This window comes from Aythya marila, assembly GCF_965140915.1.
Source record: "Aythya marila genome assembly, chromosome: 1".
In the NCBI taxonomy this organism is placed as follows: domain Eukaryota; kingdom Metazoa; phylum Chordata; class Aves; order Anseriformes; family Anatidae; genus Aythya; species Aythya marila.
The window spans coordinates 53,780,050-53,983,778 of NC_139042.1; the positions used below are offsets into that span (position 1 = coordinate 53,780,050).

The 203,729-nt window shown below is 40.9% G+C and overlaps 1 protein-coding gene across 3 annotated transcripts; it reads right to left on the reverse strand.

Moving 5' to 3' along the window:
- Nucleotides 1–25,906: 25,906 nt before the first annotated feature.
- On the reverse strand, nucleotides 25,907–175,037 carry ABCC4 (ATP binding cassette subfamily C member 4 (PEL blood group)). 3 transcript variants are annotated; one of them, XM_082779406.1, is made up of 31 exons: nucleotides 174,929–175,037; nucleotides 164,182–164,292; nucleotides 161,816–161,936; nucleotides 160,957–161,172; nucleotides 157,107–157,196; nucleotides 156,571–156,734; nucleotides 153,019–153,144; nucleotides 149,963–150,212; nucleotides 146,827–146,931; nucleotides 140,517–140,606; nucleotides 139,979–140,170; nucleotides 138,583–138,677; nucleotides 138,403–138,489; nucleotides 128,425–128,521; nucleotides 127,186–127,401; nucleotides 125,118–125,258; nucleotides 123,721–123,758; nucleotides 123,272–123,372; nucleotides 120,629–120,775; nucleotides 93,591–93,670; nucleotides 75,837–75,987; nucleotides 75,112–75,231; nucleotides 71,980–72,090; nucleotides 70,387–70,487; nucleotides 67,016–67,207; nucleotides 62,517–62,672; nucleotides 58,148–58,237; nucleotides 57,523–57,695; nucleotides 50,426–50,531; nucleotides 35,276–35,410; nucleotides 25,907–30,350 (listed from the first exon to the last, which is right to left on the reverse strand). In XM_082779406.1, the coding sequence occupies exons 1-31, from the start codon at nucleotides 175,000–175,002 to the stop codon at nucleotides 30,243–30,245; spliced, it is 3,984 nt and encodes a 1,327-aa protein (XP_082635532.1). In that variant the 5' UTR covers nucleotides 175,003–175,037; the 3' UTR covers nucleotides 25,907–30,242. The 3 variants fall into 3 exon arrangements, with proteins under 3 accessions (XP_082635532.1, XP_082635533.1, XP_082635534.1); XM_082779407.1 differs by lacking the exon at nucleotides 161,816–161,936 and having other exon boundaries at nucleotides 174,929–174,944; XM_082779408.1 differs by lacking the exons at nucleotides 161,816–161,936; nucleotides 164,182–164,292; nucleotides 174,929–175,037 and adding an exon at nucleotides 161,994–162,057.
- Nucleotides 175,038–203,729: the final 28,692 nt, after the last annotated feature.

Genomic DNA, 203,729 nt, shown 5'->3' on the forward strand with positions numbered 1-203,729 from the left:
GTGCACAAGGAGCATCTTCCTTTGGTGATGCTAGAAGAGCAAGAAGTCTGATTCAGATTGTGATCAGATGTGGAAATCATATGGTATAGAGATGCTAATTCTCCAGGGAACTCGATAGTTGTCACCGATAAACACACCGCAAGGGCCCGGCATGTTCAGTTTCAAGTAATCCTCCCATCCAACACACATACACATGTGCACGTACTTAACCCTTCTTAAACTCTGTTCCTGGTGCCTCGTCCCTGCAGGACTGAGGCACACAAATAACCTTGCTACATGCCAGTAATCCCATTATCAGGCAGGATCAGGCCCTGATACCAAACATGCCATCTTGCTGGTTCTAATCAAAATGCAAATGGCTCCTGCCGTGTTTAGGTTGAGCAACAAACACCAAGAATATTTTGAGATTTCATATTCCCCAAAATTAAGTAATCTTCCAGGGTGTTTGTCAAGAGGAGGTTGCATCACCATATTTTTCTGCGTTCCAGTCATGTTAGCTATGTAAATGTATTACGATTTTTAAGATCATGTTTTGTTCCCAAATCCTTTTTTTTTTTTTTTTTTTTTTTTTTTTTTTTACAAAAACGTCTCTATCATTACATTTGCATTTTAAAAGACTGCGGATGTTGTACTTACAATGGGCATTATTTACATTTCAGATTTCCATATATCTGCACCAACTGGCTTTGCTGGCTGTCTGATACAATCGCGCTTTCCATTATCCATCTTCTTCTGCTGCGCAGATAATTCACTGTACCTCCAAACTTTGCTGGTCACGCTTTGTACAATAACTCATGTCTTACGATCGCCTGCAAGTTCAGTGGCTCGTTAATATAGGGCTTACAGAGAGGGTGCGCTACATATTGATCTAATTAAATGTTTTTGAATCAGGACAACAATGGTAATGGGATTAATTATTGTAATTTGTGCAGCAGAAGTATATACACAAATAGGCAATTTTTCCCCCCGTATAGCCGGCAGAAAATGAATTTCAGACATTAGGACCTGAGAGACCAGAGAGCTACAGCTGCTGAGCTAGTGTCCCTCCCATAGTTCTGGCCAGCAGCTCTGACATCCCTGCACAAAGTAATCACAGATCACAGCATTTAATCACTGAAAACAAGCACTCCAGAGGACAGCAGTGTCAATATCCCACTCTCTCATTATCTGTTTGGATTGCACATCCACACTGTCAGATAAACAGAGTGGAAAATTAAGATTAAAAATATGGTAATTTCATTTCAGGCAGCAGGCACCACTCACTGCCCCTATTATGCTATTGATTACCTCTGAATTCAATTTTTCTTTCAATGCAAACTTTAATCTGTTTGCTACCCAGCAATTCAACTCCCCAAGGGCTATTTGAGAGTAAGTAACCATTTAATCTGATGCTAACTGAAAAATCACCGTCCTTAATGAATTGTGTAAATCATTCAGCTCTAAAGCACCTTTGACTTCTATTTCATTTTTTATTTTCTACTCAATATAGGAAGGGATCGGCGTGTGAATAATTACAAAGTAGCAAGTATTTTTAAATAGAGCAAATATGATAAAAACCCTATTATAGTGGGGCATGTGTAATGAACAGTACTTTTTAATTTCAAAATAGCTATTCATTAAAAAAGAATGGGAGATTAAAAAGAGAGGCTCAAAGCTCAAGGTAAAAGTTGATAGACATTGTAATTACATGGTTAATTTCAAAGATTTATATGCTGTTATGATTTAAAAGGAATTTTTATGACCTGACATTTTCATTTGAGAAGATTTTTTATTTAAAATTAATCTTCTAGCTCCTATTCTTAATTATTTCTTGGCAAGCGATAAATGGGAATACAAAAAATGCCCTATATCAAATTTTCAGCAGAATAAATGCATGTGAATTTGTGAACAGCAGTAAAGTGGTCCTCCTTACCGTAGTCAAATCACTTTACACTGAAAGCCCGGGCTCAGATAAATTCTTTGCATATGGAAATTATTGACACTTTTAGCAAGGCTCTCAAGCCGTGGATCCACACCATTATTTTTGTTTTCCTAAATGAGAATTTCGGGATGCTCCAGCTAAAGCTGTTCAGCCGCAAGCACCCTCTCTGCCTCACAGCTCTGCCATCGGCACACCTTTCCTCCTCCTCCCAGCTCGGGCAGCCCTGCTTCCCATCTCCCCGCCAGGGGACTGGCACACTCAGGAGGGACTTCGGCAAATTTTCCAAAGGCTGCGCCCCAGGGATGCTGCCTCATCCCTAGGATCGCGCAGGTGGGGATGGAGTCAGTGATAGGATGCTTTTCCCAGAGCCCGGCGCTTGGCTGCCACCAGCTCCGCCACCAAGTCTTTCCCTTGACACTGACGACAGCACCTTTTGTTGGGACTGAGCTGCATGCAGTTTTTAAAGCAGACAGAGACCTCTCTAATTTTCCCGGTGCTGGGCAGGGCTACTGATCCTCCCTCAGCCAGGTCCCATGTGGGATTCAGAGTGTGGGGTGCAGGATGCGGGATGCAGGGTGTGGGATGCAGGATGCAGGATGCAGGACTCGGGATATGGGTTGCAATATACAGGATGGAGGATGCAGGATGCTAGATATGGGGTACAGGATGCTGGATATAGGTTGGAGGATGCAGGGTGCAGGACATGGTGTATGGGATATGGTTTGCAGGACATGGGATGCAGAATACAGGATTCCAGATGTGGGATGCAGGACCCAGGATGCAGGACACAATATATGGGATCTGGGGTGCAGGATGTAGGGATGCACAGTGCTTTCTTCCTCGTAGTGCAGTGAGTGAAGGGGCGAAGCCACACACCCTGCTAACATCTCCTGCTAACACACAGCACTGCCAACAGCCACAGCAAGGAGCCTGAAGGTCTCCCTCATCCCCAGTCCTTCACCCTGCCTTAGGAGGTATCAAGACAAAAGGATGTGGGAACTGGGGCTGGGGGCTTTTTGCATCGCACCTGCTTGAAGGCTCAACAGTGACCGTGGAGGTGGTGGTACTCGCAGTGCATCAGCCAGTTGCCTGTGGCCCTGCTGCATACACACACACCCACGTGTATCCACATGCCTTTAGCATCCTCCTGTCTGCTTGCACACACTCATCCACAATGCATGCAGGGTGATAGGTACATGATAAATTGCAAAACTGCATGCTGAATTACATTTTTATGCCTTCCAGACATAGTCACCTGTGTTTTCTGTCCCATCTTTTGCCTTTCTCTGTTGGCTTTGCTGTTCCTATTCACAAGCACAAAACAGCTTACAGTGTCTACTTTTTTATTATTATTATTATTATTTGATCTGCCAAATAAAATTTCCCTCCTTGCCTACCACGTCCCTGATTCTGCAGGTGGTTAAAGGCCAACCCACCTAGCTCGAGTGGCAATCACCACCACCAGCACCACGACCACCATAGCACCACATCTCCTGCCTCCAGCCAACATCCAGCTCTGGCTGCAGTGGACCTTACATCAGAAATCCCATACAGAAAGCTACCGAAACCTGCCCAAGGCTAAAACCTCGCACCAGGCCTTCCAACTTCTCCAGGTCTGCAATAGCCAAGGCTCAAAGCAAGGCTTGCCTGGGACCAGCCTGAAGATTATCCACACAGTACATGTGGGGTGGGGAGGCTTACGCCGAGCAAGGGGGAATTTCAGCCTTCCTGCGGGATGCTTCCTTGTCATCCTGGAAATTCCTGAGCTTTCTTATAACCTGAAATTATGACAGTATGATGTGTGGTGAAACGTTTTAAAGTGGGGGAAAAAAACTGATTCATGTGGTTGAGTTGCACTCTCAGTTTTGCTACAGGTCTTGTACAGAGTTGAAGTCAATAAGGCTACTGACATGAAGAAAGTGTTGCTGCTGTTTACAGAGCCCCGAGTCATCTGGCTTTAGAGGCAGAAGGCTGGAGTGCCAATAACGTTATTAAAAACTCTCTGCAATTGTTCCAAAATATTTCTTTAATAAAAGGTATCATACACAGAATAGCCCGTGTTGGGGCAGAGAATAAAGGTTTTGCTGGCACTTGTTTGGGAGAGGATGCATAACCGATGTCTTATGACCCAAAGCATGATTGAAAAAAATTATACCACACATAAAGTATTTTGTGGAAACTGCACCGTACCGAAAGCCTGCACGCACTGAAAGCCTGTCTAACAACACTCAGCCCTTAAACAGCTTTGTTCCATATTCTCTGACTGTAAGCTCTTCCACAAGGTTACCTACACCCAACGCTTTGGCAGGTTTCAATTGAATTTCAAGTAGCTTTGTACCAGGGTTGCCAAGTGTGTCTTCTTTTCCTAGCAGTGGGACTGGCTGCCAGGGTGCCAAGCAGAGCTGCTAGCTGCCTGTACCAAAAATTCAGGCCTTTACATTCAGACAGGAAGAGATCACAGATAAACACTTTCCAATTCTTAAATACACAAATAATACATATAACTGGGTCCAGTTTGGAAAAAAGGCTGCACCAAACCTAAATCTCATTCAGGGTGAGTTCCTAAATCACTTCTGAAAATGAGACTTGGGCTCCCAGGGCTCTTGGTAATTTACATTTTTCTAATTTAATTGGAATAAAAGTAAGATTACCAAAGTAGTCCTCTGACCTGTGTGTACTAACAATACACCCCATGTTGCAGAATAAAAATATTAGTCTATTCTCTATAGAAAAATACAGATGTGTAAGTATATATGCACACAAAAGTGTAAATATAAATGAATAGGATAAGGGTATAGACACTATACAATATGTATCGATGCGAGAGCAATGCTGAGCCGTGGGAAACACACACCACAGACATGCACGTGCCTACTTTCTGTCAGCAGAGTCACAAGGACACAAACACACACTAACCACACTCCACACACTAAATATGACTGCACGCAGCCTGGATGTTTCTTAAAAGCTGAAATTGGTGCCGTGAATGGGAAAGGGGGTCCTTGCTTTGCCTGGATCCGTGCGGCATGGGGTGCACCAGGGGATGCCCAGGCAGCCAGGGCCGGGGCTGCAGCCAGCTCTCCCCAGCCGTGAACAGACCAGCTTTTTTGGCAGGAGGAAGCGTGTTGCCGGGCTGTCCCCCCAAGTTTCTGTTGATTTCTGCTTTGTGTCTCCCGGCGGTGCCTTTATGCTTCATGTGCAGTGGCGGGGGCTCAGCTGGGCGGTGGGGCCAGCCCCCCAGCGCACCCCTTGCAAAAATAGACTGCAGAAAACAGCTCAGACACCTTCCTCAGGCTTCTCCCAGCTCCCACGTATCGCATGCACGATGTGAACGGATCATCTGCTAGCCAGAGACCCCTGATGGAAGTTTCCACTATCTGCAATACCCAGGTACAGTGCAGTGAGCAGGAGCAGGCTCATGAGAGCCCCCAGTCCCAGGCAGCACGATGTGGGGCTGCTGGGGGTCACGGAGGCAGAAGTCCCACACTGTCACCTCTTAGTCTAGAGGAGGTACCAAGCTGCCTTGCTCCGGTCTTGTTTTGGTTTAGGACCGTCATGCAGTAGGAAGAAAGTGTGTGTGCATGCCCCTTGCACTTGTGTGCACGGTTTCCTTTATTTGTCCCCCAGGAACACTGATTTGGGAACAGGAGGGAGTCTGTAATGCACCCCCGACATTACAGCGGTCACTTCTGATGGTCTGACGCAGCTGGAGAGAAATGCGTGCATTCAGAGTCATTTTAAACTAAAATATTTTACCACATCGGTGCTGAAAACTGCCTTGAAAGCTGTTACGATCCATCATGGCAATGAGCACTTATGGACTTTTAAATCCACAAATTAGATGCTGTGCATAGGAACTAGAGGCAATTATGTTCAGCTCGGTGCGTGGAGCCTCAGCCGCACAAATCCAAGTTCAGCACCCCCCACAGCATGATAAACCCCAGCACCTGCTTGTTTATGCATTTACTCATTTACAGGTAGGAGAGAAGCTGTTGAAAACTGTGCATATGGATAAAACGAATTTCTAAGAGAAAGATAAAGAGGCAAGGGTCTTATTTTTTTTTTACCCACAAAACTCTCTGTGACCTTTGATATATAAAGAGGTGAGGCATCCTCTGTGCTGCAGTTTTAAATTAGCAGAGGCCACAGATGCATGTGTATATACACACACACACACGGTCACAAGCATCAAACTTCTCAAATGCTAAGAAAACCCTCCAAAAAAATCAGCACTAAGACAGTTGCACAGAATTTCATTTTCGAATCTCACATCTGGATGGGAACCTCGCAGCTTAAATATCCGTGGAATTAATATTTTTATGGCTATTTTAAGTCTGAAAATTTGATTTAATTGGAAATACCAGCATTTAAAGGTAAAAGGATGAAAGTCACACCATAGAAGTAAAACAGAGTTAGACTGTAATTTTGCTGGTGTTTACATAGGCAGCTGAGTTCCCAGGCCTGCCATACTGTATTTATGCCAAGCTCATACAGCACGGTGAAAGGGTTTACCACAAGTACAGCACCAAAGCTCTCCTGGGCCTAAAAAATGTGTCGGTTCCTCCTGTTAGCTTCCATTTCACCAACACGACTGTGAACTCTGAGAAGGTCTCAGAACAGGAGCGTAAAGCTGGGAACGATGGCAAATTCCTTGCACTGCCCCAAGAAAAAAGTGATGAGCGCGTGTTTCCCATTGTCTTTTCAAAACATTTTGTCTAATCGCAAAACAAAGCAGAAGCTGTGAAAGTTTCCATCCTTACCTAAGCCCTAAAGTCTGGAAAGAGAGGAGAAGCCCCCATTCAGTAACCACCCACGTGTTTGATGAGGATTAGCTTGCTTCATCACCTGCTTCTTGAGAGCCCCCTGGCTTTGCTGGCAGTTTTTCCAAGAACAGCAAAGACTTTGGGTCTTGGTAGCATGTACAGCATTGCAGCTTGTGTACAGGATAAGAAGAGTCTCAAAAGAAAAAAAAAAAAGAAAAAAGAAAAAAAAAAAAAAAAAAGAGAGAGTTTCTGCATGGGAAAACACTGAGGGAGGTGGAGGGAAAGGTCCATGGCAGATGGGTGAGGAACAGCATGGAAAAATACTAAGAATACCAGAGAAACTCAGAAACAGCTCATGGTTATAGTGCTGGGAATAGTGCTTGACATTGCTGCACACAAAATTGAACAGAAAAGTTCCTGGTGCTCATCAAGATTTATATTCTGTGCAGAATTAGCAGCTGTGGGATGTGGCCATCACCGTCATGTTGAAAATCCGTGCTTGGCTTCCAGCCGTGCAAAGAAATGGCACCAACAAAATGTGAGCTGATTTCAAGACTGTTTAGGAAATAACGCTGAAGCACACCATGAAATGCTTGTTGTGCACAGGGTTGACCCTTGGCTTGAAAGCTGATAGGAAGGGAGGAGATGGAAGGTTGCTGCAAAGAGACCAAAAAACTGGAGCACTAGTTTTGAGAAGAAATGAATAATAGGAAATAGGGGTGAGGTAAATGAAATGATACCTTGTAGACAATTTCTGCTGTATAAATTAAGGAGCTGCTAAAGGAAGTACTTTATTACATAAAGTATAATTAAAGTGTGGGTCCTTTAGCCACAGATACCACTGAGGCTAGAAAGAGAGGATTAAAAAATGGGCTAGTGTTAATATGGATGGCATGAGCATCGAGAGTCGTGCTACACTGGCCAGAATAAAAAATGAGTTGCGTTCCCAATTTACCCAAACACAAGGACACTTTTCATATGGGGAAACTGCCTAGAAGTGTATGTAGCATTATGTCCACCTCATGCAGTCGCAGAAGCCTTTGAGGAGGAGCCAGGGGCCTTGAACAGAAATACCATACCGGAGCTGGGCAGGCTGGTATGGAGGCTGAACACGGGCTCGTGCCTCTGGCGGCTTGTTGGTAGCTCCCTGCTCTGCTGTAAGGACCTGACCCACCTCCTCTTGAGGCACACAAAATGCTCCAGACAAGTCTTCAAGGGCACTGGGGAGGGCCAAGGGACCAGGGGATGCTGAACTGAGGCTTTGTGACAGAAGAGGGAAGGCAAGAGGGTCATGGCCATGCCACTGGCCAGAGCCACGTACTGCCCACACCATTTTTCTAACTCCATAATGAGAGTTGAGAAGCAAACTTCCCTTAATAACAATTAGCACTGGGGTTCTCCACAATGCAGTTTCTTCTTCCTTCTGCAACATATGCATAGCAGGCCACAATTTCAGACAGAACACAAGGCTATCTGCAGTTGCTTTTTCTTTTCTTTCACTACAAAGACGTGAAATGTGGTGACATTGGCAACACTGCTTTGCTGTCTTTCCTCCTCCTCTTTGTCTATGCAGTCTCTTAATGCTGTCTAGCTGGACTTTGTTTTGCTGAGCTAATGCATGCCTCAAACATGTTTATTGCTATACAGGCAATAAATAAGTATTAAATGCTGTACAAATAACAATAAATATTAAATCTAGTAGACCACACTTCTGTAAGCCTCAGCAAAATGGCTCAGAGGTGGAATGCCTCTGCCTCGTGGCTGACTTGCTCTTGAACTTGAGTACATGCATGAAAAGCAAATGAATTTATACAGCAAAGAAATGTGCTCCAGAAGACTGTCACTGCAAGGGAGCTTCCAAAAGGAATTAAAATATTAGTTTGGATGATAAGAACATATGCCAACATACACCCTAGTACCAGAATAAATTCCCTGTGGTCATATCTGAGAATGTCCCTTCATCAGGGAGTGTAGTGACAGGACAAAGAGTAATGGCTTTAAACTAAAAGAGGGTAGGTTTAGGTTAGATATAAGGAGGAAATTCTCTACTCTGAGGGTGCTGAGGCACTGAACAGGTTGCCCAAGGAAGCTGTGGATGCCCCATCCCTGGAGGTGCTCAAGGCCAGGTTGAATGGGGCTTTGGGCAACCTGCTCTGGTGGGAGGTGTCCCTGCCCATGGCAGGGGGGTGGGACTGGGTGATCTTTAAGGTCCCTTCCAACCCAGACCATTCTGTGGTTCTGTCATCCTATGTCTGAGTTTTGAGCTGAAATACATTGGGGACATCCTTAAGCGAGCACCAGGGGAGGCAGTGGTGGAGCTGAGCATGGTATGGCTGTCAGCAAGGCACAGCGCTTGGGATGGGCCGAGAGGGACAACAGAGCCACTCAAGGATAGTGTCACACTGACCTCGCTGTGCTGCTCCTGGTTTCAGCCCTGAATCTCACCAGCGGCTGCAATTTGAGGCGAGCCAAGCCAAGCCCTGGGATCAGCAGGGGGGAGCCACCACAGCTGATAATCCAACACGTGACAGCACTAATACCCAGCACCCCGCAACGCTCACGGGCTGCCCTGTGGCACTGCATACACTGCCTTCAGCAGCAGCCCGCTGCCTCCCTGGTCCCACACATCTTGAAGGCTTCTTTGGACAGTAAATCGCCTCCACTGAGGAGGCAGGGAGGTCCGAGCTGACATGCTTGCACAGCACAACACTGTTCTCCACCGAGATGCCCTGGTAGCTTCCTCGGGTTATAACATCAGGGCTAATTGCCCAGGTGGAGCAGCATCTTAGCAGACCTCTACGGTTTTCCATCCCGTGGCTCACCCAGTTGGCAGTGTCCCCGTGCTGGTGTGCATTACGGTATGCCTTTCCCTGAGCGTTGTTCTCGCCCTCTCCCAACACCCAAAAAAGATGCTGGCTAAGAACCCCAGCAGCTGGAGTTGCCTGACCACATACCAGAGGTGGTACACACGCTCCACCTCATTGCTCTACATTTCCTATGGGCTTGCTTACACAGCTCTCAACGCTTTGCACGAGTTTCTGTCAGTTTTATCTCCTCCCCCTGCTTTGGGACAAGGAGCCTGGGGCTCCGGTGTATGTGGAGCAAAAATGCATCTCCATCCCCAAGCCTAAGCAAAAGTCAAAACTATATGTGGGTCACGGCCACAGCTATCCTAAAGCACCAAAGATGGACTTGCTGAAGAGTCTTAAATAGCTCTTTGAGACTAATGGATAGCTTCACAGGGTGAAATGTGCCAGCCTACAGTAGATCCTCATCATATAAAGAATCAATGACTGTAAACTAGGAGTGGAAATTGAAAGAGGCAAAGCACAGTGCAGAACTGAAAAGAGCTCACCAAGCAACTAATGTGATGGGGGAAGAACCGAAATAGAGAAATGCATCCTATTTCTATGCATTTCCAAAGCAGGTGGAAATATGAGGAAGAGATTATAAAAAAAAAAAAAAAAAAAAGACCCTCCAGCAAAGAAAAAATGTTGAGGAAAACGTGTGCACAGCTATGGGAGAGAAGAAAAAGATGGCCTGCGATCGTGCTGGAAAGAAACCTGCCTCCACGTCAGAAACGAGTCACAATGATGAATGGGAAGAAGTTAAAACTCCAAATGCTGTGACTATCCCCAGCTCTGCTCTGGACAGATGTTTGATGCATTGTATCTCTCTATGACAGAGTCCTGAGGGTTCTGAGGTCTTTTTTTTTATTATTTAATATTTTAGCAAAACTTGTATAGCTTGTCATGCCAGCAAGGTATTTTTTAATTAAAATGAAATGCATGTATGTGGGGTGAGCCAGAGTTTATGAGGAGCTTCTTCAGGGGGAAAATGAATCAGTCCAGGATTTTCAAGAAGGATTCAAGGCTGAGCTGGAGCTTACTAACTCAGGAGGAATGTAAATTAAGACTGCACTTACTGGGCTGGGAAACAGGGGCTGGGAGTCAGGCTCCTTCGCCTGGGACAGTGCTACCCCTTGCAGCACAAAACAGCCACTTCCAGCAACAGGGGCAGCGCACACCAGAGGTCCCATCAGTAGCATTTACCTTATTTAAGCCAGAGCCCTCTGATGTCTTTGCCACAGCATCCCTTTCCAGCAGACAGCCTTGCGTTTTTGGAAGTCGGCAGCTGTTAAAGGCGGCTTTCTGGGCACCTTGAGGAGGCCCCTGGATGGGAGTGCTGCTCACTTCCTCTCGAGGCGTCCATAATGGTGGCCAGTGCCTGGCCAACCCACAACAAAAGCAGGTGCTTTCCCATTTACTGTATCTACAAAATCATCTTGCTGCCTGGACTGTAGCCCCTTGGAAACCAGGAGTGAACCAACCCCTTGTTCTGAAGGTTTTTTTTCTGAACTTCTAAAAAAGCTGCATTTACCAGGGCTGATACCATTTGTTCTCATGGCTTCCTTCTGCATTAGAGAAGCTGTTTCATCAGAAATAGTATCGAATACTATATATTTTTATATTTTGTGTATTTAGGATTATATTAAAAATAGTATTTATACTGAATAATAATTTTTTTCCAGTGATCACAGAAAGCAGCCCTTGTCACAAGTGTACAAGAGGAGCTGTTGATAGAGCCCCATATTCATCTACCCAGCATCAACACCTCTACCCTTCATTGGGTTTAAAACCAGTCTTCCCATGGCCCTAATTCCTGGAGGTTGTCCACAAATGTGACCCTGAGAGGGGGATTGTAATCGTTTAGAAGTCAGGCAGAGAACTGGCATTACAGCAGAGCACAAGACCAGGATTAGAGACTAATGAACAAGGGACATGACCCTTTCTTTTAAGGCAGTTGTGCATAATCATACACCAGGAAACAAAAGAAACGTAATTGATGGTAAGCACAGAAGATGAGAGGTGCAAGTTTATTTCTCCTTACAACACTTAACAAATGCTATGGATATATTTTATTTTCATATCATTCATATTAATTTCCTGTACATATAATGTGGTCTGTTTCCTCTTATCCCAGCAGGTTAATGGTGTTCCTCAGTGTTTTTTTTATATTATTATTTTCTGTGGTTTCTCATTTTTTCTTCTTCCATTGATTTCATAATGTGATATACTTGTAATAAGTAGTTGTCCTCTCTGAAATCTTCCTTGATAAACAATACATATGAATCATCATTTTTTCAACCTTGTTCTAAACCATTTCAAAATTAATAGACTAATTAGTAACCTGGTAAATTATTACCATAACCATTCTGAAAACCAACCACTTTGGTGTGGCCAGAAATTGCTATTGAGATAATATCCGTGACAGCCTTTTGCAACCATCTGCCATAACCCGAGACATGAAAGCCTCTGTGCTATGTGCTGAAGCATGCTCTTGCGGTGGGACCGAGAGTGCCAAATATGAGACAGTGACTCACATTCCCCAGGATTCAGCGATCCTCTCCTCGAATATTTCGCATAGCTGGATCCCTATTCACACCACCTAACTCCAGGCATCTAGCTGAGATCCGTGGAGAGGCGCATGCCCGAGCCCTCGCCCCAGTGAAGGTGCCCGGGGTGGCAAAGCTCCTCCAAGAGGCAGCCCAGAGTAGGGACACATCTGGTTTTAACTGTGGCACACATTCGGGTGCTGGGCAGAGGCAGGGCCATTTCAGTCTAGCTAAATTTCCCCATTTTCTTCTGTTCTCACAGTGCTGGATATCCCCCTGTGATAATACACAAACACCCTGAACCTATCCCAGCTTTTTGCATCTTTCTGGAGTTTTAAATCTTCAGCCACCCTGGTGTCTGCATTAGCACAATGCCACCGAGGGATTTTTTAATACTGCCAAAGCAGGATGACAGCTGCTGTGTGAAGATCCCATATCCAGCTGCATCTTCAGTCTCTCCCCACTACCCAGGGTGTTAACCAGATTATATTTCTATCCATCTTGCGCAAGATGAATATTTCTAAACTGGCTATCCCAGTCTCACAGTCTGCAGCACTAGCTGTGTCTGCAGCATGCATATTTTTATTTCGGCTCCCACCCTTCAGGAGTGATTTTTCTTTACCTTTCCTGAAGCAGCAGGGCCTTGGGATGCACCCCTTTTTGTTGTGCCCTCTCAAACACCCACCCTAAATGCACGTGCAGGTGAGGGAAGGCTCCCCTCGTACACAGTGATGTGTTTCTGCATCCGCTGTGATTATTTTCCTTTGCTCGCCTTCTGTCTAGGCTGAACTTCTCTCACCGATCCTGCTGCATTTCCACAGACACAGCGGTGTCACCAGCAAGACAAAATCTGGGGCTTGCCTCAGTCGCTGTCCTCACCTCGTCAGCAGTGTTTCTACCTTTACGCCTGGTTTCATGGCTCTGCTCAAGCCATCACAAAATGGGCAGCTTTCTGGTGATTTCCTTCATGCTGCCACAGTGCCAGAGGGGAAATGGGATCATCCTCCTGTTTCCAAAAGCAGAACCTGCCTGCATGGTGGCACCCCATGTGCTCTTCCATATCGATCCTCCATCCTGTAGGAACAATGTGTGTTCCTGCAGAATTGCTCTAGTTTTTGCCATTATTTTGCCAGCTGCAAATTGGCAGTAAATTGAGCAGGAAATTGCATTTTTTTTCCCTCCGATACATGTAATCCAATTTCATCAAGCTCTTTTTCAGTGTTTTGTGGTTTTGGTATTTTTTTTCCCATTGGTCATCTCCAAAACGTAATAAATAAACAAACAAATAAATAAATAAATAAATAAAGCTATTTTTTTTTCTATATATACCAGCTAGGTTTTCCCATGTAACCTGCTTTTCTCTTTTTGTAGCCAAATAATTTCTAGAATTTGCACTGAAATCTTGTGTAGCTAAACTTTCCCCCTTTCCTTCCTTCCTTCCTTCCTTCCTTCCTTCCTTCCTTCCTTCCTTCCTTCCTTCCTTCCTTCCTTCCTTCCTTCCTTCCTTCCTTCCTTTTATTCGTCCATTCACCCTTTTTGCCACGTAAAATATCGCTTTGCACCAGATGTCCAGAGCAACTTGTGTCCCTAAGGTATCTGACCCAATCTCGGTGTATCTACTCCAGGTACCTGGTGTTACTTTGGATGCAGCAGGGTGACCCACTTGTTCCCCAGCTGTTGCTCAAGCCTCCTGCTGCCTTGTGTCCTATCAACCTGCCCCATGTGACACTCCTACGTGTGACAACTGCAGTGGCTTTATCTTTTAAATTGGCAGCCATTTAAACATATTCTGCAAGAGAAAATACTTTCTATTACAAAATGAATGCAAATGCTCTGCCTCATTTCCATCAACAGCTCCCACGCAACCAATGGTGGAGGCAGTGATGTCTCTACTCTGTGGCAGTGACTCTGGCTACACTCCTTTCAGTATTTAATCCAGAGACATGCAGGGAGGCCCTTGTCTGATTGATTAATGAGAAGGTTTTTGCTTATATAGAAGGATGAGGTTGGCAGCACAGGCCTCAGATGCTTTCCTGGTCAATGCATTGACTGAGACAAAAAATGTGGCAAATGAGTTACTTTTTTGGTGTGTAGGGTCTTGTTATAGCATATGAGTTGAGCTGAGCATCTTGCAGAGGAGGAGAGGAATTTGCAGTGATGGCAGCAGCCAATAACCTGCATGGATAGGTTTGATCTGCTGCAGAAGAAAAGGGCATTGGAGATCTCCTGAGGCATTTACCCCAAATAAGTCTCTAGATGGAATCAACTTTCACCCTTCCAAGCAGAGTGTGCACAACTTCAGCTTTCAGGACAGATTTCTTCCTTCGGCAACCTGGAAATGACCCTGTCCTGTCAGGATTTCTATCCTGAGTCCTTCATTCCATACCACTCAGGGAAGAAACCCATCTCTTAATGAGTTTTCCACAGCATAAAAAGCTATGGTCTAAGTTAAGCCACACTGACTCTCCTTCTGCTTTTCCACAGGCTTCCAGAAGATGATGTGTATCCCATGGGAAACGGGTCACCAGATCTATATGGGCATAGATGCATGCCTGTATCTATGACAAGTGGCTTCTCTCCGTGACTGAACTCTCCAGTCCTAACTTCCCCCGCTGTGTGAAGAAGTCTGGCATGACCTGGAAATTTTCACATAGGAGTCCATGAAAGAAAGCAAAAAAAAGCAAGTAAGAAAAATTTATGTGGTGCAAAGCACCCTCCCAATCCCCTATAAAGCACATGGTGCTCATAGCAAGGCTGCCATGGAGAAGACATTTGGAGAGCTGGGTATCAAGGGCTGTGGACTTGTTGCAGTATGAGCCACTGCCTGGGCTACCAACTCAGTTCCTGAGCACTACAAGGGGTAAAAGGCATGGCATCAGTGTTTCTGAGTCCTGAAAGGCTAACTGTAGAGGAGGTAAACTCTTTTGGGTCATGTTTTAAACCTCGTACATTGTGCACCTGTTGTTGGCCAAAGGAAAAATAAATCCCAGTGGGAAATGATGGAACACCCACAGGTGGGCCTAATTAATGTATAGGCACACCTGGGGTGCACATGGTGAGACATTTTACCTTTTTAGACTGTGTGGGTTTCCGGTGTGGTTGTACATCTGTGTATTTGCACATAAAAGTGTTATTGTAGCACCAATATGACCGGGACCCATCACCACCACACAAATATAAAGGTAAATATGGGTTTTGACTCCAGCAACTGAGAATTTAAGCACTATAGCTCAGCATCTGAGAGCAGTAAATCATTTAGCATGTTTAATGCTACAGAAACATCCTTCACGGAGTTACAACATTGATTTTAAAGCTCTTAATTACAGACCCATCAAGCCCGGGAACAAGGGTTTCATATCTTTCAATCAACTAAAGGAGCCTTCCTGGCTGTGGTAGTATCTTCAAGGGAGATATCAGAGCTGAGTGAGGTCTGGATGTGGTCAGCGGGAGAGCAGCCCTGTGTTATTCATAGAAATATGGCAGGTATGCAAACTCCTGTTGAGTTTCTAAACTGCATTCAGGTTTTCCAAGAAGAAGTCCTGGCAGTTTTTCTTTCAGAAAGGAAAGGGGCTGGCGTAAAGCAGATCAAAGGGGAAGGGGAGCTTACCGCTTGGAGAAAAAAATCCTTTCCTTCCTTGTGTTGTTTTGGCGTAGAGAAAAGTGACAAACGAGTTCCTGCATTTCCTACGGCAAGGTAGGCAAAGCACAGTGCCTGACACCGTATCAAAGAGACGAGCTGGGAGGTCAGCATGAGGCGCAGCTCTGCATCACGAGCCCCGCGCTCTGCCCCTGCCCGCACAAACTCACCAGGTGCCATCTCACAGCAATTTAACTCCATGGCTTTCTACGGGAAGCATCACAACATCCCCTTTCGGGGAAAAGAAAGAGGGCTCCAGCAAAGAAAAGGGCCAAATTACCTGAATGCAGCAGGAAGAAATATGAAAGGACACATTGAACAAAGAGTTTGTGCGGCTTGCTAGGTTCTGTCATCAGCCGACGGGCTCCTGGCCGAGGAAGGTCAGAGCAGCACCCCTCTGCTGCAACAACGTCTGAGATGATGGGGTTCATTCATGCTGAGTCTCGAGATCAAAATCTGCCTGTTCTGGTGATGCCTCTTTTTCCCCTCCTAATTGTGAAGGCAAGTGTTGGAACTGAGAACTATATTTTCTGCAGTCATTTAGAAAAATAAATGGAAACAGTGAAGAAAAGGTGAAGCAAATGAACAAATTAGCTATTAACAGAAGCAGGTAGGTTCATCTATTTCTCTCCCAGTTGTGTTCTGCAAGCTGGAGCAGCCCCAAAGACAGGGGAAACACAGGGATTTCAGCTGCCCCCTGCAGGGTATCCAGCCGGGACAGCTCTCAGAGAAACTTGGAGAGACAGAGCTGGGAAAAGAGGCCCAGACCCAGCACCAAGTCTTTATGGGACGGCGTCTTTATGCCCGATTCTGGGGCAGGTGTGGTGGCCACGGCAAAGCCAACCTCTGTGAAGAGCTCACACATAAATGAGCCTCCCCAGTAGGCAGGTGCCCGGGAGCCAGAAAAGCAGGGTAAGGAGTGACCAGGAACATGTCGCAGACAGTCACCTGTAATTTTGTTCCCCAAGTTTTCTCTTCCTCATCCTGCACTGGAAAAATCCTGAGAGATCACGGATGGAGCATTAAAAAAAAAATGGATAAAGAAGGCTTAATTTATAGGGGAGCTGCAATTTTTAATCCTGTGCCCCAAAGAAACCACTGCCTAGGCAGCCAAATCCTATCTGCAGTGAGTAATGAAGGCAGGAGGTAGAGCACAGGCCCCCATAGCAGCCCCATATGTCTAAGCTGGTGAACAAGCAGATGCGTCAGCCTTCTCCGCCCAGGAGGCTGAAATTCCCCTCATGAAGGGCCCTCTAACATTAATTGCAGAGACACAACCTGCCTTTTTATAAGACAAATTAATAATTTCCTTAATCCATCATCAGGAAATGGAAGGCTTTGATGCTTTAATTCCTTTCCTGTGACCATGGCAACAACAAAAAAAAAAGGGGCGGGGGGGGGAGGTTGTTAATTTTCTCATCCATGAGAATTTAGGCAAATAGCCTGTTAGCACTCTTTGTCTGTGAGTGAGTCTTTGCTGGAGATGAGTCCAGAGAATTAAAACAAAAGGCAGGTAGCAAAATGGGGTGCCTGAGACATGATGGCATGGCAGTAGGAAGGAAGCCTCCGTGTCCTTTGCCTGGGGGTGCAGGCTCACCCTGGGGTGCACAGGCTCATCCCTAGCTCCCCGTCCATCAGCTTCAGTGGGGCTGCGGGAGGGCATTGGTTTCATCCCCACCATCTGTGGACCAAAATGCTCGTGGGGCTGCTGTGAAGGGAGGCTCCTCTGCCAGAGCTTGCTTTAGTTATTCTGCAATAACTAAAGGCTGGATTCCTAGCGCTTGAATCAGGCTGGATGGTCTGAGGGAGGCTGATTCACCCAAGTTTGACTTTGCTGGGATGAATGAAGCCAAGGCTTTGCCCAAGTGAAGGTATCAGTGCAAGGATCTAACAAGCATAATCCCCAAATTGAGCACGCCGTCCAGCTGGGAGGAGTCCGCATTCAGCTGCTATTAGGAGGCAGTGTCTTTTCAGGTCCTTGGTTCAAACCCTTGTGGTAGGCTGACTTGTTCAGTCAGAGGAAATGCTTCTCATGGGTTCGTGTTCCTTTGCACTCTGGGTGTAAGGTCCTTTGCTTTCTAACACATGCTGTCGACACACGCTCCTCTTCCCAGCTGCGTCATAAATGCTGGATAATACCTGAAAGTTTTCATTTCACAGCTGCTGTGGGAATATGAAGTGATTACAGGTGGGAATAGGAATAGATTTGCAAGCTGTGAATGGGCAAAGAAGTGCCAAAGGGCACCCCTGCATTCAGCACTGAACAGTGTTGTGACCTTTGCTAGTGACAGACACTGGGACATGTCCCTGGTCTGCAGAGCAGACCTTGGCTGCCAAAAGTCTTTGAGTGTCTGTGGTGAGACTTGGCCAGTAGGCATCGTGAAGCCAAGTTTTATGAGCTTCATGAAGCAGCCCTCCTGAAAGAACAGCCTGTGTAACCAAAGGAGAAAAGCGACTTTGAAAGACACTGACCTTGCTCGACCAGACGTCAGGGTTTCCTCACCAGCGGGTGCCACTCCAAGGATCGTGTCCTACACAACAGCTTGGTTTCTCCAGACAACTGCTGACTGGCTGCTACATTTTTCTGGATCTTCAAAACCCAAGGCGGCACTTTGCCGATAGCGCTGAGAAATAGGAAATAGTTGTTGCAACCCCGCGTTTCACAAGGCCAGTGAGAGATTTCCAAAGAGGATACCTCAGCAGTCCCAAACTAAGGCTTCTTTGTTTACATTCAAAGAGTAATAAAAATAGAAATTAAATGAAAGTAGAAGAAGTATCCCACCTCTGAGGGAATGGCAGATGGAGATGGACCCTAAAATCACACAGCTCAGGGGCAAGACTCTCAAGCAGCAGTGCCAACAGAAGATGATTTTCTCTTGTAAATATGAACACTGATGTGGTATTTAGATACCTGAAAGTAGTTCAGTTATTCTGCCATTGCAAACTGAACTTCCCACAAGAGAATTACAATTAAATACATTTAACTTTCACCATGTGCTTAATCTGCATTTCTTAAAATGCATGTGGGCTCGTTTAACCTCTAGGGAACATTTATTCACTGAAGATGGCCAGTCACTAACTGATCCCACTGCAAATTAATATCTTGCCTTTTGTACTCCATTCCAGCTACAAAAGCCAGTTGTGAAAGAGTATGCCGATACCTATAGGAGTCAGACTTTTTTGGCCAGTGGCAACCTACCTGTTTGGCTGAGCTCGTAGAGCTGATGCACTTTTTAGTTTGGGCAGGATGAATGTTCTCAGGGAGGCAGAGAGGTGCATGGATGCACGCTGTGTTTACTGTTAAGGAGATGATTAGTTTGAACACATGTATGTGTGTGGGCTTAGAGGATTAAGCATGATTGTGTGCTGACAGTCAATACTATTTGCATTTTATCATGTTTAAGTGATATTAACACAGAAGTCATGATGCAATGCGTTGCAGTTTCATTCTCCACCATTACAGCAGTTCTCCCTTGCAAGTGCAAATGTACTGGAAGGCTGACCTAAACGTAGGAGAAGCTGAATGCTGATCCTTATCTTAATGAACAAATACAATTAGCCAAGTATAAGAGTGTCAGGTATTGAAATGATCCTTTATAATACCTCCTTTCTTTTATTTCATGGTGCTGATCCTCTCCTGATGGTATCAGAGCAGTATCTCATCACAGCACCTGGCAAAAACTACCTGAGTGTCCGTGCAGCATCATATCTAGGCAGTCTGTCCAGGTCCAGGCTAAGCAGACATTTCTATTGTGGTTGGACTTCCTCAAATGTACAATAGCCTTTTAGGGAAAAAAATAAAGTATGTATTTAATGGCTTTCAGCTCAGCTTTCTTGACTCTCTCCAAAAGTGGAGAAAACTTCATTTCCTTCTACAAGAGATGGTGTCCCTCATGTAGTAGCTATCAACACTGAAAAAAATGCTTACAGAGAAAAGAGATGGGAACCAGCATGGCTGAAAATGAACCTCATCAGATGCTGATGATCACTCCACTGACAATTTATGATAATGAGAACATGAATGAAGGGGGTCTTTGTCTCCCTTTGGGGACCTCTCTTGGCAAAAGTATGGCAAGGACAGTGACATCTTTTCTTTATTTTGGTTGCCTGCTCTCCTTTGATTTACAGTATTTTTTGTAATAAGCCAAAAATGCCAATCTTTCATGAAGACCCTACTGCTGGCCTCATCCCCTCTAGAGTGAGGTTTCTGCCTAGAAAATGAGGGGGGGGAATAATGGATTTCCATAGGTGGAATGTTTTAAGAACAGGTTACACTCACACTTTTCAAGGTTGCAAAATTGCGTTTGCATAAGCTTTATTTGTATAATCTCACCGCTGAGTACAAGTTATAAGAGTTGATGCTGATCCAGACTTGATTCCATTGATTAATAGGCACCATGTGCAATGCATTTATGCTTTGGGAAGCACAGAGCTCTTCCCCCTCAGTCAGGGCAGGGGACATTTTGCTTGATCAGAGCAATGGAAACTTGAATCTTTGTGTGATTCTTCATCAAAGAGACATCTGGGACTGGCTGTCTGGGCTTTTACAGCCAAAGAGCTACATCAGAATTGATTGCCCAGACTGTTTCAAACGAGTCTTCACAGACTGCAATGAATAAGACTTCTTGTGGAGGTTTATTTTTAGTCTCTTTCAGTCTAAAGTTTTCAAAGCAACAAAAATTATTTTACCTGCTTATGCAATTATACAAGCGCATCCTGCTTGATCTAGCCTCCATCCCCAGCACTTTTTCAAAGAGGCAAGTAGTTTTGTCTGGATTTGACAACCTGATTTAACTGAAGAACTTAGGGTTAGATTCAGGAGAGGTTTAGGTATGGAAATCCCTGATTTCTAGGTTTCTGGCCACCAGCATCTTGTGAGCTGTACTCAGATTACCAACATGGCTCATGGTGAAAGTTGGGTGCTTCATAGCTTGACCTAAAGGAGTCCGCAGGATAAAGTGGGATCTTCCTGAAGGGAGCATTCAGCTGCTTACATTCAAGCACGAGGAAAAGTGGAGGACAAGGGTGTATCTGCAATTCTCTCTTGCACTAAAAGCCCCTTGAGGCTGGAGTGAGGCAATCCTGTCTGCTTGGGATCCATTGTCTGAAATCTTCTCCTGGAGATTGGTACCTACGCCCTTTCTTTCAAAAGACTCCACACAGATCAGTCTTTTAAAAACAAAGCAGGAAGAAGAAAAGGTGGTGATAGCTTTTATTATATAATGCCTTGGTATTCAAAGTATATGCTGAGGAAGTGGGAGGCTTGGGTTCCTCTCCCGCCTCAGCCCGAGGGGTTCAAACCCATGTCTCCCACATCCCATAAGAGTGCCCTAACAACCAGGCTGGAGGCTACCTTGGGCGGAGGATCCTCCACCCCTGCTTTGAAACTGCACCACTCTGCAGCAAGGAATTTAAGACTCATGAGGGGGGTGAGGGGAGGGAGTGAGGGAGCGTGTGCATGCCTCCGAAACCTCGAATTGAGGCCAGTCACAAGGGAGTGGGAGCCCTGGGCTCTCTCCTCACACTCCCCAGACTTTTGTTGTCCAAGGACTATTGCGTGTTGACTGCAGGCGCAGTCACGTATTTATCCACGCAGATGAATGGTTACAGCCTCCAACTTTCTCTTCCCTCCTTGGCACCATGACTCTAGGAAAGGTGTTCAGTACGGACAACCAAGTGGGGACTGTCTTTCTTCCCAGCCCCCTGGGCACCCTTCACCCTGATGGCACTTTCCCAGGGGACAGTAAATGCAAACCCAGAGCCTTGAAGAGTGAAGAGGGCCAGGCCTGCTCTTCACAGGCTGAGTGCTTCTTCTGCCCCAGGCTGCATGGAAATGGTGGGACCCTCCTTCACCCCTTCCCCATCTGCTTGGTGGGTGTGCACACGTGCAGCTCTCATCACATGGGGAGACTCCAAGCACAGCTATCAGGGGCCCAGCAAGCCCCTAAACAAAGAAATACCTGGTTTCTTCATGCCAGGAAGGCTTAGGTAGGAGTCAGGCAACAGGCTGCCAACCCTTGTCAACGCTGGAGGTACAAAGAAATGTGGATCTTAGCACCTGTGTAAGCCCTAAGGTAAGCAAGTTATTTCTAGGGTTTTCAGGCAATGGCAGGGTTAAGTGGCAGTTGAGTCGAGTTTTCCAGAAAAACTGCTTGGACACATGCACTTCAGTTCAGTTTATTCTCCTTGGTTTTGATCCTACCTACAGCAGAGGAGGTTTCTTTCTGCCCAAGCGGGCATGCTGGGTGGCAGGCGGGGAACTAATGTACCCTCCCTGATGTTAGACAATAAATCAACTCCTCACCAAAATTCGGGATTAAGCGCAGTCCAGATAAATCAAAGTGGGAAATTCAGCTCTTTCCTAAACTTCAAGGCAATGGATTAGAGAAGAGAAACACATTCAGCTTTTAAGAAAGCCTCGTGACTCTTTCAGTTATGATACGATTAGGTGTTAAAACTCTAGCGGGGCTGATATTTCTCCCAGTGTAAGATCAACTTTCTCAGTTAAAAAAAAAAAAAGGAATTATGCAAACAATTTAACAGCAGGGGCCAGTCTTTATTACAGTCCCCTCAGGATGGGCAAATGAAAGCCCTGAACAGCTACCAACAACAGTAGCCACAGTTACAGTAACAGGGCTTAAATATCATTTGAGCCTGGCAACTCTCACCAGCAAGGAGAAGGCACAAAAAAAAAAAAAAAAAAAAAAAAAAAAAAAAAAAAAAGCACATTATGCATATTAATACGGGATAGAAGTTTGCCTCAATACCAGTTTCAGGGAAAGGATCATCGCCTCTTGAGAAAAGAGAAAAAAAAAAAAAAAAAATGCTGGAGGGAAAAGCAGCCTTTCTGGTAAATCTGTGACAACAGCATCAGCAGCTCGGACTGGTTTGTTGCCATTACTCCTGGCAGCCCAGCAAAGCCATCTCCCAGAGATCTACACGTCCCTCTGTTAAGTAATCGCTGCGCTCGCCTTCATTACATTGCAGCAAAGGAATCCCCATTAGCCAATTAACCCAGCCATTAGGAGGTCCCTGTGAGCACCGCTGGCTGCTGCACCTTCCCCACAGCCCAGCCTTCGCCCCAGCGAGAGGCCTCCGGAGAGGAGGAAGGAGCGACCTGGTCTGCCATGCTGGGGCCTGGCAGGGAGGCCTGGCTGCTGCTCCCCTCATGCCCCGGGGAGCTCTCTGTCCCGAGCAATGTCTCCCATGTGGAGGGCTCTGCCTCTGCCAAAAGGAGCCCCCCTGATGCCTCCCAGCGGGCCCAGCCCTGTCCGTGCACTCCCCAGGATGGCACCCGCGGGGAGCAGGCTTCAGCTGGCAGCGCTGGGCCTTTCACTTTCTGCTTTCAGCAACGGGTTCTGCACAGCGTCTGTCGCAACTTCTTACAAACACCCCGATACACGAAGGCCTGACCCAGGCAAACACAGAGCAGTGAGGCTCCTTCAAGGCCCTGCACTTTCCAAAACGCTTTTCCCCGTCCCCATGGACCGCAGGCAATTCATCGCTGTCTCCCCGGTCAGAGCACCTCCACGCTCTCTCGAGGCCATGATCGCCTCTGTCATTTGCTGCAAGAAATGGAAGCAGAGCCTTTTCCATAAAAGTATTTAAAAAATGCAGATTTGCTTCCCTTCTGCGCCGATGTGTCTGCATGACGTGACACGCCGTTCAAGCAAACCGAGCTCTACTGACATGGATACCCACAGAAATGAACACACACGTGCAGGCCCAAAAACTAATGTAAAAGTTTTAAATTCACGAATATGGACATTTACACCCACTGATGCAGAGACAACACCACGCAGTTTCTCTGATCTGTTATGAATATTACTCAGAAATCTATATAAGCATTAACCACATAGCTACGTTTATTTGTGATCTTCGCAGAATTCTTAAAAGTAATTGCAAAAGGATTTGTTGAGTAATTCAAAATAAAAAAAAAAAATAAAAAAAAAAAAAAAAAAAAAAAAGCAATGATTGTCAGGAGATGACCTGGTTGTGGGAAGAGGCACTTACTTAATTCACTGCATGAATGACTCACGGTGAATTACTTGCATAACTCCACTTGCGGAAATCACTACTCTGCAAAAGTGCATACATGTTAAATCAACCAAAGCACAGAGTGGTCCATATTCTGGGTACAATGTGGTCTTCTTGCCAGTACAGAATGAACAAAAAATCTAGCTAATCTCTCAGCCTGGCAGGGAGGTAGGGGAGAAATCCTCTTTTTTGCTGTCCTGGCAATGTTTCCAAAAGAAAGTTGTACAGCACTACTTGCCCTATTCATGCCTGGCATTTATGTTAAAAAGAAAATCTGGGCTTGTAATATTCAAGAGCAAGCTCTTGTTGACAGTGAAACTTTAACTAATAATTCTTAGGCTGTATTTCCCACCCAATTCAATTTCATGTTATAAAAGGTAATTATGGTTCTTTTCTGGAAAATGCAGAGCTCTGTGAAGAATGTCAGCTGGTGAGAATACTAGCAAGGTTTGTTTTCTTCAAGCTTCAGGCTCAGGATAAGTCCCTCTTTTATTTCCTATTTGTGATTGAAGGTACAAAATTTACCGGAATTAAACAAAAGGAACTATTTTTCACTGCCCTGCACCTTAATTTCTCATAGCAATTCGAAAAACCTCAAAAACAAAGAATACACACACACACAAACGAAACAGAAATCCACGGTTTATTTGTAAGTCTCATGTGTCTGACACGATCCTACAGCCGTACTACACGTATCAAATTCACATGTTGGAGCGACCAGGTGATACACGTGTCCTTGGCTGCAATAAGGTAATTTAGACAGTGTAAACTGGGAACTTTTCTCTGGGTATAGTTAAGGCATAGGCTTCAGGTCGCATTGCAGAGCTCTTTTGCTAGGAGCTTTACTGATTATAAGGAAAACCTTGGTCTATAGGGAGGCTCAGCCCTATGTTGCATGAGGAGCAGCTGCAGCAGGACTTTCTGGGTACATCGAGCATCCTGTCCTAAAGCAGATGTCCACTTGGGAATCGCAGCGCTGAGGGCAGCAGTGTCCTCAGGGAGGCAGCAGCAGAAATGTGTTTCCTTTTGTAGGGCAGCCTCAGTCCTAAAGCACCAACTCTGCAAACAACAGGCCTGTGTGCTGCGGGAGCTGGAGTCTCAGCTGCCACCACCCAGCCTGGTGGTTGCAAAAGCAAACTGATCCTGCTGCCCAGGGAGACCCGAGATACCCCGAAGCAGGACCTCTGGAGTAGAGTCCCCAGCTCTTCCTGGTGTTGATGCAATTTCTATTAACTGTTGTTGAATGAAATGCAGGTGTACTCCCTGGAACCGGGACCAGAACCTGGGATTTCCTTTTCCCTGAAGAAACATAACCCCCAGCGGCCAGCCCCAGTGAGGAACTGGGGCCCCTTTGGCCCCCAAACTGTTGTGCTGCTGACCACACGATTCATTTAATCATGGCGAATGTTGCTGCCAAAACCATCCCGAGGTTACGATAGCTGCGCTGTGGTTGCAAGGTAGACTTCTGGTAGAAACACGAGAATTTTTTAACACATACTCCAGCACCATGTTATAAAAGGACGGGTGGCAGTTTACATTGCATCAGTCCTAGAACTTGCTACCCTGGGGGATTACTGACAAATACATAATTGATCTTGTACCAAGAACTGCATCATGATTATATAGACAAGTGCTTGAGAGTTAGTAGATCCAGGGAGAAACTTGGAGCAGTTTTCAGAAATGAGTAGTTTTACAGCATCTTGTTAAATTAACAAACTCAGAAGTAAAGGATTGAGAGATGACACCAGATTTTGGAGTTGTGCTGCTAACCCACTTCACTTCTACGTCTATTAACAATATCCAGCCCATTGAGCTCGTTAGCTGTTTGAGGCACAGATCGTCTCTGATCTGTACTTTTGCCACTGCAGGGGTTCCTCCTTAAAGTCACATAATGATTTTTGAAAATCTATTGCAATTACATTTTATTCGCTGCCATTGAGGCAAAAAGCTTGAAAATGTGATCTGTGAGATCTCAGCCAGCGGAAGAATGGTGAAAAATGAGCTGAAATGTATTCTTCTGTGCCGTATCTCATAATGGAGGATTTTCAATCCTCGGAGTTGGCAATGACACAAAGAGGTGCTTGGAGCTTTTGGGCACAACCTGTACTTTGCTCAGCCCCGCGTTTCTGCCTTCACCCACACAGCCGCAATGATGACAGAACGCGGCACGCTTCTGAGAAATGCTTTTTATTGTCCAACAGGAGCTGTCACGTGAACGTCAACAACAGAAACCATTCCGCAGCAATAAAAAAAAAAAAATCAAATTATTACACAAATGCAAAACAAAACAAAACAAAAAACAGAGTTAAAATGATGAAAAAGCAGTGCGATGTTACACAATGTAAAACATACAGAAAAAGCCACATTCTTCTGCTGAAGTGTCAGAAGCTCATCACCTTCACAGAGGGCAGGTGATGTAAGTAAATAATTTTTCTTTCCCCCCCCTCAAAAAAAAAAAGGGGGCAAACTTCAAAGGGAGATGTTTGGAAGGGTCAGATTAATACAAAAAGCAGCATTTTCAGTAAAGTATCTATACCGTTTGGATCCTTCGTCCCCTTCTCATTCTTTCTGCAATCTTAGTTCAAGCACATATTGGGAAAATGAAAAGAAATTGTGTCAATATCACTTAAATAAACAGCATTTCTGGTCTTGGTCAGAAGAAGGTCCTCCGCCTTCCAAAGAGGGGTATGAGCAGAAGACTACACCCATCTGGCAAACGAGCTCTGGTTCGGCTCCCCAGGCAAAATTTTGCCCTTAAACTAAGCAAAACCTGAGATAACCAATTCATAAGAACCATGCTGGCACTGAGTCTCCCAGTGGTCTTTAAGGAGGGGTGGAGCAAAGAGAGACCAAAATTAATGTCTGAAAAAAACAACACCCTGTTCTTTAGATGGGAAGTAGAGGCTGTTCCTAGACTTTTAAACCAAGCAAACAGCAGTTCCACAACTGGAGATTTGCAGCATTACTGCATAAAATTATACCCGTTAGAAATAAGACTCTGGAATACTTTAAGGCACCTCAAGGTGAAGAAACATTTTAAAGGCTTTAATAACTCAGAAGACTGAGTTCTTTTTCCAAGATCCCCAAGAAGGAATGTAGCTAAAAATAACCAGCTTTACTATTCCCAAATAAAGCATGAAATTTTGCAACGTGGAAGTTTACAACCATTTGAACTTCTCTTTAAAATGAAACATAAAACACCTCGCTGGAGAGCTAATCTGTACGTATAACAGATCAAGACTTCCAGCAGAGGAAGGCCTTTTTCATACCTGACCTGAGTTTGGCCATGCAGGTACGGTGCACTTTCTCGTTCGGATAAAATTAACTGGGTGGGTCAATCTTCACAATAGTCATCTACACAAAAACAACTCTCAACAACAAAAAACAAAATCTAAACAAAAAAATCTGATTAAAACATTTTTGTCACTTTAAACTAAGAAGATGGACATAAAGGGCAACAACAGGCACAGATGACTCGCTATCGGTTGCTCTATTCAGAAGGGTATGGTTTTCAAGTGCTTTTAAAAATTTGGGTTTTGATACCTACAGCTTGTAACGTCCTGTCAAAACACGTGAAGAAGCAGAATCAGCATTTTCAGAGATTCCTTGCATTTTTTTTGTGCGCATTCAGAAAGCTACAGGATCAAATTAATTCTAGCTCATAGACTGATAGCTAGATCTGTCAGGGTCTCATACCAGCGAGTGTGCAGCAGCCAGCGTTTTGGAGTTCTGCTCTGAAATACAACTTCTCATAGATTCATTTCAGAGCTGAAATGAACGAAAACTGTAATTATACCCTTGGTTTACACGTGCACATCTCCTTGATTTTGATAAAAATTAAAACCAAGGTATATGGCCAGGAGAATGTGCTGTTCTCTTAAGAGTGTTTAGAGGTCTTAGTGTCATACTTATTCTCGCGGAAGAGCTATTTAGAAATCAAAAGAATTCAGCATCGTAGCACACAGCCAGACCCCGTGGAAATGTCCAAACCGCTCAATAAAGAAGGTAAGCACACGAGCTCAAGCGCCAGCCCCTGTTACCTGTCTCTGCTACCTGGAGTCGGCTCACTCCAGCTTTGTTTTGGCACACTCCAGCTGGATCTCTCCTCAATGCTCGAGCAGTTTGGACATGGTTCATGCCGTGGATCCCTTCCAAAAGGCAGTTACAGACAAGCACGCCAGGCTGAGCTTTCTTCATGCTACAGAGTCCCCCAGCATTATCCCATGTGACTTTACACAGTCAAACACTTCTCTACATCTTCACATACCTCCGCAAGACAAACCCCACTCTACTGAGCTGCAGAATAGACCTGTCCTTATTTCAGACAATTTGAATTGAAAAGAAAATTTAACAGCACACACTGGATGATAAATGTGTGCTATGAACACAAAGGGACCGTACAAGCCCAGCAAAGACCAAGGGCAAAGTGGTAGAGAAAAGGGGATGTGGCTGGTGTGCTCTAAGAATTAGCTATGGGCTTGCTGCTTACATGAGTCAATCTGTGCTGCTCGGCTTTGGGGACACGCAGTTGTCCCTGACTGCCTTTTATTTAGCACCAGACCTAGCACAAGACTCGTGTTATGCATCACTGCACAAAGTCCAATTCCACTGATCTCAAAGACATTTGTTGCAGTCAGCTGCACCCCATAGAAGTGTCCGAACCTGCCAAAAGAAAGCTAGGGACAGCAGCATTTCATTTTGTAACATCCTGCTAACATTACAGGAGGATGTTAGCAGCAAGCCAGACACCCAATGTTTGTCTTTTTTCCCCCTCCACCCCAGCTGGTGGTAGTGGAGGCAGTAAGAAGACCTCCCCCTTCTCCTGGTACCTGACAGCAGGACAGCGAGCCCCATGGCAGGGAAGCTGCTGCAGCAGGAGAATGATGATTCTGCCCCTTGCCACCAACTTCTACACGGGACAAAGTCCTACTTGAGCCCCAGTCCTCAGGCACAGGCTTTGGCCTCATTTTAGATCTCAACAAGGAGAGAGTAATTTTGTATTTCAGTCAGTTATTTGCTGGTAGAGCAGCTTGAAATGAGAAACATTTGCGTTTGCCTAACTTCTGGACTGCTGGGTGAACACTGGGTAAATCACATTTACAAAGTGAATGTAAATTCACTTACAAAGGTAATGCAAGCATCTTCAATACATTTTGTAAAGCACGGTGTTTTCTGTGTCCTGAAGAGATGTGTTGCTTTTTAGTGTCTCACTTTAAACAGTAAGATGAATAGATTTATTTGGTACTGGACCTCAAAGGGTAGCTATCTCATGAAACATGAAAAAAATCTGAAGCAGCATAGCACTTACTTGATTTTGTAATGTAAGGAAATAGTGCCTTTATGTTAAAGTGCTTTGCTAAATCAGGACATAACTTACAAATACAGAATCTCTCTCTCACTGCATTCTCCTCGCTATTAGCAACAGCCACTCAAATCTACAGGTTGTACCTCCCTACCCATTCCAGTAGGATGGTAACTTCAAACAGCTCGAGTTCAACAGATCCCCTGATGCAAAATTTTAAATATACTAAGGCTAAATATTTTTAACATGTATTTAATGAATTTGTTGTGTACCCTGCAGTTACAGCTTTGGCTTGAAGGCACAAATATTAAGGCACAATAAATGCAAATAACGTATACATTTCAATGTGTTGTGTTGGAGATAACTTTGTACTACATGGTATTTAGGTATAATGACATGTCATTCAAAGATTTCCTCAAGTTATTTTAATACTTTTTTTCTTTGATAACCTGGATAAAAAGAGGAATGTATGTTAAATTATTTAAATATTTCTTCAGTGCAAATGTGGTAATTTTCTTCTAGAGTATAGAAGATGGAGATTGATTTTTTCAGCATTTGGATTTCAGCAAAATAAAACTTGTATTTACATTCATCTTGAACAGCACTACTTGAATTATCAAAAAAATAAGTATATAGTACTTTTTGCTATCAAAAAGGAAAAGTATTTTTGGCTTGTTCAATTCTTTTTTCTATCAACCTGCATGACAACTTATGACAGGTAGAAAGACAGCCGCGTTAAACAACTAAGATGTCTGCTACCAAATCTACTGCTTAGGCACAGCTGTCAAGGTCAAGTGATGCTCAACAAAATTTGTTTTTGATTGCTCTCAAAATATCTCCGAAAAAGAAAAGGGATATGTTCCAATCTTTTGCTTTAACAAATTCCAAATACGCACCCTAGACCTGTTAGGTGTCCTGCACCTGTTTAAATAAACTTCCAAATAAAAACTGAGCCTTCCTAATTTCCTTGGCAATACAAACATAATTATATCTGGAAAGGAAAACATATTGCACTGAAATTGAACAAACAGGGACAGCAAAGATTTTCTTCTCAGTATTAAATAGAAAGGATGTCCAGTGCAAAGAATCGCCCCCTCCCTTTCCTCTCCCGTTGACCCTTGAAAACATCGAGAGTTTGGATGTTCTCAGCTTTACATTCCATGGAAAACAATCGTGGTTATCAGGAGTCACAGTGCAGTTTCAGTGATGCATAATCCTGAGGAAGGATCCAGCGAGGAGTCTGCAGCAAGCTGGCCGTTCTGAACAACTTCTGGATAATTCTTACTGAAGTAAACCTAGGGAAAACAGCAGATTCTGCATGTCATTATACTTGAAACATCTTTGAGTTTAAAACACGCTTTCTGGAGATAAACACAGAACAGATAAATACATGCCCCTAAGGAATCTAAACAGGAACTTCAGGTTAGGAGTACTCGGTAACTGTGTGTCACTGAAAAATTAGTAAAATTACTGTATGATCTTATTATAACAAAGTCTAAGAAAAACCCCACACAACCTGTAGATCCACTCAAATCCTGGTGATTCAGATCAATAGATATATTTTATCGCTTTACATTAAACTGATAAGTAAAACCATTTTACTAGCTCAAAACATGGAGATAAATTAAAAACAGGCTGACAAAGAAGCTGTGAAATCTTGCGTCTGCACAAGGGTTTCTCATTTTCACACATAAAATGAGCACAATGGATTCGGATGTTAATATCGGGTTGTAATCCCTATATTTTACAAACTATGATTGACAACCATTGAAACTTCGAGGTGTATGTATGAAATATCCCAGCGTTTAATTTGTGCTGCAGAGCAGTTATAGGGCCTATAGAAACGTGATCTCTGGATAGTGAGCCACAATAATGAAAGAAGAAGCAAAAGCTTTAACAATGACTCAACCAAGCAACTTCTCTAAAATGTAAGATGATACCAAATAATAGGACAGTTCTTTGCCAAGCCTTTGAGTTCTTGAATTCTACCAATTTCTAGCTGAACTAGAAGAGATACAGGTTTCCTGATAAATGTATAATCAGAACATAAAGGAAATGAAATGCTGTCAAGTTTCACTGTTCCACAATCATCAGTTTTTAGTAGCTGTATCATATCTCTGTTCCTTGACAGATGCGCATAACAAAATGAAATAATGTCAAGACTTGTGTGCTCTTATCTAAAAATGTGTTTGGGTGAAAAAGGACTTCAAATGCATTTTTTTTCAAAGAAGAATGTGAAAAGTTTTGTTTGAGCCTTTAAAAACAGAAAATACACTATCTTTCTGAAGCTGACACATGTCATGAGTTGGGTCTCACAGTCATACTGCTCTGACTACAGCTTATGAAATATTTCTCCAATTTGTATTCGAGAGCGTTGTCAACAAAGTTTGGCTTGTTTGATAATAATGTCCTTTTCGTATGTATGAATGCACGTAGAAGACATGGGGGATAAAAGAGAAATAGCTGTTCCACGGAAACACCCCAGTAAGTACCACTGTCACCCTTTGTGTACACACACTAACGCGGGATACACGTATCTCCAGAATTTCTGGAGAATATTAAGGTGTGATTTGAGCCAACAGCAGGACTGGGAGGCCTGGTGGAGGCATTCCTCAGGAACCAGCCCCGATGGGATGCAACAGAGGAGAGTTATTGGGGTGCCCAACGCACTCACACCACAGAGCCTGCAGCCTCAGTGGTGCGTTCCCGTCCTTTGCCCAGTTTAAAATACAAAACTCCAGCATACTTCTAACGTAGCTTCGGAGTGTGATTTTTTTTTCAGAGTTAACAGAAAACCTTGGCACATTACTAGAGGCCTAATGAAATGGCAGCTGCTTTTCAACTGTCTCATTGCAATTCTTCCCCTGAGCCCAATCCCTCAAGATACCAACGCTCGAGTCTCGTATAAAGCCTCTTCCACTGCCAACAGAGCTGCAACCTTCTTGTAAGCAATCACTGCGGTCAGATAACACCTAGTGTTTTAGTATTTACACATCTGCCAGAGCTTTAAAATAAAATCACTCTCACTTTTCCCTCAAAGTGTTTAAAAACTGATTGATCAAAACAAACAAACAAAAAAAGGCCCTATCCTGATGCCACCAAAGCTTGTGGAAAAGCCTCTCTGTGCTGACAGCAGCACGGAGAACATACCAAGTTTTTTTTTTTTTCTTTTTTCTTTTTTTTTTTTTAAATCTGAATAACTGAACAGTTTTTTTGACTGTTTAATTTCTCACTTTCCCACAGGATTTTCTCCTAATAAGCTTCTTGTAAACTGAACCAAGACAGAAATACGGTCTCCTGATGCCTAGCACGATTCCACTGCAGCTCGTAGGCTACTTACAATATACTCAGCAGTCTCCAGTCTGAGCCCTGCCTGCACTGCTTTCTTTCATATTTGCACAAAAATCAGGGATATTGAGTGAGCAAAAGAAACATGCAATGAGAAAGCCTGGATCAATTCAGAAGCCTGAGCTAAGTTTTCAGCAAGTGTGGTGATCCTGAAGAGTTAAATCTTTCAATGCTTGGCTGTGATAACCATAATTTTTTTTTCCCAGGAAATTTTTTCAAAGGTGTCCCGAGTTAGTCTTTCGGTTTGAGGCGTGTAGCCTCTCTTATTTGCACCTAAAGGACATATGCAGAAGCCATACTGTTTCAGAAAATTTATTTAAAGTCTCACCTTACTGAAAGAAAAGCTCTTAGTAACAAGTTTGTTCTGCACAAGCTTCAGGTCCAAGGTGCAATAAATCACACAGTCATTGTCAAGGCATGGCCACGTTCCAAGCCATTTTACTTAGCAGCCTCCTGTAACGCCTTTTGAGAAGTATGTATATTTGCCATATTACCACTTCTTTTTATGTGCAGCATGCTGTTTTTCAGCAACAGAAAAAGGCTGTTCTTCATAAAAACAGTTCTTAGTAACCGCAGGAGGAATGTATGAGACCAGCAGTACATGCAGCAGACTCACTGGTGGAAAAAGAGCAGCCCCCAGAATCAGCTCTTCTGACTAAGCAACTTCTCTGAACGTATGCATGAAGCACAAGGGGCAGCAGTAACAAAATCCTGGAATTATGTCCAAGTCCTTTAAACAGAAAGAGCTGTAACTGTGCTTCTGGGTAGCTGCTGAATGGAGATACAGTCTCTCGATTCCCGTTTTTTTGGGCTGAGTGTGGATGAGCACCATGCTTTGCATTCTTGGCAGATGCTAAAGCTTGTATCTGCCTTCTAGCCTGGGAGTTAGCAAACTTTTTCATCAAACCACATTTCAGCAGAGACTGGTTCCTGGATCTCTTCCCTTCCTGTACAAAATCACATAACATTGATGTGGTAACTGCAGATGACTATATGGGCAAGTAACATCAGGCAATTATTTTTATATATTTTGAATTATCTTTGAGTGCAGTTGTGCAATTGGGGAGGGCTGCAGGGAAGGAAGGAGAGACAGCATGACATGGCTAAACCTCTCTGCATGACAGCTGAACGGCCTCACCTCTAGCCACTGCAAGGATCAAGTCCTAGGAAGCTGGCTTTCACTTTGCAGACAAATACTGGCCTCATGAATTAGAAGCCACCTTTCTAAACAGCATTTACCTCACCTCCAGATTGTCATACACATCACAAAAAACACATCTAACCCATTCCTGTTAATAATAAAATAAAAGAAACAACACTGCAGTAATGGAGAAGGACAGCAGGAGTCATGCCGTCCAGTTAAGGACAAAGCTGTTTCCCGAGTTCTGCAATCAGTGCCATACAAGAATTTATAGTGTATGCTCTCAGCTGCAAAGCTTCACTTGAAAAACTCTTAAAAAAAAAAAAAAAAAAAAAAAAAAAAAAAAGATTGTTTAGTAGGTATAAAAACAAACAAAAAGAAGACTGAGTGTGAACAGACACAGACCACATTCCTGATCTTCAAAACATCCACCCTCAATACCTGAGCACGCAACCTCCATGACTGCACAATTTTTCACGTTTTTCCAACTTGCCAGAAGGGTCTATTTCTTGTCTATTTTTAACTAAGAAATAGCCAAGGCACTTGCCATTTTGTTTCCTGCCTTTACGTGTTGCTTCCTTCCTAGTGTTCTCCTTTTTCTCCCCAGGAAAGAGCTCGCAATTTGTGTCACTCTTACGTGTGCACCAACCAGCTTGAGGAGAAGAAAGCCTAGAGGACAGACTAAGACCTTTGCCTCTTGTGTGGAAACTCTCTTAGGTCACTAGATCCCTAATATCTGTATCTTCCTTTCACACTTAAGTAAAGTTACATGAATATGGATCAAGTTGCTCCCAAACCAAGCACTGCAAGTCTCCGCTGCGGCAATGCCGAAACTTCGTTGGCAGAAAGAAAAATATAACCTTGCTCTGGACATACCGTGCACTGAATTATCACAAAAAAAAAAAAACACAAGCCAAAAGCTATTCAAAATGAGTTCCTCGATCACAGGTCATTTTTTCTTTTTTTTTTTTTAATCTTCTTATCTCTGCTTCAGCTTTCAATCTGAAAAGTGAAGATGATATAGCCTCACCTCAGAGGCATATTATGAAAATTAATCCATTGATGTTTCTTAAACACTTTGATTGCCAGAGGAATGCTCACAATTACATTAATAATTCTATACTCAAGAGTAGGATTTGAATAGTAAGCAGTAAATCAGGCAGAGCCTCGTAAGGAACAAGGAGGCAACAAAACATTCAACAGCTGTTTCTTAATTGAGCGCTATTCATCCTATGTGCCGAACAAAGCAAGGGTACAAGAATGAAGTAAGAGAAAGCAAAAAAAAAAATACAACACTGATCACACCCCCAGTGACCATAATATAATGTACTGGCACTGAACTTCACACTAACTCTGGATGGGCCTTGTAGAAAATACAGAAACAAGAGAACTAAATGCTGTATTCTGCAACCTTAACATGTTTTTAAAGCATGTTTTTGTAAGACACATGCCCAGCACAGGTGCGTATGTCATATACTGTTTACACGTACTAGTGTGTGTACATACATAAGGATGCAAGAAATCCAAATAATCTTTCAACTCAGTATATAAACACACTTATCGTTTGGAAGCCTGTGCGTATCCCACTAAAAAACGCTCAAAAAATGACGGCTTAGCCTTGCAAAGCCAACAGATTCTTAAATATAGTGGAATGCCTACTATAACCTTGAATATGCTAACTTGTGATAAACAAACTGCAGAGGCAAACTTAATTATCACTTCTAAAATTACCCGTTTTGCTGTTTCAAACAGAGAAGCTGCTTCAGTCTTGCCCACTTGTTGCACCATTTTGTAAAACAAGCCATCTTTTTCTTGCAGCAAAATGTAAGGTTCACCATATTCTTTTAGTCTTCCAGCTTCTAAAACCTGTTAAATCAGCAGAAATCAACTTATTAACATAAGAAATTAAAAAGCAAATATTAGAGACTATAAGCAAAAGGGGAATGAATTTTGTATCCTGAAAATGAAATATATATCCTCTCCAAACAAACATGGCACTTTTTTAGTTTATAGACCTGTTGTACAATTTTAGAGTGCCCTACAGCCATTCTACCTATAGGAATTCAATGCAAAGTTATGCAGAATATGGAAATACAATGTTTGTGAAGCCAACAAAGCAGATTATCAGATTCATTGTGTAAGAACGAAAGAAGCAGCCTAAAATGGGCTCTGAAGTAAACAGCTGTAGGTATAAACCACGCAATAACCACCAAGACGGTTAAAGGAGAATAAGTAGGTCTTTCGGATTAGAGGAGGTGAAGATGTAATTAAAGAAATTGAGGGTGTTGCTGAAAAGATAAACAATTTCTCACATCGCTTTTTTGCCAACTACATACTAGAAAGATACTTACCCATAACCTATTCTTTCTAGATAAAGAAGATGAGATGCCACGAGGGACAATAGGTACCCAAGAAAAGGAGGGGAGAAGGAAAAAATCACAGAGAAATTAAAAAGGCATTAAGTCAGTATGCCACAGAGGATATACACAGTCAAAACCATTAGAAGAATTTAAGAATACGCTGATTGAACCTGTAGGAAAATACTGTCAGACTAGTGACTATTTCAGGACTGCGTGGTAGCAAATATTGCACTTACATTTTGAAGAGCCTTAGGGGATTATTCAGGGACCTTTTAGACTAGCATATGTATTTTTAGACAGGAGAGTGATTTAGACAAAACAATCTTTAAAACACAAGCAGAAGACACACAGATCAGAGGTAGAATTTGTTCACCATGATTTTAGCAAAAGGAAATTGTACCTCATAAATCCGATAAAATTCTTAATGCAGCAGATGAAGAGTAAGGGAGGAACATTTTATACGAATTTCCAGAAGGGTGTTTGGTGTAACTAAACAGTTATGCTACAAGGGACAAAAATTATTAAAGAATTTGGGTTGAAACCAAAGATTAGAAGTAAACAATGCATTTTTGCTGTTTGGAAAGCTGAAAGGGTAGGAACTGGTAGCTAACAGCACTCTGCAGTAGCTACGTATCTGTTCTTCATCAGAAAAAGGAGGTAGCAGAGAAGTGACAAAGCTGCAAATGACACAAAAACATGCAGGTAAGTCTAGACCAGAGAAGCTTCAGGTACAACTAAACTAACCTAAGAGAATGAGAAACACAATAGCAGGGAAAAGTCAATATTGACAAATGCAATACACTCAGATACTTCACTGACTTCTAAATTAATGGTATTGACTCAAGAAAGAGATTTAGGTTTCACTCTACAAGTTCAGTGCTCTAGTCCATGTGTAGGAGCAGTGAAGTTGAAAAAAAAAGAGGTTATGTGAGAAAAAGTAATTCAGAAAATATTTTTGTTCTTATGTAAATAAAGAACTGACTACACATGGCACACTGTTGAAAAAGATATTGCCACAACAGAGGGACTTCAAGGACTCGCAACCAAAGCCATAATTGTGGTGTACATACTTGTAAGAAAAAAAAAAATCTAAAAGGCTACATCTGTTGATTTCAGGAAAGAAATGAATAAAAGGTATTATGAGGACAACTTCCAAAATAACAGAACCAGTTTCCAAACTTATGTTTGAAAGAAGGATCTCCAATAAGCTTGGAGATAAATTCCAAGGCCTGGGAGGAAATTTCCAAATGTGCAATTTGACTGTGCCACTCATTAAAGCAAAGCATCTTAATGGCCAAGAGCTCAGCAGAACCCACAGGCGGACTGGACCCCCTTTGAAGACTTAACATAGGATGTAGGGCAGCTGAGCTGATCCATTCGGCTGCACTAGTGCGAAAATCACAGGCTGCTGAGATCTCTGTGGAGTTGTTTGACACCAAGGACCAAGCACCAGGGGAAAGACTCCCACTGCTTAACTTCTGCTTCAATTCAGTATATCGCATGTGAGTGTAGAGTAACTCAACTGAGCAGTAACAACGTACTTACATCCGATTTTATAAATTGTATGCCCAGAAACCTACAAGAAGTTATTCGCTATTGTCAAAAGCTGGTATCTTTGAGCACCCAGCATATACCGTGATTTTCTTGTAAGCAACTTCCCATACTGTTCGGTGTATAGCTGAAGAAAGTGCTAGTGGAAAACATTCAAATACTGTTAATGTTGCACAGCACAATATAAAGTAATTTAATATTCAACAGATGCAGTATTTCACCTGCACAGGTACACTGGTGCATATGCAGGTTTTCCAGTATACTTAGTGCATTCAAATTAAATGGGATAGGACTAAGGATTCATTGTAAATTTAAATTTAATCGCCAGCTTTCATACACTACAGTAAGTCGGAGTTAAAGACAGCTTCCTTAACAATGCAATAAGCTCAACTATCGCACACAATTCTATATAATAATTAAATTGGGCTGCCACATCATAAGGGATTTCTGGTTCCTTGAATAATTTTTTTTTTCAGCACTAGATTATGTAACCACTCCCTGTTTTTGTTTTGTTTTCCAAAAAAACAAAAACAAACCAAGAGGCACGTTCGTTAAATGGTGTCTCCCTTGCCAGTAAAGAAATATAACAAAAAAGTGGAGGTTTTTTTTTTTTTTTTTTTATATTACTGCAGTATTTGAATTCTATTTTGCAAGTATCTGAAACAACCACAAACACGGACACTCGTTCTCCTCCAAAGAACCTGGGAGGGGAGAAAGGAAAAATTTATTCTTCCTTGACAAGTTTTAAACAGCCAAGTCCAGAAGATGAACAGATAGTTAGCGCCATTTGTGTCTAGAAGAATTCCATTCACATTTTAAACAAATCATTAAGCTATTCATATCCTTTCTTGGGGAATAAAAAACAACTTGTGTTATGAAAATAGACAGAACAAGCATAGGGAAAACAAGCCCTGTTACTTTTTTTAAATCTGAAATGAAAAAAAATAATGAAACCGAGAGACAACATCACTCTCATAAGCCAGGAATACTCTGTAAACCATATTAACTAAGGAAAAAACCTGTTTCTACTAACTGCTGCCATCTGTGACACAATAGAGAGAATTTAAGCGGATTTACTTGGTAGTTAAATATTTATATATTTATTAAAAAGGGCTTAGACAAAGAGATAGGTATTCTTCTTTGAAGAAATATGTGCTGATAAAATTTAAATAAATAAATAGGTGCTTTGGCTAATGCTTTGCATACTCTTAGTCACTGACTCCAAGCCAAATTAAAATCATTAGGACTTCAAAAAGCAAGCTAATCATTCAGGAAAGGTGGAATCTGGTGTTTACTAGCCACATACTTTCTGATCAACTTGCATGTAACCCTTATCGCTGCGCAATGTGACTGAATCGAACCCAGATGCATCCCAAGGCAGTTGTACCAGTGGAACTTGATAGAGAAAGCCAGAGAAGCTCGTAGCTACTGAAATCAGATCAGCACACTCATTACAGAGAGCACACAAAAGAGCATGGGACTTTTTTTTTTTTTTTTTTTTTTTTAAATCAGACTGTGATTTCATGCCACGCTTTAACATAGATGCTGAGAGCCGGGGAGATTGTGGACCAATCATTCAACTTTTCAGTCTGTTTGTAAAGTATACCAAGGATAGCCTCGTAATCATCCTGTGGGAGTTAGCTGTCTGTGAAATACTTCAGCAGCGCAAAGTAAAATAAAAGCAGCACAGAAATCTCATAAACCCAAAGCAATCACATGGAAACTGGTTCTCTACTGTCTTGCACTGGCAGCCTCTTTACCTCAGCCGCGCTATTCTTGCCTTTGTGTTCAGATCCTTATGACTTGAAGAGGATTTTCTCAAACTAAAGAGTAACTCCAACAGTGCAAAATTTACAAAGTTGGATGCTGGTGACCATGCAAAAGAGAGCATGGAGAAAGATTCTTATTCAGGGGAATTCACTCACCTGCTAGCTGAAGGTGAAACTGATCTTTAATTATAGCTATCCAAATTATCCTTAAAACAGCACTAAGACATTTTGTGTTGAAACAGGGCTTAAATGCTATACTGTACTTGAGCAAAACCCTCTCATGCCACCTAATTCCACTCCATCTAGTGTTTCAGCTGGGTTGAAAGACTGGGGCAGTGACTACGCATCACAGCTGTGAGATCTGCAGAAGGCAGGACAGTTTTCACCAGCACTTTGTTTGACATGGAGGCACAGAATAACACAGAGGCACTGAAAACATGGCAGGGAAGGGGCAGAGAACCAGAAAAGAAGCTATTTGAATTTGACTGACCTGTAAAAACAAACATGAAAGGAGAGTATTAGCCATTTAAATGTGTTGTTTATGATAGATCTAGCTAGCATAGAAGGACTATTTGCTTATGCCACAAAAATGTTGCTGAACTAAATTTGTATAGGATCTGGCAGCTACAAAATAGTTGCCTGTTTTTTGCCTCCTCTCTATCCTGCCTGTTTATCTACCTTCACTCGGCCTGGGTCCACCCCTCAAAAATCAAACTTTGCAGTATTGCCATTAAGCTACCTCAGAGTTTGAAGTATTAACCATGACCTCTCTGAACAAATTCTGTGCAGGTAGAGGAAAGATGGCTTAGTAATTGAGCTATTAAAGAACAGTGAAGTAAAGTTAAAGCAAATACAGGCCAACAACATATCTCCTAGGCATTGCACATAAATATTTGGCTTAAATACTATTTTAAGTGAGCTTTACTTGTATGTAGAATTCCTCTCTTGGCCAGATCAGTGTAGATGCCCAATACACTTCTGTGACTGTTTTCATGCTGGCATTTGTTTATCATTCAATAGTGTACATGTGTGTGCACAACAGAGAAAAAAAAAAAAACCACACACATAAAACGGTGAAAACGAAATCTGAGATCCATTTCACAACAAAAAGAGAGGAACAAGACAATGAAGGAGGACAAAACTTCATAAAGCTAGTCCAGATTTCTGCACAGACCTAAGCAGCAGAATGAGGACAGTACCTTTTCTGACTGATGAGTCCTGCAGCTAACTTACACTCTTATGTTGCACAGGGTTTTGAAAAGCAAGCATTCATTTTGTAAGGGAATTTAAAATCTGTGTAGATTAATATAGATTAATATAGGTAAAAAGTGCTTCATTAGGCACAAAAAGAGCATGCGCCCTTAAAAGTGCTGTACCAAGCAGCATGTACTTATGGCTATCCATAGACACAAGAAAGAAAGTTTTAAATCCTGCATTTTCTAACTTTCAGCAACAAAAGCAGACAAACCAAGAGAACAATAGTTATAAAACACTCTGAGAAAAAAAAAGTCCAAGGTTGGAAGTGTTCAGCCAAAGAGGAGGGGGGCATGGGAATTTATTTCAATTATTATTGAGGAATGACTAGTATTCCTATTCACGTTCATCTTCACCATAAAGCCAGAGGGAAAATGAGACATTTAAGAGTTGATCATAAATGTTTTTATTTCCTATTCAAAAGGAAAATAATTCAAGCAAATTATCTCCTAGGGAATACATCTGATTTAATTTAGAGTTGGAGAAGGCATCACCAAACAACAAAATTATTATTAAAGTTCAAAACTCTGCTAGGAGTACAACTTTGAACAATGTTTTCCTCAGAGAGCATACATCAAGATGATCTTCAATAAGACCCTCTTCCTCCTGGGAAGAGAAGAGTATTCAGGAGATGCTTCTGGTTACATCATATTAAAAGAAATATATTTACCCAAGACAATACACAGCTTTGTGGGAAAGAGTCAACAGCCCGTGCCCCAGTTGGCATTAAGTTAGATGCAAGCATGTTCCGTCTCTTCCGTCTCATAAGGGTTTGTCAAAACAGATCAGAAACATGTACATACTTCTCTGAAGAGTCATTTGTAAATATCAACCTATCTGAACAGGTTTGTGAACATCGAAGAACATTGAAAAAGCTGAAAATATAACTCCAGAAACATTTAATTTTTTTCTAATTATTATTATTTCTTCTATGTTTCTATTTTCTAAAATATATATATATATTTTTTTCTGATTTTTTTTACTGGTGGGGCTTTGGCTTTCTTTCTTTTTTTTCTTTTCAGCTTTAAATCTAAGCATTCCCCGAGATCCTTCAGGAAAGTTACAAGTTACTCTACAAGTACATCAAGAAAAAATTTATGTCAAATAATGTATGTTTCACACATCGTGTCAGTTGTATACTTTTTTTTTTCCTCTGAACAACTGTTTTTTTTTTTTTTTTGCCTCTGAACAAAGCAGAGCACACTTAGGTGTTTACCTCTTTATAATATGAATTATTCTTTTTCAGCCTTTCCAAATATTCCACCTCAGCAGAGTTTCACTTTGCAGTAACAACATCGTCTGCCCCTGGTCTCTGAGATTTGACATGTGCCCCTGCCTCACAGAAAAGGCAATTTCAGACATCTTGTTCTGCAACCAGAAGCAGTGTATTACTTCAAACTGAAATTATTTTTCAGCTATCACTTTCAGAAGATTTAGCATGTAACACTGGCTGGTAAATTGTTCTACATACGAGTTATCTTTACTTTTCTCACAGAGGCGTAAAATCTACCCTTCTGTTTTTCTTCATCAGATTGCACACCACTGTAAGCTGACTGGAATGTTGCGGGGAAAAAATACCAATTATGTATGTAGTAATGAGCCTTATTCTGCTGATAATCATTTGATATTAAGTCCTTCTGTATCTTGTTGGAGGAAAGAAACCTGTTAACCAGTCACTGCAAATATTTTCTGTGCTGTTCAGTCACCTCAAAACATCTGATACACCAGTGCGAGTTCAACCTTTCCCTTAGAGAGGGCGAAGAGACCTCATGCCACTTCTTACCAACAGCTCTACATGCTGACAAAACTCCTCCTTGGTCAATCGCTAATGACTGCTTCCAACACCATAAAGCCACATTTCTCAACCTGGATTGCAGAACGGCTCAAACATGGCCATGAAGTGATAGAAGATATACTCCTGCTTAAGAAAACCCACTCTCTAATAAAGCTTTTGAGGGTCACAGGAAGTCAGATACATAACAAAGATATTGTAGTTTTCAAAAGGCTGAGGAATATTGGTGCATATGACTGGGCATCTCTCCTGGGTTTATCAGCTTCTGATGACAATGAACTTGTGGCTCAGCAGCCATGCACATTTTTACCTTATCAGAAAGGCTCTGCTCAAAGCATCAGCCACTACCATGTCCAGCGCTAATTTGCTTCTAAACAACAATACTGTATTTCTGAGAGAGCAAAACAACATCCTCTAAAGATGTGTTAGCATTTCTAGTACGCTCTGCATTCCTTACCACTGTCTTTAAAGAAAGATGATCTGACTGTCCTGTCTTTATACTGATGGAAATACATTCACAGGCAAATGCCTGACAGAATGAGAGATCAAGGTTCATCAAACATTGGCTTCACTTCCTGCAGTAATTCAAATCCAGCTCTTCATTTGAATGCTCCCAGCTGAAGTACTGCCTCGGTAATTAGTTGTTTTATTTAGGCAAAAGAAGAATCTTGTTGGGCAGCCCTCTTGAAACTGGGAGCAGCTTGTAAGAACTGTCTTAAAGATGACAACATTTTGGAGAGGTGTGGCTTCAAACTGTCAAAGAGAATCAACAACGTTAGTACCTTCTCAAGACCATTGGGATGTTGACTTGTTTTAGAGACAGCTGGGCCAGGTGTGATATTTACAGCTATCGTAGATGTACTTTATTTCAGTTGACAACACTTGCTCATACATGGCTCATAACTAAGTATCATATGCAAACTTGGACTGAACATCAAGATGAGATCCTCTTTTAATGGTAAAGATGCATAAATTACTCAGGTTCGAAAATAAGGCGTTCACTGTTGATATTTGCTGAACTGAATTATTCAATTCCAAGCAAGAACATGGATGGATCTGTTTTCTCCCTTCTGGTTTGCTAAATATCAACCCAGTTTCAGAGGATCTGGGAACTGTGGGAATGGGCTCTGTTCAGATTAAAACCAAAACTGATTATTTCTGAAAAATCACTTGCTATTGCTCAGCTCTTCCAGAAACTTTGCAAGTCTTGAGTTACCAAATGAAAGGAGAAACCAAAGGTTCCCACAGCCTTTGCTCTCCATCAGCTGTACAGATGGGTCAACACAGTCAATAGCTAATACGTTGATATTACTCACATCCAGGGTCCACTGGAATTCCTCTCATTCTCTCAGAAGTGTCCCTAAAATATTTCACCAGCCCTCACAGTGAAGTGGTGAGACCTTTCCTAAATTATCACATTTGCTCTTTTTGAAAACCCGGACATCCAATTTATCTGTCACCTTACAGAATACATAGATACAAACACTGTTTTGTAGGATACTGATATTCATTTATCCTTGACCAAGTATTCTTTCCCTATCCCTGTGCAAAGCATCTCAGCTAGCATCATTAACTCCAATCTTCTGCTCCACACCAGTCCCCTTCCATGACTATCCTTCATATTCTTATTGTCACATATCCCTTAACTCAGAGGACTTTGGTCCTGCACCACAGCTGGGATTTTTCTTAGGTTGAATAATAAAAAAAAAAAAAGCACTAACATTTAGTTCTAATATTCCTTGGTCTGTATTTGAGCCCCTCAAGACAGAGACTCAGTCCGAAAAGGAGTTTTGTTAGTGTTTGTTCCCTTTGAATAATGAGGACAGGTGCACGAATGTGAATGTAGCGACTTTACTGTGGGTTACTGGATTCAGACCCACAGGCACTTTATGGTTACAGTGAAGAATTTGGTACCTAAGTATCTTCAGAGATTTGATTCCTAGTTTTGAAAATTTTTGTTCCATTCAAGATACTGTAATCCATGAAGCTTCCGTGTATTCCTTTAACAGAACAGACTTCAATAGCACAAAAATAATATCCACTAATATTTTAGCAGACTCAGGATACTGGGCTCATATAAGGTCAAAACCCCTTTCAGCTTCTGGGCACAAAAAGTCTATCAATTTAATACACTTCCAGATCTCCTACTCCAGAATTCTGAGGGACTGAACAACAGCTCTGAATCTACCTCTAATTTTTCCTGCTTTTCAGAAAGTGTCATGTTTAACCATCTGAGGCTCCAGGAATACCTGTGGTCTTGTCCATTGGCCCGCCTTAGACATTTTATCCATTTGAGGGTCTGTATGTGACAGCAGTCAGCTCTCTGCTGACAGAAACCCTACATACACATACTTACATCAGCACTAATCGTAACACGCAGTTTTCACAAAGAACTGCTCTACAGCTGGGACTATAAATTTCTGTATCTTGTAACTTACATAATCCCCTTAAGATAATGTCTAAGATTTGCTGGTAAAGTATATTCATTTTCCAGTGTTGATATTTAAACAAGCAGCAAAAATGCCACCAAGAGAAGAGCCAACAGAGCATGGCATTTATAGCTTTAACTCAGTAATATCAATCTTAGCCTAACACCAGCACCTTTCTACATTCTCCACACGTCTATCTGAAGATGGGCCACTGGAGAAAAGTTCACATGAAGGTTATCAGTAGGGCAGCTTGCGCTCTTGCCCTCCTTCAAGAGCTCTGCTTCTACCTGGGCTGTAGATTCAGGCTCCCCCAAGCTCATTCTCTCTTGTTGGCTGCACAGAGTTGTGTCTAGCTGTGGGTGACTCCCCTAGCACTCTGCAAACTGCCCAGATGTCCCTGCAGTTTCCCCTTCCCTTTCAAGGTGTTTGTGCGTGATTTCAGTGGACTGATGTGCCCTGCTGCAGTGAGATGTCCACAGTGTATGTTTTATCCACAGTGCCTGATTTATGAGGCTCAGACGTTCAACCATGGTAAATGCAATGTCAGAAAAATGGGAACACCTGAATGAGGGAGGTGTACCAGGGAGATGTGGGAAGTAAATTTCCATCGACCAAAAAAAAAAAAAAAAAAAAAAAAGAACTCAAGCCTGGCTGTGAAGCACATTGTACTGTTATCCTGAATATTAGTCACTTCAGTATGCAACCACAACAGGTTTTCCCATAAATAAATCAAATCTCTTCCCATGGTTCTCTTCCTCAAAAACTTCCAATTTGAATGAGTTTTTAATTACTAGATCAAGTTCTGCTTGCATAAAGAGTTTCCATTTCAAAGAAGCATTACACTGATATGAAAAATCTCTGTGGAGAAAACATCCTTGTCATTGGGAAATGCACAAGTTCTGGCTACTTTGAGACTTTCCTATAGAAAGGCCACAGGATGGTATATAGGGCAAACAACCACATGAGACTCTTGGCAGATGCATTCAGTACGGCCCCGAGTGAGCCTCAATTTCTGTATGCCTCAACTTTCCCCCCCCCATCTCTAAAAATACAGTTTCTAAAAAGTATTTCTCAACCTGAAGAAGGAAGCAGAGAAGAGGGGGAGGAATGGATGATGGGGATTTTACGAGATCCCACTGGAAGTCTTGGGAGTGGTGCCTCCCAGCTGCCCCAGGCTACTCCTGGCTGGGTTCACTGAGCTGCAGATGCAATTTAGGTAAAAGGCCCTCGCCCTCTAAGGTGAGGAAAGGACAAGGAAGCAGCTGTTGTGGTGGTGGGGAAGCCACGTGGAATGAGGGGCTAGTGGAGCAAGCCTGAACTGAACTTTTGCCAGGATTTGCCTTCATAAAGAGAGGCAACTGTGGTGCTTCTCCTCTGCCAGGGAGAAGGGTGTCTGCCTGTGCCAAAGGGCTACAATGGGATGCTGCAAGCACCTGATGGGAGGAGAAACAACTTGGGTTCTCAAACAAATGAGGAAAAAAGAGTGAGAAAATGTCCTATGAGGAGCACAGGAGAGAAAAAAAAAAAAAAAAAGAATTTTGAAAACCACTGGATTATAATTTTATGGTAGCATTATTTGATGGCCTGACTTAACAAGTCTTTCCAACTTTGGTTCCAAAGATTGTATGGATACTTCCCTATCTCACCCAGGTGTTTGAAGTTTAATTAATTAATGTTTGTAAAGAGCGTTACAATTTCCAGATGAAAGGTCCCATGCAAGTGCAATGTAGTATTACTCATTGAGGTGATTGGGTTAGAGAGTATCACATTACACAATACAGCTCTTCCCTCAATGATTTTATGCGTTTGAAGTTCTGATAAAATGTATTTATCACTGAGACAGATATAATGGAAATACTCTTAAGGCGTGACCTGGATTATGAAACCAGAGGTATGGTTTTGGGAATGGAACAAACGAGAATTAAAACAACTCCCGAGGCCAGATTTGTCTACAGTTGTATAAAACGTATTCTGTTCTTCCTTTTTTTTCCTATTCCAGTAGGCTTTCTTCTCTTCTAAAATAGAACCGGTTATTACAATGGGTGTGAGCAGACATGCAACAGTTCACGTTCAGTTCCTATTTCCATACTCATCCAACTTGACATTTTCTCATGACTTTCGAAAAATTATTTTCTGTTCTCTCTCTCTCTTTTTTTTTTTTTTTTTTTTTTTTTTTTTAAGGTTTAAATCAACCCTAACGATGAACGTTTTCTTTTTGGAAAGTTCTGCTTTAACCAGCAATTAAATCAAATCACATCAAAAGCATGTGGACAATGTCAAACTGAGGACTGCAGTCAATATGCTTAAGGCAGGGACGACAACCAAGGGGATCCAGATGTAGACAGGCTGAAAGAATAGGTCACCAGGAACTTCAGGACACTGAAACAGTTCAGATGAATGTCCTGAAAAGGACATTCAAAGACCTGAATCTGGAATGGACTAACCCCCTCTTAGCAATACCAGTAAGTGCCTGGGCAACAGCTCAGATGAAAAGGAGCTGGGGTCCTGAGAGATGTAGGCTGAACAAAAGTCAACCGGTGTGCCATGGGTATCAACAGCGTATTCACACCCTCTTTCCCCTAAAACAAGAAAGATGAAGGCAAATTGGTGTGAGTTTGAAACAGGGTCACCAGGGTGGTCAGGGCACTGTCGCACTTGCCCTGTGAGAAGAGGCTGACAGAGACAGTTTGTTCATCCCTGAGAACAGATGACTTCAGGGGAGTGAACAGAAATCTTCCCATACCTACAACAAAGCCACTCAGAAGAAAGAGCCAGGCTCTTTAGTGAGATGTACAGTGGGGAAACAAGAAACATTTGCCATAAACTGAGGGGAGGGTTCAACTGGATATAAGGAAGAAAAGATTTCATGGCAGATAATCAAGCATTGGGGCAGATTGCCCAGACAGCCTGTGGAATCTCCACCTTCTGAGGTTTTCAAGACCCAACTGGATAGAGCCCTGAGCAACCTGATCTGAAATTGTACTAGAGACCTCCTGTGGTCCATTCCAAATCTTACTGATTCAGTGGGGAGGGAGGGAAATCCTAGTTTGTGCCCAGGTTACGTATACGTGTTCAGGAATGGGCTTGGACTTGTGACCAAGTCAAGAAAGCTGAATAGGTTTATATGACAAGTAAGTTCATTCATTGTTTGTCAAAAGACAATATTAATATGTTAATATTCCAACTATGAGGTTCCATTTTTGTTGTTCTTCACTCATTTTCTATCCAACTTACCAGGACAGCCAATATCAGAGATTTGGGATGGCTCACAAATGAAGGCATTATTACATCTAGAAGTCTCAGTTAAAGAAGAAACAAACCCAAAAGTTTTAATAATAATACATGATAGTGGAAGAACAATGCACTGCAGTTTGTGCATTTTTACTGCACAAAGTTAATTTCGTGAATTACTAAAACACATTGTAATTTCGAGAGACCAAATTTTAAAATACGCAGCTTTTTTAGCCGAGTCTTCTGAATTTTCCTGATATTTAAGTAAATGATTATTTTTCCATGAATACTGTTTTGTTGTTAATAGCACTCATTAATTGTTTGTTCTCTAGAGGAATATTCTTGTTCTTTGTATTTTTAACACACACTTTTCTTACTCTTCCAAAATTCTGTTTATTTCCACTAGGAGTTACACGCCTGAGTAAACCAAGTAATTAAAAAGCGTAACAAAAGCACACCTGCCACAACTCTGATCATTCTAAACATGCTGTAATATTTCTGATTTGTTTGGAAGCAGAATCAGTACCTCTGAATAAGGATGTCGAGAAAACCAGCTTGTTAATGGGTCAACATGCCAGTTTCCTTCTTTTTTCTGCCTAATGCTTCTCACTCTCCCCTCACCCTAAAATTACAGAAATCTGTAAGAAGATCAAAATAAAGCAATGTAAAAAGATGAAAAATATTTAAGTTACTAATGGCTGTGGACTCTTAAGGTATACTTTCATGAAATCTCTTCTTTAATGGACTTTAAAGAGATCAAAGCCATTCCATAAAGACTGTATTAGACAATGTATGAACATAAATGGACTTTTAAGAAAGTAGGAATCTTAATAGTGGCTAAACTGAAAAAACATAAGGTTAAAAATAAGACACTGTCTCTAAAAGTACAACAGAGTAGTTACACCATTGGCAATAATACTGAACAGTTTGAGAAGAGTGATTTCCAAATTTCATGTCATATTCAAATGATTTTAGCAAAAACAGTACACAAGAACATCCAGTTTTCATCTCAACTGCATGATTTTAAAGGTAATACTAAGAAAACATCTTCATGGAAAGAGTACTCTGTGCATAACATGTTAATTGTAGTTAATGAACCAAAACCCACAGAAATCCCTTTTGACAGCTAACAAACACACACAGCCATTAATTAGGTCACAGTTGTTTCCTCACAAGTCTTTTGTTCACTTTAGTTGTAGAGAACACCAACATACCCATTAGACTTGTGGGGAGGTATTCACCAGTGAAGAAAATATTTATTTATTATACCTTAAATGCTTGCAATTATACAACTTATTATGGCAGTTCTGCTGGTTTCTCTCTTTGTACGTAAACTACGATCACTCGGTTCATGATCTGCTCTATTCTATTCTTCAGAACGCCACTCACCTCAGCAGATCCAACTGTTTCATTTTGCATACTTTGGGCAACCATTGTACCTCAATCACAGATTTTAAGATGTTTTGGGCATCCAATTAAAAAAACAACAGCAACAACAAAAAACAGTACTGAAAGAATTAACAAGCTTCATTTTAACATAACAAAAGCTTCATAAATATTTTAGGGTTAGCATTGAGAGGATAAGGGTAATGTCTGCTTGAAGCACAACTAAATTTGAGTTGCACTCATGAACATGCTTTGCCCACTATGTCAGTCACTTCATTAACTGACTGTGAGGAAAACATTTCCAATGGGCTCCTGTTCCTACCATAGAAAATTGCAAAAATGCAGACTGCACAACATTTCAAGGACACAAACCTGCCTGATTCCTGAGAGCCTATGAAAGACCATTGCCTATATGAAAATAATCAGCAAGGATTTTTTATTTTCTATGTGTGCACAATACATTATGGGGCAGGCATGATGGCAGAGAGAGTATTTCACAGTGGCACAGTGTATCACTGCTCTGTTGGGAACAAAGATGGCAGAGGCTGCTGGATTGGTACTGCTTCATCTTTTCTGTTTGAACCTTGCTTTAGAAAGCTGGCCATGTTCATTACCTCACCAGTCTAGTTCCACTTCTTCCACCACCACCCTTGCCCCAGGGCAGCTGCTGCCTCCTTACCACCACGTCTCCTGCCCCAGAACCTCTACCACTTCCTTCTCACACATCCCACACCACTAACTATTGTCACTGCCTCCCTCAGCCCACCGAGACTGAATTAATAAACCTGACTGAATCCAGCTGACTCCATCCAGAGCCACTTGGGTGTGTCTTCACTACTACTGGCAGAGCTTATTTGCTCAAGTCTGGTGGTGCACCTTACCTACAATGTGTTTATGCCTCGCAGGTTGGAAACCACAGAGCCAGAAAATGTAAGCAGTCTTTTCAGGTCATTACTTCTACAGTTTTATGATTTGCCAATCACAGTAAGTAGGATAAGTCTAAAACACAACAAACTTCTGCCCATTTCTGGATCAAAAGTTAGCTGAATAAATACAATTACTCATTTTCAGTAAAAGAAAAAAGAAGCGTTTAAGCAGTTAACTCTTACCATAATCCGGTCGCTGTCGATAATGGTGTTCAAGCGGTGTGCAATGGTCAGCACCGTGCACTGAGCAAACTTTTCACGGATCGTCTTTTGAATGAACTCATCTGTTCTGAAACACGGAAAGAGTAGTGCAGACAAAAGTAAGATGCTTGCATGGATAACTGACTGACAGGCAAGTTTTATGACTTCATCAAACAGAACTGTATATCAGGAAATGTTCTCATGAAGTCATGGTAGTGCTTCTTCCCCTTGTTACATTACACGATTTGGAGGCTTTGCACGGCTGCAAAATCTATCCACTAATGGTTAAGGAGGAAAGAACTTCTTCCTGGGAGCAGAGCAATAGGTTTCACTTCAAGAGACTAAATTCCCAGGCTTTGATTACAGATGGAGCAACATTCCTATTAGCAGGGTTAGATGTTCCTACAGATTTCTGCACCAAAATTCAACTGTCATTTTCTTTTAAGGTTTAGATTGTGCAAGCAATGAAGAAAAGATGGTGGAAGTAAATATCCTTCATGGCAAACGAACTGAACACGAGACAGCCCATAACCAAGGTTCTTGATTTCAACTGCAAAAGGGGATTAAATTGCAGAGCTGGTTGGTACATGAAACTAGAACTGGAGTAGCTCAAGAACTTGAATACAGAATGGCACACTCCATAAATGCAAAGTAATAACTCCCACAGAATCCAAGGAAAGGGATAAAAGCTTTCAAGTTTCATATAGTCTTACCCTACTATATGAATTAGCCACCTAAGGAAGGGTATCAGGTGGAAACATTAGGCTTGTAAAGAATGAAAATTAAGCTAGAGCACAGACACTGAATCACAGTGTTAATGTGAAAATGTCACAAGTTAAGCTGAGAACGCTGACAAGGAAATATAATTGTACTGAAAGATTTTAATATTTTAATGTCTTTCCTTAGTTGTATAAACAAGTATTAAGGCAAAAGACCAGCAATGATAAAACTGGAGATTGTTTAAGAAGCTAAACGTACAGGAGAAGCATTGACACCACCTAACTTAAAGCACTACGGTAAGGCTTAAATTTGAAAATCTACTTAGTCCACTTTAGAATCAATGAAGAGGAAAGGAATGGCTGGAAGGTGAATTAGAGCACCTGAATTAGGCAGCCATCAGGTGATGAATGCCCTCTACAGGCACCTGACAGCCCACAGTGCAGAGGAAGCCTTAGTTCCCAACCTGGGCACAAAGACATGCCAGGTGACTATGCAAATATTGTGCACCAGCCGTCAAAAAAATGATGAGTGGCAACAGCGAGGGAAAAGGCAGTGTGGGAATGCAGATAGAGAAGTTAAAATTATTTTTCCAAGATAAAAGGAAGACACAAACAGCTCAAAATATACTGGAGTTAGTGGGACCAGGGAAGCTGCAGCTTAGAACTGAGGTGTATGAAGGCACGGGTCTCATTTCCAAGATTTCTACTGGAACAATATATTGTAATTTTATATAATGACTGGAGAATAATAAATGCTGTACATAGAATTAAAACAAGACAAAGGAGATATATTTGCATGAACTGATATGTTCGGGGAGCCATGTTAGCTTCAACCAGCTGCTTGCAAAGCCTCAAACTGTTAAAAGCAACCAGAAAATCAAATACAATAGAACAAAGATGCAAGCAAAGCGTGTCTTCCTGTGACAAATTATGACTTTTTAGATAGAAATAGTACTCTACAGTGAATCTGTCTGGACATGACAAATATTTGACATTGCCTCGTTAGTTAAGCAAAAAGAATTGTTCTCTTGCCACTATGTCAGGAGGCACTAACAATAAAAAGGGGCAAATGTAACTTTGGAAGAACAGGATGACTTGGAGAAACGGGAGTAACCTCTAAGTTTCCACAGCAGAAAGCACAACTTTGTGCTTCTGAGGACGGATCAGAACTTCTGTTACAAACTGCTTAAGCAATTGGCATGACAGAGGAAAAGACAGATCACTGCAGATGACAGGATAAATCATCAGAGAGAAGGAAGACAAACAGTTAAGTAAGAGCTCCCGTGAAAGCTTACTGGGGATAGAAACATTTTAACTCTGTCATGAGCTGGAGATGATTCTTCAGACAGGAATTCATTCAGTCTTTGCCTAAATTCCTAGTGCAGCCTGGACCACCAGACAGGTTTGGAATCTAGCAGGCTCCTTTGCCCATCTTCTCTATCTCCTGCTACCAGCTTACTAGTAAGAACACTCACTAAGGAAACGAGAGGACCAGGCTCCTGGCCTCTGTCTGAGATAGCCTGGTCTTTATGCTCCTATTTCGTAAGAGAAGAGACAGGAAAGACTTAGGAAAATCTTTCTCTCTCCTCTGTTCAGTGCTGGTGAGGCCTCACCTGCAGTACTGAGTCAAGTTCTGGGTTCCCCCGCACAAGAGAGACATGGACATGCTGCTAACAGGTCAGCAAAGGAGCACAAAGATGATTGAAGGACTGGAGCATCTCTCCTCTGGCTGAGAGAGACGGGACTGTTTAGCCTGGAGAAGAGAAGGCTCAGGGCAGGATCCTATCAGTATCTGCATATACCTGAAGGGAGTGTCCAAATAAGACGGAGCCAGGCTCTTTTCAGGGCGCCCTCTGACAGGACAAGAGGCAAGGGGCACAAACTGGAACACAGGAGGCTCCATCAGATCAGGAAACACTTGTTTGTTCAACTGTGCAGGTGACTGAGCACTGAGCAGGTCACCCAGAGAGGCAGGAGAACCTCCCTGCTTGGAGATCTTCAAAAGCCACCTGGACACAGTCCTGGGCAGCCTGCTCTAAGTGGTCCTGCTTGAGCTGGGGTTGGACCAGCTGGCCTCCAGAGGTGCCTTCCAGCCTCAACCATCCCGTGTGATTCTGCAACCAGAGAACATGTTTCACAACTCCTGCTTCTGAACCAAGGCCGCTGTGCAATCAGGGAAAGGGACAGGAGGAGAAGTCAGGACAGGTTTCTTTGGCCCCGTGTGTTAACCGTGTCCTTAAGGGAAGGAAGCTGTGCATCCTTAACACTCCCCTAGTGTGTGCACGATTCAGATCACAGCAATACCGGTGCTTTCACCCCATTGTTAACGCACACATATATTTTTTGCTGTCTTCTCAGCGCTACCTCAATGACCTGGCTACTCTTTATTTCGACTGAGCAAATCAGGGCCACACATGATAACACTCAGTAGGGAAGAGGCTTAGAGAGACAGCAGGATGCATTCTCTGCAATGGTTAGAGATAGTCTACACTGAATAGAAAAATGGAAACAAAAGCTTCAATACGACCTGGAATAATGTAAAGAAAACCTTTTTCTTTCCCTTTAGTCAAGCTCAAGGTGAGGTTTCCTGCAGAGCTACTGAGGAGCACAGAGAATTGTAGCTTGCTCAGGAATTTTGAAAATAACTTTTAAAAGAGCTCAAAACAATTTTCAACTCTCAGGTTATTCCCACTGTTATCTCAGGAGAATGCATAATCCTTGAACATCTCTGTTCCCTGTATTCATTTATTATACCTGCCTTTAACACATGCATTCCTTACAGCACCATCCCTCCCTGCATTTACAATAGAAAACATTTCTCATTCTTTTATAGATACTATCAACCTATTGTCTTAAACAAATATTTCTTGAACATAAACTTATCCCTCTGGTCGTATTGTGGATGTGACAAATGTTCTCAAATGGGACTATAATCACAGAAAGACAATACAGCTCAATCCTCAAATATCACAGTATGAAATCTCACGTAGCTCTCTCCACCGGCAGACCCAGACCAGACCCTCTCTAAGGTTAGTGGTAGATCTTAAAGTATAGTTTTTAGGCAGAAGCACTGTCAGTGACCTCCAAAGAACCTTGGAGAGAAGGTAGGAAAGGCGTGAAAATCTCAGACTAACTATGAAATGGGACTGCATGTAGAATGAAGCACTGACGGGTGCAGAGACTATATTATGTGCCAGTTAGAGCTGTCCACCCTCCTGAAAAGTGCCAAAGGAAGCAGAATTTCTGTCCTTTTTTGAGGGCCACAGATTGTACGCGCCTTTGGGCTCCCAACCCATGCTGATAAAGCGGCCAAGCAAGTGCCAAGGGATTCCATCGTCCCCTTCAGTGGATCAAACTTTCAGGCACATTATAAACCAAAGATACAACCTGAATACCAAACCAGGGCTGCTGGATGACAAAAGCTCAACCCGAATCTGATAATATGAAAATAGGAACCACGATACTCCCCATTACAAAGAACAATACAATAAGAAAGCACAAAATGGTGGCGTGGCTGTCCCGCTGGCACCACGGATTGGGGATCTAAGAGCAGGTTTCACAGCAAGCCAAGATCTGGTATATCCTGAATTAGTTGACTGTGTAAGAAGAAAACTGGCTGAAGAGCAAGAATAAACACAGTCTGAGTGTGAAGCAACTGAGCTGCTTGAAAGAAACACTGGGTAAGTCGTTATCTCCAGCTTAGTGTCCTCCTGGGATTGTCCTGGAAGCATATCTCTCACTGCGCTATTCCTGAGCGGCCTCGGAGAAAGCAACACTTGATGATAACTGCTCCGAAAGAGAAACGAGTGCAGATACCAATTAGATGCAACAGAAAGTTAAACCTTACAAGGTTAAACCGACTAATGAACTGAACCATGTGCAGAGACTGCTTTTAACCACAGTCAATAAACAACCAGTGTAAAAATGTGATGGTGGTCTGGCCCTAAAAGGTTGTGTCCTCTGCAAGTAGTAAAAATACAAGTTAATAAATACTAGTGTACTCAGAGAGCACTGACCTTAGTATTAAAGAAAAAAAAAATGAAGAAAAGAAAGAAAAAGCCTCAGTTACTAGGGATTTTGTTTCAATACATCAACAAAGAGACTGCAGAAAGACTTTTCAGCTCTTCTCCTCCAGCTTTCACACAACTTTCCCGAATCACTTAACTGCTATAAAATTATTCCATTCTTAGGGATAAGAATTCTGGCTTCAGGACCAAAAAGATAACATCAAATTAAATGCCTGTCAGTCATCGCATACAACATGCGAGCAGTCTGACTTAGGAGAACCTTCTTTATGGCAGGCTCCTCCTCTCCCTGTGAACAGCACCGACACCCCTGCAGCATGCAGAGCAGCCAGTCGCTATGAGGAGGTAATAGGGGTACTTATGGGAGCTGGAAGACGTAGACAGGAGGGAGAAAGACGCACTCCAAATTCCTTCCCTTTATTCATTTGCTCGGCTTCACTCAACAGCAAACAAGAATGGCCTAGCCAAGAGGGAGAACCATGGTGAAGAGTCCCTCAGCCCAGGGAAATGTCATATCCACTGCCTCATGGCATCTCACCCATCCCTCTCCTCCTCCCACCCTCAAACCCTGGCTTCTCACATTTGCTTCCAGGTTGAATTGAAGGAGGGACATGGTTGCAGCAGCGGTTGAGGTAAAGAGATCAAGAGCCAGAACAACAGAAAAAGGAATAATAATCTCCAGAGCCGGCGGCAGCTCCCCATGGTTTCCTATCCCAGGTGCTTGATACGATGTGTGCTTGCCGCCAGGCTAGAGACAAGGGTGCCAGGTATGGGGGTTGTGCATCAGAAGAGGAGGAGGTTTTCTTTACATGCCAAAAATGCCTCCCTAACTGCTCAGTTAAGCAACACACATCAGCATTTCCTGATGAACGTCCTATCAGATTGCACAGCTGAAAAATACTTTGCTCTAGTTTTAGCAACACATTAAGGAAAAGGTAATAATGACTGTAATGCAAACTGAATTCAAAGGAGAAGTTCCAAGTTATTATTTTTATTGTTATGCCTAGAGTTGATACAAACAAACATTTACCTTATTATAATATATATTGCAGCGCACATTAATCAAGATCAATTAAATGGATAGTGCAAGTTGAGAACACACACGTTAGATGCCAAAATAGGGAGGATGAGTAAGATGGTATTAAATTTCCACAGCTATGATTAATCACAGATTAATCACACTAATCTATCAGTGCTTACACAAAAATATACTAATAGTCAAAAAAGAAAAAAAAAAAAAAAAAAAAAAGGAACCTCTGGGAAGGGAAAACATTGCTCTAAAGGTTTCAGAAATACACTGTGAGCTGAACTGCAAAGCTACCCTAGTGGCACCACTTCTCCCCCAAGAAGATGTTATAAAAATGAGTCACGCCCAGATGACATACAAAATCCTTAATGCATCTGTTTGAGAGACTTGCTGTGTTATTGTCCTCTTTGGACTTTGAGTTTTCCCTCAAGCCATAGTTTGTTGGAACTATATATTCAGCTCAGGCTAATTGATGCAGTACGTTTGCAGTATTGTTTCCAAAATATTTCCACCAGCGTTTCAAATGTTTCAAAAATTAACAGTGGGGGTACTTCGCTATTGGAACAATTTAACAAGGGTTGTCATTGAAAATTTTTTCTATTGAGGTTGGATGTTCTTCTAGAAGTACACTCGAGTTCAAACAAGAACGAATTCAGGAAAGTTCTGCTGGTCTGAGTTATACAAGACAAAATAATGAGTGATAAACGAGCTCCTCCTCTAGCTTTAAACACCTCCAAATCTGTTTTGCAATTGCTGTGGTCTTTAGAATTGCTTACCTTTTCCCCCTTACTTTATCTACATGGGTATCTGAGCCATCTGAAGGGACAGCACCTCACAACCATACGGGTTTTGCCTACAACCGCTTGTTACCCTTCTAATTTTGCCTTTTTTTGGGGGGTGGAAGAGAGAGGAAGATTTTATTTATTTATTTATTTATTATTTTTGCAGAGACATTTCTTCCTGTAATCAACAGAACTCAGCTTAGTTTCATGGCTGTTCTGATGTTACTGATCTGCATTTCCAGGGAAGTTCTTGTTGATGGCTGCGGGACAGATCCATTTGGAATATTAATCTTCCTATTCCACACTGAAATCAGGGATATTCTGGGCACATATCCAGCTTATATCATCTGTTCTGGGCCTGAAGCTGAGCCATCCCAATATGAATAGACAGTTATGATAGGATTGTGGAAAACATAAAACAGCAATACAAACGACAAGAAACACAAAGTATTTAAGTTCATCTCTACAGCACAGGTGATCATACCGAAGAAAAACAGCTCATCTTAACATGACATTTTGTTTTTACCTTGGGTCCACATTTGCTGTTGCTTCATCAATGATAAGGATCCGATTTTTTTTTAGAACCGCTCTGGCAAGACATACCAGCTGTCTCTGACCAACACTAAAATTAGACCCAGATTCTGCCAGCTGTGTCTCCATTTTATTAGGCAGATCTTCCACAACCTCCTTCAGTTGCACCTGTTGACATGTCAACATACTGTAGGATGAGTAACTCCCTTTTAAATCAGCTATTGTACGTTTGATGACACAACAATAACTATGCAAGGTTTGCCTTTTATATTCTGACACAAAATGACTAAGTGCCAAGTTGGATTACAGTGTGTCAGTTATTAGAATTCTAAAAAAGCATATTGTTAAGAATCTATTAATGTTCATTAAAACTAAGATATGAATCAAAACGTAACCAAAACATCATCCCAAGGGATAATTTTTTCATAAAAGACTTATATAACAATATGCATGTCTACACACACATGCACAAACACACACATGCACAAACACTCACACAACGCTCTGCTCTTTTCCATCAACAGCTATGCCCGTAACAAACCTCATGAAAACATCTAAAACCCAATGCACACAAGCATAATGGTGTTACTTGGCTTGTAAATATAGACTTAGTAAGTCACCTCTTCCAAGGCATTCCACAGATCCTCGTCAGTGTATTCATTGAAAGGGTCTAAGTTTTTCCTCATAGTTCCAGTGAATAAAACAGGCTCCTAAAAACCAATAAAATTAGCATTCTGTTATAAACACAGGTTTCAGATCACAATAGGTTAGCTAATAATAATCAGAACTAACCTATATCAACAGTAACATAGAAACATCCTACAACAAGCTATCTTTTATGAAACGCAGAAGAGTATTTAGCACACTGAAAAGAGAGGGGGGGGAGACAAGTGTCTGGCCACTCTGTGTGGAGCTGATTTCCCAAACAGGGCAGGTCTATTTGCAGATGACAGCACACAGTTATGTCGGTACTCAAATGGGCATTTACATCCCACTGTTTTGATGCCACAAGCTATATATATACTCACATGCAATCACTGCTATCCTGGTATTGTTAATGAGAACCAGAAACTGCTGCTGTCAATGGGGTCACACTCCTAAATTATGTTTGGGCAGTTTTGAAAATTTATGTTTACACTAAATAAAACAGGAGAGGAATTCAATTGCTCTCAGTGCCATTTTCATTTTCCTTTTTTTTTTTTTTAACTCCTAATTTCATACCATAAACCCCCTTCAATTTTACCAGCAGAGCCTAAAAGAAACAGATTTCACCATTTCCGTGCAATGTTTAAATCTACACGTGTAAATGTGTATCATACACTCACGCATAAGTTCATCTATATGGCTTCAGCATTATACCAAGCTTATCGAGATCTGGAGTATTCCTGGGCTAATTCAAAATAAACTAGGGAGTCAAATCAGTACAGTCGCCCAGTTCAGGTACCAATGTGGCTTTACTTGTGGTTGAAGCAGCCACTGTTCTCATTCAGACCAGTAACAGATAGTAAACTGGCAAAAACTGGCAGAAATCAATGCACACTGAAAAATATACTATTTGAGAAGTGGGAAGATGGCTTTTGGTCCAGCCTTCCCAAAGCATCAGGTCAGTACTCACTAAGGGGATTTGACAGACCAGAGAGTTGTGCACTGACAAAACAAAACTCCTCTTTATGCTACGCAAAGACAACAACAACCCAAAAGCTGTACCAGTACTAATGATAAATGGAGAAAATGTTATCAGAGTCTCGTTTAAATTGGAGAAATCTTTTGCATTTTTTTTTCTCCTAAAGAATGTTTGAAGTTGTATTTGGTAATTTCAGCTTACTCCAAGACTACCTTCTGTCTTGACTGACATCCCACCTAAGCCTAGTGATGGCCAGCTCCACCCAAATGGCAGCAGCAAATCAGAACAGGATTTCTGCCTTCACTTACTGTCTTCACATCGAAACTATTCTGAACGGTATAAAAGGATTAACTGAGACAAAACATGCCACAAGCAGTATAAAAGAACATATGTGTTTCTTGACATGGCACACCAATTATTTGAAAGTATCTGTTGAGTTGGCAAAACATGTCGCTAAAAACCTGTTGAATGAACAAAAGGATTTAATGAAAACATTAGCAGGCTAAAGAACATTTTTCTTAAAAAAAAAACACCTTAGGAAGTAATTTGTTTAACAATAACTATTTTAATACTCCACTTGGTGTGTTTTTTGAAGGTATTGTTAGGTTTATTTTCCTTTTCAATCTATTTTTATAGGTTGGTAAAATAAGCAACTGAATTTATAAAGTGTTCATAACTATTATAAAAGTCCTAACAACAGACGTGTACTGCAACAGTAGATAAGGATATTTTTTAATTATCATTTCTGACACAGATTATTATTTAAAATAGCCTGGTTTATGAGAGGAAAGTAATAAGACAAACCTGTAAATAATTGTTGTAAAAATGCTTGCAGTCAGGGAGGCAGACAACATTTGCATAGGAAAGATTTACAAACACAGCCTTCACACAGCTCTATCCAAGCAAGCAATTAGAAGCCTAAGCACATTTTTATTTCTCCAGGTATGTATTTAACCTTAAATGTAAGAAAACATCAGTCTTGACTCATCACTCTAGGAATGGGTTAGTTTAGCATGCCTTATGTTATAATTTTAATGAATCTCTCTCTCTTCTTTTTGTTGTTGCTTTTTTTTTTTTTGACTTCCCACATAATTATGGAGATATTTGCTGCAAAACAACTGCCTGATGTTACATGACTATTTCTATTATTGACATCACTGTTATTAATGCACTACAAAGACAATGCTTATCACTCAGTTTAGTCTAGTATAAACCTAATTCCAAACCTTCGTCCTCTTCCTACTACCACCACTTCATTGTTTCACATATTTTTAGTAAAAACAAGTCCTCCCCTATGTGGAGAAGAAACATTACCTGCTACCCTTCAGACAATTAAAACCCTTTGGGACCATGACGAAAACCCTATCACAATATTCTACTGAATTGAAATGGTTTTATAACCATGTGATAAGCCAATGTATGAATAAACAAACCACCACATATAATTAAATAGTGAACTTTGAGCATCTGCTTTATTCAGTGTGTAGAAACTGAATTTGACCAGCAGCTCTTCTGTGTCAGCACTATCTTATTCAACTGGGTTGAATGCTTCCAAATGTAGAAATCACCTGCAATAGCTACAGGCAGGGTTTCAATAAAGCTGTAGACCTTGAATGAACTGATGATCATCTGTTTTCAGGAGAAAAGAACATTGTGCACAAGTGTAAAAAGAAAAAAAAAAAAAAAAGACCACACACACACAAAAAAAAACAAAACAAAACAAAAACAAAACAAACAAAAAAAAAACTTAAGTCCACATAAAGTTCTCTTTAGATATGAAAAGGTGACTAGTCCCACTGGGTACCTCTGCCATACATAAACAAATACCTCAGCATGCAGAAACAAAAAGGCAGCCTGCATAAGGCAGCAATCCAGTTGCTGGGGAAGTGATGTTCTTTTTTGTTTGTTTGTTGGCCTTTTATTTTATTATTATTATTTTTTAGTAAAAGCATATCTACTTTCTCTGACTCCTGCTCTTGGGAAAGGGAAAAAAAAAGGCAGGTAAGCAGGGAGGCTTAGAACCACTGTTCATTCCCGTTTTTATCAGATTCTCAAATTAAGAAAGTAATATTAACACTCTGAATGCCATCCTGCCAACAGGCTAGCAAACACTCAGATACAAACGTGGTCAAAGGATTCTAAATACAGCTCCTGTAATAAAATACAGAGAATTAATGCTAAACATGGCAAATGAATTCCTCTGCTTTCCAGCCTACTGTTCTATCTACCTGCTAGAACAACTGAGATGAATTATTTGCCAGAAAGATGACTTTGCATTTCCAACATATGAGCTCTTCCCTCTTCTTTTACTCTCCACTGGAGAGGGAGGGAGGATCACAGGAGAGATCAGAGCCCTCATGAAACATGGTAACCCGCACAGGCTCTGCCTTCAGGAAGTTTTGAGGTAATACATAACCCTTCTCTGGTTCATTGTCTCATTTGAAAGGCAGACAATAGAAGACAACACTTCTGGTCTATGGGATTTCTTGGAACATTCATTCTTCTGTTCCAACATCAGAGATGAGGTTATTCCCAATATTGTCTTATTTTTTTCCTTCATTGCAGCCTTTCCTGCATTCAGCTTCTGAAGGTCACCAAGTTTTTATTTATAGGTCATAATGACTCCCCTTTCTCCCTTCCTCTGCTCTCCTCCTCTCCAGCCCTGAAAAGGCTGTTAGCTCACTTCCAGTAAGCAAACTTGCTCTTTCAAGATCTAGCCTCAGTCACTTTGTACAGGGGTGACTACAGAAGTGAATGTGTCCCCTTAAACTCCCTTACTAAGAAAGCTTCAGCAATGCATCAGGCAGTTTCTGCCAAAGGATCAACTTTGGAGATGCTTTCAGAGGATTGCTGAAGCTTGGTGTATTCCCACCAGATTTTCTTCGCTCATTCCCAGTCACGGAGGACAGCATACTGCTAACATATATTTGCACTTACTCCAGAGGAACAGACAAGGAACAAAACTAGGAAGAAAATCTTCCAGTTCCCAAAGCTGATTCCATTTATCTTAAAATAATCAAGACCTTGTTCTAGCAAGAATCAGAGAACCATAGAATATCCTGAGTTGGAAGGGATCCACAAGGATCACGCACAGTCCAACTCCTGGCTCCACACAGAACCACCTAAAAATCAAACCATACGTCTGCAAGTGACGTCCATATGCTTCTTGAACTCTGACAGGCTTGGTGCCGTGATCGCTTCCCTGGGGAGCCTGTTCCAGTGCCCAGCCACCCTCTCAGAATAATGCCTTGCAGAAGTTTCTCTGCCTACTGAATACGGGGGTGTATGTGGAACATATCCTGGCAAAGCATTTTAAATACTACAGGGCTACAGAAGAAACGTTTATGGCAAAGTCAGCTTCTTACCTGAGGTATAATTGAAATTTTCTTCCTTAAGTCATGGAGGCCTAGCTCTGATGTCAAGTACTTATCAATCCAGATTCTTCCTTCAGGTTCAGCCAACCGAAAGAGGGCTGCTATAAGAGAGCTCTTCCCAGCTCCTGTTCTTCCCACAATTCCAACCTACAGAACAAACCAAGCTCGTACAATTAAACCAAGAGCCTTGCAGGATAAATTAATATGTCAAGCAATAGTTTTACTACATCACAGGATTTATAGTAGAACAAGCACCAAATAAAACTACTTTATAATTAACTTTTTTTTTTTTTCATGAGGAAAAAACCTCCCCCCCAGATCAGCTGGCATTCAGGTGACAATTGGATCCTCAGTGATTTCTTGGATCTTATCATTCAAAGGTGAAAGAAATATTTTCCTAACAAAGATTCTCTCTTAAGGTGTTGTGTTTTATTGTATAAACAAGATAAAGGAGCTCAGTGAGTAGAGTAATGTGATTCAAGCTAGCCAATTTTACACTAAACCTCGTTTGCTCTTTGACATTAGGCAAATCACTTCAGGCATGCATCCACTTCTCAATCCAAAAAAGGCCTCTTACAAACCATTTCAGGAATAATTTATGAGTGCTATTCCCAATTTATATAACTAAGACTGATTTTGCTTAGTACTGTTAAGGTGAAGTTCTGTAAAGTAGTCAAGCTCGAGAGCCAAAATAAAGCTAAAACTAGCAGTAGGATTACAAACAGTATTCATGCTTCAGACAGCTTCAGCAGAGAGGATACAAGCATTGAAACTACAAGACTGCGTGGGCAAGCTGAAATTCTTGTCCAAACACGTGAAACAGTGAATAATAAAATCATAGTGATTCAGGCTTCTATAGGCTCCCCAAGGAAAAATAAGAAACTGTGTACAACGTGAAAAAACAATGCTTTCAGAAAAAAAAAAAAAAAAGAGGGAGAGACAACACAAAATATGGGATTGCTGACTTTAATGACAAGGAGTAAGATCTACAAGTACTTATATAAAATCAAGACTTAGGAGAAAGTAGGGCCATTAATAAGTAAGAGGAGACATATAATTAGTGGTGATTAAACACTACTTGAACAGCAAATTCTTTTTTATTTTTTTTTTAAATGTTGTCTTCAGGTGAGGGATTCTTAGAGAAAACAATGTGCAGTAATCAATTGTATCATAGAAGGTGATGGGTGTAGCTCTCTACACAGATCTGATTTGGCAGGATTTGTTATTTCCTGTACTCAGTTCTAATTGCTACATTTCCAGAAAGAAATCAACCTACTGGAAAGAGTTCAGAGAAGTGCAACATAAAATTAATATGGGTTGGAGATACTGATTTTACGAGGAAGGATTTATGAGGATTAAACATGTACAATATAGCCTGGCAAAGCGATTTGGGTGCAGAAAGGAGGAAGAAACATGAAAACCTTCATGAATATACGTACAGACACCAGAGGGAATTACCCACTGCCTGAGACTCAGATGTATGCAGTAATGACTGCTGGAATGAAATTAAGCATAGGCAACATTACATTGAAGAGCAAGGAAAAAACTTTCCAATAGCCAGAGACACTGACCCCAGATAAAGCAGCAGTGCCCACATTTAAGCAAAAATAACACTAAAAAGGTATACGACAAGGAGCAACTCACAATGCATGACCTAAACAGCGTTTCCTACTTCTATTTTCTGATTGAACAGTTTCATCCAAAAATTCATTATTGTACAATTGTACATAAACTAACTAACATTTATACAGTGCTTATTAGTAAAGATACTGCACAATGTAAGCAAATCTGTTACAATAAATTATAAAATACCTTCTATTCTAAGTGATGTCAAACCAAATGATACGAAACAAAGGGAAAATAGTTACGAACAGTTACAGCACCGCTCAAAAAGCGAATGCTGAATGGATACAGACATACGGAGTTATGAAAACAAAAGTTCAATTGTTTCTCTGTAAATGTCAGTGATATAAAGTATTGTATTAAGAATATAAAGAAAAAACATAAAAAATTGATACTTAAAATAAAAATGCAGCTGCTCTGCATATTGTCAAAATCCCACTTTCAGTTTGGCATCCAATGAAAGGACTGTGCTCTTCAGCATTTAGAGGAATCTATTTGTATTTTGGGTCCAATTGACTACAGGCTGCTGAAAATTGACATGAATTTGAAACAGCTCTCCCTATACACTTTTTTTTTTTATACATTGTGTTCTTCTGAGGTCTCTGTTCATAACCAGTGCAAACACGAGGAGGGTCTGCAAATCGAAGTTCCAGCCGCCTAACAGGAATCATCTGGGCACGGTTTCGTAGCCCGATGTACACCATGTGTATACACGAGAGTACACCTGCTGTACCGGGCTCATCATTACTCAAATGTCACTTGTACTTCAAAGTGGAGCTGAACAAAAAAATGAGAGTGAGATTTACAGCATGTCAGCTACTCCTCTCAAACTGCCCTTGTTACCCCTCAGGCAACCTCCCTGAGTATCTGCGCAAACAGCTGCCATGCCGTAAATCTAGACCCTCACCCCTCCTAACTTTTTTCATGTAGCCACATCCTCAGATCCAGGATCTGTTGGGGCAAGGTGTATTTAGTAATGTTGGTCCATACTCATTCGCAAGTTGTTGAATTCAGCTACACCCCCTGAAACAAAGGCTGGTCTTTAAAAATCAAGGCTGCACATGCTAACCTAAGCTAGGCTGAAGAGGTGAATCACAGCTGGCTGCTGGCAGAGCTCCTTGCATGAGGCAGACCATGCTAGGTTAGCAAAGATGGTTCAACAGAAAGACCTTCCTAGCCTGCTTTGACTGTAAGGAGATACTAAACGTGCAGCTTAGGTGGCAGCTGTAAAGGCACCGTAATCCCTAAGTGATCCCTTAGAAATGATCTCCTCCATTCTTACTGCACCTACCGCCTCACAGACTTGGTGCTGGGTCAGCTATAGGAAAAACTGCAAGCAGGCAGAAGTTTAAATTCACTCGTTCCATCAGAGGCACTGCAGCCACCAGAAGTCTGAAGTAGCCAGGGGTTTAAGCTGGCACAACAGTTCTCACTGACAGCCACATGCATCTGGAAACCTGGTTCTGAAGAGACATTTCTCCACAATTAAAAACAACGTACGGGGCACAGATGCTTGGGAGATTTATTTTGCACAGTGGCAGTCTACTGCAGTATTGTGCAAAACATCATAGAAAACAAACATGAAATTCTTGGCAACAGTTTCAAGCTGGACAAATTCACTTCAGGATGACAAAACCACAGCATAACCACTCAGCAAAAATAAATACCCCCAGTCATCATCCCTCCTCCTCCTCCCCCACCAAGGACTGAATAAGACCTTGTTAATATCTCTTGCTTCCGTTTTCTTTTTTATTATTTTATTTCCATCTCTCACTAAGAAATGTAAACCTTCTTGTCTGCTATTGCATTAGAGTGATATATAACAGCTGAAGAGATGGCCCATAGGCAAGAAAGGTGGACAGCAGATAAACACCTCTTCAGTTCTTCTTCTTAAACATCGTTCTGAACTCGTCTGTACCTAATTCCATGAGGTTGTCTCCACGAAACAAAGTTGGGTTGAAGTCTTGTAACATGCATGTTACTAAAAAGGCCCGCTTGAGGAATGAAACAGGTTTGGGACTGAATGGAAAAGCATGTTACAAGCGAGGCCAGGGCAGTGATTGTAGAGAGCTGAACCAGCCTCCTAGGGAAGATATCCTAATCAAAAAAGTGCACGTGGATTTCAAATGTAGCAAAGCACGAATTAACACTGCAGGGCTCTAATTTAATTTTGTCTGTGGGGGAGACCTTCACTGCAACACTCTTAATACGGGGATAGTGTCAAAACTGGGGAGGAAGAGTCAAATTTGCAGAGGAGGAAGAATTTTATTTCTATGTTTCTTTTGGCTACCAATCTAATTAACAGCAACCGTTAATTGGATTGGTAGCCGAAAGGAACTGAAATAAAATCCCCAATTCTAAAGTTATGCAACTGATTTGTGTTTCTTTCTTCTCTCTTCCATTCTGGGCTCTGTGTGGGAACATGTACATTCCTTCTTGTCAATTGTCTCTGCTCACCTTGTGTGCTGACATCCTTCATTCCATGTATGCTTCCTCTACTGAATTCCCCATTTCCTAACGCAGCTCCATTTGCTTTGGATCTGAACAAACACTTGGGGTTTTGTTGGCATTTTGAATGTCTGCCACTTTTTGATGAAACCCAAATTTTATCAGAAAGTTATCGAATGTTTAACCCTTTGTTTTGATACATAGAAATGTCATGTTCACGGATGCATTTATGCTACATTTACAGGAAATCAATAGGCTCCAACTTCTGTTATTAAATATGACTATGACTTATTTTTTAAAATAACTCTTATCTGATTTCCTAACATCCATTTCTTTTACAATGTGTTTTTATAACAGTTTCTTTTCAATTATCATATTTGCTTAATTACTGTAATAGGCAAAGACAGCCATATACATACCTTTTCTTTTGGTTTAATTACAACAGACAAATGCCTTAACACCAAAGGTCCATCTAGACTGTACGTGAAGTTAACATTTTCAAACGCTATCATTCCTTGACTTGGCCATTCAGGCGGTGGGTGCTTGTTGGTTTCCCAAGGGGCTTCTCTTTCAAGATCTGTGTATTCCATCACTCTTTCCACTGATATCATCTAAGGGGAAGAAAGAAGACAGGTATCTACAAATTCAGTTTATTGCACACACACTGCATACATATATATATATATATATGTACATTGATTTTGACTGTAAAGATTCAATGCAAATTTTTCCAGAGTTTTTCTCTCAGGTACAGATAGGAGTGCTTGGTACTGTCCTATACTTACTTTATACTACTGAAAAAAAAGAAAAAAATTTCATGTCCTACTACAGACTCCAATATATCACGATCCCTAAATCCATACATAAGCATGAATTTCTAATCAGTGGGATAAATTACAATTTTAAGAATGTGCATAATTGTTAAGAAATTTAAGCTATGGTAGTTATCTGTCAATCCTGGCTAAGATGCCACCACTTCACTGCGTGAAGACAGAGCTAGAAATTAAACTGCCTTATGAGCTACAGGCAGATCCATGATGGCTACTAGCATCAAGTTACCAGCTTCATTTTCCCTTTTTTGTCTTCCTCATTACCACTGCACTAACTCCTAGCAAATCTTTAATATGTTTGTCACAAGTAATTCAAAACTCTAAGATAGCTTTCACCATATCATGGCCTTAATATGCAGCAAAACTTGTTTTCCTGAGCACTTGAAGCCAGATAGGAAGGAAGTGCAGTATTTGCTGTTGTCCCTCGTCTTGTGGGAGGGATGAGAAACAAATATTGAGCTATCTAGACACTTTTTCTTCTCCCTCAGGAAAATAACAGAAGTTCTGTTTAGGCTCTGGTGTGCATCCCTCACCTATACATGTATTCTGTACAATTCATTTTACTTAACTGTATCTATGCACAGGTATGTTCTGAAAAGGCCATCATAAAGACATCTAGTAGGTTTACATTGCCTCAAGTAGCTTTAAGGCCAGAAGTTACCTGGCAATGAGTTCATAGAATAGCTTGGACAGGATCTTGAAGACCATCTAGTTCTAACCCCCCTACCATGATGGGGAGGGATGCAATCCACTAAATCACGTTGCCCAGGGCCTCATCCAACCTGGTCTTGAACAGCTCCAGTGATGAGCATCCACAACCTCTCTGGACAACCTGTGCCAGTGCCTCAACAACCTCTGAGTGAAGAATTTCCTCCTAACATATAATCAAAATCTCCCATCTAGAAAAGGTTTAAAACCATTCCCCCTTGTCCTGCCATTGCCTGACTGAGCAAAAAGTTGCTTTCCATCTTGTTTATAAGCCTCCTTTAACTATTGAAAAGCTGCAATAAGGTCACACCAAAGCCTTCTCTTCTCCAGGCTGAACATCCCCAGCTCCCTCAGCCTGTCTCCACAGGAGAGGTGCTCCAGCCCTCTGAGCACCTTCATGGCCCTCCCCTGGCCCCGCACTGACAGCCCCACGCCCTCCTTGTGCTGTGCCCCCAGGCCTGGACGCAGCCCTCCAGGTGTGGCCTCCCCAGGGCAGAGCAGAGCAGAGCAGAGCAGAGGGGCACAATCCCCTCCCTCCCTGCTGGCCACCCCTCTGGGGGTGCAGCCCAGGACGCAGTCGGCCTGCTGGGCTGCAGGCACACACTGCTGCTGGTGGCGAGCTGTTTGGCCACCAGCACCCCCACGTCCTTCTCTGCAGGGCTGCTCCCAGTGAAGTCTTCTCCCAGCCTGTGCTCAGGGCTGGGATCGCCCCAGCCCAGGTGTGCAGCACCTTGCACTTGGCCTTGTTGAACCTCATTTGGTTCACGTGGGCCCACTTCTCAAGCTTGCCCTTTGGATGGATCCCTTCCTTCCGTGTTATCGACTGCACCACTCGGCTTGGTGTCATCTGCACACTTGCTGAGGGTGCACTCGATCCCACTGTCTATGTCATTGACAAAGATATTAAACAGTGCTAGTCCCAAAACAGACCCCTGAGGGGCACCGCTCGTCACTGGCTTCCACTAGGCCACAGAGCCATTGACCACCACAGTTCTCTATCTCACTGCCACCTGCCCTTTCCACACTACAAAATAAGCTCCAAAGAGACACATGCAAAGAAAGACTAACAGCAGAATAGAGAGGAACTGTTCTTGCCTCCCTCAAATATAATCAGCCCGTAATAACAGGGGCTTCTTGTTGGATATCCACCTGTCAAAGAAGTTGATGCTAATCACAGCTCCATAAAATGATCAACTTTCCACAACAAAGGCAGCTAGTGAATGGTGAGTCTTCCTCCTCCAAGGCATTTCTGAATCACGGCCTCAAACACTCGCTACACAGGAACCCCATAGATTTACACTTCTGAATCTTCCTAACCAGTACAGAAAGAAACCCTGAAAGCTTTCTTCCCATTTCTCACCAGTCTGTCACCATTCCCTTATTCATGACTGAAAAATGCTCCGAAGAAGCAGTGTGCTAGACAAAAAAAATAAATACAAACCTATCATGATTTATTTTATCTGTTATCAAACATAGTTTCATTCCTTCTACAAGAGGACTACATGTATTTCCTGCAGTATGGTCAGCAAATTGTAATTACAAGTAACCTCCAATTGTCAATAGAAAACAGAAAAGCATGCTTATTACATAGTATGTTCATTTTACAATCTTTTTTATTTTCATACACTAACTTAAAGAGTAGATAGGCAAAACAGAGCACGTTAGTAAATATTACAAATTGGTGGAGGGTATTTTACTTCATTTATTTTTAAAAACAAACTCTGAGCAGGACACATGCTTAAATACTTGAAAATATTTGTTAACTTGCACCAATTTAAGGTTTAAGCCTTTGCAGCAATTAACAGGACCATAAAAATTGCAATGAGAGATATAAACAAATTTTTAAAATGCAATAATGCATAACAAAAATTAAAAACCCCAAATCCAAGAAATCTTTAAGAAAAAAATCTTACTTGTACAGGGATTAATTTTACGTAATTTTAGCTACATGCAATGCAGATATCCCCACTGTAACTAGACAGCCTCCTTTCTGCTGTAAAGGGTGATTATAAAGGCTCCCCTACTATCAATGGAGAGGGATGATTCATCTGAATAGACATTCAAAATCAGTCAGACAAATTATACCCTAGAAGAGGCTATTTTTCTCTACTCTGCTGACTCTAAGTGGTGCCTCAATTGCTTGCTAAGGTATTAATGTCCTAAGTTAATTAAGAAGAATCCCATCCTTGAGGCTTTATGTCACAAATACAAGAAGGAAGCAAGAAGCAAAAAAAGGAAGAAGTAAATGTTACCAGGTTTTCGACTTCAGCACTTTGTCTAACACCCCACTGGAACGTTCCCATGAGAGTGATTGCATAAGATAGCGCCAAACCAACCTGCCCCGCATTCAAAGCTGCAGAACAAAGGAAAAAGAGAATCAAATAGGTACACTGGTAATTACACAAAACTCGAGTTAACTTCACTTTCATGAGGTTACTTACATGATGGAAGCATCACAGCCAGAATTTTGTTTGGTTACACCATACTTACCATCTGTGCGTTGACGAGTAGCTCCAGGCAGAACGGCTACTTGCAGCATTTTTATTTTTATTTTTTTTTAAAGCTTTGGAAATTATCTGTATGTCTGAAAAGACAATCTTGATTCTTGGCTTTGCACTTTATCTAGCAACTGAGGCTCGATCTCGAAACCATACTTACATATCTTGCTAAGGTCATCCGTACCCAAGCTAAGCATTTTCAGTCATTTTCTAAGGGATTTACATCAGCCCCAAAACCCAAGCAAAAAAGGACTGTAAAATGATCTCAAAATAAGTTACAAACATTTATATCAACTCTGCACAGTTTTAAGTGATCAGATAAAATAACAGGACAGAATATTTCTTCCCCTATTTACATAAACTTTCATTGTGTTCAGTGGGTCTGCTCTCATAAAATAAATTAATTTTGTCTGCCCCAATATTAAGCATGATTGTCTTCTAACTAACTTGAACTTTATCCTAGCATAGCTCTATTGACTTCAAGAGAGCTACTCCTTATCCAGAGGCAAGGAAAGATTCAGGACCATTGTTTTGACTTGTCTTTTTGCATTCTAATAAATTCAAACCTAGCTCAAAATTTTCAGTGTCAAGCAGCACAGAGCGTTCAAATTTTAAAGCACACATGCATATACAGAACACATCCAAAAGAAAAAGAAAAGAAACAAAAACAGCAAATTAGCACTAATTTTCATGTCCAAGATAATTACTTCTTCCTTCATACTTTAGATGACTATCTTGTTCTAGTACATCTAACACAATTACATCCTGGATGATGCATATACTAATGACAGTTCATGAGTGACAGTGAATATAAAATGTATTATTACAAGGTGATTTTCTTTCTCCAACTGGCCTATCCTGCTGATCCAAGGTATTAGACAAGTATCCCTAGGAATTTTAGTTTGCCTTTTGGCCTACTCTGCCATGTGCAGAAAGGAAAAAAGTTGTTAAGAAGCAGCTCTGTGGGTGTTTCAGTATGAAAAGCAAAGCCCTGTAGGGCTAAAAAAGAAAGGCAAAGGTGGGGAAAAAGATTTATTTGTTGTTATTGCTCTGAAAGCCAGAATCTCAACAAAAGCGAAGACTACAGATCTGCAAGTTTGTTTGCACATTTGGGGATGACGGCAGTTGCATGCCTAAGCCTGGAAGATGTCTGAACTGCCTCCAGTATTTGCAGAAAAGGAGATACGGACCCAATGCCCTAGACTGAGGAAGAGATCGTGATCTAGAAAGAAACATTTAACTTAATTACAGTCCTTAAACAATTAGAAACAGTAAACTATGAAAAAGAATTAGACATCACTATACATGGTAATTAATGGGTGAACTCTTTCTAACATCTGTACTTACTCTTGGCGAGAAGCAGGGAACCGAAGGCAACCACTACAACAAAAATGGCACAGATGGCATCCAGACGCACAGCGAACCACCTCGAGGTCGTCAAAAATAGAAACCAGGCCTCTAAATGGTATTTTACAAAGACATTAGTGGATCATTAGAAAACTGAGTTGTATAATAATAATAATAAATTATTTCATGTTGATATTGTAAGTGTTCCTTTCTTTTTTTTTTTTTTTCCCCCCCCTTCATTTAAAGTTGTCATCTTCAAGTGCACATCTTTATGGGCAGATGATGATCAGAATACTGTCCAGTTTTCCTGGAATACTCTGACCTAGTTTTCACACTAGCAGCAACCAGGGCTAGCATAAAACACAGTAATAAAAAGAAGAACATTCAAGGCCTGAAGCACAGCCCATTTATTTAAAATGGAAGCCTTTCCCTGACTGTAGTGGACGTGGGATGGGAGTTTTGTACAAAAAGCAGAAGAACAACTACATTTGCTGTAGCCAGACTAGGCTTTTAAACAGAGTGTATCACAACACAACTGTCAGAGCCAAGTCTTTAGAAGACAGCTGCAGCTGGTTAAGCTCCCATTATAGGCAGAGAAGAGCTACTCAATGCATTCAGTGGAGCTACAGAGCTATTCAGTTGGCCAAATGCACATAGCTACTTTTGGAGAAGCTCACAGGTGGACATTTCCACTGGGCACTTGCATCTAGGAGTCCACAATTTGGTGCTAAACTCCATCCCAGACAGATATTCTGGAGAACAAATACAAGAGACAGCAGCAAAAGATATCGAATACAGAATGCAAAGTGTTTGAACTCAGGGCCAAAAACAGAAGTCAAATGGCTGTAACAAAGCATGGCATTATTTATTGCTTACGATGCAGTCAGATGAATCATTCCAGCTGCTACCAAGTCACAGTAAAAGATTATTACCCCAACCCTTTCTGCATTGCTTGTCATTACTACATGCTAAAAATCAGTCCTGTTCCAACCGAGCAACTTTTCCTTGGCCCTGCGTTGGGAAAGATTCAAACTAGAAAAATCCTTTCCACAAAAAAAAAAAAAAGGGGGGGGGGGGAGGAGGTTAAGTCTGTTTTTATGCCAGATCATTTTGGATAGTCGAGTTATGGAGTGACCAGATCAACAACTCAGCCAACAGAGCTGCAGGTAACTCCTGGAGGGCAGCAGGGGGAAAGAGTGAGGATGACAATAGGCAGCCAGGTCAAAGCCAGAGCTGGTGACCTCTTTGCATCAGCTCTACCTGCTTGTGCCTGATTTAGCAGCTGGTTTCATTAAACAAAAGATCCTGGGTATGGTTTCGTGGACAGTCATATCCCTAGGCTCAGGTAATGATATATGCAGAAAGGAGAGACACATTGTCACAAACCTTGTTTGAGAAATGCAATTTACCATCAAAACGTAAGCACCTCTCTGAAACCCAGGAGCTGAGTATCCCAGGAAACAGAGCTGATGCCGGCCGGCTTCCCGGTGACATGAAAGGTCATTTTTAGGGCGATAGCACAGTTGTAAGACCAGGAAATGGGCCACCTGCATTGTAGGTTTTCAGCTCCAAGGTTTTACTCCACTGATCCTGTTTTACAGGAAGGCGCACTGAATTGTCTGCTGGAGATGGATCATTCCGCAATCTCCCTGTGTAATCGGGGCCACCGTGTGCAGGAACATGACATTCTTGGGACCTAACAAAAACTCACCATGATGCAACTTCTGATGACTCAAGAGCTCTCTTATGGAGATGTTGCACTGGCAGGAAGGAAGCTCAGGCTTCGGTCAGACCTCAAGTCTTTTAGATGTTTTTTTATCTACAGGTTATTTAACATCAAATTCATAGCCACCCCTGAACCGGGGTTTGAAGTGAGCGTCCCATTTTCCAGGCTCAGCCTTAAATAGAGTGGAGGAGACTAGTCCAGCAAAAGCACTAAACAAGAACACTGCTGACTGGAACAGCCTTCTGTGATGCAAGAAATAGTTCAAACCTCTTTGGAGCACTTCAGAAGCCAACACTCCAACTCTCTGACCTACTAGGAAAGGGTAATCCTGTTCTAACTAGATTAGAAACAGTGTTTATATTCCTTTGACCCGACCCTAAAATACAAGAAAACATTTATAAAAAAGGTCACAGTCCTTTTGCGTGGTGAAACTTACATATGCAGTTTATAAATATGCCTTTTAATATAAAATTTAAACAACGTGTTCTCTTACTACCAGCTACTGACAAATTGATTCGGCCAAATAAGTAGCAAGATGAAAATACTAAGAAACGGGAAATTCGGATCTAGAGCTGCCTCCCTGGAAGGTGTGTGTCCTCAGTCACAAATGACTGGGCTCAACACAAAGCTAGGTGGGCAAGTTTCCACGGCATGGGATAAACACTGAGTCAGAAAAGATCATCTGGTCTGGAAACTTAGCAGTCCATAAATGAGAAAAAAGCCACAGGATATACTATCATATACTTGATGACAGGGAAATTCAAGGTCTTACCTAACAAACACCGAATTGCAAGCTTGCATTCTGCTGCACCTTGAAGAACATTCTTATACAGAGTATTTAATTGACAGTAAAAACTCAGTGCAAACCTAAATCACATTTCTTTTCCTTGCAGAATACTAATACTTTTATAACTTCTGGTCATGTTAATACTGTTTTTATGTTTAAGCCCTGAGTACCACTCAAAGTAAAAAAGAAGAGGGATTTACAAAACTTTTCCAAGATGATCATTTAGATATTAAATATCTCTGCCCACTCCTAGCACATTACTTAATATTTAATGCTTCATAATATAACTTGTCATCTCCCCCCCCTTTTAAAGTTGGAATCCAGGAAAATGTCAAAATGACGCTTTAAATATTCTTATCAGGCACACTTTAAAATGTTTATCTTAGACATTGTTAAAACATAAGCATGGGTATTTCAAATTATATCACAGCCCAAAGTAAACTCTCAAAATCTAGACAGATAATAACTTTTTTGTTCTAACAGAGAAATTTTACCCTAAAGAGACAAATGCACAGCTCCTACTGATTTTAATGTACATTATATACATGTCGCTGAGGGCAAAAGATATTTCCCTCCTACAAAGCAAGTATTTGATTTTTCACGTCAATTCATCACAAACCTGAGTGGAGGTCTTGGTGTGCATCAAATAGTTTTTGAAATCTTTCCTCTGCTTTCAAAGCCCGAATAGTCCAAAGTCCCTGGAGGGATGATGACAAGTGGGAGAACACTGGACTTCGAGCTACAAAGGGAAAAGAGAGTAACGTAGCAATAGCTGAAGGGCAACATTTAATTCTTTTTGTACCATGCTAATCTTTAATCCTTTGTATTTAACCATACAAGTTACTGTACTGCATACTTTTAGAATAAATATGCTATATCTTTGACCAAAGTCCTCTTACTCTGTCAGAATCAGACAGGCAAATTCATTTGTACAAAAACATCCTCAATTTTTTAACAATTACTGTCACTGAAGGAATTCTTTGAGCTTTATTAATGACATGAGGCAAACATGTTTGTTGTTGGTAATCCTTAATAGTTCCTAACCTAGACAAGTTCAAGTCAGGCACGAGAAACAGATTACGTCAGAAACACCATTAGGATGTGCATGTAAGACCTAGCGTGCTCATAACTAACTTTACTTTTAGAGTGTTAAACTGACATACCTAAGGTTTATCATTACACGAAACAGGAGTTAAGCATGGAATTCACTGCTTGAGAAGAAAGGCAATAAGGAAGCTATTTTCATAACAAAGAAACCTTTGATGGATTGTCTATAAAATGCTAGCATTTCACATAATAGTAAGCAGGGTTCAAGCTGACATCAAGTCCCACCAAGCTACATACTTGTGGATTCTAGACGTTTAATATCTCTTGAAGTGTCTAAGAAATATCGTCGAAGAAAAATGAAAAGAATAAATAGCGGAATTAAGGGGATGAGTATCCAAGGAATCACTGCCACAGCCACAGCTACCACACCAAAAATCTGTAGGAGAGTCTGCAACACAATAGAAACAAAATAAAAAAAAAAATTATTTGCCAGAAGAACTTAATTTAGAACATGTATAAAACTGTTTAACACTATTGAAACACTTAAACGTTTAAACAAAACTACCAAATTTTAGAGTGGATGCATTGTGTAACATGAACTACATCTAATTTTAAGCGACTTGAGGAATTTACAGTAATACATAAATTGACTAATTGTGCAGTTTATGGTTTTCTTATTATTTTTTATTTAAGAAACATCTTTACAGAATTAATCGACTGAACATCAGCATCTCACTTTATGGGCTATTCTGTGACTGCTGGAACAAAACAGAAAGTAATTAATGGAACAGACAAATCATCTTTGATGAACCCAAGCTATCTGGTGAATGAATCTGAGACTGTTTTTACTCGAGGTAAAAAGAAAGACAGTTGAAAGACTGACTTTCAGTTAAAAGACTGACTTTCAACACAGACTTGTAAGTCTATAATAGAAACAACTGTGCCTCATATAAGAAGAAAACATGGTATCAGAGAAAGTGAATTTTCTCTTTCCAAAGGACTGTATGGTGAAATGTTACAAATAAGAAGAAAACATCAAACATTGCCAGGAAAAGCTTCACAAGAGGCTAGTTCTACCAGGTTCACTTAGGAGTACAAGTTAGATGCCTGGGCTGGGCCTGAACTTACTCTTAGAAAACCAGATATAAGGTGAAATGAAACTTTGTTGTTTAGGACAGTGGATGCCAGCCCAAATTTTGGAATTAAATTTAATGTTAAAAATATAGACCACTGCAGACCATTTTACATCCTTCACATCAAACTTTCAGTTGAAGATATTGTGAAAAAAAAACAGTATCTGTACACAAATTCCTTTCAGGACACCAGCTCGGGGATTCCTGGCATACTGAAATCGGGGTGTGCTTGTTTGCTCCTGGAAATGGGAAAAAAAACATCTAAGCACACAAAACAGAAACCCACCCTGTACAAAAAGCAGACCACAGAAATTCCAGTTCAATGCTAAATTCCTCTATTATATTCATTAACAAATTTCTTAGAGCTGGCAGCATTTTCCAAAATGTCTCTTCTTTAATGACTGCACAGAAGCCACCTTCTTCATCATCACATATGATGCCTAAGTGGATTTCAGCAGAATTTTCTCTCTGCTTGATTTCTGGATGCCAAAAATGCACTAGTGACCACTGTATCTCGAGAACGTGTGTCTTGCAGGCTTCTGTCCCATTATCAATGCATCAGCTTGGAAAAGTTGAGCAGTGAAAGCGCTCAGACTGGATAGCAGCGAGCTGCCTGGATTTTCAAACACTTTGGGTGGAACTGCGTATCAAGCTGTGTGCTTCCTGTTATGCTCCTGGTAGCCTCCCCACACCCCGTACAACCAAAACTAAGCACAACCTTTTCCCCTACATCTGTGCTTTCTCGAGGTTTCTCCAACTTCACCCGAATTTCACCTGACCAAAGAGCAAACCCACACACCTTGTGCGTTACAACTGCACGAGTCAGCACAACTCAAGTCTTAGGCTCTAGGCAAGATCTTTGCTCACGATAGAAGATTTATCAGCCGAACAGCCTCGCATGTCACAGATCCTCAAAGCACATTATAGGGTCCCATAAATCCATTAAGGAAAATAGCTACAGGGTAGGCGCGGGGCAGGAGCTCTGAAGGAAGCTGAATTGTACCACTCCACTGCTCATCAGTGGGTGAAGTTATCGATGGCATCACGTTGTTCGACCTTCGAGATACACAGGGCAGATTGCAAACGTTTTACCTGGATTTCATCACGGAGAGGTAAGGCGGCAGTGAGAGTGCCCGGGATTTCACTCGGATCAATTACGCCAGTGGTTATGTCAGCACAAGGCGAAACAAAGCACCCTGACTCCTCTGCAGCGCTGCTGCCAGCCCTTCCCTGCACCTTCTGCCTTTCCAGAACCCCACGAGCTATTTTGGTTTTGTTGTGAAGAAGGGATAAGGAGGGAAATGCAGATTCCTGACCTCCTTCAAATCTTCTACTGTCTAGACCACTGCTTCCCCCAGCATTACTCCTTGTCTCTGCCAAGCCTTTCGGCCATCCACATTACCTAGTTTCTGAAGGCTCCCTTACCTCCATCCTCAACAGAGACCCAAGACAGTTCCTTCCCTCTGACAACTCACTCCCAAACCTGGTTTATTCGTCTCCTGCCTTCCCCTTCTCCCTCAGTAAGCTCTGTTGTACTGCGAGCCAGCCGTCTGCTTCCCGGGCAGGCGTGAAAAGCAGTCTCTGTTCTGCCTCCTCATACAACCAGCCACACACAAGACGTGAAACATCGAGGAAAGCTGCTTCAAGGAAAAGAATTACGAGGAAAACAAAACATTTCTTTAAAAAAAGGCGCTAAACTGAAGTTTTAGTGATAATAATCTACAATATGTTGCGAAGAGCCGGTAGAGGTGGGAGTAGGACTATTAGGATCCAGCTCATGTAAACAAAGCCTTGCTAGGACGAAAACACAGGGAAGGAAAAGATGGTTAGGATGACTAAAATAAAAATCTGACACCGCCTTTGGAAGGAATTTTAGATGAGCCTGCACCACCTTATCATTATAAAAATTTATGATAGGGTGGATCAGTCATGTGTGTTGTTTTTTGGAAAACCAAACTTGCATATAAATTAACTCTTAATGAAGTCGTCTGAAAGCCAGACACAACTATTTGCAGGCTGTAATCACGCAGCTACCGTGTGAGGTAAGGCAAAGGTTCCAGTTCCTGCGTTTCACAACAGACAACCAACCTCTTCGGCCGCGCTTCCAGCAGGATCGCCGCGTGCTAGCAGGAGGACCCCAAAAAATCAGCAGGTTGACAATGATAACATGAGCAGCTGGACCACTTTCTTCTCTGGAGACGAGCAGTGACCGAGGCAGCCAGTCTGCACGGCCAGAAACGCTCAGGACTGTGTGTCTACACCTTGTCGAGCAGAAGCAGCTTAGGGTTGGGAATCAAAAGGCTAAGCACAATAGGAAATTTCCCTGCATCCAAGAAATACGGCTTATAAAACCAGCATCTTCTATCAAGCTTCTTAATTTCAGCATTTAAAAATCTTTTTTAATGGAAAAAAAAAAAAAGGGGGAAAATCTAATTAATTTGCTTCCAAACATTTCCACATTCAAATTTGCTTCAGTTTCCCTGAGAAAGAAGAATGTCACACTCATGGACCAGTCCTTAGATCACATACTTCATCCTGAGAATACAGAAAAACCCATGCTGTTTCTGTTGGGGTCATTGCCTTGAGGCTATCCTCACGCTTTGGTCAGCCACACCACTCACTGTAGCTTATTTTTCCTCAAGAAAGCTCCTGTCTTACCGCAGTCCTCCAGCAGAGCAAGCTTAGTCTCCTAGAAGCCTCTGGGGAAGTGAATGCTCTGATCAGCACATTCATGTGTGCAACACGTGCCTTCCCTTCATCTTCTGGTCATCTACAGATCTGTAACTCTTACAGACCCTGTCAGTGATATTCTGGACTTTCTGTCTCGAAAGGGTTTTGCTATAGGAAGAACAAGGTATTTCTGTACCCCAACCACTCAACAGAACAAGCATTTCACTCCAGGTTATGAAAAGAACCGTAAAAATTTGGAAAAACATGAGACTTGCAAATCGCAAGCTATCAGCCTTTCCCTTTGTTGCATAAACTACACCATTTAGCTAATGGCAGAAATCTTATGAGAAATTGTAAACCATTTGGAGCAATTCATTAAAGTCAACAGACTGAAACGCAGAGGTGAAATTTGGAGAGTTCAAGATGTCTCAGAAGAGTGTCCACCCTCCATCCACAGATCACTGCCACTCCACACCAGTGATGCCCCGAGCTCGATGTATTGTGCTTGACTTTGAAAAACACACGTGGAGCCCAAGAGGTGGGGTTTGAGACTCAGAAACCTGAATGGAGGGGTCCACACGTGAGCTTCAGAGCTAAAAGTTTACGAAGTGATAAGAGTGAAACATGAAGTAGACACCTAGTGACCCAACAGTGGGTTCTAGAGAAATACTGAACTAACTGCAACCCAAGCACCGACAGCATAAAACGTAGACATTTAATTTTGATGACTGAACGTGCTGTCAATTCCCACCCAACAACCACAGCGACCCAGCACTGGTTTTTATCAATATTTAAGTGGAAGTCAAAACATGCCTCCCCCCAGCTCCTCTTCCCTGGACCCCAAAATGCGCTTCCAAAGATTCATCAGCCCATGGACACTGCCAGGAAGCCGCACTAATTTAATAACAGCAACTGTTCATGATCAGGATTTCGAGTTAGCAGCCTTAACTGCATGAAGGTAGGGCACTCGCAGCCAGACTCTGCTGTCTGAAACAAAGCCAGGTCAAGAAACTACAAAACCCCACTCTGTCCGTACACGCTTGGCATCCCCTTCCTCCTCCCCTTCCCCTGGCTAAAATTATTTCCTCATTGGCTCTGCCAAATAACTGCACGCACAATCAATCCCTGATCCTCTTCTGACATTTTCCTTTTTCCTTGAACACTTTTTTTTGTTTGTTTTAGTTTGTTTTGGGATGTGTTTTTTCAAACCAGACTGTTTGAAGCGACCGTGCAGCTCTGTTACAGCCCGACTACATGCATGGTTGGCTGTGCTGGCACACCAGAGGGGCGAGGAGACATCGTAATGAGCAGATCAGAGCTCGGCCCAGCTGCATCCAGCGCAGCATATCCAACCACACTGTAGATTTGTACATTTTTTTTCCTTCTTTATTGCTCAAACAGAAAACATCCACACAGAAACCCATCACCTCTGTACAATAACCCTCGGACATAAACAGCCCTACTTTGTTTTGCTCAGATAAAGTGACCAGTTGTGTAGTCTTGTCTTGTCTTTAAACTATCTTTTGAACAAAATCTACATTTTTTCTTTCTAAACTGATTAAAAAAGGTAGAAATATGGTTGTTTACATTATTGCTTGCATCAAACCATCAGCAAGAGATTTGTCTAGAAAAAGCAAGACTTATGAGTAGAGGAGGAAAAATGCTGCGTGTAACTCCAACACTTGAAAGCCATCCCAGACACGGGCCAGTGACATGAATCCTCGACAGGAATGACAGCCCTCAGTCAGCGTTACTTTAACCTTAGGAAAATGCACATCCACAAGAAGATCTGGGAATAGAAAGACAAGACAAGACAACCAAAGCACTGGAAGTGGGGAAAAAGGCACAGCTTGGAAAGAAATTAACATTTTAATTTCAGATAAAGTGATTGAAAGAAGAAAAAAAACAAACTTAAGAGCTAAATACTGCCAGCTCCACAAGCTTCAAAACCAGCAAGCTCACGTTATCTTGTACACGATGCTCTCCCCTCCTCAGAACCTTGCTGTCAGTAAGAACAAGCCCACGAGGTTATGTGGCTAAATCCATGCCACTGCAAATGGCCCAAACACGTCTGTCAGATTCACCATGGAAATGTGTTTGAAACGAGCGCTCACGTCCTTCATGCTAGTATCTTCCATTTATTCTTGTCTCTGCGAGCTAGCCTTTCTGGATCGTTGTTTTTCCAAGTGAACAAGCATACACTCAGCTCCTCAGGGTAGATGTTTTTTTGTGCCACCAATAAATTCATTTGACTTGGCATGCGTTTAAGTGAGAAGCCTTAATATTTGTTTGAGATCATGTTGGACTGTGTCCAAGTGTCCTTTAACAAGTTCAACAAGTGACCTTATAGCAAAAAGGGTCTTTTCTTTAATACACTGGCACTGCCACCATCCTGTTGTATTTAAACAGCATCCTGTCATCACTAATCTTTCACCCCATAATAAATGTTAAAATAGGCTTTCTGGCACCTTGTGCTGAGATCTCATGCAGGTCTCAGCCCCAGCTCCCAAAATCCGTACATTGTCTGAGTCTTCCAAGTACCGATGCTTTAGAAAACACATGCACAACCAAGCTCTGGACTTGGTGACACTCAAAATACCCATCCTTTAAAACTTTGCATGAAATTCCTACATCGCATTGAGGTTATTTTCCTTTTAACAATAAATTATCTTCACCCGTGTGTGAAGTTCGTTGTCAGGGTCCTTTGGCCATGGCAATAACTTAGTTCCAGCTAATAGAGATTCTCCATGAAAACACAGGCTTTTAGCAGAGCCAAAGCCACAGCCCCTATTCAGACGTCTCATATGTTCCTGTTCATCGTCTCCAATGCTGACCTGTTCAGGAAAAAGGGCAGAGCTTGCAGATGTCTGTGCACAACCTATTTCTCTATTTATGAGCACTAAAAAGTCCCCATTAGGACCTCTAAGTTGATCTTCTCAAATGCTTTGCTACCATTGCACTTTGTGCCCGCTAAGCATTTCAGCACAAAGTCTTCTCAGTGATTTGGGCAAGCAAGGCACAGCTTTGCCAAGAGGATCCATAGGAGAGAGATCCTCTTCTTGAGGTTAATGGGGAGTTAGTCATAGTGTTACTTGGATTTCCCTACAAAAATGATTTCTCTCCCCTTACTAACTACAAGTTAATGCATTTTGCTCTTCAGCTAGGTTTGTTTTTTTCTTCCTTCAACATCCACACTCCTTTGGCTATACTTACACCATTCCTCTCCCAAAGGAAAAAAAAAAATACTCAGGCACAAAAATGATTCCCATAAACAACAGTGACCTTTGTACCATGACAAATACATTCTCCTGCGGGACAGCTGAGATGCCAAGCACAACTTCACATGGTCGTTTGAGGAAACAGCAGTAACCAGAAGAGTGTACAACACGCGTACACACACGCTTTGTTTTCTCAACAGCTCATGCCACAACCTGCCCGAAACGATACAGAAAAATGCCTGGCACCTGCCAACCCTCCCAGAGCTTCTCTTCTTCTCAGGTAGCGGGAAAACATCCCTTGCCACCCTATCAGCATAGGGGTTTTGTGATCTATACGTGAACAAGGAGTCTCACACAGCCTGTGCTCCCCCAGTAACACCAGCACACGTGGCCACTTCGTTGGCTGCTCCAGTTACTCCAAGGTTCCCAGTGCACTTTTGTAACTCCTCGACCAGTCCCTGCTGCCAAATGGGTGGCATTTTTAAAGGAAATTAAGAAATTAAGAAACTACTACACATGGTGCATTTCCTATTCCATTCTTACTCATATGTTCAGTACTTTATCAGCAAAGACTGATGGACCAATACTTGTCCTTGGCCTTAAGCTACTTTCAACTCCTCCAGTGGTGTATATAAATATATATATATATATATATATATATATATATATATTACAGAGAATAAAATCAAAATCCAATAACTACTTCACCACTTTCAGGATAACAGATTATAGGAGGCAGATCTCACAGCCATACAAAATGCTGCAAAGAAGCAGATGCAAAAAGGACAGTTTGACACCTCCAGTACAACACGCTGGATGCTGAGGTGCTAAGAAGGGAAGGGACCACAGAAAGCAGTCAGGCTCCCAGGGCTCTCCCCAAGCAGCATCTCCCGTTGCCACTGCTGGGGAATGAACACTGATCAAGACAGGCCATCAGCTTTACTTGCTGTATGTACTTATGTGACAGTCCATTCACTTACTTGCTAAAATATTACTCACTGCCCCTGCAAGGGATTCTTCTGAGCCATTATTGTCTGATGACATTATTGTCATGATGGCATTAGTGTAACCTGTTTGTCTCTACTGTGCGTATTTTTCCCCAGTTCTTCCAAATGTCTGGCAAATTTCTGCTTACCACAAATGCAGCTGCTCCGTATGTTGTAGTTTTGCAACTCCAGCTTGAAGCTGTATGGACTTTTCCGCCCCAGGCCTCTTGTCCTTGATGCCAGAGCAGCCCCCCGCCCTCCCTAAGAATACCTCATTTTCAACTTTGTGGCCTTTTCTGCTCAGCCAAGTCTAAGTGTTGGGCCAGAAGTGAGTTCAATTCAGTCTCAGCCATTTCAAAAGCTTTCTGTTACATCTGAACTGCGGGCTCTCCTGTTAGAAAGGATGCCAGTTCTTCAGTAACGCAGTCCTTCAGCCTGACATCAGTTACAAGCTTTTATTAAGCATTTTACTTTTTGTTCTTGTTATTTAAAATACACTGCCTTCTGTTCTTTGCTGGTTATTCCCCTTCCTAGCAGAGATGCAAAAAATGCTTTTTAGCCTATTTTTGTCCCCCCCCAATTTCCCAGAGCTTTGCAGCTCCAGTAGTGCTACAAAACACAACTTTCCTATTCAGAATAAACTCTTGATTCATAATTCTGAAGAATTATATGCTGTTTTGCAGTCCCTTGGTGCTGGGATGCCCAACAGTGGCCTGACACGTCCAGCACCCACACTGTAACTCACCTGCACACCACCACATGCTTCATCCAGTTCAGCCATTCTCTACGGCTGCAAGTAAAAAGACCTTTTACGAGTTTATTTATGGCAAAGCATCCACACATACATACCAGAGCAAACAGCTGATACCAGGTCTGACCCTCAAATTCAGACTTCTATCAGTAACTGATTTTTTTTTTCCCCCTCATGTTATGCTGAACTGAAGAATGGACCATTTGATCAGATGCCAAAGCCAGCACATTCTCAGTTTTGGAAGGGAAGATCTAAACCCTTTCTTTTAGCATGAAAGGAGCGACTTTTATAATAACAGCTCTGCTTGTTTAAACATTAGACTGATTTCAAAACCCAGTGTGAAAAAAAAAAAAAAAAAAGAGAGAAAAAGAAAAGAAAATGGGTCATGACTGTGGAAGAAAATGCACTCAGCACCCTATTCTTCAACTGTTTGGGAACAGCCATCAGCTACCCCTTGAAAGAGCTTATCCCCACACACAGAATTTTATGATTTCAAGACTGCAATCCAAATTAATCAAAAATTGTAAGTGATACAAAGCCTGTAATGTAAACATAAGACAAAGGGCTGTAAGCTTCCCAAGGACATTTGACATTCAGTTCCCCAGTGAACTCTCTTCTTCTGCTGTATGAAACTGCCCACTCTGCAGCCACTGCCTTTTGAAGAAGGAACTCATTGGGAATTTTTACATCAGATGTAGAGCTCCCCAGCCAGCCACAGTATCAGCGTCAGATCTCATGAAAAACACAAAAACAGTTCCTACATGCTGCATGCCATGTACACACAACCCTGGCAGCATGTTTTTATGAGATGCAGCCTTTTTTTGCTGAAGATAATTCTTTGTCCCACATGTTTGTTTTGGGCATCACTATGCATCCTGATTTAACACACGCACCAGTTATATGGCTTAGTAATTCCAATTACCTCGAAGTTTCCCCTTCCCTCTTGAATCAACAGTAAAATCTCCGGTCCTTTTGCCAAACAGTGAAATCCTACTTTGTTTGTAAGCACACGCGTCCTATCTGTAGCATATCAGTAGTTTAAGGCAATCTAGAAGATTTGTACTTATCACCATTTGGAACAGGATTGTTACACTCTATGACTGACAGCAGAATTAAAAGATTTCGAGCTACTGTGAAGTGTTGGGAATGTTAATGATCTTCTAAAGTCTTTAAAAATAACAATCAGTTTGAGCTAAGGACGTGAAAAGGGTACAATAATGCTTAAAAAGTCAGGTAAACATATATAAATAATAATAAAAATCCCCTCTCGGACACCAAAAGGAAAAGTTGAACCAAAAAGATTAAGTTCGCTTATATCAGAGCACTTCTTCACTGTCTTTCACAGTAAGAAAAGCAACCAAAAAAATACCTTCCGACACATACAAAGAGCCTCAGCCAGACTGAATCTCTCTCTGAAATTCTTACGAATTCCACCTTAACCAAAAGGGGAGAAAATTCCAGATTACACAGAGCTGGGCCACGTTAGTGGACTTCCATAGGACTCTACGGCTTTCTAGGAGCTGAAAGTGTAACTGAGAGCAACCCTATAAAGAACAAAGAGAAGTCAAATGGAGAAGAGCTGATTTAAACCTGATCAACATTTTGTATGTATTAATTTCAGTCAGACATACCAAAATACTGTAAGAAAACAGACATTTCTGACTTTCTATCACTAAGCCACAACCTGCAGAAAATTTTAGGTATATTAAGAGGAAGACTGCATCTTACAGGACTTGTGTGCTCTAGACAAAGAATACAGATTTCCACTAAGTGAAAGCTGGCTTTATTTTTCTGAAAAGTCCTATATTGAGAATGTCACTATTCCACATGTCATTGAAAAAAAAGAAAGCAATAGCCCAGTAACAGAAGTAATATCTGTATCTGCCATTCAAATTAAGTATAAAAAATAAAAATAAAAGAGAGAAGATGAACAAGAAAAAGAGAATAGCACTAAAGGACACACAAGGAAGCAAGATGACAAACGTAGTGAAATCACATTTTTCACTATTATTTTATCCTCTTATGTTAAATATGGGGTTACACCTTCCAATTTTATTAGTACAGCCAATACTACATAAACATAAACCCTAAAATACTTTAAAAGTTGTATTATGTTCCCACAGTGATTTGTTTTGTTACTGCAGTGATATCTGCTGGCTTGATATTAATATGTGGAAAACGAGATACACGTCGATTTTTATAAAAAATTCTGTGCACTCATGTAAACAGGAAAAAAAAATGGGGTGAAGAAAAGGATTGGGATGGATTACAGATGATTTTGTGAAAAGAGATCTTTAGCCTTCCTCATAAACATTGAGGTCCATGTAAATGGTAATTTATCTCTCAGCACTGACTCCGGACTCTATGTGCCTTATCTGATCCACATATGAACGACGTGAGGACGTAGGCAGCTCATATGATGCAAGACATCCTTCAATTCATAGGTAGATGATGACAGGTCCAGAGCAAAGACCAGCCATAGCTTTGGCATAGATTATCTCCACTGCTGGTCGCCATCAAGAAGACTAATTGGCTACTGGGATTTAACAATCGAGGCATTCAATGACAGAGGAGCAAAAGGTCAGTGAAGAACTGCATTATTTAGACAAGTGTCTATGCTAAACTCACGGCTCCTGCAGGTTGGTCCTGGAGGCACAAGTGCAACCCAAGCCTCTCCCACCCCTCTTCTTTTTGGGGAGGGGGGAGGGATGGACGATGACAGGGTGGGCAGAATAGACAGGGTTTTTTTTGTTTGTTTGTTTCTAAAGTAATACCTTTTGAATTCAACAGATAAAAAAGGCAAAATTGAAAGTACATACAAGTATCAAGTGACTACGCTAGAAATTATTATTTTTACAAGGATCATTTCAATCTTCTCTCAAATTAGAGTTCAAAAGCAACCAATAATAATAATAATAATAATAAGCCCTATTTTTCTTTCAGTTTTAATTGGCTTTTCATTATGTACTAGCAGATGCTGTAATGTGCATCTTGGGAATGTACAGCTAGAATTTTAGTTCGACAGGGAAAGTTCAGTGAGATTTCAGTAGTCAGGTGCCAGTAAGAAACTTTTTTATTTTTTTAAACTATGCTTTTATCATTTAAATCTCAGCATAACTGCAGAGTTTTCGGATATAACCATCATACACAACTATCAGGACTCACCAGAAGGGTAACCAAATTGCGTCTCCAAGATATGGGTTTGCATACCAGGCTATAAAGAACTTGCTGACATTTAATGCAGATCTCACCACTGGTTGTGTTATCATGATGTATTTTATGATTATATTTCACATACAAACACACACAAAGAACTATTACAAACACAAGGATCTCTTGAAACCATCTTGCACATACGTACATACGTACAAACTTCAGTAAACTGAAAAAAAACACAACAACAACAAAAAAAATCCCTACCCCTCATAGGAATCACAAAATAACAAAGTCATTGTTAAACTAAAAGATACTAGAATTCCTTCTACACACTTTCCCTGACATCTTCACACAATAAAATGCAGGGGTCAGCGGTACTGAAACAAGCAACGGCAGTTCCACCCTTTTGCACATATGAAACCAAGTGACCCAAGCTATTATTCCAGTCTGAGGCACTTTTTGTTCCTAATATCCAGATGCAGCAGCTTTCTTTCTTTTTTTTTTTTTCCTCCTCCTTTTATTTTATTTTATTTTAAAAAGAAATGACTGTGGACACCTCCTTCACATTTTCCTTTTCTTCAGCATTTTCACTTCATAAAGCTGCAGTCAATGTGTTTTGTGTGTGGTGAGAAGGGAATGGCACATTCAGTGGTGGTCTCAGCCACAGCCTACATTGGTGGCTCAAGTAGTCTCAGGATTAGGTCTTTGTGTGTGATGAAAGGATATGAAAAGTCAGTTATTTAAATGCAGTCAAGCTGTTGATTTTGGGGAGGAAAAAGGTTTTGCAATTCAGTTTTCCTCAATAAATCACTGCCCTTTTCCAAGGGCAGCTGCAGATAGTTCACATGTTCACAGTGTTCTCCAGAAACAAAACAAATCATGATTTTCCCCCCCTCAGTCCAACACAGGGGAAGAAATCAAAGTGAAGGGGCCATTGCATGGAGTTACTTAAATTCACTAGAAACTAAAGCAGAGGATCAACTCTCTTAAAAGGTAATGAGATCAATGAAGAATTAAAAGGACAAGAAGGTACAGGGGAAAAAAAAGCCACCCTTTAAAACTTATAATATAATTAACAGAAAAGAAGAATACACTCCAGCACTGGAATACACTTCAGCATCCTATATATATCCTGTCAGTTTATAGATACAATTTCCAACTAACAGCACATCACTCTGCGTGCTCATCCTCCATCACCCTGAGACCCCATTTCAAAGACGTTAAGCCTCTACAAATCTACCTCAAATCAAAGTGGGAGTCAGGTACTGAAAACAAGCCTGTGATGAGCCCTCACATATGTAGCACCCACGTTACCAGCCACTTACGAATATCCAGGCTAATGTGTATAAAACACTACTGAATGGATTGGATTCCTCATTCCTAATACTTTCTCATGAAATTCTTTTATTCTGTTCCTTGATGGATATTCTCTCGAGCTAGCACAGTGTGTTTTTATCAATGCTGCACTGAGCTACGCATTTATAACATGCATTTTAACCATGATATTTCAAACTACAAGCCCCACACCTATCTGCATCAACAGGGCTGAAGGCAGAAGGAGGAACAACAGCTGGTTAAAACACTCGGGACATCAGCTGGTATTTTCAGAGGAGCCTAAGAAAATTAAGTAACAATTTCCCAGTCATCTGAAATGGCACCTGACTTCCTTAGGGCCCTTTGAACTTATTTATAGGATGCTGAAGTTCCTATCAACCAAATAAACCATTTCTGCCATTACTTCTATTTGGGTAGCACTTTGAAGCTGTTGTTAGGCCTGCCCTCTGATTAAGCTAATAAAAATATAAATATAGCATACAGATCTAAATGAAGTAGTTGTTTAAATCCTCTTAGAAGGTTTTAAAGCACTGTAATGGCATTTATACAAGCAGACTCATACCTGAAGAGATTTAAGATATGTCAAAAAAGGTAACACAGAAGAGGAAAAAGGAGAAGTGAGGCTAAGGAGGTTAACAGCACTAAAGCAAGGGATTACAAATATGCAAGCTCACCAGCAAAAATACACCACCACTGCCAAACAAGTTCATTCAGCTCTTTGATTATCTGAGAAGCAACCTTCAAAACCTTAATTAAAATCTGATTTTGCAAACATATTTAGTGTTGTATTTAGTAAAACAGCAAGCATTGTAGAGAACACAACATTGCGTTTTATTTTTCACACAGAAGAGCTTCTAGAAGATAAGACAGGCTCATTTAGACCATTTGCGGGACTGAGGACTGTTTCTTTTTTAATTTAATGAGCTCTGAACTGGGCTGTAAATTTACAATTTAAGGTACCTCAGTTGAAGTGTGTAACTTACGTTTGGTTTCCTTTCAGTTTCTTTTTAGCTGCTACCCACTGAGCTCTGTTCAACAGCCACATAGTTAAATATAGCCATAAACATGTTCTCATAAAAGAGACTTCTTTTTGACTTATAAATCTTACAGATGCAGTAATTTCTACAAATAGATAGTCAACTGCACTAACATGACATTTCTCATAAGCTGTTAAATTCCTAAGTTAAGATGAAAAAGTGACTGCCTCCTCCTAGGAAGGATCTCTTTCCCTCAGCCTCTCCAAAGACAGGTATGCTGTATTTTAGTGCACTTAAAACCTAAGGAAGAAAGGATGGAAGGAAACTCTAGACAGAGTGAGAGTTGCTCGTTTGGGAGCTATTGTGAAGCAGCAGTTCCACAAAGTCCAACCAGGTTTTCAGAAAAACACACAAGACCTATGATGCATTTTTAAGCTTGCCACCGACCTTCTAGTTTTGCTTTAATGGCTAAGCGTACAGTATCCATCCACTGTCTTGAACATAAGTGATTGTTTCTTCTTCATTGGTCCTTTGGAAAATGTAAAAATTTGATTCTTTTACTTTAAGGAATTAATTTTCATCCAGTATAGCTGTCTAGACTAATCATGCTCATTATGACTGTAGTGCAGTGTATAAATCTTATTAGGGACTCAAAAAGAACATTATCAATTTTTAGCATTGCCTTAAAATCTGTGCTCAATGTAATTATGAAATTCTCCAAACTAATAGATTTTAATTATTAATTTATAGGTATTGAAATGGGCTCACATTGTAGTTTTCGAGTGCCCAATCACGCCGTGTTTATTTGTGCAGAAATGATGCACACACTCGCTAATATAGTAAAAGGCTGGAATGCTTCACAATGGTCTCAGCAATAACTCAGAAAAAGGAGCACTTCTTCAATGCAAATCCGCTCAAGAAAAGCTTCTACACACAAAGTAAGATGAACCAGTTACTGCATTGTTTATGAAGTTTCACTTGATTCCTCCTGACAACCATTTAAACAATGAATGTTGGGAAATGTCTCTCAGAGAATCAACGACAATGGCCGGGATCAGAGCTTTTATATTTAGCTAATACTGTTTTTAGAAAGGAGAAAATATTTCTTCCTGAAGGGATTATAGGAGGTCTTATAGAAGACACCTGCAAACAAAACAACCGACAAAAGATCTCTATCATAATTGATAACAGTTATCCTTTGTAGAGATCTGTGCTTCTTCAGAAATAAATGTTACATCTTTGCTATCGAATTTCAAAAGGCATCAACTAATCAGCAAGCCGGCTGATCAAGAATTAGAAGTTTTCAAAAACCTGCCAAAAAGGAAGTGTTTTTGTCTTATGGATAGCAGCCTATTATTAAACAGCAGCAAGTTCCTAAGTTTTCTCCCTGATGCCAAAGGGTACAGAGCACTATTGGAGCATACTGGACATATAACATCTTCTTTTAAAAAAGAAAACTTATCACTTAAAACACAAACTTTTGTATTTTAACAATATATATATATATATATATTTTTTTTTTTTTTTTTACATAATTTTTGACATTTTTTTAAATAGCGTAGTTAAAAGAAATGCCTGAAGTAATCAGCATGAGGGGAGATGCAGTTTACAGGATGAGCTTGAAAGAAGAAAACAATCGCATTCACAGTAACAGCCTTCACTCTTCTATCCCAGATCAGTAAAGTTTTGGTAATCATGTACTGCCTGGACTATGTGTTCACTGGTCAAATTGCTAGGCTTTCCAATTCAGTCGTAGATGTGGTCCTCTGCTCGTGTACCACGCACACAGGTTACGTCCTTCCCCAGCTTGCTCCTGGAGCAAAGCAGCTGGTCCTCTCAGAAAACAACAACAAAAACCACTGTGTAGTTCTCAAGACAATTTGCTTCAGGGTCTGCTCCCAAAAGGAAGTATGGACGAGACCACACCAATTTTGTCTCCCTCTGCTTACACAGAGTTCTCTAACATTTTCCCAGCAAATTTTGCATCCTCAGACAACCCCGCATGCCTTTAAACCACATGACAGGGCATGCAAAACACCCACTCAGTTTCTTGCAATAAAAACACCATGCAAGTGGGCTGCAACACAACTCTCGTGTTATTACATTATTATAAATGCACAGAACGAAGGAAAAAGGGTTAATCATTTTATTTCAAGATTTCAGGACCCAGAGGATGCTCTGGCCAAGACTGGTATGTAGAATGTACATTATCCAGTCTTCTATAAAGACGACAAACTTGTGTAAACACAAACCCCTCTGCATTGCTTAGTCTAATAGAAAAGGACCTTTACGCAGAAGAAATGGTTTTGACTTTGTGGATATAACCCCTATGTAAAGAGGAGAGGATAAGGATTGCACAACAGCCTGAACTTCCAGACAAATAGAAAGACATTTATGTATTGTCCAAAGAGAGCTGAAATAAAGTATTCTATCTAATAAAGGCCAGTTAATAAGACTGAAGAAAATTTGGAATCTCTGTAAACAGTAAAAAATGAGTAGTATACTATAAAAAGATGTTTATATTTTACTTTCAGGAAATAATTTATCAGGGACTTAAAATTCCAAGTCTTAATATTTGCAATAAGCAACTCCCTAACTCACAAAAAAAAAGGGGTGGGAGGGGGGGGGAGAGGGGGAAACAGCAGCAAGAAAAACAAACAAACAAACAAAAACAAACACCACCACCACCACCAACAACAACAACAAAAAAAAACACACAGCACTTGCTGCAATTGGTAGGTAAAATACCTTCCTTTCTTCCCCCAAGTGGTATGTGGCACTTGTAAAGCTTTGAGAAACATATACTTCAATTTTAAGAGCTTTACTAAACTAGGAAAAAGAGTTTACCTTAAGAAGTGTCTTTTTACTAACTCTTTGGAACCTTCTCCTCCCCCGTGTCTAGAGTTCAGCATTAGCAATGTCATTAAGCTGCTTTTAAGAAACCTAAAATGTCTTTGGTTTCAGTTTGAAAACATCAAAAACAAGGTTGAAATCCTGATTAAGTTATCTCTAACAGATGAAGTAAAGTTAGCATTAACACCTTAAGAAACATTTCTGACAGGAGCATTACAGGTCTGATCGACTACGTGGATCCAGATGATCCACTGTCATTTCTTTCTCTAGCCTCTATGATTCTGTGTATTCTGTGATTCATGTTACTTTGATACATTATGATCTTTTCTTTTTTTTTTCCTTGCAGCTTTCTGCAGAATTTTATAAGGAGGATTAATAGTTACTGCAACAGTAAAACTACCTTGGTGTCATATATAATCCTTTATCCTTTCATCATCATTGAAATCTCAGTGCTTTGTCCATCTTTTTTTGTCTGCAGCAACTTATTTCACTTGTTCCTATTAAGGCTATTATATTCACACTATTACTACTAATCTTTTCTTTGTAAATAGCCACACCTATTTTAATCCAAAATGGTGTGGTAAGCATTTGATTCTTTGTGGAAGTAGACACATAATTAGGTTAATCTGTGCTATCTTTTCATGTGAGTTGATTGTTTCTTTACTATGGACATATTTCTTATAACAGCAATAAGCTTGCCAGATTGCTTGGAGGCAAATCAGGAGCAATTTACCAAGCATGTAGCTACTATGAACTGAAATCTTGACATAATAGCAAGCTGTGTATAGCCACTCCTACCTGCCAGTTATTACTCATGTTAGCTTTTTACTGACACATTAAATTTCAACCGCACCTTTCTTTCACAAACAAGCACTTTCCTTAAACTAAACTACATCTGTGACAAATAGCTGATTTTCACCAAAGCTTACAGGAATCTAAATTCAGCATGCAGTGCAGAAGCAACTGAATTACCTGCACAAAGTCCAAAAACGTCAATGGAAGCAAGTCATCCAGATGGCCAATATCTTTTGAGAAACGATTTAAGATTCTTCCTACAGAAATAGAGTTGGAGAAAAAAAAAGGAAAAAAAAAGTAAATACAATTCCTTGAAAGATCAAAATATCTTAAACACACCATGTTTTACCAGTTTAGTAACAGCTAAAAGGAAACAGCTGGAATCTAAAGATAAAAAGACACCTTTTGAAAACATTATGGAAGGAGATCTTTTACAACCAGTGCAATGTATTTGAAGAAGAATACTTTTTAACAAATGCCTTTCACTCAAATACAAAATATTACTTGAAAGTTGATTTTATTTTTTTTTCTAGCAGTTTATGCTAATAGTTCAATATAATTTAACAGGCAAAACACAAAAGCTTTCTGTTTTCAATGTGTGCAGGTAAAGAGGTTTGCAGTACAGGCACCGTAATACAAGTTTCATCAAGTAACATCAGTCACAATCTGTTCCTGCCCTTGACTGAAACTCACTCATGCATGTATGTCTTAGATAGATCATAGTTGATCTAAATGATCCTTTTTAGTATTTCTGTTCTCATCCCTTCACCATTATGTGAATTCAAATCACAGGCATTTCTGAAATAAAATTTGAGATAGATTTGTTTCCACGCAGCCTTATATTTATACTTATTCAAAACCTTGACAATACTGATCTTCATTAAAACTAATAAAACAATTTTTAATCTGCTATCACTGAAGCATTTACACTCCTCTATTTTCCCAAGTTCTACTTGAGTGAAAAAAATCAGAGCAATAATTCTTTAATAATTAAAGTCACAACACTGCCACCCATAAGTGGATTAGTATCTTTCTCTATTGATGCCTCGACTCACCAGGAAAGAAACTAAGCTAAGGATGGGAATCTGTCCTTTTATAAGGTGTGCAATGCCTGTACATGCACTCGCATTGCATTTTTATCTGCATATATCTTGATTCAATTATTACTTCTAACTGGTACAAACACATTCACTTCACTGGCAACAAAAGACTTTTTTTTTCTTTTTTCAAAGGAGCTCATTAGACTGAAAGTAGTTTTTTTAAAGTTTCTATGCAGTACGTTGGAGACGTAATTCAGAGATAAGAGCCTACACTGAAGCTACTGAAGTAACTTCTGTAGCAACCATCACTCTATTTTTGTGCTCATAGCTGTCTTGGAATTACAGATTTTGTTGCATAACACTGATATATATATATATATTTTTTTTTTAAAGGAGTTTTTGTTCCACACCAACCAATATCCAACACAATCCTCTCCTCAGGCCTGGGACATGACTCCGAAGAAAGATGCTGGTGGCGAACAGCTTGTTCTGCTCTTACCAAGGCAGTTCCTTCAGCAGACAGCAGGAGGATTCACCCCATTTACAGCCATTGCACACAGAGAGGAAGGGTATACAGCAGCACGAGGTTTAGCAAAAACTTTCATCAGTTTCTACTGATTTCATTTATGTTATGAAGGGATAGATATATCAGAAGGAACACCAAGGAAATTTTTTTTTCAAGCGTCCTTTTCCTGTGACTTCCTTACTTGGAGATTGCCCATGGAAGAGTAGGCACACCATGCACACATGCTTGAGCTAAGAATTCTTAACATCTCGAAATATCACATTCCAGGCTATTTTCCAAAGAAACTAGACTTCATTGGCAAAAAGATGTATCATCCAAAGAGGTGAAATGCTTCCTTCAGGAAGGGTTTCCCTTAGCAGCCTGTCTTGGAGGGCAGATGAGGGAAACAACGTGGCAGCGTAGTTGGGCTCAGGATATCAGCTTTCTATCCCCATTTTAACCTCCTGTCTCCTGAACAACCTCGTTTTACATTACAAAGGGCAGAGAAAGGGGAGGTTAGCAGTGCCCAGCCCTTTGGTGAAATGCCATGAGAGGCACCAAGGACAAACTGCACACAGGAGGAAAGGCTCTGTCCCACAGCCTGGAAATCTTCACTTAATTCAGTCTTAAAATCTTCCTTCACCTTTTAACCCCAAAGAAGTTTTATTTGCCACGACTGCAGAGCACTGGCAGCCCAATATAAGACGCTGGTCTGCGAAGGCTGTCTGACATGGCAGTGGGCCATGGCTGCCATATCGCTTAGGCCGGGGCCGCCATGTCGCTGGGGTTGCCCTGCAGCCAGGGCACAGCTTGGGTCACTACCAGTGCCCTGGGGAAGCGAGCACCATCTTCCTCGCCCCCACAGTCCCTCCTGAGGAACAGCACATCCTAACCCCTTCCTAGAAAAGTGCTTACACTCCCTTTGGACAGCGAGGACAAGGCCTTAGGGGCTAGAGAAGAGAAACCCTTACAAAGTGCTCACTGTCAGAAGCGATTTAACTCTTTTGTACTTTCACTTCCAGCAGCATCCTGGAGTTCAGTTCCCATTTTTCCCCCACCTGAGATATCTCCTGATCAATCACCAGTTAAAGTTGCTCAAGGAGGAATTTTGCAGGTGTTGAGTTTGGGTTCGGGTTTTGGCAGTTGTTTGGAAGCTGTGACCATCTTCAACCATTTCCTGAATAAGTTTCATTTTTGCAACAACGAATTTTAGGCTACAGATCTGCCTTGGCACTTTTGGTTGATCAGAGCCAAGACATATATAAATGAGAAGTGCCTAATGTTGGCATTCATTCTGGACACGAGGGGTGGTTGTGGTAATTCTTCTACCTCTTCTGGTGAAGCAGTTTGAGGAATACAGTGACAAAAGCTCGGTCTCAGTACTCCTCTGGTCTTACTCTTTCCTCCATGTATCCACTAACAATTATTCAAGATCCCACGAGTCATCAAGTTGCTAATTAATTGCCAAAACGGTATTTTTGGCCATCGCCTTTAAGCAAGGTTACACTCAACAATTTCATTTAGTGCCTCCACAGACTGTGTTTTGACAGAGCTACAAGCTACCACCACTAGGAAAGTGGAAATTACTCTGACGTTATCAATAAAACATGAAAACATCTTTTAATCTGCCTAATCCTCTTTAAAATGTAAATACAGTAATTCTGTAAAATGACATGGACTAAAATATGAGTGAGCAGAAGAAATGGTGTACAGAAGACAAAACTTGAAAATAGTGGAACCTTTTACAATCCACCTCATACAATTAAAATGGTTTAAACACGGGGAACATGAATCAGCTGGTTCCCAGATAAATACTGAGGTGAACCTCTGACAGCTGAATTTTATTGCTTTAGAATTTTCAAGTTATTGGAAAAAAAAAAGAAAAAAGTTGTCTACAGTCTATTTAGTGCTTGCACATAGTATTTACAGAAAACAGCCCTTGAAATCATTACGTCTAAGCAAACACCTTGTTTCTTGCTAAGAGGTCTGCCTCTCCCTCTCATGATGCTGCTGTTATTCTGGTGATAATTGCAATAAAAAGAAAGCCATGTATTTCTATTTTTGTTGATGCTGGTTTTCAATAATATTACCCATCTGAGTGTATAAGGGAAGACACAGGACTGGAGATTTATTTCAGATCCTGCTAATAAGGATGTAACTGAATTGGCATTTTATTCAGCATGTTCTACACAGAAGAAAGCTAATGGTAACCCACTTAAGTAAGCGAGTTCCAACACATGAGAGCAGAGAGCGCAATACAGATCTAAGAAGTGCTGTACTTTGGAAATACCCACAAAATACCCCACAGCCATCATGGTGTTGCATTGAGAGCAATTGCTACATTTAGAAGGATGTCTACAAGTAAATAAGGTCTGTTTTGCAAGGTATGAAGAAACAACTGGTCCCATTTACTGGAAGCACAGCACATCAGTGGCATGTTTATGCATTATTAACCATGCAAGAGAAAATCTTCCAGACAGGAAAGTTACAGGAGTCACTTTGAGTCAGGTCTCAAAATGCTTGCAATTATGACCACAGTTTCTACCAGTATTTGCAAACCTAACTTTCTGGAGATGGTTCTTCAGACCAAAGAAACTGTTGCACCTGCTATTCAAGGACAGAATCTGCACAACTCATGTTAATAAATAAATAAGTAAATAAATAAATAAGTAAATAAATAAATAAATAAGTAAATAAATCTCTCCAAAGATTCTAACATCCTGTTCTCCCAAATCCACAGACTATCAACATCACCTTCACACAATACTTAATACTTAAAAAAAAAATAATGTAAATAAATCCTGAAGTGAGCTTTCCTTAAGTGAGCGACACATGCCAAGAGCCGGTATTTCTTAAACCTAAGATGGTATTTTCAATTCACAAAAATCTTCCAGCTCACTGAATGCTTGCCGCCTTTACTTATCCCAGTGAGTTTCAGTCTGAGCTTTAAAAGGACAAAAGAAATACTAAGTCTAAAAGTTGTAAGGCGATTGAAATTTCATTAAACAGCTACAAAAAAATAAAAATCAAGAGCTGATAATGCTGATGTTACAACAGCATCCAGATTTGCAGATATGATCTGCTGCTTTAACCATTCTCAAGCCTCCACTTAGTGTGCTGTGTCAGTAGCGAGCTGCAGAAGGGAACGTGCTCTACTCAACAATTCCCTGTTTGTTTTTACATCGAGTAACTTAATCAGAACACACACTGTTGTTAGATTTCTTCCAAAGTAATTAAATAACTATTCAATGCCAATTAATCTCAGTTAAATAAGAGTCTGTCACCAAAGTGCTATGTACACATTTGAGACTATTTAATGGTCAAATACTTGGCAGTATCAAAGTTAAACAATGATTCATTAAACCTCCTCCACTACACAATAGTTAGGCTAAACTTGAAGTGAAAGAATCAAAACTCTTTTGTTCTCCATGAAAAAGACATCTAACCTCAGTAAGTGATACTCTTTTCTTACTAACTCTCTAAACTGCTTTAATTGCATGAATCAGAATGTGTTCAGGTGCGATATACCCACTTTGCTGCTGCAGGTGCCTACTGATACTTTGGAATCGATGTTCAAACCTATCATCCAAATAATGAAAACACTTGACAGTGTACCACACCTACTTAAAATGTTTATACATACTTCACGATGAAAGAAATATAATCCAAACTGAACCAACACTTGTGATGTAAACACCAGAAAAGAGGAGGATTTTTTTTTAAGCCAGAAACTAGGATCCTCCACAGGAAAAGCCAAATGCCACCAATAGCATTCGCTATTGTGCAACCCAAATTCCAAGCATCAAGGACCCTAAGAGCTGCTGTACATTATTTCTAAATGTATTTGGCATTTCCAGTATTCTTTGTTGGCCGCTGCATTCACTGAAATTCTTCTGTGTAACAGAATAAAGCGGACAGATTGACTTTATATACCTTGCAAAGCCTTTCTACCCACTTTCTTCCCCATACATTGCAGAAATACCTCTCTAGTCCACTGATTCATCTCTTTGGAAAAGAAAAAGGTTTAAAGAGCAGGACCTTCTAGGGATGGAAAGGTTTTGCCACTTGTGTGTGTGCGTGCACAGGTGCACACATTTCGAATGTTTTCCCCCCCTCAGATCTCAGGCTAATCCCCAATCCAGGCAATTTTAAATGTATCACACTTTAGTTCGCTACACATTTTATTAATAAATACTGCTTTGCGTAGTAATCTAGACAACTCCATAGCAACTGGTCTAAATACCAATCTTCTTGCTACAAGTACACCGCATTTCCCCGGGAAAAAAAGTATTTAAAATCTCTTCATCTAGTGTAACAGTGAAGACAGGGATGCTTCCCCACTGCCCAGTCCCCGTGAAGAAAAAGTGACAAATTAAACACCATTATCTCCTGCTCCCCACTGCAAAGGAGCAGAAACCTGTCTGAAAGCAGCTTGCACCGCTAGGAACGGATTCAATAAGGTACTTAGTCATATCTGCACAAATAATGTGCACTGCGACTCTAACTGTGATTGCACACTTGCTCCAAATCAGTTGTGCCACAGAAACGCTCTCCTGGTTTAAGGCAACTTTAATTTGGAGGGACAACACTTCACAGCTACCTACTTTAATCAGCAAGGAGGAGAAAGCCCCCGTGCACCGTGCTCTGCTGACAGCAGGCTCCGGAGTGGTGCTGGAAACAGGGATGCAGAGCAGGGCGACCACCTTACGGTGCTGTCATCATTCTCCATCCTGCGAAGGTGCATTACAACAGACCATCCCTACCTTTTTGACAAGATGAGCTACAGGTAAAGGCGTTAACTTCCCCTAAAGAGAGAAATAATCTACTTTAACAGCCCAAATTACAGACTATAAAACCAAAGTATTTTAAACCAGACACATGGCAGTAAAATAATCCTCAGACATGCATGTATAGTAATAAAACAACGCTCAAAGGTGGGAATAAAAGAAATGACTGCGCAGGCTGTTTAAACATGTACCAGTTTAGCTACATTGAACGTTTCCCATTCTGTCAGGAGCATAAATCGACAGCTCCCCGCCTATCTTGCTGTTAAGCTATGGCATACAGTGACTGATAAGTCTTCACCCATGCTCAATTCATACACACACAAGGAAAAGAAAAAATGGGGGGGGAAAAAGTACTGTAACTACAAGGAGCCTTCCATTCCATCAAAGCAGTGACAAAAGTGGATTGTCCATATCAAATGTTGGCAGGAAGCAGACATTACATCAACCTTGTAAAATACAACTATGAAATCAACAAAGTAATTAAAGATGGATTACTGACTTTGAAAGGAATCGTAAGTTTGTGAAATATTTCTTCAGAAAGAAAACTGGAAATGCATCTCCTGCATAGCTGTCAATTACAGATCTGCTCCGGCTTTTTTTCCATATTTCTACAAAGAAACGTCAATAGGTCTGTTATCTTTTTTTAATGTATGTTTAGCACCACATGTCCACATAAACTGCCATATACAGCATTACTGTCTTCCCCACAGGCATCCTATAAATATAAATAAGAAATGCTACCCCATTTTTTTTTTTTCCTTCAGCAGCCTGACTCTGACAGGAATATTATCACTTTCTTAGACATTTGTAAATAGGCACGGTGGTGCTGGGCCAAAATATGCTGAGATCATAATATCCATTTATCTAAACTGCCAGCACATAATAAATTCAGGTGGGATGCTTTCTATCCAAATTAATTTACTACTTGAAAAGGACTTTTTACACAAATGCTGTCAAACACGAAAACAGCTTAATAAATAAGAAGAAAATATGAATGCTGTGATTGTTCTTATTTTTGAGTGTAAGTTTTAAATAAAAAAGGGTAACTATTGATGATGGTAAGAAAGGAAAACAGGCTTCTTTGCAAACAAATTTCTATTTTAACTGATAATGGAGATGTCTACATTACTAGAAAACATACACTGATCCCAACTACACAGTTGTTTCTTGAGCTTTCCAGTCCACCAGAATCACTCAGGACTCCAATGAGCTACCAAGTAGAATTGCCCTGCTTGTAGAAAATCAAAAAACATCAGTGCTCCATCCAAGTCCCACTTATCCCTTCTCTAAATGATGCGGCACAGTTAATTTGTTGGTTTTGTCTTTCCTGATGTCGGAAAAGCATGTGTTTTAACATCGGTTACCACCAGCGAAAGTCTCTCTCTCCATTTAAGATACAATGCAGAAAGCGTATGTAAATTCTTCATTAAAAACAGAAGCACACAAAGAAAAAAATCTCTATGAAAAAAATTGTAACCTTCCTTCTTTCTTAAATTGATTTCATGCAAAGTCTCAAAATACTTTCTGCACTGCATTTGCCTTTCATATTATATGTCATTACCAACTAACCATGTTAGCTCTCATTTCAGCATTCATAACAGAATTCACGGTACGTTTTTAGCTTAAGTGCTACACCCTATTCAGTAACAAAACAATTTATTTTACAAAAGCAAGATAGATCTGGGATAATATATCCATTAGCAATTTAAGAAATATTGATCAGTGTAATATCAGCTCCTGTGACAGTAACTGGCATTCACAGCTTTTTATTTTTCACATTACTGTGAAAGGAAGTATTGGAATCATTTAAAGTAACAATCTTCTGGCTATATAACACTGCTTTATCCTATAACCCAAGTACAAAGCCACATCGCCACTTCGTAATTAGAATGACAATGAAAGCGGGCATCTGATGTGGCACACATTGCCTCCCTGCCTTCCCCCCCAGAGTAATTCTCAATTTTTTCATACGTAATCTGCGATGAAGATTGCTGGAACAAAGTTCTAACAATTCCACGAGTTAAATTCTGGATATTTTCTGCCTTTTTTTTTTTTTTCTTTACACATTCGCTGTTCTCCTGAGTTTTATGAATAAAATCTACATTTGAGGATGCTGAAAAAAATATAAAACTAAAACCAAGCCACCAACTGCAATGTCCTGTCAAAATACGTGAAAACACAACTTGATACTGTACTATACAGCAGAAATTAACAAAATAAGACCCAAGACCGAGTTAATAAAATAAGTATTTATACAGAAGAGGGGCTACAACAGAAGTTGACACTTTCCCCCTTTCCCTCCTGAAGGAAAAAAAAAAAAAAAAAAGTAACTCCTTGAAAATGCTGAACATCTTTTTCAAGACCAGTGGGTAAGTAGCACCCTATCTACTGAATTTCCTATTGATTTACACCAACTTTTTCTACTTCAGATGCAAATTTATCACCATGTGACAAAGCATAACATAATAGAAACCTGGAAGAGTATATATATGAAATATAGGCCTATGTAGACTTTTTACAGGCCAGGTTATGATTGAACTCTTTACGGAACTATTAAACCACAAACACATCCACCTGTGAAAGAGCATTTGTGTTGTCCAGTTCTCCTTTCTGCTATAAACCCAACTGGGACTGAAATACATCCCAGTTGTTGCTTTGCTGCTTTTTTTTTAAGGCGCCCAATGAGTTGAACTAAAGACATCAGAAATCAGGATGGACTGATATCTCTGAGGAGTGCTGTTGCTTGAATTTTTACATGACAGGAGAGGAGGTACTTTAGAGCTACTTTCAGGTCTGGGGGGGTTATACATCAATATGCATCAATACAATTAAAACGAAAAAAAAAAGGAAGAACAAGCCACCTTTCTGGTAAGGTTTTCCAACAGAACGTGGTTTTCCTGTGATATCAAGGAACCCTATAGAGATGGTATCAGAATAGGCTATATATACTGCATTTCAGAAAGGTATCAGGCAAAAAAAAATCACAAAGCTCCTGCAAATCTGCTCATATTTGCTGATTTTCTTACCATCCTTCCCCCCTCTTTCTTAGGCATCAAAGTTAGATGGGGTAAATCAACACTTCCGTCTAACACAACAATAACCAAGTAGAATGTCACTGAATAGAAAGTTTTTCCTTCCTGAAATCTTCAGTGTGGCTGATAGAGTGACCGACCATCCCGAAAACAAGTATTATCCTGTATTTTACCAATCAGATGTAATCAGAAGCTCTCCCACATACTGAAGAAAACAACTCCCATGTACCCTGTTTTCTGCCTTTTCTGAAGCCACGGAAGGGAATTCCATACAGACTAATGTTGGGAAAACTGAGCCAGGACTTCTGGCCTCTATCTAGCCCATCCATTTTGGAGGATAAAGTCTTTGGGCAGCTCAAAGAGCAGAGGCATCTGACTTTGAAAACGCTCATCTTCTGCTTGGCGTGCTACTTTGGTTCGATCATTCTCTTTTCTTTAGCATCACTTTCTTTTTCTTTCTCTCCTCTCCTGGAAAATGTGAATTGTTTAGCCAGGAACGACTCTCTCCAAAGTTCATTCCATATGTACACATTTAATGAGTCTGGAAATACCTTTTTTTTTTTTTTTTTTTTTTTAACTCAAAGAGCCACTGCAAACCTCCAGGTTTGGCTAGCCAGAAATAACAACAGATGAAACCAGGTAATGTTTTTGGTTTTGTTTTCTTTTTCCCATCTCCCATGGAAATTCATTACTACTGAACCCAAGAGAAATGCTGGTAGAACTACCAGAAAATTAGAACTCTGTGTATTTGTTTGTTATGCAAAAATCAAAGCATTTGCTTTTAAAATTTTCTGTGTTATTAAAAAGAAAAAAAAAAAGGAACATCTCCCTCACAAACTCAAAAATTTTGCTTCAATTTAGGACAATTTAAGCCACATCTTAGAGCAAAAATCACAGAAAATTTGGGAACAATGAGACTCGGTATCATTGACAAAACCTCAGAGGAAAAAGATACTGGGAGACTTGTCATCCTACGGCCAAAGCCCTGGGTCAGGCCACTTCCATGAGCAGTGGAGGCATCATTCTCACCGACCACAGAATGTGGGTCACCCACCTCTCTGGTGAGCACGTAATTGCTCCTCTGCAGGCAGTTCTGCAGCAGGCCTCCTTCGGTCATGCCTGTCGAAGCTGTTCTCCCCTTGGATGAATCAGCGAGCAAGTATGGCAGCGGAAGAAGGCAAATGAGTGTTTGCCTGAAGGCTACGGCAATCAGCATGGGAGGGACTTCACCTGGATTCAAATCCCTTTTTTTTTTTTGTTCCCCTAATTTGGGGCATGGATCCTTTCCTGAGGACTGGGCTGTAGGGTATAAGGAGGGATGACTTCACCTCCTCCTTCAGTTTTGTGATTGGCATCAAATTCCCCTTGCAAATCTCGCCTGAGAAACAAGCAAAAAAAATCTTTTGTCTCAGAACAGCTGAAGGCAACAACCACTTCCCAAGCGTTTTCTTCGAGCAAGAAGTGCTGTCCAAAGGAATCTAGATAGAGTCTGACAATGCATTTCTTTGGGCCATCAGCTTCCAGGGGAGAAAAAAATCACTATAATGTAAACTTCTTTACAGCCCAAACTATAATTAACAACACTGAAGTGGAAATGCGGGGTATAATATACATTCAAATAAGAAAAAGGTAAAATATGACCTCTTCTCTACTGCCTATTAGATTCATTACATTAAAAGAAAGAAATTTTAATAATTAAATGCTAAGCACTGTGAAAAGTTGCATCTGACTTTACTGTACCCCCTCTACTGGGCAACTATTAAAAAGCTTCACCTGAAAAACAAAAAAAGAAAACCATACGAGGAGCAAGTAGCTGCAAGTGATGACTGCACTAAACCACCACTGGTGTATAAATCAAACCTGAAGAACTTTTAATGTTCGTATAAAAGTATAGCTTAAGTTCATCCCCCTAGAATCCCTGACAGCTGAATGCTGGAGATTTTTTACCTAAGGAAGTAGATTAAATTACTTGAGAAACATATGCTGCTTTTTACCTAAGGATGTAGGTTAAATTACTTAAAAACATATGCCGACGTTTACATTGCTCAAAATTAAGGAAAAATCCGGTATGACCCTATAAAATTCTGGTTTTTATGCCTTTTAAAGAATAAGAAACAAACTTAGAATGGGAAACCGAATTATGCTAACAGCAACATTTCTTCACTTTTTTGTAAACAGAGAAAAGAATTTCACACACATCAAGGAGGGAAAAAAAATGGCTTCTCTGAGCAATCATTCAAGCAAAAGTGACTAAAATTTACAGTCTATTTTGTCTTTGTTCAATTCAAAGATAGACTTCAATGTGAAGCTCTGATTTACAGCTGTCCAGCAGTCTGAACGCCTAAATAAATAAACAGGCAAAAATAGGAGAGTGCAGGCTCTAACAATGGGCTCCTGAGAATGCTATCATTTGTTATTTGCATGACAGAAACTCCCAAAGAAGGCCTAATATATCTGAAGTGGGAGGCAAAGCCACTAGGATGCATGCTGGACAATCACATAGCCAGCGGCGTGCCCTTCCCTCAAGAGTTTCTTGTGTCAGTGAAGGGAAACCAACACAATTGGCTGTAAAAGGAACAAAGAGCAAAGGGAAGATGCAGCAGTAAGCTGGAACATAAAGTTGCAAGACAAGATGTGTGCCTTCTCGTTTATTTTTTATTTTTTTTTTTAAATGAGGGAAAACAAAGGGGTCAGGGAATTAATGAGTTTCTCCACCCAGATGTTTAACTCGTGTCAGTTTGCAGATAAATGCGGTTAGGATGATACTGGTATATCTTGAGAGATGATTTGAAGATGAAGGAAAGGCAGCTTGTGGATGAACTTTGCTGCACAGGGAGCAGGAAGTTACAAAGATGTAAGCAAGAAAGATAAGCAGGCAAAACGATGGTGAAGGGTGGAAGAAACACAGGAATGTGCCAACAGCTCCAGTTACCAGGTGCAGAAATAGTAAAAGCTTTGCAGGGAAAGAGGGCTAATGCTGAAATGACGCCACGCTCATTTCTGCACCTCCTGGAGTCTGCTCTCAAAATACACTGGGGCTGTGAGATCAGGAGCCTTCTCTCCATCTGGCCCCGGGGAGGAGCTGCAAGACAGCACTGACAAAAGACTAGCTGGTAGTAACAGTCCCAGAATTTGCCAAACCTGGGATGTTTGGATATTACAAGAGCTTGGCATGTATTGATTTCACTTTTAGCCCTGTGCAGATTGGCTGTTTGCACATTCCCTCTCCTTCATTCGCTGCCTTCCTCGTTTCGTCTTCATCTTCCTTCAACATTTCTTCTATTCCCCTTCACCGTGGCATGGCACAAGCTCTTGGGCACAAACAAGCATGCTTAAGAACAGAATACCACCCAAGCACAACCAAGGCATGCAGCCAGACAAGGTGAGGTACAGAGGATACTGAGGTAGTGGGGAGGGGAGACGTTCCTTCAGAAAAATAACCCAAGCAGCACCTTATGACATTGACTCAGCTGGGACAAAGCCGATGAGAAGGGAAGGCAAACAGAAGGGGACTGCAAGCAGAAGAGTGGCTGAATTAATGTTTTGCAAATGCAGAGTAACAAAAAAACCAGCCAGATAGGGAAATGGCAACAGCTACGTGAGTCATCAAAGCAACAAAGGGATGCTTTACACTGAAAAACATGGGAAATCCTTACAGCAAATGAGATATCGGGTTGTGAAATAGTTCCCAAATTAAAACTGCGGAAACCACAACGCCATTGTCACTTAAAGAAGGACTGCAAAATGCATTCAGAATACACCACACAGCCATAAGTCATTTGATATATGCTGACTATTCACAAGGTTATACTTAGACAGATGAGGCAAGACTCACAATCTGTTGAGAGCAATGCCTTTGAAGAACAGTTCAGAGGATTTTAGTTTCTTCTTGCATTAAACTGCTCTTACCGGAGCATATTTCACTACACAACTACAAAACTGTAGGGGTAATAGCCTGTTCTGTCTTCAGAGTATACTCCAATTAGTTCCTTTAATTTCATTCACACATGGTCTTAAGCTTTCACAAGGCCGATTAAGATTTCAGGTAGAGAAATTCTCAGTAAAAGCTTTCTTCCTTCCTCCAAAACAAACGTGTCCATCTTCGGGTCTTAACAGTTGACTTTTCCAATTATTTTATGCATTCACTTTGTGTACCTAACTTTAATTTTTATACACATATTTCCTTTTTTAAAATCTTAAAAGCTTATCTGCAGAAACTCTATCAGACACATTCTGAGGGAAGATGAAAGGAGGTTCCAGGGTTGCAAGGAACCGGACAACTGAGGAGCAATGCAACGACAGTAACAAAAGTACTTTCAGCTATTAGTATCTAATGCATTTAAATTTTAAATCTTTTCATGGACCTGAAGCACAAGTTATATTTTTGGAATAAATACTACAGATTTTGCAGAAGATCATTGCTCATAAACTGATTCTAGACTTTTTTTGGGAAAGGCTGTTATAAAACAAAGACATTAATGTTATTCTGCGTTTTAAAAAGGCATTAACAAAATTCCTGATAAAGTAGGATTACGATGGAAAAACACACATCCAATAATAAAATTAAATATCTATAGAAAAATATCTACATTTTTCCTTCCCTCCTCACGTAACCGCATGATCGGAGAACTTGCTCCTGTATCAATTCGTGGATACTGTTAAAAATAGGAAACAGCAGTGTAACTTTAACAACACCAACAAAAACTCTATGGAAGGCAAACCATGTCAATAATCCAAGCACTGCTAATATCACAGAGTATTAATTATTAAAAGTTAGCATTGTATGTATTTAATTATAATATCTAGAGCACAAGCGTTGGCTCTAATAGTTTTCAAAACGTAGCTCAACTTTATTAGATGCTTTTCATATGCATTCTGAAGTTGGATAATCATACGCCAATAATCCAATGCCTCTTAACTCCCTGAATGTCTGTTTTGTCTGTGGCTGCCTCCAGAGTGGAAGTCCTTAAATAGCAAAATATGAAAGTTCAATTTCTAAAGTTTTTAGTGGTGAACTGTACAGTGGTCACGCTTTCAAGGACAACAAGTTTAAGTGTTTGGATTTTTCTAAAATCCTTCAGGACCTTCTGGACAACTGCACTTTAAAAAAAATGCGTATTTTAATTTTTTCAAAGAAAGACCACTGAAATGTCTCAACATCAAGGTTTCGTGCTCTTTCATAATCTGTTATTTTCCTGCAAAACTGTCATATCACAATTAGTGTGGAAAGTTGTAGTCTCATGAAACAAAAGTCCTTAGAACAGCACTTGATTCACACGTTGAGGTCTACTCCACTTTACAGAAGACTCCTTACTTCAGCAGGGTACCACCACCCTCATACCTTCAGAGGTCCGTCCACAATGGGCCACCCAGCAGGATTAGGACTTGAATTAAGTCAAGATATCACAAGTTACCTGATCGAGAAACTCAAATGAACACTGATAACAAGACTTAGATATGCTGTAAAATAATATTACTAATGTGCTACTGCTTGCACGGGTCACAATCTTTCCTCCTCAGCGCATTCAGGCTCCCAAACGACCATTATGTTGAGAAAAGAAGAACTGAAAGGTTCTGACATCAGAGAATTCAAACTGGATTTGAATCCCATTGAGGAGGTATGACTCATCTCTGAGGTTTAAATTAGATTATCAACAAAGTGAAGCAGCACAGTAAATCTATAATAAAAGGCGAATGCCTACAGGAAAATAATTTTTGCCCCTAGTGGCAGATGCCTGAACTTTAAAGGATCTGAGACTAAGCTCTTTGTCTAAGCCTTCCTGACAGAAAACAATTGAAATAATTTCTTTAGTTGGTCCAACTTTGCTCCATATGCCACATGGAAACAATATCTAAACCCTGTAAAAGAAAGTATATTGTCACTTCTAAACCAATTGAGGATCAAACAATTTACAGAAACCAAGACTTATTTTGTTGACAATTAAGCTCTATCACCAAGACTTGAGATTCAATGAAATTTGACAATTGTGAAGAAAGAGGCTTTTGTCTCAGTAAGTCTGAAGCATTTGGAAGAATCAACAGAAAATCAGAAGACCAAATTAGATCGAAGTATCAGAGCCTTTGAGGATAGTCTAGAATTCAGGAATTGAAATAACTGCTTTGCTTTGCTTTGCTCTGTTCCCTCTCTGAATTACTTTGGGTGTTAGAGCAGAAACAGAAATACAGCGAGAGGCAAATTTGGTCTGAGGAGCAAGCATTACACCCACTGCATCTCCTCTTAGATCAACAGTGGGTTTTGTTTGTCTAGTCTGCTGGTCAAGGCCCATTACAAAGAACCTCCATCCCTTCAAAGACCAGATGAAAAACAAGTACAAGCTGCTGCTCTACACAGTATCTAAGGGATGTGAAGGGCCTTTTAAGTCTTCCAGGCTGAAAACCATCCCATTTACTTTGTAGTTAGTTAGAAACAACCCAAAGAAGGTTGCAAATTCTGACTTATTCTAGCACTAAAGGTCACTAGCTTGCATCTCCTCCTTGTGGAGTCAAAGAACGAATCCTGTTTCTCCAAGAAATGTAATACTAGCTTGCTCTCCTTCTGCACATTTAATTGAAAAAAAAAAAAAAAAAAAGAAAAAAGGTAAAGACAAACAAAAGGTTCAAAACATCTCCATGCCTACTTTACAACTAATAAAAAGCATTCAAACGGTAATTGAATATCTTACAGAGCAGAATTACAAAAAACACAAGCAAAGCGCAAAGTTATTAACAAACTCACCTGTCCTCACAGGAGTACATTTTAAGCTGAAAAAGGCTCAGATCATTTCAGAAAGTCTGGACTTTGCATTTCAAAAAATGTTTGTGTGTTTGTTGGAAGTCCATAATAATATTTCTTTATTGCATGGCTAAGATGGGAAAACAATTAACGAAAACTTATTTTTTCATAGGAATGTTTCTTAGTTTTAAGCAAAAGACCACTTCTGGAAAGTGACAGATTGGACATTTCCACTCTCAAATACTCAGCAGGTGAACACAATCATCTGTATAAGCCCTCATAATCTGTGAGAAACACTTATTTCTGAACAATCACTTCTAAACACTATTCCTTAAGCCTTTGGTAGTAGCTGAGCAACACTCATTATTAAACGGAGGTGCAGCAGAGTTTAGTTTTTCTTATCTCAATTAAAAAAAAAAAAATGTTGGGATTGTTTTTCTCTTCTTTTTTTTTTCTTCTGAGGATATTTTTGGTTTTCAAATATAAGCAGCATTTAGTGAACGGCTTTGAATTCAGCATTAAACCACACTCGTAGCTTAATTATGAAAAAAGATCATTGTCACTACACACTTGGAATATTAAAACTTGTAAGCTTTATAAAAACCTCAAGGCACTTTTTTTTCCTCTCAAGTTTGGTTGTATTTTGAAAGTACTCCTTAGATAAAGTACTCCTTAGATAAGATTTCTTAATATTAGACCAAGTCCAGTATAACTAGTTTTCTGTTGAAAATATTGGGAAGAAAATGTTCCTCTATATTATTACTTCAATAGAAAAAAAAAAAAAAGACACTTCTAAAGCTAAAATCATCTGTATTAAACAATTCTTGTACTTTAAATTTGCAGAGATTTCTGTAGGTATCTTTTGCCCTGTATGACCATCATGTATTTTTTTTTTATCCAACAGTAGGGGAGCATCAGCTGACTGAAAGTATCTGCCATCAACTTTTCCTTAAGCCATTTTTACCATCCTTTTAAGTCAGGAAATACCAAAAATATCCTGGAAGGCTAAGAGCAATGGTTTACTTTTGGCTGGTTGTTGAAACTGGCAAAATGAGTAATTGTTATTCCGAGAGGAGTCTGGGGAATGAAGGAAGAGAGGAAGGAAAGAGGCATTATACTACTATCAAGCAAAACATATATATATATATATATATATATATATATAAAATATAAATATTTAAATTATGTTTCATTCCTTTCTCTTTGGTGGTGAAAATCTGAATATTGAGTACTGTATAATACCCATCCGTAAGCCCATAAGACAGCTAGGAACCCTGAGTTCCCACACTCGGGTACAAGAAATACAGCTCTTTTGCCATGAACTTCAGGGCAAAAATCTAACTTCGGAGCTCCAAGTCATGCCCCCTAAGTCTGCCTCTCTATCATGTACCTGATAAACCTAAGCTAATGTTAACCTCTGTCAATACCCTTTTTTTGCCTGGTCATTTCTCATTATATATGTTATTCAAACTGGAATCCTAAATTACTAGAAAATAGAAGTAATCATGGATTTGAAGAAGTTCCATTATTTTACTCACCGAGCCCTTAACCTCCATTATTGAAAGGATAACCTTACTTGAACAAACAAGCCATTTCTACTTTATACTTAACAATAACTTAACCAAGTAATGGCATACAGCAAACCTGATCTGAATGGGCACAGGAACCCCGGCACTTCACTTTGCTTTTAGTCTCTCCTTTTGTAAATTGAAAGAGCTGGGGTCCTACCTCATTAGGCACTGCAAAGATTTGCTCACATTTACAGGTCATAACAAAAATAGAAGGCTCTTCACTAAGTTGCCCAGCATTAAGAATATGCCCCCTGTTTCAATAAGAAAGCAAACACAACTGGTGATAGACAGCAACAGTACTTCTGATACTGTTCATTATCCCACGTAGTGAGATGATCACCACGTATAAAACATTTAATGCTCAAAGTGAAGGCAGACACTCACCACCTTCTCTCTAAAGAGCAGCATGACAGATTATAAACATAAGTGTACTGGAAGAAGAGACGACTGAGGTCGTGTAAAGTTTATTTATTTACGCTTTAAATTTTCACATTAAAAAAGAAGGGAGAGAAAAACACAATACTGAGCAAATTCCCCCAGCATCTAATTACTTACTGTCCTCTGCTCATGTCCTAGAAGGGATGGGATGGAAACAGTACTCCGGTATGAGAAATTAGTTATGACATCTTAAAAACAGATGTAAAAACTTTGTCTGAAAATTCAGACTGAACTGTGTTTTGGGTTGTGAACACTCAAAAGTGATGAACATGAAATGACACTGAGAAATGAATACACGCAGGGACAAGGAACGTGTATTCCTGATGAAGGGAAGCTTACCACAAAGCTGTGTTTCTTTTTATTTTTTGCCCACGCATGAATTAGAAATATTCTTCATTGCATCATTTGCATATTAAACAGACAATAACTTCATTGAGAAAAAACAGGTTTACCACACACACAGAAAAATCTCATCACATCTGATAAAAAGAAAACTGACGAAGAAAAGAGTTAGGCCATCTATCCTCCATCTGTTATACCTTATAATTGCCAACAATAACGTTCATATTCCAAATCTTCACCCTCTCATTTTTCCATGTGCCGTCAGATTGTTCTGCACTCTGTAGCTCAACACCAACACATACGGGTGAATAGCTATGCTTGGAAGCAAGCAGGATGTATGCAGAACACAGCGCAAAGAGCTTGGGAGAGATGAAGAACAGCATTCCCAGACACAAAAAGTAGAGAATAAATTTAGGTACACTGTGGGTAAAATTCAAGGGACATCCTGGTGTACAGAAAAAGCATGACCTTATGAGTTTAACTTCAGCCTCCTTTGAGTTTACTAGTGTCCTATATATTGCCCAAGTAGCTCACAATAAAAGTTTACAGTGTATTGTTGACCTCAATAAATGTTTTTTAACCGGAGAATGAGGAAGGAAGAAGGCAAGCTACATGTGCAAGCACATCAGCAGTCACTCACACATCTTCTGCAGCAGTGAGAAGTCCAACAGGAAAATGAAAACACCTCATGAGCGTACAGCACACTTCTGTTGTGAACCAAACAGTCAAGACTGAAGACTTAAATACCTTTCTCCTATATACCACTCAGCTTGCTTTACACACTGGCTCTGTGAGTACATTCTCCTACCTAGTATTTAGCTGGTCAGTGGATAAAACAGCCACAGCCTCTTCATACATTTCACAAATCCCCTCATTCCACAACCTCTGGCCAGGGTCTACCACAACTAAATGTTCTGCTCCAGCAGAAATCAAAAGCTGTGCCAATAAAACATGCAAGTGAGAACCAGCTAGGAAAGTGTTCAACAAGTGCCCAAATTGAAATGAGCATTAACAAAAACCAAACCTCCAAGAACATGCAGTTTCCAGTTTCAAAGCATCTACCTCAAGGCAGGTATTGCCACAAGCAACAATTAAAATGTCCATTACCTAATGCTATTCTACTTATAGGACTATTGTTCTGTAGATAATAAACAAAAAAAGTTTTTGTTTAAAAAAAAAAAAAAAAGAAAGTATTTGATACTATTTTAAAATACTCTGTAAAGCTGTCTTAAGACTGGTAGTAGTCAACATTTACAGCTTGCCGTACCACTGATTCTTGAAAATACAGCATTATTTTGCTTTAAATAACATTAAAAAAAAAATCTAAACTTGTAGGAGGTCCTCTGTATGTATTCAGATGAATACTTAATAAAAAAAACTACTGGTGAAATATCTGCCCAAACCGATTCCTAGAAAAAGAACACCAGGGGAAGACAGGGTGGAAGCAATCAAGCAGTGTTGGCTTGTATTATTCACAAACAGTTCAGTAATTAATTCTGACTACCAAGTTTGTGTTTTTCAAATAGAATAAGCCCGCTAATATAGTGCTCGAGTCAATACCTCCAAATGCAGAGGCACCCCACTCTAGTTTTAGATTTCTATCATTCAGTTCTTACCCTGGATTGCCAGAACAGGCAGATTCACATACAACATCCATTCTTTCCTACACTCAAATTTTAATTTTGGATCGAGAAGTGCCTTTTGTTTCCAAACACTCTCTAAGATCACCACAGGCACAAACTAATCTTCACTTGTTGCATAATCTGCAAGATGCTGGCAATCTGGAAAAAAAAGAGTAATTAATTCACCCAGATGCTGCAGTGCAAATTACCTAGGATCATCTGGGAGAGAGATTTCTGTGCATTATAAAGCAGAAAACCAGAGCTAATGAAATGAGTTTGCACTGTAATAGTCTTTGTTTTCTTTCAATTATCAGCCATTCAGATAAAAAAAATAACAAAATGGTCTGTTTTTTCCGCAAACACCACAGTGGTCTAACTGTATCTGTGTGTCTCTAAGAGATGACAATTAAAGGTTATGGCTTGGGAAAGAGGCCAGGAAAGCCAATGGCCTGATGTGTGGGGCTTTATCCTGAGATGTGGGAGCCCCATCTCTTCAAGACCCTTGGAGAGCAAGGAGATTTGGGCCTCCCTTCCCACACTCTCACAGCCTGGCTGTTTGCTCTCCCTGCACTGCTCTTCCCCAAAATAACTGCTTTGGAAATGCTTCTGCCTTACTCCAAGTTAGAATGAAAGTGGGTTTTTTTGGAGAACTTTTTCCTCATTTTTCAAAAATGCTCATTCCCTACCTAGAACTGGTGTCCATAAACAGCAAGAGGGAAGGCCCTAGCCACATGCAGCCTCCAGTCCCCACAAACAACCATGGCAACATCCAGCAAATTTTAAGCAAATGAAAAATAGCAAAAATATAAATATATTTAAGCTAGTTACTATAAAAACCAAAAAGCCCTTCATGCTTCAGATAATGTCCAAAAGCAGATTTGCAGTAGCATCACGTCAGCGAGGCCTTCTTTTAACCCCTTCACAGCTTTTCACTGATGTTTTGCGGCCTCTCCCTCAGTTTTCAAGTGCCTCCAACCACCATTTCCTTCCTACTTGTCTCAAGTCTCGTCAAAACAGTCTGCTATCTATGCGAGACTGAAACATAACACCATTTTCACTTCACTTGCCATGTTCCCGAATGGTTTCTGTCCAGCCTTCTAAACCCCATACTTTCAATTAGGTTTATCCTCGTCGGCTCCTCTGTGCCTCCTTTTCCTTTGGCTGAGGCGTGGGAGCAGCTTGCTTTGTGGCGGCTTCAGCAAATGAAAAACCCGAAATGAAGTACCTGGGCAGGTCAACTTATGGTCAGAAATGAGTTTCGCAGCAGGCCACCTTCCCCAGCAGGGGATTTGAATGTGAGGAAGATAGAAAATCCCTGTGAAGGCACGTGAAATCTCGTGCCAGGGAAGCAGGAGACTGCGCTCAGGAGCAGTCATCGGCACAGGCTTCCCACTATTTCTGTCTGAAATAACGCACCGTCCCCTCCTACAAAGAAGCTTTCTCTCTAAACCTTTCAATTTTATCTCACATACGAAGTATAAATAGGGTGAGCACTGACTTGGTGAACCGGAAATGTAATAGGCTTGTCTCATCAGTTTACGGCCAAGTTTCATTCAATTATTACTGTAGAGAAAAAGAGGATAGAGTTGAATTGGGTTATGCTAATGGATAATAAATGTAAACATAACTCCGCAGTGCTATTTACTAACTTTGAAGACTACTCCTACAGTAATCAACTTTATAAGGCTCCTGACAGAATCATAATAGCGATAAAATACAGAGAAGCGTAAGGCTATTTAAACTCTTAACAAAAGCCACGATAATACGAGCAGTAAATGAGCAACTCCCACAAAATATCATTTAATAATCACGCCCTGATAAGGTTTAAAGTACACATCGCCATTGTTAGATGAAAAAACATTAAAGATTTTTTTTTGTGTGTGTGTGTGTGAATGCATGTAGCAACCTAACAGGTTTTAATTACCACACCTACTCCAGTGACGAGCTGTTCCACTCAAACACCCAAACATAATATTTACAACCTTGTGCGGTTGTTAAGGATCTCGGTGATTGATGGGACGTATTGTGTTGTCATCTCACCACCAACAAATGCAAGTGATTACCAACAAGGAAGAGAGAGGCTGTTTTTATTTTACAACAAGAGGCCGTCCTGTAGGGACTTTTTTTTTTTTTTTCCTAAATAAACTAGCAAACCTATGCACACGTGAACATGCTTCAGAGCTTGGAAGAGAGAGTGGCAAACAAAGCCTCTGCTACGTTAAGGACAATGTAGTCCTTTTGTATTAGCTTAAGAGAACATGCCAGCTGTCAAGAGAGCTAGGATACTTTTTCACAATCCCTCAGAATTTGCCTTGACCACAAGGAAATATCTGAAAACTGCATCGGAAAGATAGCATAGATCTTGTTTCAGAAAAAAAAGAAAGCAATTGAGTCATTGAGTCAAATAGGAATACAATACCTTTTCTGGCATCGCTACTGAATATTTATATCGGTGATGAATGAGACTACAAACGAAATATTTTAACATGAAGCTTTGCCTTGTTAACTGCATGATATGCCAAAACACCACCTACTATAAATCACAGGGTTTAAGACCAGTATTTCTTGTTTAAACATGCTACTTGTTCAGCAGAATCACTTGTGTGAACAAGCAGACATTAATGTACACTAACTAGAGCAGTTTCACTATCCAACTGATAGAGCTATAATTTAACAACCTCATTATCAGCATTGTAATTTTCAGCCTGCTGAAATACCATATTTGTTGCAAATATTATACAGCTTAAATACTTTAACAACATTGCCCATTTGAAGCTTCTGTCAGATAAAATGCAGATAGGCACTTGTGCATTGACGAACAAGCTTTTAATCCTATAAAGAAACTTTCTCTGTCAAATTATAGGTGTTTCACCACTTGATTTATGAACACCGTAATTAAAATCCTTATGCCTTAAAGAAAAAGAAACTCTTCATTAGAACACCAGTTTTCTTTCACATTTTTATCTTTTAATAGTTGGAGTTTGCTTTTATATCCTGTTATTAGCTATCACTTCAGCATGTCACTTCTGGCTGCCAAGACAGGAGAATATAACCTGGTCAATCCTCAAAGTTTGGGTAAGCACCCAAAGGGATCAATGTTTATTTACAGCTTCCACAAAGCATCTGGGGAAGAAAAAAAAAAGAAAAAAAAAAAGAAAAAAAAAAAAGACAAGAAAAGAAAAGCTGCTAATTTTGCTAATTTAACAGATAGAGGACAACCATCACACAATTCAGTGTTTTCTGTTTCTAGGAAGGCCGGAATGCTGTAATGCCTGCCAAAATATTTCTCCTCCTTCCATGAACTGTCAGAATGAAGAGTTTGGAGAGACAAATTAAAAAAAGAAAAGGGGAAAAAAAAAAAAAAAAAAAAAAAAAAAAGCAAAGCTTTCATATGCATTTCTGTAGTGGTTCTGGTTCAATTTGAATTTTAGACAGATCTCTAGAGGGGGAAGAGATTCCTATTTTATCTGAACAAATTCATGCATATCATTCATTCATTCATTCTTGTAGCACCCATCAGCACAGCAGCAGCAGGTTTCAGTTTCCTAAACTCAATGCAATTCAAAATTACTCTCAATCTCCACTAAAACTACCACTGCCGAAAGTGATGCAGTTATACATTAGCATTCCTTCTCTAAAGAAATCTCTGTCCCCAAATCCCAGAAAAGAACAATTTATTTACAAGCTAAGCAAGTAATCTCGAATCAAATCCTGAAGCTTGACAAAACTAGGATCTTCAACACTATCAATAAGAAACTAATTTTAAAAGAAGGAACTCCCAATTCAACAGTTATTGCTGCTGAAGTCCTGCTCCCTTTTACCTAGCCTTCTATCAAATGTGTTTTAAAATGATGCAAACGTTTTGAAAAAGAAATGCCAGGAATAATGTCTGAAGTCTCCTTGACTGGAGCAAAGCATCAGACTCTTTAGGGTTATCTGACTTTTGGCCACTAATTACAAAGCCAACAAAGTTCCTGAACTCAGCGTTACAAGAGGCCAACAAGCTTGCCATGTAAAAGAGAAAATATTATTCTTGCAGATAATGAGGATAACAGAACAGAATCACACTACACCGTTCAGTGTAGAGGCTGTAAATCCATTCCTCAAAGATCATCTCTAAAAACATAACAGATAAATTTTGTTAGCCTTCTAACAAGCTGTTGTAATGCTAGGCTGGGATAAAACAGATCATGCTGCCCTCTTGTGCTAGACTTGCACAGAAACCAACCCCTTTATTCCTGCAAGTGACACACGAAGTGGAATATATATCAAGCATTCACTATGAAGTAGAAAACATCCACATTTTCCTCCTTACAGACACTCTGACACGCATGCGATTCCCTTAGTGGGATTTGGATAGAAGAGCAAAGGAAGTTTTAAAAGAAAGTCAACTTTACACTCCAAAGGAGAAAGTAAACAATTCTGTTGTCTGATGGGATAAATCCTAAAATACAGCCATGTAGTCTAAAACTTCCCATCAAGCTTTCACTGTAGCTGTTTAAGTGGTGCTGTACAGGTATCTACAGATAAATTTGAATTTCAGTCATAAATTTGTGAATCCTGAATAACAGAATAAGCTTTACTCACTTCAGACGATCAGTTCCATAGGGTCAGGTTAACTGCTCAGGAAAGAAACGTTTATTAACAAGGTTCTTCTAATGCAAACCACTCTTAAAGAAGTCATGCCTAGTTGTTTACAGATCTATGTCAAATTACAGGAAGGTGAAACCTGTGTATGTAAGAATATTGTTGGGTGGCAAGGCAAAAAGGAGAGAGGTCCTCATATTCCTGTACCGTTTGTGCTATATAATATAAATTCCTACAAATACATCTGAATTCTTACACTGAGTAAGATGCTCATTACTATTCCCTTTACGGGCCTCTCTATATATTGCTAATGCAACATATAAAGAGAAATCTTGGACTCGTGCCTAAACTGATTCAAAATGCCTTTTTATTTTTTTATTTAAGAAAGAAGTCATTTCATTTATTCACCACGACTGATTGGATCTACACTGTTGGGAGTTGACAGACATGTCATGATTCACCACGTATTTCCATTTCCTGATGTCGACTCCCTGATGCTGCTCATCAGTCTGCTTCCCCAGTAAGAACTATCTAGAGCTCGGGATGTCTATTAATTTCTTTCCTTCCTCAACTTTGGAAATGGATCACCGTGTATTCAAAACATTGACGGCGGCACTTTTAATTGCAGATTATTTCCGGAGAAATAAAACAGCAAAAGTCAGTTCAGCAAATGCTCCTGCAGTCATTTCAGAGACTTCACACAAATCCTGAGAACACACTGGATGCTTAAATGACAGCTCTGTCACTACGGTATCAGCTTTGCTAATATGCGATATGCTAACTAACAGCTTGGATTGGCTATCACAATCAGAACGCTACAAAAGGGCTTTAGTAATTTCAATTTCTTTTCAGTACGTCTTTCACAGTATGGCATCTTCAAGAAGAAAACATGAAATAAAAGAAAAATGGCTTGCACTTAAACCTTACCCCAATGCAAATAGTATCTGAAGGTCTAAAAGAAGATAGATACACAGTAAAAACAAAAAAAAACAAACACCTAAATCAGCTGGTAAAACAAAGGCATTCAAAAGAGAATTCGGAATTGCTACATGCTGCAGTTCGGAACAAGAGCATCAAGTCTCCCATGTAATCTTTTTTCCTTCCCTTTTTCCCCTTTTCAAAAGATCTATAGATCAGAACAGCTGTACCTTTGCATGCTACCATGACTAAAAGAAAGATGAAGGAAAAGACATCTATGCACACTGAAGTTAATCTTCCATTCTAAAATGCCTCCTGATAAAGAGAAGCACATATCACCAAGTCATGACAGTGTGTGAATACCAGCGATAGGCAGGTTGCAGGAATGCCACTCTTTTACAAAGCGCTGCTAATTTGAGCTTCACAGAATGTTACAAAGCAAGCCATTTCTTATTACTCTGCATTGTCCCCGATGTTTACTCTATAGCCCTGACTTCATTTGTTACAATGAGCCAGGTTTTGGGGCATTCTTACGAGATGATTATGCGTTGCCTCAAAAATACAGTTACTGCACGCTGCGTACAAAGACTTAAGAGGGAAAAGGATAAACCTTGCGTATCTGACAACAAACCCCATTAGTCCCACAATTGCTTGTGATGTATATGCTCTCACTAACTCTCCGCTAACCGGCCTCCTGAGCTTACAGCTTTACTTCTAACCCTTTGCACCTGCCTTCAGTTTACACGACCACAGCCTCACAGTACAAGCAGGCCATACAACACAGCCTTAAACTTGTGCATTTGTACATTTTTGTTTTTTTTTTTAAAGGGGGAAATTATGCATGTTTCACTCATCATATTGTAGACCTGAGCCTTTTCTCCACATTAATATTTTTCCTGAAAATATTACTAATCTCTCTGAAACAATAAAGCCATCCCTACATACCCTTACAGCTATTGAACAGCTTCTGGAAGTATGAGATCAGGCCAAGGTTCATTTTCTTCACAAGAATGAAGGCCAGAAGGCACATCAGATTTCTGTTTCTCATGTAACACCAGCCATCAAATCAGCACCACCGCACTTCCCCAACACTCTTCACCCTGCTCCAGCTTTTTTCTCTTCTTTCTTTTGAAGAACTGGATTACAGTCTTAAATTGCATTTTTTACACCGTTTCTACTATGGAAGGACACCAAGCTACTCAGTTTCTCAACAACTGCCACTTACCACACTTGCTTGAAATTACTATTAAAAGGGCAAATAACTCTTGGGGTCAAGCTTTCAAAGAAAAGCACACGAAAGGCATCCCCACAAAGTACGTGCATGTACATTCAGGATTTCAAAGAGAGACCTGTGTTAACTCGATCAGATCATCACCAACTAGCAATTGGTGCTACTAACAACTAGCAGTTCGATGTACAACACCAAAGCCACAGTTTTGGAAAGAGTAAGATCAACTACCTATAAGCAGTTAACATTCTGACTTTTTAATTTAAAAATACCACGCTTGTTTTTAATTAAAAGAAGCAAAAACCACAAAGGTACAAAAATACTTTAAATTCATAACTGCTCAGAAATAGTATATTTAACATAATCAATGAGGTACATTAAATGTTCAGGGTTTTTTGACTATTAAACTTACCAATAGGATTTCTGTCAAAAAACAAGACAGGAGCTTTCAGAATGGCTTGAAACATTTTGTTGTGCAAAGTCTGACCAGAATTAACGAGAACTTGAAACACCAGAAGACTTCTTATTATGCCAAACAGTATTGTAGCCACCGTTAAACCTGAAATTAAAAAAGAAAAACCAGAGCATTCATACAGATATCCATCCTTCACAAGCACATTCCAAAATAAAACTGAGCTAAAACCTGGTTTTGTTGGCTTCTGCATATAGCAAGAATCCAAAACGTAAGCCTAGGGACTCAGACTGAGCGCAGCACACAGGTTCTTTCTATTTGTCACTAGCTTCAGTTAGTGTCATATCGTCAATTTAAACAATTTATCTTTTTCTGTTTGAAAGAATCAGCACTTTATGGAAATGCAGGAAATGTCTGTTAACCCACAAAATAAATCTGCATTATAACCGTCTGCATAACAGCTCAGCTAAGAAATTCATTTCACAGTGCCATGTATAATTGTGGCTTGCAGAGGTCACTGTGAAGATTCAGCATTTGCCAGCAGGTATTAACCAAGTAATACACACATGGCTATTTAGAGACAACCCCGAGTTATTCTCAATCAGCCCAAACCACTCATGCCATTCTTCCCCTTGTAAACCACATCAAATCATTTAAATGATGTGTATTCCTTTAACACGGCAGGAGATGCATCCCTTATGCCACGTGGAATAGAGCCCTTCTAGGGAATTGGTCTGCAGACTGTTTGTCTTTCTTCTGGGCACTCCTCCACTTACGAGACAGAGGAGCTACGGGGCAAAAGATGGAAGGGAAGAACAATGAGATCGCTGCTGCTCTGTTTGCTGTGTGTAACCCGCAACGTGCCTGCCCAAGTTCCCAGCCGACGAAGGGCAGAGCCCAAAGGTGAAGAGCGAAGGTGTAAACCTTGCATTTGGCAGGGCTGCAAGGCCTTCCAGGCTCTAGGTGATCTGCTCCAGAAACTGAGCACAGCCACCGCAAGCCCAGATGCTCAGGCCTCGAGGACACCCTGAAATTAGGCTTTAACTATCACCATAACACACTGCCTGTCCTAAGGACAAGGCAAAACTGGATGCAATTCCGGAACAGCTGTAGCAATAAAGAGCTAGGTTTTAAATGCTACAATGTGGTTAGGTCAATGGGCTGTAGGTGCTGCTTACAGATGTATCCTGCCAGAATGCAAGAAAAAGCGTAACTACTCGGCTTGTTGCACACCATTTACTGCCTATACTAAATCTGTATCTCATAGAAACAACAATGATGAGGAAGGAGCTACCACAGTGATTTTTTTTTAACACTGAGAATTAGAAATAAAATTGTTAAATTACTTTATACAGTTTCAGAAGTTATAGAAAAAAATAAATTATGTGCTCTATATGACATTTACTACCTTCTTATAATTTTTTTTCAATTTCACTTACGTTCTATGTAAGTAACAATGTCTTCTCTTCAACCATTGCAAATATTTCATTGAACCATCTGCACATTTCAGTATCAAAGTTAATTTTTGCTTTTCTGTTATCTAGAATAAAATTTGCCTTAAAGGGTAAAATTTTCTGCTAGGTGACGTAGGTTATACGGTCAGAGAAAGCCAAGTTTGACATCCTTCATCATACTGTGCAGTCCAGTGAATGGCTCATGAAATAAGGCATTACACTGAAAATATAGGGCAAGTTATCTGGCTCCCACATAGTTGTTTCCCAGGCCAAGCACACCATATCAGTTAAGTACACACAGTTAAGTACTTCAATCCCATAGCTTCTTATAAAAAACAAACACAGAACTCACCACCTATCGTCTCACCCAATGTATTCAGAGGTTTCTGAATACATTCAGCGCATATGCTCCTGGTATCCCACCTGTTTTCTTAGACCTACCATCCATATCTCAATCTAGAAATTACTGTCCCCAGCAAAACTGTAATTCGCTAAAAGTGCTTAACAGCAGAGCTTGAGAGTGTGTTTCTACACATTATTTTTGTACGTCAATTTTCACTGCATTTCAGAGTAGCATTTTAATATGGTTCAGCGTTTGAAGACAAAGATCAATGCCCTTTTCCGGATATTCAGAAACAGATGGCTACCTATTAGATATATTATAATATTATATATTGAAATGATTTTTCAACACCTTGCTTTGCATACCCATCTAGGAGGCTTTTCGAAAACTGGTTCTTTTGCTATGGCACTTCAGAAGCAATGTTGCCATGCCAAGTTTTAGAACAGCAAAGAATGAGGATCAATTTCTAATCCCTCTTGCCCATCCATATAAAGGCTGAAGATTTAGCTGAGTGACCTGTTAGTACAGACAACAACCACAACCTTCTGACCACTGACATTTTGAATACTCTGTTTCAAACTTACTTTCTAGAACCCAGGCAAAGCAAATTAAGAGCCTGCATTCAACCGATTTCTTTTGTTGCTTTTATTTATTTATTTATTCCCATAAATTTAGTCAGGAAGCAAGACTCAGGCTCCTCATCTGTTAGGACACTCATTACTCAGTTCCTGCTAGAAATCACACTTCCCCATATTGCTATTGCTTTGCACCTCTCAAAAACGCTTATTGCAGTAGAATAAATAATAGATCTTTAGAACATAGACACACACATGCATGTGTCATTACCTGCGTAAATTCCCAAATAAAATGTAAGGTCTAGATGCTCAGTCTCATTTGCTCCATTATTTCCATTTGTTGTGACATTCAGCTTTTCTTGATGATTTGCCCTGTGGAAATACAGAAGATAGTGATCATCAAATCACATTCCGCAAATATTCATGAGTATGTTTAACTGTTTCTAGGTTCAACTGTGTTGAAATCTTCAGTTCAGAAGATCCCATGTACTGCTGCTGTCATGCATCACGCCATGAGAAGCTATCACAGCTTCAGCATAAAGTTTTACTTTTTTTTCCACTCACAAAATGAGTAGAGATTAGAAAACATCAAGCATATTCTCAAGTTTCCCAGCACAGTTTTTTCCCCTACCTACACAACAGTGATTTCTACTTGACAAACAACTCTTTTCCTTGACTCAAAAGACAGAAATGACTGATGAGTTATTATCGTTAACTTACCAGTAAGAAAGCCACCAGTCCTGGAGCACATATGCCACCTTGAATAAAAGAAGCAAATACAAGAATCATTTTACAAAATGAAAAAAACATTAGAAAATTAAATTTCCTTCCTATTCTTTTATGTTCTCTGGGAAAACATCACATATTCAGAAAAGTATGCCATCCAGTCTTTCAAGACCAGCAGCAATTTGCAAAGCACATTAGAAGGTGCATTAGAATCCTCTACAAAGAAAGAAGTTACCTTAAATTACCTTACATGATAGCAAACTAAAGGAAAGCAATACACTTAAGCAAGCAAAATATAGTAGCTCTTCCTAATGTATGTTAATTGCACATTAAAGAACTCATTTTTTCAGTTCCTAAATTTGCTGCTACAGATATTCCAAAATGCTTTTTGATTAACAAACTTTCTGATGTTACCAGTCCAGAAATTTGTGTTTACAGGAGATAATTACCAGAAACAGGATCGAAGGAAGATGAGAGAGGAGAGGGAGGGAAAAACTTCTACTGCCACCTTCCTTCTGTGCCGAGAGGTGACTATAAACTTATAACAGGACTATTTATCTCAAAATACACCTCTGTTCACACTAATTTAAGTTCTGGGCACTCTATTGCACAGATCTGATCTTGCTCAGCTACCTTTCAAACAGACTCAATTCAAGGAGAAGCAAAAAGAACATAGCATGTCTAAATATACTATTTTTTACTGCCAAGACCAATCATTTCCATGAAATGAATTTGAGCTTTCTCTGCAGGAAACAGAGAGAAAGGCAACAGGCTGTCCTCACACAGCTTCCTCAACTCACTACTTCCTGCAGTAAGTTTCAAAATTATTTTCCTTGTCTAAAAGTTCTTTCACATACTTGCTACACTCTGCATCACGCACAATATTTCACTTTCTTCTTCTTCTAAACAGTGACCCTCCTTCTAGCCTTTCTTTTAACCTGCACTTATCAGCAGAAGAGCTTTTATTTTATTAATTCTATAATACCCCATCCTTCCATAACCAGTCAATTTCTTTGTATTTCCAGTTGAGGAAGGTATTGTTTCTCCAGATTTGTTAAATAATATTTTGTATACCTCATGATTTTTTTCTGTATTTTTAAAAAATCAGACTGGCTTATAATTTTTGTGCTGCACTGCCGGAAGATTTATTATTTTATTGAATAACTACGACTGTTGAAATAAGGATCAGTGCAAGACATCTCAATGCTGTACAAAAACTCCATGCTGATACCTAAAAATTGACCAAGTATACTACAAAATTAATAGATAAAAGAACATCACGTCCCCCCACATTTTGAGTTGAAACATCACAATAACAAGCATATATTACATTAAGTAGGAAGGCAAAACCAAAATACAATCATTATTATCTGTGGTTCTCAGCAACTTACCTGTGCCAAAATATTAAATAGTATAAGTATAAAAATCACAAAGTAGTTTGCTCCCGCAGTGAAATATTTTCTGTAAACTTTAAAGTTTATTTTTCCCTCAGAGCGACTCTCCTCTGGCACTGCAGCCAATGCATTTTCAGCCTGAAAAAAAAACAAAAAAAAGAATAAAAACCATTAACCTGGCAGTTATAGATTCAGACTAAGCTACTTGAAAGACATGGTTCAGAATTAGTAAACAATTAAATAATAAGATAAAGTGATTACACATAAAAAAAACAATCCCAACTACAGCTTTGGCAAAAAAATAAAATAAAATAAAATTAGTCTCATTGCAGTAACACTGAAAAATCTACTCTGCTAAATGACACTGGGAGGATTTTATTTTGCATTGCATCGTGGCATGTAACATGAATTCATTTGCAGTCAGAAATATTTGCTCTAACTGCCAACACTGCTAACTACTAAACCAGATTTTTTCTTTTCTTACACCCCACCGTCAGTCATCACAACTCTGAAAGCTAAGGCCTTGACTTGGGAAAAGATCTGTTTTCAGAGTCCAAGTGTGTATAACCTTTCCTTTTCAGAAAGGTATTTAAAGTAAATAATCTTCTGCAAGTGTGCACCAAAAATCAGTCAACACCTGCCAAAGGTAACAAATTACACATAAAGTTCTAATCACCTCCTTGCAAGTACCAACAAAGCACCTGTTAATAGGGAAAAACAATAAAATGACAAATAAGAAATCATATTAAGCTAACAATGGACAGGGAACAACGAAAGACAGAAAATAAAACAGGAATAAATTAGGTAGAAGAACATATTGTTCAAATGAACAAAATCGAGTTTTATTTATTTATTTTTTAGAGCATATGTGATAGAAAAAGAGGTGCCAGTTCAGTGCACATACAGCATTTGATACTGTTGTCAGAGGATATAGGTATGGAATCAACAGATCCAACTCAGATGTGAAGAGAAGTCCCGATTATGTGCCCGTAAGAGAAGAGAAGCCTACCTTTCATTTTTTTGTTTGTTTTTTTCCACCCATCCAACAACTCTACTGCTGATAAGAAGTTTGTCACATGTTTGTGGATTTAATGGCAGAGTTGCCACTGAGACATTAGTATTAGATAAGCAGGTAAGTTTACTGCTTTTTGGTATAAAAACATTCTTCCAAAAAGGCTAAAGAAACAAAAGTTAGCAGCCTTTTTTTTTCTTTTCTTTCTGGGAGGGTGTCTCTCATCTTTATTATAGAAAAATAAATAAAATATACTCATAGCATAAAGATGAAAAGCGTCAAGGACACGCAGATTATCTGTTCCGTGGATGTAGTGCCAGCACAAGTTTAGCATGGTTATAGGGCTCCTGCACTGTTTTGTATGAATGCAGACACCCCATCACAAGGCCACCTCTGGTACAAAACCATTATGGTTGTTTTTGCACGGTGCAGACCAAGAGATAACAAGGCACCTGGAAGTCAAGCTGGCACCATAAAAACACTCTGTTTTCGATACCAGCAGAGCCAGGGAGAGCCGAGCAGTGGCATCCCAAGATTCCCCCCTCAGGGCCTGCTCATGATCATGTGGGGTATGTTAATGCCAGCCATGCAAATGTCGACTTTGTGTGAAGCCGCTGCTTCTGCACGCATTTGCCAGAGCTCAGGATTTTAGGGAAAGTATTAATTTGACCTCAGCACTGTACGAACACACAGAATCCACTCAATAACGCGGTATTGTCCCTTCAAAGTACCACTGTCAGAGGACAGGACATGGGAAGCACAGAAAAATTCTTCTGGATACCGATAGGAATGGTTCCCAGAGCCAGCAGAGTTGATGCTGAACCTAAACAAAGCGTGCTGGGTGTGAACACAGCCGCACAGAGCTGTGGGATGCCTGCCCTCTGCAGCCCAGGTGGTAGGACTGCCAGCTAAGCACAGCGCTGGGCAGACTCTGCACAATGAGCTCTCACCTGCTAATGGCATCCAACTGACATTCCAGTGCAGCAGGAAAAGCCTTTATCACAGCCTAAGTCAGAAAAACACAGCCAAACAAGAACTGCAATGAGCACTCACAGGGGGTGGCTCCACTGCTCCGTCTTTCATCGAGTGGACAGAAGAATCCTGGGACCAGACAGAGGACTCGGAGAAGGTGCGGCTGCGGGAGGCCTTCAGGTTGGGGGTTCCTGGGACTGACGGCTGCTCTGCCTCCTCGTCTTTTTTCAAAAGGGAAGCGAAGTCGATGCCAGACCTCAGGAACTCTGAATAGGTACCTTTCCCCACCATTTTACCCTACAATTAATACAAGTTTTGATTATCTTCATTATACACTTGCTGTAACAGACAATTTTTGTGTACCTGTCCGGGCTGCTTCAGGAGCTCTGCAGATGCACATCCCTCCACAGAAACTGAAATGAAGCCTCTAACATCAGCTCCTCATTCAGAAGAGCAAAACCAAGCTCTTCACTCTCTTCCAGTCCCTTCCTGGCAGCTAACCAAGGACACAAACGGGATGACAGAAGTCCCAGTTACAGCCAGGTGAGAATTACCTCTTTGGAGAAGCTGTGGAAAGCAGCCATGCAGCCTTAGGACATGCTGTTGAACTACGTACATGACCATCGGTCTTTAAATTACTCCAGGCTGTTTTCACAGTCTGTGTGGCTTCTTACAGCTCTGTCACAAACTCACTTCTAGAAAACTAATGCAACTTTTAGAGACACCTGAATGGGAGGAAAAAGGCAGGTACTTTTTCACAACTTTGTGATGCATCAAAAGGAATTTGAAGTTGGCGTTGGGTTGTCACCACCCAACATTAAAAAACCTCTGAAGCTCTTGCATTTCCTCTCTACCCTTGAACATCTGGAGAACTAAGTTTGGAAGAAACCAGTTTCACTAACGGACTCCTTGTTCTCAAAGCTGTGTGACCATTTCTCAAGCCTTAGCTTAAAAAAAGCTAAGGCTGCAGGACCAACAGGGCTCTTTATTCACACAACCGTAAAAAAAAAATCAAGAAGAAAAACAAAGCGTTAATTTTGTCTCAAAAGAAATAATTCTCTCACAACATAATACAGATATCAAGACAAAATTAATATGTAAAAGTGCATATATATGATAAAACTCAGGAGCAGATTTTTCAAGGAAAGCATACTAAAAAGAATTCAATTCTAAATCTTTAAAAATATACACAGTCATCAGTAAACAGGAAATTCACAAACAAAAAATAAAAAAGTTTAACTGCTTTTTTCCATTCTTAGATTATTAAAGATAATTAGAAAGCGTGTGAGATGTAAAAGTGTAGACACTGATATCACTTACATCTTTTAAGATTAGAATCTGAGTTGCAGCACGGAGATATTGCAGCTGGTGAGTCACCAAAACAGATATCTTCTGATGTAAGGCCTGACAAATACATCTGCAAAGAGATGCAAAAATATTTAAATAAAAAGGCAAAAAACATTTTGATGGTTCCTAGGAACTTCTATTCAATTATACAGTGTTAAACTTAAAATATAAAATAATACCCATGCATCTTGGATGTCTCAAAATTATGCTCAACAAACATGCTGCTTCTTTAACTTTTGACATTTTAATGGTAGGACATAGGAAATTCATGTTTCTGTTTTGGGGTGAAAGAAAAGGAAATATCTTAAGGACGTTTCGTTAAAATTGTATTCGCCATCCTCCTACCAAACGTACATACCAGAAGTTGATCAGAAAGAGGTTTTTTAACAAGAATGAAACTCACAGAAAGAGAAAGGAGGGCAACATCCTGCGGACAAGTAAGGAAAAACACCGCCAATAAAAGTCACTTCAGTGAGATGAGCTTTCAGAGCAGCTGTTGGAGCAAGTTACTGAGAGGGCTGGAGAAGCAGACAGGACTACTGCTCTGAGCTGCAGTCAGGTACATATTGATGGGGAGGAGTGAGATCCTTCAAACGCCTCTGACCTTTTCCCATGAAAGCAGAGCTTACCCTCCACTGCCTTACCTATCCGCCACCCCTCACTGCACCCTCTGGGCTTCCCCTGAAGTCTGGGATTTAGGGAGAGAAGTGAAGGGACTGGGAACAACAGAACCAGTCAGTACGTGCAGTTTGGCCCCCTCTAAAACACCAGATATCTTTCCTGCTAAAACTAGTGTCTTTCAGGAGGTCCTTGCAAGGCCACCAGACACAAAAAATAAAAATAAATCCTAGCAGTGGAACAGAGGTTTGGATGTGCAGAACCCTGCAAGCCTGCTGCTCTTTGTATGCAACAGGGAAGGGGGGGCAGCACTGACACAAGTGAATACCCAACACTTCCCAACCTTTTGAGAGGGTTCCTGCTTCTCAGCCACTCGCTTCCTTAGGAAAACAAACATGCACAACTCATACTGCCAAGAACTGAGGGGGTCAGTGAAGGCGCAGGCATTAGCACTTTCCATTTGGACCAGGTGTGTATTTTTGAAGATCATCTCCCAGGTGTCTCAGCTCGACCTGCTGTGGCTCATACTGGTGAATGGCACTGGGGCACATGAGCTGGAATTCTCCTAGATGAAAGCAAGCTGGAAAATGTTGCAGGAGTACACCTCGTATTCAACCACCAAGAGGAAAGCAGCTCACAGGGGCAGATGATGGCTTGTTCAAAGCAGAACCTTCTGACCTACATGTGGGCCTTGGCACCATGTTTTCCTCCACAGATCCACTCCTACTGTAATAATTTTTTGCTATCATGACACAGGGGGGTGACGCTCAGCACAAAAGAAAAGAAAGGGAAAAAAAAAGCAACAAACCAAACCAAACCAAAAAAAAAACATATAACAATTCTATCTCCTCACTCCCCCCCCAAAAAAAAACACACACACAACCAAAACCACAGCAATCCAATAGGAAAAATTCAATAAAGAAATGCAAATAAGCAGTACTGGGAGTAAGGCAGAAAAAGAACAGCAGCTGACTAGCAATGAGACCATATTGCACCCTGTCTCTCTTAGGCTAACTCCCTACATACAGCTCTTTACATCTACTTATCACTCTGCCAATGACTGTTTATAACCATGTATTGTAACATGGTTAATGCTAGTATTAATCCGGATAATTACACGCAGAAGATGTATTGCACAGTCCCAAATAGACTGTGCAGTAAGTTAAAACCAACACTCTCGCAGAGCGAGTTATCTGCCTCCTGTGCAGCATTCAAGAAGTAGCCATAAACCAGCGATGCCATTCTTAAATGATCAAGGTGCAACAATTGATCAAGACCAGGTATTTGCAGCAGCAGAGCTATTGGAGCAGCTGCAGCTATTTATACACCAAACTCTTTGTGGGAGTATTATTTTGGGTGTGGAGACTGCCTACCCTTTGAGCAGGCCCTGAAAGGAGCCACCTGGGAACTGGAGCACCAAATTAAGGCATGCAACACAATCAGCCTTCAGCACAACCTTTCCAGAGGACCAGGCAAACTGCAGGATATTTCATCACCTAGTAGGAAAGCTGAATATATCAGATATCCACTGTCAAGAGGTCTGGCTTTCCCTTACTATCTACAGGATAGGTAGAAAGTATCTACAGCCCATATCCTACTTTGATCACTGACTTTCTGTGTGCCAGGTATGTGTCTAACAGCTTACCGGGACAAACTGGACCTCTACAAAATCTCAGGGCTGAAAACCTTTAAACCTCGATCCTGCGTCATGGTGAGCCCATCGTACTTCAAGTTAGCATTTGAAAAACAGAAAAAGGAAAAGAAAAAAGTGGATTATCTCAGCGTCAGAGCAAAGCAATTAGCACTGTCAGCGCCCTCGGCACAGCATCCAGCACGAACTTGATCGCAGGAGAGAAGGCAGAAATGACCTCTGTGGAAAAATAAATTTCCGCAGGTAGATCAGATCACTCAAATGAGAATTGAAAAAAAACACACACACACACACAACAACAACACCTCTCGATTTGATGTCTATCTGGGTAGAAAGAAACTAGCTGAAGAGTTTGTTGATAACAGATGAGTAGAAAAATTGTTGTCACAATTCACTGGCATGAGCACCGGGAGGAAAAATCACCACAAAGAGCACAGACCTCCATCTATTACTCACTTAAACAACCCACTGCTCAGACAGCTCACTAGAAAATTTTGCCACTTAAAATACAGTATCATCAGGAAGCACTGAAGCTGCAAAACTAGTAAAATAGTAAGTATATACATAATGTCTGTTTCAACACATCAGGCTGTTTTGGAGCTTTATGTTCTAAATTTTTAAATATCTAAGACCTGTCTTTGACAACAACCTCTTTTGCAATGTACGGTGAGCATTAATTTTATAGGGTGCCACGGCTGCCACAGAAGACTGAAGTCAGGGTTCAAAGAGAAGTGGAGTATAGCCAAATGGGATAAAAGGCCCAGCACAAGGCTCACAGCTCCCTGAATTTGTATTTGTGAAAACTTGGTATCATCACAGGAACGAAACACAAAAAATCCAAAATCTTCCATAAGTGGTTGTGTTTTGAACTGGCACACTAGGGCTCAGTCTCATTCTCATTACTTTTAGAAATACTGCTGTGTATAGAAGAAAAAACAACCATCATCAAAGACAACCAATTCTAGGTTAATCAGTCTCATTTATGCCCCCAAACGCCTCTATCGTTTTACCTGCTGCTTAAAAACCCACCAAGTTCCCCTTCATTGTGCTGCTCCTCCACTACTCTCCCGAGGGCCATCATCTTTTAATTACACTGGGAGCACCTTCAGTGGATTACAGCAGAAGGAATTACCACGCAAAATGCCATCACGTCGTCAGATCATTAAATACACACACACACACACAGACATATGTGCACAGGCAGCCAGGAGAGGTGCAGACAGTGAAGCCTCAGAGGTTCCTCAGCCTTTCCACTACAAGGAACTACAAAAGTTTTTTTTTTTTTCCTTTGACATCTCAACCTCCTTGATGGGCTACACTGGAGCCTGAAGCTGGTCTACTTTTTTTTGGAAGTGCACAGAATCGAACACATTATTCCAGTTGAGACCTGACAGGGACAAAGCACAACAGGAAGATTATTTTACCTGTTCTGCCAGATAGGTTACCGGTCCTAAATCCCAGGGCACAGTTTCCTTGACAAGAGCACGACTTGCTGACTCATCCTGGATTTGTGACCTTCCGTAATGTGCATCTCCTCTTCCACAAGACTGCTACAGTTGATCCCTGCCTATTGTGTGTTCACAGAGCCATCCTTTGCACTTATCCCTTCTGTGGACATCTATTAACTCACACCCTTTAATCAACACTTCCCAAATCCCTGTCTGTCTCCAGAACTCCTTGAAGCATTGCCCTGTTTTCCAACACCTGAAAAATGTAGCACCAGCGACCACCACCTTCATTCGAAGCACTGAGGACAGACTCCGGACAGGTAACTCTAAAAATCGCACTCTTCCAGTTTGACATAAACAAACAATGTTTTAAGTTACCAGGGGATTATGACCCATTTAAAAACCCACTGCACTTTGACAGAAAACAATTATAATTTAGAAAACGGTAGCTTGAGTTGTGATAATGCAGGGCACGTGGCAGAAGACACTTGCTCAGGAAGGTGCCTACAAGAGCACAATTGCTCCTCTAGGTAGAGGCAGCATCTTGGCACCTTCACGTGTGTGAATCCTCACTTGTTCTTCCTTCTGTATCAGGTTTGCCTTTCTTCGAGACAAGTTGTTCCTTAATCATTTTTAAGTTTTTATCTCTAAGAACCAGCTTTCTTTCACCTCTGCAAAGTGTTTCTTCTTTAATGATTACACTTTCTTCCTTCCTATTCTTCTCGCCTCTCCTTTTGGGAAGTTCACATGCAAGTTTTAACTTTATTCTAGTTAATACTTACATTGGTTTCAATGGAAATCACCCCTGAAATGAAATGAAAGCACATGCGGAAGTGCTCACAGGCGTAAAGCCTTTGTTATATTAATTTGTTTACTTCGTTTGCTTTCCTCTCATTTCCCTTCAAATTTAAAAAGTTTAGGAAAAACAATCCACCAACAGTTTTTGTACATTTTGAAATTTACAGAACTTCGGAACAACAACAACAACAAAAAAGTGATGCATCTGCCAAAGACACAAAGCCCACATCTCCTTGTACTACGCTGTTTCTGTTCCTATGCTTATCTTGCTAAACATTTATTTCCATCTGATGACAAGCCCCAGCCTCCAGTGGGCTGAGGCGTAAGGACAACTGTACTGACACGAAATAATGGTCCCTAAGACCCATGCTCCTGCCCCAGACACCAGGCAGCAGTGAATGGCCGGCTGAAATCTATACGCACCCGTACAATGCTGCTTTCTTTCGTGCACGCTGCCTGCTTCCAGAGGCCATACGTTAGGGATTTTCTGCGACAGAGATCTTTGTGTTTAAGTAGCTCTTCATGAACTTTTCCTGCATGGATTTGTACAGCACCCTCTTGAGACCGCTTCTGTTTTGGTATTCACAACGCTCTTCTGCATCTACGCCCACAGACCACTAAAGCACACAACTGCACTGGGATTCTCCGAGTGGTTTGGGTTTTTAATTTATTTTATTTTGGCTTCTACATTGTGTGACTAAAAACCAACCAAAACACATTTATAGGAGAAAAAAAAAAGTCAAGCTTTATGGTTTTTGGAAAACACAATGTACAGTGGTCACAGTTATGCTTTCCTCTTTACAAAGAAAACAAGCAACATCACTGTGACATATTCTTATCTTTTAAGCATATAATCTGCAATAAACGTAATGAAGTCCAAGGAATTCCTATTTTATCACCTCCATGTAAAGGTATAACTAATACATTTTTAAGAACAACACCTGTAACACAAAAAAAAGAGCTGCATTCACGTTTGCCCAGTACTACCCAAGGGTTGTAATAGCTGCTGTGATATTGGAGGCACAACGAGCATGGACCAGGTGTAAATCAAAGTGGGAATTCTTACAGATATCCTCAAGAAATCTGCAATTTCAAGAGATTCTACGTAAAAGGGAGCTGAGGAAAATCCTCAAATTTACACAACAGCTCCCTTGCATATTTGGTCTCAATGGAAGGAGCACATGCCTTTAAACACATCACTAAGTACCTGCCAGGGCTGTTGTTCCTCCGACACAACGATTCTGCCTATAATCCCTCTACAGCAAGGACTTTCTAGCTTCTGCCCGCTAGTTTTACAGAACTGATGCGTTTCACTTGCTTTGGAGATCTAACACCACCATGGTAGCTCTTTTTCCTCAAAGCTCCAACGTTAGACAAAATTTAAAGTGTAGCCCACTTCAAGGGAGATGAGACTAGAAACATTTGCACACTCCTAAGCGTTCCAAAAATTAAATTGCTTTAAAGAGACTAAGTACATATTCAGATCTGTACATGTAATTAAAAAAAAAAATCCTTCTATTCATTTTCCCTACTTCATTTTCCTCCTCCCCTCAAGCACTTCTGGGTCTGAGGTAAGAATGCACTAAGGAATTCAGGACATCTTATCCATGCACTTTACATGATGGAATTTCCTGCTCTCCTTTGCCATCAGATCACTTCTTCCTTACCTTTTTTTTTGCAATTACAAAGGACACCTGTGCTACAAATCATGCCTGCTCCCTTCCCTCTCTTGCAGAGGAACTCTCAGTTATCTCAGATGGCAAAGGAGAGACTTTATCTTTGCAAACACCTGGCCAAGTTGCCACGTGACTCTTGAGTCAGCCTCAACATGTGGTTATTTAGTGATCCACTGCTCAGTTACGTGTCACAAGCCCTTTGAGTTCCTACTGGAGGCTATCACCCCCTGGTACCAACATGCTCCACCTGAATAAATGCTAAAGTTCAATTACTTCATCATTATTCCTGTAATAGACAAAATTACTGCCTTGTTCTAAATGCAAAATTGAGGGAGAAAAGACATATGACCCTACACTCAAAACAGCTTGACCACACATTCAAAACAATTTCTGCAAAACTCCTTTGGATAGTAGGAATGATACACCTGTGCATACTATTCCCAAACGTGACCACAGTTTTAGGTCTGATTTACCAAGATTCCCAAACTGTCCTGCAGCTGTCTAGTCCCACACGTGCTGAGGAGAAACTGAAAGAAATCAGGTTGACCATCCACTGGGACTGGGCGCACAGCTCCTGTCACTAGGAAAGATATGAGGGAAGAACAATACCTGGAGAAGAGTATCTGTCTCAATACACTGGTCTCACCCTTAAAAACACCTTTTTAAAGTCAGCAGGACATAATTTCTGTCCCAAAGCGATCTGAAACCATGCAATCTATAGAAATATGTTTACAAAGATGCACAGGGAAAGCAGGAAATTTCTTGGGGTCCAAGCATGACTGATTGACTTTCTTAGAGCACCACAGGCTATTCCGGATTCTGTCATACAAGGAAATGTGCCACAGTATCTGTAATGTGTGTCTCTCATTTGAAACCTGGTGGAAAAGCTAAAGGTCTCAAAATGCCACATTTCCTAAAAGCTAGTGAAAATATACTATATGCATGTGTCTATATACATATTTATGTATGTGTGTGTATATACACACTGATAAACCAAAACGCAGAACTATACTGGTACCCTTCACTGTGAGAAGGCTGATCCACATCTAGTGTTGCCTTTCAGAGAACTCACAGGAAAAGAGGACACAAATAACAGAAAAATAGGGAATCTCCAGTTTATACTTTATTACGCCTCAAGGAATCTGAGCAGGAGAGAGAAATTCATTGGGAAACGAGCTTCATCTGTTCTGCCATCCACAGAACAACTTGTCTCCATTATGGATAAATTTGTAAGAGACCCAGTCCCTCATTAATAATACCATGGACTATTTTCCCATCGGAGCTGTGTTACTCTCATTCTTCCTCATTTGAAAAGAATTTGTCTTTTTAAAACTGTTTACTGCAGTAGCTGAACAGAGCAGAGAGAAGCAGCAAACGTAACGAAGCAGCTCTCCACAGACCATAGCTTCAGGGAAGTGCTAGGAACATACCTATCTCTAAATGTAAGCAAATAGGCCAAGCACTTCTAAAAAAAAAAAAAAAAATTAAGCATTAATATAAAATTACAAAGAAAAGAAAAGAAAAAAAAAAAAGAGCAAGTGAACTGAACAATATCCATTTAAGATTCTCATTAAATAACCCCCTATTTCTTCCATCTTGCCCATTGTTTTACGCCTTGCGGTTTGGATTCCTGGGGGCAGTTTGTATGAAGTGGTCTCAGACATTCCTCAGCGTGATGTTCTAAGAAATCGTTCTTGCCCAAGCGCTCTCTTCTGCAGATTTCTAGCACTGTTGAGGAAGCACTAAGGAACAAGCCCAGCCTTGTTATTCAAGGCAAGCTACCGAACCTAAGATTCTCCCCACTAACCCTGCACCTTTTACAGCTGCCATGAAGACAACCTCCTTTAACATCTCAATCAGGAGAGGCAGTTCAGTTTTCCTTGCCACTCCTACTTCACACAGCCTGTTTACCCCACAAAGTGCTTTTACTGTACTTTATCTGTATAGGTCAAGCTGATCTTGAGCAGAGGAAGAAGCAAATGAAAACACATGCTGCTAGGAAGAATCCTAGCCAGTTTTCCAAGTTTCAAATTCATCTCCTTGTTTCTTCTCAACTCCACAGAGTTACCAGGAAAACCTACATTATGCTAACAGAGCAATGGCCTCTAGTTCCTTTACGCTCTTGCACATACAAGAATCCAGACGTGCAGTTCTGCAGCAGGATGCAGACTCCCAATGTCAAAGCTCACATAAAACTGAAAAAAAAATAAAAATGAAGAGGCAACCCAACCTCTTTTGCTGGCACTACTGTACTTTGGTGTTTCCCTGTTAGTGAATAAACCCTCAGGCTTAAGGGAGAGACAGCCTGACAGCCTAGGCACGCTCACTTTCAGAGCGCTGCACAGACACATTCAGAAGCTGAAGCTGTCAAGTGATGCTGCACAAAGACAGAGAAGCAGCAGCTAAAGCTCAGACAGCTTCAACTGGCACTGAAGGAATTTGACAGAGTATACAAACTACAGAAGTAATGATGGTTATGTTGTGGCAGGTGAAAATGAACACACGTGGAATAATGAACATAAAGCCTATGCATAACAAGACTCTAACTCCATGCAATCTCATGGAAAGAAACAGTAGCCATTGGAATATATCAATAAAATAAAATAAAATGCTGATGGGGTTTTAAAGGGAACTCCAGATTTGAAACTGCAAACGTCAACCGGATGCATAATTTTCGAATCTAGATTCTAAAAGCTTCCCCACTCAGCAATAAAAGAACATGCATGCAATGATGGTCAATGCAAATCCTACAACCACGTCTTCAAGACAAGTTTTTATGATTGTCTAGGGGTGGGGAGTGGGGAACAACAGTAAAAGTAAATTAATTTATGTGGTAGGAGTGTGGAATTCAGTGCAGGTAAGTGTGCTCCAGAAAATGCTTTCATGTAAGGTTTCAACCAAAGCCCTGTGAATTCAATCAATCAACGGAAGATTTTCCTTCCACTTTTAATAAATTCTAGATCATACCTTTTGATAGGGAGAGGAGTAGGCTATGAAGAAGCAAGGACAAAACACTGGCTGGGAATAACTGGATTATTCCTGTACTATCAATGCGCTGTAGATTAGGCAGTTTGAAAGAAGAGACGGAGATGACGAAATTTATTGAGAAGGAAACCTGATCTTTAATGAACACTCTGCTATTTCCTCAGAAATGGGGAAAGGTCTAATCTCTCTCTCATTTATGGTAAGCTTATGCATTCTCTTTTCCCCTATTTCCGCTCTCCACAGTCTAGTCTGCAGGCCGTATTTCCCCATTTCACTTAAGAGAAATTTCAACCAGTCAAGAACTGAAATGAAAAATCACTCAATAATCTAAGAGAGTTGTAGCCTTTTTTTCAGCCACTTGAAGTGCTTATTACTACACCAATAAAGCTGCAGCAAACTAAGAAGTGATTGAAAATACTGCTCTACGGTGTTCTTTACTTGGTACAAATATTCATAAAACCTATTATTGATGTACAAAACACGACCTTTTTTTTTTTTCTTCAAGAAAACAGCAAGTATTCCCTTAGGAATAATTCTAATATCTTCGAAACAGAGCTTTACAAGGCTTTTAAAAATAAATAATAACAGTCACACAGAAAAAAAAAAATCATACCTATTCCAAATATATGAAAGAGAAGAAAAGTATACACAGAAAGTGAATGCATTCGAAGTTTTGTGAAGAGAACCATCTACCCAAAAATGTTTTCTCAAGTTCTTCTATTACAAATTGAAAGATAGCAATGGTATTTTAAAGAAAAATAAAGCAACAACATACTTTTCAAACAAATGTCTTCCAACTTCAGCATCTACTGCACTCAGTGGATCGTCCAAAAGATAGATGTCTGCATCTTGATACACGGCTCTAAAAGGTTTAAAGAAAAGTCAGCGTCACAAGATCTTAAGTGCCACCAAAGTCTGTCAACTTGTACATTTTAGGAACAACAAAAATACTAGCCTGGCCAGATTTACACGGGCCTTCTGTCCCCCACTCAGTGTAGCTCCACGATCTCCTATGACTGTTAGGTCACCATCTGCTAGTAATTCCAAGTCCTGTGGACATAAAGAACAGGCAGCAAGCATTTCTTAAATCATTTTAACCTCCAACAAACCTGGTTCAATGTAACATTTTCTTATTTAAATAGTACTGTTTAAGGTATCACCTTACATTAAAATACAAGAACTCATACGGGATGAAATATCCATAGTTAATTTATGACTTCGTACCTTCAGCAAAAGATAACTAAGAAAGCAGGAAAAATAGGTGAGATCTTAAAGTTCGCTTTTTCAACAGGTTTGCCAGAGGAAAATGCACTACTATTCTTAGTGTTATATTGATTAATTTATGGGGCTTGGGACTATGAGGGAGAGAACAAAATTGTACAGTGTTCCATGTTATACTACTGTATTTCCTCTTCAGGAAATATGAAAGTTTTATACTGAGCTACAAAACATATCCACAACTTCTATAAGATACATAAATTTGAAACAAAACTATGAAAGCAAATCTACTATCAAATATGAAAGCTTTTTTTTTTTTAATGCAGTTTGCTGTCTGTTAAAGTCACTAAAACCTTAAGTTTAGACAACAGCCTACGACTGAGTATCAGTAGAAGATGTTAAAACTCTACCTACTATGTATAAAACCTTGCAAAAAAATTTCATCACGGTAACCATCTGTTTTTCACCTGTGTTGCTGCTGACAGGAATATTATAACATGCTGCATAAAACCTTTTTAGCTGCCAAGCAAAATGTCTGTTTCTTGACAAATCTGGCTTAATCCTCTTCTATATCTCATGTCACAAACTCCTTTACACACAGACCTTTCAAAAATATTTTTTCATAAAACTACTTGGGCTCAGGAAGTTATCCAATACATAGCACTAAGGTTTTTTTGATAGCCGTTAGCAATGCATAATACATGATATACATGAGTTTTTTTAAAAAAGCATAAAGGATATTTGCAAAATGAAAGTCACAAATGGTGCTAGTTTGATCATTTGTTTTTCCACATTTTTTTACATCTACACATGTATCTACCATAACATCAATGAATGGGGTAAAACATGATTATGAAATTAAATAATTGGGAACAGCTTTTTCCAAACGTGACAGAGCTTCGCATAAACGACATCCCCCTCTAGTGAAAGTTTTGGGAATTACAAGAGTGTCCTTACACGTGAATGTCAAAAATGATGCACAAATCCTATCACTTAACAGAAATGTATCTCCCATTACACTAATAAAAATCCATTCTGTGTATTTTATATTACAGCACATACCACTAGACTGCAAGAACACAAAGGAAACAATAAAGACTGTGAAAATAAAACAGAGAAAATAAAAAACATACCTTTTTAAGAGCACAGACTTTTAAAACTTTTTCGTATTTTTCTTTCTCATATTCCTTGTCAAACAGTATATTACTTCTTACTGTACCAGAAAACACCCAAGGCTGCTGAGAAACGTAAGCAATTCTTCCAGTAACATTTATCAAACCTTTGTCTTTAGGCAGCTCACCAAGCACAGCACTTAAGAGTGAAGACTGGAAAAGATTGAAAAATAAAAAATGTGAAGTTTGATTGCATTGAAGACACCATGGAAACTACGAAGTATTTATTGGCATGATGGCCTACTTCACCCTGTCACTCAAGCCACTCTAATTGTATAAATGTACTAGTACCCTTTACATGCTGTCTAGAAGTAAAACACACAGTACTGGTTAACTTTGAACCATCTCCTCCCCACTCACAGGCCATCTGCTTTCCTTGAATGACAGTACCTCAATGTAAAGTGTATCTTTATACACAAAAAACCTTCACATTTTCAAGTTTTAGACATGTTTAAGAGACTCAAAAACCCCACAGAATGGAGTAAGCATCAAGACTTACTTTTCCAGCTCCTACAGGCCCAATCACAGCCAGCAATTCCCCTCGTCTAACAGTAAATGAAAGTTGCTGAAGTGCTGGGGTTTCTAAACTCTGTGGATTTAAGAAAAAGTCACGCTTAATCAGTATGAAATACACATCAACAAAATAACTCTTTAGAAACAGAGAACAATGCACATAAGTGACTCTGAATCAGCAACCCATATGACAACTGTATTTTCAGACACACTGCTTACCTCTTCAGTAATTCACACAGACCTCTGAAATGCATTGATCCTTAACCCTAAACAAGTAATTGACAAAACTGAGTTCAGGGAATGAGGAAACTAAAGGCAGTAGCAGAAGTACTTGCTCCGAGCCCACACCTCCAGGCTGCAGCTCAACACAGAGCTGGGATGGCAGCCTCAGTAACAGGAGGTCTCAGCTGGACATTTCCATGGCATTCACCAACCTGGCCCCGCACGTCCAGCTCCACCTCTTACCAGCTGTAAGAGGGAGAGTTTTTGAAGTTCTTTCACAGCCTGGGAAAGCTAGGTCTGTGCTTGCTCTCAAGGCTGCATCCAAAGTCAAAACAGGAAAGTACCATTTGCTTTGACACAGCTTCGTCTCACGCATCTTGGAGGCCTCTGTCAGACAACACTGCATACTATTTGTGTGGAAATACATGACCTTGAATTCTTTGTTCAACAGTCCTTACTAATATGCCTATCCTTTATGTTACACCACTGGTAAGAGTTTATTTCTCAACATATTTTGCACCTCTCCTACCAAGGTGTGATTGTAAAAATCATAGAACCATGGAACGCTCTGTGCTAGAAGGGGCCTTAAAGATCACCCAGTCCCACCCCCTGCCATGGGCAGGGACACCTCCCACCAGCCCAGGCTGCCCAAAGCCCCATCCAGCCTGGCCTTGAGCACCTCCAGGGATGGGGCACCCACAGCTTCTGTGGGCAGCCTGTGCCAGGCCCTCACAACCCTCTGAGGGAAGAATTTATTCCTGATATGTAGTCTCAACGTACCCTTCTTTAGTTTAAAGCCATTACTCCAGTCCTATCACAACACTCCCTGATAAAGAGTCCCCCTCCAGCTTTCTTACAGGTTCCCTTTAGGCACTGGAAGGCCACTATAAGGTCTCCCCAGGGCCTTCTCTTCTCCAGGCTGAACAACCCCAACTCCCTCAGCCTGTCCCCATAGGAGAGGTGCTCCAGCCCTCTGAGCATCCTCGTGGCCCTCCTCTGGACTCCCTCTAATACGTCCATGTCCTTCTTGTGCTGGGGGCCCCAGAGCCGAATGCAGCACTCCAGGTGGGGTCTCACAAGAGCAGAGGGGCACAATCCCCTCCCTCGTCCCACTGGACATCCTGCTTTTGATGCAGCCCAGGACACGGCTGGATTTCTGGGCTGCAAGCACACATTACCAGCTCACACTGAGTTTCTCATCGACCAACACCTTCAAGTCCTTCTCCTGAGGGCTGCTCTCAATCCACTCATCACCCAGCCTGTATACATTTTTGGGATTGCCTCAGCCCAGGTGCAGGACCTTGCACTTGGCCTTGTTGAACCACAGGAGGTTCACACAGGCCCACCTCTCAAGCCTGTCCAGGTCCCTCTGGGTGGCTTCCCTTCCCTCCAGTTTACTGACCGTGCCACTCAGCTTGGTGTCACCGGCAAACCCACTGAGGGCACACTCAGTCCCTCTGCCCAGCTCACCAACAAAGATGCTGAACAGCACCAGGCCCCAGTACTGACTTCTGAGGAAGACCACTTGTCACTAGTCTCCACCTGACATCCTGCCATTGATCACAGCTCTTCGAGTGTGACCATCCAGAAAATTCCTTATCCACTGAGTGGTCCATCCTTCTAATTCACATCTCTCCAACCTAGAAACAGGGATGTCACATGGGACAGTTTCAAATCCTTTGCACAAGTCCAGGTAGATAGATGACATCAGTTGCTCTTTTATCAGTGATGTACCTATAGAAGCCTTTCTTGTTGCCCTTGATGTCTTTGGCCACATTTAAGTCTAAAAGGGCTTCAGCTTTCTTTCATAACCTGATCCCTGGCTGCTCGGACGATATCTCTTTATTCCTCACTGGCTACCTGTGCTTGCTTCCACCCTCTGTTGGCTTCCTTTTTGTTTTTGACCTTGGCCAGGAGCTCCCTGTTCATCCATGCATCCTCCTGGTGTTTCTTCCTGACTTCCTTTTTGTTGGGATGCATCGCTCTTGAGTTTGGAGGAGGTCACCCTTGAGTATTACCCAGCTTTCTTGAGCCCCTCTTCCCCCCGGGGCTTTATCCCACAGTACTCTGCCAAGCAGATCCCTGAGGAGGCCAAGGTCTGCTCTCCTGTAATCCAAGGTAGTGAGCTCAACCATGTAGAGAAAGAAGTTAACACTGACACTCCAGGAACCTTCTGGTTTGCTTATGCCCTGCTGTGTTGTCCCTCCAACAGATATCGGGGTGGTTGAAGTTCTCCTCTATGAGGACCAGAGCTTATGAGAATGTGAGGCTGCTCCTATCAGCCTGTAGAGGATCTCACTTGTTCAGTCTTCCTGGTGAGTGTCCTGCAGCAGACCCCCACTCTAACGTCACCCGTCCCAGCCCTCCCTTTAATCCTGACACACAAATTCTGTCAGCTCCTCATCCACCCCCAGGTGGAGCTCCATGCAGCTGGTCATTGACAGACAGTGGCACCCCCTCCTCATCCCCTCTATTTCTTAGGAAAAGGAAGGATCCTCGTGTCTTTAATAGCTATTGTAAACCTCATAGCTAAGGGTCTGGTGCAGCAACCTCTCACTAAAGCAAAAATCCCTTGTAACAGGATCTGCCCTTACGTGCATCTGAGGCTGCCCTAAGTGTGACTGACACTAAAACGCAAACAGCAAAATACCAGCATTTTTTTTTAAAAAAAAAGAGCTGGATATTGCTAGTATTTCTATTCAACAACCACATTAAAGCCCAGCCCTAAAATTCAGAAGAAGGGCACAATGGCCCCTCCAAGCTACTGACAGGCTGCTTAATTAAAGTCTCCAGCCACCCTCTGACGTGCGGGAGGCTGAGTAAGGCTGTCAACTGTCCCTGCAAGGAAGCTGCCTGGTGACCCAGCTCTGGGACTGCTGAAGGGGAAGGTTGTTTCAAATGATCTGGGAGAGACGTGGGTGCGGTATCCATCCCACCTGTGACAGCTGGACTGACACATACATGCCTCCTCAGGCCAGGAGAAATGCTCGGTGAAGCAGAAAGGTCCTCAGAGCCCAGTGGCACACATCCCATCACAGCTGCCAGCTCTCTGTATGAAATCAGCGTCACGCTGCAAGAACCCAAACCTGTGTGTGCTGTGCCACCCCGCACACCTACTGTTGTTGCTGCTGTTATCCATCCCCACGAGGTGGCAGCAACAGGGATCTTTTCCTTTTTTTCCACACCATCAGCATATTGCCATGAACGTGCTTTCTCAGCCTAGAGTGCACGCACGGGCACGGTTCAGGTACTGAACTGGAGGTAAGGTCGGGAGAACTCCGCTAGCTGGTGGCAGCCAATGCATTTTTTATTGCAAGGTTTGTAGGATGAGAAACTATCTTTTAATAAATTGATCTGAAAAATCGATTTTACTTAGAAGAAAGTACTGAGAAAAGTAAATAAGCTGTTCCACATACCCCTCCACACCTCTTGATGTTGTTTCTGTACTCACAAGAGAGCAAGGGGACTTCCACCCATGCCAAGGTTTTCAAAACAAAATACTGTAAGATCCTACGAGTAATGTTAGAAAAACATCAAAATAAAAGTTTTTAAATTACCAGATTATTATATATTAAAGCAGTACTCCAAGATGTCACAGACCCTACAGAAAAGCGGTAATGCAAGCAAAAAGCACGGCCACGAGGGCATGGTATTTCTGCAAAATAGCACTCCTCATAATGAAAGGCAGTTTGTTCTATTTTTAGGCAGCGAGGCACTAAAATTAGAGCCCAGACTGATGTTACAGCTAAGTTCACCTGACAGCTAATTGCCACCAAATGTCCCAGCTCCCCTGCGCCCTGTCAGCTACCCATGTCTGTCACCTCCCTTCTGCTGCTGCTTCTCCTGGCCTGACCTTGCAGATGGGTTGTTGTTCACAGGACTCAGCTGTCAGAAAACAAATCACAGAAAAAGCGTTTCATTGCTTTATCCCTGTGAACAGGCTCACCATGGGGTCACACATCACACATCATCGCCAACACAAGGCAGGGAACAGGGGCACAGAGCGGGAGGACAGAAAGATACGGGACTGATCCCTTCAGCGGCAGCAACTCCTTCAGTGAGCCTGGGCAGACCTCACACCCTGCGGCCAAATAAAAGAAGTAATTCACCCCTTCTAAGGGCTTCAGAGCTGATCTATTACACAGAAGTACTATACTGCTTAAGCTCTTCATTTGAGCAACTAAAATTACAAGGGGTACATTTGGCCTCTGTTCAAATTCCTGAATTTTCAAGTTTTTCACTTGAAAAGCAGACAGACCGTTCTGTAAACTAAAGGCACATCAGGAAAAAACCCGTATCGAAGAGTCCCCAGTCCCATGCTGCTATCAGACCAGCCTGTGGAACTCAGATAAGACTTGCCTCGGTAAAACAAGAGTGTGACCGTGAATTAATTGGTTTTATTTATCTTTTGATAAACTGTAATACACCATGTTAAGTTGTTTTCCTAAAACTCTATCTAATAATCCCTTTTTTACTTCCAGTGATTTTGGATTTGTGGGTTGTTGTGGATTTTTTTGTTTTGTTTTGTTTTGTTTTTTTTAAGTACCTATTTGGACTCATAATCTTTAAAAATAAAATAAAAATATAATCCAATCTTTTGGATGTTGCTATACAGAGAGCCAAAGAGTCATGAGAAACCCAGATACAGCAGCAGCAGGCTGAATTGGTTACTTGACAAAGCATAGCATATTTTTATTATTCCTTTTATAACTTCCCTCTCACAGAACTCTTCCATCTTTCCAGTTAGAAACTCCATAAAATTATTTTGCCTTATTGTAGAAGTGTGTAAGAGAAATGTTCTGAACTGCTGGTATAGTTCCAGGAGAACTATTCTTCTGCTTTGCACATTTCACTTAAATATCAAAATGAAAATTACATTAAGTTTTCTTTTCTTTTTTTTTAAACCAAAAGGAATCTAGTTAATTCCAGCCATGCTATTCAACTTCACCTAATATAAATAACTCCTGAAAAACCCAAAGGTGTTCTACGGACATATTATGCAACCATTTCCTATAGATTGTTAGCAGTAGTATAATATTGGTTTGGGGAGAAAACAAAGGCTGAGAAATACATTCCACCCTGCATCAGAACGCATTCACTATTAAGTATTCCACGTCACTTAATTAAAAAGTTTGGTCAATGTCTCAGAAAGAATTCATGTCACAGAGAAGCTCTGAGAAAGTAAAGCATAATAACGTAGCAATTTAGTTCTATAGCTGAGTAGTATTGTAAGGTGGATCCTCTCATATATTTTCACACTTTATCTTCCTTGGGACACAGCACATGTGAGGGGAGGAGGGTGTATAAGGGGAGATCCATGAGATGTCTTATTTGCATTACATTTATATGCAAAACTCATTTTTAGAGCTTCCAGCGTTTCTGATGGAGACTGAAGCTTCCCTTGTGCAAGGACACTGGCAGCTCATAATAACTCCAGCAACTCACCACAAATTGCTGCTTCTCGTAACAACTGTATTTTGAAAAAACAGAATCAACACTTGCCTCTCTTGGAGAAAAGGATACATAACAGATTCATCACGTTCGTATTGTCCCTTTTCTAGTCATTTTGGTGGCTTTGGCATATTTTAAGAACGAACAATTTGCAGCTGAACAACCTCAATTAAAACGCATAGAGTAGCAAGTTCTTGGAGATTCATCCCTAAAGCTTTCAAATCTGTTACATGAAGTATAATATTGTACTGCTTCTACACTAACAAACCAGTCAAGCATTCTGTTCACAGAAAAAAAAAAAAAAATCATACACTAAGGCCTGCTGTACTGTGCTGTCTGTCCTTAATTCCAATTTAAACATCTAAGCTGCAGTACGATGCTGTTAAATGAGATATTTTCCCATAGAAACATACAGATTTTCATTTAGTATAAAATTCAAGAGCAGCTACTTCTAAGATGCACTTGATACTGTTTTAAACCTATTCAACAGAGGTAGTTTAACATACTAAAAGGTTTCTCCTGCACCAATACAAAGCAACAGCACACCACACAGAGACATACTGCTTTGTAGGCTCAACATGCCTGCACCACCAGTACGCCCTTAACATTTAGTAGAAGTTTACCTTATCCCAATAGCAAGTCAAGTCCTGAACATGAAGAATGACATTGTCATTACTACCGTGCAGCTGGGGCTTGAAGTGTGAGACCTCATCAAGTATCAGGAAGTTCTGCAATAAAAGAAAAGGTCGGGTTACTGATGTGAGACTGGGAATGAGAAAGGAAGCCAAACACATGTTTTTCTAAGCAGCATACAACATGTTATTGATGAAAAAAATAAACACACCGATAAAGGAATTCCAAAGCAATGCAAAACCCATTCAAACAATGCACCTCTAAGAGCTAACTATCCCAGAGATCACCCAGAAGTGCAGATTTCACAGCGTGACAGTACTGTGGAACTCTACCAGCAACCTGCTCAATAACAAGATCTCTGAAGCACATAGAACTAAAAAAAAAGAAAAATTTCATGGATAACAGTTACAAAAGACAGAACAATTCTAACACAATTTGAATCATCGACCATGAAGACCTGAAATAGGCCTCTAGCACACAACATTTTGAGAGGAGATGAGTAGTTAACACGTACTGAATGGCCTGCACACACGAGAGTAATGCTGAAGACTTATGAAAGTCAGTAACTATGAGGAAACGGAATGAAGTTGACAAAGGGGGCACAAACAGCACTGTGATGTGTTAGCAGGCACAAGGGACCTTGCTCAAAATTCAGCTGGCATCACTTAAGAGACCTGCAAGCAGTCAAACATTTTCCTGCAGCCTCCAAACTCACTCAGTGCACTCCACCAAATGGCAAAGCAAGTCTGAACTCCGGCCAGGTGAGCACTGCTGGGCCCTGTTTTAGGTACCTGCAAATGTTACGTGTGAAAGAGAGGGCTTGGGAGAGGAAGGTGGTAGTCAGGGAAAGGAATTCCAGACATAGCCTGTCTGTAATGAGGCACATGGCCTTTGAAGTGTGATTTGGATTTAGATGATGGATGAAACATCAGGGAGATATTAGCAAGGAATCGGTCTCGTTTCAGCTTTTACCAGGACTTTCTCTTCTAGCAGTAGCGTTCGTATCAGCTATAAATTCTAGCTAGCCATTTAATTCAAAAATGCTGCAGTAACGCATATGGAAGGCTTCAAATAAAAATAGCACAAATCAAGAAAAAAATTATATGGCTAACATTAGGGATTTAACATAGCAGGGGATGGGGACAGCAATCAACACTAGAAATAAAATGTTCAAAAGCAGTAAAACAATGTGAGCTTTAAACACTGTTTAAGTTCTCTTAAGACATTCTTCCATTCTTCCAGTATTGAATTGTTTATGTCTACCATGCAGAGAAAAACAGAATTGCTAGCATCCACAGGATGCTGAGAGGCAAACACTAGCTTGAGATAGGATTGTGTCCTTGAGAAAAAACAACTATCTTTTTTTACCCAGATGAAATTTATCCTCTTTTCCCAGTCTCTACCAAAATAACCCTCTGAAAAACAACTGCTCTCACTTTGTTTCACAAGGGGACCTTGAGGCAATCGCTTCATCCTAAAATAGTGGGTGAGCTTCAGGAATAGATGCAGACGTTGCTGTGTAGCTTAGGTGAAGGGAGAAGACAGCTTAGAGGAAAAAAAAATTAAATACCATAATATTCTTCAGTTCCTGTGTGTGTATGCATCAATATGGAGGAAAGGCTACTGATTCCCCTCTGATTACGAGGGGAATTCATTCTCACACGAAGCATGCTATCTCCTGCCTCCATGTCTCCATCTGAGCATATTTTAACATCAGTGCTGAAAACCCCACTTGCTCTCGTTCAAGGGTTCAAAAATTCACCTTCTTAAAAATAAATACATTCTTTTCAGTCTTGCGCAGATACACCTAGCCAGCAGCTTTGTATTTTTTCCCTACATTTTCTACTCTCTCCTTCTCTCTCTAATTCATAATCAGAAGCGCGGGGGAGCTGGAGCCAGCTGCTAGGAGCAGAATCTTGTGACCCGCAGGATATACTGGAAACTGAGACAGGAGAAAAAGGTAACAGCCTGCCACTGCCTCCACTCAACAGTCATTCTCCTGTTCCTAAGGCATCTTTTTCAGCCTTCCATCCACGTACCTCAACCTGCACAGCTTGAATGATCTTTTGAAAGAGCACTGCCCTGGAGCTGAACACAGGCTACACGAAAGTCTTGAAAAGCCAGCGTGCACCATCCAGCATCCCAAGCACTTCCCTCCCCTCCCACAATTTAGTTGAAGCAGTAATAATAAACGTTACTGCCTGCATTTCGCTGTGGTGGGGATTTTCACACATTAGGCTTTTCTAATTCCATTTGCATCGACTTTTACAAAATGTTTCTCTGAAGAGCAGAGATTACCTGTTTAATACATGGGTTATGTGTGGGCTTATTACAATTAGAAATTCATCAATAACAAAAAAATAAATAAATAAATATTATAATCAGAAACACAGAGAAGAAAATAAAGCAGGACTTTTTTAGGCACTTTGATCAGTAAATGACATAGTGACACCCTGCAAAACCACATTTCTGCTTACTCCATTCTAGGCAAGATTAACTTTTCCCCCCCCAAATTTAAGTTCTAAAATACTAATTCTGTATTTCAATAGCTTGATGATTTAGGACTTCTTAAGTCTTAAATTTAAAACACGTTTTGCATGTAAATGTTTCACTCTTGTAGTTTATGCTGAAGTACAGGTACATACAGCAAACATTACTATTTTATTCAAAACATCACGGAAAACAAAACAAAACAACACAAATGAGGTCCTTCTGCCAAAAACAGCAGCATGTTCATCCTTTCTGAGCCTGCCCTCCAGTATTGAAAGAAGCTACAGGACACCAGCTAGGGCTCACACCTTCCCTCTGCAGAGCAGATACATCTCCCACTGCTGTTTTTGCCATCCATATTTCCTGACTAAAGACTCCCAATCCCACCATATTTGCACACATGATCCTCTTACTTCAGAAATGTCTACACTGCCTCATTGCACTTACTTTTCTCCTACATTTCACCTTGCCCTAGAGCACATTTCATGGGTTTTTGCACGTTTACACAGGAACACATTCAGTTTCCAAAGAGGTTATTTCAGTAAAAATCTCAAACTCTGCAGAACTAAAATAAAGCTGCATTTTCTGGTGATGATAAAACAATGTTAGAATAAGAGAAGAAATCCACAACCATACCTTGATTCGTCGTATGCTAACCACTGCCTCGGACACTCTCTCAACAGCCGCAGGGAAGAAGAGAGTTACTGTCAGTCTCACTGCACCATACAGGGACACGGCAACGAACACCCGGCTGGCGGAGATAACATTGCCAAGTAGTACATATGCCATGAAAGTCATGAACACTGTTATTTTGCTCGCCACGAAGAAAGAGGCTAAGTTCAGTCCTCGAAGGTAGGAGCTCTTCATAACCATGGCAATCTCCTTCCTAAAAAATGCAAAATACAAACATTCGCATCAACCCCTCTCATCACAGATGCCCTCACCGATAGGATGAGGGAGACCCCACTCTCAAGATTACACTTTTATGCCCTTTCTTCCCCTTGCACCACCCCAACTCGCACGTGAAGAACTGTACTCAAAAGTAACTGTGAAGTAAGCACAGCATATGGCAAATAATAAATGATCATTTAAAAGGCTTAGGAATGAGGAAAACAAACATTTAAAATATTTAATATTTTGAAAGCTCCTCGAAAAAAAAAAAAAGTATTCTTTAGGGACATAAAATCAAAATACTTTCTTTTCCAGTTTTGGTCAAACTAGCATTTTAATTCCAATTCTAACCTTTCGACTCTTTCTAGATGGTGTACAAGAGCAAAGAGGAAAAAAACTTCTGTACAGTAGCCAAGCATCCAGCAGTTCCTTATCCTTCCAACATAAAAATCCAATAGAGTTCAGTCACAAACTCTTGCTAACATCAATACACACTCTGCAACCAGAAGAACATGACAACTTCCAGAACATGAGGAGTTCACCTGTGGCCCAAGCATTTACCACTACTCAGTGGCTGTTCCTCAAGCTGGATCACAGGATTTGCAGTATTTCCTTTGATCTCTGCCTAAATCCTTCCTGATTTGGACCCCGTGCCTGGCTTCCACTGCTCTGGGAGTTCTGGTTTGTAATTCAGAAAACACAGGTCTGTGAGGCCAGCTGTGCTGCCCACCATTTCCTCAGCTACCTAGTCCCTGATGTACGGGACAGACATAAAGACCCCTGCAGCAACCAATAAAGCTGCTGATGCATGTTTTCTATTTTCACTTCAGTTAAACTCCAGTTTCCCCTTCTGTATGACTCAAGTCCAATCCTCAAAATGTTACTGCACTATCTACAATGTGGCTACCTTCAGGTTTAGCTTCTTATTAAAATAAAAGGTTTCCTTTATCAAGAGAGCCATAACAATTTGCTCCTTCCCCATATAGTCTCATTTTACCTGAAGTGACACAGAATTTTACTTAATATATATATTAAGTAAATAATTTTTTCTCAAATAAATATTTTTCTCAAATATTCTGGCAATTCTTAGGGAAAATCTTAATCACTTTGATGACCTTCCACTTGGAACTACATACAAAGATTAGGAAGTCAAATGATGCTTATACCACTTGAAGTACAGTCGGTTCTCACTTAGGGAGAGAAGGATGCACGATGTACTACTAGAAAACTAGTTAAGCAACTTTCACACTGTACTTGCCAAATTGGCTGAATTGACAGACTTTCAAAGGATTTCAAAGGCATTTTTTTCAGCTTAAGGGCTCACAATCTCTGATCTCTTCCAGAGTACGGTGAAAGAACATTTGTACGTAAACTATTTGGATTGGGTCTAATTCAATTACTTCTACAATCCTGGAAGAAACTCTTTTCCCACTCTCTAATAGTCCTTAATAATCCTCTCGCTATCTGTGGATAATCACCCAGTCCTTTGTGCTATTCTCTGTAAGCATCAGATAATTACAGCCCACCCATAGGCTGTATATGATATACTACGCTGTCTTACGGCACCGAGTTGTATCAAAGGAAACCAATACGGACAGCCTCAGGAAAAAAACAACAGCAGAGGAGTTCAGATGTCATCTTAACAACTAGCAAGGGCCACTGTGGAAGTACTGAGCAATAATCATGTGGATGAATTTAAGACTTCTAACAGTGTGCCACTGAAAGAAACAAAAGACGGCTCAAGATGTGCTTTGGTAGAGCTCATTTCTCTCCGTCATTAAATAGGAAATCTCTAATCCTAATGAGACATTGAATTTCATAAGGTGAATACTCCCACTGAGGTAGCTTTCAATAAACAAATACACTCTCTGGCTCCATGCAAGACAGGGAAGCCTTCAAGCAATCAAGAGTATTCTCTCAGCACGGGATCCTAGATATACTGAAGAAGAAGAAAGAGCATTCTGTGCGTGGGAGGAAACGTCTCAGGGAACGTTAACAAGTCTGCAAACCTGCACGTGTATGTAAAGGAAAAAAAAAATCGATTTAAAAAACTGAACCCCAAATAAATTAATAATAAATAAATGAAATAAGAGAATCTAAGGCAGAATAGCAGCTCGTATGTCGGAGACAGACTTAACATGAAAACTAAGTGATGGGAAATGCACACCTGAACTCCTGTCAAGTAAAAGAGTAAGTAGTGTTGAAAAACAAGTTTATGAGTAGCTTTGATCCAGATTCTGACAGACCTCTAGAATGAAATGACTCCAGAGCCAGTTGGCCTTGCCAGCTGAACAACTCGAGAATTTCTGAGCTGCTTTCATTCTGCCCTCCACCCTTTCCAGATGGTTTGAGCAACACTTCAAAATGCAGAAAGTGGAGCAGTATCTGAGGATGCTATTCATGTAGGACATAAAGTCAGATTCCACGTATTTCTCAGAAGAGAGAAGTCTGCTTATCGGTTCCTTTCCATTTGTTTAGAGGACTGTGAGGATCTTCAACTACAACTATCTTATTTATCAGTTGTTGTTCTTAAACACAAATGTAAAAGGAAACATTAAAAAACACCTTTTATAACTATCAAAGGATTTTTTTGTCTTCCCTTAGGAAGGGAAGTTTCCTTTTCTTCTATCCCTTAGGACGTATTTTCATTCCTTCACTCTTGCTATAGAAAGTTTAAAAAGCCAAAAAAAAGTTTAAAAAGCCAAAAAAGTTCAAGGAAACTTCTCTCCACAGCGTTTATTGGCATGTCAAAATGTAAACAGATATAGATCATATACCAAGCCTTATTTTTCCAGGATTACCTTCTCAAACCACTCACAAGTTCCGCAAATGATTTTTCCCAAGCATACATCTTTATTATCTTCATGCCACTTATGACTTCATTCATGGTTCTAATCCTGACATCTGTAAACGCAGCTGTCTTGCTTCTGTAAATAGCAGAAAGCAAAAATTCTCAGATTCTCAAAAGAAGAGAGACTAGTTATAATCATATAATACACTTATTTAATTAAGTTTTTGCTCTTATTTCTAGAGGGTTCACATAACCACAATTCCATTAAAGAAGCTTCCTAAAACAGTATCTTACAGATGACACACAGCAGACAGATTTAGTATGTCTATCAGTATTCCTGGCATTCTCTATCCTCAGGGAACTGTCAGTTGATTCATATTCAGAATACTATGTCAGTGTGCAGCAACACGTGGTCTTCCTTAAACAACGTATTTTTGTATTAAAAGACACAATAATAAAACTGCCAAATACTAAATTTAGAACTAAATTAAAAATTGAAAAATTATTATTTTTTAAAATATTGTCATTTTCAAATTTCAAGCATTCTCAAAAGGCCATCTTGATTTAGTTAAAGAAATAGGCCTTGGCTTGTGTCTTTTTAAGGTTAATTAAAGTAAAGACTACTTAGAGCATGAGCTATAATTTAGAAGAAACAAAAACCTATGTAGATTTGTTAAGAAATAGCATTTAAGTGTTAATTGTAATTAATGCTGAATTCAATATATCTATTCTAACCTCACATTATGTTTGCACTGATAAACTATAATATAATTAAATAACAAAGTCACAGTATTAATTAGGAAAAAGCATTGGAAGTTAGAAGCCATGTAATAAATGCATAAACCATATTACAATTCTGAATTCATTCACGTAGATAAACATACTTAGCACATAATGAGCTATCACAATCTTTTTTTCAATAAAACTCATTTTTTTCTATTAAATTATTTGTATCTAATGAAACTTGGCAACCATATTAAAAAAGAAAAAATTAAAAAACTCTTTAGAATGGCTTGCTTGGTTTTGACAGTTTAATTTGATACCCATAAGGTTTTTCTGGTGCTCTGGAAAAAATAGCCACAATCAAAGCACATCAGAAGAAAGTTTAAAATGATAAGCAGTCACCTGAAATTCTAACTTCTCAGCACCACTGATCTATAAACGTTGGGATGGCTAAATAAAATGTTAAGAAATATTTGCATAAGAAAACTGATATGAAATAATGGGAATTAGTTCTAATGTAATCAAGGTGTCTTGCTATGACTGAGGAAGATCAGTTACCCTAACCAACCTTACTGGCATGGAACTAGAGCATCTTTTCTAAGTTCTTTTTCTCCTCTTCTGATCATGTTTGACATGACTGTTCCACGTATTTTTCCTTAAAAAAAAATTAAAGAGCTGTAAATGACAACATTACAATTGCATGGCAAAGCACTTCAAGAGTTGAGTTCTTCTGAATATATTAAAAAAAAAGGGTCTTCAATCCAATACTCGTACTATTTCTCAAATAATATAGCATGTCGTGTGCATTTTGTACAACATCTAGTACTTGTGGAGGTATAAGGAATACCATATCATACAGAGTCTACCATTCTGCAGGACACTGAATCTATTTCTACAAACTTCTACAGCTAATGGGAGAAGCATCTGTATCATAAACTGGTGTGGACATGGGTTTATAATACCAGGTCACAAGTGCATTGCTGAGTAACAGCACAGATTAGCTGCCATGCTGAGTGTGCCTGGATTTTAGCAAAAGCTTTAATCCTTAAATCACTTCTTCATAGAATGATTTCCTTAAATCCATGCAGATTCCCAGCAATTGTCATGTGAACGTACAAATCATTACAAAGCTGGAATCCACTTCAGTTTTTCCATTAACTCCTTCTGCTCACTGGGCATTCGTGTTTCAGAAAGATACGGAGATCTGTGCACACATATGCAAGCAAATGCGTATCAAGTTAACAAATTATTTCCCTTGCTCTGCATCCAATAAAGTGGCTGTAAATAAATGGGAAACATCCCAAAGAACGTTACAATGCCACTGGCTAACTTTTGGAATACATACCTTATAGAAGAGATTTTTGCCACTTGTTGTTTGACCCTGGACAAGTCCCTTAATCTCTTTGTGCCTCAGTTTCCCATCTGTAAAATGGGGATAATAACGCTTACCACTTTGGAAGAGCACTTTGAACACCACTGATAAGGCACTACTTAGGTGCAAAGTATTTTAACTGTTGACATTAAAATTAAAACAAAACAACAAAAAAAGTGAAGTAGCTTTATACATATGCATGCACAGCACATATACAGCGAAAATGCATATGTAAGAATATATTGAAAGTGTTCTACGAACAGGTTTTATCATAAAAAATAAGAATTTGATGGAGAACACCGAATGACTCATTATTTGAGAAATAGCATGTGAGCATAATAATTGAAGTGATTACAAACAGGGGGAAATCTGTGAGTTGGTCTAATTTTGTAATTCTCAGTTCTCTCTTCATACCTAGCCATGCAATGGCAATGCCAGTCTCAATACTTCTGGAAAACCTGTCTTAAAATACAACTTGAAAACAAACAAACAAACAAAAACCACCTTACAGTAACTCACTAAGAAGTTTTACTGATCTGAAAAGCTAGAAGAAACCGACTCACCCTGAACAGAAAAGCAACAAAGATGCATAAAACTACAAAGCATATGAGTACCTGGTAAAGGAACATTAAAAAATATTTCCATGTAGAAATACTTTATCCTGACTTTAGAAAAGTCAGGATGCAACTAGAACATGATTAATTATACAAGAGAAGGAAATTTAGGAAGCCAGAACATTGAAGATAATTCAATATTCCAACCTGAGTTAAGTCATTTTTTAAGAGGAAGTTACAGAAAAATAAATTAAATTTGCTTGACAACGGAAAACTACTGCAGGCTCATTTTATACATCCACAGTCTCAAACCTTATAGCTAGAAACCTCACAGCTGGCATCGAAAACATTGCCATAATTCTGTTCTTCCTTTCTCTCAGTTCCTTCCCCTTTTTCCTCTCTGCATCTTTTTCTTGGAGGAGAGAGCAAGATTGTTAAACACAAAACTTTCAGAGTTTTCTGCTGCAACTCCTGTATCTCAGTAAGTCAAACTTAAGGCAGGACTGACACGTTGCCTTTGTAGTAACCGCTCCTTAAGCATCAGTGCAGGAAGGCAAAATTCAAGGAGTTATGCAATTCTATGCCAAAAATCTGCAAGGTAAACGCTGAAAAGCTACAAGGAAGCTACAGAAAGAGCCCAGTTCTTTAATACAATGGATGTGTAAGAAGTGCCAGGTATTTTCAGCATCTCTGGAGTAAAGTCCACTTCAAATCCCTACACAGGGGTTCAGAAATTTCACATTAGTAACTATGAAAAACATTGACAAAAATAAAAGGCAAAGGACAAGACCTCACCAAATGGGAGCTGATCTCAGAGCTGTACGATAACTTCATCTAGTCCTCAGCCAATCCAGCAGGCACAATTTCAAACCCAGGCCAGAAAATACCTACAATCCAACACAAGCAACCTTACCTTAGGGAAGAAAAAAGCCTCCCGATGCAGGTTTGTACAGGAAGAAGAATAATCAGAACTGCCATTCCTGCGAGACACGAGGGGCCTATTTCCATCCAGAGAAGCACAGTTACTGCTACAGCTTGAATTGGTCCAGCCCACAGGAAGTGCAAGAAAATTGTTACCTAGGCAAACACATAAGAAGCAAAAATCAGCTTTCGGTCTTAGCTGAAACATTAAATCCTAGTAACATGAAGCTGAGAAAGCACCTTTGTCTGCAGCAGGTACTAAGGCATTCACTCAGAAGACAAATTACCACATTGACCTTCTTGTATCTACATGCACCAAATTTCTTTAAGCTCAGGAAAACAGCAGGAAAGGATTAAATAGGCAAAAAGGAATGTTTTAAGTGAGTGTTTCTTTTCCTACGATATTTGAGAAACAACAACAAGAAATGTTTATAAGAAACACCTATCATCAGCTGTAGACAAAAGCTCAAACCCCACCCACAACTTCTCCAGTTCCAGCCCCTTGGAAAGATCTGTAAAAATTCTTACCTGATCAAATTTGTTCACGTCATTTGACAGAAGATTTACTATTTGGCCAGTGGTAGTTTTTGCCATAGCTACGTTACTGAGACGCAGTGCCTAAAAAAAATCAAAACAGTCCCAAATTGTCACAGCTTATGTATACAGCACAGCACACTGATACTTAGAAGACTCAATAAACAAATACAACTCTGGGGCAAAAAGGTTTTGCCTGAGAGCATCTGGGCACCATCGAAAAACCTTGGATCATGTGTTGGTTTGGTTCACATTCTGAATAAAGTCCTGAAGAAGAGCACGTAAGAAAAGCCTAGACAAGCACTTCAAGAACTCAAATGTCATAAAAAACACCATCTTCACTTTCTCTGAAGTGATTAAAAGTGGGAAAATACCAACATAGCAAGTTGTTAAAACTGAAAAAAAAAGCTTGTAACTTTTCGTTTACATTGCTCTCGCACCCACATTATGAACCACAGCACAAAATGAGAACAGAAAACTCAACCTGAAGACCAAACTGAAATTGGGACAACGTTTGGCCAGTCAAATAATTCTGTTTTAAGTGGAATTCCTGGCCACTCCTTAATAACACCGCAAGCTGTCTTCTGTTTTTGTAAATCAGTTAATGTCCCTTCACAAAGTATAAGCATTTCCCTTGTTCATAGCTCTTGTAAAATCCTATGATTTCTGGATTTTATTAAATTAAGCATGTGTTATGAAAGGCCACAATAATAAGTAAATATTAAATAGTTTCACAGGCTGATAAGTAGGTTAATCAGTACAAAATAGCATATGATTTAACAATATCCCCCCAAACATCTTATCTATAAGCATGTAGTCAGGGCGTTTCTGCAGAGATCCAAACTGAGATAGCTCAAAGATGCAGATCGCTGCCTGCTTCCTTCCATACCTGCCACTAAGAAAACACGGTTTTGCAGCACAGTGAAATACCAAACAAAATGTGCTTCGCATCTTCCTGGACCAGGAATAGTTCACGCCTCAAAAACATTTCGCTTTTTTTCGTGGCACACTTCTACTTTCCCTTTCCACTACTCATGGCTTAAAATAAGGCTTTGATCATGACACTTCCAAACGCACGCTGAACATAAGGACTACAACTGAAGATTAATTAAAGCTAATACCTTTTTAAAAAGCAGCTGTAAATTGAATTTACGTTTTCTTTTATGTTTGCCAATTTTCTGGTTTCAGCACAAAGATCTGCTTCATTTTCTGCCCATAAATTTGACATACGGATGTCTTTCCCAGCAAGCAACCTTTCTCAAACACAACAGGCTTTAATTATATGGACTAATGAGAGATGTTTGTACTCTTTATGTCTTAGTTTAAACTCTATTCTTTCTTTCAGATGAAACTGTGCAGGCCCAATTTCAATGTTTTAACTATCCTTTGTTTTCTGTGCTCTCATCTTAGTGTTTCAATCTCTCCCTGCCCCACGTTGTTAATTCAAAAGCACAGGAATAGGGGAAAAAGTGAACACGCAAAAGAATACTGTAACTATTCAGTCAAAACACTCCTGACACCCTTCTGGTTGCTTCCTATCTCAACTACCTCGCGGCTTAAACTACTTTAGTGTTTATTCTGAACCTGGAAGAACTTGCACAATTTCACTCTTCAAAAAAGTCAGCAGCCTTCCATACACAGCCTTTGGTTTTAAAACAGAATTGAGCCATGCAACAGATCCCATTTGCATCTCTTCCCATGTGCATCACCACTGTTTCTTAGTGATGACAAAATATCTCGGAGTTTGAATACGGGCTGTTTGCAAACAAGGTAAGATTTTTAACTTTCTAGGAACCAAAAAAGGGCTTAAAGTTAAGAATGACCAGCATCTTAGGTTCTGTATCAAGGGTACCCTCTCATCCAACCCACTCATCCTCACAAATCCGATGTTCCATTTACTACAGCAATTAATGGTCACCACAGAAGTGCTGGTAAATTAGCATCCAGATTTTTTCAGAAGCATCTAGGAGGATAAAGACAACGTATGACCTATCTCTAAACCTCAGATAATGAAGACAGCTGATTAGTAAGGTTTATCAGTGTTATTAGTAAGGTTTATCAGTGTTATTAGTAAGGTTTATCAATGTTCTGCCCGACCTCAGCCTTCACCCTCAGGAGTAAACATTTATGAGATGAGGGGAGATTAATTTTCCATTTAATCACATCCCTCGAAATAAGGGTGCACGTTACGAACACTTCTTTTCCAAGCTTCTGGGCTTCTCAGCTAATACCAACACTGCAACAACCAAGGCCGCTATGTACAGATTGCATGAATTTCAAACCGTGCTGCGATAATCAGTTTAGTAAATTAATACCTTAGAGATATGTTTATGTACAAGAAAGCAGTGTGCCATCTTAGAGCTGAGTTCTCAGAGGATAATTTCCAAGGTAGCAGAAGAGGGAGGAGAATAAGTATGTGCATGAAAAACAATCGCTGCTTCCAGTGGGGCCGTTTTTACCCTCCCCATTTTACTGCTTTGCTCAGAAACTTGACGTGACCTGCAGCAGCAGTCTTAGGTGGACGGCACCTATGTTCAGTGGCTAAAATAACATGATTTTTTTTTTACATTCTAAATAAGGTTTACACTCCTGATAATTTACATTCTAAATAAGGTTTACACTCCTTGCCCCTCGCTACAAGAAGGACATCAAGGTGCTTGAGCGGGTGCAGAGAAGGGCGACGAAGCTGGTGAGGGGCCTGGAGAACAAGTCCTACGAGGAGCGGCTGAGGGAGCTGGGCTTGTTCAGCCTGGAGAAGAGGAGGCTCAGGGGTGACCTTATCGCTCTTTTTAGGTACCTCAAGGGAGGCTGTAGCGAGGTGGGGGTTGGCCTGTTCTCCCACGTGCCTGGTGACAGGACGAGGGGGAATGGGCTTAAGTTGAGCCAGGGGAGTTTTAGGTTAGATGTTAGGAAGAACTTCTTCACTGAAAGGGTTGTGAGGCACTGGAACAGGCTGCCCAGGGAAGTGGTGGAGTCACCATCCCTGGAAGTCTTCAAAAGACGTTTAGATGTAGAGCTTAGGGATATGGTTTAGTGGGGACTGCTAGCGTTAGGTCAGAGGTTGGACTTGATGATCTTGAGGTCTCTTCCAACCTAGAAAATTCTGTGATTCTGTGATACTTTACTTAAACTTCTGTGCTGCGGCAAGCACTGGCAGGTCACTATCCCAGTAGCACTGAAGCTGGAAGACGGGACACGTTGTTCCCTTCCAGCATCCCCAGCAGGGACTGCCTGCTTACAAGTGGAGACAGCCTCAGCGGTTTGGGTGCCTGTGAAGAAGCATCCCCTGCAGCCTGGAGGGGGCAGCAGCAGTCCTGCAGCTCACCGAACTGATCCCAAGCACCCAGAGAGGGAGAAATCCCCCTGTCCTAAACTCGGCAGCACTGCAGAATGTAAATGAATCACACCACTGATCGCAAGGGGGAGAAGATCAAACAGCGAAGCAATTCCCTGGCAACTAAGCGTGCCAAAGCAGATGGTGACAGCCAAGCACAAAGTCTTTCCTGGGGAACACACTTGAGGGCTCAGCAGGTGACAGGCAGGATCCAGCACCTCCTGGTCCTTCTGCCCTAGGCTGGCCACCTCCTGCTGCTCCAGCAGGTGAAAATCAGCAGCTCCTCCCAGGCTTTAGGGCCAGGATAACTTACCACCTTCACTACGAGGACTGAAGTGGTCATTCAGACACGGTATTGATGAAGAAGGAGCAAAAAAAGCACACGGGTTCATTTAAGATCAATGTATACAATGAGTAATTTCAGTGGAATTGCAGGAATGAATACAACAAACATATTTTTAGCCTTCCATCTCAAAAGAAATAGCAATCAAACGCCAAACGTTTGCTTACCTTCCGATAAATCATATGACACATAGCTACCCTCAGCTTCATGCCAGCCCGCTGTACATGATAGAAGTATAGGTGGTGCATTATAGCCAGAATAAGTGTGCACACAGACAGAGCACCTGCGTAGCAATACGCAAATTTCAAAGCTACCTCATCGTAGTTTTCAAAATAATTAATAATTTTTCCCAAAAGTATCGGTTGAACTATTTTGAGGGTTTCCTAAAAGAGAAAGAAAGGAAAAAAGTATAAGCAATTTCGTATCGTAACATGCTACCCAACCTGGTGCCTGGGCAAATAAGAGTCAAGTTCCTGCTGCAAGTCACACCCCGTATTATTTGGTCTTTTTTAAGCTCTGAAACATCAGGCCAATTTTTATGAACATGATATCCAAAACAAAAACGTTCCACATAAAAATTTGGATGAATCTTTAAAATGAACTCTCTCGATTACCAATAAAAACTTTGATGCTATTAAAGTTACATGAGTATATACCACAGTAGCGTTTTTAAAGATGACGTAGTGCGTCCTTTACAACCACTTACGCACAGCAAAAAAAGAACAACTTCTTCTACAGGACATCATCCCACTCAACATAAAATCCAGCCAAGCATTACAAAGCAGGTCAGATGGCTTGTCATGTCTCAGAAGTATTGCGCTGAAATCGGTTCTCTGTTCCAAGTCCGTAATCCTGCAGCTACAACTCACTTTTTCAGTTTCAAAGAGCTGCAGCTCTTAGAAAAGAGAGTATTTTTGAGAGAGAGTACAAGCGCTACGGGTTCTCTGAACAGCCCAGTGTGAAATCACTGCTATGAATCACACAATCTCGAGAGAAATGTGTTGTGTCGCATTTTACACCACTTACCTCAATCATTGTGAAAATTCCAAAAACTAAATAGGATTTCCAGTAACAAAGAATTATCGCTTTTGTTAAATGGGGTGTTTTTCCTCTCTTTTTTGCTTTTTGCACCTCTTTATCCCAGTACCTGACAAATAAAAGGCAAACATGCTGGAGGACAGAAGTAAAACCGTAAGGCAATTACCTGGAATAAAACAGTTTCAGACTTGCAGCAAGACTGCCATGATCACCTTTATACTCCACATTCCTTAAGAAATTAACAAGATAACAGGTAGTCATGTTTCCTCGTCCACATAAACACATTGCACTTAGTATAACAGGCCTATTTGTTCTCCTATCATTGCAAACAATTTGCCACTGTTGACTACTACTGCCTTTGACATATTTACTGCTGATGAACCCTTTCTTTCTTTGTACTCCTCTCAGCTCAAGCAGCCAGTCACCTTCATTAAGAGCCTGTCATCGTATGATCTCCAGACTAAGGGCTGAACAGGGGCAGCACGGAGTACCATAGGTTCTTGCTATAAGCTCTATAAGCCGGAATGGTTGTGGTGCACAACCCTTTCTCGTGTCTGACCCTTCCTCGTCTCCACCACGTGCTTCCAGGAGGCTGAGCAGATGAGGCACCAGAGCAAGAGGAGCCATCTGCAGCAGCTCCCTCACTTCACACTCCCCACGGCTCTCTGAAAGCGAGGATTACAACAGCGGAGTGGCAGAGGCCTTTGTGTTACCGTGTGCCTACCCACAAGCAGGACACAATCTGTTCACATTAAAATCAAAGACAGGAATAACAAGCACGACTGCTCAGTTACATATGAACAAGAAGAACCAGAACCTAAGCAGCCTTCTTAAAGCACGCTGTTGTCAGACAAGACGTCCCCCCTTGTTCCTGGAGGCTAAGTATTTTCTGCCAGGCTCTCTGACCTCGCTAGCTTGAGGGCTGAAATAAGTCTAAGGCATGAAAGCCAAACTTCTTATTTTGCAACCCCACACACAAGTTTGAAGCATGCAGTACAGATAAGGAAACATAACTGATTCATTTTTACTCTCTTTTTTTGTTAGAAGGATTAGAGCTATTGTCTAAATCCTTCACAATCAGAACTGAATCTGCATAGGTTCTGTTTGCTGGCCAAAGAAAAAAGGCTGCTTCCTTCAGTGGCTATTTATGAAATTATATTCTTTGCTTCTTGGCCAAGCGCACTAAGGAATAAAAAAGAACAAAATATTTTCGGCATGCTGTGTTTTCTACCGCTTCCTGCCTCATGGAAAGTGTGTGCTTTTACTGTAAGAATCACTGGAAAGTGTTCGCCTTCCTCTACAGTGAACTCCCTGAACCGCTTCACGACACTTCCTTGGAGTTTGGCAAAGATCTCCTGCTAGAAAGATGTTAAAAGCAGCATTCCTACGAGTTGGTCACCTTTCCTCTTTCTTCAGCCACAGCAGGGTGATGTTGGAACTGGTCATAACCTTTAGTTTCTGGACTCTCTTTACTCCTTAGGAGCATTTTCTTGTCTCAACCAAACCATTAGGAAAGTTGATTTGTTCTACATCCTTCAGCACAAGGGCAAGGCCACGTTTTTATTAATATAAAGGCCACCCTCTTCACTACAAGAGATCTCTTCTTCTAATAGTATTTAACAAAAGATTGATGACCAAAAACCTCTCTCAAGAGGCAAGGTTCAAGATAATTTACGTAATTTACTATTCTTGGGAGATATTTCACTGTTAGTAGAAAAGAAAGAGAGCCTTTTGGGTCCATGATGACATGAACCGGTAAGCAGTCTAGGAAAGGGTATTTTATTATAAAATAAAAATGGTATTTTATTATAAAATAAAAACACCCCCTAGAAGCATGCTTTTAGATGTACATGACGTCCAAGGCATTTTATCCACTCTGTCAAAAAGTAGTGTATCTTCAACAGACATATGTTTACGTACACATATAGAAAGCGTACACAGTTCTCAGTTCAGTTTGTTCTCCAAAACAACGAGAATATTTTTCCTCACTTTTATGAAGAGCGTTTTTTAAAGTTTTCATAGCTATTCTTCCACAGACCAGAAGGCTTGGATTCATTTATTTAGGATTAGAGCAGTAACAGTTGATAAAAAATCTTCTTTGTCAAGCATCTGCAAAGTGCCCAGACAAATTACAAATGATAATAATAGGAATATTCTAATGTCCCTTCGTTATGTATGTAAAGAAATTAAAACACTTCCATGGTATCACCTCTAAATGCTACTCCTAACTCTCCAGCATTTTTAACAGTAGACCTTGTTAAACTTTACAACAGCCTCTTCAAATTTTATAACACGAATAAAACCTCACCTTCCCCACCTGAAATACAATGAAATAGAACAATGACTCTCCTTACCACTGCAACTCCTCTCCCAGCTTCTCTGAGGAATCTTCTGGCAGCACTTTATACATATCATCTTCTTCAAGTTTCCGTTTGTGGCCAATAATAAATAAGGGATTCAACCACCTGTTTAAATGCAGATTATTAACAAACTGATCAGCAGACCACAACAGCAATTTCTTTACATGTTAATTTCATTCTTTTACCCCTTTCTTCCCTTCTCTTCTTGAGCATCCCTCAACATCCTCACATTTTACCTCATTTGTCTTCACAAACCCTAAAAAGTCATCCCCAAGCAAGGTCCTAAAGTTGTTCAGACCCCACAGCACTTTACTCCCAGGCATCCAGGAGATGCATGACAGAAACAACAAAAGCAACAACATCACCCATAAGAAGGAGAAAAAGCGAGTGACATCTATGAAACATTCATGCCTGAGAGGGAACAGGGAAGCTAGAAGAACTGCAGTTTGACACTTAGCTTGTATTTCTGAATATGTGATATTAAGTTTCCTGGAAAAGTGTGAATTTTAGCTCTCGTGCTTGTTCCCTTGAACTATTTGCCAGGTTGGCAAACACAAACAGAACCAAGAGGTCAGGGATGGACCTGTTTTGGGAAAAAACATTTCTTGCACTCGTGACAAGGTATATGTCTGGTGTTGATTGCCTGTCAAAGTTCAGTTTCTGATGCCTCATTATTTCCCTACTTCACCAACACGGTTTTTAGAAGAGCACCTGGCGCACGGCATGAAGTGTATTACTTTCTGGAAGGCGTGCATGTGAGAATTCAAGGCTGTGATGGTTTACAACGAGGGCATTTATTTATTCCCAACCACAACAGTGGTTATGAATACTCATCAACTAGCTTTGCATTTCTTGCTCGGGCATGCTCCAACTTAATGTTGTATGCTGGCTTATGAGAAGTTTGTTGTTTAGTGTCCGACAGGGTGGTGAGGAAGGATGAATGCTAGAAGAGGGGGCCAGAGAGTTTCTTCCAAGGCGGAAGTGTCACAACAACCTTTCTCACAGGCCCCATGGCACGACTACGAGACAGATGGGATCAATAATATTTCTCCTTCGGTACTGAGCATGTCAGCGCATAGCATTTGTGTGACTCATCCAAGGATTAAATCTATCCCTGAAGTACCATCTTTGATGCTTAACAGCCCTTTTTGAACTCTTGGAAGGAGTACTGAAGATCTGTATCATGTGAGAGCTGCTAAGTCCTCAGCGCATGTTAAATGTACGATGAGGAATAGAAGGTTCTTGTCAGGCAAGTTTGCTGCTTGGACTGTATGGCCAGCACAGCATCAGGGCCCAAATCACTGCCACAACTTCTCTAAAGAACAGCCACGGGAAACCTGTGCAGATTTCAGCCCGCTCCTGTGGCTGATACCAAGTGTTCCTCCTCTTGCAGCATCAGTACCAGCTCCAGCGTACTCCCTGAACAAGCCAGAGGGCTGCTTTCTGGCAGAATAGGTTAGGGAGCATGTAACCTTCCCCAGCTCCTTTAGCATCAGACCCATGATGAGGCTGCACTTGCAGGAAAACACAGAAAGAGCACAGAAAGACTGAGACCCCAACTGAGAAGTGACTGATGAAACAAAACAGTCTCAAGGCTACAGGATTGCCAGAGCTCATCCTAGCTCATCCTTTGGCCTTAAACTCTCCAAAACACTTACTGACGGTACCTGTACCTCCTCTGAGCACGTTTGGTTTGCAGCAAATATCTCCTCTGCCCCAACTCTACATGGTTCACATTAATTAAATAATGTATGTCCTATGAGACTTAATTTCCAAATTAAGTAGCAGATGGAGGTAACAGTGGAGGGTAAAAACTGCCAAAATCTCAATTTTTTAAGACTCTTAGTTCCACTCAGAAGTACCACAGATTCGGGGCTTCTTACATCTTTCCATTAGTCAAAACTATAATCCTGAAAACAATCATATGTTGCCCTGTAACATCAATTTTAACATCTAAAAAGGCTACGGAAACCAACCCAGACTGTGCAGAAACCCATGGTAATTCATTTTGTGACTCATTTAATTTTTTGGACAACATGGCAAAGACTCGGAAGCCCACAAGTTATGGTGAGATTAGGGAAAAAAAAAGCATACTAAAATAAGTAAATTAATTAATTAAACATCTCTAAAAGAGTTTCTGTCCAGCGGAGCACCAAGCACGCAGCCAACACTGACACACTTAAACATTACTTTAGATGTTGGACGGATGCAGCAGGGTAAGTCATAGTCTTGTGCTTTGTGGTCTTGCTTTGATTCTTACACCAACCTCAACTAAAACTTTACTTCCCCAAAGCCTCATAATTAACAGAGGGATGATGGTATTACTTTCACTAGTCTGACTCCCTTCATACGGATTGGAAAAATACTCAACATCTTGCAGAAACCTAAAGCAACCATCACTCTTCATCTGATCAAGTAAGCAACAGCTATGTACACTTCCTTCTTCTAACATGCAAATAAAGTTATGTACTGGAATATCTACCAGAATCGTTTATAAATAGTTTTTGAGCAATGTAAGCTCCCTATACATCTGTGACACATACCTTTGATTACACTTGCTTGCTCTCTCCCACAAAGTATTGATCTTTATGAGGTCTTGCTAAAAAGGTTTGTTGTGTTACTGTAGACTATACTTGAAGATCTTTGGAAGACAGTTAAAACATTTTTTCTTTTCAAATTATGTTTAGTGCTTGAAGAGCTTTCAGCCCAAGAACGAGGTCTTCTATTTACCCACCCCATATTTTTGGTATAGCAAACACAGCTCAAGTTTCTCACTGATGTGTCCTAACTTCAAGCTGGAAGGCCTACTTTCAGACAGGAGACTTGACATTCATATGCAGTCATTAAAGGAAGAACTTCCATCGGGAAGCAACACACGAGGGCAGATTGCACCACGTGCAATTTCCTATGCCGAGAGCACTGAGCCCATTTTTTTCACACAGCCCGTGGTTACTCAAGTCACACATTCCTAACAGGAAAACGAAATGGGCTCTTTCCTTGCCCGAAGGCTCAGTTAAATTAAGGAGTGCTGTAAGAGGGCTGTTAAAGGAAGTTGGAAATAGAAGGCAGTTGCCAACAGAAAGAATATCCCTGCAACCTTAACAGTCCGACGTAGCCATAAAGGGAAGACCGCTCACTATAGTGGTGTATCTGTTCTGCCCAAAAAGATATCATCTAACATTGATCTCTTCAAAGAGGAGAGGGAAAGGCCTGCAGAAAAGTAGAATCTGTCATGAATACAGGAAGTACACAAGCTACATTATTCTTTAATAAAAAAAAAAATAATAAAAAAACAAACCCACAAATATTAAGACAACTTAGAAAAAGGGAGGGAATATATAGACAGCGATGCAAACTACTCCCTTCATCCCAAGCCCATAAAACGGGCTCACTACTCATGTCTGGCCTGAAGAAAGATGCCATGTGGTTGGTAGGAAGAATTTGCACCTTAGCCTCACATTTCCCTATTCAGCTTATTCAACTTGAACAAAAATAGGTGTGTTTAGTCATCATCTTCAGTTTCAATGGGTACTTTCCTGTTTGCTAAATATTTGGAATAATTATTTGGTTCTGATATATCAGCCAAGCAGCACCTCCTTCTAGCCACTCTTTTGAAACGCGGCGCGCACACGATGCCTTTCAAAGAGCACAGCCCGAATTTTTGCTAGCATAAACTACGCGTGCAAACGGGAACACTTGGAAGAATCCTGAGTACCTTTTGTTCTGCAGGGAATGCCTCTGTTCTATCAAGACGATTAGCTGATCAAAGACACCAGCCTGGAAAGAAGCCCAGAGTTAGGCCCTGTGACTGCCAGGATGCTGATGTCACCAGGCACACAGATTGAAAAAAAAAGGAAAATAAAACCCACTTGGCAACCTGGTGCAAACCCAAGAGACGGCCAACTGCAAAGCAGTAACTCACTGCTCTGACCCCAAAAAGCCTTCCTCCTCTACAGCAGTACCTTGGGCACCGATAAAAATATAAAGCCATCCATTTCGGAACCGACAAAGACCGTAACATAAACATTCGCTTCCTGCATCCTCCTGCTCCTGGGCCCTGACACTACACGCCCTGTAACATTACAACGCCGTCAACCAGCCACAGTTTACGTGGTTGTTCAGGAAAGCGCAATTTTTTTTACCAGCTGTAATTGGAACAACTACACCAGTACTTGGGAAAGACTCCACAGGGTCTGCAGAAAAAAGGCTAAGAAATAGTTTTCTCACAGAAATAGTTTTCTTACCAGAGTAAGAGAAGTGAGACTCTGCGGGGAGGTATCGAGCTTCCTCACCACCACAGCACGGCAGAGCGTCAGGCCCTGCTGTCCCAATGGCAGGCTTCTTATGCAATAGTCACGCTGCTCTGCCTGATACATGAAATAAACTTCCTAAATGCTTCTAAATTAGGTTTGCTAGCGTCCCAAAAGCATGCCCTTTCAGCCAAGGAAGATATACACTACTGGCAGGTAGACTAAACTAACCACAGCGCCTGACCTACCAGCCAGGCCCGACCTACCCACAGCCTTGTCTTCAGCCCCCTCTCAGACCAGCCAGGGCTGCATCCCCTCACTGCCAATGGACACCACTACTGACACCCCAATTGGGGTACTGATGGGGGTACAGTGAGGGGACTGCCAGGACAGGGGCACCCTCAGCTCCTACACCCCTCTTGCTGTGCCCCCACAGTTGCACCTAAGTCGCTCGCCGTGACATTATGGCACCCTCAGCTGCGCGAGCCTAAGGTTTGGCTCACACCAGCTTCACAAAAGCCTTTCCTTCATCACTGGACCAGTTAGAAAAAGGACCAAGTGGACTATCTTTCTGATGAAGCAATTCGGACTGAAATTACAAATAAAAGGAAAAAAAAATGAAGTTGAACTTCTGGGTAATTTTACAGTGCCCAGTAAAAGCCACATCCTGTGTACACTCACCAGCTAATTCCTTAAGGAGGTGGTTTACAAACTGCATTTTCCCCATTCCTCTTAAGCCTATTTGTGCATTACATTACAAGCATCATCTGTTTATACTCAACGTCCAGTTACTTTTCAAGAGTTGCACAGGAGAGTCTTTGTTTACCCAAATTCTTCCACAGCACCAGGATTTCACCTTCTTGAGCAGCTTGGAAGCACTACTTCAGCAGCTAAGCTCCACAGGAACACACATTTCTCTCTATTTAACAACACATTTTGGATCCTTTTTCTTTGGTTAAAAAAAAAATGGCGTTTCCTCACGGGACCTTTTGATTACAAATGCACGTTACTTATCCTCCACAGCTTACCTCAGGTGCCTTTCTGTACTGATCACTACCCAACTTCATGAGGTGACTCCAGCAGGCCTACGTGCTTGCTCATAGCCCAGAGGAGCACTGTTGGGGTGGGATGTACAGACAGAAGGGCACACACAGTCTTATTTTGCAGGAAATCACAGATGTCACCGCACCATGGGATTTCTTTTCCTACGCTATCACTGTTTCACATGCTCACCCATTCTCTTCAATAAACTGCCTTTTCCCACTTCCCCTTACCAAGGTAGACATCTACATTGAAATAGACACAAGAATAAATTCCGGTATTTCTTCAGGTGGTTTTCAACCACTGCCTTAGCCACAACTTCCCTCCCCTGTTTACTACAGCTTAAACAGTAGGTTTTCTTACTGCTTGCAATAGAAAAAAATAGAAAAACAATGAAATTAATTCAAAGTCGTGTTGATCCCAAAAAATCCTTTACAATGCCAGGTTGTATTAACCTTTGCTATTCAGCTTCATGTTGTCTTCTGCGTGGTTGCTTTTCCACAGCACAGTGTAAGCAGCCAAGCTGCTGCACATCCACTTACCGATGCTGACAGCATTTGATTGCACTTATTGCAGGCTATTTTCATGTTGTTCATCTCCACTGCCAGGTACAAAATATCTGATTACTGTAACATACTTCCTGAAAGTCCATATGGCAAGAAGTACAAACAGAGTGAGGGACATGAAAAAAAGAAGAGAAAAAAAAAAAACAGGACGCACTGCCTTGCTGTGGCTGCTGTTTTCTGTAGAGCCTGGGAAGAGGGAATGGAGGGCAGCATTACCTTTAACTATGGCACTCCTACGAATTCAAATTATTAAAATATTGGTTCAAAATCTGGCATCCACGTGCAAGGGAGAACATCAGATGTACCAAAAAATTGATAAAATGGTCTCAGGATTATGCCTTGTAATGATAAATTTAAGTACAAGCTACTTATTGAAGCAGGGCCTAAGTAGTTACACAGAGCAAACAAAGGGAGTTCATCAACTTAGCAGAAAATAGTTGGTCATCCAAACAAGTTTTCAACCTCAGATTAACCAACTATCGAAGCAATTTAGTTGGAATGGGCAATTTCTTAACCATTTTAAAAATACAACTGAAAACCATCATTGCTCTGTTATATATACGCATGTACGTACGTGCTTAACAGAACAAAAAGCAAACACCACCACCAATAAAAACCAACACAATCCATCAAACCCTGAAACCAAAGTTACTCAGGAGGTCTACAGTTGAGCATAATGGTCTCTGATTTCAGTTTCTGAAAGAAAAATGCAAATGATGAAACCTGATGATGAATCAAATGATGAAACCTAATGGCAGCAATTTTTATATTAGCTTCCTTTTTTACAAGTAGTGGTAAGAGGGAGAAATAAAATCACTTATGATTCACACTGATCTTACAAGTGGTTGGATGACACGGATACAAAAAAAAAAAAGATTACGCTTTTTGAGTTGCTTGTCTCCTTCACTCTTACGGCGTTGAAGAATTTTCTAGAACTGAGCAAAAAAATCATTTTGGGGAAAAAAAAAAAAGGCCACACAACAGTACAATGCGCTCCTAATTTTGTTGTTTTGCAGGGATTACAGCAGGGACTTTTTCTCAGAAATGGTACAGCAAGCTTTACCTAGGTCATTTCAAAGGCAAATAGCTTCAGCGCTTTGTTATACTTAAATTGTTCATCTAATTGTGTATCTAAACACAGATACTTACTGCAGATAGCAAATGCCAACATTCCTATATTGTGTACACACTTGCCATAGTTGACATAATCTATACATAAACTATGATTGTCAAGCAGGATTTTCTTCTTTATAATTCAGTTATCTTGCAATAAAACAAGCAAAACTTATAAATGGATGCAGTAGTTCATAAAACTGATTCAAATGTGACTACAGGTAATTTAATATCTAACAAGTGAACAAACAAGGCTTTTTTAAATAAAAAGTTGTGTGTATGATCCTCAGTCTTCTTTCAGCTGGGAGGAAAAAAAGATAAATGTGTTTGATTTCACTCTCTGGCTACTGAAAATGCATTCTCTGTTCATCTGTACTGAAGATGTTCACGTATTTGTTTAGAGTTCCCCACAGTACCACAACAGTCCTGCTAAAAATAATAATAATAAAAAAAATCTTCTACCAATAAATGAACTAAAGAATAGCTATCTCAGATCTTTTTGAAGTGGAAACTGTTAGGAATTATTAACCTGTTGCATTCTGAGTGGAAATTCACCAGATATCAGGGCAGATTATCGCATACATCACAACACCTGATGCTGCTTGATATTTTCACTTGTTACCTGCAGTGAACTTAAAATCCTCACAGGCAACACAATTCAACTGACACCAGAAGGTGCACCCACCTCTTTTACCAGCAGCATTGCCGGACCTTCCTAGAAAGGCAATACATTCATTTTCTAACTTATTTCAAAGTAAGGCAGGATATGCATTTGAAGGGAGCCAAGTCCCAGGACTAAAATACAGGTGGCACCTCCTCAGAGGCCCACCTGAAGCAGTCCGGGGCCCTCCTGACTCTCAGAGGAAGAAGTTAAGAGAAGCGTGTAGCTATTTACAGTGGTATGAGAGGGGTGCACGGCACGACTGTATTGGGTCAGACAGCTACACATTGTGCAGCCATCACCACAAAGCTGGGTACCTCCCTGTCTGTGCTTACCACACTCTGGCCATGCTTAAAACCAAAGATATGTGTTTTTTTTTTCTTCTCCCACTATACTACAACTCAGACTGGTGAAGAGGCCTTAGATGTTTTGTCCTTTTCCCTAAAGCCCTTCCTTAGTACGCCGAGAGCAATGCTGTCAGACACCCGAAAGTGTTAAAACAGTTACTTACTCCTTGGAATTGTAACTGTGCAGAAGCCATGGAAGAAGTTTTCAGATGTGTCACTGCTAGGCTGTGTCAGATAATTACTCTTATTAATACATTTAACTGTAATTGTTAAAAATATAATAAATTATAAGTATGTGAAATTTAACAGGACTTTACTTTCTTTTACTTCTCTGAACAAAAACACTGGATTATCTTTTTGGGGTGTTCCAGCTTGCTCTCCCTTTCACATTATTAATGGCCTAAAATTTATCCAGCCTTTCAAAAATCTTGTTGTAGCATGTTTTATACCTTAATATTGAAGCGGATTCAATGCCTGAACAAAAGACAGCCTAAAAATCCAACTACTGTACAGCTAGAACTTCTCTGATAATTCAAGGGAGCAAATAATACACATAAATACGAGTACACTAGCTACTAATGAACATGCAAACTCGAAGACAGGATTATAGTTATAAAACAGAAATACCCTTACTGTACGCAGTTATTAATTTCATAATCCTGAACCCCCACAGCAAGAAAAAAAAAAAGATGTGAAAAGTGCTAGTCTCAACTTCATAAAGTATGAAGTCTAAAGCATTTCAATCTCAAAACGTTTTCCACAGCAGAATAGCTGTCTAAACACGAACAACACTGAACTGAATTGCCTGGATTTTAGGTCCCTCTGAGAAAGAAAACAAATCCTTCTATCAATCCTTTGAAGACCTAATTCTCACCAGCAAGCTGAGCCAGCAATAAAATAAATCACGTAGATGAAGTAAATCAGAAATGTGAGTGCTGCTAACTACGTAACTAGCAGCCAGAGCTCCAAGAAGTTTGGTGAGCACAGGAACTTGGGACTCTGAAGGTCAGTAGATATAGTAATAACTTCAATATCCAAATAACTTCAATATCCAAAACAACATTTTGTGTTTTAGTAATCTATACTATTATATATAATTCACTGAGAGAGATGGAAAACAAGAACATTTTGCAACTACCCTCATCTTCATACTTCCGTTGTAAATGTGTTTTTATTCTCATAACATCAAGACTAGCATTACACAAGGGGTGCCCTGTAAAATAACAATATTCACACACAATTCAGATGCTCCTCTTTCCCATGAATGTACTACTAGAGCATTTAATGTTCATCAAGCTCATACTTGTCAAAGTCACAACCCCAAAAGCAAGAAGACAAGCTTTGAACAATGGGAGAAGAATGTGTCTTCAGCCTACACACTCATTACCTTAAGTTTTATAATTCAATGAAAACATGACTTCTTTTCTTCCCCTGTGAGTTTGATCCTGTTCCTGCAAGGCTGAATAATTTTAGCTTTTCTTCTACACTGCTGGCAACAAAATGGGGGGTGCTTCCTTACAATGGCAAAACTGCACTTTTGAAGCTTTTTTTGGGGGAAAAAAAAGAAGAAAAAAAAAGGAGGACCTTTGCCAAGCTACCTGCAATGCCCTACCTTCTGTCCTTATTGCCAATAAGCAGCCAATGTCTGGGATCTGGAGAGCAGAGCAGGCACACCTGAGCAACCACAAGGCAGTGGCTGCTGCTACATCCCGGACAGCCCTCCTTCAAGCACTGTTTGAGCACCCACTGCTGTGAATTAGACTGCTCTGAAGGCTTGACAAAGAGCACACGGGGCAATTTCTAAAGCTTCTCCCCTTCTTCCAACCCTTTTTGCAAAGCAGTTTTATGCCACCACCTGATGAATGAGGCATGTCACAGACTGCAAAGCGTGGCCTCCCTGGACTTTCAGCAGGCCTCTCACCCCACGTGCACGTGCAAGGGGTTCCACCTCGTCCTGCCCTTTGCACGCTGCGAACCCACATCCGTGGCTGGGGTAAGGGGAACCCCGTCAGGTGCTCGCCTCATTTAAAGTATTCTGATCTCGGTGCTGAGCAATGCGTGGCGATCGATTAAAAAATATATATGTAAAACTAGGGTGACAGAAGCAGCAGCAGAACACAGCCCACTTCCTTTTTTGCATCTAGCGGGGCTGGTTTTGGCAGAAGCGGCGGCAACACCGCAAGATCCCAGCAAGGGCGAGCGAGGAGCCCCGAAGCAGCCCAGGAAGGCGAGGTGGCCAGCACGGGCTCTCCCCTCTCGGCCGGGATTTCCTTGCAAGGTGGTTTCCAGCACGGGCATCCTGGTGCTCAGAAAGAAAGCGTTAAGGCACAACTCCGACCTCGGGCATTCCTACACAAGCACATTACCACTTTTTTTTTTTTCCCTCCCCCCCTTTGAGGACATATCTGCGCTAGGAATAATTCAGCCAAGGATGAGCCGGGACTTCTCCCATCCCCCTAACCTTCCCTGCACCTGCTCGTGGGCTCGGCGAGGGTTTTGCTCCCGTCTTTCAGAGCTTTCCAGGAGCCCTCTCTCCCCGTGTGCCTCCCCCAGCAGCCCAGCCCGGCGCCCTCCCGTGTCCTTTCCTATTTACACTCCCCGGCAGCCGGGCCGCCGTTTCTCGCTGCTTTAACCCCCCAACACCCACATCGGCACCGCCGACCCCATCCCCTCTTTCCCCTCCTCCCCCCCCCAAAAAAAAAAACAAAAAAAAAAAACAAAAAAAAAAAACGAAACACAACACAACCCCTCCGCGGCGCTCACCAGAAGAAGAGCCGCGAGCAGAGGTTGGCATCCCGCAGCGGGTTGGGCTTCTCCTCGCGGGGCACCGCTTCCATCGTGCCGCCGGCCGGCCGGCCTCCCCCCGGCCCTGCCTCCCTGCCTCCTGCCCACCCACCCCGCACGCAGCCCGCGGCAGCCGCCGCTCTGCCGCCGGCCGGCGCCGTTTCCGGGAGGGCCGGCAGCCGCCTCGGCCCTCCTCCCGCCGCACGACGCCTCCTGCCGGCCCGGCTCCCCCGCCGACACCGCCCCGACACGAGGCCGGGCGCCCGCGGGGCCCCGCGGGGCCGGGAGCCGCGCTGGGAGCCCGGCAGAGCCCGAGCCTGACACCCGGTGTCACCCCCTGAGCCATGTCCCCAAGCACCACGTCCAGCCTCTCCTCGAGCACCCCCAGGGACGGTGACTGCACCACCTCCCTGGGCAACCCATCCCAGTGCCTGGCTGCTCTTTCTGAGCAGAAATGGCTCCTCATTGCCAACCTGAACCTCCCCTGCCACAACCTGAGGCCATTCCCTCCAGTCCTGTCACTAGTTATCTGTAAGAAGAGGCCGACCCCCAGCTCCCCACAACCTCCTTGCTGGTGAAGAGCCTGAAGTGTCTTCATGGCACAGTGGTTTTGAGACATAAAATCACTCTGTGAGTTAGGAGCAAGGCCAGCTGAATGGCTAAACGCCACCAGGAACGCTTCCTTTCACCCCTTGTGCTTCGGTCCTTCTCTTGGAAAAAGGACTCGGCATCATCTGTCCAGCTGGGCTGTGGGACCTGAAGGAAGGGGCTGTGTCAGGACTGCAACCACAGGGGCACTCGGGGAGCTTGAGATGGGTCAGGACTGCAATCACAGGGGCTTGAGATGAGCCAGAGACAGGGCTGTGAGTACAGATCATCAGTGCTATCTCCAGCTCAAGTTTGGGGACGTTTAGGAGAGCGTGGTGGCATGGGGTGAAGCAGTTCCTGAATGCCAGGAGGTGGTGTGTCACAGAAATCCTTGAAGCAATTCTCAGAAGCTCAGCACCTATGTCGTGAGTGATCACCATAATCCTCTCCGGTATTGTCACCGTGGCCTGCCACAGGGGCTGTGGCCAGAAGAAGTAAACTGCTAGAGGCCTAAAAAAATAGGAGCGTGGGGCGTGTACCTGAAGATAACAAAAGAACTGTTCATCTCCTTGAAAAAACAATAGACAGAATGGGTCCGCACCATGCATCAGCTTCTCTGAAGTTTCACAGAGTGGTTGCGGTTGGAAAGGAGGCCACCTGGTCCAACCCCTGCTCCAGCAGGGCCACCAGACCATGTCCAGGCAGCTTTTGAAGGTCTCCAAGGAGGAGACCCCACAGCCTCTCAGGGCAACCTGTGCCAGTGCTCCATCACACACAGCACAGCAGTGCTGCCTGGTGCCCAGAGGGAGCCTCCTGGGGGCCAGTTTGTGCTCAGTGCCTCTTGTCCTGGCACTGGGCACCACTGAAAAGAACCTTGCTCTGCCCTCTTTGTACCCTCCAGTCAGGCATTTGTATACACTGATGAGATCCCTCCCGAGCCTTCTCTTCTCTGGCCTAAATAGTCCCATCGCTCTCAGCCTTTCATCATAGGAGAGATTCTCCAGTCCATTAATCATTTTGGGACTCTTCCCTGGGCTCTTTCTGGTATGTCCACGTCCCTCTTGTACCAGGGAGCCCAGAACTGGACACAGCACTGCATGTGTGGCCTCACCAGTGCTGGATATGGGGGAAGGATCACCTCCACATCACCTCCATTAGGTAATGTTTCGCCTAATGTGGCCCAGGATGCCGGGTCCCTTTGAACGGCAGCATGACCTTTTGCTGTCTCATCCACCCCTACCATTTTGTATCAACCACAGACTTGCTGAGGGTGCCCTCTGCCTAATCATCCAAATCATTAATGAAGATATTGAGCAGTTTGCACCCAGTATTGACTCCTGGGGGTACCCTACTACTTACTGACCTCCGAGTAGACACTGTGCAACTAATTACAACCCTAATCTCCTAGACTGCCTCCCCCTCCAGCTGAGCCAGCTGCAGGACTAGCACCATTCTTACATTCTCTCTGTTTTTTGCCCCCATCAGCAACCAGCCCTGTCTCTTCCTACTAACATGAATGATCTGCGTAACAATTAACAGGGCTGGTATCAGACTGTTACTGTAGTTGACACAAATTGCTGGGATAAAGGAGTGATAGGGTCTGGATTCGCGGTATTACCAAAGGAACAGCATCAGTTCATGCTTGCGAGAATGTCATAACAACCACAAACCAAACAAATCAAGCTTAAGCTTGCTGTCAGTAAACACTGACAGAGCTGGCACGGCACGAACATGCTATTTGAGCATAGACAATGTGCCACAGAGTTTTGCAGGCAATAAGTAGTACACTTTTCAACAACTGGCTACAGATCCTTGCGGATTAAAATAAGGAAATAGTGTGGTGATTTGAACGGATGAGCTTTAACGAAATAGTGCGTATGTATACCAGAGGTTCCCAAAACATATGAAGGCAAGCTCTGCCTATCAGCAAAATCTGGCGGGTTTAGGTTTCTGTGAAGTCAGTATTTCCAACCAGATCTTCATGAGAGAATTAAAAGGAGTGGCAGCCCAATGCAAGTCCCAAAACTTCAGTAAAGCTTGCATCAGGTAGGGGGAGAAAGAAGGATGTAAGCCTTAAAACTGACTTCTGTTCCTGAAGCATTACCTTCGTGAAGTAAAGTATCAGGCCAGTTGTATTGCAATGAAAGGTTATCCAAACATTTCTTAGTTTGGGTGCAAAAGTAAAATACTGGTCATGAATAAGGATAATTATTTTTAAGATAAAAAGTTTAAACTATCAAAGCAGAATATTAAAGTAATTGTATCCAAGATCATTGTAATGGTAGGAAAAGGACAAAGAACAAACCTTACATGTAAGAAGTAAACTTCTTCTTTGCCAGCATTATCAGTGACAAATGTTGAAGCTATTGAATTTTAAAATAAATACCGGTGTTGAATTCAATGCCCTACCAAAACACTCCAGGAAGGTTTGGAGAAGGGAGAACTAAGGATCTAGCAAGCACAAAGAATTACAATAAAATTCAACAAGAAAAAACACACTGAAAGCTAAAAGAAGCTGTAACATTATCTGTCAAGTGGGCAAGTACCCAGTAGAAACTTTTGCAGTAATGCAGAAATATGAAGCAATTGAAAGAGCAACACAGATGCTCGGGAAAATCTGAGATTGCACATGCAGAGGAGGGGAGAGGCAAAATATCACAGTAATGAAATTAATAATCTCTTTTCTGTTTTGTAGGAAAAGAAAAGCTACCGCCAATTTATCCACTGAATAGTTTGCTATGGCAGCAGTATATTCACAATATGGAAAGTGCAAGGTATGTAAATAAAGTGATCAAGGTGCAACTGAGTAAATTGATGGTAAGAAGAGCATTCCAGCAAAGCCAGCTCCTCAGACAGGGTAATGGCCAAACTAAGCCAGTGGCAGCTGAATTAAATTAATTAAATTAAAATGTGCATACACATTGTGCTAGGTAATCAGTTAGATGGTGATGAAATGTCACAAACATACAAACACACAAAATTCCCTATTTCTTCAACACAGAAGAAGGACAATACTCAGTAGGCAAGCATCTGCGTGATGTTCAGCCTTCAGCCCTCTTTGTTCTGCTCTTTTACATCTGGATGCAGCCAGGCTGACAAGTTTCTTCATGCACGTGTTCTGTGGCACTTATCGCTTCAGTACAAGGAGTTCACAAACATCTGCTTTTGACAAAACCCTTACAACATAATTGGGCGTTTTAATTTCCAGATGGTGAATAAAAGCAAATGGGTCTTAGATGAAATATCGGCACTGATTCAGATTATGCAATAAGGAACCTAAAGCTTAATATTTCAGAGGTTGTAGCACTATAACCTTTCACGTTTGGGCAAGCTCCCAAGGACTTCAGCACTGAGCAGTTTCTGCAGATTGTACCCGTAGGCCTCAAGGCAGGTACCCAGAACACCAAGAACTCACGTTCCTGAGTGTGTCTGAAAAGTATCTGTGAGGCAGCTGTGAGGTATCTGTGAGGACAGAATCATTTTACAAGCTGTTTGAAAGACATCTGAGGGAGCAGTTTCCCAAAGACAAGCTATGAGGGCAGAATGTGAAGGCTTTACAACAGAGCATTGTTTAATTTCTGTGATTGAAGCCAGACAGAAAGGCAGCCCGTATGCCTCGCTTACAAGCTGACCAAGCCGCCTTTTTTCCTGCCATGCCACAGGCAAGAGAGCAGGCTGTCCACTGGCTGCAAGCCCAGCTTGTCACTAGCCCATCTGTGACCTGACTCATCATCTTGCTGACTTATCCTCTGGGGAACAGTTTCTCATTCTTTTGCAATACAGTCATATCAGCCTGTTCTTGTTCAGCTGCAGAATGGGAATGTCAAAGCTGTGGAACCACGCTGTAAGTGAGCTGCTACTCCCAGCTGGTCGTCACTCTGTGATACTGATGCTCTTCCTCCGATGCTCTTCGTATTTCTTCCTGCTGCTTTGCTAGTCATCTGTATTTTCCCCATATCCCTAACAGCCTGTATCAACTTTCTAATTTATACTAATTGGCTTATTCATTCTCAATTAAGGTGCAGTTCAGGTGCCTAAACGTAGCTGCCTCCTTCCATTTTAGATATGGTGGGGTATTCCGCTTAGCCACAAGTTACCGCTCCAGAAGGTCTTTTGTCATTTGCATCATATCTGCCAGTCCCATGGTGATGTCTCAGGCCCCTTTCAAATGGCAGGAGGCACCTCTGAGGGGCCACTGAGTCCCACTCATACAATCTTCACTATTGAATCAGCCCCTCTGCTAAGCCAGAGCCCCCTCCATCTCTGATTGCAGCATTAAGGTCATTTTGTCTGCTATGATTCTTTGTAAAGAGCTTATAATTTCCATTCACATTTTTCTGCCTAAATGTCACACACACATACATGCACATGGTATTTTTATTAGCTTTCATAATTTAGTTCTTTTCATATTTGTATGTCTAATGATGTTCTTTACACAAAATTATGTTACGATCATTTAGCCATAGCAAATAGTAGTTTCTACTGATTGCCTGCTAAGATAGGGTTCAAAACGGTTACTTTCTATTAAATTAAAATTTTGATGCAATAGAAAAGAATCAAAAAAAGTTGTGTTAAAAGTTTTAATTGCAACACCTTCCACTTATAAGTTTCTCCTTACGGTTAGCTCTCCGTACTTCATGCAGATACTTAAAGACTGATAACTCTATGGGATGATTTGGATGACCTTGCAGTGGGCTTTCATCATCAGCTTGTTATGCGTATTGTTAAAACCCTGACTCTGTTGTATTTACAATATTGCCGTCCTGAGCTACATACCCCTCTTTGGTCTCTTCCCAAACAGCCAAGAGCTTATGTTACTATCCTAGTTTCACCAGGTAATAGACTTTAAACTTTTGTGCTTCTGTTCATCACAGTTTCAAGAATTCTGGTTTTTAACCCATATTTCTAATATTGATAATACAGCTTCTGAAGAGCAAAATCTTTATATTCTCTGTCAACTGCTATGATGTGGAAATTTTTTATCTTTATTTGCATTCTTCCTAACTTGGCCTCTTGCTTTTCTAGCTTAATACTAGCCAGCACAGCACAGCATAATCTCCAAGCAACGGTACCAGAAAAATTAAACCGAACTAGTTTCAGGGCGAGGGTGAGTCAGCAAACAGAAAACAAACTTCTGTGAGTATTGTGCTGATCATGACTAATGGCATAGGGAAAGTGAAGACTTCCCATCCTTGGCATTTAAAAAACCCACAGATGAATCTCTGTCGTGACATTTGATCGACATAGGTAACCTAGTCCGAGGGTAGGAAGTGGATAGCTGACCTCCTGACACCTCTGTCTTCTGTGAATGCCACTGTCTGTGGATTTACTTGACTAGGAAAGATTCCCAAGGTGTTGCCATGACTTCCACACAACAAAGAGGAAAACTAATTTTTAGAAACACTTCTCAGAGCCCGGATGTGAGTGGTAGATCTCCGCTTCAGCTCCTGTTAAGACTGTTTTCATGACGGTGCTCTTGCTGTGCAGATGAGGACCATGGGCATAAGAGTCTTGTCTTGTTTTTGTTGTTTTGTTATTGTTGTTTTAAAGCAGCATTTAGGATATACAAGACTAAGAAAAGCAAAATTCCAGTGGCTTCAGTAAAAAAGCTCTGTTTTCAAAAGTGACTAAGACATAATAGGCTAGTAGTAAACACTTGCCCACTCGAGTTTGTAAAACCTGTGTTTCTTTCCATGTTTTTCTTGATTACAGCATTCCCTTACACTTTCCACATTTCTTTACATGAACGTGCTTTCCATTGCATGGTCTCTTTCATCTGGTGTCAACGTAAGTAGCCAAGAGGGAGAGGAGAGGGACAGAAAGTAGAAGCATGGCAGTTCTCCCTTGCCTAAGGACTAAATATGGAAAAAATAGATGGTGAGCACTCACACATTTACAAGTCACACAACAAATCAGTCAGCAGATCTGCTATTATACCCCAGACTTTTCTGGTCATTCTTGATGCCACTCTGCCTCCATGCTAAAATTAGAAATACAGACGTTGTACAGATGGCCAGACAGAACTGCCTTTCTTCCTGAAAGAACTCATTTCTTTCTAGTAATAATAATCACCAACGTCCAGAAGAAAAGGCATGTAAGTTGCTTTCCAGCATGAAATGTCACCATCACAATCACCTGCATCCTCATCTTATTGCATACAGCATTGCCAGGCTTACTTTTAAGAAACTTGTATTTGGCAATAGCAAGGGCACAGAAGGCAAACAGACAAATTCCTAAGTTACTAAATAGATCTGAGGGTTTTACTTCATAAACATAAAGTCACAGAAAAACCTGCTTAAATTCAAAGGCACAGATGTGACTTTTACCCTACTGGACATTATCAACTACAATGTGATGTTGGACGTAATCAAAGTAATTTCTCTTGTTATAAGACAGTACTTCTGACCTCAAAATAGAAACTGCAGATGATGCCAGCAGCAATGAACCTAAAATTGTATCTTTTTATTTATTTATTTATTTACTTACTTACTTTTTCTGAGCAGCCTTTAACGTCATTCAGCATCCTGAATGAAGATAGAAAATATCTAGAATACTGCTAGGTCCAATAATATTTAGAGGTCACAAACTAAAACACTCACATATGTTTTAAAAGTAAATGGAATGTGTTATAGTGCTGCATACCAAGAACTAGATTCCTACCTTTAATTAAACCTCACAATGCTAAGTCAAATACAGCTAAAATACAGTCAAATGCAGTGTGTGCATACATCATTAGCTTTAGATACAAGCACAGAAGATCACCTATTTTAGCAAGATGACAAGGACAGGAAAATAATTTAAAAATGTATCTGTTTTATATTTTTTTCTTTATTTTTCTGCTGAGGCAGGACAGGATGGTTTACTTGGTTCTCAATACTTTTATGGAAAGCTAGTGACAGATGGGAAAGGGGAAAGGTAATTCTGTCGTAAAACAAATAAGCTCAGACCATCAAAGCGTAGATATGTCAGGAGATGAGATGGGAGCCAATTAGTTGCATGTAGAAACATAAGCTGTCTTCAAAATATGTCACAACTGATCTGGATATGAGGCACTTACCGTCAAGTGTAGACAGCCAAATCAGAACACAAACAGTATCAAATGAGGGCAAACACAGTTACTCTCAGCCTTGGCCAAATGTCTGTCAACACTGTTACCGCTTCTCCTTCCTTAGCTCTCAGCAGCTTCACCAAGGTCTAGGACATGCCCATGGCTGGGACGCACAGAATTTAAACCTTTTCTGGGGCACCCAGAGTTTGAGTAGAAACCGAAGTTTCTCTGACACATTTTGGTACAGTTCTCAGCAGAGCACCAGTTACCTGTCAACGCAAAGCAAGCAAGAAGCAATGTTTTTGGTCCACATATCCATGGCCCCAAGCATCCTCCTCACCAGGCTCTTCTGCATGAATTCTTTCATGATATCCTGACACTTGGGTGTTGCAAGCATGGATAGACTAGACAACAAGACAGCAGGAACGGTTTATCTGAATTGCATGCATTTTGTGAGTCAGAAATTTGTATTATAAGATTTGCACTGTAATTATAGTGCTATATTTGTGCTGAATTCCTTATTTATTTTGGGTTACTTTAAAATAGTAAATTTCAGCCCAAATAGGTATATATACACATACATATATGAGTGTGTATGTGTGTATGCACATACACATACACAGCACCAAGGGTATTTAAACACACGCAGTGTTCTTCCATGTGCAGATTCCCCCGACATCCTAATCACTGTTGCATCTGGGTATCTTCTAGCAACATATTAAGCACCATTACTAACACATGTCAAGTGTTGTTTATTCTTGCTCTGAATCTGTTTTGATTTAGCGCAGCGTCAGGCTAATATGCCCACAGCTGTGTTTAGGTTGGGGAAAAGAAGGCTGGAGTAATACATACTGCAGCTAGAGCAGAAGGCAGTCAGGTCTTCCTTAGTGCTCCCAAGCCATGCCTATTTGTTTCTCAGCCTCAAACAAACCAAGGTGGAAAATCTTATCTCTTGGCCAGGCAGGCTCGCATGGAAAATTTTATCTCCTGCACAGGGAGGTTTGCTGTTACAGAGGGACATTCTGCTTCCTCTGTGGTGGGAAGATGTTTAGTTTGGTCTTTATCTCAGTATTTTAGTCATTTATTTAGACATCAGGAAGCAAGCAACAGTGCACTTGGAGGGCAAAAGCTGAGGCCTTGCATTCAGTGATAATTTTTGGAAGGCGAAGCAGAGAACAGACCACAGAGATGTGTATATTATACTCCGTGTTACCTTGGGGGTGTGCACCTTGTATTCTGCACGTCATGGTATTTCCTACGGGCCAAGGACGTCACGTCCAAGTGTATGGAGTGGGCGTAGCTCAGAGGGAACAGGCACGTGGAAAAACGTAAAAGAAAGAGAAGAATGCCATGGCCTCAGCTGTGTCACACCGAAGTAAGTCACAGTTTCCTCTTCTACGGGAAATAACAAAGAGTTTTCCTCATTTTTGTGAATCTGCAAAAGGCTGGCATCAGTAAAAAAAAAAAAAAAAAAAAAAGGAGCACCTCCCTGCCATGACTTGCTCTGGTCAGATGTATACATATCTTAAGCTGCCAAGCATTCCTGGGAATCTTGTGGCCATGTTTCCATTCATTACATTTTAATTTTCTTTCTTCGTTAGTGCCTTTGTTCTTGCCAAACCATTCTGAGCTCTCTGATCAAATCCTCTGCCTGCATATTCATCCTGATGGCCCTTCAACCATTATACCCTGGGACAGAAAGATAGGAAAAGGCTGCAGAAGCTTTCAGAAGAGGAGTGCTAGTTCCAGACACAGCACAAGGAGGAGAAGGAACCCTGAAGTTAGAAATGTCAGCATAAAAACAACAGCGGTGGCAGTCAGGACTTCTGGGTGAACCACAGAGAAAAATGAAATAAAAAAAAAGAAGGGCTTGGGGGGTGGGGAGGTGAGTCTGAACTGGTGCCAGAGAGAAAAGCAAGAATAATGAGACAGAAACGTGGAAGACTGGGCATGGTAAAATAAGAGGGATGAAGTTAACTGTGAAAAGGGTGTGACAGAGAAGGATGGTTGTGTCAAGCACTAAGATGACCAGCAGATGGTGAACTGTGGAAAACCTGCCTTGTCCAACACATACAGCTTTTGCACCATGTCCTGACAAGAACTGAAATTGAAGACCAGACTGACGAAGAGGAAGCTCTTTTACAAATCCCTCCAGTGGTGACCAGGGCAGGCAGGAATAGGTGGGATAAATTCATCTGTATATTTATGGGCTGATATTGCTGTGCATGGGATAGCTTTGGGCTGTATCAGTCATCATGGCAGTAGTTCTCTTTCAGACCCTTCTAAACACACTCCACAGCAGCAAACTGTTACACCATCACCCCTACTGACACAGAAAGTCTCTGTGTGCTCCTTTCTTCTCAGAGGAGATGCGTGAAGTCCCACCCCTCTCACGTGCAGCAACTAGGAGGAAACACCAAGGTGTCCCACCTCACAAGTGCAAGCAGCACCAGAATTATCCTTCCCAACAGGAACCTCTGACTGAATTCATTTTCCTTGAACCTACCGGGTTGCTAACAATGTAAAGTGGGATCTTTTTGAACCCCCCTCCAACATGGCATCTGTGTTAGCATTTCCTTCTCAGCTGTGCAAACTGGAAAACAGTGGGTAAAAAAAAAACGTAGTGAACCCTACCAGTCATTTTGCTACCAGGTAACCACTATAATACAGAGTTTTCACGAGGATTAGAAGAAGAAATATGGTATATCACTGTCTTCATACTCGGGCACTGAGCTCCTTTGGTGATTGACTACCCTTTTCATTGCATTTTAATTGCTCAGTACTGGCACAGTGCTTCTGCTTCAGGAACAGGATTCCCAGGAGCAACATTATGACCATAAAAAAAAAAAATAATTAAAAATAATCTTGCCAGCTTTTGTTCTACACGACAAGTAATGAGCGTTTGAATGAGTCATTTAACCTGTAAAAATTTTAAAGAGATTTTCCTTTAGCAATTTTGTAAGAATGACATTTCCTTATAGGAAGGGCATTCCTTGAAGGAGGAAGGCCCACCCAGAATAAGAAGACCATGGCATTTCTGCACTGGAACATTTCTGAGAAGGCAAAATGGGTAAGTGCTGTGTGCTTCCTCCTGCAGAGTTTCTGTTCAGTGGGAGTGACTTGGTACACCCAGTTGTTTTGTTGGACATGCCTGCACATAAATTAAAGAGCCCAATGTGTAAATATGAGTAAAGAGCTCTTGTGGAAATGAAAACAAAAAAGAAAAGCAACATACTGGGCTCTCTGTAGGCTCCAAAGCCTGTTCCCACTCTTTCTACAACCCTTTAGAGGAGTCCAAAGATGAAATACATCATCAAGCATACCTGCAACTCATACTTATTCAGAAAGATTTAAACTGCTGGGAGTCCAGATCAGGTATGAAGTGCCACATGTTGCCACTTCTGTATGAACTGGGTGGCATTTCAGACAGCACATCTTTTTTTTTTAAAGGTATGGCAACACTACAAAAGGAACATGCAAATACAGTTCTTCACCACAAGAAAAACTAACACATTAACATAGTGGTGGTATAATACAGCCTAATTCCGTAAATGCCTGACTGATAGAGGTCTGCATTGAAGTTCCTGTTGCTGCTGTCTTAGAGTAGACAGTAAACAAGTTTGGAGCTTTGCTTCAAGCTGAGAACTATTATAGTCATAAAACAAAATGCTTAGGCCAGGCACATCCTTATTGTTCCAACAGGACCTGATGCTAAAAGCATCATTCCCAGAGCATGTTGAGGGTAGACAGAACTTGTGCAAATGCAACCAATACTACAGAAAACTACATGTTCTGTATCAGATTGCCACTTAAAAAGAAAAACCAAACAAACAAAAAAACCCACACCTAAATCTGGTGGCAGATGAACAAGTAGAGAAGAAAGTAAAGAGGAACCTGGACTCTGTTCCTAAGGCCAGAGAAGAAATCTGTCGTAGCAGGGGCTCCTAAGCTTGTGGCTTGACCAGTGAACTATCGCAGCTCCCAATGCTTGTATAGGGAAATTTTAGCTGCCATGGCAACCCCTTTTTCTGGTTGACTACACTGTGATAAATATTCGATTAAACCCTTTCTATTTATGTCTCCAATCTAAAGGGTATATATATTGAAACAGTAAATTTAAAGGTTTTGCTACCTAACCATGCAACAACCAGCACAGTTGAGCCCTGGCGTGGATGAATGGCAGCACAATTAAATAATAATGAGTGACAGAAGATGGAGAGTCAGAGTTGTAAAGGAAGTGGGAAAGGGATGCTCTTTTGGTAGTAAGATGGACAGATGAACCTAGGTACATAATATTTTTATTTTTTTGGATGGTTTTCAAATAAAAGGTTAATTTCAGGTTAAGGAAAGCTTTTTTTTTTTTTTTTTTTTTTTTTTTTTTCAGCCTGTGAATCTGAGCAGTTTCATTTTTAATCTTAAAAGAATTTCCAGACTGGACAAATAATTTCAAATAGACAATCAGAACATTTTTTTAAACATAAAAATAATATTTTAATTTTCTTTTGCTGTTTTTCCCCCTTTTTTTTTTTTGACACAATTTAGTGAATCAAGAACAAATTATATTCCCAGAATTACCTTTTTTCCCATAAAAGACTATGATCAGAACATTTTGGCAATGTCTTTAAAGAAAACTATGATCTGAGAGATCATCAGATTTATTTTTTTTTCTATTTGGCATATTTCTTTCCCTGCCCTGTCTTTCTTTTCATGCTGATTCAGCAACAGTGATAGAGCTCATCTGCCTATCCCCACCAAAAAATAAATAAATAAATAAATAAATAAATTCAGAATTTGTTAGACCTGAAACTTTTCATTTAGATTTTGTTAGGCCTGAAGCAATCTCTCACTGCAATTGTTTCTCTGGGCCCACATTTAAATTTATCGCTGGTTGGCTTTTTATCAACATCACCTTTCCATGACTAGCAGGCATTGTTTCTCGGCTCCTCTTGGACTACAGGTTCATGTGTTGTTTTTAAACTGAGTCCAAACCAGTGCTTCCAAAACTTGTGGTACATGGGGCTCATGTTTTTTGTGTTTTTTTTTCTGAACTAAAATTGGATGGCAAATGGCAGATATTCCTGACTTAGCCTGCTGGGCCCGTAACTCAGCTCTGGGGGCCACTCACACCTCACATGACCTCCTGTATGAAACCTTCTGCAAATTGCTTCTGTAAGTAGGACCACAAGCAAAACAGATAGACTCTGAGAGACCAGGAATAAAAATGTAGGTAAAATGCCAAACAAGATGGTTTTCAAACAGCTTTTCAAACTGAGGATGGTGTATTTATCACTGCATTTAGGCAGTACCTGGCTTAAAGGTTTTTACTCCTGATCATATAAAGCAGCATTTTTGTCCTTCATTTTTGTCCTTCCTGCATTTTTCAGGCTGAGGACAGAACTAACGAAAAACTTAAATGAAGCACTGTACAGTGTAACTCAACACTCCTCGTCTCATTTATGTTTCTTATTTGTTGCAGGGTTATAAAGCTTTGATAGTTTATGAAGGGTACTCAGAATAGAATTTTTCTAATGAATGTGGTACTGGCAAGATTTTTTCCATAGTTTTTAATAGTTGGTTTTTCACTCTGCACCCTCAAACTTTCTACTTTTCTTTCCCTTAAGGGCTTCTCTTTTTGAAATTTGGCGCAGTATTGGGATTTTTCCTCTCCTTTGTCTCTTTGAAAGTAAAAGCTCTGCTTTGTTCATGTTCTTTCACATAAAAGAAATTATCAGTAACATCTGCACAAACACTGGAATAATTAACCTTTGCATTTTTATTAGAAGCAGATCTTTCTGATTACATATAGGCATTGCTGTATTAGTCAGTCTTGCAGTCAAGATCAAGAGCACGCACTGCACATATTCTTACAGAACTGCCAATCCAGTCAGTACCCTAAAGAAACTACACGCCATCGCCTCCTCTCCTGCCCCCAAACAGATATGATGTATGAAAGATCCCAGCAGGTAAAAGTAATTCTTAAATATTTAACCATGAGTGTATTTTCAAGAAATTACAGAGGAATATGCCACTTATCCTTGCTATACCTCCACGCAGAACTTTATTACCAATGGCTTGCTTTCAATGGGTGGGGGTCTCCCACATCGGTGGGGACCAGCTTTAAAAGAAAGAGTTTCCTCCTAGCCTGCCATCTTGAACATTAAATACATGCTTCATGCACATGGGCTTTTAATCATGATATGAAAGATGAGCAGCACCAGGCTAACAGCTTTCCCTGCTGTCCTCCGTGGGTTTCCCTGGGGTATACCTGACAGCCCTGCTGGGGGAGACTCCTGAACTCATGCCTACAGGCCTAGCCTGCCCAAATGCTGGCCTGGGGCAGGACCTTTCTGCCTTTCCATCCCACCATGAGATGTGTGCTTCCCTCTACCCCTGGCCTTTGCCAGGGGGTATGGGTCTCTTTTTGGATGCTCCAAATCCAGAAGAGCTCAGGCTACCTGAGGGCTGAAGAGACAGAGAGTGAAGCCAGGAGAAGGGCGAACGTTGGGCAGTAAGGCCCAGTCTGGTGCAGACAACACAGAAATTTGGCATCTAACAGGGTAATCAGGTCTTCACTGCCAGAGGTCTGGAAGACTCAGCAATATTGGATGAAATCTCCCTGGCTCTGCCTTTCACAGGAGACTCCTGAATAATGTCTTCTTTGCCTATGGCTTTCAGCTCCAGCCAGCTCAGCCTGGGCAACTCAGCCAGGTAACATGGTTAGCACAGCATACAATTATCTAATGAGAAAGCCCTGAGGATAAAACAATATATCTAAGCTCTCTGCAGCGCCTCTGGGCCTGCTCCTGTGTTTCACCCTTGTTGCAGAAGGAGCTCACAGCCTGTTTCAGGCACAGCCCTCTGCCAAAACCAGGCTTTGGTGTTCTTCCAGGACAAATCCACGAATAATTTCTTTTTTTTTTTTTTTTTTTTCCTCACACACAGGAAAGCAAAGTTTATTTTCTGTCAGAGGTGGTGCCTTTCCCCATCGCCAGCCCTGCCAGGCCGAGTGCATTTCTAAGAGTCCTGGAAGCATTTTCCAATTCCCCAGAGCAAGCAGGCCGGGCTGCGGAGGCGGCTCCATCCCTGCCCTGGCATGGCAGGACACCCAGCCAGCACCGAAGGCCTCGTTTCCTGATGCCCTTCTACAGAGCACCACCACATCTGTAAGAGTGAAATAAGCATCACCAGGGACACGATTTTAGGACAGTGCCAAATCCTGGCCCTGCTAGGCACGGTTTGGGAGCTGGTGCAGAGAGGACCATAACCAGCAGGCAGCCTGGACGCAGCCACCTGGTCAGGGGTAAAAGGGGTTTTCACAAGGTGGATGTGAGCTGATCAGTACCACCTGGCTTCACTGGCACATCTGATTTACCACAGCAGATGTAGCCAGCAAGGCTGCAGGTGCCTCTGGCAGGCAGCAGTGGCTATGGAGGTGACAGGCAGATATGCTCAGTACATGGCGAGCGTCAGGCCTGTCTCCTTCTCACTTAGCTTTCACCTTCATCCTCTCTAGGCCAAAATAGCTCACCCCACAACAAAGGAATTGTGCCTCCTTCCTTCCTACCCACCTGCCTACCAGTACATAAACATCAGGCAGGAAGGGGACACAGGCAAGTAACTCTGTACAAGGAACCAGGTGAAATAAATAGAAGAGATGCTTAAAAGAGGTGACTATGCCATCTAGGTGACACAGACTATGCTGAATGGTGTTCCCTTCCTATGCATACAGTCTAGCCAGAAACTAGTTAGGAGTACGACAACTAGTGGTTCACCTTGTCCCACCTCATCCCTCTGAAGTGCATTACCACTGCACTTTTTGGAGAAGATGAGCCTAGAGCCAAGCTTTGAGGCTTCCAAGATGCAGGCTGGTTAGAGATGGATGGGAAGCATCAGCAAAGGCCGTGAAATATGGGGAATGTTTGACTTCTCTCTTCCATGTGTTTTACAGACCAGCGTTTGATGGTGCTGATGCCTACTCAGGTGCCAATGCTGAGCCAGGTGCTACTGGCTGAAGAAATAAAGGAAAAAGGGCCATGCCCAGGCAAACACAAGCCATGAGAATGCAATGTTGCATTAAAATGACATCAGTCTAATGGCACTGGCTAATACACAACAATTAGCTGGTGGGCAGCAGGAGGTCATCATTCAGCTCTGCTTCACAGAGCTGTGTGTGCCTCTGAACTGGGTAATATTATTTTCTGTTTTATCTACCCCTTCTTCTGACATTAATATGTTCTTAATAAGCTTACTTCTTCCTGTTATATTTGTTTATACAGGGCTTTGGCCTTGGATGCCTTCCCAGAAGAGCTCTAGTGGGACAGAAGCCCCTTGATTTAAAACTGGCAGGGGTACCTAGGTGCCTGGACCCTATATTAATTTAAATGATATAGTGTAAATATCTGCATGACTGAGTTTGTGGGCTTTATCAGCACGAGCAATGATTACTGATGCTTATCAATTAAGGCAATCCACATGATTGCACTGCAAGATAATTTGAAAAAATATATATATATATTTTGCTTTTGCAGGGTTAGGATCTTAGTCCCTATCTTCGTGAGTTTTTAGAAGATACTTTGTGAGATGCAATAAGCTTCTTAGGTAATATATTATCCTCCACAGACCCAATCATTGGCACTTCTGTAACAAGCTTGAATTGACTCCATTACAGATTTTTCAACAAAATCACTGTAGCAGAGTTTAAAAGAAGAACAGGGCTTTTTACAGGGCTTGGAGTTTTTGTGTTTTAAATAGAGAGTAGTTTTAATACCTATCAATTGCAAGAACAACATCCATTTGAAACTGCATGGAATACATGGGATAGATATTTTAAAAGAGATACAATTTGCATGAGCCCCAAACCTGAGATTCCAAATACAATCTAAGTCAAACACCTTAGCAAAATGTTGTTCTTGCTCCATCTGAACCTGGAGGTAATCAAAAGATTTAAGACTATCCCCCAGGAAGGTAAAATCTCTGCTCCTATTCAAACTATTCAAGAAACAGGGGAACTGGTAGACCTGCTGTTCCTCCTTTGCAACAAAGAATGGGACTTCTGTTACTTTGAAACGTTTGGAAATTAGATTAAAAGATTTTGCAGATGATCCAGTCATTAGCAATGCAGGAATTTTTAATTTGTAAAGCTGGCCTAGTGACAATGACTCCCTTAAGACCCTAGGAGAAAGAAGTGGTTCCAGCAGCATGGTCACGCTGCAGGCACCTTTTGGAAAATGAAGGATAAGGAGGCACTGAAGCATTGCCACAAGAGAAAGAGCCCAAATCTGCATCCAGAAAGTGAACCCTGCACAGATTGTTTCTGCACTGTATGGCAGAAGGTATTGATTTCCTCACTCATGTGGAAATTATAAAGATGTTGTATTATTTTTGCCTTAACATTGGCCGGAAGAATCCCAACAAGTTTTGCACCCTGCAGAAGGAGTTGTTGTCCCACTAAGTGCTGATAGCAATTAGGATTGGAGACAAAACCAGATGGAAGCTTTTCTGCTTTACCAATTCTGAGGGATAAGGAGAATGCAAACACAAACTGTCTACACCAGCCTCTGTTTAGATAGTCCCTCACACCAAAACTATTTCAGCTCTTTATCCTGTAACACTGGACAACATAGTACACAAAAGAACTGAAAGATGAAACTAGATGTTATGTGTCTCTCCATCCAACTAAGTCCCTTACTTGCTAGACCCCAGGATCAGGCCTGGTGTCTTTTCTGAAATCACAAATCTTGCATTGGCAGCTGCGGGTTGAAGTGTATCTCCATCCCAGCTGCTCCATAATCCCAGATGCTCCATAATCCACTGGTCACATAGTCTGCAGGATTTACCTAGGAGTTGAGGGTTTGGTTTAACACAAATTTCAGAAGGGACTTCCACTTCTTTGCTGACTGTTTTAATTAATATGTTACTATTACAATCTGATTACTTCCTTTTTTTTTTTCCCATTTATTCCTCTTCCCCATCTTTGCTAAGGAAGTGACAAGCCAGTCATTTTCATCCTAATATATAATTTATGTACTAAGCATAGAACTGATCTAGGCTTCACTGGGGCACTTAATCGGATGCTTAAACCCAGGAGACAGCATTATAAACCGCCCTTTGATGCTCTCCCATAACAGTCCCACGTGTGCCTTAAGCTTAAAACCTTCTGGTAATACAAATCCCGTTCTTGGTGCTCATCTCTCCCCAGTCAATGCAAAACAAACTCAGGCACCTGCACAGGCACTCCTGAGTGGATGGTGACTATCACAAACCCCATGTCCCCATCAGCTCCAGCCCTTCATTTTGGGTTCATACTGGCATACCGTTAACATCTATCTCCTTCTTTACATACAGCTGATCCACATTTTCTTTCTTTTTCCTCATTTACTTTGTACATCTCCAAGACCTTTTGTCGTTTACTTTGAGGTCCTCTGCGAGCTTTGATTCAGTTTGATTTTTGGCATTCCTAATATTATTCCCTTGCATTCTGAACCACAGATAAATATTTTGGTGGGCTAAAATGGTCTGTTATTCATTTTTCCCTATTCATTCAGTAGGTCTGAAGCTGTTTTTTCCCCTCTTTTATAGCTACAGGCTACCGGCTTCCTCTACATTCAAGCTCCTAAATTTCCTAATGCAGATAATTTTTACCGATAAGTCCCATGAATTCAGCACCACTTCTGCTTTCAAAATCAGCAAACTTAGTTGCAAAACTACCTTAATTATTCCCTGTATCTAAAGCTGAATCATCTTATGACCACTTAAAGGTAATTCCCCACAACCAGATCTTCTGTAAAGCACACATTTCAAAACCAAGTTTAAAATTACATCAGTTCCTGATGCTTAAGTTAGTATTCAGAGAAGAATCTGTCTTTTCTCACGGTCAGAAATAATCTGCTCTACTGCTACCAAAAACAGGAAATACATACTTTCAAGGTATATCTGAAAAGTTTGTGCGCATGTGGAGGAATAAAACAGCTCAGTTGGCTAACATGTGGAGATGATATCTGTCTGTGTCTCAAAAGGTTTTACATTACAGTACAGACTTGTAGTAAAGGGCTGGTCAAGACAGGGAGAGCTGGCACAAAAGGATCAACAAAGAACACAGATGAGCAAAAGAGGCAAATCGGGAACAGTCAGGAAAGCACACTGGCATTTGCGGCCAAAGCACTGTGTTCTTAGAAAATTTAATTCCATCATAGTGATTCCAAATTCTCACAGCTATTCAGTTTTTGGATCAAACCACCAAAGCTAGTGTTCCTCTGCAAAGACTGAGCTTGGTGGTGTTTACCAATGTTATTCAAGAGTGAGTGGTAAATCAGAGGTGTGGTGTTTTTTTTTTTTCTTTTTTTTTTCTTTCCTTCTTTTTCTCTTTTTTCTTTTTTTTTTTCTTTTTTTCTTTTTTTCTTTTTTTCTTTTTTTCTTTTTTTCTTTTTTTTTCCTGAAGAGCATGTTTTTCACCACTGTTGAAATCTGCAACCTATCAACAGGAAACAAGAGATTGGACTGACACCTGATTATAGCTGTCAAAGCTGAAGTCCTCTACTTTCTAAGCCCACTGCAAATCTGTTGAAAGGCACAGGGGGAAATACTGGAACATTTGGCGTGCATGTGCAAAATAATAGAGTCTGGCATGGCATCACTCAAACAGTTGTAAAATACCTGCTGCAGAAGCTATTTCCACTTAGTCCCTTCCAAATCTTTGAGAACCATTTGGTTTGGGGAATTTGGCCAATCCCAAAAGCAAACGATAGCTAACAAGTTTGGCAGTGCCAGGGAGATAAAAAACTGGAAAGATTGTAGTTGTTAGACCAAATGAAAAAGTGTTTTTTCTTGTTGTTGTTGTTGTTCTAGAGTCACTAAATTTGTTAGAAGTCTTATTTTACCTTACATCTATATGCTGCTTACTCTTAGAGTCCAAAAAATGTGAAAGCTTCCAGGCTGAATTATCTCTTTCCTGAAAGAACTCAATATTAAAGAAAGACACAAAGGCAACTTTTTCATGCAAGATGAAGGACGATTAAGACAACAAGGTGATGTTGACTTGGACCATAGAAGTGTTTTCAAAGCTCTTCCCCATGGTGCTGCTCCATCAGACTCAAAGAGTACTGCTGATCATACCAGTCACTCAGGGTGAGGATTTGGTTCAGGATGTCCAGGAGCAATAAATGTTGGCAATACAAATCCTCCCCTCTCATGGTCCTGCTTGTCTTTCAGGAAGGAGGAGGTGGGAAGATGGAGAGGAGATTTTCCTCAGCTCGGGGCCAAGGACCAGCTGGGAGAAGGCACAGCTCTTCTGGCATGCACTGTACTCCTGAACCTCTAAGAAGTCAGCTCCGCACAGGAATACAAAATGTTCATCCCTGCCAGAGCTTCTCAACAACAAAACTGTCAGTTCTCAATTGTTCTTGCAAGAGCTTCCCAGTGATATCATTCCCTTTTCCTGCCTCCATCCTTCCTTTCCCCAGCCAAATGTAATAATAACAGTAAACTACCAACAGTAGGCAATGTATGCAACAATTAAATATATTTTCACAAGAAGCTGCTTATTTTTCTCTGGTTGCCAAAGTAGAGAGCAACACAAAAGTAAATCATGTATTCCCCATGATAAACTGTGGGAGCATGACAATAGTCTGTTTTTCAAGCACCATGAGACACATCTGGCTGCTTCTGTGGAATTAAACATAGCAGAGAACAGGAAAGGATGGTCAGTAAATCTAAAAGGGTACATCTGACATGATTCCAAGGTTTAAAATCTTAAAGAATAAGTTTTAATGTTTAAAGGTGTCCTGGTTTTGGCTGGGATAAAGTTAATTTTCTTCCTAGTAGCTTGTATGGTGCCGTGCTTTGGATTTAGGATGAGAATAATGCTGGTAACACACCAATGTTTCAGTTGTTGCAGAGCAGTGCTTGCACAGAGCCAAGGACTCCTGCTTCTCATGCTACTCTGCCAGCAAGGAGGCTGGGGGTGCACCAGGAGCTGGGAGGGGACACAGCCAGGACAGCTGGCCCAGGCTGCCCAGAGGGATGTCCCACACCTTGTGGTGTCACACTCAGCAGTAAAACGAGGGGAGTTGGCTGGGGGGCTGCCACTGCCTGGGGTCTGACTGGGCATCAGTCAGCGGGGTGGCAAGCAATTGCACTGTGCATCTTTTTTTTTTTTTTTTTTAATTCTTTTTTTTTTTTTTTTCTTTTCCCTTTCTTATTAAATTGTTCTTAGCTCAACCCATGAGTTCTTGAACTTTTTTCCTTTTTTTTGATTCTCTCCTGCATGCCACTGGGGGGGAAGTGAGTGAAAAGCTGTGTGGTGCTTAGCTGCCCGCCAGGTTAAGCCACAACAAAAGGTCATCCAACTAGTTATTTCCAACTGGACTGGATTTACCATGCCAAAGAGGTTGATCCTGTGCAAAACTGATTTGTCTAACATGACCTTGTTTCTTAATTTGCAAGTACTAGTACTTTTACCAGGACTTTTCTGTACTTTAAAAATAAATTTAAAAATAAATCAATTACTGTATTTAATTTAGGATTGTAAATTAGTAAGTCTTTGACATAGTTAACATCAAATATTGTTTTATTTTAACAGTCATTTTTAAATAACACATGGGGGATTGCTCAATTTCCAGTTCTGGAAAATCATGCCTTTAGAAAGTACCCAAGGGTTATAACTGAATATGAGTTTCCAATGCAGTGCTGTGGAAAATAAAGTTAAAGAGATTGTTCTGGATATAAAAACTAGAGTAAGGCACTGGGACAGGAAATAGCAGACTATAACTTTGCATTTTGGTGCCCATAATTTGACAAGAATGCTTAAAAATTGGAAAAGATGAAGAAAAGAGCCCCAGAAATTTTCTGGAAGTCAAAGAAGTTGCTTCACTCAAGAGACTAAAAGGGCTTAATGTGTTCAGTTTATGAAAAACATAACTGAGGGTCAATTATACTCTGCTCCAGTATAAAATTATTTCCAGATTAGCCAATGCTGAGGCTGTTTGATAAGCAAAAGAAGAGACAGAGAATGCCATAGATGAATTTAAATATTGAACAAACCACCCTCAGAGCAAACTGCTCAGTAACATCAACCTACAATGGATAAAGTAGCAGCTTCATCCATTAAATCAGAAGCAAATGCCTTCTCAAAAGATAGGCTGTAGTCAGACTAGCTTCAGCAAAAAGGGGAAATAGTTGAAATCTGATTCAGGTTGTGACATACTAACGTATGAGATGACTTTAAGGTACTGCAGTACTAAGAATCAGCAATACATATGGAGGACAGGTAACAAGCGATGGAGATGTAGCATAGCAACTCCTCTTTTATTCAGTAACTTGCCCTATGAACAACAGAGTGCTGAACAAGGTCAAGATCCCACTGAGTAGCTTCCCGTCACTGCATTCATCTGGTGTTTTTTACAAGACAGGTGAAGCTGGGCTCAGCCCGTGGAGCACTGTGATCATGCCTGACTGGCTCCTGACAATTCTGGGAGGCATTAATGTGGTTAGCGGTTCCCAGTCAGGTGTGTGAGTCATGGGCAATGGACTGCCTGGATGTGGTTTTAATTAGCAGCGGGGGTGGATTTAAGAAACAAGCTGTAGCCGCTGGGCATAAGTCCAGTTGGGTGGCAAGCTCTTTACATGCCAGCAAACAAAGAGCTGTGCCACACCTCTAGCTCCTCGCACATGCTCTCCACCTGGTCTGTTTGGAGTTGTGAGGCAGATGTATTCAGTCACCTCGCTGCTCCTGGCAAGATTGATGACATTGGCTCACTGAGCTGAGACATTCAGAAAGAGTGTGTGAACAACACTGGCTTTCTTCAGTTTTATACTCCTGGGGTCTGGACAGTGTCATAGCTTGGCCTAATGCATTGTGACCTGAAAAGTGAAGAGGTGGAAGATTTCTTGTGCATTGCAATAGGCTTTTATTTGAAAGGAAGAGTGGAGACTGACACTGGATGTGAACAGTGACAAGCAAAATGCTAATAGCCCTACTGAAGATAAATTCTCAACAACATAAAAGTGCTTAACTACCAAATTCTTCTTTCAGGATCGTATGAGACAGTCACAGGAACTGATGCCTGAATGTATATACATAGTTTTGTGTTTTGTGCATCAGCTTTAGTGGAAATTGCCTAGCCTTTATTGTCAAAGAGGTAGTAAAGGGCCTTATGTGAGTAAGAGAGTTTGGTGTTGCTCAAGTGAACTTGCCTATCACACTCAGTATCTCGGTTATTTAAGACAAAAGGTATACATATCTGCGCTTATGAGCAGATACGTTTCTACTGCCTTTGGGAAAAGAATGACTGAGCAGCATTGCAAAAGTCATCAGAGCTGCACACTGGCAGGTGCCCAACAAATGCAGTAATTCAGTGGAAAGGCTGGTTCCCTGCCACACCAGAATGGGAAGCACCCCATTGAAGGAGGTAGGAAGGGGAATCATTGCAGGAAAGCAACAACCTTTTTTTCCTTCTTGCCTAAATCCCATGTGAAGTGATAACATCTCAGAGGGCTGGTACCATGGCAGGCTGGCAGGGGGAAGAGAGGGGTTTGCACTGTTCCTTATGAGATAGGCTGAAGAGGAGATGTGGAGAAAGATAATTTCACAATCTGATTAGGTGTTGTAATTTTTTTTTAAAGTTGTATTATCAGCTGGAATATTGTGAAGGCATTAAAATGTCTTCGGACCTGCAAAACATAGTATTAGGAAAGTCATCCATTAACTCATTTGCACCATTAATTTTCATATCATTACTTTATGCCAAACTATCTTATGCAATTTCGATATAATTGGTGAATTCACGTGGTTGATACTTATCTTAAAAATTTACACTCCTACTTCTGGTATATTCTTATCATTATGCTTTTTTTTTTTTTTTTTTCCTGCTCTGTGCCCGTACTCAATGATGTGACACAGCACTCGGGAAGGAATGATTATTTGCATATGCTTTTAAATGCACTCATTCATAACTACTAACGCAATCAGATATCGTGAACTATGTATAGTCAGGATTACTGATTAGTCAGTCCTACTGTAATTTCGGCCGCTAATGCACAGATATTTAGATAATGGCTTCTGAGGACACGGCTCCCCAGGATGGGGAGGAGGCAGGGAAAGGCCCAGCAGCCAGGGCCCGTCCCACAGCCCCAGCTGGGAGCAGGGCAGCCTGGGGAGCCATAGTCCATGGTGACAGTGACCTGGGTCAGACACAGCCCAGTGATCGGTGGCAGGCCCCTGGTGATGGGGCAGGTCCGAGGTCAAGCTGGGAAATGGTGCCAGCAGGCCAGGGACAGGGTCCAGGTCCGGATCAGCGGCCCATGGCCCGGTGCGGGCTGGGCTGCGAGGCAGCAGGAGCAGTAGTTCAAGCAGGGCCAAAGCCCCAGAGCCTCAGCTTAAAGCAGATCCCACAAGGAGGGGAGGGACCCTGGATGTGGCCTTCCCACAGCACAATGCTGGCTGGAAGCCTCTCCACAGCTCTGGTGGGAGCATGGCTGCACTGTTCATGAGGTGGCCCCAAGCCCCAGCAGCCAAACCTCCGGCATGGGCCCTCACAGGGGTTTTCTTGAGGTTGAGTTCATTTGGATTACAGACTAATGTGTTTCTTTTCAGCATTGGGATGTTTCTCTTCAGTGTTTATGTTCATCTGAAGCAATATTTCTGTCACTATCCTATTTCTCTGTTTTCTAGTCTCCTTCCTTCTTCATCAGTGTTGCAGTCATTTCACTTTGCATTTGCCATCTCTTGAAGCATTGAACACTTGGGTCCACAGCACCCTGATGCTTGTTTATGTCTAATCCTACTGATTTCAGTAATGCCATCGACATACTGTAGCACAGACCACTTCTAATAGTGCTAATAGTCTAATAGCTTCATTTGATGAGTTCACTCTATGAAAAACATGATGTCTTCCTCGAGCCCGTCATTTCATCAATGTCTGCTCAGAAGTTCTAACAGCAAAGCACAGTTACTTTTAATTACATCTTGGCTTGCAGCACTGATCAAATTTATGACTTGTCCTACAATTTCTAATTTGCTGCATTTCAGTGTTTTGCATTTTGTAGTTTTATACAGATGCAACAGCCATTTTGACTTTCTGCTACTCACTGCAAGTCTAGCCAGAGTAGGCCAACAATAACAGTACACTTAAAGATAGCAAATATCATTAATCCAAATATGTTTGCTAATGTTCAGTGTCAACAGCATAAACTAAGGAGACTAATGTAAGATCGACCAACAGTCATATTGCCCAGCTCATCTATTATCATTAATGTCCAGGTAAGGAACATGATGAAAAAAAATAAGGTTAATCCTGTGTATTTTTATTCTTCCACCAAACACTAATTCAAACCAATTGTTTGAAATCCCAGCCATTCTTTTCAAATATTCGTAAAGTAATAATGTAAGTAATGTACAAGACTTGGTAGCTTGCCTATTAACTATAAAATGCTTAAAAATGTAATAAAGCATAGTTTCTATCTATATGGATATTTAATATGTACATTTACAGATATGCATATTCATGTATATTCTTAAATGTATATATACCTATCTTATTTAAAGTTAGTCTAAATCCTGAACTGTGTTACCTGCTGTACCTATATATTCTCAAAACAATTCTCCTTGTGATGAGTATATGGGATTTCTCTTTCTGTACTGTAGCAATATAGCAACTGTACTAATGAATAATAGTATTATACTGTAATCATAGAATGGTTTGGGTTGGAAGGGACCTTAAAGATTACCCAATTCCACCCCCCTGCCATGGGCAGGGACACCTCCCACCAGCCCAGGCTGCCCAAAGCCCCATCCAGCCTGGCCTTGAGCACCTCCAGGGATGAGGCATCCACAGCTTCTGTGGGCAACCTGTGCCAGGGCCTCACCACCCTCAGAGTAAATAATTTCTTCCTTATATATATTCTAAACCTACATATTTTTTAATTTAAAACTGTTAACCTGTTGTCCTAGCTGTCACTAGATTCCCTGACAAGGAGTCCCTCCCCAGCTTTCCTGTAGGCCCCCTTTAAGTACTGGAAGGCCACCGTAAGGTCTCCCTGGAGCCTTCTCTTCTCTAGGCTAAACAACCCCAACTCCCTCAGCCTGTCCTTGTAGGAGAGATGCTCCAGCCCTCTGATCATCCTTGTGGCCCTCCTCTGGACTCATTCTAATATGTCCATGTCCTTCTTGTGCTGGGGCCCCCAGAGCTGAATGCAGTGCTCCAGGCAGGGTCTCTCATGAGCAAAGTAGAGGGGGAGAATTGCCTCCTTCCACCTGCTAGCTACATCTCTTTTGATGCAGCCCAGGATACAGTTGGCTTTCTGGGCTGCAAGCACATATTGCTGGCTCATGTTGAGCTTCTCATCAACCAACAGTCCCAGGGACTTTCCCTCAGGGCTGCTCTCTATCCACTCACTGTTTGGCCTGTATTCATATATTATTGATCTGTGTCTGCAACGCTCAATAAAAACAATAGATTTGTAATGAGCATAAGACTCTGAGATTACCTTCTCTAGCTGTGTATGTCACCCAGCACTTCGTGAATAATAAAGTGAGTAGCAAATGTCTCAAACTGAAACTATTTCATATTGCTGTAACTAGATGTTGTCCTTTTGTTATAGCAAGCTGTGAAATTGTCTACTTCCTCAACTTTCCCATTTTCAGTGATTTCATTGCTCCTCGAATCTCCTCTGTATTTTGTGCCCGTTCACCCTCTGCCATCTACCTTGTTTACCCAGAGTTTCCAAGGTGCATCCATCTGGAAGACACAGGAGGATTGGGTGCTCAACTGGAACGCACCCTTCTTACTTTCAACACCATCTCTCACTTTGCTGCCAGTTCTCAGGAACCAGTTATGTGTTTGTGTTATTATCCCAGACATATTTCCATAGAACTTAGCCATTGCCTACATTATGTACTGATGCCTCCAGGCTTTTTGATTTCTTCACCACTTTATACACTGCTTTTACTTCTTCAGCTTCCCCACAAGTCTTGAGTCACTTATGCTGTCCCTGTAAATTCTTGTCTTACTGCCTGTCCAACTTCTCCGTGGTTGTTTAGTCCTCTCATAACTCCCTCCACACAGCCCAGGACCAATTATCAAGATGATATCTGGACTGCATATAGTTCTTTTTTTTTTTCCTTTTTCTTCTTTTTTTTTCCTTTATTTTTTAATTTTATTTTATTTTTATTTTACCATAGCTATTCCCACTACTAATTCAGCTTAGCAAAGTGTGTACATCTTCATGAGGAAACCATATATTGTCAGCTGACAGATCTGTATCAGCCAACTTACTCATTCAGCAAGCAGGTTACGACAGCTAACATAGGCTGAAGTAAAAATCATAAGATGCATGCTATAGCTTACCGGTATTAATAACATCTTTGCCCTGCTGCAAAGGTGTCAGCTGTATTTAAAAACTGGGATTGGACTGATTTCAAAAGGAGCTATCAGCAGTAAAGGCTGTATCACGCGGTGCTCGTGCAACAGAGCTGGTGATATATCACATGATCAGGTAGTGTCTTTTGTGGAGTTTTGGAAAAATGGTTCAAGAAAGGCCTATAGCAATGCTTTCCCTTTCCAAACTTCATATTTAAATACTCACTAAGCTATCAACTGTTTTCCAACTTTTGTGTGTTCAGTAACAAAGAAAATAAGTTTTTGATGTAATGGAAAACACCATTAACAGGTTAATTTTCAACTTTGCCTTGAACTTCTTAAATGACTGATTAACTTACTTCCTGACAGTTTATAGAAGAAATGAGGGTTGTAAACAGGACTGCTTACTTCTTTCTTATCACCTAAGTATCTGTTTAATTTATTCATCACTTACACAGTAACTGCCCCGAAACAATGCACAGTGAAGTGCTTCTAACCATGAGCTCCACAAAGCCATCCACTAGAATTGGGATAAAGGCCAAGAAACCACTAAGTCCTCCTCAAGCCCTAAAAAACATAGCCTGCAGTTCAAGTGGTGCTTGGTGCTTTCCACTATTCTATATTTTTATGATTCTATGGTCAAGTGAGTCACTTTTAGTGTCCCATGAGCACGATGCTCCTGACCGAATGCTCTGGATAGGGCCTTGCTATAGGCCTATCAGCTAGGAGTGAGAAGGGAAAATTACTTAGGAGTTTGCATTACAATCATCTAGAAGCAGAAATGTACAGCCCCTTCCTAGCTTGGCTGCAGTTTAAAACAAGGTGGTCTTACTGAGGAGGCATCACTTTCTTTAGCCTATGTCACAAAGAAGCAACCAGGAAGCTCTGTCCTGCTGAGCCCCCATAAGCTCATCACAGGCCACAGTGCTAAGGCTCACTGCTGTGCAGTGCAAAAGGCAGAGCAGGGAGGGATGGGGCAGTGTTTGTACCCAGCCACCTTTTGTTTCTGAGCCCAAACAAGCAGCTTCTCATGATTTTCCAGATCAGCCAAGAGAGCACTCAGGAAAAGTCCAGAATAGGGCCTGAATTCAGTATCAGATGCAAAATATGTCTCTGATCACCAAGCATTCAGCCAACACCACTGTCACAGAGCTGGTTTGACAAAAAAAAAAAAAAAAAAAAAAAGTAAAATTGGAAGGCAGAGGTTGAATATAAAGTAATGTTAACTCTCAGAAAACTCTCAGGAACTCTCTACTTCAAATATTTAATATATGGGTCAAATATTGAATATATATATATGACCCACTTCTGTGCTCTCCTTGATACCTTTTTCAAAGTTAGTGAAAAGATATATGAAGGATTTTATGAAGGTTAACCCCTGCCAAAAGACAAATATGTCACTGAATTATTTGACAGCAAAGGGAAAATGATAGCTGTCTGTGTAATATGGTCCTCATCACTAAAATTACCTGCTATATTGTAGTGTCACTGTGTAGCAAAACCGCTTTTCATGTATTTGAGGCTGGCCATGTTAATAAAAATCTTTTTGTTTGCACCTGGTGTGTGGGATGTGGGTTTACTACTCTGAAAAGAAATTCCTTCTCATAGTGTAATTCTCTGGTCTGTATAACAATACTTTTGGGAAGTATAAATGAAGTGGAAGTATCAAGCAAAAGACACAAGAGTCTCTTTAGAACTCCTCTTGGTCTTTACATAGAATATCAACAACGTTTTATTATCCTTGGTGACCTTTGCTTGAGATTTGGGAAGTCTACAGAAAAGCTCAGATGCC

Excerpts from the sequence above, each read along its gene's own strand:
- ABCC4 (XM_082779406.1), bottom strand. The coding sequence starts at position 175,002 with ATGGAAGCGGTGCCCCGCGAGGAGAAGCCCAACCCGCTGCGGGATGCC. Across the intron at positions 161,937-164,181 it reads CTGGGAGAGGAGTTGCAGTG|GTACTGGGATAAAGAGGTGC; the intron begins GTAAGGAGAGTC and ends TTTATTTGTCAG. Across the intron at positions 140,607-146,826 it reads TGACTTGCTATTGGGATAAG|AGTTTAGAAACCCCAGCACT; the intron begins GTAAACTTCTAC and ends TTAAATCCACAG.